Genomic DNA, 270,096 nt, shown 5'->3' with positions numbered 1-270,096 from the left:
GAGAGCATTCCAGGCAAAGAAGCAGCAAGTGCAAAGGCCCTGAGGTAGGACGGTGCCTGGGGAGTTCAAGGGGCGATAAAGAGGCCAGGGTGATGGGAGCAGAGGAAGGAAGAGGGAAAGGGAGGGAGGTGAGTTCAGGGAGATGGGAGCGGTAGAGGGCACAGGATAAATAAAGCATAACGGACGGTCGCTTTTATTTATTTATTTATTTATCCGGGAGCTGAAAAAAGACTGGTAGGCTGATAACGGCCCCTCAAAGTCGTCTGTGTCCTAATGTCCTGTGAATGTTACCTTACATGGCAAAAGGGACTTTGCAGCTATGATCAAGTTAAGGATCCTGGGGGGGCCCCGGGTGGCATCGGTTAAGCGCCAATAACTCGTTTGTGGGGCACCTGGGTGGCCCAGTGTGTTAAGTGGCTGACTCTTGATTTCGGCTCAGCTCACGATCTCACGGTTTGGGAGTTCAAGCCCCGCATCGGGCTCTGTGCTGACAGTACGGAGCCTGCTTGGGATACTCTCTCTCTCTTTCTCTGCCTCTCCCTTTCTCTCTCTCTCTCTCTCTCAAGCTAAATAAATAAACTTAAAAAAAAAAGAAAAGAATTTCAGGGGCGCCTGGGTGGCTCAGTCAGTTGGGCACCTGACTCTTGATTTGGGCTCAGGGCATGATCTCGCAGCTTGTGGGTTCGAGCCCCTCGTCAGGCTCCGCGCTGACAGTGCAGGGCCTGCTTCGGATCCCCTCTCTCTGCCCCGCCCCTGCTCACGCTCTCACTCTCTCAAAGATAAATAAATTTAAAAAATAAACTTAAAAAGAAAAAAGAATTTCACCAGAAACCTTTATAAATTTTTTTTTTTACATTTATTTATTTTTGAGACAGAGAGAGACAGAGTATGAACGGGGGAGGGTCAGAGAGAGGGAGACACAGAATCCGAAACAGGCTCCAGGCTCTGAGCTGTCAGCACAGAGCCCGACGCGGGGCTCGAACTCACGGACCGCGAGATCATGACCTGAGCCGAAGTCGGCCGCTCAACCGACTGAGCCACCCAGGCGCCCCACACCAGAAACCTTTAAAAACAATAACTTGTTGCTTCATCAGTGCAACAAACATTTATTGACCACCTGCTGTATGCAGTGGTCGTAGCCCCCGAGGAGACAGCCGAGAACGAAACAGAGGTCCCTGCCGTCAGAGAACTGACAACACGCGGCGTCAAACATAATCTCCGCGGGGGGAGTGACGTCGCGAAGGAGAAAGCTGGGGGGGGGGGGGGGGCCTGGAGTGGGGGACCCCCAGGTGTCTGGCTTGACCACAGGAGGCAGCGACCCGGGGGGGGGGGGTGGAGACAGTGCACGTGGGTGCACCCTGCAGCATGGCCGCCCCAGAAATGTCATCTTCTGTCACCGGTTGGGGTGTGAGTTGATCGGGTCCGTCCTAAAGCCGGGTTTGCAGGCAGGACCCATGTCAACGCAGAACCAGCAGGGGGCAGCAGAGGACCGTGCAGACCCACAGACAAGCTCCCGGGCCGCTTGGAGCCTCTCGCACCCCACCTCCCTGCACCTGTCCTTGGCCTCTGCGCCTTTGTTCCCCCTTCTGGGTGCCCTGAGAATGCACCCAGCTGCCCAGGCCCAAAGCATAGGCGCCTTCTACCCTCAGGGAAGGACAAGCACCAGAACCCGCCTCCTAGGGCCTCCTGAGATTGGTGTCTCTACAGCCCAGCCCTGGGCCAGGCCATTTCTCCCCGTCACCTCCTCCCTGGTCTCCTGCCCCCTCCTACCCTCCCCCCCACAAGACAGCCCAAGGGATCTTTCTGAATCCCAAACTCAGTACTGCCTCTCCCTGCTCAGAACCATCATCCATGGCTCCCCAGTGCCCTTAAAGTCCAAGCTTCTCGCCACAGCCTGCAAATCTCTGGGAGGTCTGGCTCCAGGAGGCCCCTCGGCCTCTCTCAGCACCCCTGACCCTCACCCCCACCCTGAGATCTGCGGTCTACAGTCCACCAGACCGAACTGCTTCTAGGCCCTTCACTTTTGGCTCCCTGTGCTGGGGGCATGCCCGCAGGCACTCCACCCTGCCTGCCCCACCCCCACTCATCTCCCAGGTCTCAGCTCAGACACCTCTTCCTCCGGGAAGCCCTCCCTGACCGTCCAGCTGGTTCAGCCCCTTCTGAGTTCATCCGCTTCAGCCCTGCCCACTCTGGCTGGTCACCGTCTAGGGACAGACTCGTCTCTCCACTGGACTGTAGGCGCCGGAAGGGCAGGGCCGGGGCTGCCGGGGTCACTGATGGGTCCCGGCACCAGGCAGCAGGACAGGCACGGGGCAAGGGCTCAAGGAACGTATGTGACACACGGGAACGTGTGCAGATCCTCGTTATCTACATATCCGCAGCTCCACTCATTCATCGACAAATGTTCACCGGGCACCTACCGTCCGCCGAGCTGTGTTGAATGAACCCACCCGGGCTGCAGAGACGAGAAGAGAAACCAGACAAGTGCCTCCTCTCAGGAAGCTTGCAGGCCGGGGCGGGGGGGGGGGGGGGGGGGGGGGGGGGCGGCGGGCGACATAACATGCCCTGCACTGTGCTAACCCCTTCACGCTGATTAGCTTCATTTTATCCTCACAAGTTTACTCAGGGAGGCGCTGTGACCGTTCCCATTTTACGGATGGGCAAACCGAGGCTAAGGACGTTCAGGTCACACAGGGCGCAAAACGGACCCACCGGAAATAGAACCAGGGTCTTTCTAACATCCGGCTTTCTCCTCTACTCATTCCGGCCCGTGAAGAAGGACCAAACGTAACCCGGGCCGCCTGGATCGGCCCGGCCCGGCCGAGGGGATCTGCCTTCCACGAGGCGGCATGCAGAGAGGCCAACGCCGATGGTGGTTTCAGGCCCCGGGTCGGGTTTGGAAGAGCCAATGTCCTCGGCTGGGACGAGGAGCCCCTGGGGTCCTTCGCCCTCTCTCTCCACCCGAGCTCTGCCCACCGGGGCTCCCGGCGGACCGCCACTCCCTTCCCCTGAGTCCCGGTCACCACTGCATTCTCAGGGCCGTGGCTCCTCGTTATACCGATGAGGAAGTGACCGTCTGGGGAAGGAAACGGGCTGGCCCATGACCAGGACTGATTATGATTCATGGGGAAAACCCTTCCCTCCCGAGCTCAACCTCTTTGTACGCAAAGGGCATCGCACTCTGAAGACTGGCTGGCAGGGCCAGCCGGTGGCCCCGGGGGTCGAACCGCCCATAGGGGTGCAGGCCCCTTCCTGAACCCGGGGGCCCGCGGGGAGCCCGGGAGTTTAGACCCGGGGATCTTCACCTGTGGTGCACGCGGGGATTCTATGGAAGACTTTGAGGAAAGCAGTCCACCGCTGGAGTAGACATTTCAAACGATTGGGCCAGTTCTGCCTCCTGGCACGGGGAAACTTTCCGGGGGCGGCGAAGACGTTCTCCAACTAGATTTGGGGACCGCCGCACCGGGTGAACTTGATGCTATAGAACATCGTACCCCTGGGGCGCCTGGCTGGCTCGGTCAGCGAAGGCGTCCGACTCTGGCTCGGGTCACGATCTCACCGTTGGGGGGTTCGAGCCCCGCGTCGGGCTTTGTGCCGACAGCTCTGGAGCCCGGGGCCTGCTTCGGATTCTGGGTCTCCCCCGCTCTCTGCCCCTCCCCCACTTGTTCTCTCTCTCTCTCTCAAAAAATGAACATTAAAACATGTCTTTAATAAAATAAAATCGTAAAAAAGGAAAGAAAAGTATGCCCCAGGGAAGCTGAGGAAGGGATGATGTTTAGGACAGACAGGAACCCTGAACAATACTGACTGAATATTTGAAGGAAACACTCCGGGGCGAGGGGTGGGTGGGTGGGGGAAGGGGGGCGTGACTGGCAGGAGCTGGGGGATGGGCAGGGAGCCATCGCTCTCCCCTCTACTTTCGAGGAGTGCGTGGAATCTGGAGATGTTCCAGAATAAAAAGTTATTCAATTGTTTTTCCCTAACTCTAAATCCAAATCCGCGCCCCCCTCCCGTATTCCTGATGGATAAAATGCACCCGACTAGCCTATAATGGGTCATCTTGCATCCAAAATCTTACTCCCTATGTCCCCTGCTTCCCGTGTAACCACCTCTTTCCACTGCCCCCTCCCTCCCTCCCTCAGCTCCGGCCACACCAGCCTCCTCACTGTCCTCACCCTTACCAAAGACCTTCTTGCCTCAGGGCCTTTGCACCTGCCGTGCCAACAGCCAAAAGCGCCCTTCCCCCTATGTTCCTTCACAGACCCCACCACGTCCTCCAGCTCCCCGCTCACATGGCCCTCCCTGACCTCCCTGGTCACTCCCTACCCTCTTGCCCTACTTTATTTTTTTATAGCAGTTGTCTGTCCCTGACGTGATATGCCTTATCGGTTTTTCGATTAGCGTTCATCTCCCTCCAATGGGATGAAGCCCAACAAGGAAAGCGATGTTGCCCATATCCCCAGCGCAGCCTGGCAGATAGTCGGTGCTCGATAAATATTTGTGAAATGATTGAAGGACGAGGAAAAACCCGGGTGAATGAGGTGAGAGGACAGAAGCGGGGGGTGGGTGTCCAGACAAAGGGCAAAGCCCGTGCTAAAGGGCTGAGGCTCCTCAGATCCACCCGCCGGCCCGCCCCTGCATGGTAGCCCCAGTGCTCTTCCCCGGGGGTGAGGACTTTAAGGGATCTGGGGTCCTTTCTCCCCAAGGACAGCCTCCCCCGGACCAAGCCCAGACCTTGCCAGGCGGGCACAGGAAACCACACCTTGAGGTCAGGTCCCTGAGTAAATATTGCAGCACTCTGGGCCTCCTCTCACCAGATAAGGGGAGGGAAGGGGGTCAGAAACCCGCTTTGGCCTCTCGCTGAGGGATTAGCTCCAGCCCCTCAGCTCCAAGGTCTCTGCCAGGGGAAGGAGAGGACAAGGGTCTTGCCACAAGGGGCCCAGGCTAGTTTCCATCTAACAAATACTGATTAGGTCCACGGTGGGTGGGGTCTCCATGAAGGACAGGGCCCCGGGCCGGCTCCCTAGGGAACTTAGTGACGTGGCTGGTCAGATAAGAGGGCTTGGGGTGGGGGTGGGGGGTGGAAGTGAGCTGACAAGACCGGAGAACCTTGTCCCCAGCCTGCTGTGATAAGACGCACCCACTCCAGCCTCCTGAGCCAATGGCCCTGAGCCTCAGTTTCCCGGTCTGCAAAATGGATCCTCAGTGGGGAGGGAGGGGGCTGCGGGACAAGGTAACGGGTAAGGCCAATGCCGTCAACCTGAATAAGAGCCTCTCTGTAAAACGTACCCACGGTCCGGCCGTTTCCCCCCTCCCGGGTGTCCGCTTTGGTGCCATCCGGCAGGAAGGATGGGAGCCACGTACACAGGGCAAAACGCCCGGGTACCTTTTACTCATAGCTCATCTCGGTTCAGAGAAGTTAGCGGCCCGTGGCCACCCTACGGGACACAGCTGGACTACCGCAGTCACCTCCTCAGCCCCTCCCAGCCCCGCCGCCGCCCCCTCCACGCCAGTCTGTTACCCGCACGCAGCCAGAAGTTTCTACAAACACCTAAGTGTCAAGCCCCCATCCGTTCTCTGCTCAAAGCCCTTCCATGGCTCCAGCGTCAGAGCAAAAGCCAAAATCCGCCGGCGGCCCGTGAGGCCTGCCAGATCCGCCCCTGTTCCTTCAGCGGCCCCCTCACTCTTCCTCACGCTCCTGCCTCAGGACCTTGGCACTGCTGTGCCCGCTGCCTGGGATGCTCTTCCCCTGGATTCAGCACGGCTCCCTTATTCAGTCTCTACTCCAGGGTCGCCTCCTACAACGTCTTCTCACTGCCCGACATAAGGCAGCGCCCAGGCCCCCTCCACTCCCTCCCCTGCTTTCTTTTTCCCCATGGCATTATCCCCACCTGATACAAAGCTCTGTGTGGTTGTGTTTATTCACCTACTGATTATCTCGCCAGACAGAAAGAAGGTCAGTTCTCCGAGGCAGGGACTTTTGTCTACTCGTGCCCATAACCTCCTGCCTAGCCCGGCGCCTAACACACAGTAGGTGCTCGAGAAACGTCAGCTCTCACTTGAACCGAGGATCCAGGCTCGTGTCCGGGAGCACCAGCGGAGGGGCGGGGAGGTGGGGAATGGGGCGGATCCGGAAAGGCAAGGACAGCAGACGCTGTGAGTGGTCGGGAGCCATGGCAGAGTCTGGACAAAAGCCTGGACCTGTTCCAGTACTTTCAGAGCCACGGCCTCCTCCTGCTCCTCAACCAGATAGCGAATCGCCAGACACCCAGGCCTCCCTGTCATCCGCCCCTGGTGTCTACTTCCACAAGCGCTCTGCGCCCCACCCTGTGCTGTCCGGCAATGGGGACACGGTGGTGACCACAACGACCCAGGTCCTGCCCTCCCAGGACTCACAGTCCAGATGGGGAGACAGGCCCACCCCCCGACTGTGAGCAGCCAGGGCGGTCAGGGTGCTCTTAACCACCACCCCCCCTTCCGAGAGTCCAGGAGGGCTTTCCGGAGGAGGAGGAGGAGTTGGGCAAGCAATGAAACAGAGCAGAGGGAAGCGGGGATGTGCTGGGCCGGGAGGGCAGAAGGGAGGCGGAATAACCAGAGCACAGAGTTCCCGGGAGGAAGGGGTGTCCGAGAGGCCAGTCGAGCCGGCAGGGGCCAGGCCATGCAGGGCCCCACGGGCCATGCCAAGGAGCTGGGCTTTCTCCCAAGGGCGCCGGGGAGTAACGCAGGTTCTGAGCACCATGGAAGGAGGGAGGGCGAGACCAGGGCCAGAAACCTGGGAGGACGTGGGAGGGGGCAGCCAGACAAAGGGCAGGAGGGGTGCCTGGACCAGGGCAGGGGCCCCAGGGAGGGAGAGAAAGGCACACGTGGGAGAGAGATTTAAGAGGCAGGGGCCACAGGATGTGGCGTGCTGGTGGGGAAGCGTCGGGGACAGAGGCCTGGGTCTCTCTGTCCCAGTGACGGGTGGACAGTGTCACCAACCCCTTTGATAAGAGGACGAGGAGCAGAAGCAGGCCTGATGCCAAGGTCGGTCTGGGACAAGGTGAGCGAGCGGCGCCCAGGGACAGCTCGGGGGAGGCGTCCTGAATGACTCTGAGACGCGGTCCCAGGGCTCAGGGGAGAGGCCTGGGTCAGGACAGAGAAGGGTGAGGTGAGAAGGGTGAGGTGAGGCTGCAGGCGGGGGGGGGGGGGGGGGGGGGGGGGAGGGAGGGCGGGGGAGAGAAGGCGCCAGCGCACCCACACTTCTCGCAACCCCTCCATCAGAGCCCCGCCCTGCAAGGGTAGCTCAGGACACGGTGCCCGAGGAGCAAACTGGGACAGCTGAGCCACAGGGACGGCCCCCTGCCCGGAGGCAGGCCACTGGGGCCCGAGAAGGGCCGGGGACCCAGAAGCCATCGAGGTATCAGTAATAACACATCTGTCGACAACACCCTTTCCCCAGATCCCCCCCCCCTCCCGCCCCGCATCGCCAACGTCACCTTTCCAGAGATGACCTTCCCTGATCCCCTCCCCCACCCCCAACTGAAAAATCGCAACCCCCCCTTCCTGGCTTTATTTTTGCCCCAACCGCACTTATGTTCATCCGACACGGGACGGTTTGTATTGTATTTGTTTACCCCCCGAGGGGGCAGGGAATTTATCTACTTGCGCTTAGAACGGTGCCCGGCAGGCAGGAGATGCCCTTCCAATATTTGTTGAATCAATGAGTGGTTTCTTGGCCTTTTGCCCTGTGCTGGGCATCGTCGCCACCATTTCACATCAGTTTACTCACTTAATCTTTACAACGGCCCTACGAGGTGGGGACTGTCATTGTTCCCATTTCACAGATGAGGAAACTGAGGCCCGGCGGGGCGGACTCTACAACTTGCTCAGGGTTGTGGAGGCTCAGGGTCCAGCGCCTGCCCTTTTAATAATGGTGACACCAGCCAGACCTCGTGTTGGGGGCCCAGTTCCGCCAGGTGCTGGTTCAAGTCCCGACAGGGAGCGTCACGCTAATTGTGCTCAACAAAACTGAGGAGGGCCTACACCATCCCTGTTTCTTTTCTTCCTAATGTTGACTTATTTTTGAGAGAGACAGACAGAGCATGAGCAGGGGAGGGACGCAGAGAGAGGGAGACGCAGAATCCAAAGCAGGCTCCGGGCTCTGAGCTGAGAGCACGGAGCCCGACGCGGGGCTCGAACTCACCAACCGCGAGATCATGACCCGAGCCGAGGTCGGATGCTCAACCGACCGAGCCACCCAGGCGCCCACCAACCGTGTCTTGCAGAGCAGCTCATGGAGACTCGGCAAGGGACTGCCTCCGGCCCCACTTCGGGGAAGTGCAGAGCCAGGGTCAAAACAGGGCCCTCTCTGGCCCCAGAGGCTCCGCAGACACATCAGACAGACACGGGAAAGAAGGCCTCAGAAGGAAAGACAGAATGCGCGCTTCTCACCCTGTGCAGGAAGCCAGTCGGCAGCACGGCCCCAAAGAAAGCGCGTGGCCGCCGAGCCTCCTTCCCTCGGGGTGGCTTTGGAGACAGGGCAGGGTTCGAACTCCCTCTCGCTGCAGGGACTTGGGCAAGTTAGAGCCCGTGCCTGGCGCCTCAGTTTCCCCATCTGCAAATGGGGGTTCTAACAGTGCCCACCTCACAGGAAGTCCCCTGAAAAGATACCGGAAGGTCACCCACAGCGCAGAGGCTGGAAAACGGCAGTCGCTGCTGATCGGCTTTATTCTTTGGTGACCCCCAAGTTCACCAGGGCCCGGGGTAAGAACTGCCCTAAAATCTTCCCCCGCCCTCCTCCTCCCTGGCGACCTGGTTCTCCTCCTGGTACCAAACCCGGGCCCGGGCCCTCGGCACAAGGAGGTTAGGCAGCGCCCCAGGAGGCCCGGCCGGGTCGTGACCCCTGGCCGGTGCCTGCCACACCCGCTCTGGTACCCAAACGGGGCCCCAGATCCTCGGTGACTCGATCCCTCCAAATTCAGGTGATCTCCCCCGGCTCCAAATCACCAAACCCTCCCAGGTCCCGCGCCAGACGGAGCCAGGTCCCAACCAGGAAGGGCCTCGGAGCATCGGGACGCCAACGCCGCCGTCTTCGAGTCCGGGTTGGGGGCGAAAGATGGCGCTGACGGGGTGCAGCTGGCTCTTCCTCAGCGGTGAGCGACAACGGTGCCCCCCACAACCGCAGGCCCCGGGGAGGGGGGGCCTCGGGGAAGGGCAGGGACCCCAGTCCGGGAGAGGCAAGGTGCGAGCCAGAAGTCCAGCGTGCTGGATAGGGAGGGCCCGGTCTGCTCCTCCAAGAGGCCCCGGCCAGGGCCAGCCACCCAGAGAAGTCTGCAGGGTGGACCTCAGAGATTTTTCTAAGATCGGGGTGTGAGGCTAAAGCGGGGGGGGGGGGGTCACTGACCCACCCTCGCTCGCGTGGCAAACCCTGACTGAGCTATAAAAGCGTGGCCGGGGTGAGCCCTGACCCCCGGCTCTGCCTCTCCCTGAGGACGTGGCTTTGGGCAGTCACCTTCCCTTTCTCAGCCTCAGTTTCCTCATCTGTGAAATGGGCTAAACTCCCAGGGTCGTCCGAAGGTCACAATAAGCAGCGTTCACTAGCATTTACTCTAAATGTTTTCTGGGTGTTAACAGCCACCCTAGAAAGGAAGTCCGCTCAGGACCCCCCTCTTCATAGGCGAGAAACCCGAGGCTCGGGGAGGGGAAGCCGCTGGCTGGGCTCAGCCTGCCAGTGGTGGCAGGGCTGAGTGCTAGACCCAGAGCCCTCACCCCTCGCCAGGATGTGTCAGCCTGGAAAGTACCAGAAACCGGGGCCAGGCGTGCAAGCACTTCTTCCCCCAGAACCCGCCACGGCCGCCCCTTCTGGGCAACCACACACACAATTCAAACCCAAGCAGCCCTGACCAGCTAGTCGGGTTTGGGGCTTATCTCCTGGGTTGGAGGGAAAAGGGTGGAGTCAATTCGTCCCGCCCCTACTTTCTGCTGCGATCAGCCTGCCGAGGCGGAGAAAGAGCACCGGACTGAGAGTCCGGGCCCAGGGCCTAGACGAGCCAGCCTGATTGTGCAAGCCGGGGTTTGGTGACTGTCACAGCAGGAAAACCCTCTGGGCCCCCAGGAAATCCAAAGTTCTTGCAGGCCGAGCACGTGCTAGGAGCTTGTGCTCAAGGCTTTGGGCCAGACCCCAGGCAGAGCCCATCGAATTCAATCCTCAGTCCCACCGCAGGACTGAGACCCTACACCTGGCTCACACTGATTAGGCGCTTGTGGTATACCAGGGACACGCGTGCCAGGAGATCGCCACGTCTCCTCCTCCACTGAGTGGGGGCAGTGGCCACGGCGGCCTCACCCGCCCCCTCCGGCTCCTCTTCCTCAGCCGCCTTCCTGAGCGCGGGGGCCGAAATCTCTATCACCCCCGAGCCTGCCCAGCCAGCCGAGGGGGACAACGTCACACTGACCGTCCACGGGCTTTCGGGGGAAGTGCTTGCCTACAACTGGTACGCGGGGCCCACGCTCAGCCTGACGTACCTGGTGGCCAGCTACATCGTGAGCACGGGCGACGAGACCCCTGGCCCGGCCCACACGGGACGGGAGGCTGTGCGCCCCGACGGCGGCCTGGACATCCGGGGCGCCCTGCCCGGGCACTCGGGCACCTACATCCTGCAGACCCTCAACAGGCAGCTCCAGACGGACGTGGGCTACGGACACGTGCAGGTCTATGGTGAGACGCCCCGCCCCCCTCGGCCTCCCCTGTACCACGGCCAGCCTTCCCACGTGCGTCCCGGTCCCTCTGATAAAAATTAAAATGAAAATAAGTTAAAATGGAAAACCGTTAAAAAAAAAAAAAAAGACAAAATAACATTAAAATGCTCGCCTCCTTCAGGATGGCTTCCAGGACTGCCGCCTGTCCCATTCTTTGCCCCTCTGGCTGGGGGTTACAGAGACACCCCCAGGATCCAGCCATGCCCCTTGCCTAGAGCGGGGGTGGCCGGGGGAGCAGGCAGTGCCCGGCCCCCTCCCCCTCTGTCTCTTGCCCCACAGAGATCCTGGCCCAGCCTGTGGTCACGGCCAACAACACGGCACTGGTCGAGCGCCGAGACACCCTGCGCCTGGCGTGCAGCAGCCCCAGCCCCGCTGAGGTCCGCTGGTTCTTCAACGGCGAAGCCCTGCCCATCGCCATCCGCCTCGGCCAGTCCCCCGACGGCCGGGTACTGACCCGGCATGGCGTCCGCAGAGAGGAGGCGGGAGCCTACCAGTGTGAGGTCTGGAACCCGGTCAGTGTCAGCCGCAGCGAGCCCGTCAACCTGACCGTGTACTGTGAGTCCTCCTGGCCCCGCTAGAGATACCCTGCGCCCAAACCTCATAGATGGGGAAACCGAGGCCAGGAGAGGGTGCCCAAGGGCGCACACAGTGAGTCAGTAGGTGAGCTGGGGTGAGGCACCAAGGATCCCTTTCTAAGGGATGCACTTGACCCATGTCCTAAGGACTAAAAACCACCCTCGAAACGGACCAATCCTTCAGTTTGAAGCAATACACGCAGGGAAGAGACACAGGGCTGGTTGGTTGTGAAATGCAGGTGGGAAGTGAGTGGTGGGTGGGAGGGGAGACCAAAGAAGGAAACGCAACCAAAGCATGGAGTCATTCCCAGGGGCAGCAGATATGCAGTGTGGAATCCGGGGGAAATAAATCACAGAGGTACGCAAGGGCCGCCGATGTAGAAACACTTAGAGCCTAGAATCCTACGACCAGAGAATTCTGGATTTAAGAAGCACTGAATTCTAGACTCTGAGAATCCTAGAAACTCTAGAAGCAGAGATTCTTAGAATCTTAGAATCTAATTCTAAAATCTTAGAGGCACCCAATCCTAGAATTTTAGAAACATAGACTTCTAGAATCTTAGAATCCTAGAACCTAGAAGCATTGACTAGAAACATTGACTCTTGGAACCCTAGAATTCTAGACTCTTAGAATGGCTTATGAGAAACTGATAGACCCGATAGTCTAGTCTAGTCGTCGTCGTCTTCTTCATCTTCTTCTTCTTCTTCTCTTTTTTTTAATGGAGCCATAGACTTCAAAAATATCTTGAAATTTTGTCTGGCCCAACATCCTCTTTCTACAGATGAGAAAACAGGTCCCCTGAAAGGGGAAAGTGATTCTCGAGATCCTAGAGCAAGTTAGAGATGTGTGTGGGATCCGAAAAAGCCAGAGCTTTCTCCCTCCGCTAGGCCCACACACTCCCAGAGGCCCAGCATGGTGGAGAGGAAGCCAGGGTGCCCATCTCTACTCCCCTGTCGCTCTACTGCCCCGTCTCTCTCCCTCCTGCCCCCCACAGATGGCCCAGAACGCGTGGCCATCCTCCAAGATTCCACCACCCGCACGGGCTGTACCATCAAACTGGACTTCAACACGTCCCTCACCCTGTGGTGCGTGTCCCAGTCCTGCCCAGAGCCCGAGTATGTGTGGGCCTTCAACGGGCGGGCCCTCAAGAACGGGCAAGACCACCTCAACATCACTAGCATGACGGCGGCCCAGGAGGGCACGTACACGTGTATTGCTAAGAACCCCAAGACCCTGCTTTCCGGATCCGCCTCGGTGGTGGTCAAGCTCTCCGGTGAGTCGCCCCCAGCCTGACCACCACCCCCTCCCCATGGAGGCCCAGTTGGACTATGAAGGTTTGGCCCCTCCACCAACAGTTACCGCACCATGTGCCCAGGAGATCACTGGAGAGTTAAGAGATTCCCAGCCCATTCTTTGGCCAAGTCACAGAGTTGCATATCGGGTGGACCCCCTCTTCATCCGGAGACGGTCCATGCCTTGTCGCCTGGAAAACAAACAACGAATCAGACTCTTCCTTGAGAGTCCTCAGTGTGTACCTGTCCACATCGGGCAGTGGCAGGGCGGGAAAACGTTCAGACGTCCCTTCCTGTGAGTGCCCCTGTTCTAAATTCAGCCGGTCACAGATGCTTTGGGGCTGACCCATTCTCTCCACACAGACAGGTGAACTTCTGTGCGGCCAACTGGGTTACCCAGTTATCTGGCCCACACACACACGCACACACACACACACACACACACACGGAAAGTCACAGCCGACTGATGGCAAGTGGAAAAACACAGCCAGGGAAGCATTGTCTTGCCTCTGTCCCTAAACAACCTGGGGGCTGGGGGTAATGCAGACACAGCTGGTGTTTTCAGAGCTATCAGGATCCTCAGGGGACACTTTCTCATCCCCTGGGGACGGTGGCTTTGAACACTGAGGCCTCCTTAATTCTGCCTTGGTTCCTTCCCAAGTGGCCACCATGCCCCCAGGGACGGTGGGAACAGTCCTTCCCTCCCTCCCTCCTGCCTCCCTCCTACTAACAGGCTGGGTCTCATCCAAAGGGTGGATACTCTTTCACCCAAAGCAGAAATGGCATCCCCAAAGGTAAGTGTACCTCCTGCCCCACCCCACCTGGGGCCTTGGTAGCTGGTCTTGGCCAGAGACAGGGAGATGTACCAGATGACCCCAGGTGCCGCCCCAAGCCCTGCCTGTGCAGGCCAAGATGGGGGGTGCCCAAGTGTGCAGGTATGTGCAGGGAGTGGGTACAGCACCCCCGAGGGCCTCCCGAACTGTCAGCAACCCCGTGGCAAGTGCCAGGGAGAGACAGAGGAAAGGGAGACTCTATCCTGATCCCCATCTGGGGGAGACTCTGATGTGATGGAGGAGACATGGTCTCTGCTCTTGGAGAGATGATCCTGGAATAGGGAAGCATGACTTCCTTATTCGAGGAGCTGCCAGTCAGAGAGAAGAGGCAATGTCTCACACTCCATGGACTTTAAGCAATGATGGAGGAGACATGACACCCACCCTCAATGAGCTTCCAGTCAGATGGAGGAGACAGTCAGTTCACACTTGGGGAGACTTTGTATTCTGATGGGACAGATGTGGTCTTAAGGAGACATGGTCCTTTTTTTTTTTTTTTTTTGAGAATTCCTAGTCTGATGGGGGAGACATAGTTCCCACCTTTGGGTTACTCCCAATCTGATGGGGGAGTAAAGCCTCCCCCTACTTTCTAGGAATTTCCAGTCTGATGGGGTAGACATACCCCCATCCAGCTTCTGGGGTCCCCAGCCCGATTGGAGAGACCCAGCCCAATAATCTGGAATTTCGAATCTGATGGAAGAGACATGGCCTCCCACCCTCTGGAATCTTTCAATTTGATAAGAGACTATGGCCCCCACATCCTGAGGTCTCTTGGTTTGACAAAAGAGATACAACCTGGGGTACACAACTCCCAACTATCTGAGGCGGAGACAGGGCCCCCATGTTCTGAGAATTTCCAGTCTGATAGGGGAGACATGCCCCCCCCCCCATTCTAGAATTTCCAATCTGATAGGGGAGACATGGCCCCTATATTTTGGGAATTTCCAATCTGATGGAGGAGACATGGTTTGACTCTCTAGGGTCTTCTAGTTAAGCGGGAGAGATATCCCCCCGAGGGCTGGAAATTCTTAGTCTAATGCGGGAGAGACGGCCCCCACCCTTGGGGTCCCCCAATCTCGTGAGGGAAGACAGAGCTCCCTGGCAGGCATTGTCGGGACACAAAACCCACCTCCACGGCCACACAAGTCAGCTCCTTCCTCTGTCTCCTTCCCCGGGGCCCCCGCACGGGGCGGCACCAGTCGGTTGCGGGGGAGGCAGGGGCACAGGGGTGGGAGGGGGATGCCACGCCAGGTGCAGGCCCGGTGACCCAGCCCCCCCCCCCCCCACTCTCTCTTCAGCGGCAGCGGTCGTCATGACGATTGTGCCCGTGCCCGCCAGGCCGATGGAGGGCCAGGATGTGACGCTGACCGTCCAGGGCTACCCCAAGGACCTGCTGGTCTACGCCTGGTACCGCGGGCCTGCCTCGGAGCCCGGCCGGCTGCTCAGCCAACTGCCGTCAGGCAACTGGATCGCAGGCCCCGCGCACACAGGCCGGGAGGTGGGCTTCGCAAACTGCTCACTGCTGGTGCAGAAGCTGAACCTCACGGATGCCGGCCGCTACACCCTCAAGACCGTCACGTTGCAGGGCAAGACCGAGACCCTGGAAGTGGAGCTGCAGGTGGCCCGTGAGTGTGTCAGAGGGGGCAGAGGGTGTATCTTTGCAGACAGACGCTCCCAAAGCGGGGCTTTGTCTCCTCCAGAGGGGGGAGGGAAGCACGGACGAAGGGTGGATCTGCGTCCCCAACAGACTGAAAGAAGGGGCTCCCTCTCCTCCCTCTGACTTGGGGATCTCCAAATGGAGTTTTTGGCCTCTTCTGTCAAACCGACAGCCTAGACTAGGGGTAGGTAGGCCTCCTGCATCGAACTGAAGGCTACCAAAGGGGGATTCCACGCCTCCTCTCTCATATAAGAAGTACACCAGACTGAAGGTCTCAAGAAAGGAGGCACAGTCTGAGCGTAGGGCACCCTTTTTCCTGCAGGTGGGTAGACCTATTGCCTCCGCTACTTTATTGGGAAAGTGGGTTAATGATGGGAGTGTACCTCCCCCATCAGACTGGATGTATAGTACGAGGGTGGATCGTAACTCCCTCTTTAGACTGGGAGATCCTAGACAGTTGGCATCATGTCTCGGCCTTTGCATTAGGGTAAGAGTGAGGACAGAATTTCTACCATCAGAGGGGGACATTTTTCTCTCAAAGTGAAATAGGAAAAATCTCCTCCATTAGGATAGAGGCTTCTAGGTGATGGGAATTTTGTCTCCTCCCTCAGACTGGGAATTCCCAGTGGTCAGGAGCCATGTCTCTTCCATCAGTCCGGGAATTCCCAGATGTTGAAGACCATGTCTTGCCCATCATAGTAGGGACTCCCAGAGTCAGGGACCATGTCTCCTCCATCAGACTGGGAGCTCCCAGAAACAGGGACCAGGTCTCCTCCATCAGACTGGTAGTTCTCGGAGTCAATGAACCATGTCTCCCACATCAGACTGGGAGCTCCCAGAGTTAAAGACCATGTCTCCTCCATCAGACTGGGAGCTCCCAGAGTTAGGGACCATGTCTCCTCCATCAGACTGGGGGCTCCCAGAGCCAAGGACCATGTCTCCTCCATCAGACTGGGAGCTCCCAGAGGCAGGGACCGTATCTCCTCCATCAGACTGGGAGCTCCCAGAGTCAGGGACCAGGACCATCCCCATCAGACTAGACATCCCCAGAGGTCCAAGAGGCCATGTCCCTGAGGCAGGCTTCATCCCATTAGACCAGGAGCTCTCAGACACTGGGAACTTGGTCATTCTCCAGTCTGGAGCCTCCTCTTCCCCATCAGACCAGGCATTTTTGGAAGCCCTGAGTCAGGGATGGCATCTCCCAGCTCAGATGTGAACTTTCTGGGGTCAGGAAATCAGTCACTGCCAGGCACCGCTTCCTTCATCAAACCCTGGTCCTGGGTCAGTGCTGGAGGTAGAATGCTCTTCGATGGCAGCAGGCCACCCCCCCCCCCAACCCATGAAGCCTCGGAAATCCTTTTCACCCTGTCTCTCTTCTCACAGTCAACCTCCCTCCCCTGCATGAGGACCAACGCCACCTTCCTGAACCTGAACCTGGCACAGGCTAAACGTGGGGAGGGTGGGGCCGCGGGAGGCTGGGGGTGGGCAGGGGAGCAGGAGGGGTGGGGGCACCGGGAGCTCGTCCTCTACCTCCCTGACAGCCTCTTCCACCCTTCTGCCCCCTCCCCTCCTCAGCCCTGGAGTAGCAGCGCAGCTGTGGCTGTGGGGACCTCCGGAGAGAAGAGCTCTTCACGCCGTCCTCCCCTTCTCCTCCCCCTGATTGGAGGACCACTTGCTCCCAGGGAGGATGCCGGACTGACCACGGTCGGCTGTTCTCCTGCTTCCACGCTAGAGCTAGAACTGACCGGGCCCTACTTCTTCGCTGAGTTGTCGGACAGCCACAGAGGCCATAAATGTCCTGGTTAACACATGCATGTGTCAGCCTCTCCTTCTCTGACCGTCAACCCTGCCATCTCCTGGTGACCACACTTGCCTCCTTTCCTACCCGAGGTTATTCTCAGTGTGGGTGCACGCGTGCACAGGGATGCCTAATGGACAGTGCTGAGTCCCTCCTGCTCAGTGTCAAGGCCTCGGGCTCTTCCCACATCTCCCCAGGTTATATCTGATGGTCCTGCTTCCCAATGGGCCAAAGACTGCCCCTTCCTGGGACACCAAACACTGGGGTTCTGTGGGACATAGCCCTCCCCTATGCTGCAACTCACTCCCCCTGGGCCCTGAAGCGAGGCTGCTCATGCCAGGACAGGGAATGACCAAATTCCCTGGGGGGCATGAGGGATGCCGTCTATTTAACCAAAGATGCTCCCTTGTGGCCTTCATTGTCCTGGGATTGTCCCCCACCCCATGTCTGTCTCAAACATCACCTGCACAACCCTAAAAATATCTCCCTCCTCCTCTAAATGCAAATGGAGTAGGGGTGGGGGTGAGGGGTAGAGAGTGAGGGATTGGAAGAGAGTGTCTTCTAACACCTGCGACTACTAGGACCAGAGCCACAGGCCCCACTCAGCCAAGATGTCCCACTAGAGAGAGAGAGAGAGAGAGAGAGAGAGAGAGAGAGAGACTCTCAGTGTTGGTCAGAAGTGGTGATCACAGACTCAGGGTAGCAAGAGAGGTTTGGGCAGGGATAGAAAGGCCTAGTAGAGAGATTTCCTAGAAAGCTTCAAGACACTTTCTGGGGATGGCCACGTTGAGATGGGATGGCGGGTGGTGAACGCACACCACAGTGAGGGTTATAAAATCTGGATTATGATCCTCCATTTGCCATGGATTCATTAGACTCTCAGTCTGTCCATCAGCAAAAAACGTGTGGGCTTGGGGCAGGCTAGAATTTTTTCAAACCATTTTATTAGCCTCAGAGCCCTTTCCTCAAATGCAAGCTTACATGGTAGGCCAATATAGGATTCAAAATAGTAATGCGATAAAAGTAGGTACAGCCCTCTCTCCCCCAAAGTTTATTTACACCTAGAAAATTCCTGAGATGTAAATTAAATAAACCTCGAATTACAGAGGCAATTACAATGCAAAATACCAACCAAAATCAAATGCCCGTGAAAACACTAGATCCAGAAACCTGTGGTATAGGGCCAAAGCTGCACTTGGAGGGGGAATGATAGTCTTAAAATGCTTAAATGCTTTGGGAATACTAAAACGGAAAGAGCTTGATGATGAACAAAATAAGCCGTCCACTCAAGAAACCAGAAAAATAAACCAAGGGAAAAAAGGTAAGGAATGTAAAAAGGCAAAAGCAGAAATGGATGAAGGATAAAACAAAACACAGAGTGAGTCAACTAAACCTAACGGTACTTCTTTGAAAATGTTGACGGACTAGGCAAACGTTTTGCAAGTGTGATGAGAGACAGGGGAGGCCACTATCTACAATCAAAGAGGGGAGGGGGGTGCTGTCTGGCTCTATCGGTAGAACACACGACTCTCCATCTTGGGGTTGTAAGTTTGAGCCCCACGTTGGGTGTAGAGCTTACTTAAAAATATAAATCTAAACAATAAATACAATAAAAAGAGAGACTGGTCTGGTTGCAGTAGAGGGTTGGTTCTTGGTTAGATGCACAATAACCAAACACACGAAGGGAAGAGGGTGTGGAATACCCGGGAATGGCTCCCCGGCGGCCACTCCTCTCTCATGATGGCAGTCGCCGCCTCCGGGAAAAGAAGCTCAAAGTGTCAGATACTCACTTTCCCAGAGGGCCTTGCAGCTCCGGGTGGCCGTGTAACCAAGTTCTGGCCAATGAAGGGAGGAGCGAGCCAAAAGTCGCGTCCACGCCTCTGCCCCCACCCGAGGGAGGCGCCAAGAGCGCTCTCCATGGAGTTTGAAAGCTATTTCCTAAATCAGTGGTGTCCAATATTAGGTTTCCGGGCAAGGGCACAACTAGGAAGCGTGGATGGCTTTGAGTCCACACTCTTAACCCTGATACTATCCAGCCCCCCAAATGGGAAATGGCTCTCGTATGCGCGCCCTTCCACCAAGTTCACGTAAGAGCGAGCAACGTACATAGGGCTGGAACCCAGGTACACCAGTTAGAATTTCTCTTCGGTGGCCAGGAAGGGACTGGAAATAACACAAGACAAAGAGAGAGAAGGCTAACATACAAGATGAAAGGGAAACTGGTGCGAGTGAGGGCAGCTTACATGGATAGAAGACTATTTCTCTCTCACGGAAAGACTTCCCAGAGGCGGATTGCTCAGACCTGGAATCGCGGCTCCACGGAGGCATTAGAGACACAGCGCCTTCTGGGTTTCTGCCCCATCATTCGTGACGCGGGGGTGCCATTCCCTTGGTCACCTCGTGGTCCAAGATGGCTGCTGGAGCCGCCGCAGCCTCGTCCACGTTCCAGGCCGGCCGCGGAAAGAAAGGGACCGAGGGCAAACAGCCCCACGCAGGTTGCGCCCCCTTTAAGAAACCTTCCCCAAAGTCCCGGCCTGCGCCGGCCGCTTACATCTGATTGGCCAGCTGTTAGTCACATGGCCACCCTAGCTGCAAGGGAGGCTGGGACTTGTAGTCTTTCCCCTGGGTATATCGCCGCCCCCAGAGAACCTCAGGGTCCTGCGTCGCAAGGAAGAGAGGAAGAAGGGATCCCGGGTGGGCAGCTGGCAGGCCGGGCCACACGGGACCTTGGAACTCCTTCCTAAACTGGACAAAACAGCCTTTCTCACCTAAGCCCGAAGGGAAATTGTCACAGCCACAGCATTCAGGGTTTGCGAAAGACAGTGGTTGTGTTCAGTTGGGGGTTGCTTTGTGCAATGCAGAATGAGGCCAGCGGGAGGGACAGGGTGGAGGGAGCCAAGGTGGAGGCTGCTTGGGTTTCTAGGTCAGTCGGATTCCAGATCCCATATCCTCAGGGTGTGGAGGCTCGGATGTCCCCGGGACCAAAGCTCCCGTCCCTCTAGGCATCCCTGGGCTCCAATCCCCTTCTGTTAGCAGTTCCCGGAAAGACCAGTGACCGCAAAACGATACTAGCTCCTGTATCTCGAGTATCGACCGTCCTTTTGCGAACACGTGCTCAATGAATTTCTACAGCAACACTTCAGAGTAGTTACTGCCACTTGGTCCATCTTCTAGATGAAAAAACTGAAGCCACGGGGCGCCTGGGTGTCTCAGTCGGTGGAGTGGCTGACTCCGGCTCAGGCCGCCATCTCACAGTTCGTGAGTTCGAGCCCCACATGCGGCTCGCTGCTGTCGGCACAGAGCCCTCTTCGGATCCTCTGTCCCCATCTCTCTCTCTGCCCCTCCCCTTCTGTCTCTCTCTCTCTCTCTCTCTCTCAAAAATAAACATTAAAAGAGAAAGAAAGAAAAAAGAGAAACTGAGGCACAGAGAGCTTAAAAACCTTGCTCTGGGTCCCCCAGTTCCCACAGCTGCTGGGTGGAGAAGCTAGCTGGTAAGTCCCCCTCATTCCTCAGCAGGGCAGGCCGGTCAAGAGCGGAGGCTGAGCGCCCAGACAGAGCTGAGCTGGCCACTTTCAGCGGGGGGGCGGAGGCACGTTGCTCTTCCTCGCCTATAAAACCGAGATAGTAGTGCCCACCCCTAGAGTTGTTGAAAAGAGTCAACTACGAGTAAAGGATCTATGCAGAAAAGGTTGGTAAATGCTTTTGGCCCTAGGTGTGAGCTTTTGGCAACAGGCAGGGGGAAAAGTCAAAAATCACGATTTTTCTGGAATACGTTCTTTTTGGGGAGACTTAATTGATCCTATCCTGCACAGGTTTGCCGCACTTTATGTAAGATGTGATGTTCCTGAAAATGTTAATCGCTGAAAGTGTCTTCCAAGGAAAAATAATAAAGTGTATGAGCTTTTTTTTTTTTTGGTAATGTTTATTTATTTTTGAGAGAGAGAGAGAGAGAGAGAGAGAGAGCATGAGTGGGGAAGGGACAGAGAGAGAGGGAGACGCAGAATCGGAAGCAGGCTCCAGGCTCTGAGCTGTCAGCACAGAGCCTGATGTGGGGCTTGAACTCACAGTTCGTGATCATGACCTGAGCCAAGGTCGGATGCTTAACCGACTGAGCCACCCAGGTGCCCCACGTGTGAGCTCTCAGAATCACGGTGCTGATCATCACTGGCCCCGGGGTAACGTGCTCTTAGCACAGATTTTCTGACTTGCTGCTCACAGCCTCCCTTTGAAATGGGGCCACGTTTTTCCAATCTCCTAGCTGTTTATTAAACATACGCATCCCAGGTCCCTGCCTGGCTCCAGGAAATCTGTGTTTCCAGGGAAGAGACCCGGAAGCTGAATTTTTTACATCAATAGTCTGGGTGATCTTTGTCACCTGGGAAGTTGGAGGACCTCGATGCAGGGACTGGTTCACAAAAAAAGGAAAGAGGCACAAAGAGAAGGAGGCACCTTGTCTGAGGCTACTCAGCCAGGAAGGGCCGAGTTGGCCCAGAGAGGGACAGGAACCAGCTCAGGATCACACAGCGGGTTTTGGACTGGAGACTGGGGCTCTCATCTGCCCCAGGAGGTTGAGAGCAGCCCCCCCAAGTCCCCCACAAAGCCACAAAGGCCGGATGGCACTTGGGTCCCCGGATTCCACTACAGCCACGGATGGGGCCCAGACTGGGCGGCCAGGGGAGCCGCGGCCTCTGTCTTGCCCCCATTCCTCCCCCCTCACCTAAGATGCCTTTTCTCAAGTAACCCTCCTGCGGTGGGGAGGGCAGGGGTGGGGGCAGGAATGACCTTGAGGCCAGAGCACACAATGGCCCAGTCACTGTCTGGAGGCCTGCCAGTGAGAGGAAGGAAACATGCCCTGTTTTTCTCCCCTGGGCTGGAATGTTGATGCAGGATGGAGAGAGAGAGGAGGGCGAGCCGAGGGAGGAGGAGGGAAAAGAGAAGGAGGGAGGAGGGAAGGGAGGAGAGAGGAAGAAGGAGAAGGATGAGAAGAAAGAGGAGAAGGGGCGGGGGGTGCGGTGGGGATGGGGGGGTGCCCGGCACCAGGGTGCCAAGGCCAGACTTTGGGAACCAAGCAGGGAGTCTGCTCAGCTCCAGCCAGGCCCGACACACAGTGCAGAGCCCAGAGAGGACGTCCCAGGACCCTAAGGTTGCACAGGACCAGGGCAGCCAAAGGGCCTCGCCTTAGCCGCCAACCACAGGCAAGAGCTCCCTGAGTTCCCACAGTGACCTTCAGAAACAGGTGTCAGCCCTTGAAGTCCTCAGAAGGGGAAACAACGGCCCCCTGACTGTTGTTCCAACAAACCACACAACTCCTGCCCCAGGACCTTTGCACTGGCCTTTCTTCCTGCCAAAAATGGGCTTACCCTCAATCAATCGATTCAGGTCTTACCCTGAATCAATCCATTCAGGTCTCTGCTCAAATGTCACCTCCTCACAGGGGCCCCCCGAATACCCCGTGTTGTCTAGCTTTGTCCTTCTGAGCATTTATGACACACCCACGCCCAACTTTATAGGATATATTTCTTTCTTCACCTATTCATTATCTGTCTTCTCCACCAGACTGTGAGCCCCACGAGGCAGGGATTTGCTCCTTTGTTCACTACAGTGTGTGTCTATCACCTAAGTAATCGGCCCGGTTCCTTCTGGATTCTCCAGGGCATTACCCAGCCTACCGCAAGCTAAGACCCGAAAGCACACAAGATCCAGGTAGAAACTTAGCAGGGAAAAGCATTTCAAACAGAGGGCACAGAATGTGCAAAGTCCAGGAGGCAGGAAACCAGGTTCACGGCCAATATGGCTGGCGCGGTAGCGGGCCACCGGGAAGAATTTGGCCTTGGCCGTCACCTTGAGTGGGATCCACAGTGTGGGGGGGTGGGCGGAGCTGGACAGGCTCCGTCTCGGGTTCTAACAGGATCCGTCCGGCTGGAAGAAATATAAGAAAAAGAGCAGGTAACAGGTAGACAGGAGGCAAAGGCAGCCGGGCCGGGGGAGGCTGTGGACACGGGGGAGGGGAGAATAGATTTTGAACGTGAAGCTCAGGACGCGGCAGAGGGAAGAGAGGAGTCAAGGGGTCTCCGAGCTCAGGGCCTGAGCAGACGCAGGGCGGGGGCTGGAATGGAGGCCTGGGCGTTTGAGAGGCCAGCAAAGCGGGAGCCGGGCCCAGACCCCGAGGCGCACAGGCGGCTCCATGAAGGAAGTTGGCACAAGCGGCGGACTGTGGTTTTCACCCACCTCGAGGGGCCCCTTATCCTCTCCCCCAACTTCCCCTCACGCCGGGTGGAGCCGGCCTTTTGTTTGTTTCCCTCTCGTCATCCGTTTTATGATGGGGAAGGCTGGTTTTCCCCTAACCCAGCAGACGCCTCTTCCCTCTGCCTGTCCCTGACCCTCCCGCCTTGGGAAGCCCCGCGCTGGCCTCCGAAAATGTCCCTGCAGGCCGAGGCCCCTGCCACCCCTTCATCTGGCCAGATGGGCCCCGAAAGGGGAAGCGGGTCGCCCAGAGTCACCCGGCATGTGGTCAACTCAGGCCTTCAGGGTCCCGTCTCCTCGGTGCCCCACCACAGCCCCGGGAGGCGGGGTGGGGAGGAAGCAGAGGTTTGTCTCCACGTTTCACACAAGAAAACTGGAGCTCCGAGGGAGGCCCGAGCTCACCCAAGACGCCGCACGGACTGGGAGCGTTGGGATGTGAACCCAGCTCCTGACAGACGGGGCGGCTCCGTTGTGAGCTGTGAGGAGAAGGCGGTGGGGGACCCAGCCCCGTCCTGCCAGGGCGCAGTGGGGGTACAGACCGGTCGCGGACAGTGACAGCCCAGCCCCTGGTCGGGGCTGGGATGGGGGAGCCCGGGAGACTGGGTGGGGGAACACCTGACCCAGCCAGGGGCCACAGAGGGCTTCCAGGAGGAGGAGACCCAGAAGGTAAGCGGGAGTTAACAGGTGCCAATGTTCCAAGGCAGGGAACAGCACAAAGGCCCAGGATTGAGAGGAAACCTTAGGGCTCCTCAGTGACCATGTCCCTCCACTGATGAAACTCTCCGATGACCTACCCTGGCAAACCCTTCAGCCTGACGTGCATTCATTCATTCAAACCTTCCCTGGGGTATGTCGTTAGTGCCAGCCCCCTGTGGGGACATAGCAGTGACTGCAGCAGCCCCTTGGGACCGTGACCCCGACCCAGGGTGGCAGGGAGGGCGTCCTGGAGGAGGAGGCATCTACTCCAAGTCCCGAAAGGGCGGTAGGAGGGATGCTGGGAAAGAAGCAGGGAAGGGTGTTCCAGACAGAGGGAACAGCCTGTGCAAAGGCCTGAAGGTAAGTTCTGAGTCAAACAAGCTGCTCATGGCTCAGATGAAACAGGGTGGTCTGGGAGAGGCTAGAGAGGCCAGCCTTGCGGGCTTCCTTCCAGGGCACTGGGGAGCCATGGAAGAGTTATGAGCGGACTGGCAACAAGGTAGGCTCGTGAGTCAGAAAGACCTCCCCAGCATCCACAGAGGATGAACGTAGGGAAGCCACAGAATCACAGGCGGGACTTTGCAAGGTCCGGGAGACTCGTTCCCAGGTCTGAGGGAGGGGATCCACCATTTCTGGGTGCTCCGGGTGGGAAGCCTGGCCCACAGCAACCACTAGGTGGTGCCAGTAAACCACTAGCCGGGGCTGAGCCCACACGGGGCGGTCAAGTCCACAGCCCTGCAGAACTTCCCGGCCCCTGGGTCAGGGGAGCAAATCTGACCTGCCCTTTGCCTCTCCCTGTGCCCGTCCCGGCTCCCTCCGGAGCTGGAACTTGCTAACAGTGAGATTTCCAGAGGCTGCTCGGACCCCAGGGCTCCAGGAAAAGAGCTGCAGACAGGTTCACCTCTGTCATCACACTGGAAGCTCAGACTGGATCACCTTGTCACCTCTCCCAGACGGGAGGACTTTTACCGCCCCTATAAGACTGGCGCTTCCCTGTCTCCCCCACCTGATTAGAAAACCATCATCCTACATGTCAGCATGGACCCTCCTTACCTCCCCCAGCAGACTAGAAATCCAGACTAGCTACGTCTTCATCCAGGGACCTGGGATTCATCCTCTCTATCCGATTCTCTATCCAGGAAATTCTGCCTGCCTCGTCAGACTTGCCGAGGGCTCCACATGCCCCCAACCAGCTGAGTCTCTTTGTTTCCCCCATCGGATTGAGGAGACCTTTGTCTCCTGCTCAGACCAAAGGGGAAGAATCTTCCAACCTTGCAAAGCTTTGCTGGTCCTTCCTCTCTTTGTGGAAGGAACCACGCCCGATTTACGGAATGGGAAACTGAGGCACCGAGCAGTGATGCAGCATGACCCTGCTTCATCGAGCTGCACATGCTCCGGTTCCCCCTTCACCCCTTCCCCACACCTGCCCTCCGCCCTCCCCGCACCCTGGGTAACTCCCCTGGCACAGGGAATAGGGGAATTTTGCCCGCTGGCCTCTGAGCTTGCTTGCCCATAGGGGTGGCGCCTGGAGGCCCGGGGTTAAAGTCCGGAGCTGGGCTTGGGGTTCAGGGCAGGGAGGGAGGGAGGGGCAGTGGCCTAAGCTGCGAGGGACTCCCCAGAAGGACAAGACTTCCCAGCTGTGGAGGACAGGGGATGGGCCGGTGGGGCTAAGGATGGGCAAGGCAGCACCATGTCCCTGCAAATGGAGGTGGGGTGGGGTTCAAATCTCCCCACTCCGGGTCCCCCCTGCATGGCCTTGGACCGGGAATTTGCAGCCTCTCCAAGCCTCGGTTTCCCCAGTTGTGAAAAGGGCATGATACTTCTCTGGATGGTTGTGAAGTCTCCCTGAGTTCATGCAAAAGAAATCCTAGGGGCGGTTAGTGGCCGGGGTTTCAACATGGACCCCTCCCTCCCCCTTCTCAGCACTGACCCTCTTCACTCTACCCTCCCCTACCTTCCTAACCCAAGCCACCTGCTCTCTCCCTGCACAGCTGATCTCCCTGCAGAGCCAGAGAGGTCTTCCCAAAACTCAACCTGATCCCCAGCTCCAGACCTGCTATGGCTCCCCACTGCCCTCGGGAAGAATGCTGACACTTCACCAAGGCCATGGGCCTACTAGGGCCTGTGCGAAGTGACCACTGTCGTCTCTGCCCTCCTTTCTGTCCTTCAGACACATCCTTGTGCTCTCCTCTTTCAAATACTCCCTCACGGGGTTCAGGTGCTAAAACATCACCGCTCCAGGAATGTCTTCCCTGATCACCCTGATCATGGCCGGCTTTCCCTCCCTCTCCCGGCTCTCTGTTGCCCCTCATAGCCCCCACCACGGTAGAAGGAACAAGTGTTGGGGTGCCACAGTCAAAATAGCCTCTGAATCCTGCCAGTTCTTCCCATCTCGGCTGGCCCCATCCCGGCCCAGCCACCATCACATCACCTGTAGCCTGGACCATCACTGTCTCCCTACCAGGCTCCCTGCCTCCTTCCTTGCCCCCCATATGCAGCCAGAGGCACCCCGCTAAGGCCTAAGTCAGATCACATCCCTCTCCTGCTCAGAACCCTCCATGGCTCCCATCTCCCTCTGAGTAAAAGCTAAAGTCCTTGTGGTGGCCCCCCTGACCCGCTCAACACCACCCCCACCTCACTTCCGCTCGCTGCCCCCCTGCTCATTCTGCTCCGGCCACACTGCCCTCTAACAGCCACTGGGACCCACCTCAGCCTCAGGGCCTCTGCACTTTTTGTTCCCTTGGTCTAAACACCCTTCCCCCCAGACGTACGCATGGCTTTTTCTCCCACCTCCTTCAGTTTTTTCCCCAACTATCACTCCTTATAGGGGCCTCCCTTGGCCACTCAACTTAAGAAACACTTTCAACCACTCCCCACCCCTGTCCCTCACCAGCTTTGTTTTTCTCCATGGCAAATACCTGACGTTGTGTGTATTTTCCTTGTCTTATTGACAATCTGTCTCAGGGACTGGACTCTGACTCCCCGAGGGCCGGAAACTTATTTGTTCACTACCAGAGCAAGGCCTAAAATACCCGTCAGCAGAGTGAATGGAAGAAGTAAGACGTCTGCTAGTTTCAAAAAGTACAAAATGGAAGAGAGAAGCCACCTATCCACCATGACCCCTGACCCTGTCCCTCCCAGCCTCTGCTTTTTCCAGTTTCTTGTGGTTCATTCCAGAGATTGTTTACCGACAAGAAAATGCACGCAAATGTTTCTTCCCCCCTCTCCCCCGCCGTTTATGCCAGTGGCACACACCTTGACCCTGCCCTGCATTTTTTTTCCTCTAGCAGCACATCTGGAAGATCCAATTGTATCATGCCAGGAACTGATTTCTTTTTCTTTTTTTCTTTCTTTCTTTCTTTCTTTCTTTCTTTCTTTCTTTCTTTTTTTTTTTTTTTTTTTGCAAGCAGCTGCATGTATGGTGACCATAGTGGAGACCACTTTGGTCACAATTATTATTTACCAAGAGTGGTTGTTGGGGAGGCAGGGGAGCGGGGGGAATGGGTGATGGGCATTGAGAAGGGCACTTGTTGGGATGAGCACTGGGTGTTGTATGTAAGCGATGAATCACGGGAATCTACCCCCCCCCCCCCGCCGAAACCAAGAGCACACTGTATACAATGTGTGTTAGCTAACTTGACAATATATTATACTTAAAAAAAAAAAAAAAAAAAAAGTGGTTGTGGCTTGGCGGCCAGGAGCTCATATCCACCTCACAGACCCAGAAACAGATCGTAGCTCTGTCACCAGCACCCTTGCACGCCGCTAGCCGGAGCGCAAACTAGTGCAGCCACCTTGGAAAACGGTTTGCCAATTTCCCCTGAGGTTAAATACACACTTCCCATATGACCCAGCAATTTCATTCCTGGGTAATTTACACAAGAGAAATAAAAACCTAGGGTCACACAAAAACCTGTACGCACATGTTTATAGCAGCCCTATTCATAATCACCAGTAGCTGGAAACAACCCAAAGGTCCTCCAACTGGTACATAAATAAGCCAACTGTGGCGCCCCCAGCCACGCCCCCAGGAGTAGGATACCAGGCAGCAGTGAAAATCAGCAAGCCACTGACAATACACACTACCGCATGTGTGAATCTCAGATGCATCAAGCTGCGGGAAAGAAGCCAAACTCAAAAGGCTACATTACTCCGTTTGTTAGACATTCCGAAAAGGGCCAAACGATAGGGACAGAAAACAGATTGGTGGGTGGTTGCCAGAGGCGGGCTGGGGAAAGATGTGACCACAAAAGACCAGGAGGAGGGGATTTGGGGGAGGCGATGGAAATCATTTGCATTTTGATTCTGGTGGTGGCTATACAAACGCAAGCGGGGGGGGGGGGGGGGGGGCACGTTGTTTACAGAACCGCACATCAAAGAGTGAATTTTTCTGCATGCACATTTTTCAATAATTTTAATACTGTGTGATCCCATTCCTGTAACATTCTGGAAAAGCAAAACTATAGCGAGGGCGCCTGGGCGGCTCAGTCGGGTGAGCATCTGACTCTTGGTTTGCACTCAGGTCGTGTGGTCTCATGGTGCATGGGTTCAAGTCCTGCATTGGGCTCCTTGCTGACAGCTCGGATCCTGCTTGGGATTCTCTCACTCCTTCTCTCTGCCCTTCCCCTGCTGTGGTCTCTCTCTCTCTCTCTCTCTCTCTCATTCTCTCTCAAAATAAATAAATAAACTTAAACATTTTTAATTAGGGGGGCACCTGGGTGGCTCAATCCGTTGAGCGTCCAACTTCGGCTCAGGTCGTGATCTCATGGTTTGTGGGTTCGAGCCCTGCATCGAGCTCTGTGCTGACAGCTCAGAGCCTGGAGCCTGTTTCAGATTCTGTGTCTCCCTCTCTCTCTCTGCCTCACCCCTGCACTCACACTCTGTGTCTCTCTCCTTCAAAAATAAATAAACATTTAAAAAAAATTTTTTTAATTTAATTAGGGGTACCTGAGTGACTTTCAGTTAAGCGTCCAACTTCAGCTCAGGTCATGATCTCACAGCTTGTGGGTTTGAGCCCCACATCGAGCTCTGTGCTGACAGGTCAGAGCCTGGAGCCTGCTTTGGATTCTGTGCCTCTCTCTTTCTCTGCCCCTCCCCCACTCACACTCTGACTCTCTCCTTCAGAAATAAACATTTAAAATTTTTTTAATTTAAAAAATTTAATTAATTAAAAAAAAAACTATAGCAATAAAAAACAGATCAGTGGCTGCCAGAGACTGAGGATGTAGGGAGAGTTTGACTGTGAAGGAGAACAGGGGGTTTTGGGATGATAGAAATGTCCTGTATCCAGCTTGCGTATGATTCTACGACTATAAACTTTTATCAGGACCCGTCCAACGTAGACGCTTAAAATGCGTGCATTTTACTATATGCAAATTACACCTCAATAAAGTTGATTTCTTTAACAAAGTTGATTTTTAAAATCTTATCTTCTCTTGCTCTTCCCTGGCTGTGTGACCTCAGGCAAAGCCCCTCACCTCTCTGTGCATCAAGTGAAGGAGGAGGGAGATGGGGGAGGAAGCGATCACATCCAGGGTGAGGACTCAGGTCTCACCCACAGGTACACAGGTACACGCAAGAAACATTATAAACAAAACAGAAGGTCTTTGTGAGCCTTTGGGGAGGAACTGGCGACACAGCCATGAGCTGCTCACAATGGCTCCTGTGTTTTGGGAGGGCCGGTCCTGGACCAAGCTCCATCAGGTCTTACCTGGGTCCCTGCGCACTCCTTGGTTGACCTAGAAAAGCCAGTGGAGCCATCCCTGGGCCCCAGAGGGACAGTACGAATAGGCACAATTCAGAGCATTGTAAGAAAGCCTTTTTCAACAGTCAGATGGGCCCGACACACCCATCCCCTGAGGTCCCAGCTGTTTGGGGCGGTATTTGTTGGGTGTATACAGCGTGGGGCCTGCCCTCAGCTTCACACACAGGGGAGACAGGCGCGTGACACCCCAGAACGATTGGGGCTCTGTGGGGGGGGGGGGGGCGGGGGCAACCCAGGCAAGAGGTGGGGGAGGGGGAACCCGGCCCAGCCTACCGAGAGAAATCAGGGAGAGCTTCCTGGAGGAGAAGCTGCCAGAGTTGGTCCCCCACGGTGTTTTTGGAACACCTACCTCGTGCCCTGGGTTGGCTCTGGGAGGAAGAGGCATTATCTTTGAGGCTGAAGTGAAAAGGGCCTGTTGCGGGGATGGGGGGTGGGGGTGGTGGGAAGAGGTTGCTATTGAAAGCAGGGAGGGGCGCCTGGACAGCTGAGTCCCTTAAGCACCTTGATTTCAGCTCAGGTCATGATCTTAGGGTTGGGGAGTGCGAACCCCACATCGGGCTCCTCTGTGCTGACAGTGAGGAGCCTAGCGGCTTCCCCCGGGGTCCGTCCACACCTGCAGGGAAGGCGAGGGGAGGCAATGGGAATGAAGAGGCGGGAAGAGCCCGCAACCAGTAAGACCTGGTCCTCAGGCCTGCCAGAGAGAGGCCCTCCCCAGCCAGAGTCGGGGGCCTTTGCCAGAGGAGCTTCCTCCATCCCGAACCTTTAAGGCAGGTGCGTGTTAGGTTTGCAGAGGATGTATTTCTATCATTCTTTACTTCCCAAGACTCTCTGATGCGAGCGTTCCCCCTTCCTAGATTCTGTTGGTCTTGGCTCCTGAAGTTTCTCTGCTCCTTTGAACCTTTGATTCTAGGAGTTGCTCATTCATTCAGTGACAATTTATTGAGCCTCTCTGCGTGTCGGGGGCTGAGGATACAGAAAAGAACAAAACATATAAAATTCCAGCCTCAGGGGAAACCACAATTACTGAGCGATCACCAGGCGCCAGGTGCCATTCTGGGTGCACACATATAACTCATCCCATCCTTCAACCAACCCTGGGAGTTACAGAACCCCCCCCCCCCATCATCCCCATTTCACGAATGGGGAAACTGAGGCCCAGGATTCCAGAATACCCTTGTTCCAGAAAGTCTGGGACTCTAGATTTCTTTACCCTCAAGGTTTTAGGGTCCTAGGGGCACCTGGGTGGCTTGGCCAGTTAAGTGTCCGACTCTTGATCTCAGCTCAGATCTTGATCTCAGGGTCATGAGTTCAAGCCCTGCATCGGGCTCCACGCTGGGCATGGAGCCTACTTAAAATAAAAAAAAAAAAAAAAGATTGTAGGGTTCTAGAATTTTTTGTCCTAAAGATTCTGTTGTGCTTGGACCCAAGTAGACAATGGACACAGGGAAAAGTACTCAACCTTGTTACTGAGCCAGGAATTGCAAATTAGAACCACCATGAGATTTTCACACACGCACACGCACGCCTGCGTGCATATTTTAAAAGTCTGGCCAAAACCAGTGCTGGCAAGGATGTAGGGCGAGCGGAACCCGCAGCAGACATTGGAGATGGGAGTGAAAATTGGGGCAATCACACGGGAAAACCGTCTGGCCATATCTCACCCAGCTGGACGTATACACATCATCTACCCCATCCTACGACAATCCCACTCTTGGGTGATGCAGAAAAACGGGGGCTCGTTGGCACCAGGAGATACATACGGCGTTGTCCAAAAAGTCAAAACCACACACACGCTCATCACCAGGAGAATGGATTAACAGATTGTGGTGTATCGGGCAAGAAAGTCGTACGCGGCAATGAAAATGAAGGCCAATAGACACGAGAATGTGGACACACTTCACAGGTATAAAAGCGAGTGCAAACAGCCAGATCCGAGAGGTTGCACTGTAAGATCCCTTTATTTAAAAACTCAGAACTGTAGGGGCGTCTGGCTGGCTCAGTCGGTGGAGCGTGTGACTCTTGGTCTTAGGGTTGTGAGTTCGAGCCCCATGTTGGGTGTAGAGATCACTTAGAAATAAAATCTTTTCAAAAAATAGTATGGGGCGCCTGGGTGGCTCAGGAGGTTACACATCTGACCTCGGCTCAGGTCACGATCTCTCGGTTTGTGAGTTCTAGCCCACAAACTCTGCTCTGTCTCTCTGTCTCTCAAAAATAAATAAACGTCAAAAAAAATTTTTTATTAAAAAAAAAGTATGGGGGCGCCTGGGTGGCTCAGTCGGTTAAGCGTCCGACTTTGGCTCAGGTCATGATCTCAGGGTTCGTGGGTTCGAGCCCCGCGTAGGGCTGACAGCTCAGAGCCTGGAGCCTGCTTCAGAGTCTGTGTCTCCCTCTCTCTCTGCCCCTCCCCTGCTCGTGCTCTGTCTCTGTCTCTCTGTCTCTCAAAAATAAACAAACATTAAACAATTGTTTAATAAATACAATTTACAAAATAAAAAAAATGTATAAAAGAAGGCAATAAACACATAAAAGAAATACGGGTTACCTGAAGGGAGGAAAAGTGTTGTGGTTTGGAAGAGGCACAAAGGGGCTTCTGATGAACTGGCAAAACTATTACTGTTCCCTTTACAACAGGTCGTAAAATGGAACATTGCCTTGTATGTAATTCTCCACATTATGTTTCATAATGTGAAAATACGTATTTTTTGAATCCCACCGTTCGGCCCCGTTCTGCTCCTCAGATGACTTGGGTCTCCAGGGGGCAACATTCCTGGGCCCGAAGGCAGGAGGGCGGCGGAGGGAACCCGCAGGAGGAGAATTGGGATCTGAAACACACAATACGATTTGATTTTCCCAGAAGTGAGCCAATGCACTGTGACGCCACGTAACCACAGGAGGCCAAAGTGACAAGTTCAGAGATGGGTAATGGCCAAAGGAGCCGCCAAAGCCGACAGCCACCCCCACCCGCAGCTCCTGCAGGGCATGACTGGAGGAGCGCCCCCCGCCCGCCCCGGTTTACCCCATCTGTCACCAGCCAGCCCAGAGCCAGGCAATCCACGGGTGCGGCCTCACGCCTTCCAGATGTGCAAACGGCCTGTCCAGAGTCGCAGAGCCGAGAAGCGGTGCCAGGCGTTGCTTCCGGCTGGCGACCCGACTCCACAAAGTCTGGTGGTGGAGACCCCCGCCCTGGTCCTCGCTCTCCTGGGAAGGGGGCTGGAGGGCAGGGGTGGCTCCCGCTGGGACGATAGTTGGGGCACAGGAGAGGACAGTTTGCTGTGGCTCTGGCTCAAATGAGGAAGAGCCTGGTGTGACCTCGGCGTTCCCAGGAGCCCAGGGAACTTTTACATCTGTATTTTTAGGCCCTGGTGGCCGCAGCAGTGGTTGTGGCCTGGGGCTGGGGACAGGCCAACTTCCAGGAAAAAAGGCTGGCTCTCCAGGGAAGGTGTTGTCCCTTCCTCCGGGATGGGTTCTGGGCTGTGCCCTGGGGAGTGCATTTGCAAAGTGGCGGGGACTCCAACTGGGGGAGCCTTGTCCCGTCTCAGGGAGTGTCTGGGTGGTCGGGAGAGAGAGACTTCCCCCGACTCAGGGCTCTGGAAGCAAGCACTAATCTGACGGAGGAGACAGGCAACAGCTCCCTCCTGAGTAATCCATGCTTCCCATTTAATGCTGGGGATAAGATTAATCTCACCCTCACAGGGCTCCCAATACAATGGCCAATTCAAGCTCCACAACTCAGCACGACAGTCCGATGGAGGAGGCAGGACCCAGACTCACACTCAGGGAACTTTAGAACGATGGCGGAGGCATGCCCACCATCTTCAGGAAGCTCTAGTCTAATACTCATCCGGATGTCCCCCGAAGGGGGCAAAATTGCCCCCCTCAATCGAGAACCGATGTCCTTAGACGAGGGGAACATGTCGCCTCATCTCGAGCGACCTCCCAGTCCCCAGAGAGGCATGCCCCAGACACCCCCCCCGCCCCGGGGAAAATTCCCAGTCTGATAGGGGAGGCATCACTCACTCTTAGAGATAATCTAATCCGTGGACAAGTGACACACGCCCCCTTCTGAGGGAGATCCTGATCTGATGGAGGAGGGAGAACGCAACTCAAAGGCACAAGGAACTCCTACACTGACGGGGAACCTATCCCCACCCCAGGGACCTCCCAGTCTGATGGAGGAGGTCTGCTCTAGTCTGATGAGGGAGGCCGACTTTTTTTTTTCTCGTACATTCTCCCTCCCTTCTTGCCCACTGAATGAGCAAGGCAGGGGGCTTCCTCCTCCCTCCTCCCCAGCTCTGTGGTGTATCCCAGAATCAGGGAGCTTCTACAGGAGGACACCACGGTTTCCCAGCCCTGGGACTTCCCTTCGTTGGTCAGCCCAAGACCAGGGCCCCATGGGGGTGAGACATGCCTGCCCTACAGCTCCCTGCTCACCTGTTCCTCAGATGACTTGGCTGGCTCAGCCCCTCAAGGCAGTGGCCGTAATGACACCACCCAGCTATCGAGCTTCTGGTGTGCCAGGCTTGGCCGGGGCTTTCCGCACCTGACTCAGGGCGCCCTACTCGGGGAAGGACGGGGTCCATCCCCACCTTACAGACCAGGCTCAGAGGCCAGAAACCGGCAGAGTGGAAAATAGGCCCAGATTTGTCTCCCTCCCGATGGATGAGTGTGACGTATGGGTGCCAGGTAAGTGTGCTAAGGGCTTCGTTGCTGACTCACTGGAGCCTCTCAGCCGTCACGTTACCGTTCCCATGACTCAGAGGGGGAAACTGAGGCTCGGAGAGATCAGATGCCGCTCCGAAGCCACCCAGGCAGAGACAACACTGGTGCTCCGGTTGTCTGACTCCAAAGTCCATCCGCACGGATCCGGTCTTCCAGAAAGGAGGTGCCTAGAGTCAGGAGGGCAAAAAGTTACCGAGAGCGGTCCGTGAGAAAGGGAAGGGGGAAGCGGGATTGGGAGGTGGGGGGCGGAGGGGAGGAACGATCAGGCCACCATGTCAGCCCAAGGGGGAGCCCCTGCAGCAAAGATTGCACACAGAGGAAGCCCAGAGTAGCAGAAATGGCCAGAATCCCCTACCTTGCCTGGCTCAGTCAATGGCCAGACGCTGCCAGGAGCTGGTGTCCCCGACTGGCAAGCTGAGGCAGAACTTGAAGGAACCAACTGTGGGAGGCTCTCAGCCAGCCATCTGCACGCGGGGCAGCCACGCCACATGTCTTTTCTTGAGAGATCCAAGCAGCCTCTGCCACTCCCATATCTGTATTAATAATAGCAATCGTTGAAAAATAGTACCTTCCGTTTCCCGAGAACTGACTCCTCGCCAGCTTGGGTCGACGCATTGCTAACTCCTTTGACCCTCACAACCACCCCATGAGGCGTTCGCTGGGTTTCGTCCCCATTTTATAGATGAGGAAACTGAGGCTCAGAGGGGATAAGTCACTTGCCCAAGGTCACGCAGCTGGTAAGTGGCAGAGCTGGGATTCGAAGCCAACTGGACAGGGAGCCCCATTTACGGATGAGGACGTTGAGGCCCAGCATTACGCCGCCTACCGTCTGTCTACGATCGCCTCACTGGGATCCCTCTGAGGTTGCCCAACCCCACCCAGGGCAGATGCCAATATCCATAGATGTCTCCCACCGCATCACCTTGGCCCAATAGAGGCAGTGCACGGGGCAGAGGATGTCTGGTCTCAAAGCCCGAGGAGAGGATGTTGCAATCCTCTGACTCAGCGTCGTGCGTGCAGACCCAGCAAGAGGGAGAAAGGGGAAGATCAAGTCTTGGCCAAGGCCCCAGAAGGGCCGATCCTGCTTGGTGCCAGGGGTTCCAGAAGCTGCCAAGGCCCCAGGGTGGGGAGGAACCAGGAGGTACAGGCCATGCTGCAGGAAGCTGGCCTGTATTCACTCCTGGGGGGTGGGGGGAAGGGCAGCCTCTGGGAGCAGGGCAGTCCGCAAACCCAGGGTGGAATCGCAGCCCAAAGCTGTGTGACCTTGGGCAGGGCCCCCCAGCTCCAGGCTCAGGTCTGTTCTCCTCTGTCTGTGCAATCTGCTCGCTTTCCCGGAACCCTCTCTTCAATCTAAATCTATACCTTCCTGCCGCGACGCGACCTTCCCTCCATCAGCTCGACCCTCTCTGTGCCTGGAGCCTGTAGACAGAACATAGACCTGCTAATCTCTGGCCGTGACTTTGCCTCTTTGTGCCTGAGTTTTCCCCTCCTGAGCCATTCCCTTCTTAGGGGTTAGGGGTCTGGAGTTAGACAGGAGGGGGAAGGCCTGTGGTCTCGGGGACCGATTGCCCCAGCAGCCGGGCTGCGGGGGACACAGAGACCTGGCATAAAAATCTTGATGACCCTGAGCAGGGACTCCGCTCCTCTGTTGTGTCTCTGTAAAATGGGAGTTTCAGCTGGATTTCCTCACGAGATGTCAAGAGGATTACGTGGGCCAATTCTTCGTGGGAGTTCGGCCCACGGCGAATGGGCCCATCTTGCTTTATCTCTGGGCAGAGAGCGTTACAGGGAAGGCCTGGCCCGGTGAGTTAAGGCAGGCAGTATGGAGGCAAGAAGGGACACCGTTCATTCATTCATTCAGTTATTCATTCTGTACACGTGGTCTCAATCTGCTCTGCAACCCTGTGAGGCAGGGCTGTTATGATCCCCAACAGTAAAGTCACCAACAAAGGCACAGAGAGGGAAAGCCACCTATCCAAAGTCACACACAGCTGACACATGGCAGAACTGGGCCTCAAACCCATGTCTTCCAGGCCCAGCATGTTGGGTCCCAATTTCCTCAATGAAATGGGCCCGGCTGTTGAAACTTTAGGTTCCTGGATAGGAATAATTATCACCGTTGTTCCTGTGGTTATAATAGGGATCACAATAATTGCAGCCACACTGCCTTTAGCACTTCCTATCCATCGGGCCCTAGAGGACGGAAGCATTAGGGTCTCGATTTAGTCTGTCTGATAGGTGGGGAAGTTGAGGCTCCGCGAAGTTAAGTAATGGCCCGGAAGCCACACAGCTGATGAAAACAGAAGCTCGGGCCTCAGTTGGGAGCAAAACTTGGGACAGAAAAAGGCCCAGGAATTAAGCCAATGGGAACCTCAGTATCTAACAAGCACTATCCTCCCCTCTTGGAAGGCCCCCAAGAGCAAGAAAGTGCCCCAAGGCCCACAGACTTCCAGCTAGGCCTTTGTTTCCTTCTCCTCGGGACCTTGGACGGGCACAGGCTCGGCCCTTCCTTCCCTGGGGGTAGGGGTAGAAGGGAAGGAGCAGTGGGAGGGAAGAAAAGATTTGCACAGATACAAAAGGCAGCCTGCGTGAGGGAAAGTGGTTAGACAACCATGCAGGACTTCCGGGCTCTCTCTGGGAACTTTCTGGGACTCATCCAGGGGCTGCCCCCTGCCGGCAGGGGACCTCCGGAGCTCAAGCGCAGAGAGGGGAGACCCTAGTGCTCCCCGCCTGGGGTGCTGGGAGCCAGGGGGGAAAGGAGGGGGCAGCCGTCCTGGTTCCACATCCTCCATTCCCGACACCGGAGGGAGGCGGCTGTGGGAGCTGGGACTTTCCTGAGCAGTAGAAGATTCTGGGAAATTAGACAGCTGCAGGGCGGGGCTGACTCCAGGCCTCCCTTCTCTTCCCTTCCCTCAGTCGCTGCTTGATCCCAAGCACTCCTCTCTTCCCTCTGTCCCAAGGAGGCCCTCCTCAAACTGCTCCTCCTCCCTCAGACCATGCTCTCCATCCTCAGACCCTCATGTCCTCACCCTCAAACCTCTTCCTCCATCACAACCCACCCCCCACCCCCCCGCCCCGCGCCAGCCAACTCTCTCCTCCTCCCTTCGAGCTGCTTTCCTCACTTGGTCCTTCTCAGACTTCCTCAGACAGTGCCTCCTCCTTCAGACCTTCTTCCCCCCCTCAGAGCCTCACCTCCTCCCTCAGACCTTCTTCCCCTCCCTCAGAGCCTCACCTCCTCCCTCAGACCGGTTCTCTCTCCCTTCTCCCCCGCTCTTAGACCATTTACTTCTCTCAGACCTGTCTTCCTCCTTTAGGTCCTCCTCCCTCAGACTTTTACCCGTCATCCATCCTCAGACTCAGACCCCCCAGCACTCTTTCTGGGCCCCTCCAAACCCCCTTCTGGGCCAAATGCATAACCCCCCTCACCACCACGCCCCCCCCCCCAGGCCCGTCTGGGCCCAAAGCCATCGCTCTATCTGCCCTAGGGAGGCTGGGAGGAGGAGGAACTTGGGTGTCCTTCCATTTCAACCTCCTAGGGTCACCACCTTGACAAAACCCGCCCCCTCTGAGGCTCAACTTCCCCTTTTGTACAGCAGGGCTGTGCTCCTCCCCAGGTGAGGGAGGGCTGTCTGGATGGGAACGGCAGCACCCAGACTCTCCAGCCTAATTCCTTCGTTTCCTGCCCTGGGCGAAGCTCCCCCGACACGGGGAGGCAGGGGGTTGACATCAGTCCCATTTGCCAGAAGACCAAACCGAGTCTCAAGACAGAGGATTCGCCTGAGGTCCCACAGGGAGCAAATGGTGGAGGTGGGACTGGACCCAGGCCTTGCCCCCAAATGTTTCCCCATTACAGGGGCTAAGGGGGCTTGGGGGCCACCCAGAGAGAGGCAGAAAGGAGAGAAGGGGGAAGGGGTGAGGCTTCTCTCTCTCCACAGCTGCTCCTCACATCCCTGGTTAACGATCCACCGGGGTGGGGCCAGAGTCGTGGGCAAAGTCCCTTCCTGGGGACGGGGCCCCACACCCACTTTCAGGGTCGCAGAGAGACGCCGCCAGGGAGACAGAGACACAGACAGAGATCGGGAGACAAAAAGAGACAGGGGGTGGGGCCGGAGACAGGGAGCCGAGGGCCAGGGATGCAGGGACAGAGTTGCAGAGACAGGGCGAGACACGAGAGAGCCAGGGGGACCTGCGTGCCTCCCGGACGGATCCGGGGTGCAGCCGCCACTCCTCTGCCCCCCGCCCCCGATCCCCGAAGCCTCCCCCTTGGCCTCCGGTAACTCAGTGACCCGGACTCAACCCCAGCGACAGCCCCGCCTCAAGGGAAATCCGGGAAAGCCCCGCGCCGCTGGGGCCCCTCCCCGGGGCGGAGAGAAGGGAGGCAGGGGCGGGGACCCGGCAAAGGCCCGCCTCTGCCCCTCCCCGCCCACTAGCTCCAGCCCGCCTCTGAGTCATGCCCCCCAACCCGCCCGGCCTGTTCCCCACCCACCAACCCCGCCCGGGCGGGAGGGGGAGGTGGGGGAGAAGGGGTGGCCGGACTAGCACCCCGCCGCCCCCGGGCCCAGGCCGTGGCCGCCCCGACTCTGGTCTTGTGTCTCCGCGTCTCTTGCTATCTCTCTGTGTCTCTTTTCCTTGGTCTCTCACCAACTCTTCGCCCAGAAGCTCGAGCTGAGTGTGCAGGGATCCCGCGGAGAGAGACACATTCGCTGTTTCCCTGTGCCCTTCCCCACCGCCCCCCACCCCCAGCGAAGTTCAGACCCTCGGCTGGGACACATGGAGGAGGCAGGGATGGGGACAGGGCTGGCAGAGGGACAGCGCCCGGGCGCCCGCCGAGGGCAGCCCCTGACCTGGGTGCGTCTTTCTGCTCCCGCAAAGGAGGAAACGGCTCAGAGAAAGGAAGTGCCTGGTCAAGGTCACCGGGCGAGGAAGTGGGAGTCGGGACTCGAACCCGCGCCCTAGGGAGCCCAGGGCCGCTTGGAAGGCCTCCCTAGGGAAGAGGCCGAGCGCAGACAGCACTCGAGAGACAGAGATGGTGAGAGACACGGAGACAATAAATAGAGGCAGTGAGAACAGAGAAAGACGCCAAGGTCGAGATGGAGGGACGGGGGAGAGAGAGAGAGACACCCAGGCCCAGAAAGACTATCCGGATCGGAGAGTCAGACGAGACAGAGTTCGACTCAGAGACGCAGAGATAGAGACAAATAGCCAGAGACACCAAAGCACTGAGACAGCGACTGAGAGAGGCAGGCAGCCGTAGGGGTGGGGACCCCCAGGCCCTGACCCCGCCCCCTCCCCCCTCCCCGCCCCCCACCGAGGCCCAGCCGCCGGGGGCGCCGCGGGGTCGGGAGAGGGGCGGGCGCGGGGCGCGGCGGCGCGGGCGGGACGCTCGGCGGGCTGCACCGCGGGGCGGCGGGAGCGGCGGCGGGTCCAGGAAACCCCTGGGGCGGACGGGTGGCCCCGGGGGCGGGGGGGGTGGGGGGGCCGGGGGCGGGGAGGCGGGCGACCGGCACCGCCCCGGCCGACAAAAGTCCCTTCAGTTCAGCCGGCGGCAGGGGAAGTCCCGGCGCCCGGCGCAGCCACCCTCCCGTGCAGCCGAGCCGAGCCGCGCTCCGGCCGCCCGCTCGGCCGCCGTCCCCGGCGGCCCCATGCCCCGATGCCCCGCGGGGGCCATGGACGAGGGGCCCGTGGACCTGCGCACCCGGCCCAAGGCCGCCGGGCCCCCCGGCGCCGCGCTGCCGCTCCGCAAGCGCCCGCTGCGCGCGCCCTCCCCGGAACCCGCCGCCCCCCGCGGCGCCGCGGGCCCCGTTGTCACCCCGGATCCCCTAGGCGGCGGCTCCGACTCCCCGGCGGTCCCCGCGGCCCCCCACGGACTGGCCCGGCCAGAGGCGCTTTACTACCAGGGTGAGTGGCTCCCACGGGTCCTGGCCAGATGGGGGTCTGGCGGGGCAGACGGTCACCAGAGCCAGGGAACTGAGTTCAGGCCGCACATACAGGGGGTTCCATGGAGCTGAGAAACGGGGGGGGGGGGGGGGGGGAGGGGGTGAGGGGGGACAGAATCCAAGGTCCCAAGGACACCGATATGGGGTTTCTGGGGAGCTGAGAGGGGGCAGAGCCTGAAGTCCCAGGGACACCGCTGTGGAAGCATCAGGGAGCAGTGCCTTGGGACACAGATATGGGGGTCCCAGAACACCGGGTGTTCAGGGGGCTCTGGGGGACAGAGCTCAGCATCCGAAAGCCATAGGTATGGGGACCCAGGGGATGGTGCCCAGCAGCATAGATAGGGGGTCTCAGGGAATCAAGCGGACAGAACCTACAGTCCCAAGAACAGAGTCACAAGCTCGTTAGAACCCAGATATCTAGGGTTATGCAGAATCAGCACTTGGGCCCAAGAAACTGGGGTTCCTGGCATCCAGATCCGTGGTGTCAAAGGCAGTCAGGGAAACAGCGACTGGGGTTCTAAGAAGACAGATACTAGGGATGTCAGGACATCGGAACCTCAGGAACCCAGGAGATACCAGACAATAGTGGGAATCAGGAGAACAGAGTGGGAGTCTGAAGCGTCCGAACCAATATCTGGAGACCCAAGGATGGAAGGGAACAGATGGAAGGGAAGGGGGTCCTGGGGAGCCAGCGGGACAGAGATCCGGGGCTCTGGGCACCCAGTTAGGTACAGTCACACAGGACGGATCAGGGGCTCATCTGAAGTCACGGGGTCAGGGGGTCACAAAGTCAAGGCCTGGGGACTGAGGGTTCTAGGGTTCTAGGAATGCGGGCCAGGACTGGGGAGTTCTGGGACTGGAGGACTTAGGGCCAGGATGAAGAATTCAGGGGTGTCCAGACAAAAGGCTGCAGGGGACCAAGAGCTGGCACTGGAGATACGAGGACTTGGGGGCGCAGGGATGGGGGCCCCCAAGGATCAGGAGATGATAAAGAAGGCCAAACATCATTCTCTCCATCCCTGATCTCAAGGAAGGGGCATCTGCTACCACCTTGCCATCCCCGAGTGACCCCAAAAGCTGCAGAGAGCCCATGCCTAGTGCCTCCAGATTTTGGCCCCGTTCCTGCACCTTCCACCCCATCGGAGTACAGCACTTAGAGAGCCTCAGCTTGTGCATCAGGAGGCCTGCCACTGCCTCCTCCCCTTTCCCTGTTCCCTGGATGAGAACCCAGGCCTCAGTTTTCCCCATCTGTGTGGTGGGTGGATATGGCTTCGACTACTGCCATATTTGGCTTCTGACGCCATTCCTCTCTCCTTCTGACCCCCTTTCTCCCCAAATCTCTACACAGTCACCCCACACCCTACACCCATTCTTACCTCCCTCAGCCACAAATTCACCCAGCAAACAGGCCCTGGGGTCCCCTGCTGGGTGATGATGGGGTTCAGTCCCGTCCTTAAGGGACTCTGCCTAGTAAGAGATGGAGGTCAGAGGCATGAAGAGCTAAGTGACAATGACCGTGACCAGGGCTCACGGGGAGTGGTGAAGGCGGAGGAAGCTGCCAGAGCCCAGAAGATGGATGTACAAGGCCAGGTTGTCTTGGGCCTCTCAGCCCCAGTATGAGATGCAAAAGGGACCTGGAAAGAAGGACAGGTGACACAGGAGGGGTGAAGGCCTGGAGGTAGGGGTGGGTTGAGGGTCTGCTGACTTGGCCTCACCACCCATGTCCTTTCCTCTGTCCAGGACCTCTACTGCCCCTGTACCCGACCCCGACCATGGGCTCCCTCTTTCCTCTCCTGAACGTGCCTACACCCCTGTACCCCATGGTGTGCTCCATGGAACATCCCCTATCGGCTGACATCGCCATGGCCACCCGTGCAGATGAGGACGGAGACACGTGAGTAAAGCCCCCCATTAATGGGGGGAGTCAGCCCTACCCCCCACCTCACCCACCACAACACATGGGCTTCTGAATTACCTCTACCTGAGTTAGAATCCTGTCTCCACCGCTGGCTGTGACTTTGAGCAAGGCTTTCCCCCTGCCCCCACCGCCGCGCCTCAGTCTCCTCTTCTGAAAAATGGGCAGTCTGACAGCACTTACATCCTAGGACTGTTTTTGAAGCAGGGGGCATCAACATATTTATCAAAATGCAAACACGAGAGGGGCGCCTGGTAGAGCGTGCAACTCTTGATCTTGGGGTTGTGAGTTCAAGCCCCACGTTTGAGATTACTTTAAATAAATAAAATGTTTTTTTTTTTTTTATTTTAATCGTTTATTTTGAGAGAGAGAGTGTGAGCACGCAAGCATGAGCGGGGAAGGGGCAAAGAGAGAAAGAGGGAGAGAGAGAATCCCAAGCAGGGTGCTTGCTGTCGTGTCGCAGCCTGACTCGGGGTTCTATCCCACTTAACCGTGAGATCATGACCAGAGCCAAAATCAAGAGTCAGACACTTAACAGACTGAGCCACCCAGGCGTCCCTAAATAAATAAAATACACCCAAAAATTCTTTTTTAAAAAAATCCAACCGCGAGAAAGACATTTCATTGATTGACTTGTTGTATGAATTATGCACGTTAAGCTCTTAGCACTGAGCCTGGTAGGTTAGAAATGCTCAATAAGTATTAATTCATATTATTACCTTATGTTCAGCCCAGCACATGTACACACAGACAAGCTTGAAATAAAAATTGCGCAGAACAAAACAAGTCACCCTTACTAGATGGGATCTACTTTGTATTTTCTATTCTAGTGTGTTTCCTGATCTCACGGTCGTAGGCCATTCAATTAATTTGTCGATCCCTTAAACTGATTTCACAAATCCGATAGTTGATTGCCTCCAGCTTGGAGAACTTGCCCTTGAGGCTGCTGAGAACCCCTGCGCAGGATGGTTTAGCTCTGTGCTCACCACACACCTGAACATCACGATTCTTATTTACCTACCTACGTTGGAACTTCCGCTGGCCACTTTCTACCCCCCCACCCTCTGCCTGAGTTTCCCCCTATAAAAACAAGAACTCTAAGTGTGTGAGTCTGCGAGGCAGGCGTGAGATGACTTTTATAAAGCGCTTATCTGGGCATTGGTTTGGGGACTGGAAACGAGAGGTAGGGACGGAATGGACAGGCTTACTTCTGCAGAAAAAGGAGGACCGCCAACGCTGGCCAGGGAGGCGACTGCACATCCCCGAGCCTCAGTTTCCCCTCCTGGAAAATGGAGGGCTCCTGTAGCACCCATCCAGATTAAGACTCGGCGTAATGGTGTACCTACATCTAGAGCATAGAACAAGGCCAGGCACACAGTAGGTCCTCAGCACCTGGGAGTGGATGTTCTAACAGAGGTTCCCAGCTGGTTGTGGGCCACTCTTTGAGCCCAAGCAGGAGAAAGTGCCTGATCCATAAAAGGCTGAACAAATCTAGTTCCCTCCCACTCTGGGTACCTCTGGGGTCATCTGTGAAATAGATTTAATTTGTATCTGCCCCCGGGGGTGATTTGTTTGCAGCCTGTGAACACACAAGACCTGGCACCCCAGTCTCAAGGCCCGCGCCCCTCCCTCCCTCCCCCGCTCTCCCCGCCCCCCCTCCCCTCCAAAGCAAACACTTCTTCCTCAGCTGCCTGCTGGGGGAAATCCCTTCCCGCAGAACTTGACCGCAGCCCAGCTGCTCTGCCTCCCCCACGTCAGCACCCGTCACTCACTCGCAGCCTCCCCCTCCTGGCGTTCAAGCTAACCTTAACCCCTTCCGCTGGGGCCAAGACATTACCGGAATGGACAGCTGGCTAGCCTGGGAGCGGGGGAGGGGGACACGCTAAGTCTGGTTCCCCAGAGCAGCAAAGCTTGGTTGGGAGGCTGGACCTCTAGGGACTCAAGAGAGCAACGATCTCAGGGCATCTGGACCCTCAAGAGCTCAGGCGCCGGGGAGCTAGAACTCTGGGTCTCCAAGAGAGAGGGGAGGCCGGAGTACTGTATTCCTCTGAGGGGTTAAGCAACAGGGTTGAGGGCAACTTGGGGATCGATCACTCCCAGGCACTGGGGAAGCTGGTATCCGCAAAGAGTTAGGGCACCGTATTACCTACCGGGTCCTAAGAGAGCTGAGGGGTGGATGCCGGGATATGGGGGACAGGGAGGCAGCTGGAGCCTGAGCCCTGAAGGGTGGAGTTCGAGACGCGCCCCTAGGCTGCAAGACTTGGGGTCCTTCCCTCCAGGGAAGCTTGGTCTCTGTGGTTGGCCTCCCTCCTGCCCCACCCCCCCAGGCGAGGATGGAAGGGGGGGTGCCGGGGGAGGGGGGGGTGGCCGGGGTAGATCCCCGGCGGGAGGCTTCCCTCCCCCGGGAGCAGGAAGCGGAGCCCCGCCCAGCAGACCTGTTACTGGAAGTCCGAGGGCTGGGCCGCCCCTCCCGTCCCCACTTCCTCCAGCCCCGCCCCACCCCCTGCAGCCCGCGCGTTTATGGGAACTCGGGCCTGGACGGTTTCTCTGAAATCATTCGCTCCCTCTGCCCTCACTTAACCCTGCCCGCCCCGAGGGGGACGCAGGCCGGGCTTCCTGGGAGATGAAGGGAGCCAAGGGAGCCCTTCTCCGCCCCTCCACCCTCACCCCGGCCCAGGCCCGGCCCCTCCCCCAACATTTTCCTTTTAAATTCGGCGTTTCACCAGGTTCAGGATCCAGGTTCAGCGTTTCACCTGCGGAGCCGCTCTTGGGACGTGGGCGCTATCGTGGGCTATACTTTATGGGGGAGAAAACGGGAGGGCCACGTGACTTTGCTCTAGCACCTGCAGTGAGGGAGGGTTGCCCCCAACTTCCAACCCTGGCCTGCTCAGCCCCCAAAGCCGCCATCGCTGGTGCCACGGTTTAGCATCCAACTCTTGCTCTCATCTCAGGTGTTGATCTCAGGGTCGTGAGTTCAAGCCGCGCGTCGGGTTCTGATTTTAAAAACTTAAAAATTAGGGGCGCCTGGGTGGCTCAGTGGGCTAAGCGTCAGACTTCGGCTCAGGTCATGATTCCCCGGGGTTGGTGGGTTCAAGCCCCCACGTCAGGCTTTGGTGCTTACAGCTTGGAGCCTGGAGCCTGCTTCGTAGTCTCCCTCTGCCCCTCCCCCACTTGGGCACGCTCTGGGTCAAAAATAAACATTAAAAAAATTTTTTGAATTAAAAAAAAAACCAATAAAGTATGGATTCTGGAAGCACATTTCCATGGGGGGAGCCAATGCTCACCGGCAGCTTGGGCTAGTAAGAGGCAGTGATGGGTGAGAAACTCGTTGCTCTAGTAAATGGACTTTAAGAAGGCTGTGTGGCCTGTGTATATACAGTTAACCTTGTACCCTTAGTGCTAATGTTCCCCCCTACACACACACACACACACACACACACACACCCCATCATCCCAGATTGCCCTCAACTCTAAATGACTCTTCCAGGTTGGGGGCTGTGGGAAGGCGCATGGAGTTTACTGGGACATACTCTCCAGATCAATGCCTGTGGGGATGAAGGAAGCAGGACTGCACAGAAGTTGGGCTGCTGTGTCGCCTCAGGGGGCCTGAGCAGTGCAGCTGGCGCCAGAGGCTAGGCCCTCTGTGCCAGCAGCGACCAGTCACGGGATGCCAGTGGATGGCGGCTGCCCCCACTCATGTCCCGGGCAAGCACTTCTTTTCAGCAGAGGGTAATTCCCAGAGACAGCTGATAGCTCACGACCTTCCCATAAGCTAAGGGAATGAGTCCTTCAGTCTGGAAGGGGGGATCTGGGTTCTGCGTGCGGCCCAGCGTCCAGAACGATGACTCCATCCCCCTCCATCCCACCTCCCCTTTGGACAAACACTCCTCCAAATAAATGCTCTGCATGTGGCATGCAAGTCACCACTGGTGGAGGGAACTCGATGGCACCTGCCTCATCCCCGCGCATTTCACACATGATGAGCAAGCCGGGGCCGGAGAGAGGTGGGAACAGGCCCCCAGCTCTCCAGGCTGGCCAGGGATCACTGCGATGGGTTCATTTATTGGGTACATGTGTGCGGGGCTCAGCACCGGGCAGCTGTCCTGGGCGCTGGGCCGTGACCAAAGCAGACAGAACGCCCTGCCCTGGTGGGGTTGACATTCTAGTGGGGGAGATTCAGACAGGAAACAAGTGTACAATGTCAGATGATGGTGTGGAGGAAAAGTAAACAGGGGCAGGGGGAAGGGGAGGGAGTCGTAGCCATACCGTTTTAGCAGAGGCCCAAATGAGGGGAGCCAAGTCTTGCAGGTATCTGGGGGACCACTGTTCCAGGGAACAGCCAGTGTCAGGGCCCTGGGAGGCAAGCGTGCTTGTCTTGTTCAAGGAACAGCAAGAAAGTCAAGCAGAGTGAAGAGAGCAGACGGAGGAGAAGCCAAAAGGGTAGAAAAAGGGGGAGACAAGCCCCACAAGGCCTGTTTGGCCTTTAATCTGAGGGTCCTGAGCAGAGAAGGGGCTTGATCTGATTTAAGTTGCAAAAAGGGCTCTCAGGCTGCTGGGGGGGGGGGGGGGGGGAGGGGGACAGTCGGTAGAGCGGGGGTTGAAGCAGGGAGGCCAGTGAGGAGGGAACCGTGCAGGAGGGAGGTGATGGTGGCTGAACCAGGATGGAGGGAGTGAGGGTCAGAAGTGATTGGATTCTGGATGTTCCTCCAAAGTCCCCGGCACATGTTGGAGTTCGCGCCACTAATTTTATGGGGGCGAGAGGTAACCAGCCCCTAACGCTTGTGATCCCCTCCCCCGCCCCCAGGCCACTCCACATTGCCGTGGTGCAGGGCAATCTGCCTGCTGTGCATCGGCTCGTCAACCTCTTCCAGCATGGGGGCCGGGAGCTGGATATCTACAACAACCTACGACAGGTGAGCCCGGGGGCCTGGATCTGATGGAAGAGAGGGCCGAGGGTCCGGACTCCTGAATCCTGGGACGGGAGGAGCTGGGGGCCGTGGCTCTTGAATCTGAGGGAGGATGTACTCCAGATTTCTGGTTCCTGAGGGAGACTGGAGCTGGGGATCAGGACTCGGAAATTCTGAGAGACAGGACTGGGACGCAGGGCAGGGCACAGGTCCCTCACAGTCTCTGTTCCCCCAGACGCCGCTACACCTGGCTGTGATCACCACACTGCCATCTGTGGTCCGGCTCCTCGTGATGGCCGGTGCCAGCCCCATGGCACTGGACCGTCATGGCCAGACAGCAGCCCACCTGGCGTGTGAGCACCGCAGCCCGACCTGCCTCCGGGCCCTGCTGGACAGCGCAGCCCCGGGCACCGTGGACCTAGAGGCCCGCAATTACGACGGTGAGCACCTACCCCGGCGCCGAGTGGGACTGTCTGGCAAGACCTGGAGTCCAAGGGCCCCCGAACCCAGGTTTACACTGAGTCTTCCCGTACCTCAGGGCTCACCGCCTTACACGTGGCCGTGAACATGGAGTGCCCCGAAGCCGTGCTGCTCTTGCTGGAGCGAGGCGCAGACATCGATGCGGTGGTGAGCAGGCGCGGGCCGGAGGCGGGGCCAAGAGGAGCCGGGGCGGGACCCCCAAGGGGGTGGGGCTTGCGTGGGACACCGCGCGAGCGGGGGGTGGGGGTGGGGCTTGAAGTATCTACGGGGATCGAGACGCCAGACCCGGCGGCTGGGATGCTGGCCGCCGGCTGATTGGGCAGAGCTTGGAGCGACTCCGAGACCTTCCCTCCCTTCTGCAGGACATTAAAAGCGGCCGCTCCCCACTCATCCACGCAGTGGAAAACAACAGCCTGAGCATGGTGCAGCTGCTGCTGCAGGTGGGTACTGCCCTCGCCCTTGGCCGCTCGCCCACCCTCTCCTCCAGCACCAGCCCAGCAGTCGCCCCCACCCGCCTCCCCCGTCCCTGGCATCGACCCTGCCTTCCAGGCCCGGCTCCCTCTCGTGCTCCGCTTCCAGCGCTGTCTCTCCCTTCTAGGCCTCCATTTGTCTATGACCTCACCCCTCCAGGCTGCCCTCTGGTCCCGGACCTTCTCCCTTTCCTCCCCCGCCCCCAGCCGAGCCGGGCCCGGTGCAGCGGCGGCCTTGCTCACCCCGCTTTCCGGTTTTGACCCTTTCCCCGTGCGGTCCTTCCGCCCCGCCTGGATTCTGGACCCTTCGTTTCTCTGACTCCGCCCCTACTCCGGCCGGGCGGCGGAGTCCTGCTCCGGCTGGTTCAGCCCGTCCGCCCAGTCCCGCTCTGACCCGCCCTGGGTTCTGCTTTCCACCCTTCCGTCACCTCACCCAGGATCTGGTCCCGCCCGGGTCCTGGCCTCGGTCCGGGGTGGGGGCCCCAGCCTCAGTCCCCAGCCCCGCGCTCGGACCCCGTCCCGGCCCCGCCCCTCCTGTGGCCCCGCCCCACCCGCCGCCCGGGCCGGGGTCCCGCGGGGCCGCGGCGGTCCTGACCCTCGGCTCCCGCCTCGCAGCACGGCGCCAACGTGAACGCGCAGATGTACTCGGGCAGCTCGGCGCTGCACTCCGCGTCTGGCCGCGGGCTCCTCCCGCTCGTGCGCACGCTGGTCCGCAGCGGCGCCGACAGTGGCCTCAAGAACTGCCACAACGACACGCCGCTCATGGTGGCGCGCAGCCGCCGGGTGAGTGTCCGCGCTGGGAGGGCCTGTGCCCGAGCGCCGGTCCGCGCGGATGGGACATCGGAGTGCGCGCGCGTCTGTGCCCGTGCGCGCGGGGGAGCGGGACAGCCTGTGGGGCCGTGGGAGCGAGCTCGGACAGGGGACACTGAGGCACGGAGCCGACCGCGCACGAGGGAGAGCAGCGTGGGCTGGAGGAGCCTGGTGGTGACCCCCGTCTTCCTACAGGTCATCGACATCCTGAGGGGGAAGGCGACCAGGCCCGCTCCTGCATCACAGCCAGAGCCCTCGCCGGACCGCAGTGCCACCACCTCCCCTGAGAGCAGTAGCCTCCTCAGCTCCAATGGTGAGAACCTAGCTCCGCAGCGCCAACCTCCCAGTCTCTCCTCCTCGCACAGCCGTCCAGGCTCCCAGCCCCTCCCCCCACCAACCATCCAGGCCCCATCCAGGCTCCCAGCCCCTACACCCACAACCATCCAGGCTCCCAGCCCCTACCCCCACCAGCCATCCAGGTCCCCATCCCCTCCCCTGACAGCCATCCAGGCTCCCAGCCCCTCCCCCCACCAACCATCCAGGCTCCCAGCCCCTCCCCGTACCAGCCATCCAGGCCTCCAGTTCCTCCCCCCACCAACCTCCAGGCCCCGACCCCTCCTCCCACTCCCCACAACCATCCAGGACCCCAAGCCCTTCGCCTCTCCTCCCCCAGAACCATCCAGGCCCTTGTCTCTGCCCTCTAAGAATCTTTCAGGCTCCTGTCTCTACCCTCGCAGAACCTTCTAGACCCCTCTCCCTCCCCAGACACCCAGGGTGGTCCGGACCCCTTCTCTTTAGAGCTGGTCTCTCACTGCGCCCACCCTTCTTCTTCCCCCAGGTCTCCTTTCTGCATCACCCTCCTCCTCGCCCTCCCAGTCTCCCCCCAAGGACCCACCTGGATTCCCCATGGCTCCCCCCAATTTCTTCCTTCCTCCCTCATCTCCACCTGCCTTCCTGACCTTCGCTGGGGTCCTCCGAGCCCCTGGCCGGCCGGTGCCCCCCTCTTCAGCTCCAGGAGGCAGCTGAGAGGGATGGGGGGGCAGATCTCAGACTCATGCGGAGCGACCTCCCTGCCCTGTTGGGGTCAAGCCTCCTGGAAACTGTGAAAACCTCACTCTGCCCCCCCCCCCAATCTTCAGGACCAGGATTTGCACAGAGGCACAAGCATCTACCCATAAGCCCCCTCTTCCAAGCAAAGATATCTTCGCGCCCCATGCCCCCCACCCAGGACTCTTACACCTTTTATCCTCTGGCACCAGGCCCCTGTCTTGAGTTCTGCCCAAATTCCTTCTCCTCTCCCAGAGCTGGTGGAACCAGGGAATCGCCACTCCCCTCACCCCCTCTACCCAGATGAATGAGAAGGGGCAGATGGGCTGTAGCCAGGCACTGATAACAATGTAAATTATTAGGCATTTTGGTTAGATTTCTTTTGTAATAAACTATTTTTGTACCATACCCGGCTTGGCTGGGCCTCTTGCACGCGGGGCCGCCAAACCCGCAGATTCCATGGGTGACCGCGTCTGTCTCCCACCGATGATGACAGGTGCGGTGACTCTGGGATTTCTGGTGCGTTCGTCGTGCCGTGTCACCGCGCCACTGTTTTCTGGGCATGACACAGGGCGTGACGTCTTTCCGGGGGACCTTTTTGGATTCCGTAGTGACCCTGGGGGTCTGCAGATGGGCGGGCTTCTGAGGCTTGTTGTGTCCCTGTGGTATCACAGCTGACTGTCACGGGACTGATTGTGTCGGGCCTGTGTGCGTGTGGCGCTGGTGAGTGTTTGTAACGTTGAAACCTGTGGTCATCGTGTGACTCCATGTGGCTGCCTTGCCTCACGTGCCCCTTTTCTTTTTACTCCGTGATCCCAGAGCCCTCCCCCCGCCCCGGCCGCCATGCAGTGTTTGTGTTTTGACTCTGTGGATGTGTCACTTACATATCACTCAGGGGTTGCATTCATTTCCTGTCACTACTGTCACAAAACACCACAAATTTAGTGGCTTAAAACACCAGATTTATTCACTCACAGTTCCGCAGGTCAGAAGTCCAAGATCAGGGGCGCCTTTGTGGCTCAGGCGGTTAAGCATCCAACTTGGGCTCAGGTCATGATCTCACAGTTCGTGGGTTTGAGCCCTGCGTTGGGCTCTGTGCTGACAGCTCAGAGCCTGGAGCCCGCTTCACATTCTGTCTTCCTCTCTCTCTGCCTCTCCTCCCCTTCGAGCTCTGTATCTCTCTCTCTCAAAATAAATAAACATTAAAAAAAAACATTTTAATAAAGTAACATCCACGGGGCGTCTGGGTGACTCGGTCTGTTGAGTGGCCAACTCTTGATTTCAGCTCAGGCCATGATCCCAGGGTCGTGAGATCGAGCCTCACATCAGGTTCCATGCTAAGTGTGGAGACTGCTTAACATTCTCTTTCTCTTGGGGTGCCTGGGTGACTCAGCCGGTTAAGCGTCTGCCTTTGGCTCAGGTCATGATATCGAGGTTCGTGAGTTCGAGCCCCGCGTCGGGCTCTGTGCTGGCAGCTCAGAGCCTGGAGCCTGCTTCCGATTCTGTGTCTCCCTCTCTCTGCCCCTCCCCCGTTCATGCTCTCTCTCTATCTCAAAAATAAATAAACGTTAAAAAAAAAAAAAAAGATTCTCTCTCTCTCCCTCTCTCCACCCCCCCCCAAATAAAATATATTTTTAAAAATTTAAAGTGACATCTACAGATTGTAGGGATTAGGACATAGATACTGTTGAGAGCCTTTATTCAGCCGACCCCAGGCGCCCGCTGGAGAAGCAACGTTACCAGGAGGTAGGTATGTGGATAACAGACCTGGCACAGGGATTTGACCATCGGGAAAGGATGGATGTACAGTGGGGACAGCAAAGACAGGCTGGAACCCCCGAGGAAGGCCCGTTAGCTTCCTAGGGTTGCTGTGATAAATGGCCACAAACCAGGTGGCGCAAAACGACCGAAATTTATTCCCGAAATGTATTCTCTCGCGGTTCTAGAGGCCAGAAGTCTGGAATAAAGTAGGCAGCAGGGCCACACCCCCTCCAAAGGCTCCTTGCCCCTTCCAGCTCCTGGAGGCCCCCCGCACTCCTGAGCCTGTGGTCTCTGCCTCTGTCTTCGTGGGGCCTCCCCTCCGTGTGTCTTTTCTTCTGTCTCTTTAATTAATTTTTTAAGATGTTTATTTATTTCTGAGAGAGAGAGCCACAGCACAAGAACGGGGGAGGAGTAGAGGGAGGGAGACACAGAATCCAAAGCAGGCTCCAGGCTCTAAGCTGTCAGCATAGCGCCCGACGCGGGGCTCGAACCCACAGACCATGAGATCACGACCTGAGCCGAAGTTAGTCTCTTAACCCACTGTGCCACCCAGGCGCCCCTCTTCTTCTGTCTCTTGTAAGGATCCTTGACAATGGGTTTAGGGCCCCCCTAGGTAATCCAAGATGGTCTCATCTCAAGAACCTTGCCTTAATTATATCTGCAAAGATCTGTTTCCCAAGTAAGGTCATATTCATGAGTTCCAGGGGTTAAGATGGGGACATATTTTTATGAGGGCCTTGGCCGCGGGGGGCGGGGGGGGGGGTGTTGGCCACCATGCAACCCACTACAGAGGGTGACCTTGGGCCCTGCCGCCAGCTGTGTGTGAGAACTTCTCATGTGATAATCCCATCACACGTGTAAGGCCGTGTACAATGACTGTCTCTCCAGCAGGGGGCTCCTTCCCTGCGGCCGCCCTTCCCAGGGCAGCCAGCACACTGCGGGGCAGGGAGCGGACCCTTGAGAAGTGAGGGGCAGAATGAATGAGCCTCCCCCACCCCACTCCCACCCCCCTACGTTATGGTTCCCCGCGATTCTTTGTGCCTGCGTGGGACCGGTTGGAAGGTATGAATAGAAACGAAAATATCCGCAGCCCTTTAGTGGCCATGACAGCACCCATACTCCAGACGGGAAAACTAAGACTCAGAGAGAGCAAATCTGCCCAAGCCCCGGTCTGCCGCCTCCAAAGCCCATGCTCGTAATCACTGGGCCCCCTTGCCGTGCAGGAAGGTCGTGCACGGTAGCATCTATTATTTTCTTTTAATTTAATGTTTGTTTACTTTTGAGAGAGAGAGCAGAGGAGGGGCAGAGAGGGGGTTGGGGGGGACAGAGAATCCGAAGCGGTCTCTGCGTTGACAGCGGAGAGCCCGATGCGGGGCGCGAACTCCCCAGCCGTGACATCGCGACCCACGCTGAAATCAGACGCTCAACCGAGTCCGCCAGGCGCCCCGTGTCTGTTTTAACCGCACGTGGGACCGTGCGCGCCCGTGCACACGTCGCGTGCTGCTGGAAAGGATGACAAGCAGGGGTGCGAGTGAGACGGCACAGGCCCCGGAGTCAGAACTGAGCTCGAGTCGTGCCCTCCCGCCTCCTCGCTGTGTGACCTCAATCAGGTGACTTCAGGGCCCTGCGCCTCAGTTTCCTCATCTGCAGAAAGGGCACATAATAAGAGCGTCCGCCTTGCCAGTTTGTCGTGGGGGTCATAGACACGAATGAGTTGCGTGTGGTGCTGAGAGAGAAGTTGATAAACGGGAATTGGTGTGGTCAGCATCTGGGAATTGGTTTTGAGGGAGGCCAGGCGGAGGAGGAGAGGCCTATTCTTTATTTTGACGGAAAAATTAGATAACGAGGTCCTAGCCTAGATGCGTGTATTAGCTACACTTTTTACTCAGCTTTTCTGACAAAACCTAAAAATAGATAGTGGCTACGGGCACCTGGGTGGCCCAGTTGTTTAAGCCTCCGACTATTGATTTCGGCTCAGGTCCTGATCTCACAGTTTGTGACATCGAGCCCCTCATGGGGGGCTTGGCTGACAATGCGGAGCCTGCTTGGGATTCTCTCTCTCCCTCTCTCTCTCTCTCTCTCTGCCCCTCCCACACTTTCTCTCTCTCTCTCTCAAAATAAATAAACTTAAAAATATTTTTAATAAAAATACATAGCTGCTTAACTAGGATGGAAGTCTGTGTTTCTCTCATGTTAAGGTCCAGTGAACACCCAGGGCTAGAATAGTAGCTTGAAAATGTCAGAGACCCAGACTCCTACCTTGCTGCTTGCTGCCTTCACCTCGCACTTCCACCCTGTGGCCCAATATGGCTGCTCCAGCTCCCACCATCACATCCGCATTCCAACCATTGAGAAGAAAAAAAGAAAGTCAACCCAGAAGTTTTACATATCACATTCTATTGCCTAGAATTTGGTCATGGGCCCACAAGGGAGACCAGGAAATGTCTTTTTTTTTCTGGCCAGCTAAAATTCTGAGGTTCTGTTACAAAAGGAAGACGGGAGAACAGTCATCAAGGGGCAGCAAGTGTATCTGTCATGCCAGGGCTCTGCTACCAAGTGGCTAACGCGACCGTAGGTGAAATGAGTTTACCGTCCTGAGCCTCAGTATCCTCGTTGGCCAAATGGGATTAACACGCGCCTCTCAGGGGTGAGGGGTTGATCAGGACTTAATGAGAGTGTGGGAGCCAGACGCTTAGTACAGGGCCTGGCCCAATATCAGCCTAGAGTGTGTGTTGGGAATCTCCTTGAACTTGTGAGTCCAGGCTGTGGGTGATGTGCCTCTTCATGTGTGAGAAACTCGCCCCAGGTTCAAGAGCTGAACCGGGCATTGACCTTGGTAAGTTACTTCTCTAAAGCAAAGGATCCGGCTTCTCCACACATGGAAATCCCCTCTCAGCCTCCTAACCTTGGGACTGGGCGCGTGTCCTTACACACCATCCCCCTTACACCCCCATCCCCCTTCCCCTGGAGAAGGGCAGACTCCTAGGAGGGGGGAGGAGGTGCATATATAGGGTCTCCAGCCCCCCCAGACCTCACAGAACTAAGCCCACAGCCCTCAACCACTACCACCAAGACTGCTCGCCTCGTCTGTGACAGTCCTAACATTCTGAAGCCAAAGGTCCTATTTTCGAGTGCATTTCTCAGAGACCCCGACCCCTGCTGCAAAGTTTCACTTGCTATCACCACCCTGGGTAAATCCAGACCCTCAGTCATGGAACGTCTCTTCCAGACGCATGCACGAAATCTGCCAAATCCTAAATGTTGGTGCCGTTCCCAAAAAACAATTTTAGGAGCATGCAAACAAACCCGGACACATCTACTGGTTAGATGTGTTTGCAGACCCTCGTGGAAGCCAAACTGCCATTTTATGGAAAGGGAAACTGAGGCCCAGAGAGCGGGGGGGGGGGGGGGGGGGCCTGACTTGGTGAGCCTGAGTTCAGGGTTCTGAGACTCACCATCATCAGTAACGGAATGACCAATATCCTGCGCCTTCTGAGACGATGCACTCCACTGGCAAGTGTCCTGATGTTGATAACTGCACTGTGACTGTGTCGAGGAATAACCTCATGTGTGGAAATACAAGCGTTCAGGGCAAAGGACATAACGCCTGAAACCTACTCTCCAACAGTTCCGAGGGGAGAAAAGCAGAGACAGCCCATGATGGAGCCCACTAGCCACTGTTAACGATTGGTGACTCTGGGTGAGGGGTACGCAAGAAGTCTCTGTCCTATTCTTGCGACTTTCCTGCCAGTTTAAAATGATTTCAAAAGAGAAAAAAAAGTGCACAATAAAAAGTCATGGTTTAAAAGTTGAAGGTTTCAGGCTCTGCGTTTCTAGAGTATCTAAGTCTGTGCCTGCATCTGTGGTCAGTTTGGGGAGTTGGGACGGTGAATTTGCTGCTTCAGACACGGCCTTGGGGTGTGACCGGGGCCTTCGGGTGTGGTTAAGGGGCGTGGCCAGCCTCAGAGTCCTGGCTGCGATGAGGGGCAGGCAGCAGCCTGAAGTCTGGTCAGAGCCTTGGGGCGTGGCCAGGGAGTCGGAGGCGTGGCCAGAGTCTGGGGCGTGGCCTTGAGAAACTTGTTCCCGAGGGAGGCGTTACGTCTGTACTTGGAGCGCCCTCTTGTGGCTACTCTAGGATCTGGCCTCCGCTTTTTATTTTTTCTTATATATTATTATTATATAATTATATATTTTTTAAGTAGGCTCCCCCACTGAGCGTGTCAACTGACAACTCTGAGCTCAAGACCTGAGCTGAGATCAAGAGTCAGACGCCTTAACAGACTGGTGAGCCACCCAGGCGCCTCTGGCCTCCACTTTTTAAAAAGCTTTATTGAGGGGCACTTGGGTGACTCTGTTGGTTTAGCTGCTACTGACTCTGGATTTCGGCTCAGGTCATGATCTCCCGGTTGGTGGGACTGAACCCTGAGCTGGGCTCTGCTCTGACAGCATGGAGCCTGCTTGAGATCTCTCTCTCTCCTCTCCTCTTGCCCCTCTCCTGCTCACTCTCCCTCTCTCTCTCTCTCTCTCAAAATAAACTTTTTAAATTAAACAGTTTTATTGAGATATAATGTATACACCATGCAACTCAGCTATTTAAAGGGTACAATTCAATGGTTTTAGTAAATTCAAAGAGCTGTGCGATCATCATTACAATCAATATAAAAACCTGTCTTGGGGCGCCTGGGTGGCTCAGTCGGTTAAGCATCCGACTTCGGCTCAGGTCATGATCTCAGGTCCCTGAGTTCGAGCCCGGCGTCAGGCTCTGTGCTGACAGCTCAGAGCCTGGACCCTGTTTCAGATTCTGTGTCTCCCTCTCTCTCTGACCCTCCCCCGTTCATGCTGTCTCTCCCTGTCTCAAAAAATAAATAAATAAACGTTAAAAAAATTTAAAAAAAAACACGTGTCTTCACCCCCAAAAGAAACCCCATACCCACTACTAGTCACTCCCTATTTCTTCCCAACCCCCTTCAGCCCTAGGCAACCCCTAATATACTTTCTGTCTCTATAGGTTTTCCTCTTCTGAACATTTTATATAAATTTAATCCTTCAGTATATGGCATTTTGTGACTGGCTTCTTTCACTTGGCATAATGTAGCATGTATCAGTATTTCATTCCTTGTTGTTGTTGTTTATTTATTTATTTTGAGAGACAGAGAGAGCGCAAAAGCAAGCATGAGAGGGGGCGGGACAGACAGAGAGAATCCCAAGCAGGCTCTGCTCTGTCAGCGCTCAGCCTGACATGTGGCTCCATCTGATGAACCGTGAGATCATGACCTCAGCCGAAATCAAGTCAGACACTCAACCAACTGAGCCACCCAGGAGCCCCGGTACTTTGTTCCTTTGATGGCCAATCTTCCACTGCACAGGTACCCTGCTTTTAATTGACCCACCTGCCAGTTGATGGGCATTTAGGTTGTTTCCACAAATATCTGCGTGGATGTATGTTTTCAGTTCTCTGGAATATATATGCATAGGAGTGGGATTGCTGGGTCATACGGTAACTCTATGTTGCCGTCGAGAAACTCTCTTTGTGTCCCTCTATTTTGAGGACACGCCGAATTGTTTTCCAAAGCAGCTGCCCTGTTTTTACATTCCCACCAGCAGTGTATGAGGGTTCCAATGCCTCTACAGCTTTTCCAACACTTACTGCCTGTCTTTTCCAGGACAGCCACCCAAGTAGGTGTGAAGTGGTATCTCACTGTAGTTTTGATTTTCATCTGACTGATAATGACCTTGCGGATCTTTCCCTATCATTCCCTGTTTTTGTATCCGCTATGTGGCTAGATGCACTCTTAGCCACTTTGCCATAGCGGATCCAGATTTTTCAAATTAAAGCGTTAATGACATGACGTCCTTCTTAGAGTCCACGCTTTCCCTTTGCCACACCCTGCATTTCATGTTTTCGTACTATTATCACATACAGATGTATCCTCAAATAATATATAGCACAGGTTTTGCATGTTTTCAAGCCTGGTATAAATGACACTGTGCTGTAATCCTTCTGTACTTGTGTTTTCTCGTTTGTTTGTTTATTTGTTTGTTTGCTTGCTTGTTTTTCTGGGATTTGTTTGTTTTTACTCATTGTATTAGTTTCCTAGGGGTGCTGTAACAAAGGACCACAAATGGAGTGGCTTAAAGCAACAGAAATTTAGGGCACTTGGGTGGTGGCTCAGTCTGTTAAGCATCCAACGTCAGGGTAGGATCTCACGGTTTGCGGGTTCGAGCCCCGTGTCGGGCTCTGTGCTGACACCTCAGAACCTGGAGCCTGCTTCGGATTCTGTGTCTCCCTCTCTCTCTGCCCCTCCCCTGCTCATGCTCTGTCTCTCAAATATAAGTAAACGTAAAATTAAAAAAAAAAAAACCCAGAAATTTATTTTCTCCCAATTCTGGAAAGTAGAAACTCCAAACCAAGATGTTGGCAGGGCTATACTCTCTTTGAAGGCTCTAGAGGAAGATCTTTCCTTGCCTCTTCCTACCTTCAGGTGTTTGCCAACAATTCCTCACATTCCTTGGCTCCAATCTCTGCCTCTGACATCATGCGGTTTTCTTCCGTGTAGGTACCTGTGTCTGTGTCCAAATTTCCAATCACGTTGGATTTACGGCCCACCCTAATCGTGTGACCTCATCTTAACTTGATGACATCCACGAACACTCCATTTCTAAATAAGGTCACATTCCATTTCTAAATAAGGTTGGAAGGGACTTGAATTTGGGGGTGGGGCGCATTCTTCAACCCAGTGCTCTCATCAGTCTGTTTTTATGACTCACACTATTGACATGTGCATTCAGTTCATTCATTTGAACTTCTGTGTGGGAGGCCTTTGTGAGAGTACATCACAATTTATTCATCCCTCCTGGTGATGGACTTACCTTCTTTCCAGTTTTCTCCATTTCCGGCAAGGCTGCAATTAACATCCCTGAACACGTCTCTTGGAGTTTCTCAGGGCAGGATTTTTCAAACTGCCCAACAAGATCCATTAGTGGGTTGCGAAACCAATTTAGTGGGCTGTAGACACAATTTTCCCCTTAATGAAATGGAATTAAACAGAACAGAAGCTATTGTAACGCATGCACATAGTCAGGGTAAGGATTACCGTGTGAAACTGGGTTTTGTTGTTGTTTTTTTTCCTTTGGCAGGTGTATGTAATGTCCCGATATAAGCAAATGTGTTTAGGAGCCCCAGCCCTAGCAGGTGTAGACGGCAATGGACGTGCCCTGTCCAAGGTCTGATGGATGTTACACAAATGCTCCCTCCAACTAATTAGTGCAACTAATTTGTCCCACTTACACTTTCGTCAGCTCCTCATCGACACTTAGCATCGTCAAAAATCTGAATTCTTGCCAGGCCAGAGGCTTCTCATCCTATTGCTGGAAGAGGAAACAGGCGCAGAGGGCAGAAACGCAAGGAGCTGGAAGGCAGACCCCACCATCTTTGCTGCAAAGACCCGGTCTCTGCCAGGGCGGAGAGATACCACCATCGAGGATTCCGTTAGGCGAAGCATTCTCGGGTTCTAGGAGGGGATGCGGGCTGAGTAGGAAAGGGTGTTGGAAGGAGAGGGTCCGTTCTCATCCTAAACCCCCTTTCCCTTCCCCCACCTCAAAGGGATGCCTGGGGCTCAGGGATGGCCCGGCCCTGGGCGCCCCCGGGTGGCGGTCCCGGCGCACAGTCAGAGGAGAGCTGATATGCTGCAGGTTGGGGACAAAACCACGCTCCTCCAGCCACGAGCCTGCCAGACGCACCTGGATCCCCGCACCCTTGAACCCCACCCTCCCACCTGATCCCCTGGAGGACCCAGCGGCCTACCTCCTCTGCAAGTCTGGGTGTCTCAACTCTAGCCTGATTTCCCGCTGGCCCCTCACGTGGGGCCGCAGGAATGATGTTGCCCAATTCCTGCTCCCTCAGGCACCCAGCCCCTGCTCGCAGGGGACCAAGGGACCTGGTAATGTACGCTTTCCCTGTCGGGGACAAAGGCATCGAACTATCTCCCTGACCTTTCCTCCCAGAAAGTTCAGTGCTCTTAATCCTATGCCACAGCCAAAGATCCAAACCTGGGTCCAAGAGACTCAGGAGGGCTCCCTCCCGGACTCACCTCCCTGCAGAGTTTGGATAACTAAGCCCCCAGCCCTACCCCCACCCCCCACAAAAGTCTCGGGTCTCTCCGAACCCTTCCTCCAATGCAACCTGGAGACTTCAGCCTCCAGCCGGTCCCAGAAGGGGCCCAGGCATCGTACCTGCACTTCCTGCCCATCGAAGAGTGTCTTCTCATCTCCGCCCCCCCCGAAGCCACCCCATCCAGGTCTCTTTAGGGGAGCAGACTTTCTTTTTTTTTTTTTTCTAATGTTTATCTATTTTTGAAAGAGAGAGTGTGTGTCTGTGTGTGTGAGAGAAAGAGAGAGAGAGCAGGGGAGGAGCAGAGAGACAGGGAGACACAGAATCCGAAGCAGGCTCCAGGCTCCGAGCTGTCCGCACAGGGCCCGACTCGGGGCTCGAACCCACGAGCTGTGAGATCATGACCCGAACCGAAGTCGGAGGCCCAACCGACCAAGCCACCCAGGCGCCCCGGGGGGAGCAGACTTGGAACCCCATCTCTCGGAACCCAGGGGCCAGATCCCCCAGGCTCCGCCCCCTTGGGAGACACCGGTACCTGCGGTCCCCTCCCCGGTTCTCCAGGGCCCGCCCCCTCACCTTTGGCGCCCGGCCCCGCCCCCACCCTGGGCTGGGCCCGCCCCCTCACCTTTGGCGCCCGGCCCCGCCCCCACCCTGGGCTGGGCCCGGCCGCACCTCTCCCAGCCGCACGCCTACCTCCCAGGACGCCCTGGGACCCATGGCCGCGGTGGCAGCCCCCTGGGGGCGGCAGCGGGAAGAGGCCCGCGCGCTCGGCCGGGCGGTGAGGCTGCTGGAACGCCTGGAAGAGCACTTCAGGGACCCCCGGCTTGCCTCCAGTCCCCCCTCGATGCGGGACCTGCTGCCCCGCACCGCGCAGCTGCTGCGCGAGGTGGCCCACGCCCGGCGGGCGGCCGACCGAGGCGGCCCCGAGGGTCCCGGCGGTGCGCGGGACTTCCTCGTCGTCTACCTTAACAACCTGGAGGCCAAGAGCAGGCAGGTGGCGGCACTGCTGGCACCCCAGGGTCGGAGGAGTGCCAATGACGAGCTCTTCCGGGAGGGCTCCGGACTCAGGTGAGCCGCGGCTCCTGCCCCAGGAAAAAGGTGGGGTCGCGAGTCCGGGCCCCCAGCGCCGGCCTCCTTCAGACCCAGGGGTCCAGACGCCCAGCTCCTCCTCCCTTAGACCCAGGATTCCTGCCCCAGCCCCTCCTCCCTCAGACCCAGGAATCTAGCCCCCAGCCCCCTCCTCCCTCAGACCCAGAGGTCCAGAGCCCCCAGTCCCTTCTCCCTCAGACCCAGAAGTCCAGGTCAGAACCCCCTTCCCTGGGGGAACCTGGAAAACTGAGCCAGCCAGGTTTTTCTTTCTTTGGGCACCTATGCCTTTAACCCCACCCCCCCATGTCCCCTCTTTCCTGGCCACCCAGCAGCCCTCTTCAAATTGCCCGACTCTCCCAGAGGCCTAGACGCACATCCTGAGAATGCGGGGACCCCAGGGAGCTTCTTGCAGGAGGAGGGGGTGAACTGACATCCCCATCACCTCCTTTGCCTAGGGGGACACACAGCCGCGCCCTTCTGCCCCCCCCCCCCCCCATCTTGGTTCCTGAGAATAGCTAGCTCAGGACCTAGGGCTTGTCTGTAGCCTCCTCCTCTAAACTCTGGGGAAGGGGCTCCTGAGTGACAGGAGTAGCCGAGGCTTGGGGTCTAGAGCCCAGAACAAAACAAGGTGTGGACCAGGAAGCTCTCAACCATGTCTGGTAAAAACTTCGTAATGTCTCCTTAGATTCATCCTGAAATGAAATGTGTAGGCCACACTACTTTTACCTACCCATCATTTTTTAAAGGTCACTATAATACCCAAACTGTTATAAGGAAGTGATCAAAAGAATGCCCTTCATAACAACATTATCTGTGTTTCAAATGAAAATGCCAAGGCACAGTTACAATTATTCTGGCATGCAGAATTGGCTCTTAAGACATTCACGCCTGGGGGCGCTTGGGTGGCTCAGTCGGTTAAACATCCAACTTCAGCCCAGGTCATGATCTCGTGGTTCTTGAGTTCAAGGCCCGCTTCGGATCCTCTGTCCCCCGCTCTCTCCGCTCCCCCACCCCCCCCGCACTGCTCATGCTCTCCCTTTCTCAAAATTAAATATACATTTAAAATAATACAAACTCTGTATGGAAACCAATTTGACAATACATTTCATATATTAAAAAAATAAATAAAATAAAATAATACAAACTAATAATAATTAACACGTACTGAGTGCCAACTGCATGCCAGGTGTCGCTGGGCATTGACTCATGAGATATGGAAGAATCCTCTTAGCTTCCCTCTTAAGACAGGGGCTGTACTTATCCCGCACTCATGCCCATTTCACAGTTGAGGAAACTGAGACTTAAGGGGGGAGAAAAAGGAACCTCCCCAAAATGACACAGCTGAGTGTCAGAGCTCCCCTTTGCTGCTCCCCACGTCCCGACCAGTACCCCGAGGAGGCAGCTGGCAGAAGGAAACACGGGGGGCCCCCCGCTCTGTGCTGCTAAAAACAAGAAGGCCCCCAAGCACGACCTGCTCCGAGACCACGGTCAAAGCCCTCAGCACTGGTGGGCTACAACAGATGTCAGGAATCCCACAGAGCTGGTTCAAGGCCGGATGAGGCCGGGCTTCTCCTGCAGCCCCGGTGGGGCTGCAGGTGGAGGCTGGGGGCTGGCTGGGCTGGTGGGCAGCGCCTCCCTTTCCTTCCCAGAGGAGGAAACCGAGGCTCGCAGAGGGGAGGCGTCAGGACTGTGATAGGCTGTCTCGGGATGGACTCCACCCTGCCAGAGCCTGGGGGGCCTGGTCCCTGTGGGTAGAGTCCCCCACAGCAGGCACAGGTGCCAGCGCGAGCCCCGAGGTCCAGCCCAGGCCCTCAGAGCCCATCCTTGCAGGCGACAGCTGGCCAAGCTGGCCCTCATCTTCCGCTACATGCATGCGGAACTGAGCGCGCTCTTCCCCGGCGGAAAGTACTGTGGACACACGTACCAGCTTGCCAAGGCCCCAGCCCACAGCTTCTGGAGGGGGCACTGCGGCGCCCGGTGAGTGAGCACCTGTCCCCGGGGCCCCGAAGTTCCTGGAGCCTCATCCTGTCCCTGCCCGGGGACCCAGGAGTCCAGGCAGCCCCGCCCCCCCAGCCCCTCCTCCCTCACATCCAGGAGTCCACCTGCCTGCTCTGTGCCCCCACCCCCGTCCCTCCTCCCTCAGACCCAGGAGTCCTGCCCCCAGCCCCTCCTCCCTCAGACCCAGATGTCCTGCCCCCAGCCCCCTCCTCCCTCAGACCCAGATGTCCTGCCCCCGGCCCCTCCTCCCTCAGACCCAGATGTCCTGCCCCCGGCCCCTCCTCCCTCAGACCCAGATGTCCTGCCCCCAGTCCCTCCTCCCTAGAGGCCCTCCCGTGCTAGGTTCCTGGAGGCCTCAGCTGTGTGCTCCCCACCCCCCCCCCTTCCAGTTGTGTCCTGACCTGGACTGAGTTTGAGCCCATCTTGTGCACCTGCCACCCGGTGGAATCAGGCTCCACGGGCCTGGCCTTGCGCTCCACCATCAACCTCACTTGCAGCGGCCACGTGTCCATCTTCGAGTTTGACATCTTTACCAGGCTCTTCCAGGTCAGGGAAGGCCAGGGCTGGGGGAAGGAGAGGTTGGGAACATGGGTCTGAGGGAAGAGGGGGCCGGGACCTCAGACTCCTGGGGTCCCGGGGAAGGGAGCGTCTGGGGTCTTCTGTGTACGAGATGCCCGAGGCCCACGACGGATGTAAGCAACGTGGCTGGGTTCCGAGACCCCGGGAGGCACTAGGTGTGCCTTGCTCGGCCCCTCCGTGACCCCAGCGCTGCCCCGCTCCAGCCTTGGCCGACACTCCTCAAGAACTGGCAGCTCCTGGCGGTCAACCACCCGGGCTACGTGGCCTTCCTCACATACGATGAGGTTCAAGCGCGTCTGCAGGCCTGCAGAGACAAGCCAGGCAGGTAAAAGGGCCAGGAAGCTAGGTTATAAAGGACAAGGACTTAGACACCCGGATCCCCAGCAGAATGAGGGGATGGGAATTCCCAGATGGGGCAGCGGCGATCGCACCCTCACCCCCCCTTACCAACCTCTCCCGCCAGCTACATCTTCCGGCCCAGCTGCACTCACCTGGGACAATGGGCCATTGGATTCGTGAACTCAGACGGCAGCATCCTGCAGACCATTTCTCTCAACAAGCCCCTGTTCCAGACACTCCTGGACGGACAAAAGGAAGGCTTGTGAGTCGCCGTCCTGGCAGGTGGAGGGTGTCGGCAGAATGCACTTGGAAAGGCGGTGCACGTTGCACGCGGCCCCAGATCGCTCTGAGGGCGCCCGGTTCACACGGCCCACATTATAAATTTGCAATACCATGGTGTTCCGGTAGGTGGCAGACGAGGGTCCAGAGGAAGGGGCGCCTTTTCCAGTTCAGAGAAAGCTGCTACGTGGGCTCCAGGCAGCTCTGAGAAGCGTGTGGGGAACTGGCTTCACTGGCCTATTGGAATTCTGCTGAACAGCTTTCGCTTCTAGACATCCATATCCCATTCTAGAATCTAGACGGTTAAAGCAGAAAGAACACTGAGCAAGCAGCTAGACCGGGTGTTTTCAAACTGTAACCTTGGCTGCCCCACAGCCCCTCGATCAGAAGCTGCCGTGGGTAGGAGAGGAGGAGAAAAAAGGCAGGTGACGTTCCCGAGTCTCATCCTGAGCCTTTGGCCAGAGCTATCTTATTAGTCCTGTTGATATGATATGATCTGAGATAGATATGCAGTCCGTTCTCGTTGATGGTAGTTCTGTTCTATAAAGTTGCTGTAAACACTAGATTATTGAATACTGAGCCATTGCTCGTAGGGGAAATACCGGCTCGGTTTCCTGCAAGATTCTGGTCACATTTCTTTTTTTTAATTTTAAGTAGGCTCCACACTCAACGTGGGGCTTGAACTCACGACCCAGAGATCTTCACATGCTGTACCTGCCGAGCCAGCAGGGCGCCCCATCTGGTCACTTTTTTGTCAACCAATTGCTACCTGATTGGTAACCAATAGTAACCTTTTTGTGTGTCTCTGTCTGAAGACACCTTGTTAAATATACAGTTGAGGGGCGCCTGGGTGGCTCAGTCGGTTAAGCGTCCGACTTCGGCTCGGGTCGTGATCTCACAGTTCGTGAGTTTCAGCCCCGTGTCGGGCTCTGTGCTCACAGCTCCGTGCCCCGAGCCTGCTTCGGATTCTGTGTCTCCTTCTCTCTCTCCCCCTCCCCTGCTCGCCCCCCCCCCCTTTCTCTCTCTCAAAAATAAATGAACATTTAAAAACATGTTTTAGGGGCACCTGGGTGGCTCAGTCAGTTAAGCGGCCGACTTCGGCTCAGGTCATGATCTCGCGGTCCATGAGTTCGAGCCCCGCGTCGGGCTCCGTGCTGACAGCTCAGAGCCTGGAGCCTGTTTCAGATTCTGTGTCTCCCTCTCTCTGACCCTCCCCCGTTCATGCTCTGTCTCTCTCTGTCTCAAAAAATGAATAAACGTTAAAAAAAAAACAAAAAAAAAAAACAAAACCATGTTTTAATATATATATAGCTGATACTTTCACAGTGAGCTTGCGTCTCAACGAGGCTCATCTGACACCCGTAGGTTCTCTATACAGCACATCCCAGGCTTGTACTTAGGCACCCACGACCCTGGGATCATGACCTGAGCTGAAATCAAGAGTCGGATGTTTTAACCAACTGAGCCATCCAGGCGCCCCAAAGATGTCTTCTGCTTGAGCCTGAACACTCGAGGACAGGGACGGGGGGGGGGGGGGGTACTCTGGGAGGTCAAAGCCTAGGATGTAATCAGTTTCCTGGTTCTTGTTGATCTGAGTTTGTGTTTCCAGAGCTTCAGCCACCAAGGTCTCGTGTGCCCTTTTTGGGGAATCTGAGGGGACACGGCCCTGCCCCGGGGCCTGAGGAGTCACAGCTTGCCCTGGAAAGTCCCAATTTGAGGAGAGGGGAGGGAAAAGATCCCCAGGCCAAGGATGGGTTTGGGAGCGATGCTCATCCGGGGGGCTCTGGGCCCATGTCTGGGGTGAGGAGTATCAGACGGCCCTCGGTACCCCCGTCTTTCCTTCGCCCAGCTTCCTCTACCCAGATGGGAAGAACCACAACCCAGACCTGACTGAACTCTGCCAGATGGAACCCCATCAGCGCATCCATGTGTCGGAGGTGAGGCCCAGGCCTGTCCTGTCCCTGTCCCTGTGTACTGTGCCCCCCGAGGGCCTTAACGCAGGAGTTCTCTCCCTAGAGACTCAGGCCTAGAATCCCAGAGGCTGTGGGTTTCCGTGCTGGTGCGGTGGCCACATGACCTGGGGGTAAATCACTTGACCTCTCTGGGCCTCTGTTCCTTCTCTGGAAAAGACAGCTCGTCCTGCCCCTTCCCCGGGGAGTTTTGTGGGGATTAAACCAGGAAATGATACTGCTGAGGTTGTCAGAATGGCTAATGCACTTGACCCTGTATCAGTGTAGTCTTCACAGCCACCCCACGGGTGAGGGAGAAACGACAAAGGAAATCTTTTGGTATAAGTATATCCCACAGAACCCTTGGGATATACTTAAACCCCAAAATAGGTTCATTGTTTACCTAAAAGTCAAACATAACAGGACATCCTGTATGTTTAGCTGCTCAGTCTGGCAACCCTGCATAGAGACCACCCCAGGGAACAAGTCTCATAGGCAGGTACAGGTAGGAGGCCGCCGGATACACGGCCTTGGACTTAGGAGGGTTCGGGGCTGGCACGGACGTTCGGGACTCTCGTCCTGCGGCCTGACTTGGATCCCCGTGGCTAACACCACCCCTCTCCATCCTCCCCATCTTCCGGCCTCCTAGGAGCAGCTGAAGCTATACGGGGCCATGGACTCCACGTTTGAGCTCTGCAAGATCTGTACCGAGAGGGACAAGGACGTGAAAATCAAGCCATGTGGACACCTGCTCTGTGGCAGCTGCCTGGCTACCTGGCAGGTGGGTCCGACCGCCCTGCCTTCCCGCCCAGTCTCCCCCCACCCACCGCCCCCCCCCCCCCCCAGCTTCCACCTTCATGCTAGAAGTCCCTAGCATGAGGGATCACGCCTCATGGATCAGATGGAGAAACTGAGGCCCGGGGAGAGGCAGAGATTGGCTCAGGGTCACTTGGGAGCAGTGAACAGGAGCCCACGTGTCCGCCTCTGTGTCTCTGTGTCCGTCTTACCCTACATCTCTCGCCTCCGCTTTTCGTTCTCTGGCTTCCTTATTAGCGGAAAGGGCTCCTTGTTCCCTGGCTGGGTGACCTGGGGCCAGTGGCTTCACCTCTCTGAGCCTCAACCTCTTCCTCGGGAGAACCGGGCTGATAGTAATCACCTCCCAAGAGCCATGGTGAGGATCCAAGCCCTTGGGGAAAGAGGGCAGTGGCCCCTGTGTATGGTAGGTGCCTGACGGGAAGCTTTGTGATTGTAATGGAAGTGTTTGCAAGCTTGTGATGGCTGAGGCATGCGTCTCAAGGACATTCTTGAATACACATTGCCCCACTGTAGGGCTGGAGGATGCAGGTCCTAGCAAAATGACCCGAATAAGGAAACAGGCCACCCCACATGAAGTTCCCCTTTAAGAAAACCCGGAGTGTGGGTGGGAGGAAAGGGCGCCTGGGTAGCTCAGTTGGTTAAGCCTCCAACTTCGGCTCAGGTCACGATCTCGATCTCGCGGTTCGTGAGTTCGAGCCCCGCGTCGGGCTCCGTACTGACAGCTCAGAGCCTGGAGCCTGCTTCGGATTCTGCGTCTCCCGCTCCCTCTGCCCCTCCCCGGCTCATGCTCTGGGTGTCTGTCTCTCTCTCAAAATAAATAAATAAACATTGGGGAAAAAAATTTTTTTTAAGAAAGAAAGAAAGAAAGAAAGAAAGACAACCCGGGAAAACCTAGCCAGCTGACCCCTTAAGTGACCCCGCTTTTCCCTTCCCACACCCCAATGCCTTAAATTCACCAATAGAGAATGAGCCCATGAATTCCAAGGCACCCCCCCCCCCCCGACTCAGCCCCTAATAAAGGCAGAGCCCCCCTGGTGCGTGTGTCTTCCCTCCGTCTCTACCTGGGACCTCACCGTGTGGCCCCAGGCAGGCCACATACTCCCCAGGACCTATGGGTAATCGATCTTGGTCTTCAGAGCTCACGGGTGGTTGTTGATGAGGTGGGTCCTATGATCCTAAGACCCACAGGGGCCGGTGGAACCACAACAAGGCTGGCCCCAGCGGTGGTAGGGGGGCGGATGTCTGTGGGGCTCCCCACGATTAACATGGGCCCAGGCCAGTGCTCAGGCATTCCTAGGCAACAGCATCATCACCGTGGACAGCTGAGACCCCAACAACACCCGGCTCCCCTGGGCTATCTGCTTCTGTGCCCCTCCGGACCCCATTTGGCTCCCGCCCCCCTTCCCGTCAGTCCTGCACTTCCCAGCCCCTCTCTGCCTGACTCCTCTCCCTCTGTTTCCCTCCATCTGTCCTCAGCACATCCCTCTGGTGGGGAGGAAGGCCCTTGTGGTCCTAAGGGACAAGAGGGCCCTTGTGGCCCCAGGGACAGGGAGACCCTGACCCTATATCCCTCCCCATCCCACCCCCAGCACTTTGAAAGCCAGACGTGCCCCTTCTGCCGCGGTGAGATCAAGGGCCAAGAGGCCGTGAGTATCCATCAATTTCAAGGGAAGCCAGAGGAAGCCACGGCCGCTGCCGAGTACCTGAGGTCCAGCAGTGACCAGGAAGATGGGGACGAGGAGCTGGGGCAGGTAAGCAGGGCCAGGCAGGGCCCTCTGGGTCTGAGGGAGGAAGGGTCAGCAACCTGGATCCTGGGTCTGAGGGAGGAGGGGGCTAGTGACAGGAGTCGGGTCCTGGGGGCCTGGACTTTTGCTTTCCCAAGGGTCTGGGGCTCTGGCTTTCTCCAGATGAAACTCCCCTGAGCGTTAGGCCCTTGCCTTATTCTCTGTTGTATCTCCAAAGCCTGGAAGAGTGCCCGAATGCTGGGACTCTAAGCAGAAGGACACGTAGGTAGGAAGAAAACGGCAACTTACAGTCCCCTCCCCACCCTCCATCACTCCCAGGTGGCTTCCTCAGCCCCCCCTCGGCTGAATGTGTCCCCAGCTAAAGGCCGGCTGAAAATGGTGAGTCAGGCGCTGGTCTGGTTCAGCTCCGGGGTCCCTCAGGGGCACCAGGTCCTGCGCTCCCCCTCGGCACCCACTGACCAGGTGCTGGGCGATCTGGCACCCACCACCTCTGTGCCCTCTTGTTCACTTCCTTACGCCACCCCTCGCCAGCTTTCTGGCTCTCCTTCCAGCATCCCAGGCGTGTCTCATCCCAGGGCCTTTGCACCAGCTGTCCCCTCTGCCCGGGTCTCCTGTCCCCCAGGCTTGCTCTGTCTCATCTCCTCCCCAGGGCGGCCTTCCCCGATCACCCCCATTTTATTGAAAATAGCACCCCCACCCACTGCTGATTTTCATAGTTCTTTCCACCACCTGGCAGAAGCGTATAATTTTCTGTCACCGTCAGCCGGTTGCCACCCTCCCGAAGGTTAGGACTTCGTCTTCTCCGTTGGATCTCCAGAGTCTAGAACTACTGGCACATAGTAGGTGCTCAGTAAATAGGCTTTCAAGGAATCCAGGGAACAGAGCCTTCCCTGTGAAGTAAACAAAAAATGAAAGAAATGCTCCCCTCCTCATTTTCCAGAGGAGAAAAAGCTCAGAGAGGTGACTGTACCTGTCAAAATTTCACAGGCTGATACAAGAGAACCTGGTGTTGGGGGCGGGGGGTGGGGGGATGGGGGGGTGGGCGTGGTGCTTAGAAAACCCTACCATTATCTGCTGATCTTGGAAGCAAGCCCCAGCCTTCTTGCTCCTCCCCACCCCCTACTTCCTACCCCAGGATTTTCCGAGACCCTGGCCTGCTGGGGAGGGGCCCATCTGTGTTAGGCTGAGTACACATAAGATTCAATCAATACAGAGGCGTCTTCAAACAAACAGCTCAGGAAGTCCGGGAACATTATTTCGACCGCAGCAAACAAGTGAGCCAGCAGGAAGGGGGGTGGCGGTGACACCAGCCAGGGAAGCTAAAAACAGATCCAGACCTGCAGCCCAAGGCAAATGGAAACATTAGGAGGCACTCAGCTGGCTCCCAGAGGACAATGAGGGGGGACGCGGCCAGGACGGCAGGCTGGGGGGTGGGGGGGGGGGGGGCGCCTCCGGCCACGTGGGCACACCTTGGCCCGGGCTGTGCCCTCCGCCTGGCGTGCCCTCTCCTCTTCTCCCCAAACCCTGCCTGATTCAAATTCCAGTCAACTCCTACCCCCTTGGTTCTTCAAAACATGCTGTAAGAGGGATGGCCCCCGGGGGGTCCTGCCTCCCAGCAAAGTGACGGCCGTAATGAGCATAGTTAACGTGTTAACGTGTGTCTGAATTGCTGGGCACCCGGCCCTGTGTTTCGTGTATTAATTTTGACGGTCATGACAGCCCCGTGAGGTGGGTACTGTTGTGATCCCCGCCGTAAAGCACGGGACACCGAGCCTCGGAGATGTGGAGGCCATCGGCTTAAAATGACAGGGTCAGGAATGGATCCCAGGCCCGCGGCTCGAGACTCTGTGGCTCTGTCCAACATTCCTGTGGGCCTCTCTTCCCTTGTCTGTGAAATGGGCATCATGGCAAAGGCCAGTGTCAATGTGGGTACGGTTTGCGTGTGCTGTTCTCCATCTAAGAAACCCACCCCTAGGCAGCAAGATCGTCATTGGGCGGGACCCTGGCCCCTTGCTGGCCACTGGGGACCTCTCCCGTCCTCGCTGTCTCCACCTGGAGAATGGCAATCAGCCCGGCGTGGGCCCCACGGGTCCCGATGAAGTCAGCAAGCCTGGGTTACGTAACCTGGATCATACCCCTCCCTGACCTCTCAGAAGTCCCCACTAATTCCCCCAGGGCTCCAAGAAAAAGCCAACATACCCTCCACAGCTCACAGGGCCCGGAGACCTGACCCGTCTCCACCTCTCTGACCTCCTACCATCCCCCCCAATTCCTTTTCAGCAACAGGGGACTACTGCTGTCCTAACAGGCCATAAGCCCCCCACGCACCACAGGACCTCTGCTTACATCCTTGTCACACTCAGCCTTGTGTTCCATCGCCCCCCTTCTAAGAGGTCTTCCCCAGTCGCCCCCCACTCTCCCCAGGCCTATTCCAGTTCCCTGAAGGTCACTTAATACTCTGTGGATAGTTCCTTGTTCATGCACTGATTACTCATGGTAAGTCTTTTGCTCGGTAAATTTATCAGCGGCATGAGGACAGAGATTTTGTCTGCCTGGTTCATGGCTGTCTCTTCAGAGCCTAGAAGGTGCCTGGCCCCACACTGTAGACGCTCCGGGAATGCTTGTGAGATGGATGGATGGATGGATGGATGGATGGATGAATGGACGGACGGACAGACGGCCAAACAGAACTTCCTACTCGAGCCAGAGGTGCTAGGGAAAAAAACAGCATTGGACAAGGACGAGACTGTTGTGCTGTCCCTCCCTCCTCCTGGCCCCAGCCACCCATGTGTTACCACCATCTGGGCCTATGAAATGACAGTTCGCTGCAGCTCAGCTGTGACACTTCTTAATCTCCTCCCCTCCAGGTACCTCTGGCCCTCCCCAGACTTCAGGGCCCTCTATCCTTGCCAAGAATTAAGACTGTGGCCTTAGCCCCATGGGAAATCACCTCCAACCCTCAGGCCAGGGAGGGAGCCACAGGGTGAGTGGAGAGGCGGCTGGGGTCCAGGGCTCCCAGGTCTGAAGGAAGATGGGATGGGGGGCAGAAGGGAAAAACACTGGTTCCAGAAAATCAATAGCCCCTCTTCAAACTCTCTCCACTGCAGAAACTCCTGAAGGAAAAGTCACCCCTCTGGCTGCCCCCGTGGGCCCCGTGATCGCTGCCCAGGCATGGGGGCCGGTGAGTCGACCCCACCCCAGCGCTGGCCAGGTTCCCTCGGCCTGGCCCTGCCCTGTCCCCCAACCTGACTGGGATAGTATCTGACCCACCTCTCTTTCTGCCTTGCAGGGCACCACACGTGCTGCTAAAGGGAGCCCCAGGGGCTGCAAGGGGTTTGTGAATAATAAACTGCCAAGCCTGGTCTGTCGTCTGATGTGTGGAGAAAACTACAGCAGCCACCAGGGGGCAGCTTGACATTGGGAACAGGTGGTCCTTGAGGCCTGATCGCCACCTGCTGAATCCAGGGGTCTGGAGGGGCAATGGTGGGGAACCCAGCTCTTCTGGATTCAGGAATCCAGTCCTCCAGCCTCCTCCCTCAGACCCAACAGTCCCGGCCGCCAGCCTCCTCCCTCAGACCCAGGAGCCCGGAGTCCCAAGTTTTCAGAGAATCAGGCAACCAACCCCCTTACCCCATTAATGAAAAAATAATACTAATTCCTGAACCCAGACCCAGATATCCAAGTCCCGAGCCCCTACTCCAACAGATCTCTCGTTTCTTTAAGAGGTACGCACCTGGTCTTGCCCAGCGTTCCTAACCTTCTCTTTCTTCCATCCCTCCCTGGGATCTTCTCCCAGAGTAACAGTGATTTCCAGTCCAAATCAAACTGAAGAAGTGTCTCCCTACCTCATCACTCATCTCGGAGGTTCAAGCCTCCCTCCACTTCGGTTTAAGCCGTGAGCCCTGCCCTGCGCTGTGCCCAGCCCAGGCTGGATGAGGCTGGCACGGAGCAGTAATCGCTACCCACCCCCACCCCCCCCACCCCCATCTCTGGTGGCTCACAGCCCAGTGGAGGACAGATAGTGACGACCCAGCGCGGGCAGGGCTGGGATGGGGGAAACCGGGACGCTACAGGGGCCCAGAGCGGGCAGCTGACCCGGCCTGGGAGGTCAGGGAGGGCCTCCAGGAAGAGACATCCGAGCTGGGACTGAAAAGATGTGGGGAAGGTATCCCAGGGCAGAGGGGAACGATTTTAGAGAACCAGGATGGGAAAGGGAGCCGTGAAAGGGAACAGAATCTCTCATGGGCCAGGATTTGGGGAAGGGCTCGGCCCTGTGGTTCTGGGCAGGGTGCAATCGCACCTCTCCGGGTGGTGGCCAAGCTTCGAGTTTAGGCGCCGCCCCGCCCCACAGCGTGGTCCCCTGAGGCAGTCTGGCTGCTTACGTGGTGGCTGAAGGCTTGATGGAGAGGTTTCTAGTGACCCAGGCAGAGGCTACCTAATCTTGGGAGTCCTGCAGCATCACCCCTGCCCCGTTCTCATCTTTACACGTGAGTCCCCAAAGGGCACAGATGTAAGAGGAAGGGACCTAGACCCCCCCCCCCACCCCCCGGTGGAGCGTCAAGGTGGGGTTGTAGCATATGGAACGAGAGATACCGTCGCAGGCATCTTAGGAAAATAGAACGTGTCCCAGAGAAACCAGTCCCCGCTTTTTGGCATTATTAGTTCCTGATTCAAAGCATAGCAGGACGGGGGCAGCTGGGTGGCTCGTCAGTTGAGCATCCCACCCTTGTTTTCAGCCCAGGTCATGATCTCACGGTGCGCGAGTTCGAGCCCCACGTCGGGCTCGGTGCTGACAGCTCAGAGCGGGGAGCCCGCTTCGGATTCTGCGTCTCCCTCGCTCTCTGCCCCTCCCCCGCTCACGTTCCGTTTCTCTCAAAGATGAATACATGTTGAACACTTTTCGGAAGAGCGTGTGACTCTCGACCTCAGGACTCTGAGCTCAGCCTCCACATTGGGTGCAGAGATTACTTGAAGATAAATAAATAGAAAACTTTTTTTTTTTTTTTTTAAAGTTCTTATCTAAACTTTCCCTGCACAGCTAACTCTTGTTGTCCAACCCAAAATGCACACACAGTGACCTCCAAGACAACACAGACTCCCGATGGTTCCATCTTCCAGACGCAAATCTGGAATGACGGGGGAATCACCATTCCCCTCCAAACGTATCCTGATCCCGTGTTGCCCAAGCTGCGAACTAGTTTCAAGTGGACCATCACACAGTGTGTGTAAAATAATGGACACACTCGTCCCCCTTATCCACGAGGGGGACGGTTCCAAGACCCCTACTGGATGCCTGAAACCACAGAGGGTATCGAACGCCAGCCATACTTTGTTTTCGACTAGCGACTTAGTGCGTGGATGTCTGGACAAACCTACGATACAGTTTAATTCACAAGCTAGGTACACTGAGATATAAGCAACACCTAACGACGAAAAAGAACAGTTCAAACAATCTACGGTGATCAAAGTTATGTGACTGTGGTCTCTCCCTGGGAATGCCTTCTGTACTGTACTCGCCCTTCTTGTGATGACGGGAGACGATGAAAGGCCCGCGGAATAAGCTGAAGCGAGGGGAATGACTTAAGCATGACGACATAAACTTGGGCTACACCTGCCCTTCCTAAATGGACTTCAAAAGGAGAATCATCTGCTTCCAGGGCCACTGTTGAGGGCAAGCAACCTAGAAAGGGAAACTGAGGATGGGGGAGGGGGGGAGGAGCTGTAGAGGAAAAATGAGGCTTGTTAATGACAATGTGTAAGTAGTGACACCAGGGGCACCTGGGAGGCTCAGTCCATTGCACTGTCAGACTCTTTCTCGATTTCGGCTCAGGTCATGAACCCAAGGTCACGGGAGGGAGCCCTCGTGTCGGGCTCCCTCTGCACCCCCCCCCCCCCGCCGGCTCCTGCTCTCTCCCTAAAACAAAATGAAATGAATAAAATGTGGGGGCGCCTGGATAGCTCAGTCGGTTAAGCGGCCAACTCTCCCATTTCGGCTCAGGTCATGATCGCAACAGTTTGTGAGTTCGAGCCTGGCATCAGGCTCTGCACTCACAGCACAGAGCCTGCTTGGGATTTCTCTCTCTCTCTCTCTTTCTCTCAAAAATAAATAAACATTTAAAAAATTAAATAACTATGCCACTGAATTTCCAAAGTGTACCAATTTTTTTTTTTACTGTGCTTCAAATAAATAGAAAAAAATAGTTATAAAAAATAAATAAATATGAAATGTGTACCATATACACATGAGACAGGAAGGATGGGACTGGGAAATTCGTTTATTCCATTCGTATTTACTCTGTTCTTCCTGCCAAGCACTGTTCTAGGTGCTGGAGATTCAGTGGTAAACAAAACAAAGTTTCGGTTCTCTTAGGGCTTATGTTCTACGCAAGACAATAAAACATAATCATGTTGCATCAGTGCTATGGAGGGAAAATGTAGTAAGATAAGGGAAATAAGGAATGGCTGGGATAGCAGGAATTGCTATTTGAAATAAGATGGTCAAGGGAAACTGATGAGGGTGATGTTGGAGAAGAGCTCTGAAGCCAGTAAAGGAGGGAGCTGTGTGGACAAGAATGTCCCAGCAGAGGGAGGAGCAAGTGCAAAGGTCCTGAGGCCAGCACACGGCTGGCATTGGAGGAATGGCACGGAAGCAAAGTGGCCAGCGCGGCAAGAGCAGAGCTAGCAAAGGGGAAGAGAAAGAACGATGGGGTCAGGGAGGTACCAAGGACTGAGGACCTGGTGAGCCATGGAGTAGACTTTAGCTTTTACTTTGGGAGGAACCCTGGAATGATTCTGAGCAGAAGAGTGACGTGGGTTGACTCCCATTTTAACGGGATCCCTCCGGCTGTTTTGTGGGAAGAAATGGTAGGGGATGAGGGCAGATGACGTTAGGGTACCCGTTTCTGCAGGTCTGTGAGGGACTGTGGCTGGTATTTATGCCTTCCCTCCCTCATTCACATTCCACACCAGTCCTTCTCTTCACCTAGACCCTTGGCCGGTTGGATTCTTGAGGAAGATGGACTGATGAGAGGGTGCCTACTAGGGTCCAGCCCAAGCAACAGGGGCACGAGCGGGAGCCAGAAGAGCTGGGGAGTGGGTGTCGGGGGTCGCAGTGTGTGAGCTGGTCCCAGGGAGCCCTTGAAGGTGTATTTGTCCAGGAGTGAGTGTGAATATTTTTTTAATGTTTATTTATTTTTGAGAAAGAGAGAGACAGAGCACGAACAGGGGAAGAGCAGAGAAGAGACGGAAACACAGAACCTGAAGCAGGCTCCAGGCTGTCAGCACAGAGCTCAACACGGGGCTCAACACGGGGCTCGGCACGGGGCTTGGCACGGGGCTCGGCACGGGGCTTGGCACGGGGCTCAGCACGGGGCTCGAACCCACAAACCGCAAGATCTTGACCTGAGCCAAAGTCAGATGCTTAACCGACTGAGCCACCCAGGCACCCCATGTCCATGAGTGACTTTGTATCATGTGTCCTGCGGTGCTCCAGTGAGCCCGTGTGCTCCTGACTTTTGAGCCCTGCAAACCTTCCCTGAGCACCTGCTCTGTGTCTGGCCTTATGCTGAGGACACAGCAGTGACCAACAGAGACCGCCCCGGCCCTGCCCTCATGGATTTACAGTCCAGTGAGGGGACAGCTTAATCCCCAGAGTGGTGGTCATCTCCAGGATGACCCAGAGTGTGCAGGACCGGGGTGGGGGAGCCCAGGGGGTTGGGGGAGCCCTTGATCCAGCCAGGGAGCAGGGAGGGCATCCCGGAGGAGGCATTGGTGTGACTAATACTAAAGGGTCTCTTCTGCCGGTGTAACGGTTGCTCTCCTGTGTCACCAAAGAATAAAGTAGCACCTTGACCAGTCTGACCAACAACTCCCAAGCTGACCTGTAATTGAAGCCTTCCTTCCGTGTCTGATGGGCAAAGGCATCTTACCAGTGACCCCCCCCCCCCATTCTGACCAGTGTCCAGGGCTAGCTACTCCCTATATAACCAGTGACATTTCTCCCGCCCCCCCCAACCCCCACCCCCAGAGGATTTTGCCCCAGTCAGACCCGGCTTGTGAGAAGCTTCGGACAGTCTGATCTGTGACCCCCCAACTGACCTGTGACCCTTCCAACCCACAGCTCTGCTCTTCCCTCCTCCCCTCAGGCGCCCTAGCCTGCTCCCCTCCCCCTCTCACCTGCTCCCTCCAGCCTAATTCTCCTGCCCTGCCCCCCAAGGTTGTGAGGGAGTGAAGGGGAGAGGAAGGGAGGAAGGAGGGTGGCATTCCTGGGATTCCCTGGATGGGGAGAAGAGAGGGAGGGCCCTACGGAGTGGAGGAGAGCCCAGGAAAGAGCACCCCACAGCACTCGCTCTCCCCACCCCTCCCCCCATCATCACAGAGACCCGGGCTGAACTGAGGTTTGAAGGCCGTGAAATTTAAGAGATTGAACTGATGGGTTCCAGGCCACTGGTCACACAGGAAAGCAGCCCCTAGCACGGGCTCCAGGGAAGAGCCTCACCAGGCACCCTGGAGGAAGCTGCTCTAGGCCACCGATCAGGCGGGGCACCGCTGGTTGTACTGGGAGAGGGGAGTGCAAGCCCCCGGTCATGCTGGGAACCACCGGTTACCCTGGGAGAGGCCAGCGCAGGCCACTCACTGGTTGTGCGGGGTCGGCTGGGTAAAATCAACTGGGCAAGCCCCGGCCACCTGCCGTGATGACCCCTGGTCCGAATTAGGGGGGATGGCGGCCGCAGCGGGGTGGTGAGGTCACAGCCCAGGACACTGGTTAGACTGGTCGGTCAGGCCACCGCCGCGGGCACCGGTCAGCCCGAGCCAGGCAGCCCAGAGCTTGGGGGCAGAGGGAGCCCCGCTCCGGGCCCGGGCCGGGCGCTGGGAGGTCCGCTCCGGGCAGTGGGAGGTCTTGGCGGGGCGCCCGGGTTTGAGGGGGGGGGCACCCAAGGGGGGGCTCGGGAGGGCGGGGCGGGGCGGGGCTGCCAGGGGCGGGGCCTGATCGCTCCCAGCCCCGCGGCCGCCGGAGCCGCAGCCCGGGCAATCGCCGCCCGCTGCCGCCGCCGCGAACATGGAGCCCCCGGACGCCCTGGCCGGGGCGCGCAGGGCCCCCAGGCTGCTGGTGCTCGCGCTCCTGCTGGGGGCGCACCCAGGTACGGCCGGGGCAGAGAGCAGGGAGCCGCTGGGGGCGGCCCCCGGGGACCCCGGGAAAGGGAAGGGGGAAGGGGATCTCCTCGACCCCAGGAAGCCAAACGTGGGAGCCCCGGGGAGGAGGGATACGGGAGCACGGGGGATACCCTTCCCAACGAGCGAGCTGGGGACGGCCCGGCAGAGGGGCTGGGCAGACGCCGGCAGGCAGCGGGTTAGTCACCACCTGAGAAGCCAGCCCCCCTCCGCGCTCGGGACCAAGGAGCGAAGGGGCCCTCAGCCCCTGGAATCGGAGTCCCGGGACTCCTGCTTCCTCAGACCCAAAGGTCCAGGCCTCCAGTGGCCGGAGTGGCTTCCCCAGGACACAGGAGACCAAGACCCCGGGGCTTCCCTCTGAAAGGTTCTCAAGTTTTGCGAGGGTCGGGGACCTTCCAGCTAGATCGCAGGGAACCGCATGCGTTTGAGGCTTCCCCCGATCTGGACTCAGAGCCAGGCTCTAAAGAACTCCCCTCCCTCGCGGAAGGGCTGGAGCGCTGGCCCTGGGCAGTGACGGCAGAACAGTGTTTCCGAGTGACCGTGCCCTCTTCCTGGGGCCCAGATAAATCCACACACCTGCGTGGTGGTGGGATGGGGAGGAGGCCTTGAGGGGCCGGCAGCCAGGGACAGAGGGATGGGAGAGATTAGGGAAGAGAGATCTCTCCATCCTCCTCCTGTCTGTTGCTCAGACTAGCCCCAGGCACCAGCCTGGCCCCACACCCCTCCCCTGGGACAGGCCTGGGCCAGAGGTGGGTGCCTGGGAATCCAGGCCCGTGGCACAAGCATGGCAAATAGTGGGTCCCCAGGGGCAGGGCTGGGTCAAGCTGGGCGGGGAAGGAAAGGGAGGTTCTCAGAAGTGAGAGCTGATGCCAGGATGCCAGCCCAGGGGGTGAGAGAGCATGGTTTCTCCAATGGGAACAGCTCTGTCTGCCAGGATCCTGGGACAGGAGTCCAGCCGCCCCCACTCCCGCTCCCTTCTCCCTGAGGACCCGCCATCCTGGGCCTCACCGCTCGCCTAATCGGAGGGGACACACCTTATCCCCTTCCCTGCTCGGCAAAGAGGCAGAGGGGCCAAGGGGTGGGTAGGGGGATCTGGTGCCAGGCCGGGCAGGTCTGGGCCAGCCTGTCCCTCCCACATTCCTGAAACCTGCCCAGCCCTGTCCCCCCTGACCGCCCCCACACACCCATTCTGCCTCAGCTGCAGCCCCAGCCCCCGACTCCTGACAGAGACCCAGGGGCTGAGAGAGACGGAGACAGACTGTCAGGCTGACAGAGAGGCAGGGACTGTGGGACTAGAGATGGAGACCCAGAGTGAGAGACACAGATCCCTGGCGACGTGCCAGGCCCTGCGCAGGGTGCTGGAGGCCAAGGGATGAGCCAGAGCTGGCCCTGCCCTTGGGGGGGGCGGCTGGTCTAGTGGAAAGCACAAGGACAGGTGCGGTCTTACCCCAGGAGGATTGGACAGAAGCAGCCAGGGCCCTGTGTGGCCCGGGGGAGGAGCCCATAGTCCTGTGGAGAGAGATGGAGACAAATGCTGATGGGAGGGAGGAGGGGCTGGGGTCCTGGACCCTGGGTCTGAGGGAGGAGGGCACTGGGAGCCAGGACTCCTGGGACCTGGGGGAGGAGGGGCTCTGTCTGGAGGGCTGTCCCCAACAGAGGCAGAAAGAGCTCAGTGGCTCTCCTGTAGGTGCCCAGGCCGAGGTCCACTTATCCGTGCCTTCCCTGGTGGAGGTGATGAAAGGGGAGCCCGTCGCCCTGAACTGCACCCCCCTGGGGGCCCACGACCATTTTGTGCTGGAATGGTTCCTGGTGAGTGCTGCAGGCTGGGGGCCAGAGGGTGGCCAAGGGGCCTGGGGGTCAGGGCACCACAGGGCTGCGAACGTGCATTCCCTCCTCCGAGCCCAAAGGACCTAAGGGCTCCATCCAGCTGCCTTTCCATTTTACAGATGGGGAAATTGAGACCCCGCCAGGGGAAGGACACTCCAAGGTCCCCTGGTGTCTGGGCACAGCTGAGACTAGAAAGAAGACGCCCCGTTCAGAGCGCGGGCTCCAGAGAGAGACCATTCAGAGACAGACAAGGAGATAGTGGGAGACCCCAGGGGTGCAGGACTAGAAGGAGAGAGGAAAAAAGAGGAGATAAGAGGCAGAGACACAGGGCTGGAGGGGGAGACAGAGAGAGGAAGAGAGATAAGAACAGAGTGTGATGGAGAACAAGGGACCTGGACCTGGGGAGAGGAAACTGACACACAGGCCAGGGAACAGGGGACCGGAGGGAGGTGACAAGAGGAGGCAGGTGACCCAGAGAGCAGCAGATGGAAAAGGTCTCGGAGAGAGATAAAGAGACACTGGGGGAGGCAGGCCAGGCGGCCTGGAGCTGAGCCCTGCCCCCGCCCCACATCCCCCCCTCACAGGCAGACCGCTCTGGGGTCCGCCACCGCCTGGCCTCGGCCGAGCTGCAGGGCTCCGAGCTGCAGGGCACGGTGCACGACTCTCGGGGCCGCAGCCCCCCGTACCAGCTGGACGCCCGGGGGCGCCTGGTGCTAACCGAGGCCCAGGTGGGCGACGAGCAGAACTATGTGTGCGTGGTGAAGGCGGGCGCGGCGGGCAGCGCCGAGGCCACCACGCGGCTGCACATGTTCGGTGAGTGTCTGCGGGGCCCCCCCCCGCCCCCCACGGAAGAGGCGGTTGGGCGAGAGCCCAGGAGAGGGGCTCCTGACCCGACCGTCTCCCCCACAGCAAAACCAGAGGCCACCGAGGTCTCCCCCAACAAAGGGATCCTGTCTGTGGTGGATGACTTTGCCCAGGAGGTACCTCGGGCTGGACCTGGATTCCAGGGGGGGGGGGGGGGCTGGGAGGTGGGGGGAGGTTTGCACTCCTGCATCCTGGGGGAGGAGAGGGCTGGGGAACCCAGACTCCTGTATCCGGAGCGAGGAGAAGTCGGGTCCCCCCCGCCCCGACCTCAGGGCCCAGGGCCACGCCTGTGTCTGCCTTAGATCGCCACCTGCAACAGCCGGAACGGGAACCCGGCCCCCCAGATCACGTGGTACCGGAACGGGCAGCGGCTGGAGGTGCCCATGGAGGTGAACTCAGGTGAGCGGGCGCGGGAGCCCAGCTGGACGCGGGACGGCGCCGGGTGGTGGCGGGGGGGGGGGGCTGGCTGACCCGCCGCCTCCTCCCTCTCTGCCAGACGGCTACATGACCAGCCGCACGGTGCGGGAGGCCTCAGGCCTGCAGTCTCTCACCAGCACCCTGTACCTGCGGCTCCACAAGGCCGACCGGGACGCCAGCTTCCTTTGCTCCGTGCGCTACCACCTGCCCGCGGGCCGGCACGGCCACCTGGACAGCCCTGCCTTCCGCCTCACCCTGCACTGTGAGTCCAGGCTGGTCCCCACCTCCCCGGCCGCGGCCCCCCTCACCTGCCTGAGGCCTGGCCCCGCAAGCCCTCCGGGGGGGGCCCCCCCCCCCGTCCTGACCTCTGACCGCCTCCAGCGCCCGGAGGCCCATAGAGCCTCGCACCCGAACCACGCCCCGCCCTCTCACACCAGCTCGGGGGCCCGGAATCCCTCGCGGACCTGTCGCCCACGCCGACCTCTGACCCTTGAGCTGCACTCTCAGCTCAGCTCCACCTGTGACCTCTCTGGTCGCTGATCTCAGAATGAGCGGGAACCTGAGCTGTGACAGATGTGACCTCTACCCTTTGACCGACCGCAGCCTTCCCCTTGGCTGGGGCCTGACCTCTCTGCCCTGAGCCAGCCCTGGCCTTTTACCCTTGACCTGACCTACCCTCGACCCTGACCATGAGTCTGCCCTGACCCGTCTTCCCCTTTGCCCTTTCTCTTAGATCCCACGGAACACGTGAATTTCTGGGTGGACAGCCCCTCCACCACCGAGGGCTGGGTACGCGAGGGGGACTCCGTCCAGCTGTTTTGCCGGGGGGACGGCAGCCCCAACCCCGAATACACATTCTTCCGCCTTCAGGTGACTCACCCCGTCGTTCCTTTGGAAGTCCTGGCCCCTGACCTCTGTGACATATTGGCCCCCGCCGCCTTCTGACCTTTCACCTGGGTGGCCCCCGGCTCAGCGAGGCGCCTGCCTGTTGACCCAGGAGCTCACAGGACCTCTGAGCCCTGACTTGAGAGAGTCCGAACTCAGCTCGATACCCAGCCGGGGTGGCCCCTGGCCTGGCAGGGCCTCTGCCCCCTTGCTTGAGTGGGCTCTGATCTAGCACGATGCTAACCCGGTGACCCCTGACTCTGACCCGGTTGACCCCGACCCAGCATGACCCCCGCCCCCACCCCCGGACCAGGGCGGCTCCTGAGCCGGGTTCCTCATCCCTGGTCACCCAGGACAAGCAGGAGGACGTGCTGAAAACAAATCTTGAGGGGAACTTGACCCTGGAGGGGGTTCAGCGGGGCCAGAGCGGGACCTACGGCTGCAGGGTGGAGGACTACGACGCTGCTGAGGACGCGGAGCTCTCCAAAACCCTGGAGCTGCGCGTGGCCTGTGAGCGTCCCGGGGGGATGGGCAGGGGGACCCCGGCACCAGCGGCCTCCTCGCCCTCACCCCCACACAGCCCCGCCGGCAACCCTTTCCACTTCTGGGGTCCTCGTCCTGGTCTGGATGGTCCCCTCTGCCCCCTGGGTGCCTGCCCCAGCCCCCTCCAGTCTCCCATACGAAGCAGCCAGAGAGCTCCCTCCAAAGCACACACCTGATATCCCCCCACTCTGAACCTGCCGTGGCTCCCAAGTGCCCCGATCCACCCCGGCCTTCAAGGCCCACCTGGCTGGCCGCGCCTTTGGCTGACCCATCTCCCCACCAAGGCAGTCTCCTCATCCCAGCCGAGCGCCTCTCGCCGTTTCCAGGTTAACACCCCTGCTTTCCACCATCCACTTTCCAGCCTTCTGAGTCTGCTTGCACCTGAGCACTGTGCAAAGGCCCTGCTCCTCCTTGGCCCTCCTTCTGCCTCCTTCCCTGGGGCTAGACCCTGTGACCAGGGCTGGGGAGACATCTATGAACGAGACAGCCCAGCCCCCCCCCTTCACAGAGATCTCGGTCAAGTAGGGGAGACAGGTGGTGAATGCTGAACAAGGTGCTTTGAGTAGCGATGGAGCCCCTATAGGGACTGACGCAGAGTGAGGGGATGAGGGACTGGCCAGGCGAGCGGGGACTGTTCTAGATGGAGGGTGGTGCAGGCTCCGTCTGTCTCCGTCCCCAGGAAGCAGATTTGGATTCAGAGAGCTGCAGGCAGGAGGTTTATGGGAAGCGCCTTGGGATCCCCACCGATGGAGGCTGGAGTGGAGGCTGGGGAGGGCACGGAAGCAGGACCGGGCAGAGGCAGAAGATTGGTCTCAGTTGTAGTCTAAAGGTCTCAGTCGGCCCCACAGGGTGCTGGGGAAGCTGGGATGGCCCCACTTGGGGGTAAGGGAGCTGGGCCTTTATAACCCCACACCAACCGGGCATTGCACGTGGCCTGCCCGAGGAAGGGGGCATGACCTTGAGCGAGGGGCTCTCCGCAGCTGAGGCAGTTCCCAGAGAGGGCTGACAGCTGAGGGCTGACAGCTGACATCCTTCTCAACAGCTGGGGGAGAACAAATCCTTCAGCGCTAGAGGGGAAATCTCAGTGTCCGCCACGGGGGGACAGAGAGGCCTCCCTGAGAAGGGGCCGTTTGGGAAAACCAAAGAATGGGATCAGAAATGCGAAGAGCCGGAAGAGGAGCTCCCAGGCCGGGGGAACAGCAGGTGCGAAGGCCCCGAGGCAGGACCCAACATGGCGTACTGGAGAGAAACCAAGAGAGTAGGGTAGCTGGTGTTTGGGACAAAGGTTGGGGGTGGGGGTGGGGGCGTGCGGTGAGAAGTGAGGTTGAGGAGGTAGGTAGAGGTCAGACCAAGCAGGATCCTGGGGGCTTTATCAAAGAATTTGGCCTCTGTATACTGGGCAACCACTGCGAGGTTTCACACGGAGGGCAGGGCTGACGGGTGTGTGGTTCGAAAAGATCCGTCTGGCAGCTCAGGGGAGGAAGCCTGGCCAGCGGGGACACCGGCGAGGAGGTGGCTGCAAGGTGGTCCCGGCAGTCGGACCCGGACGTCAGAGATGGAGAGAAGTGGGAAGGTCCATTTCGAAGGCAGGGCAGACAGGGGCTCGATGAAAAGATGGGTAGAGGGGTTTGGGTGGTCAATCTGAGAAGGAACACCTTGCCACCATCACACCACCCCCCCCCCCCACCGGTCATGCATTAACTGTGGGCCCAGTCATCGGCTCTGGAAGAAGGTGGCTGAGATGGGGCCTGTGTTTTGGAGTTAGATGTGGGCTCAAGGCTTGGCCTGGATGGGAGCGTGGAAAGTCCGTGGAGAGAGAGAGAGAAAACAAGGAGAAACACCTGACAAGCTCTTCTTCTGGTTGTGCACTCACATCTGCGCCCCCCACCCCCACCCAGTCGCCCTAGAGAGCCCCTAAGCCGAGTGGGTGAGGGTCTGGGGAAGGTGACAGTCTGTCCCCCCCTCCAGACCTGGACCCCCTTGAGCTCAGCACCAGGGAGGAACTTTCCTTACCCTTGGGCAACAGCACAGCCGTGAACTGCTCCGTGCAAGGTCTGCCCACGCCTGCCCTGCGCTGGACCAAGGTGAGAGAGAAAGGAGCCCCGCAGCCTGGGGACCCTCAGCCTGCACCCTCTCCCGTCTCTCGACCCCCTCCCTCACACCCGCCTGGCCGCCTCCTCCTCTCCCTGCCAGGACTCAATCCCCCTGGGGAACGGCCCCACGCTCTCTCTGAGCTCCATTACCTTCGATTCTGCGGGCACCTACATCTGTGAGGCCTCCATGCCCACCGTCCCCCTCCTCAGCCGCTCCCAGAGCTTCAAGCTGCTGGTCCAAGGTTCGGGATGGGGCAGGTTTGGTTGGGGACAGCGGGCGGGCGGCTGTGGGGGTGGGGGAGCAGGACAAATGAGACGGGTCCACTGCTGGTGCCTCTGTCTTCGGTTCCTGTCCCCTCTGTCCTTCTCTTTCTCTCCTCCTCCTTCCCCTTCTCCGATGGGCTTCCCACTCTCCCCCCCCCCCCCACCACCCACAGGGCCACCAGAATTAAGGGCAGAAGAGACCCAGCCCAGGAGTGAGGGCAGCTGGAGGGAAGGAGATGAAGTCAGGCTGGTCTGCTCTGCCCGTGGCTACCCGGAGCCCAAACTCAGCTGGAGCCAACTGGGGGGCAGTGTAAGGGACCTTCCCCCCCATCCCGAGCCCTGCGGGACCCAGGCGCCCTCCCCCAAGCCCCTTGGGGAATCCTGCCTTCTCCCCGATCGATCGTGGCCAGCCACTCCCCAGGGGACTGGCCAGTCTTCACCTCTGCCCTCACCCGAGCCCTTGAGCCCACGGGCCGGGGCTGACCCAAGCCTCTACAGCCAGCAGAGCCGGCCCCCGGAGGGCAGGGCTGGGTGAGCAGCTCCCTGACCCTGAAGGTGACCAGTGCCCTGAGCAGAGACGGGGTCTCCTGTGAGGCCTCCAACCCCCACGGGAACGTACTGCACGTGTTTCACTTCGGCTCTGGTGAGGAACTTGGTGGGGGGGGGGGCAGTTGGACCCTGGCGGGGGGACAGACAGAGCACCGCTGGCTGACCCCCTCCTCCTCCGTCCTGTCCCTGCAGTGGCGCCCCAGACTTCCCAGGCCGGAGTGGCTGTCATGGCCGTGGCCGTCAGCGTGGGCCTCCTGCTCCTCGTCGTTGCTGCCTTCTATTGCATGAGACGCAAGGGTCGCCCCGGCTGCTGCCGGCAGGGGGAAAAGGGGGCTCCGTGAGTGGCCTGCAACCCTGGAATTGACCCGACCCCACCCCTGCACCCGACTCTGACTTCGCCTCCAACCTGAACCCCGAACCCAGCCCACGTGGCCAACCTCAGCTCCCTCCCGTCCTCAACCCCAGACCCAAACACATCCCCGGCCCTGACCCCAACCCCGACCCGCATCTTATATTCAACCCCAGACCCCGAACACATGCCCAGACAGCCCCAGCCCCAAACCCGGTTTGTAGCCAACCTCAACCTCTCCAACCCTCTGAGCTCACGGCCACCCTCTGCTCCAATGCTCCAATCCGTAGCCACCTCCAGACCCATCTCCAACTGCTACATCGTCCTGCCCACCCATCCCTAACCCCAAAGCCTTTACCACCCCCCCCACCCCATTCCCCAAGGCCATCCCAACCGGAAGAGCCCCATCCTCAGTCCTTCCCCCAGGCATGACCGCCTCCAACGTGCCCTCTCCTCTCCCAGGCCACCTGGGGAGCCAGAGCTGAGCCACTCAGGGTCCGAGCGGCCTGAGCAGACAGGTCTTCTCACAGGGGGTGCCTCTGGAGGAGCCAGGCATGGCAGCGGGGGCTTCGGAGATGAGGTGGGTGAGGGCCTGGGCACCCTGATGGTCGGGGGGGGGGGGGGGGAGCTGCGGGGAGGCGGGGAGGGGTGGAACAGCCCTCGTGAGCACAAGCGCAGGCTGACCTCTCTACCTCGTCCCCAGTGCTGAGCCCAAGGGCCTCCGGGAGGCTGCACTAGACCAGACATCAGAGAATCAGCGTCAGAGAACCAGGCCTGCTCACGCCTCCGCCCGCCCCCACCTTCCCACTTCTCCCCGGCCCTCCCTTCCCTTCCTTCCTCTGCAGGCTGGGCAGGGACCTACAGCAGCCACTGCTGCGGGGAGGGAGGGAGGGGCGGTGGGGAGGAGGGGACCTTCCTCCAGGGAATGTGACTCTCAGGCCCCAGAATAGCTCCTGGACCCAAGCCCGGGACCTGGCCCGGGACAGGACGAGGCTCCGAGGCTCCAAGGCTCTGAGGGTCGGCCGGCGCGGGCGACTTTTACCTCCCGCCCCCGTTACTGGTCCCCCACCCCACCTGACGTCCTACTGCATAGTCCGACACTGGATCCGGGCCCCTGCCCCCACCCCAGCTCCCATCATCTGTGGACACTGGAGTCCGGAATAAATGCTGTCTGTCACATCACGCCAGGCTGTGGGCAGAGCCTCCTGTGGGGGACGAGACGGGAAGGGGGCGCAGGTGACACTCCCTGCCCCCACCCTCCTTGCAAGACCTGGGAGAAGTCAGATGTCACGGAGAAAGAATAAGAAAGAGGGTGGAAGAGTGAGGCGCCAAGGGTCCAGAGGGTGCTGAGAACCGGCGCCCTCTTGGAGGACGGGGTGCTCTTCCCATAAGGAAAATTCTCAAATCTGTCTTGCAGAGCCCAAGGGAATTGAAGCTGCAGGATGGGGGGAAGCTTTCTCTCTCTCGGAGCTGTGGAGGGGATGGAATTAGGGTGGAGCCGCGCCCTCCGGGGGAGGCATGGTGTTTGCAGGGGGAGGCATGGTGTTTGCAACGGAGGGTTCCCTAGGGAAGGAGGGGTGGCTTAGAGGAACCCACAGAAGGGTTTCCGGGGCAGAGAAGAGAGATAGCAAAAACAGTGAGGCCGGTTAGACTCCCTGAGGCTAAGGAAGAGCGATTTGAGAGAGAGATGGAAAGAAGGGGAGGTGGGGAAGGGGGTGGACCACAGAAGCTCAGAGGAGATAAGAGCGAGACAGAGATCTGGGGAGAGAGGCAGAGACGGACAAACAGGGACAAGGAGAGCCAGACAACTGGAACTCAAAGACAAGTACCGTCAGAAAGGGAAAGAAAATAAGGCCGAAAGGAGCAGCTGAGAAGCAGCGGGAGGGGGGTGGAAGATGGGCATGTGTGACCTTGGCCGAGGGGCCACCTCCCGGAGCCCCTCAAATGGAGATCAGTCACATCTGGCCAGTGGAGGGCCACCATAAGGCATGCGCATGCCGGGAGGTCTCTGCCCTCTGGCCTCCAGTCTCGGGCAAGTGGTTCTGCTTCTCTGTCCTCAGTTTGCTCATCCACAAAATGGACAAAGTGGGGTCCATCGCCCTGGGAAACTGGCGAGCTGCTATGGGAGTCTCCTGGTAGGCGACTGAGCAGCACGCCGGGGTCCCCCGGTACAGAAGAGCTCACCGGCCTGATTAAGATGCTCAGATCCCACTGTTTATTGAATCAGCTTAAAACAAATGAGAGAAGCTGGAGAGAAGAGGTGGGTTAACCCGCTTAGATCAGGGCACGAGTGATCAAAGGTCCCCACCGCCTGAGTTCTGGGACACACACAGCTCTAAAATCGTGTCTCACGGCATGGCTCTGATGCTCACGGTGGAGGGTGAACCAGGGGGTTCTGCACCCAAAAGGGTGTCAGGGCCACGTGGGGGCAAACGCCCCCAGCCACGACTGTAGCTGTTTGAAACCTGCTTGCCAGCCATGGCTTTTACCTCCATGGCTTGGGCACAGGCGTCAGGGAACAAAGCTGGGGGTCACCAACAAGAAACGCCTATGGACACACAGACACTTGGGGCTGCCTCAACCCGTCCATCCTTCCCATCTATATGGAAATCATTTTTGTGCAGGTTTCTTTTTTCTTTAAGTAGGCTCCCACGCCCACGGTGGGGCTTGAACTCACCACCCTGAGACCAAGAGTTGCGAGTTCTACCAACTGAGCCAGCCAGACGCCCCTATGTTCAATCCACACTGTCACTGCAGAGCTTGATAACAGGGCTTGAACTCACCAACCGTGAGATTAGGACTTGAGCCGAAATCAAGAGTGGACGCTCAACTGACTGAGCCATCCCCCCTGGCGCCCCTGTGAGTCGCTTCTTCAGTTCCATCCTTTGATTCATCACCTATCTGTCTCCTTATTTGTGCGGTTTTCTTGTTTTCTATATGGCAGAAGTGAATATTTAAAAAAAAAAATACAGCAGAAACATATAGAGGGTCATAGACTAGTTGAGAGAATTTGATAACCATGCAAAGTGTTTCTACAAAGCCTGTCACAGAGTGTGTTTTCGGTATGTGTTTATTATTAGTATCATCATCCGAGGAAAATGGAGGGAAAGAGAGAAAAGCAAAATAGGGTCCTTTGGTCCAGGGAAGAGACCAGGTGGAGAGAGAGAGACCACTGTAAGAACAGACATTGGTCAGGAGGGATCTGGGGAGCTGGAGAGGGGGTGAGCAGATGGCTAGGGGGAGGGAAGAGAGGGGACCCCAGGGAGGAAGGGGGTGCTCAGCACCTGGTCCTTGAGTTAATGAGAGGAGGGTCCCAGCCCTCCTCCCTGGAAGATATACATTTGCATAAGGTCCCTCATCTGTCTGGCATCCCAGGCAATTTGCATACAGATGGCAGCCTGTGCCCTCAGCCTGACCCCTCCCACCTTGGACAAGGGTCTGGGGGAAGGGGCAAGAGGGATCTCCTGCAGGATCTGGGGCTCCGGGAAGTAAAAGCAAGTTTGCAGTAAACTACCCTTGTTTACAACCTTCTGTGGCTCCCTATTGCTCTCAAGTGCATGAACCGCCCTTCACCTGGCATTTAGGACCTAAGATGTTGCCCCTCACACACAGCCCACCCCTCCCTCTCTCACACATGCCCCTGCCTTGTCTCTTCATGACTTTACTATTCCTGGAATGCCCTTCCCGGTTTCCCCCATTGTCATAAAGCTTGCCTGTCCTTCAAAGCCTGGGCATCTGGAAGGATTCTGAAAAGTTTTCACTCCCCTTTTCCTGCCCTGGCAACTTTACAGGAATCTGTGCCTTTTTTGGGCTCCCATAGCTTTTATTAGTAAGGATATGTTTGGCTGCAAACGACCAAAAAAAAAAAAAAAAAAAAAAGGAAGTAAAAAATTCGTGTAAATGAAAAGGGAAATTATTCACTTGTATAACCAGGCTGACTATCTTCAGGCATAGCTGGATCCAGGGGCTCAAATAGTCTCATCAGAAAGCTGTCCTGGGGTGCTTGGGTGGCTCAGTCAGTTAAGCATCTGACTTTTTTTCTTTTTTTCCCCCAGTTTATTTATTTATTTTGAAAGAGAGAGAGAGAGAGAGTGGGAGGGGCAGAGAGAGAATCCCAAACTGGTTCTGAGCTCTCACTCTCAGCAAGGAACCCAATGTGGGGCTCCGTCTCATGAACTGAACCATGAGATCATGACTGGAACTGAAGTCAAGAGTCAGTCACTTAACTGACCAAGCCACCCAAGTACTCCAAGCATCTGACTCTTGATCTCAGCTCAAGTCCTCTTGTCATCGGGGCCCTGAACTCAAGCCCTATGTCGGGGTGTGAAGCCTACTTTAAAAAAAAAAAATAAATAAATAAAATAAAATAAAATAAAATAAAACAAAACAAAATAAAATATAACAAAATAAAATATAACAAAATAAAATAAAAGTCTTATCAAAAAAATTGTGTTCCTTTACTATTAATTCAAGAGGAAGTCTCAGGGCTAATTCCCATTAGACAGGAATGGGCCCCACCCCCACCTTTGAACCAATCCTAGTGGCCAAGGGATCAAATGCACTGATTGGCCAGGACAGGATCAGACTCCCTCTGAACCAAAAGGACTGAGTGTAGGGGATGCCCTATAGGAAAACTTGGTAGTAGGGTAGTAGACTGTTGGAAGAAGAAAAAGAGGTTACAGGTTGCCAGGCAGGTAAATACTCGGCACCAACTTCAAAGCTCTATCAGAAAGACGTTGGCCTTGTGCCTATACCTCCCGGAGGCTATGGCTCTTCAGCGAAGTGCCATGGGACTTCTCGACACTGAAAGTTGACTCCTCAGGCATGAGACCCACCCAGGCATTTGTCAATAAACATGGCAGTGCGCAGCCTCATGTATGTCCCCTTCCGCCTGTGAAGGGGCGTTCAAGTCCAGCTTACCTTCCTGGGGCTTCCCTCCTGGGCTCAAACATACCCAACAAAGAACAGCCAGAAAGAAAAGCTGAGCTCACTCACTGACAGGGCCAGAAAAGAGCAGGTGCTGCGGGCCCTTCCTGGAAGAAATCTCCCTGGGGACTGGGTATTTCGTTGAAGGGAGAGAGGGGAGTGGGGACAGAGGCAAGGATGTTACAGAGCAAATTAGTGGCAAAGCCCTCACTAAAAGCCAGAGATCCTGACCCTCTAGGCTGGCTCCAGACTGGGGAGAGGCCAGAGAGATCACATTTACTACCCACATTTGTCCAGCTGGGCTAATACCAGGCTTGTGCCAAGCCTGAGATACATGCTATCTGAAAGGCATGTAGGGTAGAGAGGATAAGAGCACGGACTGCCTGGGTTCAAACCCCTGCTTGCTACTTCCTTGCTGGGTGGCTTGGGGCCAATGGCCACCCTGTGCTCCGTGCACTTTTCAGTCGGATGGGGATCACGACAGTGTCTCCTCCGTGGGATTCTTGCGAGGAATTCACTAAGATATGTCAGATCTGGATTTGCCATTAAAAAATATATATTTAATTTAGAGAGAGAGAGAGACAGAGTGAAAGCAGGGGAGGGGCAGAGAGAGGGAGACAGAATCTGAAGCAGGCTCCCGGCTCTGAGCTGTCAGCACAGAGCGCAACGTGGGGCTCCAGCCCGGGAACCGCATGATCACGACCTGAGCGGAAGTCGCTTAAGGACTGAGCCACCCAGGCGCCCCTGGATTTGCCATTTTGTAACTTTGTTGGGCCATGTCACTTTCATCTCTCTGTGCCTCAGTTTCCTTATCACATAGGGTCAGGTGTGGGTTATTTGAGATAATATACTGCACTTAAATGTGTACATGGCACACAGTAAGTGCTAAATACGGTTATTAATAGTATCATTACCAAGAGAAGGCGGGTCAGTAAGAGTCTCCCCTACTCGAGACCTCGCCCTTTGGGGAGGAAAGCTGGGGCGTGTGCTGTGGGGCAGGAGGGCAAGTCTAGGGGCTCCTCTTGGTGGGGACAAGAAGGTCTCAAGCATCTGCGCCCAGCTGATCGGCGACACCCTCACCCTAGAGGAAATGGAAAGGAGGGATTTCAGGGGCTCAGTGGCATCCCCTCCCTCAGCCTCCCGCTTCCCGCCCTCACCCTGCCACACTGGGTGGCCTCACCAGCTCCCCCGGTCAGCCCTAGGAATGTGAAGAGGTAGGTGGGGGTGGGGAGGAGCGGGAGCCGCCGGGGAGAGACAAAGGGGCCGAGTCAGAGCGAGAGACACAAAGACGCGAGGAGGCTGGGAAGACAGAAGTGGGACAAGGACAAGGGGAGGGACCGGCGGAATCTGGAGGCCCGACCCTAGCCCAGCCCCGCAGGGCTAGCAGAGCGCGGGGGGCCGGTCTGTGCTGCCCCCTGGCGGGAGGCCGCCGTCACGGGGAGGTAGGGACCGAAGACAGGAGAGGACAGGGGGTTGGCGGGGAGCGAGAGCCACAGAGAACAGAGGCAGGAACAGAGACGTCGAGAGAGACAGAAACAAGAAGGCACATCGAGACACAGGGACAGAGTCAAAGGGATGGAAAGAGACGCGGGGACCAAGTGACACAGGAACGGTGTTAGAAAGACAAAGAGCAGAAACACCAGAAACAAAGCGACTCCGACACGTGCGGACTCCAGAGGCAGAGAAATAAAGGGACGAAGGCGATCCAAAGATTGTGAGAGACATAAAGCCAGAGGCACAGAGAGGCAAAGAGAAATCTGGAAAGGAATGGCGCAGCGACGCCCAGAGTCCGGGGCAGAGCTTAGAAAGACACAGGATAAACCGAGACGCCCCCAGTAGCGAGACAGGCACTGGGCGAGGGGCAAGAACTAGGAAAGTCTCCTGGCGGGCATGGTGGGTGGGTGGGTGGGGTGGTTTCAGCTTGGGGGCGGGGCTCCAGGAGGGGGCGGGCCTATGAGAACCCACGTGCCTCACGCAGGTGTGACGACGCTTCAGCTACAGCTGAAGAGGCGGGGACAGAACTTCGCGCGGGGCTGAAACCAGGCGGGACCGAGTTCCCGGGAAGAGGCTGGACCCACTGCCAGTAGAGCGGGTGGGCGGGGCCGTCGCGGAGGCGTGGCTTCAGGGGGGCGGAGACCGCTGTAAACTCCGGAGAGGGCGTGACAGAATCTCAACCAGCCGCCCGGAGACGGGGGCGGGGCTCGAGCGGCCTCCTGGAGGGCAAAAGGGGTGGGGTTTGAGCTCCGGGGGAGGCGGAGATTGAATTCTGGGGGAGGGGCAACATCGAATTCTGGGGAGAGGCAGGTGTAAAACCCTGGGAGGGGGCGGGCGCAGAATGCTGGGCGGGGCGGGAATAAAATCCCGGGGAGGACCGGCGTGGAATCTCAGAGAGGGCGGGACAGCGTGAGCGAGTGCGGCCAGAGCCCAAGGTCGGCTCCGCGGGGGGGGAGGGAAGGGGTGGGTCCTGTGACGTCAGCGAGTCCGAGCTGCCAGAGAGAAGCCTGGGGCCGGGGGCGCCGAGCGGGGAGAGCCCGGCCCCGAGAGCAAAGCCGCGGGAGCAGAGCGGGCGGCAACCGGCCGGGAGCCGGAGCCCCTCAGGCACCTGCTCGACCGCCCAGCCGATCGGCGCTCACGGAGTGGCCCGCAGGCCCCCGCCCGGGCCCAGTCCCACCCCGGGCCCCCCCATGGCCCGGGCCGCAGCCCTCTCGCCGTCGAGATCGTCGCCGACGCTGCCACTCCTGCCGCTGCTGCTGCTGCTGCTGCTGCTCCGGGAAACCGGTGAGAAACCGCAGACGCCCACCCCCCGCGCGGACCCAACCCCTTCCCCACCTTCCGAGTGGGGAAAGACCGAGCACCCTCCCCGCTCTACCCCTAGTTCACCGAGCCGCCTCCCTCGAGCCCCCTTCCCGGCCGGCCGCACCGACTGCGACCCTTATCTCTCTGCAGCCCTCTCCCCCCGCCCACCACCACCCTTCTTAATCCCAACTCTCCATCCATCCTACACCGGACTTCTCGGTTATCCCCTCCCCCTTCCTCAGACTCTAACACCAGAAGGGTTAAATCTGAGCCTTCGCGCCCCCGGCCCCACCCCGCACTGAGCTGTCAACCCGGATCTGAGGTTCCATCTCCGCTTCCCCGCTCAGGCATGTGGGGAATTTCTCCCCCCGCTCCCCAGCAGGAGGGTCGCGACGAGGAGACAAGACCATCCCCCATTTTCCTTCTCCCAGGGTTGGGCGTTTGAGGCCTTGGGAGAACTGAGGGCAGGGGGCCAGATGTCCAGGTTCTCCAGAGGGGCTGGAGGGCTGGGACTTCGTGTTCCTTGGAGGGCCAAGGATGAGAGTTCCGGCGACCTGGGGAAGGGCCTGAGGACTCCAACCTGGGGCCTCAGGGAGCTGTCGGTTCTTGGGACCCAGAAAACAAGGGGCTGGGGCCTGGCTCCTGGGACCCAGACGAATTAGGGGCTCGGGGTCTGAGTCCCAAGTGGAATGAAGGCTAGGGGCTGTGTGTCCTGGGGTCCTGGTCGAATTGGGGGCAGGAAGGGCTCAAACCTGGGTTCCAGATTGTGAGCAGGGGGCTGTGGCTCCTGGGTCCCAGGTAAAACAGGGGGTGAGGGGGGAGGCGGAAGAGGCCCTATCTCCTGGGTTTCAGATTTAATTGTAGGCATTGGAATGTCTCCTGAGATCCAGATGTAAATGCGGGCGGGGCACCCGGTTCTTGGCTTCTAGATGTAATCAAGGGCAGGAGGCTCTCTCTAGAAGCTGGCGCTCGGTCGGCTGTGTGTCCCCTGAAGAAAGAAGACGCTTCCCTTTCCTTGTGAGCCGTCGGCTGGGACGTCCCTGGGGAAGTTTTACCGGTTTCACTTTAGCTGAACCCCGGCAGGGAGGGGCAGGAGCTCTCCCCGGCTCCCGGTTCCGGACTCCCAGGTTTCGGGACCTTATCTTTCCTCCGGTCGCGCCCTTGGAGCCGCCGCGGGGGGGGGGGGGGGGGGGGACGCGAGGAGCCGCCGCCCTAATCCCCCGCCCCTCCCTCTGCTCTGCCCACCGACTCCCTCCCAGTCCCCTCAACCCCTCTGAGGGAGGGCGCAGCTCTCAGAGGAGGGAGAGGCTGGGACGAACAGGTGAAGAAGGTTCTGGCCCCGCCCCCTTGCAGGTGACTGGGCTCTTTATTCCCAGCTAGAAACTCTGGACACTGGAGTTTCCCAAGGGTTTGCCCAGGAAGTGTAGGCGGGAGCGGGGGGTGGGGGTGTGTGGGGGGGTGTCTTGGGAGAACCCTGAACCCTGGCTATCCCTCTGACCTCATTTGCCCCAGCTTGTCGCTGACTTGTATCCCAAGCCTTGACTCCGAGTTGGATACTGGCTCTCCCTTGGTGTCAGAGATAGGGAGATGAGGTCAGGACCTGCCGCTTGGGAGAAACGCTCAGAACCCACCTGACCTTGAGCCAGGCTTTGACTTGACTCGTGATCTCATGGAGAATTCTAGATCGCCCTAGGAGACAGGTCCTCTGTTCCTATTTCCATTTTGCAGATGGGGACACGGAGGCTTCGAAAGGGCAAGCCACATTCCCGGGGTCCACAGCCAGTCCCCAGGAAGCCAGGTGTCAGACTTCAGAGCCTTCTTGGGCCCCGCTCCATCAGGTGCCCCTGAGGCTCCATTTCCTCCTTTGTAAAACAGAGACAGTAACCCTTTCCCTCTAGGGCCAGTGGGAGGGTTCAGAGGCCTCACTGAGCCCGTGTGAAAGCTCTTAGCACCTGGGGAGGGGGCCTTCCGCCCTCCTGACCCCTCATCTTTGTGCCTTTGCTTCCCACCTTTTCTCCCTCCCCCCTTTTCTCTCTCCCTCTGTCTCTCCCTCCTTCCCTCACTTTCTCTCCACCTCCTCCCCTCTTCATTTCTCGCCTCTCTCTGCTTCTCTGGCTCTCTCCTCTCACAGAGCTCCTTCTTTCTGTCTTTCCTTGCCATCCATCTCTCTCTTTACCTGTCTCTGGCTCCTCTGTCTCCCCCCTCCTCAGCCCCTGGGGGACCGAGGCCTCTCCACCTGGGCCCCCTGCTGGGTCGCCTCCTCTCCAGTCCTCCCTAGCTTTCTTGGCTCTTCCCTGTCAGTCAGCCCGTAGTGGAGGGGGATGGGAGGAGAGGGCCTGCTGTCTCTTCTCATTAGGGAAGGGGGACTGGGCAGCGAGGTGGGGAGGGGAGCAGGGAAGGGATTCACAGACAGGGAGGGAGATACAGGGCTGGGGACGGAAGGCGGAAGGCGACGGAGAATGCGTCAGAAACAAATTTAGGGATGGGGTCAGGGACAAACCCTAGATTGGAACCGAGAGAGATGGCAGGGGGCGGGGGGAGGATGAGATGTGGCCCACAAGGGTGGGACAGAAAGATGCTGAGATGGGGCCAGAAAGGTGGAGGAGGGGGAGGGAGCTGGACAGACGCACCAGGATAAAGGCAGGAACAGCCTAAGGAGAGAGATTTAGAGCCTTGGTGACGGACTGAGAGCCCAGAAGCCCCCAGCCATCAGTGACGAGATGCCAGGACCCAGGGAGGTCAGGGCACAGGCCAGTCTCAAGGCCAGCAGTATGTGGGGGGCGCAGGGAGTGGTGAACACAGAAAGGACAGGGAGTTAAGGCACACCGCCCAGCTCCCCCGCCCAGCTCCCCCGCCCCGCCAGGGACACTGTTACATTTTTAATGTCCCAACCATGCTGAGAAATGGAGGAGGAGGGGGAGGAGAAGAGAGACCCAGGGAGATGGCCCAGGCATAGACAAAGGGTATCAGAGATGCGGAGAGGCAGGCAGAGATGGGGAGACCCAGGAGGCAGGGAGGTCCCAGGGTCAGAGACATACAGCCCGTGAGAGATAGACACCAGAGACATAGACCGTGAGAGACAGACACCAGAAACCCCGAGAGTTTAGAGACCCCAGGAGATAAAGCAGGGAGCCGAATTCCAGAGACTAGGAGACCCACACCCAGAAAGACGGGCCTCTCAGGTGTCAGACATAGAGGAAAGAGAACATGAGAACAGCTAAGGATGTGGCCCGTCTTCTTGGGCCAGTGAAAATGTTCCGGGATGGACTGCCATGAGGGAGGCACAGGTCTGGGAATATATTAACGCCACTGAACTGTGCGCTTTGAATGGGCAGATTGGATGCTATAGGAATTATATCTCAATAAAGCCATTAGAGGGGCACCTGGGTGGCTCAGTCAGTTACGCATCCAACTCTTGATTTCAGCTCAGGTCGTGATCTCACAGTTCGTGGGATCAATCCCCACATTAGGCTTTGTGCTGACAGCAAGGAGCCTGCTTGGGATTCTCTCTCTCTCTCTCTCTCTCTCTCTCTCTCTCTGCCCCTCCCCTGCTCGTGCAAGCGCTCTCGCTCACTCTCTCTCTCTCTTTGAAAATAAATAAATCAACTTAAAAAAAAATAAAGCTGTTAGAGAGAGAAATGATGGACACAGAAAGCAGAAAGTCTGAGAGAGACAAAGGCAGAAATCAGAGAGCCGGGGAGTTGAAGACATGTAGGGACAGACTCAGGGCCCAGGAACCAGATGCAGAGAGAGATCAAGGCCTGCGGGGGTGGGGGGGGGTGTGGGCGGGCAGAGTCTCGGGGATGGAAACATTTTGGGGTAAATGTGGACTGGGCAGAGCGGTGAGAGCTTCTGTCTGAGGGGCTCGGCCAGGGAGGGCAGTCCTAGAGATCCAGCACCAGAAACATTAGACCCCACAGCGGGGGTCCTGGGTCCTTCCGGGGTGGGGGTGGGGGTGGGGGTGGGGGTGGCCGCTGCAGAAAGGCAGGGAGGTCTCAGCCTGGGGAGGGAGTGATAACCACCCTCTGAGAGATGGTTGGGGAAGACAGGGAGGCAGGTGCAGAAAGCCAGGCACAGAGAGCCCCATCTCCAGGCCACCGCTGCTGTGGCTCGCCTCTCCCCACCCCAGACCGGCTCCCGGATGTCCGCTGCGGGGGTGGGCACTGTGATTAATGCAATTAATTAATTAGCAAGGTGGCTGAGGCAGCAGCCGAGGCCAGCGCTCATAGCACGCGGGCCTTCAAGGGCCTGCTCGAGTCCTGCCGCACCCGACAGGGCAGGTCACAGTGTTTATGGGTCTCAGGAGCCAGCCAGGCAGGAGCCCGGGAGTCAGGGCCCCCAGCCCCCTACTCGAAGTCACCATGGCACCCTCCTCTCTGCCTCGATCTTCCAACCCCGGATCTCAGGGTCTCAGGCTATGTGTCTCTGTCTCTCTAAGTTTTCTCCCGGGCTCATGCGATGCCCCGGGCAGCCCCCACTCCGCCACCAGAAAGCCTGCAGGCCCAGGCCATAGGGACAGGAAGTGTGTCTGGGGACCCAGCTGATGCCTCGTGAAGCTGTCACCAGTCTGCCTTGCTGAGGGAAGCTGAGGGAGGCCCGTGTTCCCATGGCCAGACTCTCCCCCACCGTGGTGCCAGCCACGTCCCAGCCAAGGTCAGGGCACAGGCACGCTCCCAACAGCATGCTGGACACCAGGGTCCTAATTTCAGGCCAGCCGTCCTCCTGGCTTCGGTTCCCCAGCTTCCATCTAAGACGCAGAATGTCTGGGCACCAGCCCACCCCTGTGCCCCTGACTCTCAGAGCCTGTGGGCCTCACGTCCCAGCCATTCCCTGCTGAACTTGCCGCCACGTCTGGTTGATCCTTCTTCCTCACAGCCCAGCCCCCGCGTCCCTGCCCCATCCCATTCCAAGGGTTCTTGCAGAAGGCACAAACCTAACCCTGTTCCTCCCCCTGGGAACAACTCTCCATGGCTTCCCAGCACCCTCAGGCAAAAGCCCAAACTTTTTTTTTCTTTTATTTTTAAATTTAATTAATTTTTTTTTTTAATTTACATCCAGGTTCATTAGCATAGAGTGCGACAACGATTTCAGGAGTAGATTCCTTAGTGCCCCTTCCCCATTTAGCCCATCCCCCCTCCCACAACCCCTCCAGTAACCCTCAGTTTGTTCTCCATATTTAAGTCTCGTATGTTTTGTCCCCTCCCTGTTTTTATATTATTTTTGTTTCCCTTCCCTTATGTTCATCTGTTTTGTCTCTTCAAGTCCTCATAGGAGTGACGTCATATGATTTGTGTCTTTCTCTGACTGACTAATTTCACTTAGCATGATACCCTCCAGTTCCATCCACGTAGTTGCAAATGGCAAGATTTCGTTCTTTTTGATTGCCGAGTAATACTCCCTTGTATATATATAGACCACATCTTCTTTATCCGTTCATCCATCGATGGGCATTTGGGCTCTTTCCATACTTTGGCTATTGTCGATAGTGCTGCTATAAACATGGGGGTGCGTGTGTCCCTTCAAAACGGCATCCCTGTATCCCGCGGATAAATGCCTAGTCGTGCAATTGCTGGGTCCTAGGGTAGTTCTATTTTTAATTTTTTGAGGAACCTCCATACTGCTTTCCAGAGTGGCTGCACCAGTTTGCATTCCCACCAAACATCTTTTTTAATGTTTATTTATTTTTGAGAGAGAGAGAGAGAGAGAGAGAGAGAGAGAGAGAACAAGCAGGGAAGGGACAGAGACAGAGACAGAGAATCCCAAGCAGGCTCTGTGTGGAGCCCGATGCGGGGCTCGAACCCACAAACCGTGGGATTATGACCGGAACGGAAACCGAGAGTCAGATATTTAGCCGACCGAGCCACCCAGGGGCCCCCAAAGCGCAAACTCTTAATGGAGCCTCTGCCCGTGGATCTAGTGCACAGCTGATTCCCCGGCTTCACCTCATTCGTTCATCCATCATGTTTCTGGAGCTCCTACAGTGTGCCAGGCACCATTGTAGGCTCTGGCGACACATTAGTCAGCAAAGACCCCTCCCCCTGGGCACTGATGTTCTAGTGGGGGAGATACATCAGGTGCTTTGAGGGAAATGAAGCGGGGTCGAGGCAGTTTTTATTACCATTACGGTGCTCAGGGGGTCTTTGCCTAGCTGAGCAAAGACCTGAATGAAACGAGGGAGGGAGCCATGGGGACATGTGGGGAAGAAGCATTTCAGGATGCCGGAACCAGTGCAAAGGCCCTGAGGTCGTCTGGGGAACAGTGGGGAAGCCAGTGTGGTCAGAGCAGGGTGAGCCAAGGGGAGAGGGTGGGGGGTGAGGCTAGAAAGAAGGTGGGTGCAGATCGTGCGGGGCCTTGAGAGTTTCTTTTCTGAGTGAGGAGGGCCGCCGGAGGGCAGGCTCTGAGCCGGGAGGAGGGACCTATTGGCTGTGTTTGGGAACAGACCGTGAGGGCAACTGCAGTCCTCCGTGCGGGCAGATACCAGTGAATTAGGAGCTCAGACGTGGTCTGTTGGTGGGTATATTTTGTAGATGGAGCCGACAGGGTTTCCTGATGGACCGCGTGTGGGGGTAGAGGACGAGGGGCGACGTTTAGGTGGAAACACCCCTAACCCCACAGGGGCTGAACCATCCTGTTCATTCAGAATTAGAAACAGATTGGGGGAACTTCCAGAGGCCCCTGGGTGGCTCCGTCGGTTAAACGTCCGACTGTTGGTCTCGGCTCAGGCCGTGATCTCGAGGTTCGTGAGTTCGAGCCCTGCACCGGGCTCTGTGCTGACAGTGTGGAGCCTGCTTGGGATTCTCCGTCTCCCTCTCTCTCTGTCTCTCAAAATAAATAAACATTAAAAAAAAAAAAAAAACAGAATGGGGAACTTCAGGCCATGGGATTTTAGAACCTCATTCATTCGGAGAATATTGAGTGTCCACCAGGAGCCGATTGCTGTCGCAGATACTGAGGGCATAGCTTGTGGGCCTAACTGGGCAAAGAAGTCACGAAAGTCCAGGCTGGAAGAGGGGGAGCAGTGCTCTGCAGAGGAACTGGGGGGGCAGGGGGAGGCGCGTATGGCCCTCTGGGGCAGAGTGTTGGGGATGAAAACCCTGCCTGGGGAGCCTGCCCCACAAGAAGCCAAGAGTGGGGTCTTTTTTAAACCTCTGAAGCGGACAATGCTGAGACACCTCCCCTAGATACAGGAGGGCAGCCCTCCCTCAGAAGATCCAGTTGTCATGCGGCCACAAGGACTTCCCCAGCATGTGAAATCTGGCCACAAGGACTTCCCCAGCATGTGAAATCTGGCTCAGCGAAGGGTCCCAGGGACCCAGAGGTAGGGGTGGGGCTCCTCGAGCCTGAGCTCTGCTTCCCTTGAAAAGGAATGCCTTCTCCTTCAGGAAGCCCTCCGGGCCTCCCTCAGGCGGGTCAGGCCTCTGGCTGTGGGTTCTTACGTGCACACCTCACCCCCTTCAGTCTTCCAGGCCACCTTGACAATGACTCTTGGGGCAACGTGGGTCTCCCCGCCCCATTGTCTACCCTCACCTGATACACGTGTCCCTGTCTCTTCTGAGGCACCTGCACCCCACGCAGAGCCAGATACTCATTTGGTTGTATTTATTGAGCGCTTACTGCATGCCATGCCTTGGTATCGCCTCCGGGGATACAGCAGGGAACGAGAGACAGACATTCCATCCCCAGGGGCCAACCCTCTAGCACCCAGGACCTGTTTGCTGAGTCACCGCCCCACGAACTTGCCTGGGATGGGAGCAGATTCCAATCCCTCCTTCCCCCACCACGCAATCCCTTTAAGTTCTAAGTCCCCCTCCAGGAGCCAGCCTCCAGCCCTGCACCCAGTCTCCATCGTAACCTCTGGGTCTTCCAGTGACCCCTCTGCAGGACTTCTTGCTGTCTGGTGAGGCATTTCTGCCCGGCTCCACCTGCCCCTCGGGTTCCCTGGGTTCAAGCCTCGTCATTCTCCAGCTGCGGGACCCTCCGTAGCTCCCACTTGCCTCAAAGGGGAAAACCTCCGTTCCTGGCCCGACCCTACTTTGCTCTCTCCAGAGCCCACAAGGGCCGGGTGATTTTTCCTGACAGAGGGCCCGTCCCTCCCCACCCAGCTGGAAAGAGGCAGGCCGTTGGGGGACCCTTGTCCCACATTCCGCGCCTTTGGAGGCCGAGTGGGTAAAGGATCCTGGCACCCGAGGGAAGGGACAGCCTTTCCTAAGCTCCACCCAGTTGGTGACCCCCAGGAACCCCATATCCTGATTTTGGTCTGGATTTTGAGCTTTAATCTCCAGACCCTTCTGTGAGTCAGTAGATGGGTGAGTGCTGGTTCGTGTTGGAAACAATGCTGTGTGGGCCAAGAGTGAATACACGCGAAGCCGGATTTGGCCTGCGGCGGGCTGGCAGCTAACGGCCTCTGGCCTCTGTTTGACTCACCCGTGCGGGGCCCCTCAAAGGCCTCGTGGCAGGAAGTCGTCTCATGGAATCGTCACGAGGGATCCTGCTTGAACATCCCCATTTTACAGATGGAGGGATTTAGGCTCAGAAATAAGGTCACCACCCCCCTCCCCGCCCCGGAAAGGGACTGAGCCAGCAGGACACCACCCATGGCACCCTGCTCAGGGGTCCCACACTCTTGACATTCTGTAGTGTGGCCTGTCTGAAGGGGAGGAGGCCCCCTTCCCAACATGTCACTCTTGGGTTATTTTGGGGACATGCATGGGGATTTCATGAGATAACAGATCTTTTTTTTTTAAAGTATTTTTCAAAAACTTTTTTTTTTTTCATGTTTATTTCTTTTTGAGAGAAAGAGAGAGTGTGGACGGGGGAGGGGCAGAGAGAGAGGGAGACACAAGACTCCGAAGCAGGCTCCAGACTCTGAGCTGTCAGCACAGAGCCCAATGCAGGGCTCAAACCCACGAACGTGAGATCATGACCTGAGCCGAAGTTGGACACTTAACCAGCTGAGCCACTCAAGTGCCCCTTACGTATCTTTTTAAGTTTATTTATTTATTCTGAGAGAGAGAGAGAGAGAGCACGCGTGCACGCGAGCAAGTGGGGGAAGGGCACAGAGAGAGTCTTGTGGGGCTCGAACTCACAAACCGTGAGATCATGACCTGAGCCAAAGTCGGACACTTAACCAATGGTGCCACTCAGGTGCCCCGAGGCGACAGATCTGTTACACAGTGGTCTTGGCTGGGGGCTTCTTTCCAAAAGTTTCTGGGACCGGCCCCGCTGATGCAACTGCCTTCTGCGGGGACCCTCTCATTAGGGTCTCCTATTAATGTGCCCTGGGTTTCTGTATGAGGCCAGTGCTCCCCACCCCCATCTCGGTCAAAGACAGCTGGGCAGCCTTTGCCCCTTGAGCAAGGGCATGTGCCCTCGGCCTTGCCTCAAGGCTGAGTATCAAGGGCCACTCGTAATTATACTTACCTGGCTGTGTTTATTTAACAAGCACTGATCTCCTGTTTCCTGTGGCCCTGTGCTGAGTGCTCCACAAATATTCTTTAATCTTTATAACAGCCCCTATAGGGGGCGGAGCCCTCTGATTACCCTCATTTTACAACCGGAGGAAACCAAGGCCCAGAGAAGTTCAACGACTTGCCCAAAGTCACACAGCCAGCACGTGGCAGCACCAGGATGCGAACCCAGGCGGCCTGGGCCCGCGGTCGCCGTGCTGTATTGCCTCGCACCACAGAGCAACATCCTTCCTTATTCCGTGTTTTTATTAAACGCGAGAAAACAAAAGAGAAGGGAAAAGAGACGTTCACGCAAAAACCCGTTTGCTCATATTCCGTCCTGTTCACAATCAACACAAAGTGGAGACGACCCGAGTGTCGATCAACTGATGAGCCGATAAATGACACAGAATGCACCCACACAGTGGCAGATTATTCAGCCGCGAAAAGGAACCAAGCGCCGAAACTTGAAAACAGGATGCCGGGTGAAGGAAGCCAGTCACAGCGCCACCTAGTGTATGATTCCATTTATATGAAATGTCTCAAAGCGGCAGATGTGTGGAGGCCAAGGAAGTGAGTGAGGGGTTTCCAGGGGCTGGGGGCACGGGGAGCGACTGCCAGTGGGTACCGAGTTTCTTTGGGGAATTATAAAAATTCCCTAAAATTGATTGCAGTGACAGACACCATATGTAACAAGTCTTGTGAATGAATATACAATATATACTCACCTGCTTTCAATGGGTGGGAATTATATCTCAATAAAGTTGTTTCAAAAGAAAAAAAAAGTGGGGCACCTACGTGTTTCAGTCGGTTGAGCGTCCGACTTTGGCTCAGGTTCATGGGTTGGAGGCCCCCCCACTCCCCCGCCCCGCGTTGGGCTCCGTGCTGCCCATGCAGAGCCTGGTTGGGATTCTGGATCTCTCCTCTCTCTCTGCCCCTCCCCCACTTGTGCTTTCTCTCTCTCTCTCAAAACAAACAAAAAGGTGGCTAAGAGGGCTGTAGGTTTTCTAGAAAGGTGAAACTATAACTGAGACAGGGACAGAGTGCAAGCAGGGGAGGGGCAGAGAGAGAGGGAGACTCCGAATCCGAGGCAGGCTCCAGGCTCCGAGCTGTCAGCACAGAGCCCGACGCGGGGCTCGAACTCACGAACCCCGAGATCATGCCCTGAGCTGAAGTTGACGTTTAACCGAGTGAGCCACCCAAGTGCCCCTGTCCTCACATTTTAAATATTTAAAATTTTATGTTGTGAGACAGGACACATTCGGTTGAGCTCAGTCGGTTGAGCATCCACCTCTTGATTTCGGCTGAGGTCACGATCTCACCGTGTGTGAGTCGGAGCCCTCGTGTCCCGGAAGGTCAGCACAGAGCCTGCCTGGGATTCTCTCTCTCCCTTTCTCTCTGCCCCTGCCCGCCCTGCGCTCACGCGCTCTCTCTCAAAACAAACAAACGGTTGGGGCACCTGGGTGGCTCAGTGGGTTAAGCATCCGACTACGGCTCAGGTCATGATCTCGCGGTCCGTGAGTTCGAGCCCCGCGTCGGGCTCTGTGTTGACAGTTCAGAGACTGGAGCCTGTTTCAGATTCTGTGTCTCCCTCTCTCTCTGACCCTCCCTCATTCATGCTGTCTCTCCCTGTCTCAAGAATAAATAAATATTAAAATAAACAAACGGGGGGCGCCTGGGTGGCTCAGTCGGTTAAGCGGCCGACTTCAGCTCGGGTCATGATCTCGCGGTCCGTGAGTTCGAGCCCCGTGTCGGGCTCTGTGCTGACGGCTCAGAGCCTGGAGCCTGTTTCAGATTCTGTGTCTCCCTCTCTCTGACCCTCCCCTGTTCATGCTCTGTCTCTCTCTGTCTCAAAAAATAAATAAATGTTAAAAAAATAAAAATAAAAATAAAAAAATAAAATAAAATAAACAAACGGTTTTTAAAAGGATATTAACAGTAATTCCACACTAGCACGTAATCTAGTCGAGATTCCTATGTCCCCAGTGTTTCTGTGAAACGTGCTCTCTGGAAGAATCGGGAATCGGGACCTCACAAAGGCTCCTGCGTCGCATCTGGGGCTTGCATTTCCCTGTGGGGCCCCTCAGCGATGGCCCTGCCTGGCCTGGAGGTGTCTGGCTCCTTCCCCCACCCACCTCTCTCTCTCTCTCTTTTCTCTCCAGGAGCCCAGGATGTGCAAGTTCGAGTGCCGCCCGAGGTGCGGGGCAACCTGGGGGGCACCGTGCAGCTACCGTGTCACCTGCTGCCGTCGGGACCGGACGTCAGAGTCTCGCAGGTGACGTGGCTGCACGTGGACGCAACCGGCACCAGCAGGAGCGTGGCCGCCTTCCACCCTTCGTACGGGCCCAGCTTCCGCAGCCCAAAGCCCGGCGAAGAGCGGCTGTCCTTTGTCACCGCCGGGCAGAGCAGTGGGACCAGGCAGGGCACGGAGACGGAGCTGCGGGATGCCACGCTGGCCCTCCGGGGACTGACGGTGGAGGATGAGGGCAACTATACCTGCGAATTTGCCACGTTCCCCAGTGGCACCAGCCGGGGGACGACCTGGCTCCGGGCCATAGGTGAGCAGGGTCGGGCGGGAGAGCCCTCTCGCAGATCTGTCTCTCCCTCTGCTCCAGCGGTAATATCGGCTTTCTCCGTGGTCTTCGGTCAGTTGGCAAATATCCATTAAGCGCCTGCCGTTGCCAGACTCTGTCCTGCGGGTTGAGGTTACAGCAGGCACAAGGCATTCGCCAAAGACATACTGAGCACCTATTATGTGCTGGGCCCTGTTTGGGGCTCTAGCAACAAAGCAGTAAGACAGCTCCCTGCCCTCCTGGGGCTTCTAGTTCAATAAGGGAGGGTCAGACAGTAACTAACGTTAGTAAGAAAAACAGGAGTGAGTCAGGTGGCTCTAGGTGCCATGGAAGCTGGTGGGGGGCAGATTATAATTTTGGCTGTAGAGTCCGGGTGAAATCTGAAGAAAAACTCGAAGGAGGCAAGGGAGCCCCGTAGGTTCTCTAAGGGAACAGCATTTCAGACAGAGAGAATGGCAGGTGCAAAGGCCCTGAGGCAGGGCCCACCTGGAACATTTGCCGTAGAGCAAGGAAGTGAGTGTAACCGGAGGCTTGCGACTAAAGGGAAAGGAGGAGGGGACAAGGTCAAGAAGATAGTGGGAGCCACGGGATCACAGACAGCCCCATGAGCCACATGAGGACTTTGAATTTTGCCCTGAGAGAACCAGAACTGTGGGAGGTTCTGAGCAGGGGATAGGTGTGATCTGGCTTCAGTTTTCACAGGCTCCTCTAGCTGCAGGTCGGGGGGGGGGGGCAAGGGTGGCAGCTCAGGGGCCACAGGGGAGCAGGGGAGCGCGCGAGTCCCGGCAGGAGGTAATGGCAGCAAGGCGGAGGCAGTTGGGGCAGCAAGAAGAGATCAGATTCGGGAAACAGGTAGTGCCGGGGAATGATCCAATTAGCCAACAAACAAAGGGGACACACAAGGATGATGTGATACTCACTCCGAGTAAGCGACCCTGGTGGTCCCTTTTAGACGGAATGGGCAGGGAAAGAAAGCCTCCTAGTCAGGTCCTGATGCGTAAGGAGTCACGCGGGGACGTGTGCCCTCGGGCAGGGGAATAGATGCACCCGTAAGAGGGAAGCCCGTGCCAAAAAGCTGGGAACCGCGTACCAAAAAGCTGGGACGCAGGAGTGCACTTGGCATGTACCAGGAACAGAAAGGAGGCTGGTGGCCAGGGCTTGCGTGACCCCTCACCGAAGCAGGAAAACCAGCAGAGCCAGATCGCATGGGCCTCCTGGGCGAAGGATTCCGTGGGGGCAGATGCAGCGGGGGTGGGGAGGAGTGGGTGGGATAAAGCCTCCAGCTCCAGCCGGGGAGGGGGCAGGGGACAGGGGGTGACCAGCACAGCCACTTAAGAAAATGGGGGAGACTTTGAGAAGGGCTTTTTTTTTTTTTGAAGGATGCTCTTTCTTTTTTTTTTTTTTTAATTTTTTTTTTTTTAACGTTTTATTTATTTTTGAGACAGGGAGAGACAGAGCATGAACAGGGGAGGGTCAGAGAGAGGGAGACGCAGAATCTGAAACAGGCTCCAGGCTCTGAGCTGTCAGCACAGAGCCCGACGCGGGGCTCGAACTCACAGACCGTGAGATCATGACCTGAGCCGAAGTCGGCCGCTTAACCAACTGAGCCACCCAGGCGCCCCGAAGGATGCTCTTTCTTGTTCCATCTTGGGCACCCGCCTGGGATCCCACCTTCCCCCGGCAATGTCCCACAAGCCACCTCGCTCTGGACTCTCATTTTCGCTCTCTCAGCCCCAGAGGGTTTGAGAAGTCCACCCTGTACCATCCCTGGGCAAAGGCTTTCATTTCAGAGGCGCCCGAAACCCCGGTTGTTTTGCAGAATTCAAAACACAAGACTTTCACCACACCACCCCTGGCAAAGGTCTCTTCCCATGCCATCACATGTTCTGTTCGAGAAATATACGTGGAGAGCACCTGTCTCACCCCAGGTGCCTCCTGGGGCAGGTGCACAGAACAGACCAGCCAGACCTCTGCTTTTCGTGGAGGAGCAGGTGCCGTGAGTCCCCCCCCCAAAGGAGAGTCAGATGTCAGGGAAGTTCCCTTGAGGAAGTGAGGCTGGGATCTGCAGGAGAAGACCCCGCAGCGGGTGGGAGCAGGGTCTGAGGGCGGCGTGGGGCAGGTGCCCAGGACGGTCAGAGGACAGATAGCAGGGTGACCGGGGAGGATGTGAGGAGGCCCCTCGGAGGCTCTGGCAGTCCGGGGAAAGGAGAGGAGAGCCCTACCGCATGGATGAGCTCAGGGGAATCCCAGATAGAGATTTCCACAAGCCAGCTGGAGAGCTGAGGCACCCCCCGGGACAGTCTGGTGATAGCCGCGGGTTGCTTATTCCTCATGGCGGTTTTATTGTTTTCCCTCCCCATATCTTTCCATGTTTTCCAGGAAGGTAGGTGAAAAGGGCAAAAAAATTCCAGCTTTGGGAATCTCCGTAACCTTTATCCCACTTCTGGCCCCTCAATTTGCTGGTGATTTCAGGAAAGAAGTAGAAGGCCTTTTGAGCTGGACCTTTGAACTACATTATTCTGCTTTGGCTTAAACAAAACAAAACAAAACAAAACGCTTAGCCTCTTCCAGACAGAATTCTATCATGGCACACGGTGCAGCGAGCGCTATACACAGAAATTTATTTAATCTGCACAACAATCCTACGGGGTGGGCATTTTTTTAATTAATTTTTGTTTGAAGTTTATTTTGTTGTTGTTGTTGTTTGTATTTATTTTTTTTTAATTTTTTTTAACGTTTATTTATTTTTGAGACAGAGAGAGACAGAGCATGAACAGGGGAGGGGCAGAGAGAGAGGGAGACACAGAATCTGAAACAGGCTCCAGGCTCTGAGCAGTCAGCACAGAGCCCGACGCGGGGCCCGAACTCACTGACCATGAGATCATGACCTGAGCTGAAGTCAGACGCTTAACCGACCAAGCCACCCAGGCGCCCCTTTGTTGTTGTTTTTAATGTTTATTCTTTGAGAGAGAGAGAGAGAACGAGCAGAGGAGGGGCAGAGAGAGGGAGACACAGAATCCGAAGCAGTCTCCAGGCTCCGAGCTGTCAGCACAGAGTCCAACGTGGGGCTCGAACTCACAAACCACGAGATCATGACCTGAGCCGAAGTCGGACACTTAACCAACTGAGCCACCCAGGCACCCCCAAGTTTATTTATTTTGGGAGAGAGAGTGAACAGGGGAGGAGCAGAGTGAGAGGGAGAGAGTCCCAAGCAGGCTCTGTGCTGACAGCATGGAGCCTGATGTGGGGCTCGAACTCACGAACCGTGAGATCGTGACCTGAGCTGAAATCCAGAGTTGGACGCTTAACTGACCGAGCCACCCAGGTGCCCTGGGCATTTATTTTAAGTTTATTTATTTATTTTTGAGAGAAAGAGAGAGCGGGAGAGGGGCGGGGGGGTGGGGAGAGAGAGAGAGAGAGAGAGAGAGAGAGAGAGAGAGAGAGAGAATCCCAAGCAGGCTCTGCACTGTCAGCCCAGAGCCCAGTGTGGGGCTCGATCCCACAAACTGTGAGATCATGATCTGAACCAAAGTCCAGAATTGGACAGTCAACCAACTGAGCCACCCAGGCCCCCTGGGGTGGGAATTTTTATTATCCCGACTTTACAGAAGAGGAAACTGAGATCCGGAGCTGGGAAATGACTGGCCGAAAGCCGTGCAGCTGCTGAACAGAACTGGGATTGGATAAGCCCAGGCAGTTGGGGCTTAACTTAGGCTGAGGTGTTTGTTGAGTGACTGCGGGTGAGGAGTGACGTCACCCCTCTGTTGCTCTCCCCAGCACAGCCCCAGAACCACGCTGAAACACAGGAGGTCACCCTGAGCCTGGAACCTGTGCCCGTGGCCCGCTGTGTCTCCGAGGGGGGCCGGCCACCCGCCCGAATCTCCTGGTTCTCGCCCCTGGACGGGGAGGCCAGAGAGAGCCAGGTGTCCGGACCTGTGCCTGGCACAGTCACCGTCACCAGCCGCTTCACCTTGGTGCCCCTGAGTCGAGTGGATGGTGTCAAGGTCACCTGCAAAGTGGAGCACGAGAGCTTTGAGGAGCCCATCTTGCTGCCTGTTACCCTCTCCGTGCGCTGTGAGTGTTTCAGGATGTGACCGCGTTCCCCGTGTGGTCTACGCTGGCTTCTCTAGGGCACTGTCTACACTACCGCCGAGTGCTGGCTGCATTAGCCCACCCCGGGCCAGATTCTGCCCTGCCTTCCTGCCGGTTGTCTATACTGGCTCTCGTGGGCAACGTCTACACCCCGTGTCCTCGTTGTCTCTACTGCCTTCTCTAGGCTCTCTCCTTGCCGCCCCCATCGGTGGTAAAGCAAGGTTTGCAGGGGCCGGTTGTATACATTTCTTCCCAGTCCCACATCCAGCGAGGTCACACTGATAGCTTGATGTTGATCGCTGAGGGCTATTCACACCAAGGAAATCGGCAAACACTGCAAATCAGGCCTGTTCTTTTTTTTTTTTTCTTTTTTTTTTTTTTTTAACGTTTATTTATTTTTGAGACAGAGAGAGACAGAGCACGAACGGGGGAGGGCCAGAGAGAGAGGGAGACACAGAATCGGAAGCAGGCTCCAGGCTCTGAGCCGTCAGCCCAGAGCCCGACGCGGGGCTCGAACTCACGGACCGTGAGATCGTGACCCGAGCCGAAGGCGGACGCTTAACCGACTGAGCCACCCAGGCGCCCATCCATCCCCCTTTTCAAAAAGCCGGTTTACCAACCCCCACCGGCCCCCCTACGATATCTTTTGTGGCTCCCGAGGGGGCCCCGGTTGATATTTGCTTTACCGTGTGCATCGACTACTGTGGGTTTGTAGCAACCAACCCAACGTTGTCTATACCCCCCCCCCACCCCCATTCACACCATCTAAACTGACCCTGCTGGGGTCGCCATACCAGCTCCTGACCCCCTCCCCCTCCCGTATGATTCACGCTGGCCCCTGTGGGCCCCGTCGTGGCAGCAATAACACGATCTCTGTGGCACCCTCAGACGCTGCCGCCATTGAACGATACCTTCCTCGAAATGGTCCAGGTGGCATTCCGGGACAGCAGGTGCGCTGGCCTCAGCAGACGTAGCCCAAACTGACCTGCCCCAGTTTCCACGGGTCCACGTCCTGCCAACCCACCTCATCTCCTTAGGATTCCCATCTATCTGCTCACCTATCTGCTCTCTGGGGACTCCGCCCGTCTCTGAGCCAGCCCCCCCCCCCCCCCATTTCCTCCAGACCCCCCTGAGGTCTCCATTTCCGGCTATGATGACAACTGGTACCTCGGCCGCAGCGAGGCCACCCTGAACTGTGATGTCCGCAGCAAACCAGAGCCCACAGGCTACGACTGGAGCACGTGAGTCCTGGGTGGGTCTGGGCCCGTGGGTCTGAGGGAGGAGGGGGCTGGGGGCTGGGCCCGTGGGTCTGAGGGAGGAGGGGGCTGGAGGCTGGACCCGTGGGTCTGAGGGAGGAGGGGGCTGGGGGCTAGATTCCTGGGACTGAGGGAGGAGGGGCTGGGGGCCTAGACTCCTGGGTCTGACGGAGGAGGGGCTGGGGGTCTGGACTCCTATGTCTGAGGGAGGAGGGGGCTGGGGTCTGGACTCCTATATCTGAGGGCTTGGGGCCTGGACTCCAGTGTCTGAGGGAGGAGGGGCTGGGGGGACTGGGTCCCTGGGTCTGAAAGGGGAGGGGCTGGGGGCCTGAACCCCTGGGTCTGAGGGAGGAGGTGCTGGAGGCCTAGACTCCTGGGTGTGAGGGAGGAGGGGCTGGGGGTCTGGACTCCTGTGTCTGAGGGAGGAGGGGCTGGGGGCCTGGACTCCTGGGTCTGAGGGAGGAGGGGCTGGAGGCCTAGACTCCTGTGTCTGAGGGAGGAGGGGCTGGGGACAGGATTCCTGGGTGTGAGGGAGGAGGGACTGGGGGTCTGGACTCCTGGGTCTGAGGGAGGAGGGGCTGGGGGCTGGATTCCTGGGTCTGAGGGAGGAGGGGCTGGGGGCCGAGACTCCTGGGTCTGAGGGAGGAGGGGCTGGGGCTGGATTCCTGGGTCTGAGGGAGGAGGAGGCTGGGGTCTGGACTCCTGGGTCTGAGGGAGGAGGGGCTGGGGGCCGAGACTCCTGGGTCTGAGGGAGGAGAGGCTGGGGGCCTAGACTCCTGGGTCTGAGGGAGGAGGGGCTGGGGCTGGATTCCTGGGTCTGAGGGAGCAGCACCAGGGATCTGAACCCATGAGTCCTCCAGGAGATGGCTGGCAGTGTCGGGTCTTAAGTATTAAGTTTTATGTCCCTGGAGCTTGGGTGTTAAAGGCTGCGTCATCAGGGACCAGGCCTGTGCCCCGCTATGGGCCCTGATGTTCCCCTCCGGTGACCCCTCACGCCTTCCAGGACCGCAGGCGTCTTCCCCGCTTCCGCAGTAGCCCAGGGCCCCCAGCTGATCATCCACTCGGTGGACAAACTCGTCAACACCACGTTCATCTGCACCGTCACCAACGCCGTGGGCACGGGCCGTGCTGAGCAGGTGGTCCTCGTCCGAGGTGAGCGGGTCTCGGAGGTGGCGGGCGAAGATCGGGTCAACCCCCCAAGTGCTCCTCCTTCCTGGGTTCCGGGGCCGCGTTGCGGGGAGGCTGTGCCGCCGGCCTGGGGAGGGATCCAGACCCGCCTCGCCGATGAGAAAGGAGGGCAGTGGGGCTTTTCTGTCTCGCACCCCCCCCCCCCCCAGTTGGATCTGGATCAGGACGATAGAGTAGGCACTGGCAGGAGAATCGGGAGGATGAGGCCTCTGCTAGGGGCTTGCTCGAGACTAGAGACTCGGAAAGGGTCTTCAGGAAGAGACCCGGGGATATTGCCCTGGGCTCCAGTTGGAGAGACGCATGTCAGACAGCTAGGCAAACAGAAACACACTCAAACACTGATTTCTTACAGGGAGTGCCGGTCAAGTAACATTAGGAAATCAGTTTGTTTGTTTGTTTTTTTTAATTTGCATTCATTTATTATTTTTTTTTAATGTTTATTTTTGAGGAAGAGACAGACAGAGCGTGAGCGGGGGGAGGAGCAGAGAGAGGGAGACCCAGAATCCGAAGCAGGCTCCAGGCTCCGAGCTGTCAGCACAGAGCCTGACGCGGGGCTCAAACTCACGGACTGTGAGATCATGACCTGAGCCAAAGTTGGACGCATAACCGTCTGAGCCACCCAGGAGCCCCTTATGAGAGAGAGAGAGAGAGAGAGAGAGAGAGAGAGAGAGAGGTAGCACGCTCCAGTGAGCGAGTGGGGGAGGGACAGAGAGAGAGGGAGACAGAGGATCTGAAGCAGGCTCTATGCTGACCGCAGGGAGCCCGATGCAGGGCTCGAACTCACAAATCGGGAGATCATGACCCGAGCTGAAACCAAGAGTCGGACGCTCCACCGCCTGAACCACCCAGGCACCCCAGGAACTCAGCTTTCGTGTGTGTTGGAACATTTGTGTTTCTAGGGGGCGTATTTTGGGAATGGCAGCTGATGTGTCTGTGGGTCAAAAGTTCTCTGAGTCCCCCCCCCCCCCCCCGATACTGAACTCAAACTCCGGAGGGGCCCTAAGACAGGAGAGGAAAAGAACGAAGCCAGGCCGGGCCTGTGGCCCAGGCTGACGGAGGCGGGGTCGAGGTCACGGCTGTGGAGCCACCCACCTAGCGGGAGGCAGGAACTGTTACAAGGCGGTGTGCCCCGAGACCCAGACATGTGAACCCCAGGGCTGAGAACGGAGCCAGCAGCCCGCGGGGCCCACGTCTACAGAGACGGGCTCTGTGCTCCGTCCGAGATGGCATCGTAACCGAAACAGAAACTCACCCACCGCAACCCACACTCTCAGACTCACCGTCACCCAGACACACCCCCCAAGAGAACAGGGCCGCACAACGAACAGAGCCACCGAGATGCCATGTGTACCTGGAGGAAAAAACAAAAAAAAAACATTCTAGGAAACACCCTCCCAGCTCGACACTCTACACAACACGCCTGTGCAAACACACAACACCGGGCATGGTGGGGAGGAGGAGAGGCCCCCTCAGAAACAGGACTGCAGACAAAGGCACAGAGGCGTGAGGACAGGCACACCCACACCTAGAGACAGGCAGACAGGCGCCACGGCCAGAAACAAAAACAGATCCCCTTACCAAGACATAATCTTTTTTTTTTTTAATTTTTTTAACCTTTATTTATTTTTGAGACGGTGAGAGACAGAGCATGAATGAGGGAGGGTCAGAAAGAGGGAGACACAGAATCCGAAACAGGCTCCAGGCTCTGAGCTGTCAGCACAGAGCCCGATGCGGGGCTCGAACTCACGGTCTGTGAGATCATGACCTGAGCCGAAGTTGGCCACTTAACCGACTGAGCCACCCAGGCGCCCCATCTTTTTTTTTTTTTTTTTTAACGTTTACTTATTTTTGAGACAGAGAGAGACAGAGCATGAACGGGGGAGGGGCAGAGAGAGAGGGAGACACAGAATCGGAAGCAGGCTCCAGGCTCTGAGCTGTCGGCACAGAGCCTGACGCGGGGCTCGAACCCACAAACCATGAGATCATGACCTGAGCCGAAGTCGGCCACTTTAACCTACTGAGCCACCCAGGCGCCCTGAGACATAATCTTACAACACACACACACACACACGCACACACCCCTAGAGAAACAAACGGAAACAGACCCCTCTCAGGAATTCCCTCGCCCTGGAGATACGACACGCATGGTCCGGGTCACGGTCACGGCCAACGCACCCATAGAGACAGGCGGCCTGCCCTCAGCAAGGCTGACACTCACACACACAAACGCACACCCCTGGAGGGAGACCCAGACGTGCCGGCAGTGGGGAGAGCCCTGCGGACGGCAACGGTTTCCACACGCGGAAACCATCCCTCACACAGATGCTAAGGGAGAAACTCAAAGACGGTCTCAGAGGTGCACGCCCTCAGACAGTCCCCAGAAACCCCGTTGCTTTCAACACATCGTCATCTGACAAATATTTGTCGAGGGCTCCTCTTGGCCAAGCCGCCTCCTTGATGTCGGGAACACGGTGGCGAGCAGAGAGGCCAGTCCCTGCCGTCGAAGGCACACCCCGGGGAGGGAGGGTCAGCTACACCTGCCACCCGGCAAGACGCCCAACTGGAAATACATCCCCTGAACCCGTGCCCCAGGTACACACCCTCTTGGGCGTCCGCCCTCAGTCAGTAGGCACCCCCAAGGGGTAGAGCCCCGCAAAGCACAGGTGCAGTCCTGCCTGAGGGTCGTCCAAGGGATCCACAACCACGAAAACACGGACACCCCCTAAAACTCCTGAAACACACAGAAACGGGTGGGCCCACAGGCCGTGCCACAGGCTAGACCTCGCCTCAGGGCGACTGGAGAACTTTTGACCCGCCGACTTCACGAACACGCCCGCCGTCTCCAAAATACCACCTCCAGGAGCACAGATAAACATTCCAGCATGCGCTAAAGCAGGTTCCCAGACATTAACTGATAAGCATCCGCAGCAAGAAAACTGTTCCACGCCTCTAACCCGTGCGCAGGTACAGACACACATTCCAGAAAAACTGTTTCACAAAATACCGCTTGACCCTTCACACTGCGGACACACTTTTTCTGGTCTGCTTTTTATTATTATTATTACTGTTCCTTGCGAGTCACTAAAGTGAGGTGACAGCCCTCTGGGTCATGGCTCTATTTGAAAATGCCACTCTGAAAAGAGACACCTGGAGAAGCAGGTGCCCTCAGGAGCGTGGGTCCCAGCCTCTCCTGTGCGCAGGGTGTGGGGAGGAGGGGCTCAGGTGTAAGTGGGTCCCCCTCCCCCTGGTTTCTCCCCATCAGGCCTGGCATGCAGGGGTGGGGCAAGGGGTGTGTAGAAAATGGTTCCTGGTTCCAGCTGCATCAATGTCTCTCCCTGATGTGGGGCCCAGGGTCCCCTCCCTCACCTCTCCCGCCCCCACCCTTAGCACTCCCTGGCTTCCTTCTCCACCTCCCTCAGACCCCTCCCCTCCCAGCTGCTGGGCCACTGATGGGGACAGGGGGCTTCATGGCTCCATTTTCCACACATGGCCAGACAGGAGGCAGGCCATGTCGCCCGGACCAGGTGCCCCCCAGCCACTTCCAAGGGGAGGGAACTATCAGGAGAACCCTCACCCTTCTCGTCCCCTTCTGTCCAGCCCAGAGAGCTCTGGAATCTGTGACAGTCTCGAACCCAAATCCAGCTCTGCCTCTTGATGGCTGGATCCACCCAAGGTTCTGTGACTCGAACATCAGAGCCTTTGTGAGGACCCCACGGCCTGTCCCAAGCGGGTCACAAACTCGGATACCTACAGGGTCCTCGCAAGTGACCGGCTGGCCAGATGCGGAACCCTGTTCCGATACGAGCAGCCAGCCTTCACTCAGCCACTGCCCATCACCAGGGGCAGATGAGAGATTGGTGTCGCCATCAGTTTGATTTTCTTTTTCCCTAAAAGAAATCGGGATTTGTGGTGAGATAGCCTGGTTTTGAAATGTTAGCGAGTTTAATTTTTTTTTTTCAGTTTATTTATTTATTTTGAGAGGGTGGGGGCTGCTGAAGGGGCAGAGAGGCAGAGACAGAACCCCAAGCCCCGACGTGGGGCTCGAACCCACGAACTGTGAGATCACGACCTGGGCGAAATCAAGAGTCGGGAAACTCAACCGGCTGAGCCACCCAGGCGCCCCCAGCAAGTGTTAAGTTTTGAAAAACCCTGTGCAGGTATAAGGAACCACATCTGGCCACCCGTTGGCCACCCCCCGCCCCCACTCTGTCCAAGGTGCCCACCGCTTAGCGCGGTCTCCCTTCCCTCCGCCTCCCCCACCTTCTGCCCACACCCCGAATCACATCCCGGATTTTCCCATCACTGTCCCTGTCGTGTCCTGTGCCCCGTCCCCCAGATGTGTCCTCTTGACCTCTTGTCTCCCTTTCTGTCTCTCGCCCCTCCTTCTCTCTCCTCAGACACACCCCGGGCCTCGCCCCGAGACGTGGGTCCAGTGGTGTGGGGGGCCGTGGGGGGGACACTGCTGGTGCTGCTGCTTCTGGCTGGGGGGTCCTTGGCCTTCATCTTGCTGAGGGTGAGGAGGAGGAGGAAGAGCCCTGGAGGAGGAGGAGGAGGAGGAGGAGGAGGCGACAATGGAGGAGGATCCTACGATCCAAAAACTCAGGTGTTTGGGAACGGGGGCCCTGTCTTCTGGACACCAGCCGCCCCTGGTCCCCTGAAGCCAGATGGCAAGGATGAGGAGGACGAGGAGGAAGAGGAGGAGAAGGCAGAGGAAGGTCTCATGTTGCCTCCACCCAAGTCTCTCGAGGACGACATGGAGTCCCAGCTGGACGGCTCCCTCATTTCCCGGCGGGCAATTTACGTGTGACCCTGAGACAGACAGAGACAGAGACAGAGACAGCCGCCCCAGCCAAGGGTTCCAGACTGGTTGGACTCGTTTTTCTGGACGACACTGGAGCTCAAGTGCTCCCTCCCACTTCCCTGGGATTGGGAGGGGACAGGAATCACACACTGGACTTCTGTCGCCAGGGCTGCGCGGGGGGGAAGGAGAGGCCCCTGCGGAGCTCAGTAGTGGGGACCCAGAGAGGAACCCCCACCCCCACCCCACCCCCAGAGACTTGTTTTTGGCTCTGACCCGCCCCACCCTGCCCCGCGACACTCAGGAGTTAATAAACGCCTTGGAGGAAAACAGCGGGGGTGTCTTGTAATACATCAGACCCCCTCCCTGGGGGGTGGGACAGGGACTGCTAGGTCCCGGGGGCGGGATGGGGGAGGGGCTGTGTTCTGACTCTTTGGATCCATCAATGACGCACCGGATGCCTGAGACCCCTGAGGCCAGTATAACCGGGGGAGCCGGTTGCTGGGTTCTGGGCTTAGAGGCTGGGAAGGTTGGACTGGGGGGGTGGGGGTGGGGGGCGGTCCCAGGACTTGCAGGTGCCTTTCGGGTGGATTAGCCAGACTGGTGAGAACCCTGAGCTCCCCAGAACAGGACTGGGAACCTGGACTCCTTGGCTGGGGGGGCGGGGGGGGGGGGAGCGGGGGGGAGGGGCGGGAGGGGCGCGAAGCTCAAACCTGACCTTCTTGAGGTTGTTGAGGATCTTGGGAGGGAGAGCACTGCCCGCTGTGTTCTCTGGGCCCTGAGGATCCTGGGCAGGTGCTGGGGGACTAAGGAACCAGGAAAACCCCACCTTGACACCGATGACACCCGGGCCTTTTTCAGCCTCCTTCCTCTTTCCTTGCCCTGGGCCCAAGGGGCTTTTCGGTGATTCAGGGGAGGGTCTGCAGGTCTGTGTCCCTCTTTCCCCTCCCCCCACCCCCAGCTAGAAAAGCCCCCAAACCCAGGCTGGGGAATGAGGGGGGTGGGGGGGACAGGGTCCTGCCCCAGTCACCTCTGCTCTCCCAGTGGCCCCTGGCCATCCCTCTGAGACACAGGTAGAGCTGTGTGGGCCCCCGCAGCTGTCGTGGGGCAGGGTGTAATAAGCCTGTGCCAGGAACAACCGGCACTGAGCAGCTAAGTGGGGCTCGGGGAGTTCATTTCCCACCAGTATTGACTTCCACTTATTCTGCCAGGGGCACAGAGGTGACTCAGACAGCCCCCTCCCCCTGGGCGTGCAGTCAAAAAAAAAAAAACAAAACAAAAAAACCCAGGAATCCCAGCACTCTTAGGATGGCTATGTGTGGCTTGAGCGAGCGGTGATTACAATTGTCCCCCCGAGCCCCAAGCCCTGAAGCCCTCCGGAGGATGCCAGGCTGGGGTGCGGGAAGTAGTGGAAACCGGGGACCCAGCCATTATTCCTCGGGGCAACTTGATCTCCGCATCTGTGCAATGGGGTTCACAGAGGGTGGGGCTCTTGCGTGTGCGTGGTTTCCTCTGGTTGTTTACGGTCCTGTCACCCACTCTGGTCCCCGCCCCCTCCTCCCCAACATGGGAGGCTAGCGCCAGCAGGCAGGGGCGGGAGTTTTGCCGACCTGGCACACGGGCCCCTCCTCCTACATCTGGCAAACGCCAGCTGTGTGCCAGAGCCTGCCCCTTGGAGCTCACAGTGCAGTGTGGAAATTGGCAAGCAAACAGGTGACATCAGGGGGTGAGAAGTGCTACAATCGAGAAGCCCAGGGGGCCACAGCTCCTCTCAATTCCCTTTCCTGTTAGGTTGGCGGAGCTACATCCTCTGCCCCCGATGACTCGATGACTCCGTTCCCTGTAATGAGTGAAGGGTTCCCATCCTGATTCCAGAATCCCCTAGGTTCCGCGCCTCTTAGCGCTGCCCCATCACCTCCCTTCCCTCTTCTCCCCTGTCTCCCCCTCTTTTCTGGACGCACGGTCTCCTTGCTGTTCCTCAAAAGGAACACGAGGCTTCCTCCTCAGGGCTTTTGCACTGGCTGTTTCCTCTGCCTGCAATGCTCTCATTTCCTCACGGTTCACCCCCTGCGGCTCCTTCAGGTCTTTGCTCAAATGTCACCTCCTATTAAGTCTCTCTCTGGCGACCCCTGGCCCCCCCCCCCCCCCGTCACTTCCTTGTCACCTTCCCCTATGTTTTCACCCCGTATCACTCACTGCCGCTTGGCAGATGAGCTATTGTATTTGTTTCTGTGCTGTTGGTCTCTCTGCCCAGCTAGAACGTGTGTCCCGCGGGAGCAGGGACTCCTGTATGTTTTGTTCACTACTGCGACCCAACAAATGCTCAGTAAGGACTAGGCAAAGGAACGAACGCCCTCTGCCTTTGGGAGAAGAGGTGGGCAGGTGGGCGATGACTTAGGGAAGAGGGTGCCTGGGAGTAAGGAGCTGTGGCTTCCTCTCCTGGGGATCCCCTTACACTGTCCCTCTTCTTGCAGAGACCCCCAACACAGCAGGCGCAGGGGCCACGGGTGGCATCATTGGGGGCATCATCGCTGCCATCATTGCCACCGCTGTGGCCGCCACAGGCATCCTCATCTGCCGGCAGCAGCGGAAAGAGCAGAGGCTGCAGGGGGCAGAGGAGGATGATGAGTGAGTGACGGGCCCTGAGAAGTGGGTGGAGGAGGGGGTCCCAGAATTGGGGAGCCCAAGGGGGTGGGAGGGGAAACATCTGTGATGGCCGTGGGAAACAGAGCGACCCAAAATAACTGTGACTTAAATGGGAGGGAGGCCTTATTTCTGTCTCCCACAAAGCACGGGTATGACAGCTATGCTCCGTGAAGCCATCAGAGCCCAGGCTCCTGCTACCTTATTACTCAGCCTTCCCTTCCCTCCCGTTCCATGATAGCTCCCCACTCTATCACCGTCTACATACTGGACAACCAGATACGGCCATCCTGGTCTCAAAACAGGCATTCCTGCCAGGGGGAAAGATAAACAGAAGGCAGTGAGCTGCCTTATAAGGGAACCCGTCACTCCCCCTCACTTCCCATTGGCCAGAATCTAGTCACATGGTGCACCGGCCGCAAGGGACGCTGGGAAATGTAGTCTTTATTCTGGGTGATCATATGTCCAGCTAAAATCTCTCTTACTCTCTTTTCTACGTTTATTTCTTTATTTTGAAAGAGAGAGAGCAGGAGAAGGGCAGAGAGAGAGGGAGACAGAATCCCAAGCAGGCTCTGCACCATCAGTGCAGAGCCCAATGTAGGGCCTGAACTCACAACCCGTGAGATCATGATCTGAGCTGAAATTAAGAGTCCGATGCTGTTCAATATTCTTTGTCCAAATTTTAGATTCTCGGAATAAATACCTTTTACAGATGCAAAAAGCAAATAAACAAACAAAAGAGTCCGATGCTTAACCAACTGAGCCACCCAGGCACCCCCAACTAAAATCTCTTAATATGAGAAAGAAGGAGCCTGGATATGGGGGCCAGGAGGGAACCAGCTACACGTCTCTGTGTAGAACATTTGTTATGTGCCAGGCTTGGCGAGATGCATTTTTACATGTGTGACCTTGAGGAAGCCTCACATCCATTCGTTGACTCAACAAGCGTTCAGAAAGTATCCACTAGGGCCAGGCCCTGGAGGTTAGTGACGCACTGATGAGACAAACGTTTTTAAAGTGTTCACACACATAAATACATCATGGAAACATAAATTCTCACAGGGAGCCAATGGTACCCACTTTATCAGAAAGGAAACAGGTTCAGAGGGGGCTGAGATCACTTGCTGAAATTCGCCAAGCAAGGAAGCATTTGGGGGGCAAAATGGTTCTGAAGTAACACTACCCAGTGTGTGTGTGTGTGTGTGTGTGTGTGTGTGTGTGTGGGCGCGCGCACGGCAGGGGTGGAACACTTGTTAACAATGTAGATTCCCGAGCTTATACGAAACCTACTACATCAGAACTTTTACAGGAAGGGCTCGGAATCTGTATTTATAACAAGTTCCCTGAGTTATTCTGATGCACAAGAAATTTTCTGAACCACTGCCTTAATCATCTAGTCAGTTCAAACCAACAACTTGCCATCGATCTCCTCTGTCCAACCCAGGGCTGAGACCCTGTGGTGCCTGAGATGGCCCTGCTCTCCTGGGGCTCACAGTCTGGAGGAAACAGACCCATCCCCAGAGAGTGGCAGTCCAGCATGGCCGGCGATGGGCTAGAAAAGCTGAGAGAGCTGTGAGAGGCCAGAGGGGGCCCCTGACCCAGCGTGGAGGGTCAGGGAGGGCTTCCTGGGGGAGGCAACATCCGAGCTGGGGATTGAAGGCACAGTAGGCACTCATTATGCATGCAGGATGCTCTGGTCTGCGGGTATGTATGATGAGGGAATTGTATCCTAGGTTGGAGGCCAGGAAAGCATTTCGTTTATTCATTCATTCTATTAACAAAAACTTCCTGACTTCCTCATGGCGAGTTCTGAGAACACTGTTGAAGACCCAGATTTCATTTTTTCCCTCACATTGCTTCACAGTGGGATATGGTTATTGGATGATATCAGAAATAATATTTCAAACACAAACTCAGTAAATGCTCTGAGAGGGAAGAAAAGCTAGATGTAACCAAATGTCCAGAATTCCTGACCCTCCTGGAGAATCAGGCAGGCTTCCTGGAAGAAGAGAAATTGATGGGGATGATTAGGCATTAGCTGGGCAAGGGGGCACATGGGCGGTGGAAAGGGAGATCAGTTAGAGGGGAGAGCAGGTGCGGTGACCTGGGATAGGAGGGCTCTTCCCGTCTGAGCCTCCACCTTGACCTACCTCCTACCCCACAGTATGGAGGGGCCTCCCTCGTACAAGCCACCAACACCCAAGGCGAAGCTCGAGGAGCCAGAGATGGTGAGCACTTCCCCCGGTACCCGGCTGCGCCCACACCCATACCCACCTTTCCCCACTGAGGCGGGGGCTAGGAGGGGGAGCTGGTTGGGAGAGGCCAGCCATGGGGGGGGGGGGGGTTGTCCTGACCCGCCCCTCTTCCTTCCCTGCAGCCCTCCCAGCTCTTCACCCTTGGGGCCTCGGAGCACAGCCCGCTCAAGACTCCCTACTTTGATGCTGGCGTCTCATGTGCTGAGCAGGTAGGAGCTCAGGGCAGGTCAGGGGTGGGTTTAGGGCCAGGGTCAGCTCCTGACATTAAAGGTCACAATTCAAGGTCAGGGCCGTGTCTCTGGTCAGAGCTTAGAGAATCAAGATGTGTTTAGGATTCAGTGGGGGAGATCTTGGTTGAAAAAGCGCAAGAACATGAGGTTAGAGCCCAAGGTCACTCAGTCAGTGAAAGCGGTCTGCTGGATGTCAGGGGTCCTATCAAAGTTGAGACAAACTGAGGTTCAAGGAGCTGTTTTGGCCTTAAGGTTAAGTAGTTGAGGATAAAATTGAAGATTGAAGTCAAAGGTTCGTGGAGAAAGACTTGTGGTCAGGGATCAAAAGACAAAGGAGAGGCCCAGGAGCGATGGTCTGGGCTTTGAGTTCTGGATAAGCCGTATGACTGCCCCAGAGCAATTTCAGCCCTGGCCGCAAGGGGTAAGGTTAGGTCTGGTTGGCATAAGGAGATGGTCGAGATTTGGGGGTCAAGGGGCGGATTGGGATTCTGTGTGCTCAGGAGATGACCTTGGGCTTTTTCCCTCCCTGCCCCCAGGATATGCCTCGATATCATGAGCTGCCCACCTTGGAAGAGAGGTCAGGGCCCCTGCTCCTGGGGGCTACAGGCCTGGGGTCACCCATCCTGGTGCCTCCAGGGCCACCTGCTGTGGAGAGGGTTTCCCTGGACTTAGAGGAAGAGGAGGAGGAGGAGGAAGACTATTTGGACAAGATCAACCCCATCTATGACGCCCTGTCCTACTCTAGCCCCGCTGATTCCTACCGGAGCAAAGGCTTTGTCATGTCCCGAGCCATGTATGTGTGAGCTGCCGTGGCCCTGGCCTCTTGCCTCTCACCTTTTGATCCCTCAACTTTCTGCCAGGCCAGGCCACTGTCAGTTAACACACAAAAATGCATCTCATCTGTGACTTCTACTTCGGTGGCTCCACGATGACCTCTAATCCATGATCTCTGACCCAGAGAAACCAGTCATGACAACAGAAACCTGGCAACCTTATCTCAGGTGGGGGTGGGGAAGCACATTCCTGCACAGCCTCTGACCCGAGGACTCCTAAGACTGTGACTTTAGATCATACCTCTCACGTCCCGTCATCTCCAGACTCCCTCAAAACCCCAAAGAAGAACCCCAGACCTCTGATGTGTCCTCAGGAAGTAAACTCCCAATAGCTCTCCTGGGGTAGTTGGTGGGGGCACCCTGCTGCTCAGACCTGAGCCCTCCAGGCAGCAGAGCCCCACTCTCCCCCTCCCCACCCTGTCTGTTCCCCAAAGGCAAGAGGGAGGGGATTCCCCAGCCCAAAGCGGAACTTCCTCATCTCCCTCCTGCAGGCAGGAGTCTCAGGGGTCCAGACCCTTCCCTGAGCCCCCACTACCCCAATTCCTGTCTAGAGGGAATTAAGCCCCAGCCCGGGGTTAGGATGAGGTAAGCCTCATGCAGTGTGCCTTGCCAGTCCCAGCCTTAGGAGAAGAATTTGCTGTTACGCTGAAGACTACTGAGTCCTTTTACTCCTGCCCAGTGGGGATGGAACCCAAACGTCTCCTGGCAGGGGGTGGGGGTTGGAGGGGGTGGGTGGGGATATAATACAGTTTTGTAATACAGCATTTCCTACAAAATCTGAGTTTATACTTTGACCGGGTGTCAAATTGTGTTTTCTGCGGGATGTGAAGGGGATGGGAGTGGAACATGATGGGAAATGAAGAGGGCGCCTAGAGCTCGAAGGAATCAGTAGGATAGACGTCAAGATGGGTTACAGGCAAGAAATAAAAGGGCCAAAGATATCTAAAAAAAAAAAAAAAAAAAAAATATATATATATATATATATATATATATATATATATATGAGCGGATAATGAGCAAAAACGCGTAAGCCAAAAACATAATGGTGGATAATGGAAGGAAAGGGGGAGGAGTCCAGGGAACGGTGGTTAATGACAGGGAACGACAATCTATGGGTAATGGACAGGAATAAACGGAACAAAGATAGAAATGGCAGTAATTCAGTTTGAGGGACTCAGGTTTAAAGGATAAATGGCAAGTAAGAATAGGCCAAAGGCAAAATTACGAATAATGCAATAGGAGCTCAGGGCATTATGGTTAATAGAACTGAATGAATGAGCCAGAGGCAGAGGAATAGAGAAACAGGGCCGGCAGGCATGATGGGTAATGGACCCAAAACATCATGGCTAATTAAAGAAGCGCTAGGATGATGGAAGTGAACAGGCAGAAACGAGCTATAGGTAGTTGAAGAAATGAGGCTGAAATGAATGGGACAGAGGCATGCTGGGTAATAGGACGGGAATGAATGGGCCAAAGATAGAAGCCGCAGTGACGCAAGTGGGGGCGGGGAACAGAAGGGATGATGGGTAACAAAAGGGGTGGGTCTACCGCAACTGTCTCGCGTTAAGTAGGTAAGGGGCATTGTGGGTAAGAAGCAGCAGGACAGGGTTCACATAAACCGGTTAGAGTTCTCCCGAGGCACTGTGGGAAGGGTCAGCACTTCCGGGTTTTGGTCGCCGACTCTGGACCTAGGGGCTGCCCGTCCGCCGCGGTGCCTGGTGGGACGAGAGGCCTGACCTTGCTGCCTAGCAGCTTCTGCCGCGCAACCCACCTTTACCCGCGTCCCTCGACCCTGGCACGTTAGCCAATGACCGTACCAGGCCGGATACGTCACCAGGGTCGGCCTCCTGTACCCGCAGAGCCAATCAGAATGCTTCAAGGGCCAAAGCAGACCAATTACAATGGCAACTTCGCCGCGGGGCGGAGTCGAAAGAGGGACGCCCTCTCGAGAGGGGCGGAGGCGACGAGTCAGTGGGCGTTTCAAAGTGCGCAGCGCAGACCAATGACGGACGAACACCGGAACCCGCGGCGTTGCGAGCCAATAGATGTGAGCACTGCGAGCCAATGGCAAAGGCGGGGAGGTGTGCCTTGACCTGCCTGTGAGTGGGAACCAATAGAAAAGGACGTCCCAAAGAGGTGGGTGGGACTCCCAGCCATGACTCCAATTGCAGGGCCAGGCCTTGGGGCTAGTAGGCGGATCCCAGGGCACGCTGAGCCAATGGGCTAGGCGGGGCGGGGCGACGGTGGCGGCGGCGGCGGCAGCGGGTTCGGTTGCGCGTGGCGCACGGGGTGGGAGCGGAGCCCAGGCCGGGTGCAGGCGCTGCCGCCAGTGAGAACCGGGGCCCGGGGCACAGCGGGTTTGGCTGGGACTGGACCTGGAGTGCGCGGGCCCTGACCTTCGCCCTCTGACCTTTCCCCTTGCAGGCGACCATGGGGAACGTCTTGGCCGCTAGCTCGCCTCCCGCAGGGCCGCCGCCGCCGCCCGCGCCCGCCCTCGTGGGACTGCCGCCGCCTCCGCCCTCTCCTCCGGGCTTCACGCTGCCGCCACTCGGGGGCGGTCTGGGCGCTGGGGCTGGTGCGGGTCGAGGTTCGGAAAGGACCCCCGGTGCTGCGGCCGGCAGCGCCGCAGGGACTGCGGACGATGGGGCCTGCGGCTGCCTGCCCAACCCGGGCACGTTCGAGGAGTGCCACCGGAAGTGCAAGGGTGAGGGGCGAGAGACCCGGCAGGGGTGTGAGGGCCCGGATCTCGGGGGAGTGGGGGAGGGAGAGCACTCTGAGGACCTTGGGAATTGGCACGGACCATTGGAAACTAACAGCGTTAGGAGTTGACGTTAGGATCGAGAGGTGGAACGTTGGACTTGGAGCACAGAACGAGGGGATCAAATGGTGGAACCTCAGGATGGAATGCCAGAGCAGTGAAGTAAAGCCTTAGGGATCTTAGGAGCCCCCGGGATCAGCCAAGCCAGCCTTCTTGTGTGATCGGGAAGGAAACTGAGGCCCAAGGTCACTGTGTCAGCAAGGGTCCGGTGGGGGTGGAATTCAAGGCTTCTGGCTCTTGGCTTGGAACAAGTATGATAGCAAAGGCGGTGATGGCTTCTTGAGCATTGTTTTGGCGTTCGGGGCATGTCACCCCACGAAATGTTTGCGGTGTCTCCACGTGGTGAGCTTACAGATGACATAGGTGACAAGTTTGACAGAGAGAGTTAAAGCGACTTGTCTTGAGTCAAATGGGCAGTAGGTGGTTGCTTTGGGATTTGGATGCAGGCGGAGGCTCTGGTCCTGGCCCCATCTACTAGCCTAGACGGTCTCTTTCCTGGCCGGGGTACTTCGTGCAGTGCTCTGCTTCTGGGTCCCTGGAGAAGGGAGTGCGGGGATGGTAGGGCAGGAAGGGGTGAGATGTGTTTGCGTGGGGGTGTGCGTGTGTGGAGAGTGACAGTGTTTGTCCTCTTCAGAGCTGTTTCCCATTCAGATGGAAGGTGTCAAGCTCACAGTCAACAAAGGGTTGAGTAACCATTTCCAGGTGAGCCCTCCTGGTGCCCTTTCCCTCCAGCGGTCACCCCAGCCGTCTCCCTGCGCCGACACATACAACCCCCTTGCTCCCCCTGAAGGGCTAGGCTCCTTGGTACCTGAAAAGACTCTCAGAGACACAGTGCCAGGCTGACTGCTCATTGGGTCCAGTGGAAGTGTTTAGGGACCCAGAATCCAGAGGTACCCCTCCCCCCCTTAACATCCAGGCAAAGTACCGGGTATGTAGCCGCATCCCCAACTTATTGTTTCTTTGAGTACGTGGTCTGGTGGGGCCGAACCTCCCCGTCTTCATCCCCTGCCCAGCCCTTAGCCACGTGTCTTTTCCTCCCTGGTGGGGAAGCCCGACTGGCAAGCGTCCCCATCCTAGCCTGGAAGGGAGCTTTGCTGGGGGCAGGTTGAAGCTGGGTTTTTCGGCGATTGGCCCACAGACTCGGCTCCACAGCCCGCCCTCTTCTCCCAGGTGAACCACACGGTAACCCTCAGCACAATCGGGGAGTCCAACTACCACTTCGGGGTCACGTACGTGGGGACAAAGCAGCTGAGTCCCACAGAGGTGAGGTTCCTCTTATCTGTAATGTATTGTGTCTGTCTTCTAACCAAGGCTCAGTGTCGCAGGAGGCGGGAGCTGTTGAGGGAGCGGAGGATGTTGGGAGGTGGGGATTGGCTTTCCGAGGTCATTGGAACATGGCCGGTCATTCCTTCATCCTGAAGCCCTGTCGTCTGCCCAGCCCTGTGCTGGGTCAGGGCCGGGGTCACCAAGCAGCGATGACCCAGAGTAGGGCAGGGCTGCACTGTAGATCGTGCAGGGCTTTGAATGCCAAACAAGGCATGTGGGCTTTCTCTAGGGGGCAGTGGAGAGCCACGGAAAGATCTGAACGACGAAGGTGGTCAAATTTGTGCTTTTAGAAGTACCCTTCAGGGGCGCCTGGGTGGCTCAGTCGGTTAAGCGTCCGACTTCGGCTCAGGTCATGATCTCTCGGTCAGTGAGTTCGAGCCCCGCGTCGGGCTCTGTGCTGACAGCTCAGAGCCTGGAGCCTGTTTCGGATTCTGTGTCTCCCTCTCTCTGACCCTCCCCCGTTCATGCTCTGTCTCTCTCTGTCTCAAAAACAAATAAATGTTAGAAAAAAAAAAATCTTTTTTTAGAAGTACCCTTCAGGCTGCCATGCAGAGGCTAAGGGAATGGGGGCAAAACGGGGGGCCTGGAAGGAGGCTGGGCAGGACACAGCTGGAGCCAGGGGATTGAATCGGGTCTCTGCTTATATCGACTATTTCCATTCAATAAATTCACGTGTTTGACAAACCTTCATCGTACCCCATTTTGTGCTCAGCCCTGTGCTGGGCAGTTTTGGAGACGGAGCGGTGACTGACACAGCCGTGGGGTTCGCAGCATAGTCGAGAAAGGGAACAGACCTTTCGGACTGTCCCCAGACAGTCCAGGGTAGCCAGGACTGAAATGGGGGAGGGGAGCCTGACTCAGCCTAGGCCGTCAGGGAGGGCTTCCTGGGGGAGGGGACTTCAGTGTGGGTTTTTGTGACGCTAGGCTTCTCACCTAGGCTCATCACTCGTGTATTTCTGTGTTAGACCTCTGACCTCTAACCTTGCCCTCTGTGCCACAGGCATTCCCCGTGCTGGTGGGTGACATGGACAATAGCGGCAGCCTCAATGCTCAGGTCATTCACCAGCTGGGCCCTGGCCTCAGGTCCAAGATGGCCATCCAGGTAAGTGAGAGACCGGTCGGCTGCTCCCCCGGCCACCCCGAGCACCAGGCTGCCCTCTACACCGTCCCTTCCGCCTGCAGACCCAGCAGTCCAAGTTCGTGAACTGGCAGGTGGATGGGGAGTACCGGGGTTCTGACTTCACGGCCGCCGTCACTCTGGGGAACCCGGACGTCCTGGTGGGTTCAGGTAAGAGACGCAGGGCTTGGAGGGTAGATCTCAGTCCCAGCTTTCCCAGCACGTCCAGTCCCTTGTCTGGACATCCTTTCCCACCGTCCGGAATTGGCCAGGGGCAGACGTGAGCTCGAAGCCTCCCGCAGTCTAGCATTTGAGCGCAAGCGAGCAGGTTCAAACCCCAGTTCTGCCACTGACTTCGCTGCGGTCGTAGGCGAGTTCCATCACCTCTGTGGGCCTCCGTTTCCTCATCTGCCCCACGGGCTGGTTAAGTTCGTTTAAGTTCATCCGTGTGAAAAAAACTTCAAGTGGCGTGGGACACGAAATGGGTCCCAGGGAAACGTGAGCTGCTCTGACTGCTTACGGGCTTGGATTGTTGGGCTGCATAGATAACGGGGAGGGTGAGTCCCCGTGCAGTTGTGGGGGCGGGGGGCCGGCAGTCTTGAGACAGAAGCGGCCGAGGAAAGTTCCCATTCGGGTTGGTGTGGGCAGGGACCGACCGACCGACCTGTGTCTGTACATCTGGTCTCTCCTTGGTTCCCCTTTTTTCTGGCTCTGCGTGTCTGATTTCTCAACATTCATAATGCGTGTTGCCTGGGCGTGTACCTTGCACATTCCAGGCCCTGAGGAGAAGGGAGCAAAGGAGAGTTAAGTCTGCCCTCTGGGAGCTTCCATTCCAGAGGACGCAGATGCTGGCAAAGCATCGCGTAAAAGACAAGGTGTCCGTGTCAGGCGATAGGGGCTGGGAAAGACTAGGGCCTTCGAAAATGGGGTCCTTGGAGAAAGCCCCCTTCTGTAAGTGATACTTGAACAAAGACTAAGGGCGGGAGGGGAGGTACCTGGCAGAGAGGGGTGGGGGGAAGGAGGTCTTGAGCCTGAGGGGGCAACAGGCACAAAGGCCCTGGGGCCGGAGGCTTTATAATGGGTGGGGTAGGAGGGAGAGCTAGAAGCCCCAGGGGTGAGGGGTGAGGAGCCAAATCGCAGGAGGCTCTGTAGGACTTGAGCCTTCACTCTGCGTCAGGGGCCATTGTCAGCATGAGAGGGACAGGAGCTGGTGTAGCTTCTAACGGGCCCCGCCCGGGAGAGCAGACTACAGGGGGCTCTGCTGCGGGAGCCGTTGGAGGGGTGAGCGGAGGTCAGGCCCGGACGGGCCGTGAGAGCAGAGCCCCTGGGGTTGGCCGGGGGGTTGGGGGTGGGAGCTGGGTGAGGGCGTGACTCTGTAGGTCCGGGTTTGAACACCTGGCAGGATGGGGGGGGGCGGGTTCCCGCACGTGTGTCCGTCCTGCCGCCATTCGCTGAGTCCCCGAGAGCCAGGTGGGCGCTGCCAGCTTGCTCATCGTCCCGAGCCCCAGAGAGGGCAAGCGCTTTCCCCAGGACGCACAGCGGGTCAGACTCGTGAATCCATGCTCTGTGTCTCTGGCACCGAGTACCCCCCCCCCCCCCCCCCCCGCCCCCGCCCTCGCCCTCACACACGCTCACTGGATGGTCCCCCCGTGCCTCCCAACACTGGCCTCCATCCGGGTCCCTCTGCCCCGGAGCCCAAGGCCAGCAGTGACCCGTCCGCCCCTGAGTTCTCCCAGGGGTCTTTCCCTTTTCCCAGGGGTTCGTGTCCCTGAGACACGAACACTGCTGGCCCAGATGAGCACTGAGCACGCGAGTAACTTTCCACGGACAGCTCGGCCTCAGGCCCCTGGTGGCTCCAACCGCATGGAGCCTCCCCTGTCACAAGGGCACAAAAACAGCGACCGCGTCTCGGTGAAGGATTTGGGGCGGGAAGCCCGTCTTCAGCCCTGAGTGTGGGGCCAGCTGCGCAGCGAGGCTTCTCCCTGTGTGGGGTCTCCACATTGTCCCTCCACCGGCAGGGGCTGTCCCTGTTTTCATGGCCCCCATGTCACAGGTGGGGGAAGTGAGGCCCAGGGATCCCACAGAGAACCTGGAATGTGAATCGTGGCCTGCCTCAAGGGCCCGTGTTCTTTCTTGGTTCCCTCTGCGTGGCCTCAACTCGTTCTCTAGAGCCTTTGCCTTCTCCTGAGAACCCGGCATGTGCCCGGCCCCAGGCAGGGTGGTGCCGGGACCCAGCAGTGCCTGAGACGGCCCCTTCCTGCCCTCACAGGGCTCCCAGCCCAGTGCAGGAGACATCTGCTTTTGATTTTTTTTTTTTTTTTTTATGTTTATTTTTGAGAGAGCACAAGCAGGGGAGGGGCAGAGAGGGGCTGGGGACACAGAATCCGAGGCAGGCTCCAGGCTCTGAGCTGTCAGCGCAGAGCCTGACGTGGGGCTCGAACTCACAAACTAAGGTCATGACCTGAGCCGAAGTCAGATGCTTAACCGACTGAGCCACCCGGGCACCCCGACATTTGCTTTTAAAACAAATAATCACACAGTGACTTCATTACTGTTGGGAAAAACTCAACACGGAAAAAGTTCAGGTTGCCACGAAAGCTTGTAACTACCACTCCCCCCTACACACATACACACTCCGTTTCACCTAAAGTGACTGGAACAGCTTCTCTAAAATGGTGTTTAGTCAAAGGAGGGTGAGGAGGGCACTGCTTCTGAGCCTACGGAGCACAGAGTGTGGGGAGCAGACTGGCTGGGGCCGAGAACTGCGTTCCTTCCGGGTGCTGCCCTTACCTGCCCATCTGCTCTGGGGTGTCTGCCCTTCCTGCCCCATGGGGGACTTCACCGAGGACTCCTGGTGTGCGTGGGTCCCAGGCAAGCAGAGGAAAGGCGGGGGCGGGGAGAGTCAGCCCAAGCCTTCTTCCTGCCCCGTCTGTCCCTGGCTCCCTGCCCAGCAGGTTGGGGAGGCAAAACTGGAGACCCGACTTTTGCCCAGGTTGGCCTGGCTCTGCCCATTGGCCAAGGCCACCTCTTTGCTCACAGGTCTAACTCAGTTTCTTTCCTTCTCATGGGGTTTTGGACTCCCAAGACCCTTCCTGGCCACTCCAGGCACTGCAGAGTGGCCCCTGGTTGAGAACCGCTCATTCTGGTGAAGCCCCTGCCTCAGGGCGCCCGGATGCCTTAGGGGAACTGGGTCTGGATGCAAGCGGGAGGCACAGGCCGGGTTTGGGAGACAGAGATGGGGGAAGGGGTGAAGCTGGTGAAGATCTGCAAGCCGGGTAGCCCTGGGACGAAGCGGCCCAGGGAAGGTGCTTGGGGAGCAGGGAGAATGGGGCGAAGTATGGAAACCAGCCAGGATCCGTTGGAGTGAGACGAGCAGTGGAGACCGTGTTCTGACCATAGTTCTCAGCGTATACCTGCCAACTGCAGGCGTGGGCCAAGGTGAAAGCAGGGAGGCCAGGACAGGGCGACTACCACGGTCCTCTGGTGACCGTGACTCTGATCAGGGAGTGTGTTGGAGAGAAGTAACCTGCTCCAGGAAACACTTAGGTGCGAGTATGTAGTTGGCCAGACTCGTCAGGGGCAGTACGGGCAGGAAGGACAGCGTGTGCGTGGTCCTGAGGAAAGAGTGAGCTCTACGTATTCATTTGCTAGAGGGGCGTAGCTGACTGTGTCACAGGAAGAGGAAGGGGCCCGATTTTGAAGCTGGGGCTCAGCCATGCAGGGCCCTGCAGCCTGCTCTCCTGGGCACTGGGGAGCCATGGCAAATTCTGAGCAAGGTAGAGAACAGGTTTAGGTGTGTGCGTGAACAAGGTCCCTCTGTGCTGCCCATGAAGTTGCTTGGAGAGGGTGAGACTGGGACCAGCAGAGCAGGGGACGGGTGGGCAGGGAGATCGAGGGGATGTTGGGGGTCCCCCAGCCCCGAGTCTCAGTAGGTGCCAGAGCCGAGAGGCCAGAGACCCTTGAGTTTAAGTGCCAATCTCTCTGTGACCACAGACTGTTACTTTTCCCCTCTGGGCCATAGTTTGCTCCTCCTTGAATGGCGGGACAAGCCTGGCTGGATGGGTGCCCCAAGTCTCCTACTCTGGGGGGGAAGGAATGCGCACTGAGGCTCGCAAAAGCCCATAAGGGGGCCAGCTCGGCCCACCCTGGACCCCAGAAGACACAGCCCCAGAGCCGTGGCCATGAGCCGTCAGCCTCCCTAGACCCAGTGGTTTTCTTGGTCTGGGAAGCCTCTCCGTGCCTCCTGCCCCTCACTCTGCTCTCCGCTCTCCCCGTGTCCCTCTGCGTCCGGCCTTCCCCTTTTCTCCGTCCTCTTCCTCACTGGGCCACCCTCTCAGCCTGTCTGTGTCTGCTCATTCTCTCCCCCCAGGGAATCTTCCGTTCCCTCTCCCTCCCCCCCTTTCTGACCCCGTTTCCATGTCTCCGACTCCGACTGTGTCCGTGTAGTCCGTGTACGTGCCCTGTTTTCTACGTCACCGGCCCTCCCCCTGCTTCTTCTGTTTACCTGGTTTGCGCTGTCTACTCTCCCAGGCTCCAGTCCTCCGGCTCCGAGAATTTCCGCCCACCAGGGGGCGGTCGCCTGCTGGCCAGCGCTCAATAGGGGTCTCAGGGCTGTCCCTACAGCCAGGGAGCAGAGGAAACCAGTCGTAAAGCTCACCGTGGCCAGTCCCAGCAATCACCAAGCGCGGGTCACGCTACCCTGCGCCTCATTCGCTCCTCTAGGCCACAGCATAACCTCGAGAGACAGTCCCATTCACAGAGAGGTGACGCCAGTGGCCCGCCATTAACTCTGCCAGCAGGTGGTGGGGCTGGGATTTGAACCCAGGCTGTCTGGCCCCCAGAGGTGTGCTCTTACCAGCCCTACCCTCCTGCCTCTCCCAGCAGCATAGTGGTTCAGGACGCAGGCCTGGGAGGTAGAGGAGCCCAGATTCTGCCCCTCACATACCTTGTGACCACGGATCAGTGACTTACTTCCTTAGCCTCTGTGGTCTCCTCTGTAAATAGAGTGGCAGGTGAACGCCAGCCTCGTGGGGCAGTACAGACCTGATGAGGTCCCACGGGGCGCGGGAGGCCTGAGGGAAGGCCCTGCGCCTCCAGCAGGGGCGAACCTGGAAAGCTCCCTTGGGTGGGAGTCCGGCCTGGCACCTTGGCTGGGCGGAAGCTGACCACCAAGCCCAGGTGACCCCTCCCCCATCTCACCCGCAGGTATCCTCGTGGCCCACTACCTGCAGAGCATCACGCCGTGTCTGGCCCTGGGTGGAGAGCTGGTCTACCACCGGCGGCCTGGGGAGGAAGGCACGGTCATGTCTCTAGCTGGGAAATACACACGTGAGCCTGGGGCCCGAGGGCAGGGGTCAGGGCCGGGGGCCAGGGGCCCGGGTCTGAGGGAGGAGAGAGGAGACGGGCCTGCCTTCCAAGCCCCCTTGGTGGTCCGCCCCACCCTCCACCCTGCTGTCTTACAGTGAACAACTGGTTGGCGACAGTGACGTTGGGCCAGGCGGGCATGCACGCGACGTACTACCACAAAGCCAGCGACCAGGTGAGCTGGTCCAGGGACCGGCTGCGAGGGCGCACTTTGCAGGCGCGGGCTGCCAGGGGCCCGCGTGCCCGGGAGTCCGGCCCGGGAGGCTGACTGTCTGCGTGTTGCCCTGGCCCCTCCAGCTGCAGGTGGGCGTGGAGTTCGAGGCCAGCACGAGGATGCAGGACACCAGTGTCTCCTTCGGGTACCAGCTGGACCTGCCCAAGGCCAACCTCCTCTTCAAAGGTACAGGCCTCAGTTTCCATACTTGGAAAACAGGTGACAGGTGACTGGGCCCGGGGCGGGTGTGTAGGCCAAAAGAGTTGGTGGAGGGCAGCATGCTGGCACTTTGGGGAGGGGGCGGGGGAGGGGGCCTCCAAATTCCCTGGAGACTCTTGTTAAGCTGGTGGAGACCTGAGCTTGGCACTCCTGGTCCTCTTCTGTTTTCTCACAAGCGGGAGGCGACTCGGAGTGCATCGGGGCCACCCCGCTCCTCTGACGTGAGTGGGGACAGGTTCCCTCAGGTGCACGGTCACAGCCCCGTCCAGAGCCTCCTCCCGGGCTGACTCTGGTCCTGACGCTAAGTCTTAAGTCTTTCCCCTCGGACCTCAGTGGTTCTCAGGTTGGCGGGATGTGAAGACCACCCCGCAAAGCCGCTTCCTTCAGCCCCGGGCAGGGCTTTTCTGAGGCCCAGGGGTTTATTTGCCTCTGAAGCCTACCTTCTGTGCCTGCCCCTTGACCCCTCTCTCTGCAGTCAGCCTGCTCTCCGAGGCCGGGCTTGCATTCCCACTGCGCTGCCCTCCGCTCCTGTGAGATGAGCGACTGGCCCTTCGCACGGTGTGGGGATGGCCCCACGCGCTTGCACACGCGTAGGGCTCGGTCTCTCGTTCAGCAGATGTGAGCACCTGCTCTGAGGCCAGCCTTTGTGCCAGGGTGCTGGGGACAGAGCGGTGGCCGGGCACAGTCCTCCCAAGGCTCACGGTTGGGGGTGGGGCAGAGGGCTGCCCCGAGTGGCGGGGGGAGCGTGGGACAGGACGACTAAGCCAATTGTTCCTGGGCTTGGAGAACTTGGGGTTCGAGAAGAGGTCTCCGGGTGGTGGGAACGGTGTGGGCAGAGATCTAGAAGCCGGCAGTCCGGCTGGTGGTATCTGAGGTGGCCTGGAGCGCGACTCTTTGGGGACAGGATGGGAAGTTGGCTCTCAACCCAGCCGTCTACCTGCAGGCTCCATGGACAGCAACTGGATTGTGGGCGCCACGCTGGAGAAGAAGCTCCCGCCCCTGCCCCTGACGTTGGCCCTCGGGGCCTTCCTGAATCACCGAAAGAACAAGTTCCAGTGCGGCTTTGGCCTCACCATCGGCTGAGCCCCTGCTGGCCCCCCCGCCTTCCACCCTTCCTCCTTCAGATCCCACCTCCCCCTCCCCCTGCCATGGAGGGGAGACCTGAGCCCTCCTCCCCCTCCCTTCCCTCCCTCCTCGGGGGCCAGGGGGGCAGCGGAAAGGAGGGGACCCATCACCCCAGCAGCTGAGGGGGGATTCTAGAACCACGGGCGCTTCAGGATTCGGAGCACCAGAGGCAGGGTGCCCATGGGCCTGGAGTCCCAGGAGGGATTCCAGAATCGAGGGGCACGCCAGATTCTGAGCACCAGGGGCAGAGGTGGCCAGACAACCTCAGGGAGGTGTTGGGGCATCCCAGTCCCCCAAAGGGCCCTGGGCCCGGCCCTGAGGGGGCAGCGAGAAGAGGAGCTTCCCCATCCCCTGTCAGTCTGCCCCCGCCCACTTCCCCACCCATCCCTCAGTATAAATCATGTTTATAAGTTATGGAAGAACCGGGACATTTTACAGAAAAAAAAAAAAAAAGCCAACAAAAAATATACATGAAAAAAAGTGGAATAGGAGGCCTCTGTTTTCCTCCGTGTAGCCCCTCTTGCCCAGTCCGCCCAGACGGACCTTACAGTGGCCAGCAGGGGGCGCCGTGGAGGCTGGAAGCCAGCGGACGGCGAGGGAGCCCCCGCCTGGCCTGAGATCACACATCCTCCCCGTGACTTGTGTGACTTCTGCCGGCACATCACAGGCCTTCCCTCCCCGGGAGGGCTCGCTCTTGTGGTCACTCACCCCGGCTTGGCCTGGCTAGAGTGGCCACAGAAGACCGTGCCTGCCAGCTGAAGCCACAGGCACGATGTGTCCGTGCAGGGATTGGGGCACAAGCTGGGACTCCGCGGGCCCTTCGGCTTCCAAAAGGGGCAGAGGATGGTCGGAAGGTCAGCGCTTTCAGAAGCCACGGCAGGATTCCAGCACCTCGAGAGACTTGAGAAGCAATCAGCTGTGCCTGAGGGGATGAAGGGCTTCTGGGCCTCGGGAGAGAGGCCGGAGTCTGGCTCTGGCCTGGGCAGAGTCGTCTCCAGCATAGGTGGGGAGGAGGTGAGGTGTCCGTTTAATTACCCAGGTCTCCAGTAAACTCCCACCCCACACCTCTCCAGACGGGAACTGAAACCCGCCACACCACACACGGGCTTTGGGGAGGGAGACGGTTGAGCAGAGATGACCCCTCGTTACCCAGAGAAGCCACCCACTAGTTCCCTGCCGGCGCCTTCTGAGGCCAAAGCAAACAGGCCTGGGCCCGGCTGGCACTGGGGTCACCTTCCTGGGACCAGGCTTTTGGCCTCCCCCGACCTCCTAGAACCCCGTGTTCCACACACTCTCCAGGGACCGGGAGGGAAACCCAGCCCCTTTACCCTGTGGCTTCATCCACATCCACTCAGCTTGGGGTTCTCTGTGAAACAGGATTCAAGAACAGGCTGCTGGGAAGGTGACCGAGCTCGCTGTGGGTCACCGCGACGAGCCCTGCTGTGTACCAGGAACTCTCCGTATTTCATGCATGCCGTGGCTTGTTGCATCAACAAACGACGGCGTGGGTGCAACTATTTCCCCTGGTTTTGTGGACCAAGAAGTAGGATGTTCAGAGAGGCTAGATCATTGGGCCAAGGTCAGACAGCTGGCAGCTGAGCGCGGGTTGAAGCCCAGGCCTTTTAGTTCCAGAGTCTGCGGTCCTAACCGGCAGCACAAATTCTTCCAGGAGCGAGTAGAGCGGGTGTAGGCGCTCCTGGGATCTACGAAGTTCGCGTCAGGGAGAAGGGCTGGATATTCATTCTGCACACGGAGAAGGGGGCTCAGAGAAGTGCCCATCTGTGCCCCAGATCACAAAGAAGGAGCTAAGATTAAAACCCGGGTTTCCCCTCTAAGAGCCTAGGCCTTAGGCAGATGGATTACCCTGCCCCACCCCTCTCATCCCATCTCTGTCCAGCCCCCTCCCCTCAGAGCCCAGGAATCCAAGCCCCCAGTCTTTTCCCTGACCCAGGATTTCCGCCCGAGCCCCCTCCCCAAATGTTATTCATTCATCCGCAGAAAGAGACAAGGACAGGGGGTGGGTGCTCTGGGAAGATGCTGCTCTTTCCCCTTTGGTGCCTAGCCCCCCAGAATGGAGGAGGGTGCCTGAGTTACTGGGTAAGATGTCACCTCGCTTCTCCGGGGCCGGGCGTCACAGAGCCTCCAACCCCCACCTCCTTCCCCCTGCCGGCTGTGTGAAGGGGTGGGGGGGACAGCCCACCTCGTGACTGGGGGCTGGCCCAGCCGCCCTGGCCCTGGAGGAGTGGGCGGGGCAGGGGGAGCCTTATAATTGGACGAGTCTGGGATCCCTGAGTCCTAGTCAGCCCCAGCGGAGGCAAAGGAGGAGGTTTCCCAGGAGCCGGTGAGAAACAGTTGAGGGACCAGCTCAAGGCTTCTGTGAGGGATGGGCGGGGGCTAGGTGACTGTCCTACGCCAGGGTCAGGACCGAAGCAGGGGACGGATCGAGGGGAGGAGCGGGCCCCAGGGGCATTCCGTCTTGGCTGGAAGGTGGGGGGGAAGGGGGGGGAAGCTGGACCTGTAGGAAGACCCAGATGAGACATATCAGGAGCCCACCAATTGTCACTGTCATCTGTTGAGCACCTACTCGGTGCCGCCTCAGATCTCCATTACTTGGAGGAGCAGGGGTGGGGGTGAGGGCGGGGCGGGAGGCAGGGGTGGCGGTCAGGTAGCTAGAGCGCTCATCGGAGGACTTTCAAGTGAGCATTAAATTAGCTAATAGGTGGGAAATGACGTTTAGATGTGAAGTTGGGGCTTAGAATGTGAAGGCAGGACGAGGAATGCGAAGTTGGAACTTACAAACCAGAGTTGGGGCTCGGTGGAACTCGGGGCAGGGTGACTGGAATTTGAACCCCGGGAGAGAGGGATGGAATTTGGGCGGCAGAGGCCGACCTGGGGACGGGGAGATAGGAGGGGACAATGGGGGAGCCAAATAGACAATGGAGGGGCCGCTTGGTAAATGTTTGTGGTCGGATTAGGCTGATGCAGATACGGGGCGGGGCGACGGCGAGACTTGGAAGGCCCGGAACGGGTGGGGCGGGGCTCTGGGTGGGAGGGGTCCCCACTGGCTGCTGATTGACATTGCTCACCCGTACTGACCAATCGCAGGCTGGAAGATGAAGGTTCTGTGGGCGGCGCTGCTGGTCGCACTCCTGGCAGGTATGGGGGCGGGGCCTGCTCAGGGTTCCCCGCCTCTTTCCCCTCCCATCCTCACGTGCACCCCCCCCTTGCCCTCCTTCCATCCCTGGGTCCCTCCTTCTGCGGGTCTGTCTCCCCCTTGAGGGGAGGCCTCTCACATCCACTGGCTCTGTGGACCTGTTTTACTCTCTCTGGGCCTCGGTTTCCCCGTCCTTAAAATGGGAGTTCTAACTGCTCCTAATGCGTTGTTTGTCAAGCACCAGATTAGTGTCAGCCGTGACTAGTTTTATTCCCCATCACCACCACACGGCCCCGCGTGGAGCAGGGGCCGCTTGCCAGCCGGTCAAACGCACTGGGCATCCTTCCACCGGCTCCCAGTGCCCCGTAAAGCAGCCCCGCGTTCGTGGAGCACCTACTGGGTACCGGGTGCCGCGTGCCTGGAGGGGGCAGAGCCACCTGACTGCCCGTGAACTTGCTCTGCGCAGGATGTCGGGCCGATGTGGAGCCGGAGCCGCAGCTGGAGCGGGAGCTGGAGCCGGAGGCCCCGTGGCAGGCCAGCCAGCCCTGGGAGCAGGCCCTGGGCCGCTTCCGGGATTACCTGCGCTGGGTGCAGACGCTGTCTGACCAGGTGCAGGAGGAGGTGCTCAACACCCAGGTCACCCAGGAACTGACGTGAGTGCCCCTGACGCTCCTGGTGGGCCGTTCCTTCTGGACCCCCCAAGCCTCCCCCCCCCACCCCGGTCCGGGTCTCTTTGTGTCCCTGTCGCCAACCCTTCGGCGTCTCTGCTCACGTCTTGCTTCCTCTTTCCGCTCGGGGCTCCTGGCGGTCTCCGGCTCTCTGTCCTTCTCAGCTCCTCCCGCCTCTGGCCGCCCCTCCGTCAGGCTAGCTCAGTCTCTCGCACCGCCTCCCTCTCCATCTCCGCTCCCGTGTGTCTCTGTCCCCATCTTGCCCCCCCCCCCCCCACCTCGGTTTTCCTCCCTCCCCACGCACACGCTCCCGCCCTCTCGGCCCCCAGGGTGCTGATGGAGGAGACCATGAAGGAGGTGAAGGCCTACAGGGAGGAGCTGGAGGAGCAGCTGGGCCCCATGGCCTCGGAGACACAGGCCCGCGTGGCCAAGGAGCTGCAGGCGGCGCAGGCCCGGCTGGCCTCGGACATGGAGGACGTGCGCAACCGCCTGGCGCAGTACCGCAGCGAGGTGCAGGCCATGCTGGGCCAGAGCGCCGAGGAGCTGCGGGGGCGCCTCGCCTCGCACCTGCGCAAGCTGCGCAAGCGGCTGCTCCGCGACGCCGAGGACCTGCACAAGCGCCTGGCCGTGTACCGCGCCGGGGTGCGCGAGGGCGCCGAGCGCAGCGTCAGCTCCATCCGCGAGCGCTTCTGGCCGCTGGTGGAGCAGGCGCGCGCGCGCAACGCCAACGTGGCCGCCGTGGCCGCGCAGCCGCTGCGGGAGCGGGCCGAGGCCTTGGGCCAGCAGCTGCGCGGGCGGCTGGACGAGGTGCGCGAGCAGGTGGAGGAGATGCGGCTCAAGATGGAGGAGCAGGCCGACCAGATGCGCCAGCAGGCCGAGGCCTTCCAGGCCCGCCTCAAGAGCTGGTTCGAGCCCTTGGTGCAAGACATGCAGCGCCAGTGGGCCGGGCTGGTGGAGAAGTTGCAGGCGGCCGTGGGCACCAGCCCCACCACGGCGCCCGCGGAGAAACAGTGAGGGCCCCACTCCTGCCCCCGCGCCCCTGCCCCCCCACCCCCACCCCGACTACAGGAGGCCCCGTCCCTGCCGCCCTCCTGGAAGGCCCCAGCTTAATAAAGATTCACCAAGCTCCACAGCAGCCGCTCGACCTCCGTGTGTCATTTCTCCCGGCTCCCGCCTCCGTTTCTCGCCCCGGCCACGCCGCTCTGCCCTGTCCCCTCTGCTCGTGTGTCTGCTTCTTTGTCTCTTCTGATCTCGGTGTTTGCTTCCTTCTGCCCCTTTCAGAGGCTCCCTTTTTCGCTCTGTCTCTGCTCAGCCCCGCTCGCTGTCTCTTCCGTACCTCTCTTTCCCTTCTGTCTCTGAGACATGGTTCTGGAACAGATCCCCCCTTCCCCGGGTTAAACCTTGCAGTCCCCTCTGACAAAGGGGGGAGGGGCAAGAAAAAAAGCCACCTTTCTGAGCCTGGCTTGCTCCGAAGCTTCATAGTACCTGCTTCCTGGAGTTGTGACCTCAAAGGCCCCGGGACCACTGCCATTATGATTGAGCCTTTACTGTTATCACGATCTCCTTTTTCTTTCTTTCTTTTTTTTTTTTAATGTTTATTTATTTTTGAGAGAGAGAGAGCATGCGCACAAGCAGGGGAGGGGCAGAAAGAGAGAGAGGGAGACACAGAATCCAAAGCAGGCTCTGGGCTCTGAGCTGTCAGCCCAGAGCCCCACGCAGGGCTCGAACCCACGAACTGCGATGCGAGATCATGACCTGAGCCGAAGTCAGACGCTCAACCGACTGAGCCACCCAGGTGCCCCTAGGATTTTTTTTTTAAACATTTATTTATTTTTGAGACAGAGACAGAGCACGAACGGGGGAGGGTCAGAGAGAGAGGGAGACACAGAATCTGAAACAGGCTCCAGGCTCTGAGCTGTCAGCACAGAGCCCGACGGGGGGCTCGAACTCACGGACCGCGAGATCATGACCTGAGCCGAAGTCGGACGCTCAACCGACTGAGCCACCCAGGTGCCCCTAGGATTTTAAATAATCCCTAGACCCAGCGCAGGGCTCGAACTCACAAACCATGAAATGACCTGAGCCAAGATCAAGAATCAGACTCTTAATCCACTGTGCCACGCAGGCACCCCTTAACTTTTTTTTTGTTTTAAGTTTATTTATTTGAGAGAGAGAGAGAGGGAAAGAGACAATCCCGAGCTGGCTCCGTGCTGACAGTGCAGACCCCGACGGGGGGCTCAGTCTCACGATGGTGAGATCATGACCTGAGCCGAAATCAAAGAGTCAGACGCTCAACCTACTGAGCCACCCAGGCGCCCCTGTTGCTCCCCGGTTTCACCTAATTCTGCCTCCTGCCCTCTCCTGGCCTCCTGGCCTGTCCAGGCTGAGAAGCCTCATTCTTCTGGCTTCCTGTTTTCCTCCACCTCTATCTTTTATCTCTTCCTCCTCCAGTTTCTTCCCACCCCCCACCCCTGCCGCCTGTTTCTTGTTTCCCTTCTCCCTCCATCTGGGGTGTGTCCTCTCCACCATTCTGTCGTACTCGGGCCCCTCGTTCCCTCTGGGTCAGCAGGTCTCTTCATCTGAGCTGTGTGCCTGCCCCCTGCCCGCATCCGCCTCCCTTCTGTCCCCCGGCTGCGCTGCTGACTTCTCATCTATCTCAACAAGCTTACTGGGTGCCGGTCCCAGCTCGAGAGAGAAGGAAGCTGCCCATCCCGCCCACCCTCACGAGGGTCTGCCCTGCCCGGTAGAGTCCTGGAGTCCACGGTGGGGAGCAGGTGGGAGTGGACACTCAGAGCAGTGAGGACTGGAGCCTGGAGCCCCTGCTGCTGGCGTTCTCTCCCCACCCCCTCAATTCCCAGACGAGGGGAGCAGGGTTCCCAGCCCAGGGGACAGGCCAGGACTTGAGCTTGGTAACTCCCGGGCCCAGCCTGCTGGTGCACACTCTTCGCTCCTGGCTTTTGCCAGCTGCCCCCAGCGCCCTTGGGGAGGCAGGCTCTCCTCCCCACCCCCCCAGATGACTCACCCCAGGCTTGGTGAGGAGGAGAGGGGTCAGTGGGCTCAGAGGCAGGGGACCTAGTCCCAGCCAAGCGTGCTGATTCACGGTATGCCCTGGAGCTGGGGCCGAGCCCTCTGAACCACAGATGTCAATGCGGGGGCTAGCATCAGCCATGTTCTTCCCCTCGAAGAGCTGAATCTTGAATTCTCATGGACGAAGAGAGCAGTCAGGTCTAGAGGTAGCACAGGGACTAAAGAAGTTTGGGGGAACAGAGGCTGGCAGGGGGTGCTGTGGGGGCGGAGGCTGATCCCCACAGAGATCCAGGGCGACACCCAGGAGTCCGGAAAGGGGAGGGACAAGGAAACACCCCGCCGCCCCCCTTAGCCCCTTGCCGAGCCATTGAATGTGCTTGGCTGTGCCTCGGTTTCCCCATCTGTAAACGGAAGGCCCTGAGCTGGGTTGAGGATGGGACTTGGAAAAGCAAAGCTGGTGTTCTGTTCCGGTGGGATGGGGAAGGAAGGGAAGCAGACCCTTGGGTGGATGTCTGGAGAATGCTAGGCTCACAGGGGAAGCAGATGTCTGGGGAGACAGCTGGGGGGCTGACAGGGACTGGAGGCACTGAGCCGGCCAGGGGGTTGTCGCAATCCTGCCAGGGTCATGTCTGTGCATCCCTTTCACAACCGTCCCCCCGCCACCCCCAAGCTGACACGTGGTTGTGGGGGCACAAGGCCAGCCAACCTCGAGTCTGAGGCCAGGGCCGCCCTCCCCACAGCCGCCAGGGATCACTGGCGGTCAAAGGCAGCCAGGGGAAGGGGGTGGGGGAAACACTGGACTCCAGCCCTGAGGGACGGATGTGGTGGGAGGGGAGGCGAGGGGGGGAGTGCTTCGTGCCAGGAGGGGCCCGAGGGGGTGAGTCAGGGCAGATGGAGTGTTTACCAGGGGGCGTGGAGGCCTGGGGAGTGGGGGGGGGGGGTCGGCAGAGGGAAAGGAGGGGTGTGGGGGAATGGATGGAAGCACACACACTGGGATCCTTGAAGCTGAAGCTTTGCAGTTTAGACTGGCTGAAAAGACCCCCTCCCAGAAGAGATTGGGGGCTGTGGGACTAAGACCCCGGGACACATCCACGGAAGTCCGGGATGCTCCCGGATGCAGGGAGATGGGGGGGAGGGGGTGGGGCTTGAGGGCTAGTCTGAAAGAAAGACTGCAGGTGGCATGGGAGCATGGGAGTAGGAATGTGGGGGCAGACTGGGTGACCCCAGTTGCTGGCGCTGAAGGGACTTGCTGAGAAGGGACGGGCGGTGGCAGAGGAGGAGGCCTGGGGAGTTACAGCGAATGGAGTTACAGAGTGACTGAGTGACTGAGACAAGCCCTGAGGCCTGAAGAAAGGTGTTACGCAGGAGAAACCCCAGAGGGAAGATGGCTTGGGGCGCGGGGGGTGGAGACTATAGGCAGTCCCCTGTTGTGGGGCTGAGATCCACCAACCGTCAGGGAGATTCGGAGGTGCAGGTGCTTAACACCAAGAGGCACTGTCCCTAAGGGGTGTGCCCAGGCCGCACCTGCCCCGCCCGCCACCAGCAGCCAGGGGCAGAAGAGGAAAAGGTAGGTGGGCACAGGACGGGATAGGAAGCTGAAGGGGAGGGATTAAGCTTCCCCGCCCCCTCCTCCGCCTCCCCCTCCCCAGCCCGATAAAGGCCTGGGCCGGGCCGGGACCTCCCATCCCCTCGTTGCTGTGGCTCCACGGATCCAGGTTGGTGCTCAGTGCCCGGGAGGGATGCCCTTCGAAGAGCACTACAAAGGGGGTGGAAGGAACTTCGGGGAGGGAGGAAGGGGTGTCACCGATCACTCCCACCCCTGCTTCTGCTTCCAGAGCGCCCCTTCGGTCCAGCCATGAGGCTCATCCTGTGGCTCCCGGTTTTGGTGGTGGTTCTGTTGATGGTTTTGGAAGGTAAACGTGGGATAGGAGAATCTGGGAGTTTGAGATTCGGAAGCCCGAAGTTGGACACGGGCCTGGGGCCCAAACTTAGAGGTCCCTTGGGAGCGCAGCGGCCCGTCCGGTGCCCTGGTTTTCCTATGTCTCACCGACACCCCCACACCCGACCCCTGCAAAGATGGGTGAGGGCTCTCTGAGGGGCGGTCCAGCGTCGGGCAAGTCTGTCCGGGAAGCCCTAGCAACCGGTGATGTATGCGCTCGCCCCTCCACGATTGGTTGTCCCGCGTTTACAGTCTGGAAAGGGGCGGGGGAGGAGGCTGTGCTGAGAGTAAGCGAATACCCAGCCAGCAGCTTGAGCTCCATCTGGTCGCGTTAGTACCCGCCCCCCGCACCCCCCGCACCCCACTCCGTCCCTTCCGATTCTAGCACCACGACCTCCAAGAATCACTTTCAAGTACAGTAGCTCCTCTCTCATCTCTGGTATCCCATCCTAAGGGCTCCCAATACTGAAATTTTTGTACCCCTGCCTATCTCTGGACAGGTCCAGCCCCGGCCCAGGGGGCCCCAGATGTCGCCAGCACCTTCAGGAACATCCCCAATTCGCTGAAGGAGTTTGGTAACAACCTGAAGGACACCTTCGAGAGCATTCCTGAGGCGACCCGGTTAGGAATCTTCCCAGGGCTTGGGAGGGCTGGGTCTGTCGATTAGCAGAGAGGGGAAACTGAGGCTTGGAGCGGCTGACAGCTTCCCCCGTGGTCACAGCTGGCTCACAGAGTGCTCAGATGTGGGGGGACAGGTTGCCGACTCCCATCTAGACCACACTGTAGAAATGGTGCTGCGTGCTGGTGTTAAGACCAAGCTTGGGAATCAGTCGGACCTGGGTCCACAGGCCAGCCAAGACACTACTCTCAGTGTGATCTCGGGAGTAGATCTTGAGCCTTTTTCCAAGAATTGAAAATGGAGGGGATTTGCGTAGTGCCTGGCACATTGTAAATGCTCAATACACCGTTTAACCAACACTGACTCCATCCGGTGACTTAGAGAATCATTCATTCAGGAACAAATAGTTATTGGGCTAAGTGTCCAGGACTGTTCCAATGTGGGGGATAATCGTGGTGAATAAGATAAAGTCCCAGCCCACAGGGAACAGACTGTAAAACCAGTGAATTTCCAGGAGATTAGCCCAAACAGAGCTAAGCACCGAGATGACATTAAACAGGGTAGGCTTACAGACAACCAGAGACTGGGGAGGGGCTTTTGTAGATTTGGTTATTGGGTCCCCCTTTTTTTTTTTTAATTTTTTAATGTTTTTTAATTTATTTTTGAGACAGAGACAGAGCACGAGCAGGAGAGGGGCAGAGAGAGAAGGAGACACAGAATCTGAAGCAGGCTCCAGGCTCCAAGCTGTCAGCACAGAGCCCGATGTGGGGCTCGAACCCACAGACTGTGAGATCATGACCTGAGCCAAAGTCAGACGCGAACTGACTGAGCCACCCAGGCGCCCCTATTGGGTCCCCTTTGAAGTGGAGACACTTTATTTTTTTAAGTAAGCGCGATGCCCAACATGGGGCTTGAACTCATGACCCCGAGATCAGGAAATCAAGAGTCGAATGCTCCACTGACTGGAGCCAGCCAGGTGCTCCTTTTTCAGATCTCCATGTAAAGTCTTAGTGCTAGGGCGCCTGGGTGGCTCAGTCGGTTGAGTGTCCCACATCAGCTCAGGCCATGACCTCACGGTTGGTGAGTTCGAGCCCCGCGGCGGACCCTGACCCTGTGCTCACAGCTCAGATCCTGGATCCCGCTTCAGGCTCTGTCTCTTTGCCTCTCCCCTACTCAACTTTTGTTTCTTTCTCTCAAATATAAATAAACATTAAAAAAAAAAAAAAAGTAAAGTGTTACCGCTTCATGGGGCACTTGGCTGTCTTACTTAAAAAAAAAAAAAAAGAGAGAGAGAGAGATCTGAATGATTAGGAAAATCCAGCCAGGCCTAGAAACATGGGAACAATGTTCCCCTGTGACTACAAAGGCCCTAAGAAAGGCCCTAAGCCAGGAAGACACGTACATAATCAAGGAGAGACTGGCATTCCAGGCAAGGGGAACATCCTGGGCAAAGATAAGGAGGCTCTGAAGAGTGCCCTTGAATAAGTAAGGAGAAGAAAGCTAGGAAAGAGTGTGCTCCGTAGCAAGAGACAGCAAGCCTTGACAGCTAGGTCAGGGTGAAGCGTTCTGACTTCAAAGGGCTCTGATCCATCTGGAAAACTGAAACCCCGACCTTGGGCCACCCACCCCAAGGCTCTGCCCAGTCTCACAGATGTGGGAGCTATGCTGTTTCTTTGGGGGAAGGAGGAGATAGGGAGTCAGGTAAGGGGCAGGATTGGGGCTTCCTGAGGGGAGACGAAACACAATGACCTCTCTTGCTCTCCCTCTCTCCCCTACAGGAAATTGATGACCTCCTTTGCTGAGAGGCTCAAAAATTTCAGAATTCCCCTGCTCTGAATACCAAGAGAGCTGCCTCTGTCCTCTGGGCTGTGCCCCAGGAGGGGGCTCCGAAATTTCCCATACCCCGGCTCTCGGCAGGAGGACTTTGTGATGTCCGTATAGACCCCCACCCTCCAATAAAAATACCGTAGAGAATTCTGAGTGCTTCCTTGCTGGGAGGCAGAAGGCTATGGGACAGGGTAGGGGTTGCGCCTTTTGGGGAGAGAGGCTAGGATTCACATGTATGGAGCAATTCTCTACTTGTCCTGTGCTGAGGACTTTGAACTTCACGATCCCAAAAGAATCCTCATGAGTACCTTGGGGATCTGGGCCCTGTTAATTCCATGAGGGCATTGAAACCCAGAGGGGTGGGCGCCTGGGTGGCTCAGTCGGTTAAGCGTCCGACTGCGGCTCTGGTCATGATCTCATGGTTTGTGAGTTCGAGCCCCCAATCCTGCTATCTGCTGTTGGCACAGAGCCTGCTTCAGATTTTCTGTCCCCCCTCTCTCTCTGCCCCTCCTCCGCTTGTGCTCGCTCTCTCTCTCTCTCTTTCTCTCTCTCAAAAATAAATAAACATTAGGAAAAAAAAAAGTTATGAAGCGCAGAGAGGTGAAGTCACTTGTCGGGAAGGGGAGAGCTGGGTTGGACCCCAACCTGAGGCTACTGCTCTGCCATAGTCTTCCCTGACTGGGCTGCCCAAAACGAGGGACCCCAGGTTGGTTCATCACCATGCACACAAGAGGTGTTTATTACACTTAAAATGGGAAATAGAGAGGGATGTGGAAGGGAGCAAGGGGAGGACATAGGCTAGAGCCCTGAAAAAGATCAACACAATCCACACCCTCCAAGGAAACTTTGATGCCCCCTCCTCCAGGAAGCCCTCCTTAACCCCCACGCTGGATCAAGCATCTCCATCCCAGTCCTGCCCACTCTGGGTCATCACTGTCTGGTGATGGGTCTGTCTCCCCTGCTGGACTGTATGCCCCATCACTGCTGTCCCCAGGCATAGTTCAGCACAGGACTGGGCCTGGTACATGGGTTCCATAATACTTGGTGGCATAATTATTCTCAATCTGGAAAGAAAAAAAAAAAAAAAAAACCTAAACAAGAAGAAACTGAGGCACAGAAGTCTAAAGTCAATTATGTGATGTTACACAGCCACAAATGGGTAGAGCTGGGATTTGAATGTCGCCTGGGGGGTGGGGGGCAGTCCCAGGACCACATTCTTACTTCACTTTCCCTGTTCCTGAGTCACCCTGCCAGACTCACTGGCTACAACCACACCCACACCCACTCACACACACACACACACACACACACACACACACACCTGGCACCCACTCACACACACACACACACACACACACACACACACACACACACCTGGCTGTGGGCCCTATTTGCTCATCCCCAGCATATTAAAGCACACCCACATCCCTCTCCAGGCTGAGCTGTCAGCACAGAGCCCGACGCGGGGCTGGAACCCACAAACCGCGAGATCATGACCTGAGCCGAAGCCGGACACTCAACCGACTGAGCCACCCAGGCGCCCCGGAGCCAATTTATTTTTTAAGCATTTTCCTGAAAACCGCCACCCCACCCCATCCCCAACCCCCAACCCCCAACCCCTGCCCCCCACCCCCCCAGAGCTCTCAGGTTAGAAAGGCACAGGGACAGAGAAAACGGACAGCAAGCAGTTCATGGAGTGAGTGGCCCCTCCGCTTTTGAAGAGAGGCTCAGACTCAGGGGCAATTAGATGAAAGCCACCAAAGACAGCAGTCTGCTTCCGGTCACCTGGCCGAAAGCAGAAGATTGGAAAATGCCAGGTGCCGGTGAGGATATGGGTACCAAGAAGAAGCACATTCTTGGGGCGCCCGGGTGGCTCAGTCGCTTAAGAGTCCGATTCGGCTCAGGTCATGATCTCACAGTTCGTGAGTTTGAGCCCCGCGTCGGGCTCTGTGCAGACAGCTCAGAGCCTGGTGCCTGCTTCGGATTCTGTGTCTCCCTCTCTCTCTGCCCCTCCCCCGCTTGAGCTCTGTTTCTCTCTCTCTCTCTCTCTCTCTCTCTCTAAAATAAATAAACATTAAAAAATAAAAAAATTTAAAAAACCCAGCACACTCTCTTCAGGAGTGTGGACTGGGTCACTCTTATGAAGAGCATCCTGGAAGTTTCTAGTGACGTTAAGTATTTGGGTGCCCCGCGTCCCAGCGGTCCCCAATCTGGCACCGTGCGGGGACCAGAGAAACATCTGGGAAGATGGATGAGGACGTTCACTACAGAAGCAGCCTAGCAGTCCATCACCGGCGGTGGGGGGGGGGGGGGGGTGAAAAAATAAAACGTGGAACCCCATGCAGCCACAGAAAGAACCAGCTAGATGTTCAGGAAACCGTTTGGAGAGATGTAACAGTATAGCCCTGAGCGGAAAAGAAACAGAACACGCATAGGGTGGGGTCATTGACGTAAAATTCGAACACACACACGTGGAACGGCCTTGTGTGTTTGACCTCTTTTATGTCTGAGGACAACTCCAAGCACGTCCGGGGATGCTCATGGAAGATGGAGGACAGGACAGAGGATGGAGAACAAAGGTGGGAGATAGGGGCGCCTGGCTGGCTCAGTATGTGAAACTTGTGACTCTTGATCTCAAGGTTGTGAGTTCAAGCCCCATACTGGGTATAAAGATGACTTAAAAATAAAATCTAAAAAAAAAAAAAAAAAAAAAAAAGGTTGCGGGGGGAGGGGGGTGCGCCTGAGTGGCTCAGTCAGTCGACAGTCTGACTTTGGCTCAGATCATAATCTTGCAGTCAGTGAGTTCGAGCCCCGCGTTGGGCTCTGTGCTGATAGCTCGGAGCCTGGAGCCTGCTTCCGATTCTGTGTCTCCCTCTCTCTCTCTCTCTCTCTGCCCCTCAGCTGCTCATGCTGTCTCTCTCAAAGTAAATAAACATTAAAAAAAAATTTTTTTAGGGACGCCTGGATGGCTCAGTCGGTTAAGCGTCGGACTTCAGCTCAGGTCATGATCTCGTGGTCCGTGAGTTCGAGCCCCGCGTCAGGCTCTGGGCTGATGGCTCAGGGCCTGGAGCCTGTTTCGGATTCTGTGTCTCCTTCTCTCTCTGCCCCTCCCCCGTTCATGCTGTGTCTCTCTCTGTCTCAAAAATAAATAAAACATTAAAAAAAATTAAAAAAAAAATTTTTTTAGGGGCACTTGGGTGGGTCAGTCAGTTGGGCATCCGACTTCGGCTCAGGTCGCGATCTCACAATTCATGAGTTCGAGCCCCGCGTCGGGCTCTGTGCTGACAGTTCGGAGCCTGGAGCCTGCTTCGGAGTCTGTGTCTCCTTCTCTCTCTGCCCCTCCCCTGCTCATGCACTCTCTCTCTCAGAAATAAACATTTAAACATTTTTTCCCCACCTTTTTTTTTTTTTAAAGGTGGGAAATACATATAACCCTCTGTACTTAATGCACCATTTCCCCCTGCCCTAATCAGCCCTCCAAGCTCCTTATACTCTCTTCCCACTCAGAAGCCAGAGGGATCCTGTTAGAACACAAGTCACATCACACCCTTCCTCCACTCAGAACCCTCTCACCACCCTCAGAAGAAAACTCAAAAGATCTTATAAGAGTCTGTCAGCCTTTCACTACCTGGCCAGGTCACCCCTACGGCCTTTTCCCCTCCCTCGTGTGCAACTCCTCAGCCTCGTCGAACACACTGAGCAGGCTCCTACCCCAGGGCCTTTGCACTTGCTGCCCACCCGGCCTGGAACGTTCTTCCCGCAGATGTCCAGCTATCTGCCTGGCTCACTCCTCTTCTTCTTCAGGTGTCTGTTCAACAGCCGTGTCCCCATTGTGGTCCCCCCAGACTGCTTTCCCACCGCCCTGCTACCTCCTTATCTGCCTGTCTTTCCAGTATTTGCCACCCTCTAATATATGTCTCTTTGGTTACTTGTTTACTGCCTGTGTCTCCCACTGCTGGAAGTCAAGTTCACAGAGGCGGTCTTGTCTCCTGCAGCGCCCCCCGAGTGCCCAGGACAGTACCTGGAGCACAGTGAGAGCCCCAACAATGCTTCTCCTTCTCCTTCTTCTTCTTCTTCTTCTTCTTCTTCTTCTTCTTCTTTTTACTTTATTTATTTTGAGAGAGAGAACAGGGGATGGGCCAAGAGAGGGGGAGAGACAGAATTCCAAGCAGGCTCTGTGCTGTCAGTGCAGAACCTGACATGGGGCTCAAACTCATGAACCATGAGATCATGACCTGGGCCGAAACCAAGAGCCAGACGCTTAACAGACTGAGCCACCCAGGCGCCCTTCATTCATTCTAATTTTAAGATTTTCTTTTTACGTTTTATTTTTTTTCACGAGGGAAGGACCCGGAGCAGGCTCTGTGCTGACAGCAGAGAGCCCGATGCGGGGCTTGAACTCACCAACCGCAAGAACGTGACCTGAGCAGAAACGGGCCGCTCAACTGATTGAGTCACTCAGGCGCCCCTCTTGTTACACTTTGTATTTAGAGCCAATATGTTTGTTCTCCGGTTTACAAACTTAACCTTCAGGACCTCAGAGAGCAAATAGCCCTGATCACACCAAAACAAAAGACAAACAACAAGAACAACAAAAAATACCCAGAGAGCCCCAAGCATGTGTGTAGGAGCATTCACACTCCACACTCCCGGGGGGGGGGGGGGGGGGGGCGGAGGTGGCCCACCCAGCGGGCAGGGCAAGGATGGGGGACTCCAGTGGGCACCTGGCTTGGGGTAGCTAGTCCGGGAGGGCTCCCTGGAGGAGGCGACACAGCACCTGCAACCCAGAAGACAATCCGGAAGTAGTCAGCGAGAACCGGGGAACAGCGTGAGAAGCCGCACAACTTTCGTCCCCATGTATGTTCGCCAGGAGCCACGTGAATGAAAAACTGGGTCCAAAAGCGAATGAGCAGGGCCATTTTGGAGAACAGTTTGGCGGTTCCTCAAAGCGTGCAACAGAGCTCCCGGCGATCCCATTACTGGGCGTCTATCCACCCAGGGGAACCGCACACAGGTTCACGCAAAAACGTACGCGCGGATGGTCACGGCAGTGGTGTTTCCACTGGAACACCCCAAATGCCCACCAACTGAGAAACGGATAAGCAAATCCACATGGCGTGTGTAGATGTGTATCCGTGCGGTGAATATTATTCTGCCAGAAAAAGGAAGGAAGCGCCGTCACACACCACGCAAAAGACCACGTAGTGTACGTTTCCCTTCCCAGGATGCCCGCGATAGGGAAACCCACAGAAACAGAAGTTCCGTCGTCAGTCGTTGCCCCCTGCTGGGCCGGGGGGGGGGAGGGGTGGGTGGGGAGAAGGCAATGGAAGTGACCCTAATGGACTAATGGGAATGGAAGTTTCCTTTCGGGGTGATGAAAATGTTCTGGAATCGGAGGGCGGTGATGGTTGCACAACTCGGCAAACGTACTAGAAAACATCGAATCGCACCCTTGAAGAGGGCGAGTTTTACGGTTTGCGAATATCCCCCCGTTTTTAAAAATTAACGAAAGGAGAATTTCCCGGACGGAAGGCAGAAAGAAGAGATAGCGGAGAGGGGACGTTTCAACCTCTTTTCTGCCCCGGGCTTCCCTGCCAGAACCCGGAGGCACAGAGGAAGGAGGTGAGCATTTAGGAGTGCTGGAAGGGAGGCGGGTTAGGGGATTGAGGAGGGAGGGGATGGGGTCTGGACTAGGGGAGAGTGATTTTGGGGTCTGGGGGTCTCTTGGACACGTTACTGCAGGCTCAGAGGTGCTCTCTGCCCTGTGGGCTCACGGGGCCTGACACTCCCAAACCCGCTCCCTCTTGTGACCTCCGTCTCTGCGCCCATCACCCCCCTCCCAGTTGTTATTGAGCTGACTCTGAGGTCCGCCCTGAACGACCTTCAGCCTGTTCCTGTCCCCAGGATGGACAAACATTGCAAACAGCAAACAGCCCACACTGACCTTGGACCTGGGGCAGGGGTCAGAGACCTCCCCCAGACCCACCCTGCTGCCAGCCCTGCTCCAACCACCCTCTTGGCCTCGGGGACTCAGGTGGGGGAGGTGCGTCAGGGCATGTCCTGGCTTGGCTAGATCTGAGAGAGCCGGGTTCAAATGCACCCCTTGCTGTTCGAGGAGCCATTGGTAAGTGGACTCCCCTCCCACGCCCCCAAGCCTCAGTTTCCTCATCTGTAAAATGGGAACGATAAAGGTGCCCACCTCAGAGCTCTGTTGTGTTACATCAACGAGTTAAGGTGCCAAAGCCCTGCTGTGGCCCCTGGTGCCTAGCGTGTGCTCAGAAAAACACAGGCTTAATCAACAGCCACTGACCTTGACCGAGCACCTCTGGTGCCTCTCGTGGTAATTTACATAAACGGTCTCCTCTACTCTCTGGGATAGGTAGTCCATGATTCCCAGTCGTGGATGAAGCAACCGGCCCAGAGAGGTTAAGCAACTCGCACCGGGTCACACAGCAGGGAGGATGAGGAGCAAGGCTCTGAACCCCCACCTCGTGCTTCTTGTAACACAAGACATGGTGGGTTTTTCTTTTTTCCTTTTTTCTCATGGTCAAATACCTCACATACAATTTACCATTTTAGCCATTTTAGGGGTACATTAAGTTGCACCCTCCATCCCTGGAACTTTCTCAACATCCCAAACAGAAATTCAAGGAGGTGTGTATGTGTGTGTGTTTTAATGTTTATTTCTGTATTTATTTTGAGAGAGAGAGCACAAGTCAGGGAGGAGCAGAGAGAGAGAGAGAGAGAGAGGGAGGGAGAGAGAGAATCCCCAGCAGGCTCCACACTGTCAGCAGCACAGAGCCCCAGGTGGGGCTCGAACCCACGAGCTGTGAGATCACGACCTGAGCGGAACTGGGGAGTCGGACCGAGCCGCCCACGCGCCCGTCCCGGAGGTTTTATTTTGTGATTCTGTTAGTGAGGAACTGCTGGGCACATTCGTTGTGCACCTGCTGCGTGCCAGAGCCCGTTCTGCTGGAAGCCGCTGGGTCAGGACCAAGCTGTACCCTTATCTGTGGGGGATGCACTCCAAGACCCCCAGTGGACACTTGAAACCACAGACAGTGAGTGCCAAGCCCTAGATACACTGATTTTTCCTATCGGGGCACCCCTATGGTGCAGTTTAACTTTTAAAATCAGACAGTAAGAGATGAACAACAACACTAATGATAAAGAAAAACAATTACAGGGGCGCCTGGGTGGCTCAGTCGGTTGAGCGTCGGACTTCGGCTCAGGTCACGATCTCACGGTTCGTGGGTTCGAGCCCCCCGTCGGGCTCTGGGCTGACAGCTCAGAGCCTGGAGCCCGCTTCGGGTTCTGTGTCTCCCCCTCTCTCTGCCCCTCCCCTGCTCATGCTCTGTCTCTCTCTGTCTCAAAAATAAATAGAAAAATTAAAAAAAAGAAAGAAAAAGAAAAGAAAAACAAATAATACACCGTAATAAAAGTTATGTGAGCGTGGTCTCTCTCTCCCCCATATCTTATCGTACTGCGCTCACCCTTCTTGTGATGATGTGAGAGGATAGGATGTCCACGTGATGAGATGAAGTGATGGCAATGACATAGACACTGTGACACAGTATTAGGTGATTATTGACCTGCTGGCACATTGTCAGGTCATCTGCTTCCAAACCTTAGTTGACCTTGGGTCACTGACACTGTGCATAAAGGTGAGGCGGGGGGTGGGGGTGGGGGGTGGGGGTGGGCTACTGTCTACTTGTTCGGGTTGTGGCCAAGCGGTGGGGGGGGGGGGGGTTTGTCAGATTCACCGCATAAAAATATAGCCTCCCCGGGGGCGCCTGGGTAGCTCAGTCAGTTAAGCAACCAACTCCTGGTTTCGGCTCAGGTCACGATCTTGCAGTTCGTGAGATCGAGCCCCACATCGGGCTTTGTGATGATAGAGCAGAGCCTGTGGGATTCTCTCTCTCTCTCTCTCTCTCTCTCTCTCCCTCTCTCTGCCACTCCCCTGCATACATGCTCTCTCCCTCTCCCTCTCAAAATAAATAAACCTTAAAAAAATGTTTTAAAAAAAGGACAGGCTCCTGGTTAGATTTGAATTTCAGATAAGTAACAAATAATTTCTAGTATAATTCCCCAATATTGCATGGGACATACTTATATCAAAAGAAAAACTTATTATTTATCTGAATTCACATGGGCTTCCTGTATTTTACTCGGCAACCCTGGACCAAAGAATCCAGTCCATGGTCCCCTGGCCAGGCTGTGTGCCCTGAGTTATGGCTGGGCCCTCAGAGAGATAAAGGCTCATTTCCTTCCTTCGTTCCTTCCTTCCTCTCTCCTCCTTCTCTCTCTTCTTTCTTTTTTTTTTTTTCTTTCTTTCTTTCTTTCTTTCTTTCTTTCTTTCTTTCTTTCTATGTCTTCTTTCTTTCTCTCTTTGCTTTCTCTCTTTCTTTCTTCCTTTTGCTCATTTTCTTTCTGCCTAGTATTGGGCCTGAGCCTGACATTGACAACCTCCTACTATGTGCACCTGGAACTTTCTCTCACAGAGCTTCACGCAGCCTTCACACGGACTCTAGGAGGCAGGCGCTTCTTACCATCCCCATTTTACAGATGAAAACAGTGAGGCCCAGAGAAGATCTGGGAATTGCCCAGATCATACGGGGAGAGTGTGTCTGGCCTAGAGCCCAGTGCCCAAGGGTCTTCAATATGAAAGAAGTAATCATAAACAGCCATGGTCCGTGAGCACCTCCGTTGCCGGGCTCCTTGTTAAGACCTCTCCTTGCAGCATTTCATTCCATTAAAGCCCTGCCTGGAGTATGGACTGTGGGCCCATTTTTCAGAGCAGGAAACTGAGGCCAGAAAGAGGGGCCAGCTCGTGAGGTGGAGCCAGGATTTGAACACCAGTCAGCGTCAGAGGCCAAAGAGCCGGCTGTCTTCCCCGGTCAGGCCAAAGTGCTGGGAGGGGAGGAAGGAGGGAGGCCAGCAGGGGCGGGTGAGGCCTCTGCTTGTCACTGTCACCTGGGCCCCTCTCTCTGAAGTCCCTGCCAAGGGGCGTCAGCCAGGGGAGGGCTCTGCTCCGCGTAGTCTCCCCCTCCCCCAGCCTGGAGAGCTGAGCGCAGAGGAACAGAGGAGCAGAGCCCCCAGAAATGTTGGTTCCTGGACGCAGGCCCCAGGCCCTGCCCTCCCTCTGCTTCTGCATTCTGGTCTTGGCCTGTGTCGTGGGTGAGGAAGGAAGGGATGGGCGGGCGCGGGGACCCTGCAGTCGTGCGAGGTGTGAGTGTGACGGTCCGGACGGCACGCAGGTTTGTAGACGCGCGCGCGGGCCTGGAGCTCGCGGGCTTTGTCGTACGCACGCAGATGTGTGTGCGTGTCCGGGCGAACGTGTCCACGGGGGCCGTGCGCGAGGGGTGTCCTTGGGGCTGGTACAAACGACAGTGGGAAATGTGTGTGTGCACGTGTGTCTTTACGGGGTATTTATGCCAAGGATTTGAGCGCGTGGACGCTGTGAGGGTGTCTGTAGGCGCTGGCATGCGAGCGTGCCTCGGCTTTGCACGCGCATTTAAAATGCTAACAACGTAGTGCCTCTAATGTGCAAGGGGCCATTCCTAGTGCCTTATGCGTGTTCGGTGTTAGCGCCAAGTCCTCCCAGGAATCCTGGCCTTATCCCATTCTGCAGAAGGGGAAACTGAGTTTTGAAGATGTGCACCGTTGGCTTGAGCACACTGCAGGGCCCATGGGTGCCTCTGCGCATGCGTGCGCCTGTGCGCCCCGTGTGACGCCTGGGATCTGTAGATGAGGCTTCGCCCGGGGGGCGTGATCGCCGCGCAGGGAGGTGTGTGTGCAAGGACGTAAAGTGCCCTCCGAGGCACGACCCCGGCCCGGGGGAGGAACGCACGACGCGGCCCTGCCAACCTCCTTTCCTAGGGCTGGAAAGTCCTCTGAGCTCTCCCTCCACTGCATGCGGAGGTGGTTCGGACAGCGTGGCGGGGGGCGGGGGGGGGGGGTCACAGGAGAACCGAGGGGGCAGCAAGATCGGGCAGTAAAGGAGGCCTCGAGAGGGGGACAGGAGTCAAAGAGGTGGGGCTGCAAACCGAGAGGGAAAAGCCACAGGCAGACAGAGGGGTGACAGGAGGGGCCGTGGGCACGGAGGGGGACAAGGAATCGACGGATGGCTCAAAGGGGGACAAGTGATCAAAGGGACAGAAAAGGTGAAGACCAGGAGTGATGTCAAGGGGTCCCCCTTGGGCCACCGGGAGCGATAGTGACGGCGAGCATGGAGGGGAAGGGAGGAGGAAGGATTCTTGGGTCCCAGCCCACCCATGTTACCCTCCGGTCCCACCTAGCATGCCAGCAAGAAGTGCCTGCAGCAACCCCGAGTTTGCCTCCGGAGCTGGTGGATAGTCCTTGGAGCCTGATGAAGGACAAGGTGAAGACATTGGTGACCAGGACCAGAGAGAAGTGGCGGTGGTTCTGGTGCGTGTGTGCAGCAGGGCTTGGGGGCTGGACTCCTGGGCCTGAGGGAGGAGGGGCTGGGGGCCTGGACTCCTGGGTCTGAGGGGGGCGAGGCTGAGAGTCTAGACCCCTGGGTCAGCGGGAGAACCCGGGTCAGAGGGGGGAAGAGGGCAGGGCCCGCACTCTTGGGCTCTGAGTGGGGTAAGGCCCGAGGGAGGGGGGATGAAAGGGGCGGAAGTCTTGGGAGTTGCCGGGGTCTCACGGTTTTGTCCCTCCTCTGCAGGGGACCCGAGGCCTTCCAGGGCTTTGTGCAGGCCTACTATGAAGACCACCTGAAGCATCTGAGGCTCCGCACCCAGGCCTGGCTCCGCAGCTCCAGGGACAGCCTCCTGAACAAGGCCCACAGCCTGTGCCCCCAGCTTCTGTGCAGGGACGGAGACAAGAATTAAAGTGTTTACAGCCTCCACAATAAAGAAATGCTTCTCTGTGTCCCTGTCTTAATCCGTCCCCAGCGTGACCACCCCCAGCAGTTAACGAGTAGAGGAAGGGACACCTGGCAAGGGAGGGACAGTGAGGGGGGTCCTGAGGGCAAAGAGTCGGGGGGGATGATCCCTTCCCCCAGCCCTGAGACCCACCACTGTGGGAATGTGGGGGGGCAGGAGACATCGGGCAACTCAGTTTGGGATGGAAGGTGAAGGCTGGAGTGCAGGCGGGGTCAGGAGGTCCCCACAGAGACCCCTATGCCTTTGCTTCCTATGTGGGGGAAACCCCAGACCCCTTTTCTGGTCTGAACCCCAAGGACCCCCAACCTCTCCACAGCACCCACCTGGCCCCCTGTATCTCCCGGGAGAGAACCTTGCGGGGGGTGGGGGGGGGGGCTCCCTCTGGCTTGACCTCGGGGATGATGTCACTGCCCTCTCTGCCCCACCCCACCCCCTCCGTGGTCCTGTTGGCTAGGACTTTGGCCTAGGGGACAAGGTGGGGGTGGTGGCTGTGGAGGGGAGGTGGGTCCCAAGAGCTATAAAGACCTTCTCTGCACGAGTGGAGCCGGTGAGGACAGCCTGCCAGAGTCGGGTAAGAGAGGGCCGGAAATGGAAAAATGGAAAAGGGGAAGGGTCAGCGGGGAGGGGGCCGAGGTGATTAAATCAGAAACCGCAAGAGTCACGACATTCGTTGGATTCCTCTGTTGGGACCACGGAACTTAGAATCCTAGACTGTTTCCCCCTGCTGATGTCCCTCGGGGTCTGACCTCCACCTTATCTCCAAATCGCAAATGACAACAGGGCCTGGGAACCGTGTGCCTCAGAGCCGAGAGCCTCTGTCATAGGGTTGGGGTGAAGATAGATGGAATTTCATGTAGAACAGGGCCCCAGGGCATCCGAAACATACTCATCCAGTGGTGGGTTCTTTTTTTTATTAAAAAAAAAAAAAATTGTTTTACATTTTTTTAAATGTTTATTTATTTTCGCGAGAAAGAGACAGAGTGTGCAGGGGGGAGGGACGGGGGGGGGGGGGGGGCGGAACACAGAATCTGAACCAGGCTCCAGGCTCCGAGCTGTCAGCACAGAGCCCGACACGGGGCTCCAACTCAAGATCATGACCTAGGTCGAAGTCGGACGCCCAACGGACGGACAGAGCCACCTAGGCACCCCCAGTGGTGGGTTCTTAACTGAGCCTGGGACCCTGCAGACTGGGTCTCGGCATAAATGTCACCCTCTGCTGAGGCTTTCCCAGGCTCTGTGACACACCCTCCCCCCCTCCAGAGTACTCCCCACCATACGACCCGCCGGTGTATTTTACTCAGTTAATATTGTCGATCGTGTATCTCTCTCACAATGGCTTCGTAGACAGGCAGGGCTGTTGCTGTGTTCACAGCTGGGCCCCAGAACTGTGTTCGGTACACAGTAGGTGCTTCCTGAGTGAATGAGGGGATGTTAGAATTAAGGTGTTAAGATCAGAAGCAGAATCATAAAATGTTAGACGATGAGCCCCAAGCCAATGCATTAGCACCCGGTACTCAGCTGGGGAGGTGGAGGGGCAGGGAAGCCAGCCTCTCCCCCTGGAGTTTCCGGGGAGGGGGGGGGGACCCCAGGACTAGACGTCACCAGGGGCCCTGTCCCACAGCCTCCTCAGTGTTCCAGGTCTTCTGACGCCATGGGCACCCGATGCCTCCTGGTTCTGCTTCTTGTCCTTCTGGTATTGAAATGCGGTGAGTGTGGTCGGCAGGGGGCGGAGGGTGTGTGAGGGGGATGGGATGACCCCCCAAGCATCTTCCCAGCCCAGTTCTCGCCTGGCCCTACCCCTGTCCCCCTCCTTCCCTGCCTCATTCTCCCCTGCTGCTGGTTCCTCAGCTCTCCTAAGACACCCTCCCTCTGCAGAGGTCCAGGGGGACGACATGGCCCGGCAAGATGAAGCCACGGGCCCCACCCTGCTGTCCCAGATGCAGGAATCACTCTACGGCTACTGGGGCTCGGCCAAAGCGGCCGCCCAGGACCTATACGAGAAGACATATCTGACCGCTATGGATGAGAAAATCAGGTATCCACAAGCCACGCCCCCCCCCCCCCCCCAGGGGAACCAGGAGTCTGGGCCCCGAGCTCTGTCGGAACCCTGGATTCTGAGATCCCAGCCCTGTCCTACCTGGGGATCCAGGAGTTTGGGTTCCAGCCACCATCCCTCACAGGACACATGATTCTGGGCCCCAAGCCTCATCCTCCCCCAGACCTGGGGCCCAAGACCCGGGGCTCCTCCCTGCTCAGAGCCTCTGTCCTTTCTCCCCAGGGACATGTACAGCACAAGCACAGCAGCTGTGAGAATTTACACAGGGATTCTCACTGACCAGATACTTTCTATGCTGACGGGAGACCCATAGCAGCTGGGCCCCGACCGTGGGGGAGGGGAGAGCCCAGACCCCATGACTCCTCGGCTCCCGCGACCTACCCCTCACTTCTTAGCAGCTCGCGGCATCCTGTGCCCAATGCTAGCCTGACTTCTTATAAATAAATTAAAACAAACAAACAAACAAACATTTATTTTCTTCCATGTGGTTGCTTTTCGAAGACCTTAGAGGGCCAAGATAGCAGGACTGATTCAGTCCATCCAACACTTATCGAGTGCCCATTGGACGTATGTAGCCCTAACTCGATCATTGGGGATAAAGAGGTGAATAATAACATTGGATCGTCACAACAACAACATTAGAGACTGTCCTTCACCAAGGTCTGGCTTTCTCACATGTAAAACGACCATGAACATCGCTAACCTGCTGTGGCCTCTGGCAGTCTCTAGGCCCTGGGCTGATGTTTTATTTATTTATTTATTATTTATTTTTTAATGTGTGTTTATTTTTGAGAGAGACAGAGACAGAATGCAAGTGGGTTAGGGGCAGAGAGAGAGGGAGACCCAGAATCCAAAGCAGGCTCCAAGCCGTCAGCACAGAGCCCGATGCGGGGCTCGAGCTCACAGAGCTGTGGGATCATGACCTGAGCCGGAGTCAGACGCTCAACCCACTGAGCCACCCAGGCGCCCCTGGGCTGATGTTTTAAGTGTGCATCACAGTGAGGTGTCCCATGGTCCTACGACAGGGGGAGACTGGTGCCCAGACGTCACTGCTGAGCATAGGAAGTCAGCGCCCAGTTTGTCTGGGACCCAAGAGAATGGATCCGTAAAAGCCATGCCCTGTGACAATTCCTACACACTTGTCCCACAAGTATTTATTGAGACCCTGCTAGGCTCAGGAGACACTACAGGGGAAAGACAGAGAGTCCTGCCCTCTGTGGTCTTTCCAAAAGCTATTCATTGGGTCCTGGCCCAATTCCACTCAGCTTGAGTGATGATGGCTTTGTGGTATGTTTTGTTAGCTGCCCTCTCCTTATTAGCAATAAGCGATATCATTTCCTGAGCTCCCGCTCAGGGTCAGGAGCTCTATTCTGTCTTGAAGCCACAAACAGAGAGGCTGATGGTGAGGAGTAGGGAGGAAGCAGAGGAGGAGGACGACGACCAAAGGAGATGACTTCAAGTAACATTATGTGCAACGAAGAAAAGAAGAAGTGAGGAGATCCGGGCCTGGGAGCAGGCCCCTGGGGTAGGGGAGGGCATCCTGGCTGGGCTGGTCACGGGGGGATGCATCACAGTGCAGTGGTTTGGGGCTGTTGATGCCGGGAAGTGGGGGGCGGGGAGGAGGATGCTGGCTTGGCCCCCAGGTCCCCGCGGGGCAGTCAGTGGTTGGGAAATGGTATCTGGGCAGTGGGGGAATTGTAGGCAAAAAGCCCAGGGTGTACAAGAGCAGAGATAGTACAGTCAGAGAGGACAGCGCTGGGGCTCCTGGGCAGAAAGCTGGGGGTCTGGACTTCTGGGTCCTCAGGAAGTAGAGGGTGGTCCGGGGCCCCCAAGTCTCAGGGGTGGGGCTGCTGGCCTCCGAGGATCCAGGGCCTCTGTTTCTCCTAATCTGCTTGGCATTAACCTCCAGCCAGTCTTTCAGTGCTCTTGGGGCAGTTTTCCCAGGTCCTGAGGATGGGCAGCTATGAGTCTAGTAGAAAACAGGGGCCTTGGGGAGGGATTGTGGGAAATGCCCCCAAGTCCCCAGGGCCTGGGAAGAGCTGAGGCTGCCAAACCCAGGGGGTGATGGGGAGGGGGGACCCTAGAGGAACAATCCCTGCTCTGTCCACTTGTTTCCCACGGACTCAAGCCAAACCAAACGACTGCCCAGGCCAGTTCTGCTTCCAACCAATCCTGGTGCCCTTCCTAGATTCCTCCTTCCTTTCTCAGGCCTCCACCCCAGTCGCACTGCCCTAGGACCCCAGAATCCAGGCCCCTAGACTCCTCTTGCCTCCCAACGCAGGAGTCTGGGTCCCCAGACTTCTTCTCCCTGGGACTCAGGAGTCTGGACCTCCAGCCCCTTTTCCTCAGGACCCAAACGTTCAGGGCTCCAGCTCTCTTCTCCCTTAGAACCTGAAATCACGGCCTCTGGTTGGTGTTGGGCGCCCCCTAGTGGAGTGCAGAGTGGCCCTGGGCGGTGATTCAATTAGCAGTTAATAGAAATGGAAGAACTTTTCTGGTCATTCAACAGAAATGGGGGAGGGCTTTGCAGGGGTCCTAAGGTCACAGTCTAGCTCACTGACCCTCAAGCTCCGACAGATCGGGACTCTGCAGTTTATTATTATTATTATTATTATTTTTTTAACGTTTATTTATTTTTGAGACAGAGAGAGACAGAGCATGAACGGGGGAGGGTCAGAGAGAGAGGGAGACACAGAATCGGAAACAGGCTCCAGGCTCTGAGCGGTCAGCGCAGAGCCTGACGCGGGGCTCGAACTCACGGACCATGAGATCGTGACCTGAGCCGAAGTCGGACGCTTAACCGACTGAGCCACCCAGGCGCCCCTGCAGTTTATGAGACAGGAGGGCCGACTGGAGCTTTTATATCTAGAGTTAAAAGCAAAGATGGGGTTACATGAAGCTAGAGAAGATTAAGTTTCAAAGCCCTTCACTTGCCTGGGCTTTCTGTGGTCCTCTATTACAGATTACACACGTAATTTTGCACTGTTATTTATTATTATTAATTAATTAATTAATTAATTTATGTTTTTAGTGTTTATTTATTTTTGGGAGAGAGAGCGAGCACAAGCAGGAAAGGGGCAGGGGGAGGGGTGGACAGAGGCTCCAGGCAGACTCTGTGCTGACAGCAGAGAGCCTGATGTAGGGCTCAAAGCCATGAACCGTCAGATCATGCCCTGAGCTGAAGTTGGATGCTCAACCGACTGAGCCACCCAGGCGCCCCTAATTTTGCACTTTTGAGAAAGAGGCCAGCAAATCTCAGTCTGCCTCATGTCTGGTGGACTTAGTATGTTCATTTCATCCCTAGACTGCGCCTACAATTTTAGAGAATCGTTCTCACTACCCTTATTATATGGGAAGAGAAGTGGACTGGGCAAGATGTTCTCTAAGGTTCCTTCTTGCCTTTGTGTTGGCTCTCAGATGTGTGTCATCTACCTGCTGCACGATGACTTTCATCCTTTCACTTAGCAACCATCCCCTGGGGCAGTGCTGGAGGCAGAGCAGTGACCGTGAATGCCCTGGGCTTCCCCGCCCACTCCCACGGCAAGACGTACCACACCACCACACCCATCCCTGACAGCGGTAACACAAAATGGGCGGGGGGGGGGGGGGGGGGGGAGCTGGGGAGTCCTGAGATCTGGAAAGACTAGGAGACTGTGCCGGCACAGCCTGGGGGCCAGGGAGGGTTTCCAAGAGGAGGTGATATTACTACTGAGCTGGGACTAAGAGGAAAGTGAAGGAAGTAAACAATAAAATGAGAAATAAATTATTTGGAGAATCCCAATGCAAAGCCTACTCTCCCTTCCGGGTAATATGTAAGGTTCATAATAACAGTGCACAATATTGATCACTTGCTAAGAGCAGGTGTGTATGTGTGTGGGGGGGGCGGGGTGGGGTGGTGGGAGGTGCTTTACATTAGTGATCTCACTAGGTCTTTCCAAAAACCCGGAGAGGCAAAAGCGGGAGGGAAATGCTTAGTTTATAAAAGAAACTGAGGCCCAAAGAGATAATGTCACTTGTCTGGGATCGTATAGAAGGTCAGTAGCACAACCAGGGTTTAAACACCTCCACTCCATTCATACATAAGGCTTAACAGCCGCTGACAGACTTCTGTCCTTTCCCGTCCTCCATACCATCCTCCCCAGACCAGGGGTCACTCAACCCGTGTCCAGGCTTGGAACTGTACAAACACACATAGCTAAGAAAAAGAATGAAGTTCTAGGAGCCCTTGAAGCCGAGTCCAGAGTTGCGAAATTGCTAGAAAGCAAAGACCACTCCGGAAACGCGCGTGCGGGCTAAACTCGGTGGCCCGAAGGGTTGGAAAGGGAACGACAGGGTCCGATTTGAAGGTGTGGTGGCCGTGAGAACCCTGAAATAATAACTTTGAATGCACAGAAAAATTATAACCTAAGGGGACTTGGAGGAAATGGTTCCTTTAGGAAGAGGGGTTTGAAGGCGATGACATTGGCCTAAGGCCCGCCCTCTGAGTCTCGGTACCGCGGCCAGGGAGGTTCCTTGAACACACGAAGGGCGTGTATTGAGCAGAACATTTTGAGGAGTTACGGTGGCCGGGAAAGCTCAAGAAACACGAAAACGGAAACGACTCGAAGAATCGGCCGAGCGAGGAAGGCAGGATGGCCTGCAAGGCTTCACATAAATGGAAGAAGCAGATTAACTCGAGGAAGCAAAGGGAATGGAGCCCGTGGGACGCTGATGCGCTGGCCGAGAAAGTCCGGGCGTTCCATGCAGGGTGACGGTCTACTAGGTGAAAACAAATGTACGGCAGGGTGGTGGTTGGGGTACGGTGGCCGGGCTGGTTCTTTCTTAGCCGGAAGCGGCTCTTCTGAGAGGCGTGGCTTGAGCTGTCTTGCCGGATACGGTAGCTGGCGGGCCCGGCGAAGTGTGAAATCTCGCGCGATCGCGCTGGCGCCGTCGGGGACGGGGCGGGGCTGGCGGCGGGGGCGGGGACCCGGAGCGGGAAGATGGCGGCGGCGCAGGAGGCGGACGGGGCCGGCAGCGCCGTGGTTGCGGCCGGGGGAGGCGGCTCCGGTCAGGTACGGAGGCCGAGAGGGGCCTGAGGGGTTCTTCCCCACCCGGGGGGCCTCCCACGGGGCGTGTCTTGCCCCTTTTCGCGGAATCCCGTGCACTGGGGGCTCCTTGCCCAGAGGGACCTTGAGTACCGGGCCCAGGCAGGCCGGGCAGTCCTGGAGGCCGGACGGTGCGGGGAGCGGGGCCCTGTTGCACGCCGGGTCCCCTGAACGCTCGCGCTGGGCGGCCACCAGGCTCATGGCTCGAGCCGGGAGACAGTGGCGCGGAGGGGCGCAGACTTCTACCCAGGCGCCCTGGTTCTCCACTCTGCGATTCAGGCTCTAAGACCGTTCTTGAAGTGGACTGGCATTCAGAGTCTCCCTCGCAGTGCCTGAGATGTGGGCAATCATTGATTGATTGGGAGTTTTCTAGCTCTGGGGAAGTCAGGTAGTCATCCTGGGTAAGGGCACGGGCGGTGGAGACCGACAGACCCACTTTACAGACGGGAATCCAAGGAAGAGCGAGACTAAGGCTCTTGTAGAAGGTCACCCAGGTTGGGTTTGGGATCCATTCCGTGTAGCAGTCCAGACATTGCTGACCCAGGGTGGTCAGGACTGGGAAGGGTGTTTATGCTTTGAGCATAAACTAATCCAAGGGGGTGGGTGGTGTTAGCCCAGGTGGTGGTGACTTCTGACCCATTACTGTTTCAACTAAACTGGAGCTGCAGAACATACTTGTTCAGGCAGCCACCCTTCAGGCATTTAGGGAATGGATGGAGTGACAGCAAGGTGCTGTCGACCCACCCACTGGGATGTCACTGACATGTGGGAGGCAGCACCGGGGAGAGGAGGTGCAGGTTGAGAGGGAAGAATGAAGTTGACTTTCTATGTGACCTTGGACAAGTTCCTTGCCTTCTTTGGGCCTTTATTTCTCCAGTGATAAGTGCAGGGGTTGCACAGGATGGCCGGCCATGTGATGGGTCACAAAGATGGTTCCAGCCATGCCCCTGCCATCAGTGGAGTGGAAGAGAAGATTGACATGTAAAGAATTATAGTCCTGAATGACTAGGGTGGTGACAAAAGTCTGTGCCAGGGACTGAGGGAGCCCAGAGGAAGAGCAAATAATATCACCTGGGGAGGCCACCCAGATGAGATTTGGTGACTGAGCCCCACATACCTGGCTCAGCATCTGCAACCAGGGCCTGGCCTGGGGGCGGCCTCAGAAAATATTTGTTGAGTTAACTCTAGAACGAAGACAGAGTCCCTGTCCTCAGGGACTTCCCAGTCTTGCTGAAAGATCTTTTCCCCCTCTGAGTTTCTGCTGGTTACTGGATCGGGGGTGGTCAGAGAGACCAGGGCTCAGGTTCCCTTGATTGCCAGGCTTCCAGGGACCCCCTGATTTTTCTTTTGTCTCACCTCTGCTTAAAACCTTTCAAGACTTCTTCCTTTGCCTTCAAGGTAAAGTGCAAATTCTTTAGTAGATCACAGCCTTGCGTGGTCTGAATTTTCTTCAGGCTAGATAGATTAGTATTTCCTAGGCTCAGCACTATTGACATTTTGGGTCGGTTAATTCTGTGTTGTGAGGGGCTGTCCCGCACATTGTGGGGTGTTCAGGAGCATCTCCGGCCTCTACACACTAGATGTCAGTAACACACGTACCTCTCCCCAGTCGTGGCCGTCAGAAATGTCCCAGATGTTGCTAAGTATCCCCACCCGGGGGGCAAAATCACCCCTGCTTGAGAACCACTGAGTGAATGGAGCATCAGCCACTGTAAAGGTCTTTTATTTCCAGGAGTGTGCCTTGTTCTTTCCTTGTGGCCTTCTCACGTACTTCTCCCCTCTTTACCAGATCGATCCCTACTAGTTCTGTACATCACAGATGTTCCCTCCCCTAGGAAGCCCTCTCCGACTCTCTCAGACTGGGTCAGGGCTCCCACAGCCCCCTGGGCTCGCCTGTCCCAGCCCTGCCCACTCTGGGTTGTACTGTCTGCCTGTCTCTTCCCCTGGACTGGGAGGCCTTGGAGGGCAGAACCAGGACTGTTTGGGTCAACACTATATCCCCTGCACCGCCCAGCTTGGGACCCGGCACAGAGCAGGTGCTCAGTGTTTGTGGAATGAACAGGTCTTGAGTCAGAGGCTGGGCCGAGATGGAGTTCCCACGGTGGACCAAGGCAGTCGGTGAAGATGTGCTTGAAAGCCGGTCTTCATACTCCAGCCCAGGCTGATGGTCTCAGCTGCTTCTGGGCCCCTAAGCCAGTGTTTCTGGGGATTGTGTGAGATTGGATGTGTGGGTCCCAGAGGAGGAACTGTGTCTTAGTCACTACTGTGTGCAAGGACATCACACCCTCCCCAGCCTGTGGGGCCTAGCACTGAGGGGGCGGACCCTTGGCCGTGTCATGCTCCTGCCAGCCAGAGGCCCAAACACGGCCCAGAGCCCTGCCCTTCATTCCTTCAGCTAATGTATACTGAGTCCCCACTACTTGCCAGGCTCCAGGCTCATGCTGGGGATACAGCTGTGAACAGAACAGAGTCCCTGCCCTTTTGGAGCTCATGTTCTGTCTAAGGGTCCGGGGGGTGGGGGTGAAAGAATGGACAGGAGTACAATGAATATAGCAGGTCAGGTGGTGATAAGTCCCATGGACAGAGTAAAGCTGGAGAAGGAGATAAGAAGTGAGGGGTGAGTAAGAGGGTTGCAATTTATTTATTTTAATAATTTTTTTTTTAACATTTATTTATTTTTGAGACAGAGAGACAGAGCATGAGCAGGGGAGGGGCAGAGAGAGAGGGAGACACAGAATCTGAAACGGGCTCCAGGCTCTGAGCTGTCAGCACAGAGCCCGACGCGGGGCTCGAACTCACGAACCGTGAGATCATGACCTGAGCCGAAGTCAGATGCTTAACCGACTGAGCCATCCAGGCGCCCCTGAGGGTTGCAATTTAAACAAGGTAGTCTGGGAAGGCCTCTCTGAGGAGGTGACATTTGAACAAAGACTTGAAGAAGACGAGGGAGGGAGGCATGCAGATACAGGGTCAGCAGGAAGCCTCTCGGGTAAAGGGAACTGCCAGTGCAAAGGCCCTGAGGTGGGAGGTGCCTGGTCCTACTAAGGAACAGCGAGGAGGCCTTGTGGCTGGACCCAATGAATGAGAGTAGAGAGGCATGGAAGGGGCCAGATCAGGCCAGGGCTTAGGGATCGACATGAAGACTTCGCCTTTACTCCCAGGGAAGTGGGAGCCACAGGGAAGTTGCCTTTCTTTTGAGCTACAACAGATACAACAGCATTCACCTGTTGTCAGTATGGAGTTCAGTGGCTTTTAGTCCAGTTTGGCAATTGTGCGGCACCCCCATCGCCACCGTCCTGTCTGCATCCAGTCAGAACATTCCGGTTTCCTCTTGCAGCCACTCTCTGCCCCCAGTTGGGCTCCTTTTTATTGCTGAGTAGCATTCCATTGTGTGTATGGATACACCAGGTTCATTCATCAAGGTGGAGGGGCCTTTGGGTGGTTTTTGGCTGTTACAAATAACGCCCCTGTGAACATTTGCACATTTGCACATAAGCTTTCCCGTGTGTGTGTGTGTGTGTGTGTGTGTGTGTGTGTTCTCCTTTCTCTTGGGTAGAGACCGAGGAGTGGGGCTGCTGGTTTGTATGGCAGGTGCACATTTCACTTATTAATGCTCTGCTGCATCTTTCAAAGCCGCAACCCCATCTCCCCACTGGCCCAGTTTCCTCCACACCCTCGTCAACACTTGTGATTGTCCGTCCTTTTGACTGTGGCCAGCATAGTGAAGTGGCATCTCACTGCGCTTCTCTGCCTTTCTGTGGGAGGGTTTCCAGCCAGCTTGTCCACCCGTGCGGGTAAGAGAACAGACCTGGGAGTCGGCCAGACATGGGTTCAAATCCTGGCCTGGCCCTCACCTTCTGTCTCTTGACCCTGAGAATCAGCGCACAGCTGCTGGAAGCACTTACTTGGCCCCCAGCGCTCCCGGGAGCAAGGCCGAGCCTGAATAAGGGGACCCCGTGCCTGTCTCTGATCTTGCCTGCCCCCAGCCAACCCCTTCCGTGAAGCTGTCCTCCCAGCATGCCCTTCACCCAAATGTCAACAGCAGCTCCTCAGGCAGGCTCTTGACCACCTAATCCAGAGTGGGGTCCCCTTCCCCACCCCAGTAGGCATCATGTGTCCCTGCTTGTTTCCTCCAGAGCACTTTTGTTTCCTGTTTACCAGCTTGAACGGTCCTGTTGGCTGTTCCGTGGGTGTGTTTTGTTCTAGACCCTGAGCTCCGTGAGGGCAGGGCCCAGAGCTGCGTGGGCACTGCCTAGTACTGAGCCTGGTGCACAGTAGATGCTCAGGAAGTCCATTTTTCACACATGAAGGAAATCTTTTCTGTCTGAAACATACCAGTATTTTCACAACCTGGCCTCTGGGTCAGAGAGGGGAAGTGACGTGCCCAAGATCTCACAGTCAGGAACTGTGGGGCCCTAGAGCCCCTACCTGGTACCACGGTACTGTCCTGCATGTTGGTAGATACAGGGAGGAACTCCTGCCGAAGGGGACAGGGGGTGATGAATGACAGAGAGGGGTGGGCTCGGGGCTGTGGTGGGGGGAGGCCTGGGTGATGCGGGCAAGCCCTTCAGGGAACACATGTTGATTCCACAGGTGTTTGTTGAGCCCCTGCTCTGTGCTGGGCAGTGCTCCTGCCTCACGGTGACCATGACAGTCCTGGTCCTGCCTCTTGAAGGCTGAGCAGTGAGGGGACAGAGCTGGGAGGAGGAAGAGGACAGGATCCGGGAGCCAGCAGGTGCAAGGAGAGGGGTGGGAAGACATCCCCGCCTCGGGCCCTTCCTGACATGACATTCTCTGCTTCTGAGCTTCTGTTTCTGAGTGAAGGTTGCTCTAGGAAGCCTTGCCTGACACCCCCTTGTCACCCTGCTGCCCTTTTCCTTCCTGAGCCACCCAGACAAGTGGATTCGCCTGCCCGAGCCTCCATCTGCCCGGCTGAATGGAAACATTCCTAGTCGTGGCCTCATGGGGTAGTGTGTACCAGTGGCTCACAGTGGCGTGGCTCACACTGTGGCTGTGTTTCTCTGTGTCTGTCTCCTGCTGGATAAGGAGCCCCTGGAGGGACAAGGCCCCGCACAGGGCCGGCCACCGAGGAGGCCTTTGGAACTGTTTGCCCAGGGTAGACCCTTTTAGATAAACCCAAGCCTTATGGGATCTGGCACTTGTCACCATGCTGCATTGTCCCCCCAGCCTGCATTGTCCCTTGCATCCTGGGCTCTGGCTTCAGGGAGCAGTGGACAGTCCTCAGAGTCAGATAGTATCTCTCCCCTTCATTTCTGTACCGGCTGCTTCCCTCACTGTCTCCTCTGCATTATCCCTTTGTTATGTTTTAAGTCTTAGCTCCAGTGTTCCTTCTTCCAGGAAGCCCTCCCTGACCTCTAGGCTGGACCAGATGCCCCCTCTATCATCCTACATCCCAGCCCTGTCTGCTCTGGATCATCCCTATCTGGGGACTCTTTAGCTCCCCCCACTGGACTGTGATTCCCCAGGAGGGCAGTACAGGGCTGTCTCCGTCACCTCGGTGTCACCAGCACGGAGTAGGTTTCGGGGAAGCGTTTTTGTCTTGAAGGAGCAAGATATACCACCCTTCCTGGGTGACTGTATTCATCTGTTCTCCAGTTCTTTAAATGTTTTTTTCTTAATGTTTATTTATTTTTGAGAGAGAGAGAGACAGAGAGTGAGAAAAGGGAGAGAGAAAGAGGGAGGCGCGGAATCCGAAGCAGGCTCCAGGCTCCGAGCTGTCAGCACAGAGCCAGATGCGGGGGCTCAAACTCACAAACCGTGAGATCATGGCCCGAGCCGAAGTCGGACGCTCAACCGACTGAGCCCCCCGGGTGCCCCGAAATGTTCTCCAGTTTTTGATCAGGCACCACTCTGTGCTCAGCCCTGTGCCGGGCCTTGGCACGCAGGGGTGCCTCAGGCGACACCCTCCCTCCTCACCTGGTCTCCGTTTCCTGCAGGTGGCCAGCAACGGCAGCATCGGGAGGGACCCGCGGGCGGAGACCCAGCCCCGGAACCCAGCACCCCAGCCAGCGCCCAATGCCTGGCAGGTCATCAAAGGGGTGCTGTTCAGGTGAGCAGGTGGGGCTGCTTCTGGTCATCGAAAAAAGTTCACGTAAAACATAAGAAAGGAAAAAGCCACCGGGCATAACCATCGGTGGTGACTAGGGTTTTCTTTTACTGTGGTAAAATATGCTGTTGTTGTTATAAGTAGTCTCCATACCCCATGTGGGGCTCGAACTTACAACCCCGAGATCAAGAGCCACATGTTCTCCTGACTGAGCCCACCAGGCACGCCTATATGTCTTTTTTGAGATTTTATTTTATTTGCTTTAAATGTTTATTTATTTTTGGGAGAGAGAGAGAGAGAGAGCAGGGGAGGGGCAGAGAGAGAGGGAGGCAGACAATGCCAAGCAGGGTCCGTGCTGTCAGCGCAGAGCCCGGTGCAGGGCTCGAACCCACAATCCGTGAGATCATGACCTGAGCCGAAATCAAGAGTTGGCTACTCAACCAACTGAGCCACCCCACGCCCCTTTTAAGATTTTTTTTTTTTTTAATTATTCTTTTAAATGTTTTATTTATTTTTGAGAGAGACAGAGACAGAATGCGAGTAGGTTACGGGCAGAGAGAGAGGGAGACACAGAATCCGAAACGGGCTCTAGGCTGCGAGCTATTAGCACAGAGCCCGACGCAGGGCTCGCACTCACGAGCTGTGAGATCATGACCTGAGCCAAAGTCGGACGCCTAACCGACTGAGCCACCCAGGCGCCCCTAAGATTTTATTTGTAAAGATATATATTTTTTTAAACGTTTATTTATTTTTGATAGAGCACAAGTGGGAGAGGAGCAGAGAGAGAAGGAGACACAGAATCCGAAGCAGGCTCCAGGCTCCAAGCTGTCAGCACAGAGCCCGACACGGGGCTCGAACCCACAAGCTACGAGATCATGACCTGAGCCGAAGTCGGACTCTTAACCGACTGAGCCACCCAGGCGCCCCAAGATTTTATTTTTAAATAATCACTAGACCCAGCGCAGGGCTTGAACTCACAATTCTGAGATCAAGAGTTGCACGCTCCACCAACTGAGCCAGCCAGGCTGGCTAAATATACTATGTTAAATTGCTAGGGCTGCTGTAACAGATAGCTCAGGCTGGGGGCTGTAAACAACAGAAATGTATTTTCTCACAGTTCTGGAGGCTACAGGTCTGAGATCAAGGTGTCACCATGATAGAGGTTTCTTCCAAGGTCTTTCCCTGGCTTGTAGATGGCCATGTTCTGTGTGCCTACAGGGTCTTTGCACTGTGTGTGTCTGTGTCCTAATCCCCTCCTCTTATAAGGACACTGGTCATATCGGATTAGGGTCTGCCCAGTGGCATCACTTAGCTTCAGCCACCTCTTTAAAGGCTGGATCTCCCAATACACTCACTGGGGGTGACTGTACTCGGGGTTAGAACTTCAACTTATGAATTTTAGGGTGGGGGGGCGTAGTTTAGCCACAACATGTACATTACTACATAAAATATGCCAGTGCACAGTTGTAACAGTCACTCCCATGCACGTCCAGAACTTCATCTCCCCAGAGAGAAACTCTGTATCTATCAAGCACTAACAACCCCAGTCAGCACAAACCCCTGCTGTAACAACCCCTGGCGCCCATCATTGTATACGTTCCATCTCTCTGAACTCGACTGTTACACTTACCACGTTTAAGTGGAGTCATACAGGCTGTCCTTTTGTGCCTGGCTGGTGGTGGTCTTTTTATGTGTGCCTTCATGTGGCCGATTCCTGGGTAGTGGGAGCACAGGGCTTGCCTTCTGGAAACCTGGCCTGTGACCAAGGCCCTGGAGAGAAGCTGAGTGGGGTCAGGGAGATCTATCTGAGGCTGAGTTCTATGACTGCCCACCTAGACCTGGTGACAGTCTCCCTTCTCTGATCTGGGCCCTTTTTGCCCATTTGCAAAACAGACATTTCTTTTTCTTTCCAGAGAGGTATTTCAGCAAAATGTTCAAGAGACAGGCCATGCATTTAGGCAGGCACTTTCTCTCCTTATCAACTATAAGAAATTCCGTGGCAAAGTTGTTTATTTAATTTGTTATTAGGTTTAAAAAAAATTTTTTTTAATGTTTCTATTTATTTTTGAGAGAGAGAGAGAGACAGAGTGTGAGTGGGGGAGGGGCAGAGAGAGACAGAGAGAGAGACAGAATTTGAAGCAGGCTCCAGGCTCTGAGCTGTCAGCACAGAGCCTGATGCGGGGCTCGAACTCACGAACCGTGAGATCATGACCCACGCCGAAGTCAGATGCTCAACCAACTGAGCCACCCAGGAGCCCCTAATGTTTATTTATTTTTGAGAGAGAGAGAGAGGGAGAGAGAGAGAGAGCAAACATGGGGGAGGGGCAAAGAGAGAGGGAGGCACAGAATCCAAAGCAGGCTCCAGGCTCTGAGCTGTCGGCACAGAGCCCCACGTGGGGCTCAAACTCGTGAACCGCGAGATCACGACCTGAGCCGAAGTTGGACGCTCAACCGACTGAGCCACCGAGGTGCCCCTGTTAATAAGGTTTTATTTAAATTTGGGTATAGGTAACATACATGTAATATTGTCTTTAGGTGTACGATACAGTGATTCCAGACTTAATACATCCCCCGCAGCTCATCGCATCAAATGCACTCCTTAATCCTCATCACCTGTTTCCCCCTTCCCCCACCCACTTCCCCATCAGTTTGTTCTCTAGAGTTAAGACTCTCTTTCTTGGTTTATCTCTCTGTCTCTTTTTTTTTTTCCTTCTCATTTATTTTGTTTATTTTTTTATCATTTATTTATTTTTGAGACAGAGAGACACAGCATGAACGGGGGAGGATCAGAGAGAGAGGGAGACATAGAATCCGAAGCAGGCTCCAGGCTCTGGGCTGTCAGCCCAGAGCCCGACGCGGGGCTCGAACTCACGGACTGTGAGATCATGACCTGAGCCAAAGTCGGACGCTTAACCGACTGAGCCACCCAGGCGCCCCTTATTTTGTTTCTTAAATTCCACATATGAGTGAAATCTTATGGTATTTGCCCTTCTCTGACTTACTTTGCTTAGTATGATAACCTATAGCTCCATGTCACCGCAAACGGCAAGATTTTGTTCTTTTTTATGTTTGGATAAGAATCTGTTTACGTGTGTGTGTGTGTGTGTGTGTGTGTGTGTGTGTGTATCTCTATCCACTTACCTGTTAATGGACACGTGGGCTGCTTCCCTAATTTGGCTAGTATAAACAATGCTGCTATGACATCGGGGTGCATGTATCCCCTTGAATTAACGTATTTGTATCTTGGGGGTATATACTCACTAGTCCAGTTCCTGGATCGTCGGGCAGTTCGTACTGTTTTCCACAGTGGCTGCACCAGTTTGCGTTCTCACCAGCAGCGCGCGAGGGTTCCTTTCGCCACATCCTTGCGTAGCAGAGTTGTTTAAAACAGTCCTCCCCTTGGCCAGTACGTCCTTATGGGGCTGTGGCCTGCCGCAAGGGAGCCTGGGAAATGTGATCTTTCTTCTGGGAAACCGAGCGCCCCGTAGAAAGCTGGGGGTTCTGTTCCTGGGGGGCGAAGGTGGTGGGGGTGGGTCAGCTGCTTGTCTCCTCCATGCCGTCGTCCTCGTTTTCCCCTCGAAACTCATTAGTAATACACGCTTCCTGTAGAAAGCAAATTCAAACGGTACAGATGCACAGAGAGAGGGAAGTCACACAGAAGTGTGTTAGGATTGGTGGCCGTCCTATAAACGCACACCCGCGGTTTGCCTGAGGTGACGCTATGTGAAGATGCTCATAGACAGTTGTTCAAAATAGAGGAAAATGGGGAACGGCCCGCGTGTCCAAACCAGAGGCTTGGCTGCTGAAACGTGGAGGGGGGCAGGTACCCTCCGACACCTCGGGCCCCCCGCCTCCCTGCCGTGTGCCTTCGCTGGCCGAAATACCCTCTCGTGCCTGAGTTTCCGTCTCAGAGCAGGGAATCCTGACAGTTCGCAGGTCATGACGGGGTGCCAGGAGGTCTCTGTCAACTGGAGACAGCGGGAGCTGGCACCCGCTCAGAATTGGCCAGGGTTGCTTTTGTTTCTGAGGGTTAAAAAACTGAGCTAATATAAAGAGAAGCAGCTTAAAAAACAAAAAAAAAAAAGCAGCCCACAATCCCAGACAGTCACCAGTCACATTTGGGTGTGGGACAGGCCTGCCTGCCTAGTGTCTTCCAAGGATGTCACCCAGGATGCGGGGAGGCTCTGCAGGAAGGAAATTCCCCACTGTTCCGCCCAGACACTTGGGCGCCATCCCTGACATGCACCCAAGCTTCTTCCACTGCGGCCTCTGTTTCCTCCATTCCTTCTCCGTTCCACTCTTCCCCACCGGGTCCAGTTAGGACCTAGAATTTTCTTCCGTATCCTCTTCCTTATTGCGTGCTCCAAGCAGCTGTGAATAAAGATTATTTTTATCTTTCCCTTCACTTTTACATAAGAGTAGCCTATTTTCCCCAGTTCGGCACCTTGATTTTTTTCATTAACAACATATCTTAGAATCTTCCCACATCAGTGCATACGGCCGCTTCCCCTTCAGATACACATTTTTTAATATGGTCATAGCTTAGGCTCATTTCCTTCCTTAGAACCAGGCAGCACCAAACGTTAGCCGGGGTGGGTGCCTGGAGACCATGTCGCCTGGAGTTCTTTTTTTTTTTTTTAATGTTTATTTATTTTTGAGAGAGAGAGAGAGAAACAGAAAGCAAGCAGGAGAGGGGCAGAGAGAGAGAGGGAGACACAGAATCCCAAGCAGGTCCCAGGCTCCGAGCTGTCAGCACAGGGCCCAATGTGGGGCTTGAACTCCTGAACGGTGAGATCATGACCTGAGCCGAAGTCAGACGCTTGACCAACTGAGCCACCCAGGTGCCCCTCAACTGGAATTCTTTAAAAAAAAATGTTTTTTTAACGTTTATTTATTTTTGAGACACAGAGAGACAGAGCATGAACAGGGGAGGGGTAGAGAGAGAGGGAGACACAGAATCCGAAACAGGCTCCAGGCTCTGAGCCGTCAGCACAGAGCCCCACGCGGGGCTCGAACTCACGGACCGCGAGATCGTGACCTGAGCTGAAGTCGGCCGCTTAACCGACTGAGCCACCCAGGCGCCCCTTAACTGGAATTCTTAAGGTGGGGTCCAGGGTTTGTGTTCAGGGGCCCGTGAATTCTTCAAAACTTCAAGCAGATGGCATAAGAATGGACTTTTTTGGGGAGAGTGGAGTCCAGTTTTCGGCGCGTCCCCACGATGCCAGTGGTTACCTGGAGTGGGGGATGGGATGGGATGGGCACTGTGTGGATAGATGGATGGGGTGGAGAGTTTTCATTATTTGACTTTTCATGTACTTAACACCCTTCTGAACCCGTGAATGCAGGGTACGGACGTGGGGTGGGAGAGAAGATTTACTGTCTCTTTTATTTGCTTACTCCGGTAGGCTGAAAAGCATCAGGTGAACGCCAGTCCCCTCCAGGCCTGTTGTTGTAGGGTAGGACTTCCTGGCCTGGGATGTGTGGGTGGAGGGGTGTGTCCACGAGCCGTCTGAGAGGACCCACAAAACTGTGGGTGTACAGGTACACACGGGTGCTGTTCAGGAGACGAGGGATCTGGACTTCTCCAAAAACGTCTGGTCCAGTCTACCTCCTTTTACACGTGGGGCTTCCTCCAGGAGCCCGGAGGAGGGGTGGGACTCCTGAGGCCACACTAAGCCGGGGCAGAGCTGCTGGTGGGCATCCCTGCTCCCACACGCTCCCTCGGCATCATTAACCAGAACGGGATCCTCTCTTGGAGGCAGAGGGTTCCCCAGAGATCGCCAGCTCCAGACCTTCCTCAGCCGGGTGCGTCAGGGACTTCTTGCGGAGGCAACAGATGGCTCAGCTGGGCCATCGCCCCTGAGACCCCAGACCCCAGGGCTCCGTAGCTGCTACAGGCAAAGACAAGCCTCTCTGCCCAATCATGCCCTTCCGTGTGGTTTGGGGCCCACCCGCGCTAAGATTCCCTGGTGGTAGTTTTCCATTCCAAAGAGTTTTGTCTGCCTTTTTCCTATGATGAAACTAATAACATCTAACACTTTTAAAGTACTTACTGGCTGTGTATCAGGCTTCGTTCTCGGTGACGTATATATATCATGGGTGTGCATGCATACGTACTTATAGACGGATACGGGTACAGAGTTATGTTCATGCATTTAATGCTTATAAACAACCCTACAGGGTAGGTAGTGTTATTATCCCCATTTTCACTGTTGAGGAGACAGAGGCCTGGAGAGGTTAAGTCTTGCCTGAGGTCACACAGTTGGTAAGAGGCAGAGCTGGGCTTCAGGTCCGGGTATTGCAAACTAGAGGCTGAGCCCTTAACCTCTGCTATATTGCTTTTCATACCGGTAATTAATAAGTTCCTGTCTCATTCAATAATTACACAGCAGCAGGTGTCTGAGAGACCTGAATTAACACAAGTTTTTTTAGAAGTTGTTTATTTCTCTCTCATGTGCTATTCCAGACATAGGAAAACCAGGATTCTGTCATCTTCTGCAACCCAGATTCCCTCCTGCCTTTTTTCTACCGTCAATAGGTTTTGCCCCTCGTCTGCATGGCCCAGGGTGGCTGCTGAAGATCCAGCCATCACATCCACATTCTAGGAGGGAAGCAGAAATCAAGGAGGCCTATTCTTTCTCTTTAAGGACACTCCTCCAAAGCCCAGCACAATACACGGTGTTTACATTTTATTGGCCAGGACTTCACCTTTTCTCCATTTCTAGCTGTTAGCGAGGCTGGAATTGTAGTCTTTATTTAGGAGTTCTCTTTTTGAGACAAAAGGGGAAGACAGATATTGGGAAACATCTAGCAATCTGCTACAATTTTGTTTGGGGCTTTTCTTTTGTTCATTAAAAGACAAAAAAAAGGCGCGCCTGGGTGGCTCAGTCGGTTAAGCGTTTGACTTCAGCTCAGGTCATGATCTCACGGTTCATGGGTTTGAGCCCCGCTTTGGCCTCTGTGCTGACAGGGCGGAGCCTGGAGCCTGCTTTGGATTCTGTGTCTCCCTCTCTCTCTGCCCCTCCCCTGCTCATGCTGTCTCTCTCTCAAAAATAAATAAACATTAAAAAAAATTTAAAAACAAAACAAATTCAAAACAAAAAGCCTTAAGAAGAAAGTAAAAATCACCTAAGGATAACCATCAGTCATCATTACTCTATTGGTGGTGATCCTTTTACATGTTGATTCGTATAAATGCTGGGGGTTTTTTGTTTGTTTTGTTTTTTTAAGTAGGTTCTTCTCCCAACGTGGGGCTTGAACTCGCAACCCCTGAGATCAGGAGTCGCATACTCCACTGACTGAGCCAGCCAAGTGCCCCTGGTTTTTTTTATTTAGGATTTTTAAGGCAGTATTGTGTCTCGTGGCCTATTGTTTTTGTACACCTTCCCCCTACTCTCCCAAACCAGGAAATCCATTTGAAAGTCTGATGCGTATCATTTCATACCTCTCTCTCTTTCTGTGTGGTTTTGGGTTTTTTTGTGTTTCGTTTGTTTGTTTGTTTTTTTAAGTAATCTCTACACCCAATGTGGGGCTAGAACTCACAATCCTAAGATAAAGAGTCCCATGGTTTTCTGACCAAGCCAGGCAGGTGCCCCTTTAGAACTTTTCTGTCTTCCCCAACTGAAACACTGTACCCATTAAACACTAACTCCCATTCCCTCCTCCCCCTCAGATTTGTTGTTTTTTAACATGTTTATTATACAAAATTGGAGTCCTATTCTACATACTTTCCTTCTCTTCCTTTCTTTCCATACTTGCCTCTCTCTTTTATCTAAACAAAAATTTTTTTTAATGTTTATTTATTTGGGAAAGCACACACTTGCGTGAGCGGTGGAGGGGCAGAGAGAGAGGGAGAGAGAATCCAAGTAGGCTCTGTGCTGTCAGCACTGATCCCAACTTGGGGCTCGAACCCATGAACTGTGAGATCAGGACCCGAGCTGAGATCGAGAGTCAGATGCTTAACCGACCGAGCCACCCAGGCTCCCCTCGCCTTTCTCTTTTAATAGTATGTCCTGGAAATAACTGCGAAGTCAATGCTGATTCTAAGGCTGTGCAATATTGCGTTTATTCAGTTTTGTGGATTGAAAATAGGACGCCAGTGTATTTGTTTTTGTGTCATTTTGGTTTTGTTTCTGTTTTTTCTGTCATGTTACTGAATATACGGTACTTCTGCCTCAAAGTAAACTCTGTCCCCCACGTGAGGCTCAAACTCATGACCCCGAGGTCAAGAGTCACGTGCTGCCAGCATGGTACTTTGAAAGTTCTCTTGGGGCTCCTGGGTGGCCCAGTTGGTTAAGCGTCCGGCTTCGGCTCAGGTCGTGATCTCATGGTTCATGGGTTCGAGCTCTGCGTCGGGCTCTGGGCTGACAGCTCAGAGCCTGGAGCTTGCTTGGGATTCTGTGTCTCCCTCTCTCGCTGCCCCTCCCCTGCTCATGCTCTCTCTGTCTGTCAAAAATAAACATTAAAAAAAATAAAGCTCTCTTGATGCAAATTTTGAGGGTTGTTTTTTTTTTTTTAATGTTTTTTGAACGTTTATTATTGAGAGACAGAGAGGTAGACCCTGAGCAGCGGAGGGGCAGAGAGAGAGAGGGAGACACAGAATCCGAAGCAGGCTCCAGGCTCCGAGCTGTCAGCACAGAGTCCAACGTGGGGCTCGAACTCACAAACTGCGAGATCATGACCTGAGCCGAAGTCGGACGCTTAACCGACTGAGCCACCCAGGTGCCCTCAAATTTTGAGGGTTTTTGTAACAGATTCTGCAACATCAGAGTTGAGTTGTTGTGAGCATCTCAGAATTATTTGTAGGGATAATTTCAGACCTAGGATGAACATATTTTCTCCAGGAGGACATGCTTTCCATCCACTGGCTGCTGGGGGCATCAACCATCCGAGGTCTCTTAGCACCCACCAGGTGATTCCTGAGGAGGGCCCGGCCTCACCTGCCTCCTGGGTCCTGGGTGTGGGGCCCTGTGGGGTCTTAGTTTCTCATGTCGTAGGTCTCTGGTTACCCTGTGTGGGTCTCGGCTAGCATTTCTGTTACCCACCAGAATACCTGGCAAGTGTCCTCAGACATAAAAAGAAGCTTCTGGTAGTGTTTCATTTCTCTTGTTTCCAGCCTTCCCTTCAGTTTTTGCCTGGTAAATCTATAGTCTTGTTCATTCTTCAGTGTTTTTTTGTTTTTAATTTAATTTTTTTTTAATTTGCATCCAAATTAGTTAGCATATAGTGCAACAATGATTTCAGGAGTAGATTCCTTAGTGCCCCTTACCCATTTAGGCCATCCCCCCCTCCCACAACCCCTCCAGCAACCCTCAGTTTGTTCCCCATATTTATGAGTCTCTTATGTTTTGTCCCCCTCCCTGTTTTTATGTTATTTTTGTTTCCCTTCCCTTGTGTTCATCTGTTTTGTCTCTTAAAGTCCTCGTATGAGTGAAGTCGTATGATTTTTGTCTTTCTCTGACTAATTTCACTTAGCATGATACCCTCCAGTTCCATCCACGTAGTTGCCAATGGCAAGATTTCGTTCTTTTTGATTGCCGAGTAATACTCCACTGTATATATAGACCACATCTTCTTTATCCATTCATCCATCGATGGACATTTGGGCTCTGTCCATACTTTGGCTATTGTTGATAGTGCTGCTATAAACATGGGGGCGCATGTGTTCCTTCAAAACAGCGCACCTGGGGGCACCTGGGTGGCTCAGTCAGTTGAGCGTCCGACTTCGGCTCAGGTCATGATCTCACAGCTCGTGAGTTCGAGCCCCGCATCGGGCTCTGTGCTGACAGCTCAGGGCCTGGAGCCTGTTTCGGATTCTGTGTCTCCCTCTCTCTCTGCCCCTAACCCACTCGCATTCTGTCTCTGTCTCTCTCAAAAATAAACATTAAAAAAAAAAAAACAAAAAAAACACAGCACACCTGTATCCCTTGGATATATTCTTCAGTGTTTTTAAGAAAATGTATTTACAGGGGCTACCTCAGGCGGTGGAGATTATAACTCTTGATCTCGGGGTCGTGGGTTCAAGCCCCACGTTGGGTGCAGAGATTATTTAAATGAATAAATAATTAGAACTTAAAAAGATAGTATGTATTTACATATATTTGTACATAAACTTGGTAAAAAAAACATACATAAGAGAACCACGAGCAGAATATATCTTTGCTACTTCAAGATACATAATTATGTATAGAAAACCAGCATTGATATGTTCTTAGTATATTAATTTTTACTAATCTTTTCCAAGTTGCTTCCAACCACAGTGTTGGCCTGAATCGCCTAGCCCAACATTACTAAAATTTGGGACTAACCCTTGACTCATTGTCTGCTTCTCAAGTACTTCAGTTGACTTGAAGTTCTAAAATGTGGCTCTCAAAGGTGCCGTGCCTCCAAAATGCTGAGGTTCCAGATTCTTAGGGTCCTCTCACTTTGGGGTCCCAGGGGCCTGGCGTGTCAGGTTTCCTAGGTCTGAGGTTAGAAGGTCCAAGCCCTCGCAGCCCCGCGGCCACCAGGGCCTTTTGGGAAACGTGGGCAGCACCCCAGATACGGCCTCTGGGGGCATCTAGTCTTCCCAGCAGCCCGGGGGCTGCCTTCTCAGGGGCCCTCCCTGCTCCCTGCTCCGTCACCTGCCCCGGGTCAGGCCCTACCTAGCCCGTGCTGAGTCTGGAGGAGGTCAGGCAGACCCACGTTGCAAAGAAGAGGCTTGGGACTCACCACCTGTCCTGCTTGCCTCCTCAGGATCTTCATCATCTGGGTCATCAGCAGCTGGTTCCGCCGAGGGCCGGCCCCTCAGGACCAGGCGGGCCCCGGAGGAGCCCCGCGCGTCGCCAGCCGCAACCTGTTCCCCAAAGACACTTTAATGGTAACCGCCGGCTGGGAGGCCGGACTCGGGAGATGACGGTGTGGGGGAGGGTGTGAGGGAGCGGCGTGAGCAGTTGGGACAGACAGGTCCCTGGTCACTGTCAGCCGCGCACGGGTCTGGGCTTGAGGAGCTCCGGGTCCATTCTCAGCCCATGAGACCTGGGTCAATCTAGCAACACGCTTAAGGAAAGAGTAAATTCTGGTTTTGTGGGGAAGAGAGACACCAGAGGTGTCACGCACTTGTTCTCAAACGCTTTTAACAGGGCCTGTACGTACTTCAAAAGTCCGCTTAGGTTTCAGAATTGCGAAGAGAGGTGTGCAGGGGACGGGTTGGAAAGAAACGGGAGGGAGAGAGCGAGGAGCCCGGCAGAGGGGGACGAGGGACACGCGTCCTGTCCTGCAGGATCCCGAGTGGCCGGGGTTCGGGAGCACCCGCAGCCAGTGCTCAGACCCTGGTAACCCAGACTCCTCCCGCCTTTGCGCTTCTCCGCAGCTCTGGGATCCCCGACTGCACAGAGTTCTGGTTAGCGGGTGCCCGCTGCTCAGATGTGCTTTATCAGTGGGCCACTGGGGCTCTGGACAAAGATGGCCAAGGGGACTTGTGAAGGGAGGGTGCTCTCTGAGACCTGGTTTCTCCACTTCCCTGGTGTTTTCAGGGACCAGCTAACCCTCTTGCCGCTCTGACTGTGCTTTATCCACAAGCCTGCAGAGCTCTGACCAAGAAGGCTGTAAGAGACTGAGAAGGGAGAAGATAATTCCAGAGACTTTGATCCCTTCTGACCCCAAATTCTTCTTTCTTTCTTTCTTTCTTTCAAGTAAGAAGTGGGGCTCAAACTCACTCCATCGCTGGCCGGCCGAGCCAGTCAGGCGCTGCCCCCAGATTCTAAGTGGCAGGCTGGCTGTTCTTTGGCTGTTTCTTTTTTTTTTTTTTAATGTTTTTATTTATTTTTGAGACCGAGAGAGACAGAGCATGAATGGGGGAGGGGCAGAGAGAGAGGGAGACACAGAATCTGAAACAGGCTCCAGGCTCCGAGCCATCAGCCCAGAGCCCAACGCGGGGCTCGAACTCACGGACCGCGAGATCGTGACCTGAGCTGAAGTCGGACGCTCAACCGACTGAGCCACCCAGGCGCCCCTCTTTGGCTGTTTCTTGCTCATGGATGCCACAGGCTCGGACCAAGACAGACGTGGTGGCGGGGGAGGGTTGAGAAAAAACATTTATTCTAGCAGCTGCCGTTCTTCACCTGCCCCCTTTCCGCTCCCTCCGCAACACCGGGGGTATCAGTGTGCTGCCGGCTCTTTATCCCCCAGCCTTCAGAGGCTCGGCAGCAGCCCTGAGCCCCCTCCCCGCCCGCCCCCCCCACAGAACCTGCACGTGTACATCTCCGAGCACGAGCACTTTACAGACTTCAACGCCACGTCGGCGCTCTTCTGGGAGCAGCACGACCTCGTGTACGGCGACTGGACCAGCGGCGAGAACTCGGACGGCTGCTACGAGCACTTCGCCGAGCTCGACATCCCGCAGGTGGGGGCAGCTCCTGGTTTCTTCCGACTCCCAGTCCCGCCGCCGAGTGCAGGCTCCAGGCCGGGCGCCGTCCTCCGTTGTCACGCTGTGTGACCACAGGGAGGTCCCCGAGGTCTCTGGGCCTTGGCCTCCCCATCTGAAAAATGTGGGTGGGGTCTACCTCTAGGGTGGAGAGAGAGCTTAGGTGACTTACAAGGTCAGACGGCTCGTGAGCGATTCGAGCTCAGGCAAGCTCAGGCCGTCTGGCTCTGGACTCCGGCAGCCCCGGGTCCGAATCTGCCTCCCCCAGGGAGCCTTCCTTGACGCTTAGGCTCGGGCAGCTGGCCTTCTCTGGACTTCTGCATCCAAGCCTGCTCGCTCTGGGTTGTCCCTCCCGGGGCTGGTTTGGTCACCACTGTGTCCCCAGCCCTGCACGGCGTGGGGCCGATACCTCAGCGAATACGCGTGTCAGTGAAAGTAATGGATCGGTGGACCAGTGGGTGGGGACGTCTCTCTGGGGCTGCCCTGTCTTTCATTTCCCCCCAGCGGGTCTTCTCCTCAGCCCCTGCGTGGGGGGGGAGTGATGTCTGCTCTGGCTGGGTGCCTGGAAGTAGGGTGCGTGCACGGTCTTTCCGAGGCGGGTAGGGTAGCTTGCAGAGGAGTGGCTCGGCCGAGACCTCAGGCCCGGCCCCCGGCCCCGTCCTCGTCCTTGCCACGAGACCCCAGGAAGGCCGAGGGGGCCGCAGGTTGGGTGGGGAGAGCTGCTCCCCAGCGTCCGGTCTAACCCTCCTTCCCAGCTGCTTTGGGGTGGGGGGAGGTGGCTCGCTTGTGCCTGATTTTGACTCACTACATGCATTTCCCACTCGGGGCCGCAGGGGAGGCACCGGGTTTGGTCAGGAGCCTTTGCCGGAGTTTCCACGGGAAAAGCAAGGCAGGCAAGGGAAGCAGCTTAGGATCGGCTAGTTCGGTGGGCTCTGGGCTGGAGGGGTGGTCTCCAGCGGTGTGGACCTGGTGCTGGGTGATTCAGGGCAGCTTGGGGTATGAGATCAGGCAGACCAGGGGAGTGGGCAGGAGTGTGGGCTTGGATGGGCAGGTGAGTTGTTCGTCTCTAGGAATTAGTAGCCCTGGGAGGGGCGGCCTCTCCCCAGCCAGGGGAGCCCCCCCCCCCCCCAAGATGTTGAAACAATAAAAATACACAAAACATAATTAGCACAGAGGTGGGCTTAAAAGGCAGGGAAGTGATGGGGACACGGTGTGGCCAAGTTAATCCAAGCTCTGCTTGAGGAGCAGACGGGCCTCAGGCACATGACCACCGTCTTGGGTTTCCTCACCTGCGTCAGGTGGGAGTGAGAGTAGTCCCCTTCCTGGGGAGATCGTAGGTGACAGACACGGGCACTGAGGCCCCGCCAGGTGGAGCCCAGGGTCACACAGCCAGGGTGCGTTCGAGGCGGGGCTCGGACCTGAGCGTGTCTGACATCAGTGGCTGGCTCGCGGGCGCCCGGCCACGCCGGCCCGCGCCAGCACTCCGGAGCAGGGGCCCGGAGCCGGGTGCCGAGAGGGGCCTCAGCCTTTCCTTTTCCCCTGTTGGTCTGCCTTGCAGAGCGTCCAGCAGAACGGTTCCATCTACATCCACGTCTACTTCACCAAGAGCGGCTTCCACCCGGACCCCCGGCAGAAGGCCCTGTACCGCCGGCTCGCCACCGTCCACATGTCACGGAGTAAGCACCCCCACCGGGCGGCAGACCCCCAACGCCAGGCCCACAAGGGCAGGCAGGAACCCCAGCCGGGGTGGGGGGGGGGGCGCAGCTGGGGTGGGCAGGCCAGCTCCAACTGGTAACTGACAGGGGAGGAGTCAGAGAGCATGTAGAGAAAGGGACTTTTGAAAGTCGGGACGGGCTTCCTAGAAGGGGAGGGCAGGGGGAGGGCGGGGCTGGCTTGTGCCCGCTGCCAGGCCTGGTGGGAGCGGACGTTCCAGAATGGTCTGTGAGGGAGCAACAAAGAGTAAGCAGGGTGAAGCCGGGAGGACTCTTGGGGCTCATCTCCTGTGTGGCGTCTGTAACCGCGCGAACGGGTCTTGCGCAAACGCACCGCCCTGCGGGGGTCCTGTGGGTGGTGCCTGGCTCCCAGGGTGTTCCCGGGTGAGTGTGCTGTGAGGGCCACGCGGCTGGATGAGGCACCCCCCTCCCCGTCCTCATTCTGGCCGGCCAGCCGTCTGGCGCTGGCTGTTCACCAGAAGACTCCCGACTCTGTGGATAAAACCCAGGGACTCCGAGTGACCCCGACAAGCCCTGGGGGAGGGCCGGCCACTTGGGACTTCCGACGTAGTCTGACCAGGGTTTTTCTCTGCCCGGGGCTTCATCTTCAACTTCAACTCTTCTTGCGCATACGCGGTTTAAAATCCAAATAATTCAACAAGAGGGCGCAAGTCCTGTCTCCCTTCACCTCTCCCCTTTGCCCCCCTTCCCACTGCCCACAGCCAACTGCTTTCAAGCTCCGGTAGCCGTTCTTCGGCTACTTGTTGAACCTCCACAGTTCCCGATTAACCGGGTGATGCCGCGGTTTCTTGGTTTTCCAGTTTTAGACGTTTTTCTTCACTTCCTGCTCTGGAAGAGAAAACCCTAACACAGGAGTAAGATTTTGATTACGTGAATATTCAGTGGCGTGGCTTGTTTGCATCCGAGCCACGTGGTGAGCACAGTTGTTCCTCCCTTCCGGTCCAACTTCTCATTTTGCACGAGCTTCATCGTGGTTGGCGTCTTTTTGCTCCCACTTTGTGTCTTTGTCCCGGAGTCCACCGTGTCCTGGTTGGCCGCCCTGTAGGACTCTCTCACCGTACTTGGGCTTCAGCAGATCTAGAAACTCCATGGCTCCCTCAGGAAGTTCCCGTTCCCTTCTTGTGAGTCTCGTGTGCCCACCTTGCTTTTACTTCGTCGCGCCTGGGGATCGAGTTCAGATCCCTCCGGCTGTTTTTGTGTGGGGCAGTGATAGATGTACGTCTCCTCGTGCGGGTTAGGTCTTTGCTAATTTTGGAGGGTATAAAAATATCCCAGAGGACGATCTAATTTTTTCATTATCACCTGTACTGGGCAAAAAAAAAAAAAGGTCGGTGACCCTGTCTCAGTCTCCAGAACTGATTGGCAGAAGTCCCCTCGTGTGTGCTGAGCTCCGCCGTGTGCGTGTGTCTGTGGAACGTGATGTGTGGCATCCGCTAGCGGGATCTGGTGCAGGCAGAGGCAAGCGGAGGGAGCGTGGCTTGCGTGGGTAGACTCCACAGGTGTGGCCCTGGGAGTGGGATTTGTTGGGAGCTCCGGGCTAGATGTGCCGGACACCTCGGAGGCTGCCTTGAACGTGGCCCAGGAGGGGGGCGGCTCGCCCGCCTCTCATTTGCCCCCGACCGACGCCAGTGTTATTTTCTGGGGTGTTGCCTTTCCATGAAACGTGATCCGTATTCCTGCGCGGCTAAGGTCATGTTCGTGGTCAGCGTGACACGTGTTGGCGTGGTCTGCAAAATAGCATCTGTAGCCCATGGACCTGAAAATGAAAAGCCCGATAGGACCCTCCAGGCCTCCCTTCCCGGCCTCGCAGCTGGGACCCCTTGGAGCAAGGGCTTGGAGGGACTCGGAGCTGGTCCCACGTCAAGTCCAGGGGGAAGAACGGGAGTGTGGGATCAGAGAAGTCCCCTCTGTCTCTGTCCCCAGAGGGCCAGTAGTTAGGGCATAGAGGAGGATGGTGTCATAGAGCTAACAGCAGCCACAGAAGTCCTTTACGTTTTCTAGTGGCCACTTAGTGTTAGCAATAGTTTTATTGAGGTCAACACGTTGTCATTTCAGTGTGGAATCAATGGGGAAAATTGGTGGGGTATCTTCGTCTTTGCCTTAAGTTTGTTTGTTTTTTTGTTTGTTTGTTTTGTTTTGTTTTTGTTTTTGTTTTTTTGACGTTTTTATTCTTGAGAGAGAGACCGAGCTCGAACGGGGGAGGGGCAGAGAGAGAGGGAGACACAGAATCCGAAGCGGGCTCCAGGCTCTGAGCCGTTAGCACAGAGTCCGATGTGGGGCTCGAATTCATGAGTGGTGAGACCTTGAGCCAAAGTTGGACACTCAACCGACTAAGCCACCCAGGCGCCCCCGCCTTAACTTTTGAAATCTAGTGTGTGTTATGCACTCACAGCAGATCTCGGTCTGGCCCAGCCACATCATCAGTGTCCACAGCCTCCTGTGGCCACTGACTATACTGGCTGGTGCCGTTCCGGGAGCTGTAACTGCGAGAAAAGGGGACTCTTGTCCCCCACGGAAGGCAGGGCCATCTCATGTTATAGGCCATTTTGCATGCCACCAAATCATAGAATGCCACCTGAGCCGAAGCCACTCTCCTTCTGGGGCCAGGCCGGATACGGCTCCTCCCTTCCCTGGACAGCCTCTCCCTGGAACAGGAGCAGGGCACGTCCGCCTGGAAGGTTCCCTCCAGGATGCCCACCCTCGGGTGTTTCCTGCTCTCCCTGGACATGGAGGCAAGATCTCCAATGAATGGACGTGGGAGGAGTGGTGGGTGATGTTGACGCCGACAGGGAGAGCAGCAGGCTCTGGCCTGAAACCAAAAGCCAATTCCCAGAAGCCTTTTCACACTTGAGCTCATCCATAGAGTCCAAGAGTCCCGAGCCCTGGTTCCGAGTCGGTGAGAGGGATCTGGGCCCTGTGGCTGGTGTTATTGTGACGGGCAGGGACCCTGTAGAGCAGGGAGCCACTTCCCAGCGGTTCTGCCAAGAAGGGGTGGGGCTTTGAACCCCATTCTCCGGAGGAGGGACTGAAGCCCAAGGAAGCGATGTAGCTCACGGAGGTCCCTCGGGGAGCCGGAGCCGGGATGTGACCCCAGAGCCCCCACCCTTGGCCCGCTCCCTTTCGCATTTCCCCCTCTCTCCCCGGCCCTCGGGCAGGAGGGAGTCCTGGGAGGGGCGGGTTGCCGTCGTGCTCCCAGAAGGAAGAGCTGAAGAGTACAGGGCCAGGGCGGAGGAGGGGAGACGGAGCTCAGGCGGGCACCGGCGTCCTCTTCCTGGCAAGTCTTGGCAGTCTTCCGGGCAGGATGGCAGGGGGCCCGTAGCCAACCTGGCCTCTGCAAGGGGAAGTGAGGTCCACTGCCGGCTGGGGATTCACAGCCCCTCAGTATCTCTCACATTGGTGGCTCCGGGCCTTCTCCAGAACTGTCCACAGCCCCCCTGTTTGTGTCTCTGGGTTCTACTAGTTGTCAGTCCTGGGGTTGGCAGACCGGACGAGGCAGCGGACGAGCCAGCCGACGGGGAGGTGAACTTGGGGCCGGGGCAGAAAGTGGTGGAGGAGACAGAAGTGGCAAGGAGGGCGGCTGGACGGCCTCCTGCAGTGGGGTGGGCAGGGAAGCCTGTGGAAGGGGAGCATGTCACCAGGGACCTGAAGGGTACAGAGGAGCCAGGCGGGAAGGTTCCGACCACGGCGGGTGCGTGCCGGAGAGATGGAGCGGCACCTCGGAAGGCCCGGGGTTGGCGGGTGCGAGGAGAGAGGAGTGAGGCGGGCGAAGGCGGGAGGTCGGTGCGGCCGTGGTGAGCGTGGCAGGTGCCCTGCTCCAGGAGCGGGAGCCTTCGGAGGCTCTGGAGCAGCTGCACGTGAGCTGATCCTTGGTTCAAAAGGATCGCTGCCTTGTGGAGAGAAGGTGATGGGGGCAGGAGCGGGCCACCAGGGGGCCGGGAGGAGAGGGTGGCCCGCGGGTGGGAGGAGTGGTTGGATGCGAGGCACGTGCTGGGTGGGGGGCGGCCCCGGGGTGGCCGATGGAATGGGCCGAGCGGATTCTGGAGAAGGGCCACTCCAGGGCTTTGCCGGGGGCAGTATGGCAGATGTTGGCATCGCTGTGATGTTGGGGGATTGGGCGGCGGGGTTTGAGGGGGCAGTCGCGGCTCTCCGGCCACTGTTCTCGTCCGCTGCGGGCTGGAGGCCAGTGCGCGGCTGTTGGTGGGCAGAGGTCCGGTGTCCGGTGCCGGCGGGTCTCATGTCCACCCTCTTTCCTCTGCCCCCCCCACCCCACCCCCCCCAACCAGTGATCAACAAATACAAACGCCGGCGATTTCAGAAAACCAAGAACCTGTTGACGGGAGAGACAGAAGCTGATCCAGAAATGATCAAGGTAAACGCGAGCACAGCTGTCGGATCTTGGGGGAGCACCTGGCCTTTCACAGCCCAGCAGCCGGCGTCCGCGGGTTCCCCTGTGGCACTCCCACTGAGCCGCTGTGGGGGCTTGGTTGGGCCACCTCGCCTCTCTGTGCCTCAGTTTCCTCTCTGGAAACCGGGTGAGGAATCGGAGCTACCTCTCAGGCTGGGGAGGACTCCGGGCAAGCATACAGCAGTCAGCACCTACGGAGCAAGCGTTCTGCCCGCTGAACACGCACGTACTTAGACGCTTCTCACCAGCCCCGCCGGGAGGGTCCTGTCACTGTTCCCATGTTCAGACCAGGAGACTTGCCCGGAGTGTCACAGTCAGGACCCGGCAGGGCTCGGGTTCACACCCAAGCAGCCAGGCCCCAGAGCCCAGGCTCACCCTGGCACAGAGTAGGCACCTGATGATGTGACTCTAGCAGGAATACTCCCTGGCAGGCTGGGGTGCTGGGGTGTTAACCCGTGATGGGCACCAAGACCTTCCTTTCTCTACAAGCTGGTCCCTGGTGAGAGGGATGGTCCCCAAGCCCGGAGGCTGCGTGTGGGTCCCACATCCGTGCTGTCACAAGGCCAGGCTTTGCAGCCTGGTACATGACCCCATCCACGACCTCAGGCCTGGGTCTCCTGCTCTGTTAGGTAGTTGGGGGGATTCTGTAAAGGCTGGCGTGGGGACCGTCTGGGGTGAGCCTTTGGCCACTGGTCACCGTGATGGTTATTGTTCTGCTGTCTCAAATGTCACGGGAGCCCTCAGGAGAAAGCAGGCAGGTGTCTCTGAGGCCCCCCTCTCCCAACCCTGCCTCACTCTGTCTCCCCTCAGAGGGCCGAGGACTATGGGCCCGTGGAGGTGATCTCCCACTGGCACCCCAACATCACCATCAACATCGTGGACGACCACACGCCGTGGGTGAAGGGCAGCGTGCCTCCTCCTCTGGACCAGTGTGAGCCCCCACCCGCCTCGGGCCCTTGCCCGGGCTGTTTCCTTGTCTTTCCACCCCCACTCCCTGAGAGTTTTGGTCCCCACTACCCCCAGCACTCCCCTTTATCTTCTCTCCTTCCTGTACCTTCTGGTGACCCTGGCACTGACCGCCCGCGTGCGTGCCAAAACCAGTCCCCTGGCAAGTCTCACCTGGCTCAGCTGTTGGACCCAACGTCTGAGGTTGGGACAGCATCGCCTAAAAACCCAGATTTCTGACTTCTTTCACAAAGCCGATATGTTGGAATCATGGATGGGGCAGCCGTGGGCTGGAGCTGAGCCCTAGCTGTCCCCTTCCAGCGGGGTCCGCCTGGCTCTTTTGCCCTGTTCCCTCCGCTGAGGTCAGGCAGTCCTTTGGCCCCTTGTGGTGTAGCCAAAAAGTGTCCCGTCAGAGGGGCCCCGTCAGATCCCTGCAGGCCCCTGGATGTGCCGCCTTTGTTCTTGGAGGTCCGAGGGCTCTCCCCAGCCTCTTGGGTGCCGGTGGCCTCCAGCCCGGACTAAGAGGCGCCCCTGCCCCACGTGCCCGCAGATGTGAAGTTTGACGCCGTGAGTGGTGACTACTACCCCATCATCTACTTCAACGACTACTGGAACCTGCAGAAGGACTACTACCCCATCAACGAGAGCCTGGCCAGCCTGCCGCTCCGCGTGTCCTTCTGCCCGCTGTCGCTCTGGCGCTGGCAGCTCTATGCCGCCCAGAGCACCAAGTCGCCCTGGAACTTCCTGGGGGACGAGCTGTATGAGCAGTCGGACGAGGAGCAGGACTCAGTGAAGGTGACAGGGGACAGGGGGCTTTCCAGCACCTTCCCGGGCAGCGAGGGGGAAGGGGGAGGGGAGGTGGCAGCCTGAGGACCTCCGGCCCGAGCTGCCTGCCCAGCTCCACAGTCTCCTGGGCCCCCTCCTGCGGCAGGCCCCGGCTGGCTCGGGGGTCCTGTCTCCGAGGCTCCTGTGGACCTTCTTGTCACAGCCTTTATGTCAGCTTGGTTGGGCCTTCTGGGTCTGGACCTGCGTTCCCCTCCCCCCACCCGCCGCCACGGCCTGTCCCCTTGACCCTGAGCTCTGACTCCATGACTCTTCTCCCCCTTACTGTGTCCTTGAACGTCTGTTGTTCCCACCTTTCTTCCTGGCCTGTGTCCGTGACCTGGAGACTCAGTGGTGCCTCCCTGGGCTTGTCTCTGGTGTTGAGTTTCCAGTCCTCACCCCAGCTGTCCCTTCATGTGTCTTGGTCACTGTGCTTCTCTCCCCATTACTGTCTCTCCACCCCCTCGCCTCCCGTCTGTAAAGCACTTGCCCGCCTCTCCGTGCCCACCTGCCCGTCCTGACCCACTCTCCTCCTGGCCAGTGTGCTCTCTCTGCCCCGGGGCAGCCCCCGGGCTCCGGTCTTCTGGGGCCCAGGGGAAGGGGAGTAGGGCTGGCTGACGAACACGCCGCAGCGGTCACCCCTGGGCAAGGGCGCAACGGTGCTCACCGGCATCTCCCCCCACCCCTAGGTTGCCCTCCTAGAGACCAACCCTTACCTGCTGGCGCTCACCATCATCGTGTCCATCGTCCATAGTGTCTTTGAGTTCCTGGCCTTCAAGAACGGTAGGGTTGGGACCCTGGGGCCGATGAGAGGCCACAGGGGCTGGGGATAGGAGGGTGTGCGGTGGGGGTAGGGTCTGCCCCCTTCCTTCTCTCCTGCCCCATAGGTTCGCCCTCTACGTGGGGTCTCTCAGCCCCGCTCTCCAGAGGCCTGAGGAGCTGGAGAGGGTAATGGCCCCAAAACTCCCAGCCCAGAAACTCCCATCCAGCGGGTGTGGCACCGGGGAAGGAGCTGGCCTGCTGTGCCGGCAGAAGCCAGGATGGCACCACCAGGAAGCAGGGCTGGGGAACTCCAGGGCTGGGAACAGGGAAGCCCCAGGGCTACTCCCGCTGCCCTGCACAGCAGCTCTTTGGTGGGAGAGGCCCCTCAAGGCTGCGCGGATGGGGACCACCTGAGTGGGGAGGCAGCAGCCCTGTCCCCAGAAGGCCCCTAGGTTCCAAAGGCCAACAATGCTGATGGCCAGCGTTTCAGGGGGGACTGGCCAGGTGCCGGGCTCCGTTCTTAGTGCCCTCACTAGGTAACTTGCCGAGTCCCCATGACCCCAGCCCCACGAGGAAGCCTGTCGTTACCTCTGTGCTTAGGGGTGAGGAAGTGGACGCTCAGGGAGGTTAGGTAACTTGCCCGTAGTCACGCGGCTCCCACGTGGCAGAGCCAGGATTTGGACCCGGGAGGAGGCTCCATCACCCGGTCTCATCCTCTAAGCCCCGTGGGCCACTGCTTCCTTCCCCGGAGAGCTGCAGGTGGGGGCGGGGGGCCTCCCGCTCTACAGCTTGCGCAAGCAGCAGTACTAACGGGCACTAGCATTCTTAAGACGGTACTGCCGTGGTTGAGAGTTACCTTCTAGAAGTTTCTACCATCCAAATGGGACAGTAGGTGGTGGCGACCACTGGTAGCTGTGCCGTATGGAGCACTCGCTGTGCCTGGGCACGCCGTGGCTCCCAGACTTCCTGCTGACTGCCGGCTGGGTCGCCTAGGGTCCCTCTTCCTCCTGAGAGATGAAGGCACAGAGGGCATGGTCACTCGCCCGAGGTCACTCAGCAGGGGGATGGGCCCCGGGGGCCTTTACTCGTGCTCGTTGCCTCCCTGGTCTGAGGTGGGACTCAGATCCACCCGCCTCCAACCGACCCCGTCTCCGTCCCCTTTTTTCCCGGTCAGGACTGGGGGGTTCTGTGGGTGTCCCCGCGTCTGATCGGGGGGCAGGGCGAGCATGCTGGAGCCCTGGAACCAGAATCAGAGCAGGGTGGACAGCCTTGCACACTGATGCAGAGCCAGCCCTGTGTGAGCCTGGGCCTGTCCTCGCTCCTGTGAGGCAGGCACTGGGGCGGTCGGCTTCCTGTGGCCGCAGGTGGGGACACTGCCGTTACCCACTTTGGCCCACCGGAGGCCAGGGCTCAGGGAGGGGCTGGCCTAGCCTTGTGGGTGGGGTCCGCCAGGGCCACTAGAAGGAGCTGTTGGAGACCAGTGCCCGGTCCTTTGCCTATGCCCCAGGCGTGTCTGAGGCCCTGCACGGTTTCAGGGCGGTGGGCTGGAAGAGCCGGTCTTGAAGTGCGTGTCCCAGAGCGTCGTGCCCACGGGAGAGAGCATGGCACCGGGGGGACAGCCTGGGGCTGGTGTCATGCAGACCTGGCTTCCGTCCACATTCCACCAGGCCGGGCTGTGTGGCCCGAGGAATGTGGGTTCCCTGGCCAGCCTCGGCACCTGACGCGTGGCAGTGCGCACGGTCAGACTGCACCCTGGGGGTGGGGGTGGGGGCGGGGGTGGGGGTGGGGTTCCACTGTAAGGACCGCAGTCGTCCTGCCTGCCTGCCGCTCTGGCAAGAGACTCTTCACGGGAGCGGAGGGTAGTGCACGCTGCTGCCCGTGACAGACCCAGCGCCACTGTGGCGCGTTGGGGGTCTGAGGACGGAGCCTGAAGGAGCTGCAGGAGGGGCTCGGGGGCTCTGCACCCTCTCAGCTTCCCCCCGCTTCCCGTGCAGATATCCAGTTTTGGAACAGCCGGCAGTCTCTGGAGGGCCTGTCCGTGCGCTCCGTCTTCTTCGGCGTTTTCCAGTCTTTCGTGGTCCTTCTCTACATCCTGGACAACGAGACCAATTTCGTGGTCCAGGTCAGCGTCTTCATCGGGGTCCTCATCGACCTCTGGAAGATCACCAAGGTCATGGACGTCCGGGTAAGGCCGGGCCGCTGTGCTGTTCTGGGGGCCACCGGGACTTGGAATGGCGGTCGTCTGCGCCAGCCAGACCCTGGAGCTGGCCCCTGGGGGTTTCCCAGTGCCTGTTGCACTCCCAGGACCAAGGGGATTTTCACACCAGGGGATTTTTTGGGTCACACGTGGGACAGGGGAACTGGGAACAGTGAGGAAGGGTGGGGGTGGGAGCCAGCGTGGCAGCCGACCACGGCCTCCCTCCCCGTCTGCAGCTGGACCGGGAGCACAAGGTGGCAGGACTCTTCCCCCGCCCAACCTTCAAAGACAAGTCCACGTACATCGAGTCCTCTACCAAAGTGTATGATGATGTGAGTGTCCTCCACGGTGGGCCCCGGGGAGGGTCTCCAAGCACCCACATGCCCTTGGGGGGCCCAGGAGATGGGCAGTGGGTGGGGGGCTAGGGCATCTGCCCGCCCACTGGCGGGGCCCTTCTTTATGGCCCGCGTCACACCCTCCGGTGTTCGGCGCCTGCCCTGTATACTTCCTGTGCGGGTCCACGGTTCCCGGGGCCACCTGGAAATTCCCCTGGCCCGGCCTGCCGGACCGGGTGTGGGTGGGTGAGGGTGGGGAGCCGGGTGCCAGCCCTGCCCCGCGCCCCGCAGATGGCGTTCCGGTACCTGTCGTGGATCCTCTTTCCGCTCCTGGGCTGCTACGCGGTCTATAGCCTCCTGTACCTGGAGCACAAGGGCTGGTACTCCTGGGTGCTCAGCATGCTCTATGGCTTCCTGCTGACCTTCGGTGAGCCGGCCTCCCGGGGCACCCGCCGCAGACGCTCCCGGGCCCCACGCCGGGCCCTGCTGGCGCCCAGCGGTGGTCCAGGAGGCCCAGCCCTGCCCTCCTGATGCTCACGGCCCGGTGTGGGAGAGACTCCTCCCCAGACAGGGACAGCCCTGGGTGGGCAGGGGTGGCGCGTGAGGAGCCTTGAAGGGGGTGAGGGGAGCCTGGTCCAACGTGGGGGTCAACGAGGATTTTCCGGAGGCCACGCACGGCATGTTTCGGTATGTCCTTGTCCTCAGGGGCCCCTTCAGAGTCAACAAGCAGGCGGGAGAGTTACAGCGGGTGCCGCGAAGGGGTCGAAGTAAAGGGGTTTGGGGAAACCTCTCGGGGCATGATGTGTAAACTGAGGCCTGCAAGCTGCCCGGGGTGGGGCGAGGGAGCTGTGGTGAGATGTGCCTGGGCGCAGGAGTGGTGAGGGGCCGGCGGAGGAGGGGGGGGGTGCTGGAGCGGAGGGCGAGACCGGCAAGGCGGCCAGAGAGGTCAGGGGTCAGGACGCCCCTTCCTCTGCTCACGGGCGTCCCTTTCCCCGTCACTGCAGGCTTCATCACCATGACACCCCAGCTCTTCATCAACTACAAGCTCAAGTCTGTGGCCCACCTGCCCTGGCGCATGCTCACCTACAAGGCCCTCAACACCTTCATTGACGACCTGTTTGCCTTTGTCATCAAGATGCCCGTCATGTATCGGATCGGCTGCCTGCGGGACGGTGAGGTCCAGCGGGCGGGCGGGAGGGCCGGCGCGGGAGGCCGCCGCCAGACCCTGGCACAGGCAGGGCCCTGGTCTGAGGGGTGCCACGGCCGCCCCCTCACGCTGCCCCCCTCGCCCTGCCCCCCCCCCCCCCCCACCAGATGTGGTCTTCTTCATCTACCTCTACCAACGGTGGATCTACCGCGTCGACCCCACGCGGGTGAACGAGTTTGGCATGAGTGGCGAGGCCCCGACGGCAGCCGCCCCCGTGGCCGAGGCCCCGACAGCAGCAGGGGCCCTCCCACCCCCACCCGCCCCGGCCCCCGCCACAGCCACCGCCGCCGCCGCCAGGGAGGAGGCCTCCACGCCCCCGCCCGCCAAGCCCACCCAGGGGGCCAGCTCTGCCACCGAGCCCCAGGAAGCCCCTCCAAAGCCAGCAGAGGACAAGAAAAGGGATTAGCCGCCCCTGGTCCTCCTCTTCCGCTCCGGCTCCTGGTGACCACCACCCCCGCGGCCCCGGCCCCCTCGCCTCCCCTCCTTGTCGCCCTTTCCCTGGACAGATGGGGCCAGGGTGGCAGGAGGCCCCCGTGGGCCAGAGCCCAGCGTGTGTTGCCGGGGCCGGGGCAGGCCGGGGCACGTTGTTTGTGGAGGCGCCGTCTGTCCGTGTGTCCCTCTGTGTTTCTAGCCATCTCGCCCTGCCAGCCCAGCACCGTTGGGAATCATGGTGAAGCCGACGTGGCGCTGCCGAGGGGGGTGCCCAGGCGGGGGGGCGGCTGGGGCCCCTCTGCGGGATGCCTGCGGCCATCCATCATCTTGTCCCTTGTCCCCCCGCCACGCCCCTCCTTCCAGACCGCCACCCTTTAACACAGTCTGGATTTAATAAATTCATATGGGTGTTTAACTTAAACTCAGCCATCCCCCCTCGTGCCTGCCTTCCTCTGCCACCTCGGAGGGCAGCTTCGCCGGGGTGCGGGTGTCTCTCCTGGGTCTGCAGGGGAGACCTGCGGAGTGCAGCACGGAGTAGAGTGGGAGACAGTGACCCCCCGTGACCAGGCCCTTTCTCCCCCTTCTCCCCCTCCCGGCAGCCCTCCAGGGGCTTCCGTAACTGTCCCCATTTCACAGATGGGAAGCTGTTTGCTGTGACCTTATTGCACCTGCGTTCTTGCCCACGAGGCTGCATCTGGCTGTGCCCCCTCCTCCGATGCTCTCCTGGCCTCATGCTGCCAGGCGGGGCAGCAGCACAGGCCCACCCCATGAGGCAACTCCCCATCAGGCTTCCTTGTTGAGCAGTCCCCGCACCCTAGACACACAGCCTCCCGTCTCTGGGCCTCTGAGCTCTCCCCGCCAGGGTCACGGTAGGGGTACGGGGGTGAGTCCTTACTCAGGGTGGTGTGCCTGGCTGTCGTGCTCTGTAGCTGTGGAGGTGATGTCTGCCCCCAGGACCCAGCCAACACGTCTTCCCAGCTGTCTGGGCTGGGACTGTCGATCCACTGTATAGACATGGACCCTATACGTCTCTGGATGTCCCTTCCCTCCGAACTGTTGGGACCTCACATTTCCAGATTTACTGTTTTGGGGGGTGGCCGCATCAACACGGGGAGAGGACGCCCAGGGCCACACAGGGCTCCATTGCCGACCTCCTGCAGAGCCGGGCAGGGAATCCATGAGGTCCTGGGAAACGTTGGCACACGCAGGGCCCCGCACGTACACACGTGGGCAGCGGGCCCCTCCTCCACTCAGGCAGCCCCACGGACCCACAACACTCCCTTCCCTGCCCTACAGCATCCCAGGGTTGCCAGTGCCCCCGGAGAAAGCCCGGACTCCTCTGCGGGGCTTCTGTCCCACGATTCTAGGAACCAAGGAGGCTCTCAGGCCCCCTGCACTCACTAGCCCCCCGCAGGCACACGCCCAAGCCTTTGGCCAGGCCCACCAGCCGTACCCCCCACACTCGGAAGACCCACCTCTTCACTTCCGCTGAGACCGCCTGGTCCAAGCTGTTCCCCGTCTGTCCCTGCCCCTCCCGTCCACTCTCCACTCAGCAGCCAGAGGGTTTTCTAAGGCAGAGACTTGACCCTGCCTGTCCCCTGTTCAGAACCTACCGTGGTTCCTAGTATGCTTGGGAAAAGAGTCCAGGCCCCTAATAAACGAGACCTTGAGGGGATGGGAGGGACTTCACCCCCACAGCCTCGTCTCGCTTTTTTTTTTTTTTTTTTTTAACATTTTCAAGTAATCTCTATGCCCAATGTGCTTGAACTCACAACCCCGAGATCAAGAGCTGCACGCTCCAGCCACTGACGGAGCCAGCCAGGCGCCCCTCCTCACCCTTGCTTTAACTTGCCACGATCTCTTATCTTCTGGCTCTAGACCCTGCTCTTCCCTTCCCTGGGACGTGCCCTGAGGCACACAACTCATTATCTTACCCTAGGCGTCCCCTACATCGCAGTTCCAGTATCTCTTCCTCCAGGAAGTCCTCCCTGACTACCTGATCCGGGACCCCCAGCTCCCTGATCTCTCACCTCAGCCCTGCCCACTATGAGTCATCCCCGTCTAGGGACAGGTTATTCTCCACTGGACTGAGCCTTGTGAGCACAGAGCCAGAGCTGTCTCAGTCCCTGCTCTGTCCTCTGGGAATGTTGGCTGAGCACATGTTTGTACAGTCTCTCACAGACAGGTACACATCCAGGAGTGTGGACCTTGGCAGGGCCTGCGTTAACACACCGGTGGAGAGACTGACATGCAGTCAGTCCACAGATTTTTCCCCGAGCACCTCCCCTGCACCTTGCACTGAGCGGGGATGGGGTGGGGGTTCTGCTTACACAGCAGAGACCAAGATAGCCCCAAGCCTGCCCTCAGGGTGCTCAGAGCCCAGCAGAAGCCCCGAATGCTGGGGATTTCTGACCTGTGCTTTTGGTTATCCACCCAATTAAACAGTTACGAGGCCAGACGTTTGCAAGGGACGGTCGGGGGGGTGGGGGGGACCAACTGGGCTCCTGGTCCTATTCTAGGAGCCGCTATTAGATGTTCCTTATCAGGAGCCAAACTCTATAGCCTAAGGTTTGTATGCGGTTCGCTTCATCTGTTAAATTTAATGTTGCTCATCCCCATCGCCTTACAGGCCACATTTAACCCTTGCTTCCTCTACTCTAGCGGTCACCCCAGCCTCCTTGTTCCTTGAACATGTCATGCACGTGCCCACCTCAGGGTCTTTGCGCTTGCTGTTTCCTGCGTCTCGAACACTTCTCTAGGTAGCCACAAAGAGCCTTCACCGTTTCAACTCTGTTCAGACGTCATCTCAGACCTTCCCTGAACTTCCTAACCCAAACAGCACCCTCCAAACTCAATCTATACATCCTGCTTTACTCTGTAATGCTGCCTCGCCACCAGATACACGTTTGCTTATCTGCTTTATTTTTATTTTTTATTTTAGAGAGCGAGAGCATGAACAGGGGAGAGGGGCAGAGGGAGAGGAGAGAGAGAGAGAATGAGAATCTTTTTTTTTTTAATTTTTTTTTTAACGTTTATTTATTTTTCAGACAGAGAGAGACACAGCATGAACGGGGGAGGGGCAGAGAGAGGGAAACACAGAATTGGAAGCAGGCTCCAGGCTCTGAGCCATCAGCCCAGAGCCCGACGCGGGGCTCGAACCCGCGGACCGCGAGATTGTGACTTGAGCCGAAGTCGGACGCTTAACCAACTGAGCCACCCAGGCGCCCCGAGAATGAGAATCTTTAAAAAAAAATTTTTTTTTAATGTTTATTTTTGACAGAGAGAGAGAGACAGAGCATGAGCGGGGGAGGGGCAGAGAGAGGGAGACAGAATCTGAAGCAGGCTCCGAGCTGTCAGCACAGCCCGACGCGGGGCTCGAACTCACAGAGCGCAAGATCATGACCTGAGCCGAAGTCGGACGCTCAACCGACTGAGCCACCCAGGCACCCCAAGAGAGAATAAGAATCTTAAGCAGGCTCTGCCCGACACAGGGCTCGATCCCAGGCCCTTGGGATCATAACCTGAGCCAAAATCAAGAGTCAGCTGCTGAACTGACTGAGCCCCCCCAGGTGCCCTGCTTATCTATTTTTCCATCTGTCCTCCCCCACCTTCGGTTTCAGTTCCATGGTGACAGGGGTTTTATTTGTCATCTTTCTCGCTCTGTCCTCAGCTGTTGGGACAGTGCCTAGCACATATAGAGCTATAGTGTCAACTATTTTTAGTATCTTATTAATCCTGACAACCATCCTATTATAAGACCCATTTTACAGATGGGGAAACCAAGGCTGAGAGACGAAGTCAGTTGCCTGAGGCCACACAGCTGGTAAGTGGGAGACCTACGATTTGAACCCCAACAGCCTGATTCTGGACCCTCGAATCATAACCTCTCTTGCAATGCTCTTGTCAAATGCAGGCTACAGCCTCCAGGCGAAAACCAGCTTTTTCCAGTTTTTGCGTGATTTTTACATTTTTGAGTGGTTGGAAGAAAAAATCTCAAAAATATTTCGTTTCACATGAAAGTTCTACAAAGCCCAAGTTTCAACGCCCATAAAATAATGTTTTATTGGGACATGGCCGTGCTCATTGTTTCTGTGCTGTCTTTGGCTGCTTTTTTGTGGAAAAGGTTTGCTTGATATTTTGCTCCAGGGCAACACTTGGGCTTCATCTATCTGCATCACCTGAAGGCCCGAGGGCCACACTTTGAGACTGCTGCTGTACCCTATTCTGCTCTCCACGAGGAGGCACCGGGCCTGGCATGGTGAGTGCTGTGACCCGGTGCCCAGTGCAGGCCCTGGCACACAGCAGGTGCTCAGTAAGTGTATGTCAAATGAATCAATGAGTCCGCATGGGTCACGGAGAGAAGGGGTGAAAATTTGACACGAGTGGGCACAGGATGCTAAACCCTGGCAAATTAGGACCTAATGGTCAACCGGTCATTCTCAGGGACAAACAGGGAAGGCCGAGGAATGTGACCTAACCAAATAGCTGCCCCTCTTTGAGCCTCAGGCTCCTGCTCTGCAATAATGGTAAGTTGATCACATGCCTCTGAGGCTGGTGCAAGCTGTGAGATATAAGGCCCCAGGTAAGCCCTTTGCTCAGGGGTCAGCTTAACATGTACACTGGGGGCTCGGCGGTCACCGTGCCCACTATGAGTTGCTGAGCCCTCGAGGTAAGAGTGTTCTGGGCCATTGGGAAACTTGAAAGGGTAATGGGGGAAGAATAAAACATCCATCCATGCATTAAACATTTAATGGACACCCACTGTGTTCCAGGGGATGTTCTAGGCACTAGGGTTAGAGTAAGGAACAAGACAGACAAATCCTAAAACTGGCATTCTAGCTTTAAACGTTTAAGTACCTTCAGTCCCAGTTTACCCTTGAAGAAACTGAGGCATAGAGAGGCTGCGGAGGTTTTCGTAAAGATCATTATTCCCAATGGCAGCTGGAGCCCTGGCAACCTCCCGATCCCGAAGCTTCCCTTACAGAGAAACAGCAGTTTCAGCTCCCGCTTGCAGACCTGGGGGGCGGGCCTCAGTTTCCCAACTTGCTCCCGGGGTAGGACGTGAGTGGCCCTAAACAAGCCTCAGTTGTCTCCCCCTGAGCACTGGGCAGCGGCGCTCGCCCAGCCCCTCCTGTGCGCCCAGCCTCCTCTTCCCGGCCGGCCCCGCCCCCGCGACCACGTGACGCGTGGGGGTTTTCCCGTTCCCCTAGCGTGACGTCACGATGGGGTGCAGGCCAATGGGCGCGCAGGCCGGCGGCGCCGGGGAATTCCGCCGCCCCGCCCCCGCCCGCCGCCCGCCCGGCCCGGCCCGGCGCCCCCCGCAGCCCCGGGCGCCGCGCGTCCAGCCCGGCCTGTGGCCCCAGCCCCTGCGCCGCTCGCCCGACCCGCGATCGTCCTCCGGACCGTGCCTTCTGGCCGCCCGGCCTGCCCGCGTGTGTGTTTTGATCTGGGCCGGCCTCCGGGCCGTCCGTCCCCACTGGTCGGGCCATGCCGAGTCGCCGCGTCGCCAGACCGTCCGCTGCGCCGGAGCTGGGGGCCTTGGGTAAGCGGGACCGGGGTTCAGGAGAGGAGTCTGGGGCGGGAATGGAGATGCAGGGGTTCTGGAGGGTCCTGGAGTAGTCTGGGGGTTCCTACGGGACTCTAAAACGTTTGGGGGGGCGAGGTTGAGGGTTCCGGGGACACTGTATTAGAGGGAAGGAAGGAGACAGAGGATAGTGACGGGGTCCAGCCCAAGGTAAGAGGGAGGCGTCCCACTACAGAGTGAGAAGGGGGCGGGGCCTGACCCTGAGGCAGAGGAGGAGGCGGGGCCCGACTCGGAGAAGGCGGGGCGGGAGCTGCTCCTGCGGAGTGGGGGCGTGGACAGATTCACCGAGAGCGAAAATGAGGGTCCTCGCTCACCGAAGGGGGCGGAGCCTGACTCTGAGAGCAAAGAGGGGGCGGAGCTTAACTCTAAGAAGGAAGCGGCGTCGTACTCAGAGTAAGGGGGCGGGGCCTGACTCTGCCAGGGAAAAGGGGGTGGGCCTGTTCCGAAAAAAGAGGGGCGGGGCCTGCCTCGGAGAAGAAAGGGGGGTGGGGCCTGCCTCTGGAGAGAAGTGGCAGGGTCTGAGAGGGAGAAGGGGACTAGGGACTTCACTGAAAAAGTGAAGGGGGAGGGTTGATCCTGAGAGCAAGGACGGAGTGGGGGCTTTCCTAACTGAGGTTAAGGGCTCCTCCAGGCCCTTGAGAAAGAGAAGGAGCCGGCCTGAATGTGATGGAGGGTGGTGAGAATGACAGACACTGGGGAACGGGTCCAGAAGTTGGAGAAGGAAGGCCAGACCCTGCACGCAATAAGGCAGAAGGGGCGTGATCCAAAGGGGCGGGGCCACGAGAGGAACGGGGTGGGGCCTGGGAGATTCTCCGGTCCCCCCGCAGCCGCCGCGTTACCTCCTGAGACATGCCTCCCTCCCTGCAGGGTCCGCTGACCTCTCCTCGCTCTCGCTCGCCGTTTCCAGGACCACGGGTGAGCAGCCCTCCACAGTTCCCGCCCACCTGCGCCCTCAGGACGGGGGAGGGGGGCGTCCTGTGGAGGCGGCACTGGGCACGCCTCTTGTCTGGGGTTTCGCCCAGGTCCACCTCAGCTTTCCTCTGACCACCTGTATTCATCCCCGCCGGTTGAGATGGGGGCCCCAGATGCCCCTACCTCCCGGGTGATTAGGAGCTGGACAGGTAAAACTAACCACCTATTCACTCTCTAAGAGGAGTCCTCTTTAGAGATTTACCGTGGCAGTGCAGAGGGTAATAATTACACATTGGTGCCACCCATCACCTCCTCCCTGTGTGAGTGCCTGCAAATCACTTCCCCTCTCTGGGCCTCAGTTTGCCTCATCTGTAAGATGGACATAATATCAGGGCCTCCGTTCTGGTGGCAGGGATTGAGAGGGTTCAATGAGCTGATACAGGCAGATCTGCAAAGCAGTGTCTGGCACACAGTAAAGTCCCCGTAAGTGTTAATTGTTAATGGCTTTTACTGTTGTTGCTGCTGCTGCTGTCGTTGTTACAGAGCCTGTAACCATGGTTCTTAAACCTTCGTGTTCATCAGAGTCATTCAGGGAGCTTGTTAAAACAGATTGTGGTGCCCTACCTCTAGAGTTTCTGATTCAGTGGGTCTAGGAGCGGCCCTGAGAGTTTGCATTTCTAGCAAGTTCCCAAAAAGAAGCTGAGAACCACTAATCTGTACGGCCCCTCAGCCAGTGCCATCCAAAATTCATTGCTGCCCAAGACAACGCAGAATCATAGCTAAATGACATCTTCTCTCCTAGAAATCTTCTGGGATTTCGAGGGCAGGGATTGAATCCTGTCAGCGTGAAAACTCAGTGGCCCTAGTGGGCTGGGGCTGGGCCTCTGTCTGGAGGTAGATCCTTGGGACCTGCAAAGCGCTGGCCTGGCTGTGGAGGAGGCTCAGCGGGTTCTCTAACAGGGCTGAGAGTTTGGACAAGGATGAAAGGTGGGGCATGGCATTGGGGACAGGTACTGCCCGAGCACTGGTTCCGGGCAGGAACCAGGCTGAGGTTTTTCTGGCGCAAGACCTAGATCTTTGGTTTCAATTGAGAGTAATTGGTGATGTCATCTCTTCGATAAATATTTACCGAGTGCCTGTTCTGTAGCTGGCCCTGTGCCGGGCAGTGCTGGGGACTCAGTAGTGACTGAGACAGCCCTGATTCTGCCCTCCTAGGTTCCCTCCCTAGATGTGGAGGCAGACACGTAGGCAATAAAGTAAATGCAGGATTATAAAATGTGATAAAGGCTCTGAAGAGGTCTCGGGGCCAGTGATATCTAACAGCAGGGTAAGAATGAGAGCCCTAAATGCCAGGACTGAGTGGGAGGGAAAATTTCCCTCATTCTGATGGGCTAGACACTTCCTGGGTCCTGGGTATACAGTGCGATGGGGCAGACATGTTCCCTACTCCGAGGTGCTCACAGTCTGCAGGAGGAGATAGATGTGAGTCTCTTAATGCAAAGTCACGTCAAATCCTAATCGGTGTCATGAAAATGATAAAACAAAGGTACGTAACTGTCACAGACTGGAGCAAGGGACCAGGGGGCTTTCTTAGATAAAGTGGTCAGGGAAGACCCATCTAGTAAGCGACATTTGAGCAGGGACCTGAAGGAGGAGGAGGAGGAGGCCACGCAAAGAAACGGAGGAAGAGCATTCTGGCAGAGAGCAGGTTGTGCTAAGGCCCTGAGGCAGGAAAGACCTGGGGCCCATCCTGGCCGTCCCTGAATGGTTTGGCAGGTCTCTGTGGGAGGTTGAGGTGGGGTAGGGGGTTATTTGAATTGGGCCTTTAATAAGGAGAAGGTCCCAGCGTTTCCTGGCTGAAAGAGGATTTTAGATAATAATACTATTAGCTAAGCCTTATGACACAGTGCTCAGACACCGTGCTGAGCAATTGACCTGTGTGATTCTGAATCCTCATGTTAACACCTGAGATAGGAGCTCAGACCTCATGTTTCAGAGAAAGACTCAGAGGTTGAGAGACTTTCCCAAGGCTGCACAGTCAGTGGGTGACAGATAGGATTCAAACCAACGTCTGGGTGACTCTACACCCCATGTTGTGAAAGCACATCTTCCAACCCTTTCATTTTGTATATAGACAGATGGACCGAAGCCTAGAAAGGGAGAGCTGGTTACCTACGTCCATAAAATAATGTCTCCCAACACTTTATCCAAGAGCAGCCAGCATTTATGTCTTGCCTACAACTGTGACAGTTCTGAGTGCTTCCCACGTATTAGCTCATTTGATTTTCACAGCAGCCCAGCGAGGCATTATTATTGTGTCCATTTTACGGGTGAAGACACCAAGGCCCAAAGGGGTTAAGTAATGGGCTCAAGTCCCTACAGTTAGCAAGTTGCAGAGCCAAGATTTGAGCTGAGGCGGTCCAAAGCTCAGGCCACTGCCTCCTGGGCCTCAGTTTCCCCCTGCAGCCTGGGAGCTCCTTGAGGGCCCCAAAGTCGAACTCATCTTGGGGTTCCCAGTCCGTCCAGCATAGATGCTTAAGAAAGTTGTTCCAAGTTGGAGGTTGGCCCTGCCAGTGATCTACAGCCTGTCCCTTCTTCTCTCCTAGCCTCAGTGTCCCCAGCCACCAAGTTGGGGGGGGGTCTCCCCCCCTTGCTGACTTCAAAGATCACATGAGATAAGGGGAGCAGGTAAACTGCTTTCCGAGGAGCAAACTGCCAGGTGGCAGTGGCTGACAGGAGCCACTCCCCGAGAGTGGAGGAGGAGGAGGAGGAAAGGTCTGGCAGCGAGGCAGGCTGGCATCGATAAGCCTACGACCAGCAGCAGACCACTGCCCTCCCTCACGGCGTTGAGCCCAGGCTTGCTCACTCCGGCCTTCCCCTCATCCTGTCTATGGAATGATGGGAGGCGTGTTTCAATTCTCCATGGCCCCGTTCAGGACAGAGCCTCCCTGAGGAGGTGATAAAGGGCTTCCCCAGCATTGATGTTTCTCCCCACTCAGGGGGCGAATCTGGGATGGTGGGTGGGCCTTGCCGAGGGACTGGGCCGGGGTGCAGGGCAGGTGGGTGCCTGGAGGTGAAGGACCGACTTCCTTGGATCTTCAGATACTAGCTAGTATAGAGCCTTGGGGTTCTGTGGTGGGCTTTAGGGAGGGACCCCCCCCCCCCCACATTCAATTTAGAATCTTGGATGTTGAATTTTTTCCCAGTGATAAGATCTTTGGCTTCCTTCCCGATGATGCTTTATAATTCCCGGTTTTTAGAAGGCACTTGAGGGTACCCTGACCCTGGGGCTCCAATATTGGGAGCTGAGCGGGGGGGGGGGGGGGGTGGGGTAGCCCAAGAGGATAAGACAGGGGCTGGGGTTTGGTACCCCAGGGAGTCGGAGCCCAGTTTCCCGGGATGGAGGAAGGGGGAAAGGGAGGGGTTCCGTGAGGGGAGGGGGTTGGGGAATCTGTCTTAAAAGATGAAAGTCTTGAGCACTTTCTGGACCTCACCTTTCTCTTTCTCTTTCTCTTCCTTCCACAGATGAATTGGGTGAGTATCACAGGGCAGGTCTGGGGGGAGGCTGAGGAGTCCCAAGTTCTCACAGTGGGGGATCTTGGCCTCCCTCGCTGTTGGGCAGGGGGAGGGTCACAGCGTGACTTCTCGGACTGCCAGGGGATTTTAACGGTCACGTTCCCAAGGTATTAGCAGTACCTTGGTATTAGGAGTCATTAGAAATGACTCCGCACGCCAGCTGCCTTCCGTGTCACCATCACCGTGACCGTTGTTAATTCTTTCGGTGAGTTGTTTCAAGCACCCGTCATGTGCCAGGCACTTTTCTAGGCCCCGGGGGTTCACCCATAAACCAAACAAGGTCCCCACCCTCCTGGAGCTGACACTCTAGTGGAGGAGACAGTAGGAAAAGGAATAAATGAGCAAGATAATGTCAGATTGGGCTAAGGGCTGTGAAGGAAATAACACAAAGAAAAACAGATGGCCTGGGAAGACACACATTAGAGTGGCCTTTCTGAAGGCGTGACATTTGTGACCAGAAGGATGAGAAACCAGTGTGGGCTGGATGGAATAGGCAGATGGGGAGCAAGCACAACCCCCCCCCCCCCCCCCGAGAGAGGGCCAGTTTTGCTGGGAGCAAGAGAAAAGAGCTAGGTGACAGGGAGGTTGGTGGGAGACCCAGGACCACAGGGACCCGTCCATGCAAGGCTCTGTGGCAGGGATCCGGAGGGGTCCGGGGTGTGGGGTTTTGTTTTTGTTTTTGTTTTTTGTTTTTTGTTTTCTGAGATGAATAGAGTTGGGGGGGGGGCTATATGGGGAAGACATTGACTTCGACTATAAGGGAGATGGGCGCCACGGGAGGGGGGACAAGATCTGACATGAGATACCTCTGGCTGTGCGTGGGGGACAGGCTGAGGAGGTGAGCTGGCGGCGAACGTGAGCAGTGGTTCGAGGGGAGACCGTGAGGGCGGACCAGGATGGAGACAGGGGTGTGGGGAGAGGCGTAAATACGTGTTTGAGGCAAGAGGCAGAAGTTCAAGGACGGGACACAGCTGGGGGATCGTGAGCAACCCACAAAGAGGTGCATCCTTCCAGCTTGAGCATTTGGACGATGGGGCTGCTCTCTGAGGCAGAACAGCTGTTATTCTTGCTGTTGTTAAACGGGGTGAGCTGGACGTAGGGACACCTGTTACCTGGCCCTACCTTTATCCAGGTGAGAGGTGATGGAGACTTGAATTCAGGTGCTATTAGGGAGGGGAGTGGATGTGAGCGTGCAGGAGGAGAGACGAGGCAGGTCCCCAGGTTTCTGGCTTCAAGAACTGGGGAGCTGTTTGCAAGAAGGAGGGGTAGGGACTTTTTTTGTGTTTGGGGCCAAGCCCCCCTCCACCCCCCGCCCTCAGCCCACAAGAAATATGTTTTTATTTTATTTTATTTTATTTTATTTTATTTTATTTTATTCTTAATGTTTCATTTGTTTTTGAGGGAGAGACAGAGTGTGAGCAGGGGAGGGGCAGAGAGAGCGGGAGGCACAGAATCTGAAGCAGGCTCCGGGCTCTGAGCTGTCAGCACAGAGCCCAGTCCCTCGAACTCGTGAACCGCGAGATCATGACCTGAGCCCCAGTCGGACACTCAACCGACTGAGCCACCCAGGCGCCCCAAGAAATATGTTTGTGAAGAAAGGAGTGGCTTAGGGAAGGCGGGGCGGCACAGGTCTCGGGGCGGGGGTGGGGAGGGAGGGTCACCGAGCCATTCCTTTTATAATCAGCGTCACCCCCAGTTTTTGCTTCTCCCGCAGAGATCATCGACGAGTACATCAAGGAGAATGGCTTTGGCCTGGAGGGGGCGCAGCCGGGCCCGGGCGAGGGACTGCCGCGCCTGGTGTCTCGCGGGGCCGCCTCCCTGAGCACCGTCACCCTGGGCCCCGCGGCGCCCCCGCCCCCGGCCACGCCGCCGCCCTGGGGCTGTCCCCTGGGCCGGATCCTGCCCCCGGCCCCGGGCCCCGGGCCGCGGCCGCACCTGGTCATCACGGAGCAGCCCAAACAGCGCGGCATGCGCTTCCGCTACGAGTGCGAGGGCCGCTCGGCCGGCAGCATCCTCGGGGAGAGCAGCACGGAGGCGAGCAAGACGCTGCCCGCCATCGAGGTGGGGCCCGGGGTGGGGTGTCGCGGTCCCCCGCCCCCGGGATTCGCGTGCGTGTAGTTAGCCTAGTTGACGGTCGTTATTATTATTGCTGTTGCTGTTGTTGGAGCGGATCATAGTTAATCGCCTGGCCCCAGATTCAAAAGGACATTCAAAGAAAGGCCTCCTTCCTGGCAGTTGGCAGTATTAATCGAAATTATCATTGCCGTGGAAGGGCCGACGCGATCTCCCGGTCCACAAGGGAGGTCTTAATAATCGGAGTGGCCAAGTTTGAATGAATCCCCGTTCTGCCATTTACTAGCTGTGCAGCCTTGGGCTGCTTATTCAGTCCCTCTGTGCCTCAGTTTCCTTCTCCACAAAACGGGATAATAATAATACTAACCCACCTGCGGTTGTTGGGAGGCGGAAACGAGTTAATTTATACACGCCAAGGGCCTCCAGCACGGTATGTGCTCCGTAGAGATGAACCGCTGGCCTTAAGGCGTTAACGATTATGACCATCCATCGTGACTCATCGGCCTGGCCATTCCAGGCACTGATCATGTAGATATATGCCAGCCTCGGGGCAAAAAGAGGGATGTGCAAGGTTATCCCTTGCAGCCTTGCGTAAAGAATCAGAATGCAGCGTTCATCAGCATGGCACTGGTGAAATAATCCTGTGAACATCTACACATTGGAATCCTTCGCAGCCATGGCAAGTCTATGTGTGTGAATGTGTGTGCCGATAAATATAAACACGTGCAGTTAGTTAACACGGAAAAGAAAAAAAATTAAATGAAGCCCTCCCTTACTGTACTAATGTGAAACCATCGCCAAGATAGATTAATAAACCAAAAAAAAAAAAAAAAAAAGGCACAGAACCATTTGTAGGGAATTATGCTACCTTTTGTGTTAAAGAGAGGGAAAAATAAGATTCCACATTTGGGTTTGCTACACGCATCTTTATTTTGTTTTAAAGTTTTATTTATTTATTTATTTATTATTATTTATTATTATTTTTTTTTTTTTTGAGAGCAAAAGGGTGCAAGTGAGCAAGGGGCAGAGAGAGAGGATAGAGAGAATCCCACAAGGGGCGGAGACGGGGAGAGAGAGAGAGAGAGAGAGAGAGAGAGAGAGAAGCGAGAGAGAGAGAGAGAGAGAGAGAGAGAAGCAGAGCTCACCGAAAGAGAGGGCTTGTGTTCACCGGAAGCGGGGCTCAAGCTCACTCAGTGTGGGGCTGGAACTCACCCCTTGCAGGGCTCCCATGCGTGAATCAAATCGTGAGATCATGTGACCTGAGCCCAGGTCTAATGCTTAACCCCCCGAGCTACCTGTTTCAAGATTTTTTTTTTTAATGTTTACTTATTCTCGGGGGAGAGACAGAGACAGAGACAGAGTGTGAGTGGGGGAGGGTCAGAGAGAGAGGGAGACACAGAATCCGAAGCAGGCTCCAGGCTCCGAGCTGTCAGCCCAGAGCCGGATGCGGGGCTCGAACTCACAAACTGTGAGGTCATGACCTGAGCCAAAGTCAGACTGAGCCCCCCGGGCGCCCCGGAGCTACCCGTTTCAAACCTGTTTAAAAGTGCCTCTGTTTTAAAGTTTTAAAGCACATGCCTCAAAACTTTCAAACATCAAAGATTTGTATTAACATGCATGGATGGGGGATAATTTACCGTGCGGGTTCTCTCCTGGTGGGTATTGGGGTGGTTTCCCATCTCCTATTATAAGCAACGCTGTAGAGAATGACTCGGTTCGTCTGTTCTTTCCTTCATGTCGCTCCTGGAAGTGGACCTTGCTGGTTGGTCTAAGGTGATTTGGTAGGCAAATTGCCCTCCGTGAGGTTGTGCCCATGACCATTTCTCCCAACTGGCGTCGGAGAGGCATGGTTCCTTGCATCTCCCCCGTACAGAGCCCTCATGTGCTTCTGGATCTTTGTCGAAGTGTTTATTGAACCTGAGTTGTGGGTGAATCACTGCACCAGCCCCGGGTTGCACGGCCGCCAGCGCCCAGAGTCCTCCGAATTTCTCCCGACCAGGCAGCCAGAAGGGCCCTATTAAATTGCACGTCTGCTCTTTGCCCTTGCTCACAACCCTTTCTTGGCTCCCCAGTGCCCCCAGGAGGAAGCCTAATCTCCTCCCTGAGCCTCTAAGGCTCTCACCCTCTGGCTCCTGCTGCCCATTCCCACCCAGCCCCTCCTCACTGGCCACCCTCCAGCCACTAGGACTTTGCCCATGCTGTTCCTCCCGCCTGGAGACCCATGAGGCCTTAGCCCACTTCTGCCCCAGGTCCAAACTCCTTCACACGAGGTCTCCTGCTTCCCTCCCTCCCCCTCTCCCATAAAGTACGGGAATTTATACTCATAGGTTTATTTAGGTGATTAACAGAGCAACCCTGTCCTTCCCCCACCCTGCAGGAAGCAGTCAACATAGTGGTTACAAATTCAGATTCTAGAGGGGCGTCTGGGTGGCTCAGTCGGTTAAGGGTCCAACTTCAGCTCAGGTCACGATCTCGCGGTCCGTGAGTTTGAGCCCCGCGTCGGGCTCTGGGCTGATGGCTCAGAGCCTGGAGCCTGCTTCCAATTCTGTGTCTCCCTCTCTCTCTGCCCCTCCCCCGTTCATGCTCTGTCTCTCTCTGTCTCAAAAATAAATAAACATTAAAAAAAATTAAAAAAAAAAAACAAAAAAACAAATTCAGATTCTAGAGTCAGAAAGACGTGGGTTTGAATCTTACCAGCTGTGTGAATTGAGGTTAGTCCGGTGCTTCTGAATGGAGTTGGAGCTCCCCACCACTCACTCCCCTAGTGGAGGCTCCCTTTACTCAGCTAGGTAGTTGTTATTTGATTTGGTTCCAGACATTGTGGCCAAAAGCAGCATCCAGGGCGGAACATTCTGGTGGAAAGAACGGTTTACTTTGAAATGTACATTCCATCACCGGATTTTCAGGAATGGGGCAAGCACAGGGCATAGAGGGATATTTTTGTAACGCCTTATTTATCTTTAAAGGTTTTGTCTATTTTTCCAATTGTCAGGGTATTTTTTTTTTCAACTTTATGTCTCAACTTTTTCTTTTGAAAAATTAAAAACCTACATACGATAGACAAGAACATTGCAGTGAACATGACTTTTGCCTTATTTGCTTTATGTCTTTCTCTCCCTTTAGATAGACATTTGGAGAGGGAGATTTAAAAGTAAGTTGGAGATATACTTCACCCATAATGTTTCAGTGTATATCCCTCAAGCACAAGGATGTTTTCCTACAATGTAGTACCCATATAATCATAATATCATCATCACGCTCTAGAAACTTAATTTTCCTCCAAGGGTATTATCTAATATTAAGTCCATATTCTAATTATCCCCTAAATGTTCTTTTTCTTTCTTTTTTCCTCCCTTTCTTTCTTTCTTTCTTTCTTTCTTTCTTTCTTTTATGAGAGAGACCTGATGTGGGGCTCGAACCCACGAACCATGAGATCATGACCTGAGTTGAAGTTGGATGCTCAACCGACTGAGCCACCAGGGCATCCCTGTTCTTTTTTCTTTTTGAGGATTTTATTTTGAAGTACTCTCCTCACCCAATGTGGGGCTTGAACTCACAACCTTGAGATCAAGAGTCACGTGCTCCCCCCACGGAGCCAGCCTGGTGTCCCCCAAATATTCTTGATAGCTGTTGTTTTTGTTCACTTGTTTAATATTCAGTCCAGGATCACATGCTGCATTTAATTGACAGGACTTGCTATGGTCTGAATGTTTGTGTCCCCCTAAACTACATCCGTTGCAATCCTAGTCCCCAGTGTGATGGTATTAGAAAGTAGAGTCTTTGTGGAGAGAGAAGAAGGTAGGGCCCTTGTGAAGTGCTGAGGTTATGGGAGCAGAGCTCTCGCGAGTGGGGTTGATGATTTTGTAAGAGACTCCAGAGAGCTTGCCGGCCCCTCCCACCAGGTGAGGATGACATTGAGGGAAGTCAGGGCTGGAAGACGGGCCTCCCCAGAGCCTGACCATGCTGGCCCCCTCCAGAACAGTGAGAAATAAATTGCTGTTGCTTAGATGCCGTCCAGTTCACGTGTTCTGTTGTAGCAGCCCGGACAGACTAAGACGGATGGCCTTAGTGTCTTTTTAATGTTTATTTTTGAGCGTGGGGGGACAGGCAACAAGAGGGACAGAGGATCCGCAGCGAGCTCTGTGCTGACAGCAGAGAGCCGAGTGCGGGGCTCGAACTCACCAACCGTGAGATCATGACCTGAGCCAAAGTCGAAGGCTTAACCGACTAAGCCACCCAGGCGCCTCTGCCTCTAGTGTCTTTTGACCCGAGTTTAGCTTCTCAGTCTGACTTCATGCTTTGGGGTGTGGACACTTGGGGGGCGGGGACAGGACAGCTGTTTCGTCAAATGTCCCGCATTCTGTGCTTGTTGAGCGTTTCCAGAGGAGATCAGGCTGTATGTTTTGGTGGGAATACCCCACTGGCAATGCTGTGGCTCACATCAGTCTCACATCAGGAGACATGGGGTGGCAGTCTGTCCCCATGTCAGTGATGTTGAGTCAGACCCTGTGGGGAGGTATATTTGCCTGCCCAGGCTGCCATTACAAAATCCCACAGACTGGGTGGCTTGAACAACAGAAATGTATTGTCCTCATGGCTCTGGAGGCTGGAGGTCCAAGATCAAGGTGCCAGCAGATTTGGTTTCCTCTAAGGTCTCTCTCCTTGGCTTGAGACGGCTTCCCTTTCTGTGTCCTCACTCGTCTGGTGTCTCTTTGCATGTCCAAAGTACCTCTTTTTAATTTTTTTTTTTTGAGAGAGAGCATGGGGGAGGGGCAGAGAGAGAAGGAGAGAGAGAATCCCAAGCAGGTTCCGCGCTTCAGCACAGAGCCTGACACGGGGCTGGAACTCATGTACCATGAGATCATGAGCTGAGCCGAAATCAAGAGTTAGAAGCTTAACTGAGTGAGCCACCCAGGCGCCCCTAAATCACCTCTTCTTATAAGGACATTGGGCAGATTGGATCAGAACGCATCCTAGCGGCCTCATTAACTTAATCACCTCTTGAAAGACTCTTGTCCCCAGATACAGTCACATCCTGAGGCACTGAGGGTTAGGGCTTCAACATATGAGTCGCAGGGGGATGCCCTTGGCCCATACCAGCTAGGGACCAGCAGGCCATTTCGTTGTAAAGGTACAGCCTTCCTTTGTAATTAGTAACTTACCTGTGGGGTGATGCTTGGACGCTGTGTTTTCCCCAACCCTTTCTTTCTAGGTCTTTCCAGGCAGTTTTTCTGGCTTGGTGTTTGTTTTGATTTTCAAAGAGTTAGCACAGTAAAAACCCCACAACAGGGGACCACCTGGCTCTGAATCTGGACTCAGGATTTTTAGTCCCATCTTTTGGAGGAGGAAACTGAGGCTCAGAGAGGGGAAGTTACTTGCTCGGGGGCACACAGCAAGTTGACGGTAGTAATTACTAAGCACTCCTGTGTGCCAGGTGCTTACCAATATCCATTTTGTAGATAAAGGCAGGATAGACAGGTTTATCATGCAGATGGCCAGCGACGGAGCCTGGATTTGGTACCAGCTCTGATTTATTCCAAGGCCTCGTGTGACATCTTAGAAGTTTCCAGCCCTGCAGTTCTCCTGAATCCCCAGACCGTTGACTCTGAGGTTTTCTGGATCTCCTAATATTATGGTGGGGAGCTGGTTAAATGAATAGCTTTAACCCCATCTGACTCAGTGAAATTTATATGCAATATTACGTCTCTCTACTCATAATCACCCCCCAAATCCATAATGCCGTAACTTTAATATGAAGGAGAAATAAAAGGAAAATAAACAGCATAATAAGCACCTTCATTTCAATATGTAAATGTTCAGGCACAGCCCCAGGGAATCCTAATGAAGGTGGCAGTGGCTTGAGACCTCACTAATGCAGTGGCCCCATCGGCAGCCTGACCCAGTCAGGTGGAGTTAGCGAATTAAACGCCATTTGGCCAGGGTTGCAGCTGGTGATGGGATCTTCCAAAGTGGCAAACAACCCTTAGTCTAAAACAAAATCCGGTCTTCCCTCAGTTAACATGGTGGCCGCGGTCCTTGAAAATTCAGTATAATTTTTTTTTTAATGTGTGTTTATTTTTGAGAAAGAGAGAGAGAGAGAGACTGAGCGCAGGTGGGGGAAGGGCAGAGAGGGGGGAGACACAGAATCCCAAGCAGGCTCCAGGCTCTGAGCTGTCAGCACAGAGCCCGACGCGGGGCTCGAACTCACGAACCACGAGATCATGACCTGAGCCGAAGTCAGACGTTCAATCAGTTAAGCCACGCAGGCGCCCTCAAACTTCAGCGTATTTTTAAGTTATGGGAAAAAGGACTGTATATGTAAAACAGCTAGATTCTGGCTGTGATTATTTCAAACACATTTGTCACCGATGTGAATGTTGGCGGGATGATCAAAATCTTGCAGGACTTGTGTTCGACTGTCCCTGGTTTTGCAGGCGGTGGAGCACGTCTGGCTCTGGCTACCGCCTGCCGTGGGTCCCCATTACCCAGTCAACCCATATCACCCCCCAATATCCCAAACACCCCCTAGAGGGCAGTACTCCCCCTCAGAGACACATTCTTTCCTGGTCTTTTATAGGGAAGGGCTTTAGAAGTTCAGAGCTCAGGGGGTCTGGGTGGCTGAGTCAGTTGAGCCTCCGACTTCGGCTCAGGTCATGATCTCACAGTCTGTGAGTTCGAGCCCCTCTTTGGGCTCTGTGCTGACAGCTCGGAGCCTGGAGCCTGCTTTGGATTCTGGGTCTCCCTCTCTCCTGCCCGTGCCTTGCTCTTTCTCAAAAATAAACATTTAAAAAAAAGTTAATAAAAAAATTTTTTTAGAAGTTCAGAGCAGGCTTTACTCCCTCTCTCCTGCCCCTGCCTTGCTCTCTCTTTCTCAAAAATAAACATTTAAAAAAAAGTTACTGAAAAAATTTTTTTAGAAGTTCAGAGCAGGCTTTACAGGGTCTTTGATGTTAGCAGGGCCCTACGGGTGACTCAGGAAAACCAGGTGGGTCTGGGTGACATCTGAAGAGCTGGTTTCTATCTGCTAGATTCTACGGTGAAAAATAAACTTCCTCCCTGCCATGTGGCTGCTGAACAGGAATTCCGGCCCCAGTTGCCTTAATGTCCATTTTCTTTAAAGGGAATCTGGAAATCTGGCATAGCATGATGTTTCATGCTTTTGAAATGCAGGCACCAAATTTTCGGTTTCCCCAAATTGGAACAAAAATTATTTTCGTCTTTTTTTGTAGTTTAAAAAAGTTTTTATTGAGGTATAATTTATATATGCAAAATTGTGCATATTTAATGCACACATTTTGATGAGTTTGGATGAAACTTGTTAAAAAAGTTGTTTAATGTTTATTTTTGAGAGAGAGACAGAGACGGAGCGTGAGCAGGGGGTGGGGCAGAGAGAGAGAGGGAGACACAGAATCGGAAGCAGGCTCCAGGCTCTGAGCTGTCAGCACAGAGCCCGACGCGGGGCTCGAACCCACAAGCTGTGAGATCATGACCTGAGCTGAAGTTGGACGCTTAACGACTGAGCCACCCAGGTGCGCCTGAAACATTTTTTAATTACAGGAAAATGGCAAGAATAGTCCAGGGAGCACCTGTGTGCCCTTAACTCGTATTTGCCAGTTGACATTGGGCCACATTCCCTGTATCTGCCACTCTTCTCCATACACGCAAACACACACGCTGTTTGTGCTAAACTATGTGCATGCACATTGTAGATATTAAGTTACTTCACCTCGGGATACTTCAGCCGGCACCTCCTGCAAATAGACTAAACTCCCGCATGGCGACATTAACAATATCATTAGCTTCCCTGGGAAAATTAACAATATCCCATTATATCATCCGATGTATTACGTCTCCCGCTTGTCCCCAAGATGTGTTTTATCATCGTTTCTGCCTCCTGCATCCAGGATCCAGTTAAGGATCATATGTTATAGATTGCATTTGCTTGTCATGTCTCTCTGGTCTCTCTCTCTCTCTCTTTTTTTTTTTAATTTGAGAGAGAGAGCGTGAGCAGGGGAGAGGGGCAGAGAGAGAGAGAGAGAGAGAGAGAGAGAGAGAGAATCTCAAGCAGGCTCCACGCTCCGCGCGGAGCCTGACACAGGGCTCCATCCCACGACCCTGGTTTCAGGACCTGAGCCGAAATCGAGACTCAAGACGCTCAACCTACTGAGCCACCCAGACGCCCCCTCTCCTTTTTTTTTTTTTTTTTTTTTTTCAAATCAAGTTGCAGTTGATCGACTCTTGTGTGTGCAGCTCTATGCATTTTCACATACATACACCAGTGTGTAATTACCAGCCAGGTCCGTATATGTTATTTGTTCGATTATCACCCAAATGCGATGCCCATCTTTTTTTTTTCTTTCTTTTTTTTTTTTTTAATTTTAATGTTTATTTATTTTTGAGACAGGGAGAGACAGAGATGAGAGTGGGGGAGGGTCAGAGAGAGAGGAAGACACAGAATCTGACACAGGCTCCAGGCTCTGAGCTGTTAGCACAGAGCCGGACGCGGGGCTCGAACTCACGGGCCGCGAGATCATGACCTGAGCCGAAGTCAGACGCCCAACCGACTGAGCCACCCAGGTGCCCCGCGATGCCCATCTTTTTATTCTTTCACAACACTGATTTTTTTTTTTTTTTTGACCTGATGAACCACCATTTGGGCTCGTTTGAGGAATCACGGTGAGATTCAGGTGACGTGCTTCTGGAAAGCTGTCACAGCAGCGACGTTGTGCCTTCCCAGTGTACCCCGTCAGGGTGCCCAAGTCATTTTGGCCCAGTATTGGTCATGTTGACCTTGGCCACCTGATTTACACGGCGCCCAGTGGCGTTTCCCCTGCGAAGGTGCTTTTTTCCTCTGGTCATTAGTAAGTTCTCTGTGGGCCATACTTGGAGACCCCGTGTGCATCCAAGTTTCTAAAACTCACAGTGGCCAAAGAAGGGACATCTGGAGGGCAGCTATCATGTGATGAGGCCCCCAGGTCACCAGTCGGAAGCCTCTGGCTCAGGATCCCAGAGGGGTCTTAAGCAAACGCCCTTCCGTCATCCTGTGGGGGGAGAGGGTTGGGGAGTTACCAGAGGAGGCCCCAGGGAGTTTGGATGAGTGCAGGTGTCTGCGATGGGACCCCAAAAGCGCACCTGTCTCCCTGCAGCTCCGGGATTGTGGAGGGCTTCGGGAGGTGGAGGTGACCGCCTGCCTGGTGTGGAAGGATTGGCCTCACCGAGTCCACCCCCACAGCCTCGTGGGGAAAGACTGCACCGACGGCGTCTGCAGGGTGAGGCTCCGGCCTCATGTCAGCCCCCGGCACAGGTACTTGACCCCTGACCCCTAACCCTGCCCCTCAGGCACCAGAGAAATAGAGGGGCTGAAGATTGCCCAGGGAAACCTTAGCAAAAGGGGCCGCTTGGCCAGATTGTCCCCACTGCATTTCCTAGACGGGGAGACTGAGGCCAGGCCCGGGGGTGGTGGAGGGGCTTACCTAGGCCTGGCCCCCCTGCTGCACGCCCATTCACACACATTATATTTATCCCCATTTTGTAGAGGTGGAAACTGAGGCACGGAGAGGTGAAGGAGCCCAGATAGCTGATGGCAAAGCTGGGATTCGACTCCCGACCCCACTTAACTGCAAGGATCATTCCTTCTTTCCCTTTATAATTTACAAGAAATAAAAATTAAAAGGTACAAAAAGATTCTACAGTGAAAAATAAACTTCCTCCCAGCTATCAGTGTCCTTCAGCTATCAGCGTCCCTTCCTAGAGGCGGTTAAAAATATGTTACACGTACTTTCGTTTTTTCTCCCCTTACAAGTAGCAGACGTTTGTACCTCCTTTTTATGTTCCAGTACATCTTGGAGATCACTCCTATAAGCATCTAGAGCTGCCCTATCCTTTTTCCTGGCTGCATAGAATTCTGATGTACAGACGTACACAATTAATTAAGCAAGTCCCCGACGAGTTTTTTCTACATTGGCATCATGTCGGTTTTAATTTGTAGTGTTCTTTTTTTTTTAATTTTTTTTAACGTTTATTTATTTTTGAGACAGAGAGAGACAGAGCATGAGCGGGGGAGGGGCAGAGAGAGAGGGAGACACAGAATCTGAAACAGGCTCCAGGCTCTGAGCTGTCAGCACAGAGCCCAACACGGGGCTCGAACTCACGGACCGCGAGACCGTGACCTGAGCCCAAGTCGGACGCTTAACCGACTGAGCCACCCAGGTGCCCCACTTTTTTTTTTTTTTTTTTTAAATATTTATCTTTGAGAGAGCGCAAGCAGGGGAGGGGCGGAGAGAGGGGGACGGAGGATCTGAAGCGGGCTCTGCGCGGACAGGCCGACAGCAGCGAGCCCGATGTGGGGCTCGAACTCACGAGCTGCGAGATCATGACCCGAGCTGAAGTCGGATGCTCAACCGAGTGAGCCACCCGGGTGCCCCATAATTTGCAGTGTTCCTACCATAAATGGGGTTGGCCGGTGTTTTCATATGGGAAAGACAGGTGCGTTTCCAGGTGCTCTCGAGAATCCCCAATGCTCCTGAGGGGTTTAAACCCTTAGGGCCCTCCTGATGCTGGGCACCCTGAGACTCTGAGCCCCAAGGCAGCATCTGCCGGAGTCCTCCTCTGGGTTAGGTCTCTACCTGCCTATTCATGAGTACCTCCCTTCACCCATTCCTTCCCTCTCCCCGTTCAGCTTTAACAATCTGGGCATCCAGTGTGTGAGGAAGAAGGAGATTGAAGCCGCCATTGAGCGGAAGATTCAGCTGGGCATCGACCCCTACAATGGTGAGTCCCCGAAACTAGTCCGATTGGCTTGTCCTCCTGGACGCCTCGCCCTCTCTGCCACCCGGTCCCCTTACCTCACCTTCTCCGGTATCCGCTGTCTCCCCAGCCCCCAGTCCCTGCCCTCTCACCATCTTCCCACCAGAGTCCCCACCCCCCACCCTCAGCCTTCCCATCTCTCTCCTACAGCTGGGTCCCTGAAGAACCATCAAGAGGTAGACATGAATGTCGTGAGGATTTGCTTCCAGGCCTCATATAGGGACCAGCAGGGACAGATGCGCCGGATGGACCCCGTGCTCTCTGAGCCCGTCTATGACAAGAGTGAGTCTGGGGTGTGCCTATTAGGATCGTTGTTGGCCACGGATACTGGAAAGCCCCACATTCGATGGCTTGAACAAACAAGCCAAGGGTGTTCTCTATTTTTATTTGTCTCGTTATTAAGTCTGTCCGTGCTGATTCGGCTGCTCGGCAATATTAGGGCCCTGGTTCAGCTCTGTGATGCCCTTGGTCATGAGCTGGCTGCCACGGCTCCAGATATCATGTCTGTGTTCAAGGCACGATGGGCAGTGTCACCCTGTACGGTGTGCAGGCTGTACACTGCCCAGTTGCAGTGGCCAGCATTTATTAGGTAGCCTATGAAACGAGGGCTCTTAGTATTGTAGAATGCACAACCTGAACCACTGTACTAGGCAGTTCTAGGAAAGAGGCAGCACAAGTAATAATACTTTTTTCTTTTATACAGAAAACAGTAGATTCCCCAGAATCCCCCGGTAGACTTCTGTTTATGTATCATTGGCCATAATTTGGTCTCATCGCTGCCCCTAGTTGCAAGGGAGTCTGGGAAGGCAAGTATTTAGGTTTCCATCCTCTACAGAGCAATATAGGTATGGAAGAGGAGAATGGGAATGGCTGTTAGGTTTTAGCAGCCTACAGTGACTGCCACAAGCATCAAAATGAGGAGGGATTTTTTTTTTTTAAGTTTATTTATTTTGAGACAGAGAGAGGGAGGGGCAGAGAGAGAATCCCAAACAGGCTCCATGCTGTCAGTGCAAAGCCCGGTTCGGGACTCGATTTCACAAACCGTGAGATCGCAACCTGAGCCAAAACCAAGAGTCAGCTGCTTAAGTGACTGATCCACCCAGGTGCCCCCAAATGGGAGGGATATTAATTCAGTCAAGGCTTTTGTGGGTGCAAGTGATAGAATTCCAACTCAAATGGGCTGAAGAATCTGTTTGTTCCATTAATTAACAAGGTCCAGCACCTAAAGTGCTTCAGGTCTGGCTGAATCCAGGTGCTCAGCGGTACCATTAGGGATCTCTTTCCAACTCTAAGTTCTATTTCCTCCACTTTAGAGTCATTTTTGGCAGGGTCCTCCCATGGTGGGGGCAAAATGACTGTATGCAGCCCTAGCCTTGTATCCTACCAGCTTGGAACCTCTCCCCTGTGCCCAAAGAGAGCTTCTCTTACCCAGTGTTTTTGGTTGGATTCTCGGGGCTTGCTCTCATTGGCCTGGCTTCGGTCATGTGTTCCTCTCTGACCAATCAGCTGTGGCCAGAGGGAGGCAGTGCTTTCATTGGCCAGGTTTGGGCATGTGATCACTGCTGAGCTAGGGAGTGGCTTCAGCCCCCCAAAACAGGTGCACACTTGACTGAGATGGGGGTGGGGGCTGTTATCTTCAAGAAAAATTGAGGGGCTGCTGCTAGACAGGCAAGACGAGGGTGTCCACTACAGATCTCAGACCACGAATCCTCCTCTCAGAATGGTCTCTGACCCCTGACCTGGCCGACTCTCCTCTGAGGTCTGACAGCCTCCCTTTCGGCTGGACACTCACTGGGCCTCAGCCTGGAGGACTCGCGACTCTCCATCGACCCTTCCGTCTGAGCATCTTCTTCTTCTCCCTGGACCACGGGTTCCAGGGGGATCAGGCCAGCTGGCTTCTCCGTTTCCATCTTGGCCTGGCCCAGGGTGGGCACCCACGGGGTACCTGCTAAGGGTTGGATGACCGAATTCTCATCTTTGCTTCCATCCCTCTTCCCCTCGCTCTGTCCCAGAGTCCACAAACACGTCAGAGCTGCGGATTTGCCGAATTAACAAGGAGAGCGGGCCGTGCACGGGGGGCGAGGAGCTCTATCTGCTGTGCGACAAGGTGCAGAAAGGTGAGGGACCTGGGACAGCGCCCCGGGACGGGGCGTGGGGTCTGCTGGCTTTGCTGGGGTAGCCAGGGAGCTGGGAGGGTGATTGGGTGAGGAGGAGCTGGTCGACTGGGGGCGGCGGAGTCGAAGGATCCAGAACTCTGGTTGTGGAGCCCGAGTGAAACAGCTGACTGGTCCGTTCGCTCACGGAGCCGCTCACTCGCTCATTCATGAGCAAAGATGGAGAGCCTTATGTGCTGGCTCAGGCCAGGCAGTGCCGGCCCCCAGGAGCTGCGGTGGGGACGGGGTGGGGGGGGACTCTGATATTAACATCTTGGAGTTGCATAAATAAATGCTTTATGACGGCTGGGCTAGGGCTACAGGAGGAGGAAAATGGAGAGGGGGAGAAATATCTCCCCCGCTTCATTCGTGTCTGTTCAAGTGTCCCTTTTTCAAACAGAGGGTTTCATAAAAAACAGGTGCCCGCCGCATTGCCTGGCTGGGGAGAGCTTTCCCTCTTACCATATATGTCTTTTCTGTATCCTTTGCGTTTTCTGTCATGTGACTCTATTATACATCGCATCACCCCCAACAGTAGTAAAGAGCTAACGTTTATCTTGCCCTTTCTATATGCCAAGCTCTCTTACAAGCACTTTGGTTTTTGTTTTCGATTTTTTTTTTAATGTTTATTTATTTTTGAGAGGAAGACAGAGGGCAAGCCGGGGAGGTGCAGAGAAAGGGAGGAGACACAGAATCTGAAGCAGGCTCCAGGCTCGGAGCTGTCAGCACAGAGCCCAACGTGGGGCTCGAACCCACGAACTTATGAGATCATAACCTGAGTTGAAGTCGGATGCTTAACTGACTGAGCCACCCAGGCACCCGTCTTACAAGCATTTTGTATGTATCACTCAGTAGGTCATCTAATTGCCTAACGGTTCTAGGAGGTAGATCCAATCATTATCTCTCTTTTTATAGACAGGAAACTAAGGCACAGAAAGGTTAAGTAACTTGCACAAGGTCACACAGCTAGGCGGGTAGAGACCGGATTTGAATGCAGGTGGTCTGTGCTCCTAATCATCGTTCTGGGAGGAAACAGAAAAAAGATAGAGAAAGAGAGTTGAAAAAAAATTCAGGAAGATGGTGACAAAGTAGTGTTTGGAGAAAAACAATTCTGAGAAAGGAGATAGGGAAGAATGGCTGGAAGGCTTGTGGGCACAATTTTACTCAGTGGGGTCAGGGAAGACCACTCTTAGGGTATGTTGTGGGAGCCATGAGGGATCTGTGTGACTCTCTGGGGAAGAGCGATTCAGCAGAGGAAACAGCAAGTGCAAAGGCCCTGGGGTGGTAGCAGGTCCCGGTGTTGGAGGAACAGCAAGGCCATTGGGGCAGGTGGGGAGCAGAGTGGGAGAGCCTGTCACAGCTTCAGGGATCCTTCTCAATCCTTTCTCAGGCTGTGTGATTACATAGTTAACATCTGTCTCCTCCATTGGGGTGTATAGGGTAGGACCTAGGGCTGTCTTGGTGAGCAGCTGTGTCCCCAGAACTACCCAGTCCAGGGTCAAGCACACATGATGTTCTCAGGAAAAAAAAAAAAAAATTGTACTTTTTTTTTGTTTTTTGCCACAAGTTTCACTCTTTAAAATTAAAAATTGTTTCAATGTTTATTTATTTTTGAGAGAGAGAGCACGCATGCAGGTGAGGGAGGGGCAGGGAGAGAGGGGACAGAGGATCTCAAGCCGGCTCCATGCTGATAGCGGGGAGCCTAATGTGGGACTCGAACTCACGAACCATGAGATCATGACCTGGGCCGAAGTCAGACACTCAACCAACTGGGCCACCCGGTTGCCCCTTACTCTTTAAAAAAAAAATTTTTTTTTAACCGTTTTAAAGTATACAATTCAGTGGCACTTAATACAGTCATCGTGGGGTGCCACCACCACTATCTAGTTCCAGAACATTTTCATGGTCTATTATATTATATGAGCAGTCACTCTGTATTCTTCCCTCCCCTAAGCCCTGGCCACCACTAGTCAGTGTCTGTTGGTAGATTTCTCTCTTCTGGACATTTCACATAAATGGAATCATACGACACATGGCCTTTCATGTCTGGCTTTTTTCACTTAATGTTTGCAGGATTCATCTGTGTGGTAGTATGGTGCTTCCTTCCTTTTTATGACTGAAATCACCACTGCACAGATATATAATTTGTTTATTCATTTATAAGTTGGTGGACATTTGGGTTGGCTATTCTTGTTTTTTAATTAAAAAATGTTTTATTTTGTAAACACTTGAGTTTTTGGGTTTTTTTTTTTTTTTTTTTTTTGTAAACCTAGATGTCTTACTTTTTTTTTCTTTTTCTTTTCTTTTTTTTTTTTTTTTTTTTAGAGAGAGAGAAAGCACGAGCAGGGGAGGGGCGGAGAGAGAGAATCCCAAGCGGGCTCTGCAATGCAGACTCTGGTGTAGAGCTCGATCCTACCACCCTGAGGAGAAATCAAGAGTCAGACACTTAACTGACTGAGCCACCCAGGTTCCCCCCACCTTTTGGTTATTACAAGTCTCACTATGACCAATCGAACATTTATGTATAAGTTTTTGTGCCCAGGAATGGGAGGTTCTTAATTTTTTTTTAACGTTTATGTATTATTGAGAGACAGAGAGAGACAGCATGAGCATAGGAGGGGCAGAGAGAGGAGGAGACACAGAATCTGAAGCAAGCTCCAGACTCTGAGCTGTTAGCACAGAGCCCGACGCGGGGCTCAAACTCCCAAACCTGATCATGACCTGAGCCGAAGTCGGACGCTCAACTGGCTGAGGCCCCCAGGTGCCCCCCCCCCCACCCCCAGGAATGGGAGGTTCTTATAAAATTTTGAGTGAATGAGCAAATGGTGATTGAGTGGCTCTCTGTGCTGGGCCCTTGTGCTAGGCAGTGTTGGGACATAGCAGTGACAGAGACAGCCCCAGGCTCTGCTCTCGCAGGGCTCCCAGTTCAGTGGGGGGGGGATAAGGAAATAAAGACAAATTCCAAAGGTGAGTTATGCTAAGACAGAAGAAGACAAAGCACCAAGACTGAACAACAAGAAGACCAGACATGGTCTGGGCACCATGGAAGGCTTCCCAGAGGAGGTGATATTTGAGCCAAGATCTGAGGAATGCCAAGGAGATTGTTAGGGGCCTGGGATTGGGGACCAAGAGCAGGGAAACTGTTCCAGGTGTGTGCAAATAACTAGGGGCAGATGTGAGTCCTGACCATCGTTCACTCACTGGCCAGTCTTGGGTTGGTGACTTCACCACCCTGAGTCTCCATTTCCTCATCCCTAAAACGAGCTGGTGTTGGGATGTTACAGGATCTCAACTACCCAAGAACTACACTACAAAGAGTTAGCGTTAATGAGAATTTCTGAGTGCCAGGCCTGAAGCTAGTACCTTGTATAATGCTAATAAAAGTAATCATACTTGGGGCCCCTGGGGGGCTGAGTCGGTCACGGTCACGCATCCGACTCCGGCTCAGGTCATGATCTCGAGTTTCATGAGTTGGGGCTCTGTGCTGACAGCTCAGAGGCTGGAGCCTGCTTCGGATTGTGTCTCCCTCCCTCTCTGCCCCCTCCCTGCTCGTGCTCTCTCTCTCTCTCTCCCTCCCTCTCTCAAAAATAAATAAACATTAAAAAAAAATTAAAGTGGCTGTGTAGGAAAGTTGGCACAGTAGATCTGAGACTATTATCCTTTGAAAGGCCTACTTCAAGGGCTGACCCTTGGCTGGCTTTTGGAATCTTGGGTGTCGAGAGGGCTCCCACCATTCCCTGACTGATGGGAGTGGCTCACTTGTTTAAACTGTTTGCATGCACAATGTGGTTTGTGCTGAACACCTGCTTTGCTTCTGGGAGTCTGGAATTTTGGTATGTGCCAGGCAGACGGTGCCTATGGAACCAGCCCCCAGTAAAAACCCCCGGGGTGCCAGGGTCTCCAGCGAGCTTCCCTGAGAGACCGCATTTCACACGTGTTGTCACAGTTTGTTAAGGGGGGGGGGGGGGAATCAGCATGTTCTCTGCGCCTCCACTGGGAGAGGACTCTTGGAAGCTTGTGACTGGTTTCCTCTGGACTTTACTCCAGGCAAAATCTTTTCCCTTTACTGAGGACGCTCATTATCCTCTTGCTGTAATAAATCTCAGCCATGAGTATGAGTATATGTTGAGTCCTGTGGGTCCCCTTAGTGAATCACTGAATCTGACAGTGGTCTGCGGGGCTTCTGACACCGTGGGGATATTAATTCTACCTGCCGCTCAGGTTGCTCAAAGGATTAAATGAGATAATATACATAAAAAATATTTAAGATACTTAGTGACTAGCACCCGAGTAGGTGCTCAACAGGTTAGCTGCCACGATGATTAGTTTTATTCTTAAGACTATCAATATCGGGGGCACCTGGCTGGTTCGGTTGGTAGAGCGTGTGATTCTCGATCTTGGGGTCGTGAGTTCAAGCCCCACATGGGGCGTGGAACTCATTTAAAAAAAAAAACCAGCTGGAATTGCAAAAACTTAAAAAAATACTTGAAAAACATCAACATTGATTTGGGGGGAGGCTGAACGTGTTGGGGGCCCAGTGGGCCAGTGTCCTGGCTCAGCTGATGTCCCCACTTTCCCGCCAGAGGATATATCGGTGGTGTTCAGCAGGGCCTCCTGGGAAGGCCGGGCAGACTTCTCCCAGGCCGATGTGCACCGCCAGATCGCCATTGTGTTCAAGACACCGCCCTATGAGGACCTGGAAATCGCTGAGCCTGTGACCGTGAACGTCTTCCTGCAGCGGCTTACCGACGGGGTCTGCAGTGAGCCTCTGCCCTTCACGTACCTGCCTCGGGACCATGGTAACCACAGAAATCCAGGGTGACCCACTGCCCAGAGACCAGGTCTTTGGCCTAGAGGGGCCAGGGGAAGAGGCAGAAGTAAAATGCAGGTTCATGACCGCACAGACTGGGGTTCAACTCCTGGACCCACTACTTACTGGTTTTGTGAACTTGGCCTCTCTCAACCTCAGCCTCCTATGTAAAATGGAAATAATGCTACCCATCTGATGGCATTTGGGGAGTATTTATTTGTCCCCTCAGCACGTCGGCTCATGCCTGGCCCTGTACCGGGTGGTGCTGGGGACACAGCAGTGACCAAGGTAGCCTCAGCTTTGCCCTTGTAAGTGTCATAGTCCTTTAGTGGGGATGGAATTGCTCGGGGGACTCAGGTCACTCCGAGGGGGCATCTGACCCAAGCCTGGGGATCAGGGAAGCCTTCCTGGAGAAGGGGATGGCTGAGGACGTGAGGATGTCTAAGCAATTCTTGAGGGAAGTGGTGGGAGGCGGGAAATAGTGTCAAGCAGCTGGAGTCGCAAGTGCAAAGGTCCTGAGGCAGGATTGTGCCTGGCGTGTTCCAGGAACGACAAAGAGGCCAGTGTGGCTAGAAGTGGATCTGGGTTTTTCATTCTGATTAAGATGTGGACATCTATTTGCATTAGTTGGCCAAAAACTAGAGCAAGTCAAGGACTTCCTAAACGGTGTCTGTAATTAATGCTTAATTATAATTATTGATGGATTCCCTTGCCCCTGGTGTCTCCTGAACAGACAGCTACGGAGTGGACAAGAAGCGGAAACGGGGGATGCCGGACGTCCTTGGGGAGCTGAACAGCTCCGGTGTGTCCCTTATGCCCCTTTCCACACCCATCTCCAGGTTCCTGGGAGGGGATGGCTAAGTCCTAGGCTGGGGGGGCGGGGCTGTGAGGGTCCAGGGCTCCTCATCTCCACCTTCCCTTAGACCCCCATGGCATCGAGAGCAAACGGCGGAGGAAAAAGCCGGCCTTCCTGGATCACTTCCTGCCCAACCACGGCTCAGGTGGGTCACAGCACGGGTGGGTCCCTGCCCTCTGAAGCAGGGTGAGGGTGCTTCTGGCCTCTTCAGGGCCGCCCCCCCCCCCCCCCCACCTCCCACAAGGCCAGTAACTCACCACTTAGGCAGCAGCCTGAAGTAGAAAGGATAAGAGTTCTGGACACAGTCTGGAGGCTCTGATCTCAGCTGGGCCATTGACCCGCTGGGTGACCATGGCCAAGTTGGTCAGAGCTTCAGGGCCTCCTCTGAAGCGTTTCACCATAGGCCTACCTCACGGGCCTTTTAGATTTTAATGTACCTTTTAACGTTTATTTATTGATGTTGGGAGAGTGAGAGCGAGTGGGGGAGGGGCGGAAAGAGAGGGAGAGGGAGACTCCCAAGCAGGCTCCGCGCTCAGCGCACGCACGGCCCGACAGAGAGGCAGACGGGGGGTCTTACCCGAGGTCACCCACCTGGTCTGTGATGGGGCGGGGAGCTGTACGTGGCCATCTGTGTAGGTTGGTGGTGAAGCGCTGTGTGAAGGAGGTAGCCGGGAGTGGATGGCAGGCAGGTGGGGGTGCGTGTCAGGGCCAGCCAACTCTCACCGAGAGCCTCTCTAACCCAGCCACCCTCTGGCCTGTTCGACCCCTGCCTTCATCTAAACTCACACGCCAGCTTCCACTTCCCATGAACCGCAGCCCCATCTGGCTGCCATCAGAAGCCTCCCCACCCACTGACCGCCAGCTGGAAGAACGCCACCACCGCCCCCCCCACCCCCAGTACCCCAGCCACCCAGCTCCCAGCCAGAGTCAGCTGAACCTGGACCCAGCCAGCCCCACCCTGGAGGTTTCAAGTGTCACCTGTTACTCCCTCTACCCACTGCCCCTGGTAACCAGTGCCTCCAGAGCTCCGCCCATAGCAACCACCAATCCCAGCCTCTCCTCATTAGCCACCTGCCATTCATCTGCCTCCTCCATCACCCCAGTTTCCCAGTGCCTAAAGTCCCCCTCTCTCATCCTTGGGGCAGAGCTGCTCTGGCATGATAGTATAATGGTTAGGAGCATGGCCTCATGGGATCAGACGCAGTTTGAATTCTGAGGCCCGAATTTAGCCACGGTGAGACTTCCGTGTGACTCCTCGGGACCTCATCTGTCAGACGGAAACTCAACCTCTTAAGGTCCCTTTTAGAATTTAGTGAGGTCCTGTCCCACAGCACAGTGGCTGGCACAGAGTTCATGCTCAGATCTTAGGAACTTGCCAGAGATCGGGAATGCCACCTGCATTTGTTATGATCATGTTTAGCTGCGTTCACAGCAAAGCCCAAATTAACGGGCTTTGACAAGGTAGAACTTGATGTCTTCTCTCAGATAATCAGAGATAGACAGTCCTGGGATGGTTTGGAGGCTGTATGATCATCAGAGACCCAAGCAAGCTCCAGCCATTTTCACCTCACAGTTTCTATCTCATGGTCCAAGGTGGCTGCCCCAGCTCCAGCCATCATGCCCACATTCCAGCGAGGAAAACTTAGTCACATAACCACATTAAGCTGTAAGCGAGGCTGGGAAATAGAGTCCCAGTAGTCCTGGGTCTCTTTCTGAGATAAGCGTAATATACCTTTGCTGGTGAGGTTTGTCTTGTTGCAAAGAGACACTCTCCTATAATGACACATAATTTTACCTTCCAATTTGGGGACTGGTGACTCCTCATTTGGGTCTCCCATGTGTGGGGATTTCTTTTCGGGTTGTGTCTATAATGGGGGGGGGGGGGCAGAGGGGCTTTAGAGCCTCTTCAGCTTTCTTATTTTTTGGAAAAACTCCCTAGCACTGCAGGAGCATGGTTTGAACCCTGGGTCCGCAACTCGCTAGCTATGTGTGAGTGAATTATGTTGCCTCAGTTTGCTTATTAAGTGAGAATGGTGATAGTCCCTGCTCCAAGGGTCTCCTTGGGATTAACAGAGGCCACAGTAATAACGCATTTAGCACTATCAGGGCATTCGAGTTAGAACCGGGCCAGAAGTTGACCCTGAAGCCTGCCCTGCTTCCTTCGGTCTTTTCATCCCTGCAGGCCCGTTCCTCCCGCCGTCAGCCCTGCTGCCGGATACAGACTTCTTCCCTGGCCCCGTGTCCCTACCCGGCCTGGAGCCCCCAGGGGGGCCGGACCTCCTGGACGACAGCTTTGCCTACGATGACGCCACAGCCCCCACACTCTTCACCATGCTGGACATGTTGCCCCCGGCGCCGCCACTCGCCAGCGCTGTCACGGGCAACGGGGCTGCAGGGCCCACTGTTGGAGAGCCTTCCGGCCCCGAGCCAATGACACTGGACTCATACCAGGCCCCAGGCCCCGGGGACGGGGGCACTGCCAGCCTTGTGGGCAGCAACATGTTCCCCAACCAGTACCGCGAGGTCGGATTTGGGGGAGGGCTCCTGTCCCCGGGGCCCGAGGCCACGTAGCCCCGAGGTGCTGGAGGAGAGAGGCGTTGGGCGGGGAGGGAAGTAGGTAGAAGGAGCCCTGAAAACCCAACCAGGATGTCCAGCACCTCCATCCCCTTGGGCCACCCTTGGTCAGTCTTCCGACCTCCTCATCCTTCTGAATGGGACATGTTCAGCGCTGGTCAGAAGCTCCGTAGCACCGGTTTCCCCTGAGCCCATTTTACAAATGAGAAAACCGAGTCCGGAGAGGAAAAGGGGCTTGGCTCCCATGCACCAGCTTGTAAAGCTGCCTCAACCCCCACAAGACGGGGGGCACCTTCTCCAGGCGGATTCTGGAGTGTACATATGGGAGAAGGGTGCAGATCCTCAGCTCTCCTTCCCCAAGCCTGAAGGTGGGGGATACAGGTTGTTTGTTTTGAGTCTTCCCAATAAAGATGAGTTTTTGAGCCTTGGGAGTCTGGTCTCTCCTCCGCCTGGGAAACACCCCGGGCCCCTCACGCACAAACCCTCCCGGAAGCCCTTAGCTCCGCCTCTCACGCCTCCGTCCTCCAGGCCCCTTCCCTTCCCTTCAGGGCACGCCCTTCGCGTCGGCGGAAGCGCGCTGCGCCACGTTCCGCCCCTCCCTTTCGCGCGGCCTCCCACTTCCGCTTCCGGTGCGGGCCGCGCGCGAGCGCAGCGGTGGGAGGCGGCGACGAGCCGGTGAGTGCAGGCAGCGGGCCCCGACCTCCTGGCTTTCGGGCGGGCGTCAGCCCAGCTCCGCCCTCGTCTCGGCCCTTCCCCGGGGTGCCGTGAGCCTCTGCTCAGCCCCGGCCCCGAGGGCCGCCGGCCCCGCACCCCCTCAGGCCTGCCGCGCCTCAGGCCGCGCCCCTGCCCCCGCGGCGGGCCCGAACTCGCCGCGTCGGACCCCGCCGCTTGCCACAGGCCCCGCCCCTTTGTCAAAAACCTTATCCCGAACCCTAAGGCCCCGACCCGGTCCTCGAGCCCGGTCCAAACCCTGGGGCTCCGCCCCCGTCTGCAAGCCTTGCCCCTCAGCTCAGCCCACCCCCTCCCGTCTGCCAGCTCCGCCTTCGTCGGTCTCTCCTCAGATTTTCACCCCCCCCCCGCCCCCGCCACTCAGATTCCTTCTGTAGACCTCAGCCCCACTCGGGTTTTTATTTACAGCACCCCACCATGTTCCCCCTCCGCCCCCGAGCGTTGTCGTCCTTCGTCCACGCCCTTCACCTGCCCTCCGTCCCGACACCCCCCCCCCCCCACGTCCCCTTACAACTACTCTGTTCCCATGAAGTCTTGTCTTGTCTTCACCTGCATTCATACCGTGCCCCGCCGCCACGGGTAACCCCATTTCCGCCCTTCTGCCTCCCTGGAGCTACAGCCCCAGCTGTTGGGGCTCTGCCTCCAGACCTTACATCAAAGGCTCGCTCCCAGCATTCCGAAACCTTTCATCCTTGATTCTAGCGCCCTGAACTCACGACACTCCTTCCCCGGGGAGGCTCACTCCAGAATCGCCTGGGGGGTTTGCAGAGCGCCCAGGGTGTTGGCTCAGAGTTGCCAGGGAGGCGCTTCAGCATCTGCCGCGCGGTCCTGCAGCCTCCCTTCCCCTCCCTGCAGCAGCTGGTGTTCAGGATGGGTTCTGTCACCAACTCGTTAGGCGACTTCGGTTCTTCTGCCCCTACGGTTTTTTACAGCGCATCTGACGCTCCCGTCTCCTCCCCCCAGGTTGAGGCCCCAAGCTCGGCCTCACCACGATGTGGCACGAGGCTCGGAAGCATGAGCGCAAGCTTCGAGGCATGATGGTCGACTACAAGAAGAGGGCAGAGCGGCGGCGGGAGTACTATGAAAAGATTGTGAGTAACCGGCCTTATTCTGGGGTGGGGGCTCCCCTGGAGGGCGAGGCCCTGGTCACCCTGGCGAGGTCTGGGCTTGAAAATATTTCCCGGGCGCAGTCGTTGGTAAAAACCAGAGGCGTCCTCTCGGCTATGGCGTGCTGCGTTGTTCGGTGCGGGCTCGGTACCGAGCTGGCGTGAGCAGGAAGGAGGAAAGTCTCTGTAACACTCAGAGCAGGCCAAGTAGAAGACCGACCAGCTCCCGGATGCTGTCTTCCTGCTGTCTTCGCAGCGCCCAGAAAAGCTCGGCCCTTCTTGAGGTTTGGCTCGGCACCCCGTAGGAGCGCCGTCAGTATTCATTAAGTAGACTCTGACCGCTCTCGTCTCCGGTTTGATGCTTCGGTTGCTTTTGGAGAGACCACACTCCCATCCCGTGACCTGAAAGGCCCTTATGGTCTGACCTCTATCAGCCAGCCTCTCAGCTTCATCCTTGAGTTGCTCCACTGGGCTTATTTCCATCTCTGTCACCACAGGGCATTGTGCCTGTAATGTCTCCCCTCACCTATTTAACTCCTACTTGCCCTTGAGATCCCCCCTCCCCCCGTGCCCAGCTTGAAATGGCACTTGTGTAGCAGATTCAACTCTCCTGTGAGACGGTATTAATACAGATGTTCCTGTTCACAACTGCAGTACTGCTTTAGCGCCCTACCTGGTCTCCTGGCCTTCATTCTTGCCCCGCTCCAATCCATCCTCTTCAGCAGGGCTAGAGAGGTCTTTCTAAAGCACAAGGCTGACCCTGTCCTTCACTTGCTCTGAACTCCTCCGTGGCTCCCTAGTGCTCTTGAGAGAAAGGCCAGGCTCCTCAACACAGCCTTCAAGCCTCACGTGGTCTGGCTTTTTGCCACCTGCTCCCCCCTTGCCCCTTTAAACTCGTGCCACCCTGCTTTCTGCCTCGTTCCTTTGCTCAAGCCATCTGGCCATCCTTGTTATCTAGGGTGATATTTCTCTAACACAGAAGATGTATAAAGAGTATCAATTTGTTTCTCAGGATTATAGAGCCACGGGCCTTTGCATGAGCTCTTCCCATGCACGGCTAACTGCTGCTCGTCCGTCAGATCTCACTTCCAAGGAAGTCTTCCCTTATCCCCCATACTCCAGCAAGTGTCCCCATAAATGCCATTATAATCCTTGTTCTTCCCGTTAGGAATTTCTTTTTTTTTTAATCTAATGTTTATTTTCGAGAGAGAGAGAGAGACAGTGTGTGAGCAGAGGAGAAGCAGAGAGAGAGAGAGGGAGGCACAGAATCCAAAGCAGGCTCCAGGCTCTGAGCTGTCAGCACAGAGCCCGACGCGGGGCTTGAACCCACGAATCACGAGATCATAATCTGAGCCGAAGTCAGACTCTAAACAACTGAGCCACCCAGGCGCCCCCTGGCACACACATAACAACACACGTATCTAGCTCTGTAAGACTGGGGACTGGTTGTATTCAGGTCATCTTTGCATCCTAAGCTTGGGGCCAGTAAATATGGTTTGAAAGAATAGATGAGTAAAAATACTAATACGAGTAGTTATCATTTTAATTGCTCCTTCTGAGACAGCAGGCTCTGCGAGAAGAGCTTTAGATGCATCCCCATAGTCATCAATGAAATACAAGTGCTATTATTGTAGGAAGGGATTCTCCGAGAGCTCCTCACCTGCCTTCTGTCACCCAGGAAGGAACTGGGCGGAAGGGAGAGCCCCTCTCTGGCGGTGTCGAAAAGATTACCACATGACCATGAGGGCAGGGCCTGGGTCTGTGCTGGCCATAGTTGAGGCCCCAGTGTGGGCCAGGGATGTAATGCTTAGGAGTAAATAGCTGTCCTGAGCTGTAATAAGAGCTCATGGGGTACCAGACCCAGTGCCTACTACATTGGTACATTCTTTCTAGCCCTTTGAGCCGGCCTGGGAGGTTGGTATTGATGCCTGTGTTAAGGTGATGCTGATAAGAACGGCTCGTCTCTTGAGCACTTGTGTGTTAAACCGCTGGGCTAAGTGCTTGACGTGCATTTACACTTCATCAAATCTTCTCTGTAGTCTAGGGGGTGGTTCTTATTCTTATCTCCATTTCATAGATGAGTGAACTGAGGCTCAGACAGTCATGGTCAACAGTCCTTTAGCAAGAGGGCAGAGCTGGCATTCTAACCAGACTCTGAACCTTGACCTCTCTTAGCACCTCACTTGGGCTTTTACTGCAGAAATACAGGTTCTGAAAGGTAAAGCGACTAGTCCAAGGTGACACAGCCTGGAGGCAAAGTATTAAAATGGTTAAGGCCTTTGAGTTTGAGTCCTCGAGGTCTGGGTTCAAATTCCAGCTCTTCCACTTACATACTGCATGACCTTGGGCAAGTAACTGTCTCCCTGAGCTAGTTTCCTTTTTTGCATTTGAAATGACGTATCCTAAAACGTTAGTGGTTTAAACAACATAGAAGTTTCTTTCTTTTTCCCCCAAAAGCCCAGAAATAGCCAGTTCTGCTTAAGGACCATATAGTTGTTCACCTGCACATGGATTCTCTTACCAGTGTTGTTTCAAGGTCTAAGAGGGCTGCTTAGGCACTAGCCATCATGTCTGCATTCCATCCAGCAGGGACGAAGAGGGAGGGAAAAGAGGCAAAAGCGCTTATGCCAATTTTGAAGAAAGTTTCTAGATGTTTGCACACAACACTCGCACTTATCCCACTAGGCAGAAAGTAGCCCCGTGGTCGTGTACAGGTGCAAGGAAGGCTTAGAGGCATAGGCTTTATTCTGGATGGCCTTGTGCCAGATGTGTTAGGAGCCTGTTACTATTAAAGGAGGGGGAGTAGACGTTGGCTGCCAGTTGATGGTCTGCCACAAATGGTCGGGGGTGAGCACCTCCCTCACAGGGCTGTTCATTGAGATTGGGCACACAGACCTCAGCGCAGGCTTGCCCAGGGTGACTTACTTGCTCAGTGAACGCTAGCTCTTGCTACTGAAGTTCTTATCACCAGGTAGAGCTGGAATTGTCGTGGTGTGGAGGAAAGAAGGCTGGAGTTGGGTGGTTCTCAAGGCCTGGGATTCCAGGCTCTTTTAGCAGGGGAGCTCCCTGAGCTTTATTTTCCCTCTCGGGACAGTAGTGATCATCAGCCTCTCTCACTGGGTGACAGGGTAGAAATTCAAGAACAAGGACCGTGTCTGTGGAGTGCTTTATGGTGTGGGCCTGTACAAGCCTCCATTGTCCCCATACGTGAACGTGATCAGCATTCAGAGCTGAGCTGTCAAGCTGTGGGCAGTGGCTGGTGGCTGCTTTGGGGAGGGGATGGGGCCGCTCACACGGGTCTCTCGTCTTATTCTTGGGCCGAGAGGAGGCTGTGGGGCAAGTGTTGAAGAAGCCTTGGTAGTTTGTGGCCGGCTGAATGGGTGTGTCCACACAAGGCTGGTTTCTCTGCTCTTGATTTGTCCTCGGTGCCTACTTTCTCTCCCTCCCTGACCTTGGTTCTGTCATTGCTCGCGTCCTTGTCAGGTCTCTTCTTTAATCAGCGGTTTGGATGAGAAACAGAATTCTCTGGTGATAAGAAAATGGGAAATAAACAGTGCCCAGTTCAGGCATCTCCTCCAGAAAGCCCCAGGCTGACCACCCCCTCAGCCCCCAATCCCTGCCAGCCGCCGCCCGGGCCAAGTCGGGCGTTCCCCTGGGCTCCCCCATCCCCCTGCCGCCCACTCTAGGTCATCGTGGCGTGGGACAGGTCTGTCCCCGACACTGGACTGTGAGCTGTGAGGGGTAGGGCCGGGGCTGTCTCAGTCATTGCCACGGCCCTAGCACAGGGCCTGGGCACATAGTGGGTGCCTGCTTATCAATTCAGTGAATGAATGAGAGTCCACCAACTCCTCTGACTTCATCTGATGCTGGAGGCAGAATAATCCAATGGTTAAGAATAGATTTTTGGGGGCGCCTGGCCGGCTCAGTTGGAAGAGCATGCGACTCTTGATCTGAGGTCATGAGTTTAAGCCTCTCGTTGGGTGTAGAAATTAATTGAATAAAAACTTGAAAGAATGGGTCTTGGATTTTGAAGAGGTATCTGTACACCCCATGTTCCTTGCAGCATTACAATAGCCAAGATGGGGAAGCGACCTAAAGGCCCGTCTGCTGATGAAGGGATGAAGGAAATGTGGTGGGTCCATAGGGTGGAGTATTGTTCAGCCTTAAAAAGGGAGAAAAATAAAAAAAGGTATCCTGTCACGTGCGGCAACACAGAGGAACCGTGAAGACCTGATGCCTAGTGAAATGAGCCAGTCACAGAAAGTGATGCAAGGTTCCACGTATATGAGGTATCGGCAAGTAGTCAGGCCCTTAGAAACAGGAAACCGAGGGGCCCCTTGGTAGCTCAGCCTGTTGAGCCTCCGACTCTTGATTTCGGGTCAAGTCATGACCCAGGGTCGTGGGATCGAGCCTTGCATCGGGCTCCATGCTGTCAGGGCGGAATTCTCTTGGGATTCTTTCTCTCTCCCTCTCCCCCACTCTCAAAATAAATACACTTAAAAGAGGAAACTGGAAACAGAAAAGTGGTTCCCGAGGGTTTGCGGGGAGGAGAAAAGGGGAGTCACTCAGCGGGTATAGACTTTCAGTTTTGCAAGACGAAGAAATTCTAGAGATCAGTCGCACGGCAAGGTGCCTGTGACTTCGTGGTAACGGACGCTACGCTTGAAAGCACTTAACGTGGTGGGTTTTGTATTCTATGCCTTTTACTAGAAAAAAAAAATTACTTTTGAAAAAAGAGTGGATTTGGGGGCAGACCCATTTGGGTTCAAATCCTAGTTCTGTTTGTTACTGGCATGATTCCAAGCCCGTGGGCCTCACCCCTCTGAGCCTCCGTTTACTCATCTGGAGCACTACTAACCTTTGTCCCACAGCTGAGAAGTTTGAGAAAATGCGCATAAAATGCTTAGCTCAATGCCTGGCTTTTAGGACAGTTTATTGACTTTCCTAGACTCTCCTAGCAGAGCCAGGCCCCGGACTTAGATTTTCACTCCCAGCCTGATGCTTTTTCCTTCCTTTGGTGCAGGCGCAGCCGGTGGCTTCCCCGTTCCAGTCAGAGTCCCGTTGTAAACAGTGTCCCTTGATGGCTGTGGGCCCCAGGCATTTGGCCAGGAGCAGACGCAGGGGGGCTGAGGGGGTCTTGGCCAGGGGCCTCACAGGGCTGAGGGAAAAACAAGGGGCTCGGTCTCCTGATCTGTCAGGATTCACTCTCTTCCGTTCTGTCAGTGTTCCCGAGCCCCTGCTGTGGGGCAGGCCCTGCTCCCGGCGCTGGGGATACGACGCAGAGACCCCTGCCTCGTGGGAGTTAAGTTCTAGAGTGGGAGACAAGTGATCAATGAATGTAAGGTGCGAGACCAAGCGGTAGCAGGTGTTGTGAAGAAAACAGGTGGAGTTGGGGCACCTGGGTGGCTGTCAGTTGAGTGTCTGCCTCTTGATTTCAGCTCAGGTCACGATCCCAGCGTTGGCCCCGTGTTGGGCCCTGCGCTGAGCGTGCAGCCTGCATAAGATTCTCTCTCCCTCTGCTCCTCTCCCCTGTGCGTGCTTTCTCTAAAATAATAAAACAGTGGAGTTCAGGAGAGCAAGAGTAAATACGGGCTTGTGCGGGGAACTACTTAGAGGTGATGAGGAAGGCTTCTAGAAAGAGGTCAGAAATAAGCGAGGGGGCAGCCACCTCCTAGAGCCTCTGCCGGCTGAGGGAAGAGTGAGCATAGAGGTCCAGAGCAGAACGTGGGCGAAGTGGTCAAGGAATGGCGCGGAGGCCAGCGTGGCCCGGAGCGGAGCCAGGGGAGAGAGGTCAGAGAGGGATGTGGCCCGAGAGGCCTTGGCAGAACCCCCAGGCCCTGCGGAGGGCAAGGGGGCCGTCAGCAGGGAGCCCGAGAGGAGGCTGCCAGGGGGTCTGGGGAGAGGAGGTACTGGCTGGACCAGGGCCTGATGAGAGAGGGTTGGACTCTGGGGAGGCGTTGCCAGGAGTGTTGCCGGCATTCAGTGCATAGCCCGGCAGCCCTTCTTGTGGCTCCTGTGGGTTCTGTGACGTGGCGCACAGCAGGAGCCCAGCCAAGACCTGGCACTCGGGAAGCTGGGCAGTGGGGGCTCCGGTGTAGGTTGTATCCTTTCCTCACACCCTCATGGTGACTTGGAGTCGTGACCCCCCACACAGTGGCTCAAGCCTGAGGGGCGTAGACTCAGGGGACATTCTCCTCTCTGTTGGTACCTTTTTAACAGCTTTATTGAGGTGGAATTCACATACCATGCAGCTCAGCGGTTTCCAGTATATTCACAGGCGTGTATATCCATCACCACGTTGTAATTTTAGAAAATTTTCATGACCCCAAAAAGAATCCCATACCCATTAGCAGTCAGTACCCCCAACTTCCCACCGCTGGGTAGCTGCTAATCTACTTCCTGTCTCTGTGGATTCACCTCTTCTGGACATTTCACATAAATGGAGTCATACAACACGTGCTTTTTGTGACTGACTTCGTTCACTTAACGTTATATATTTTTTTTTTAATTTTTTTTTTTTTAACGTTTATTTATTTTTGGGACAGAGAGAGACAGAGCATGAACAAGGGAGGGGCAGAGAGAGAGGGAGACACAGAATCGGAAGCAGGCTCCAGGCTCTGAGCTGTCAGCACAGAGCCCGATGCGGGGCTAGAACTCACGAACTGTGAGATCTTGACCTGAGCCGAAGTCGGACGCTTAACCGACTGAGCCACCCAGGCGCCCCTTAACGTTATATTTTCAAGGTTCATCCATGTCGTAGCACCTGTCACTTCTTCATTTATATTGGTAATTTTCCATTGTCTAAATAGACCACGTTTTGTTTATCGATCATCTGTTGATGGACATTTGATTGTTTCCATCTTGGGACTGTTGTGAATCGTGCAGCCTGAATATTTGTGTACAAGTATTTGAATATCTGTTTTTAGTTCTTGCGGTGTATCCTCGGGAGTGGAATTGCTGCGTCTTAGGGCAGTAGTTTAACTTTTCAAGAACTTAATTTCTCCATACTCTTGTCAGTATTGTCAATATCTGTCTTTTCCGTTTTAGCTTTCCTAGCGAATGTGAAGCAGTGTCTCGTGGTTCTGATATTTCTGTGATGAGTCGTGACACTGATCTTTTCATGAGCTCACGTGGTCCTGGTGTGTCTTAGAGGCCAGTCCAAGCCACAGTGCTCACACCTGGCTCTGAATGAGCGGCGGGGGAGGGATGTGAATGCTCGGGAGATAACATTTTAGGGGCAGGAGGTCTTGGTACTTGCTCTACAGAAAGTTGGACCAGAGCTCAGAGCCTTTTTCCACCATCACAAGGCCCCCTGTCCCTAGAGGTTAGGTGGCTCCCGTTAGTCCTGCCACCCCCGTGCAGCTTAGTTTCCCTCTGAAGTACGGCCCACTTGACCTCAGAAGTGAGCCTACTGCTAAGCTTGGTTGCGGAGTGCTGGCAGGGCTTGGAGCTCAGTGGGGTGGTGACCTCCGTCCGTCTACCCCTGCAGAAGAAGGACCCAGCCCAGTTCCTGCAAGTGCACGGCCGAGCTTGCAAGGTGCACCTGGATTCTGCCGTCGCCCTGGCCGCCGAGAGCCCCGTTAACATGTAAGACTGAGCTTGAAGGGCAGGGTCGTGTCTGTGTCTGAGGGCTGGAGGTCAGAAGAGACCGAGGGTATGAATAGACCTTTGGGGACTCAGGCAAGGAACGCTTGCCTTACACGAGAAGGTGACCGTCACTGGCTGAGGAGAGCCAGCAGGGGTTGGGACGGAGGCCCTGGGGTACAGAGGTGGTTGGGGTACTTAGAGGGGAATGGGTGAGGCCGGTGCCAGGGGCCCAGATGAAATGGGAAGTGGCTTGCCACAGGGGATGTTTCAAGGTGACCGGGGCTTAGAAAGCGGCCCCTGGGACCTGGCTCAAGTTTCTCTCTTGTTTGGTTCTGCGAATTAGGGCCCTTGTTTCCTCAGGGCCCTATTCAGGCCCTAACCAGGCCAGGAGCCTGAATGTGGATTCGGGGAAATGAGTGAGAAGTGGGGGGGGGGGGCGGGGATGGTGGGGTCCATGGCCTGGAAGATCACAGGAGCTGAGGGTCAGGCTCCCAAGTTTGAGGTGACAGGGAATTGACATGGGCACTGGGGACCCTAAAGTCCTTGTTCCCCTAAACTCCTTGCTCCCCTGCTCCCCATTTTCAGGATGCCCTGGCAGGGAGACACCAACAACATGATTGACCGCTTCGATGTCCGTGCCCACCTTGACTACATCCCCGACTACACCCCCCCGCTGCTCACCACCATGTAAGCAGCTTCCCTAAGGCTTGCCAGACAGGGAGTCTGACCCTTGCTGCCTCTTCTTCCCCAAACCCTTGCCTGCCCATCACCTTCCTGGGAAGGAGGAGGTGTGCTGGTGGGGAGCCTCCCAGCCCAAGCCCAGCTCCTCATCCAACTCCTGCTGGCTTGGGGTGGGGCCTGCCCTCCCCCTCTCATCTCAACATCTTGACCTCCTCCAAAGCTCCCCAGAACAGGAGTCGGACGAGCGGAAATGTAACTACGAGCGCTACCGAGGCCTGGTGCAGAACGACTTTGCTGGCAGTGAGTGAGCTGGGGTGCGGGGAGTGGGTTGGGAGTCCATGCGGATGGAAACACCAGTTTTACCCCAGTGGTTTCTCCTAAGGGACCTGGGGTTTGCTCCCAGCTCTCTCCCTCCTGGGCCTCCGTCTCTGGACCCAGTACAGTGATATCTGCTGGGTGAGGTGGTCCTGTTGAGGTCACTTCCACATCCCATACCGTCTGCCTCTGTGGTCTTTTTCCCTGAAAAATTGGGGAAAATAGCAAGAACACATTGTTTCCCTGTGTGATGTTCACCCTGCCTGTTTGGGTCGGAATGTCACTTTTAAAGAGGAAACGTGTTTTAGGAATTGTTTAGAAATATTAGAGTTTAACAATCTGCCCAGCATTCGTATATATTTGTGTATGTCTGGTATTGTTCTCTGAGCCGTCACCACTGCTGTTTTCACAAATGAGAAAATGGAGGCTCAGATTTCTTCCCACTCTGGGCTTGCCCAGGGATATTCGGACCCTGAGTTTTTTATCTGTATTATCTCATTATATCTGATTACATCTGCACAATCACCTAGGGGTGGTAGCCATTTTACAGACAAGTATGTTGAGGCTCAGGAGTTGGTGGGAACACTGTCTAAGGAGCTGGGATTCTTACCCTACCCTTAACCACTGCTGCCTCCTGGTGGACAACTCTGAGCTTTAGCTCACCCCCTGAGACGGGCTTTGAGACTTCCCCTTCCAGGGCTTCCCTGTTGAGTTAAAGAGAGGACAGGCCCACATGCAAGTCCCTCAGCCTGGCGGGCCTTGCTGTCCCCCACCCGGAGAAGGGTGGTGAGGTTGGTTTTTGTCCGCCAGGGTGGGTGTAAAAGTTTGGGGAGGGGTGCGTGAAGGCCCAGCACCGAGCCTGGCACAGTCAGCCACTGCCGTGTGTTTGCTATACCCTTATTTTTTTTTTTTTTTTGTTTCTAAGGTAGACATTTCAGCATCTCTAAAATCAAAGATTGCCAAAATTCTAGCAACTGATGAGGTGTTAGAGTCAGGGAGATTTATCATCCCTTTTTGCTTTCACCTGAGGTCACAAGGGTTGTTGGTGATGGAGTCAGAGTTTCCTTTTGTTCTGACTCCTCACTCATTCATTGCCACAATTCCTGAGCACCTGAGGTACATCACATGCTCCTCTGGGGCCAGGGGGTCTCCTCGGGGAGAGGGCAACAGCCACATAGTCACCAGAGTGGGTGGTGATTGCAAACTCAGGTGGCGTTCTAGCACACAGTGGGCCATTCTCTGAGGTCCTTGACCGAGGCTAGGGTCAGGGAGGGGTGGAGAGGAGCTCTCTGGCAAGGAGAGTCCTGTAGGGGGGGTGGAGGTAGGTACTCTGTGGGGACAGGGCGAAGGCCTATGTGGCTGGAGTAGGGAGAGCGAGGCCCCTGCATGAGATAGGCCAACAGGGCCCTTTCTCGCCATGGGCGGGAACCAGAGTGGTCACTGCAGCAAGGGACAGTGCTGCGCCACCTCCAGGCTCGCCCGGCCCACCCACCTGACTTTTTGGGTAGTAGAGCTGACACCCAGGGGAAGGGGGCTCGCCCAGGGCCCCACGCCCAGTCGGGAGCGTGTGTTTCATTGCAGGGAGCGTCAGGGAAGTCTCTGATACAGTACTGAGCTCCCCAGTTAGGTGTTGCGGGTAAGTGAGAGCCCAGATGGCTCTGAACACATACTTTAAACTTGAGCCACGGTGAGGCACCCGGCAGAATAGCCCGTGGAGTCCGGGTGACATCCAGCGCTCAGGATAAGCCCGTGGTTCTGAAGGACCCAACCCGAGGCCTCCCTTCCGGGGATCAGTCACGTGGCCCGGGTACCAGGTGCTCAGCTCACTCCTACAGCAGAGGAAACGAGGCAGAGAGCAGTTGGGTCCCTTTACCCTGGCAAGGCCACCTGCAGTTGTGTGTCCTCACCACACGGTTTATGATGATCCGCAAATCGGTGACTCTGTCCCTGGCTGTGCTTGGGTTGTACCCACCCTCCTACCCGCCGCTGCACACACGTGTGTCCCCTGCTTCCTGAATTCCCGGTGACCCCGTCCACTCTGCCTTGCTGCAGTCTCCGAGGAGCAGTGCCTGTACCAGATCTACATTGACGAGTTGTATGGAGGCCTCCAGAGACCCAGTGAGGATGAGAAGAAGAAGTAAGTTGGGTGTCGGGGGAGGCAGGAGGACTGGGAGCCCCACCAGCACGGCCTCATCCAGCTTGTCCACGTCAGTGTCCCCAGAGTTGGGGCCAGTGCTTGGCACACGGTGGGCGCCCACTTAGTAAGAATTTAGAGGAGGAAGTGGTGGCCAGAAGCAAGGATTTGCTCAGAAACCCCTGCCTTGAGTTTCCAGCTTGCAGCGCGGTGGGAGGTGCCGTTGGTTGACCCGGCCCGGGTTTGAGTCCTGAGCGTGAGGACTCCCTCTCCGAGCTTTGGCGTGCTCCCCTATGTGACAGGCTAACAGGGGTCCCCTCTGTCTGCGGGCGATGGAGCTTATGGACGGCCTGTCCCGTGCGTGTCCTTCAGTAAGCGGGTGCTCAGCAGCAGCCAGTGTCACTGTGGACGGGGCCTTCTCAAGCCGTGTCCCTCGAGAGGAAGGGGTGGGAGGAAGGGCGGGGCCTTACCTGGAGCTGCTGCTGGCTCGGGGACGTCCTCAGCTGGCAGTGTCGCTGCTCTCTTTGTTTCCCCTGCCTGGGCAGCCTCGTGCCCTCCAGGGCAGCGCTCAGCCCGCTTGTCTGCTGCGGTCCTGGGCCCGACTCCTCCCCTCCTGCTGCCGAATCTTCCCCTTTGTGATCCTGAGCGCTTGCTGCTTCCCTCCATCTGCAGTTTCCGCAGATGTAATGGAAGCCTTTTGATGACTGATCTTTACCCAGGAGCCTACTTTCAGGAGAAGGCTGGCACTAGAAGGGCGGCAGGGAATGTTGACTACTTTCATTCAGCGACAGACATGCATGAGGCCCCTCCTCTGCTCTGGCAAAGCTGGGGCATATTGTTACCCAGGATAACTGGGTCCTGCCGTCTCGGGCTCAGACTGCTGCGGGCGGGGGGGGAGACAGATCTGTCCCCCGACAGTAATGATCCAATGTGGGTGGGGCTGAGGAGCTGAGGATGGTGCTCGACCCTGCCTGGGGGAGGACTTCCTGGTGTGTTGGAACTGGAGTCTGGGGGAAGAGGGAGGGGTTGTGGGAGGCAGGCGCAGAGGGTCCTAGGCTGAGGGAGAGCACGTGTGGAGGCCTGGAGGCAAGGGCACCCTTGAGAGGTCAGAGTGCAGGGAGTCAGTGTGCCCTCGAGGCTTGGCTCTGGGCTGCGCCCTGCCCTTGGCCTTCCTGGCTCACGGGCTCCCCCGGTCCCAGGCTGGCGGAGAAGAAGGCTTCCATTGGCTACACCTACGAGGACAGCACCGTGGCCGAGGTGGAGAAGGTGGCGGAGAAGCCAGAGGAGGAGGAGTCGCCAGCTGAGGAGGAGAGCAACTCGGACGAAGATGAGGTCATCCCCGACATCGGTGGGGTCCCCTCTCTGCCCTCCCCCACCCCGCAGTCCCTGGGCATCGTTTTCATGTCTCGTTCCTCACCCTCTGTGGGGCGCCCTGCACTTACGAGCCCTGTCTCTCCCGCCCCCACTCTGGGGCGCTCCAGCCTCTGCCGTCCTCCCTGTCTCACTCATGTGCTCCTCTTTGCCGGCCTCCCTCTCTGTACGTGTCGTCTCTCATTTCTAGGACCCTGCTCTTATGATACTGTCCCCACCTAGGCTCTGTCTCCGTTCTCTTCTACTTGGTCAGCCTGTCTCCCTGTTTTTCTCTCCCCTCTGGAAAACAAGTGTTCATTCAGTTCCAGAGCCATCCCTTGCCGCCCCCCACCCCCCAGCACTGCTGTTCGCCCCCTACCCAAATATCCATGGCTCCAGCCAGCTACCTGTTTCCCCTCCTCAGCCAGCTGCTGCTTATCACACACATGTAAGGGGTCCATCCTACCTTCCACTTAGTCATGGTGCATCCAGCTCCTGAAAACCCGTGACCTCCACCCCCTGCCTCCTGCCCACTTAGATCTTTACCCACCCCCGTCTCCCTTCACGTACCCTGCATTGCTGCCTCCACTTGTCTTGCTCGTCCATCCCGGTGCTCTACATTTGGACCCTCATCCATTGCATTGCCTCTCCCCCGCCCCTTGCCCTTCGTTGTGCTCGCCTCTGGCCAAGCCCTGTGCCAGCTTGGGGATGCTGAGATGAGCTGACTTGTTCCCTCCCTGCAGAGGCCTGCAGTCTGGTGGGCGTCCCCTCGCGCCCCCACCTCCCGGGGCACTGCCCCTTCTCCCCGGTCCTCTCACTCGGCTTTGGTCCCTGACGGCCTTTCTCTTGGTGCAGACGTGGAGGTGGACGTGGACGAACTGAACCAGGAGCAGGTGGCAGATCTCAACAAACAGGCCACGACCTATGGCATGGCCGACGGTGACTTTGTCAGGTGAGGCCCGCTGGCTGGTTCTCCCCACTCCGGACCTGGCATTTGTCATTACCCCTGCTACCAACGGCCACTTTATTCCTGAGCACTAGTGTGCCTGGCCCCGTGCCGGGTTCTTCACACACACAGACTCCTGAGCTCGTGGGATGGATACTTACGACCGGGCCTTGCCTGTGCAGAAACTGAGGCTGCGCCCAACTCCATGTGACTTTGGCCGTCTGACCCCTAAAAGCTCACGGGGCTCCTGGGCCTGGTGGACAGCACCCTCTGGTGGAGAGGCTTCATTCACTGGATCACTTATTTGCGCTTGCCGAATGGAGCCTCTTCCCCAAGTCCCACCCTGTGCAGATCACATAGAACAGTCCCAGCTAATAGAGGATTGAGTCTGAATCTGAATAATCCTGTCTGAACACAGCACCCTCTGCCCAGAGCCCTCCGTGACCACCCCGTCACTCGGGCAGCCAGAGTCCTCACCATGGCCACGAAGTCTTACCTGTCTGGTCCTCTGCCCCTCTTCCCACACCCCGCCCCCAGCCTCCGTGGCCTCCTTACCCCCGAGCCATCCCCCGACCAGCTTTAGGCCACCGTGCTGTTGGCTCTGCTGGCTTCTGTGTGGCTTACTCCCCAAGGCTGCTGCTTAGCCCTCCCTTTCTCTGCGTGGCTTCTCTGACCTCCCTGTTGAAAGCTGTAGCAGATTCTGCCAGTTCCCTGGCACTTTCTTCCCCCTTCTACAGTCAAGGTTGTCACCATCTAACCTAATACCTCGGTCATGGTCCGTCTTGTCCCCAGAACGTAAGCCTGTGAGGGCGAGGATTTTTGTTTGTTTTCAATGCTGAATCACCAATGTGTAAAATAGCGTTTGCGCGCAGTAGGTGCTCAATAATAGTGCTGAACGAGTGAGAGACTCCAGGATGGCATGGGATCCCTCACTTCCTGCGACAGCCCTGCTTGTGGCCTGCCCACTCCTCCATTGTCACCGTCCTCTCCTTCCACAGGATGCTCCGGAAAGACAAGGAGGAGGCGGAGGCGATCAAACATGCCAAGGCTCTTGAGGAAGAGAAGGCCATGTATTCGGTGAGGGCCGGGTCGGGCGGGGGCAGGGGTGTGTGTCAGGGAGGGCATAGCCCTCACCGGCCAGGTGCCCATCCTACTCCAGGGCCGTCGCTCCCGGCGCCAGCGGAGGGAGTTCCGGGAAAAGCGACTAAGGGGCCGCAAGATCAGCCCACCCAGGTAGGTCGGGTTCTCCCCTGTGCCCTGCCAGCCTCATTCTTTCCGGGCTCTGGGGGAGGGGCTGGGGCTCAAGGAGACTCTTCGGGGGCACGCTTTCGTTTGTGGACAGAGTCCTCCTAGTGAGGCAGTAAATGCGAAAGATTCAGAATAGGAGTGGCTGAGGGGCGTGTGGACGCCCTGCCCTGCCCTGCCAGCCACTCCCCGTACCCTGCTGGACTTGGGACTCTTGCCAGGCATCCCAGACACCTGTGGGGAGGTGGTGTGGAGTAGCTGAGGGCAGAGTCACGGGGAACAGGCCTGTCCCTGAAGTCCTGCCTGGTTCTCCTCCTGGGCTGTGTCCTTGTCAGATTTGGGGCAAGTGACTTCTATCTTCGGTTTCCTCCTTTGGAAAAGAGGCATTGTCATCTCCCAGGATTGGGGGCGAGCCAGTGCCCACTTTGAGGCCTGGGGCGGGTTTGGGTGAGGCAGAGGTGGGGTGTGGAGAGCCCACCTAGTCCAGCGGCCTCGAGATGAGCCCGCTGCAGCTTCTCAGCCCTGGAAGCCGCGGGCAAACCCATGCCGCTTTTTGCTGTGTCTCCTCTGGTCAGGGAGGGTCCTTGAGGGGAGCTGTGAGGGTTAAACAGCCTCTTGTGGGTTCACAGGGCTTGGTGTGGGGTGTGGAAAGGGTTCCTCCACAAGCTGCATGGATTCTTGCTGTCACCATTCTCCCCTAGAGGTCGTCAGTGTAGTGCATGAAAGCATGCGCTCAGGGTCATAGGGCCTAGCTGTGAATCCCAGCTCCTTCGTTTAGGAGCTGTGTGATGCTGGGCAAGTGGCTCTCTATCTCTGGACCTCAGTTTCTTCAGCTCTGAGGTGTGAATGATTACATTACCCGTGGCAGAGTTGTGAAGCAGTTGAGGTAGCTTTTCTAGTTTTATTGTTGTCATTAACAAGCCAGGACCCAGTTAGCAGAACCAAGGACTTGGGAGTGGCAGGAGGGACACTTCAGTCTAGGGTTCAGAGCCCAAGGAGGATTGAGGCCGCTGAAGTCCTTGCTGCTCAGGGTCAGGAGGGGCCCAGGACATTCACTGTTTGTGGTGTGTGGCCGAGGTTCAGGCTTTGGACAGATCTGAGGCGAGGCGGGCAGAGGGATCAAGGTAGGGCTTGGAACCTGGCCGCAGCCGCCTCCTCCATGGATCCAGTACCTGGCCTTGAGTGCCTCGGTTGGGGGAACGGGTGCAATTCCGTGCCCACTCAGATGCCCAGTCCCTGCTTGTCCCGCCCCGTTCTCTCCACAGCTACGCCCGCCGAGACAGCCCCACCTACGACCCCTATAAGCGGTGAGTTTCCAGGGCCCAAGGAAGGGCAGGGCTGGGGAGGAGGCGCGGGGCCACCCTGTAGGCTGCTCTGAGACCTCAGACTGGCACCTGGTGTCACCTGTGGGTCTGAATCATTTTTCTGTTTTTCAGAATGTTACTCTGCTTTCCCAGTTTTTTTTTTTCCTTTAAAAGTGAACCTTCTTTGATCTTCTGATTTAAACACGACGTGGTTGTATGTTAAAAATCACCAAGCGTGATAGAAAGCCCTGACATAGAAATCAGAAGTCTCTTTGATCTAAACTCCCAGAAATAACCAGTGAGAAATATGGCCCAGAAGGGCCTGGCCTTGCCCATGTGTGTCTTCGGGATGTGGGAGTAGTTGGGGCAGGGGCCTTGAGGTTGGACGGACATCAGTCTGACCCCCGTACGCTTTTCAGGATGCAGAGGGAGGGACCTGCCTCTCTGGGCTCAGGGAAGAGTAGGTAAGGCGAGGCGTGTGCCTTTCGGTCCAAGGTCTGGCACAGGCAAGCGCTTGGTACAGAGGAGCCGTTAGGGATGTAGGTAGTTCTCCTTTGTGATGATGGAATTCAACCACGCTTGACGTTTCAGAACTTGTTTGACAGCTACGTTGAGGAGATCTTTCTGGATGTGTTCATTGCCTTTTAATAGTTCCATGAGATCGATACATTTTTCTGTCACTCGCTTTCTTACTTACTTTGAGGAGGCTCCGTGGTTGGGAGTCAGACCCTTACAAAGCTGAGTTTCTCGTCTGAGTTTCTCACCGTCCTCATCTGTGGCTCTGTGCTGTGTTTACTTAGCCAGGGGGCTCCCGGGGAGCCTGGCAATTGAGCCCCCTCCTCCCTGCCCTGTAGGTCACCCTCAGAGTCCAGCTCCGAGTCCCGCTCCCGCTCCCGCTCCCCGACCCCAGGCCGCGAGGAGAAGATCACGTTCATCACCAGTTTTGGGGGCAGCGATGAGGAGGCAGCCGCAGCAGCGGCTGCAGCAGCCGCATCAGGGGCCACCACAGGGAAGCCCCCCGCGCCCCCCCAGCCCGGCGGCCCCGCACCGGGACGTAATGCCAGCGCCCGGTCGGTAACGCTCACGCTGCCCGTCCTACGCCCCCGGCCACCGTGGGGGGGACCCAGGGCAGTGGGGGGCCACGGCCCAGGCCCACGCTGACCGGCCCTCCGTGCCCCGCCTGCAGCCGCCGCTCCTCCTCCTCCTCCTCCTCCTCCTCCTCTTCTGCCTCGAGGACCTCCAGCTCCCGCTCCAGTTCCCGCTCCAGCTCCCGCTCCCGCCGTGGCGGGGGCTACTACCGTTCTGGCCGCCACGCACGCTCCCGCTCCCGGTCCTGGTCCCGCTCCCGGTCCCGCTCCCGGCGCTATTCTCGGTCCCGTAGCCGTGGCCGGCGGCACTCAGGCGGGGGCTCCCGAGACGGACACCGGTACTCCCGTTCACCCGCCCGGCGTGGTGGTTACGGGCCCCGGCGCAGAAGCAGGTGCGTGAGGCTGGCGTGTGTTTGTGTGTGGGGTTGGGGGAGGTGGGCGCGGGACCGGGGGGTGGGCATGGCCCGACGTCAGCGAGACCGGGCTCTAGGGGGCCAGGCCACTGCTGTTTTGTGGGGAAGCACTCGGTTTGCAGAGGGAGGCGCGTGCCGTCTGTTCTCCGTGTGTGGTGACGCGGGATGGAGCACGGCCACGTCCTCGGGGATGCAGTGGGGACGGGAGACTGAGCTGCTCCTCTCCTGGGGAGTCCCCGGGCCAGTTCGGGTGGGGGGGGTGTGTCTGGAGTGGTACGTGGACACTCCAGGGTGCCCTTTGGTTTGCACTGGGGACCCGGCTGGCCTTTAGGCCTGGGGTACCCTGGGCAGAGAGGTGCTGCTGCTGAGGCACGAAGCGAAGCATCTGGGGACTGGAATGTCCTCCCTGGGCTCTGACCCGGTGGGATCAGGGCTGCCTGTGTGAAGGCAGCATGGCTCAGCCTGCGGGAGTGTGGGCTCTGGAGCGTCTGCCTGGCTTTAAATCCTGGCCCTGCTGGTAAACTTCCAGGGCTTCGTTTTTCTCCTCCGTAAAATTAGGAGAGTGTTGCTCTCGCTGAGTCGGCGGGAAGGTGTGACAGGTAACGCAGGGGACTGCCCCACTGGGGCGCTGGCGTTGGGGGAGCGCTTCTTCCGTCAGCTCTGCCACCTGTCCTGTGGCGTGCATCTCCACGTCAGCTGCCTCCAGGGGCTGGTGTCTGAAATAAAGGGGCCAGGTGGGCCCCGGCGGACCGGGGCGCACGCGTCCCGTCGAGTCGGGTTGTTGGCTGTGCAGCAGCAGGTCCGGTGTTGTTCTGTCTTGTGGATTCTCGAGAGAAGTTGAGAGTCTGGATTTTTAAAGGGTAGTTGGTTTTCTCAGTGTTGTCAGCGAGTTTGAGTTTTGTGAAAACTCGGACAGCTCCTCCCTGACAGAATCAGTGTGTGGTGTGGATTTGGCTTCCGGATGGTTCTCTGTAGCCTGACCCAGGGTGACCACGGGAGAAAGGCTGGGGTTGGAGGAAGGGGGCCTGGCCACATCTTGAATGCCAGTCAGAGGGTGAGCCATCGCTGAGGAGCCCCCGGGGTCCTGAGCAGAGGAGGGATGGGGCTACATGTCCCCAGAGTGGGTCTCGTGGGGTCTGTGCTCTGGATTGGTGGGGAGAGTGGGCACGCAGGTAAGGAGGTGCTGAGGGTGTAGGTGGGGTCACAGCCCCTGGGCGCCCAGAGCTGGGCACGGTGAGTAAAGGGGGGAGCCGGCCAGCCACGTCCCACCCTCCCAGAGGTCACCTCCCAGGGAAGTGGGTGAGAAGGTGTCTCATGAGCGAGAAGCGAGGAGCCATTTCAGGGTGGTCGTATGTGGAGGGTGGTCTCTGTGTAGACACCGAGCAAGGCCAGGGGGCAGCCGAGGAGAAGGCAGCTGGAGAGAAGCGGGTGATGGCACCTGGACCTACCGTAGGGCCTAGCGGATGGCTGTCGACTTGGAGCCCAGGCGGGGGTGTGCAGGGGGGCTCCGTGGCTCCTCACGGCCCCCCTCTGCCCCCCCCCCCGCCCCCCCCCCCGTGCCCCTAGGAGCCGCTCCCGCTCCGGGGACCGGTACAGGCGGGGCGGCCGGGGCCCCCGGCACCACAGCAGTAGCCGCAGCCGCAGCAGCTGGTCCCTCAGCCCGTCCCGCAGTCGCAGCCTGACTCGGAGCCGCAGCCCCAGCCAGAGCCGCAGCCGCAGCCAGAGCCGCAGCCGCAGCCGCAGCCAGAGCCACTCGCCATCGCCCCCAAGGGAGAAGCTGACCAGGCCGGCGGCGTCCCCTGCTGTGGGCGAGAAGCTGAAAAAGTAAGCGGGGGGCAGGGGGGCTGGGGGAAGACGGTCGTCAGCCTCAGGCGAGGTGGCTGAGCCCCACCGTTCTCTTTCTGAAGAGAGCTTGGTCCCGCCTCGGGAGGTCTGAGGGGCACGTGGCCCCAACCCGGGAGGGTAGATCTGAGGGGCGTCTGAGGCGTCGCGGCCCTACCTCGGGTGAGGGTTTAGGGGACACGGCCCCTGTCTTGAGAGAGCCGAGAGGCACGGTGTCTCCTCGGGGGTGTCCGAGGCCCACTGCCCTCAGACACTCCCGAGGTTGCCTGGGGTCAGAGGTGGCAGCCGTCCTTTCCTCCTCCCAGGACCGAACCTGCCGCTGGTAAAGAGACAGGAGCTGCCAAAGTCAGTAAGAATTTGGAACTCGCCCGTCTAATTCCCGCCAGCAGCAGTGCCCGAGAGCTGGGCCCGGTGGGCCTGCAGGGGGGGCCCGGGGGGGGTCGGGAGATCCAGCCCTGGGGTTGAAGGGGGCTGGGAATGCTCTGCCCCGTGAGATCTGCGTCCCCCTCCCCTCCTCACTGTCCAGCGGGGCTCCAGCCGTCCCCGGGCTTCCCAGACCCTTGTGGCGGGCATCCGCGGCCTGTCCCTCCTCCCCACGCGCCCCCGCAAGACCCAGGCTCTTGGATGAGGTAGGTTGTGGGAGCTCCGGACACCCACCCCCTCTCCCGCCTCTTCTCCCCCTTCCCCAGCCCAAGCTGACGCCACAGGAGAAGCTGAAGCTGAGGATGCAGAAGGCACTGAACAGGCAGTGTATGTGCCACCACGTGCACCCGGTCTCCCCGGCCCCTTCCCAGCGTCCCGTGGGGGAGGCCCTGCCCTTCCCTGCACGGGAGGGCATCAGCGTGCACGCCGTTCGGCCACCACGCCAAGGGCCTTGGCCGTCCGGTGGGCCTCTCTGGGCTCAGCTTTGGCATCGGGAGAGCGGGGGCTCTTGAGGGCACCCTTCAGCTATCGTGTCCCTCTTTCACTCCAGTCAAGGCGGATAAGAAGGCAGCGCAGGAGAAGATGATACAGCAGGAGCATGAGCGCCAGGTAGGAGTGAGACTGAGGAGTGGGGGCGGGACGGGCTGCCAGCCGGGCCCGCCCTCACGGCCATCTCTGCCACAGGAGCGGGAAGACGAGCTCCGAGCCATGGCCCGCAAGATCCGCATGAAGTAAGACCGTCGCACTCCTGCCTCTAGGTCACAGCCCCCCGCTCGTGGGCTGCCCAGTGTTCTCAACCGCCTGGTCCCTAGCTAGAGCCCCGTTGTCTGCTCCAGCCCTAGGAGCGGAAGGCAAAGTGCCCGCCTGGCCCTCAGTGTCCTCCTTCTGTCCTCGGCTTTTGTGCCGCGCCTGTCGTGTCTCCTCCTGGCTCTGCCGGCCCCGGAGCACGGAACCTCTGCTGTTCCTTTGCCTGGCTTCATTCGTGGGGGGGTTCCCGGAGGGGGGCTCCCTGACTGTCCTGTCTAGAGTAGCGCCCCCAAATGCTCCGTCCCCCCAAGCCTGCCGTGTTTTCTTCAGAGCACTAACCCCCACTTGGCACGTACTGTTCTGTTACTGCGCTTACTAGTTGATGCCCCTCAAAGTGAGATGAGGACAGGTTCGGTGCTGGGTCCCTGCTGTGTGCTCAGCCCCCGGAACACAGAAGTGGTGCTTAGTAAGCCAACCCCGTGGCGGCTTCCTCTTCTCCCCTTCTGTTCCTCAACTCCTCACTGCAAAGTGGACAGGCTCGGGGCCTGGGTCAGACAGACGTGAAGTCGAGTTCCAGCTCTGCCTCTCTGTGACCGTGTGGCCCCAGGGGTGGTTGCCAGCTCTTTCCTCACTTCAGATGGTTTTTCGTTTTTTTTTAATTTATTTTTGAGAAGGGGGGGGGGGGAGGAGAGAAAACACAAGCGGGGGAGGGGCGGAAAGCAAGGGAGACCCAGAATCTGAGGCAGGCTGTGCTGACAGCTCAGAGCCTGACGCAGGTCTCAAACCCACGAACCACAAGATCATGAGCTGAGCTGAAGTCCAGTGCTTAACTGACTGAGCCACCCAGGCGTCCACTCCTTTTTTTTTTTTTAATTATTTTTATTTATCTTATTTCACTTAAAACCTCACTTCATACTCTGCAGCCAGGACAGATCTTGGTGACGACCTCACAGGGCAGCTCAGGGATTAGTGCTCGGAAACCGTAGGCCTGCTCGCTCGGGGCCAGTGTGCAGAACCAGAGATCTAAGTGCTCAGTGTTGGCGAGGAGGAGAGTCCGTCGGTGGCAGGGCCATGTTTCTTTCTGGTTCCACTCGTACTTGATGTGGGTCCTCAGACAAGCAACTTCACCTTTGAGCGGGGACTCTCCACTTCCTCTCCGGGGGATCCTTCCGTGGGGCTTCCAGCACAGTCCCTAGCATGTCAGAAGTCTGCTCGTTGTATTTGTCACTGTGGTTTGCTTTTTGCGAGCCCATCATGTGTGCCTCTGAGGATGCTGCCTGCTTGTCAGGTGGGGAAGCAGAGTGCCCAGGGACTCAGCCTTGTGGCCAGTTCTGATCCTGCCTCGGCCGCCCCCAGCTGTGGGCCTTCTTCCTGTCTGGGCCTCCGTTTGCTCGTCTGCTAAATGAGGACGAACAGTTGTCCCTCCTTACAGGGTGGCTGGATTCACTGAGATCAGGGCCAGGCGAGTAGAAGGGGCCCAGTCCCCGACTTTATGACAAAGGCTGGTAAAGCACGTAGTGTGTGAGTCCCTGTGTTTTGAGACCACCTAAACTGACAGGAAGTGGCCAAACTTTCCAGTTCTGTATGTTTGTTCAGCAGGCCTTTCAAAGCCAGGCCGACTGACATTCCAGTCCTGGCTCTGCCCAGCCTGTTCCCTCTGAGCTCAGTGTTCTCATTTCCAATCAAGGACGGCAGCAGTACCTGCCCTTGGGTTTACCCTGCCCTTGGACTGGGATGTTGGAGGCACCTGCCCCGGGCAGGCAACCCAGCCCGCCCTCAAGTTCAGCATTCTCTCCGCGTGCTCATGCCTTCCCCTGGGTCGCCTCCCTTTCTCTGCAGGGAGCGGGAACGCAGAGAGAAGGAGAGAGAAGAATGGGAACGTCAGTACAGCCGGCAGAGCCGCTCACCCTCCCCCCGTTACAGTAAGTATCCCCACGGCCGCCGCTGGATGCCGCGTCGGAAGTCCAGCCCTGGCGCCCCGTCCCTGGGCGTGTGTGTGCTTTGTTCTCTTTTCTTTCCAGGTCGAGAATACAGCTCTTCCCGAAGGTAAGCAAGCCAGCCCCGCTCCCTGGAACGTGACATCCCTGCCTCGATTCTCCATCCCCTCTCTGTACCCCCTCTGCGTGTGGAGGCTGGCCTGGTCCCGTTAGCGTCCCTCCCTCTGCAGCTCGCTCCCGGTCACGGGTGCGTGTGTCCGCGGTGTGGCTGCTTCCCCCAGCCCTCACGGGGTCCCTCCTTTCTCTCTCCAGGCGCTCAAGGTCGCGATCTCGAAGTCCCCATTACCGACATTAGGCAGAAGTGTGGGGGGCTGGGGGGTGGGGTGAGGGCTCAGGCTGTGATGCTGCTGGTTTTATCTCTAATGAAATAAAATCACTCGCTATTTAATTCCCTTTACCTGGCCTCGGTGTCATCTGTGTGGTCAGTGTCCAGCCACCAGGGATAGCTGGGGAGGAAGCTGGTTGGGTCTGGGGACAGGAGCCAACGCTAGGAGCCCACGTGGCAAGTCCTGCCCACACCTGGGTGTCTAGGTGGCGGCTCCTTGTTCATCAGAAGTGCTTCTGCTGCAGTCCGTGAGGGCAGGGGCACGATCAGTGGGGATCTGTGGGGAAGGGCCTGGACCGGGCATGTGGAGGACAGGCCAGGACTTTGCCCAGGGCCCTCTGGTGACAGGTCCAGGCTTCTCCCCACCCTCGTCTCGGCCCCTGCCCTGGCCTCGCCCACACTGGGAACCGGGAGCACGGCTTTCTGTGCCAGTCTTGCTGTGCCTGGGGCACTGGGGGCTGGCCTTTCTCCTCACCCCCTCACTGCAAACCGGTCTGTCCAGCCGTCCACCCTAAAGAGGGAAGCCTCCCGCCCCGCCTCAGACACCCCAAGAAAGCCAGAGTCCAAACGTGTGTGTTCTAGGCGGGAGGTTTACTCGCAGCAGAGCCAAGGCCAAGGTCGACAAGCACAGTAACGGTGGTACCAGGGACCGCAGAGAGGGCGTTCCCGCGCCTCAGGCGTCCCCGGCCACCTCGGGGTGCTTCTGCCGCAGGTGTTTGTCCAGGGTGGCACGCAGGCCGAAGGGCACATAGCAGTGGGGACATTCGAAGCGGGTGCTGCCCGGCCCCAGGCCGTGCATGCGGCGGTGGCGGTTGAGCTTGCTGCTCTGGGCACAGGCGTAGGGACAGAGCTCGCAGGTGTAGGGCCGCTCGCCCGTGTGCGAGCGCCGGTGCACCGTCAGGTTGCTGCTGTTGGTGAAGTGCTTTCCACAGAACTCACAGCTGCCCCCGGGCCCGCGGCTCTTGACCGCCGGCTTTGGCAGCTTCTTGGGGGACGTCGGGCCCTTCGCAGGCTCAGTTCTCTGTTCCTTGGTGGTAGCTTCCCAACTGGCCCCGCCGGGGCCCACCTGCGCCCCACCACCGGGAGCCCCGGGTTCCTGGACCCCCGCCGTGGCGGCCGCTCCGGCGCTCTCGCCACTGCTGCGCAGGAGGGTGCGGGCCGGGGCCGCGGCGTGGGCCGCTGGCTCAGGAGGGGCAGCGGCAGAGGCCTGTTCTGGACTGGCTTTGGCCTTGCAGGGGCTCTGAGGCCGTGGCTGCCGGTGGGTCTTCTTGTGGCGGTTGAGCTTGCTACTCTGGGTACAGGTGTAGGGACACTGGTCACAGGCGTAGGGCCGCTCGCCTGTGTGCGAGCGCATGTGCACTTTGAGATTGCTGAAGGAGCTGAGGGTCTTCGCGCACACGGGGCAGGTGGGGCTCCGCCGCGGGGGGATGCCCGCCCGGGGGCCCTTGGCCTCGGCTTCCGGCTCCAGCACTGCCGACACGGCGGCGGCCACCTCTGCCAGGCCCAGCAGCGGGGCCTCTGGGGCCTCGGGTTCCGTCTGGTAGATGGACAGTCCGTGGTCCCACTGGGCGTGGCGCAGCAGTTTCCAGGCCCCTGAGAACTGTCTCCCGCAGCGGAAGCAGCCCAGGGCCTTGGGGTCCTGGCGTGCTGCAACGAGAAGGGCCCGGTGTTAGACGGGGCAAAGCGACAGTTGCGACTCACACCTGCCAGGTGGACACCTTCCGCGGGAAAGGCTCCACTCCGGGGGCTGAGAAGGCCCGGTAAGGAAGGCAGGCAAGCACCCCGTCCTCCAGAAGCTGATGCTCAGAAGCGGGCGGGCAGGCGAGTAAGGAAAACCTGCGGAGTGGATGGTGCATACCTGAGGATTTTCTGTGTTTGAAGGTCTTCACCAGAAGTTAAAGCAGGGTGAGGGGTGGGGTGGGGAGGGCCGTTTTATGGGAGGGAGTCGGGAAGGGAGAACGGGCAAAGACCTTTCCTCAAGCTCACGAGCTTAGAAGGGTGGAGTTGGGGTTTCAACCCAGAAGCCTCGGGAGCGGGAGACAGATTTTCAAAAAAGATGCTCGGCTTAAATAACAGCGTTTGATTACTGAGCGGGGTTCTGTGCCAGGCCCCAAGTTCACGGGTTCCATGCACGGTCTCCTGTTCCCTGCCTTACAGAAGAGGGGGCCGAGGAGGGAAGCGGCCACCTAGAAGTTGGGAGGGGTGGTCAGTGAGGTTCCCTCTCCCTCTGCGTGGACCCCAAATTAAGAGCCCTCCAAATTGGGTGTTTTCTCTAGACCCTCCAGGCACTATCAGTACTCTTCAAGTCCTAGACAGTCTTGGGTGGGGTGGCTTTCCTGACGCAACACCGGGTCAGGAGCACAGATGGGGGCTGGGGAGGGCCAGCCTCTCGTGTCCACCAACTAGTTCTTGGGCTCCCTAGCTGTGTGACCTTGGGCAAGAAACGCTCCTCTCTGGCCCTGTTCTCTCATTTGTTAGAACACGGGGATTCTAACCTTTGAGGGGTGTTGTGACGTTGAACGGAGAAGAACTGAAAGTCTTGGTCCACGGAAACCCTCAGTAAACATGAACTGCACTACACCCACGTGGCGGGAGTGCCCACGCTCCACCAAGTCCAAGCACCTGGGAGTGTTCCAGTGATCCCATCATAGCCCCTCCCTGGGCCACCAGGCCACCCTGCCGGCTTCCACTCTCGGGCTGATCCAGTCACAGCCCCTCCCTCCCCTCCCCCATCACAGAACCCCCCACCCCCACCCCCCAGGCCTGAATATAATTCTATTTCTCAAAAGTCCTAGGAGCACAATGGCCAGGGGATGAAAATTTGGAGGTTTAGATGCCCCCCCACAGCCTGTGATGACCAACAGCTTCCCGCGAGTCTAGTACCACGTTAAGGGCTTTCATTCCCTTCTAAGAGAAGGAACCCAGGTGTCCAGACACCGAGGACCTGGCCCAAACCAGGGGCTTCCCAGCGGGCAGGGCTGGGAGATTCCATCAGAGAGGGAAGCCAGAAGCCCCTTCCTTGGCTCTGAGCAAATGCACCGGCACCTCAATCGGCACTAATAATGGGGTGGGAGGGGAGGGGGTGGTAATGCCGCACTTCCAGCCGGCCTCAGCCTCCCCTCCCCCAGGCCGCTGCCCTCCCCAGAGGTCCCCCTACTGCCACACTGGTCCGGCCACCTGGCCAGTTATTTCTGGCCAAGGGGAAGGAGAAGTGAAACCAGATTGGGGGTGTGTGTGTGGCAAATCCCCAGACCAGTCTTCAGGGGCTGGCCACACCCTGTGGGCGGCCCTCCTTCACGCCCAGCCCCTGCCCGCACGCGCCCCCCCCCCCCCCACCCCCGCCACTAGTCCCAGCCCTAGGACAGGGCAGGCCCTGGCCACGCCTAGGCTGCACCCGATGGGGAGCGAGAAAGGGGAAGTAGTGTTCACTGCCCCGCCTGTCCAGTTCAGCCCCTTCTCCCACAGGAAGCCAGGCCCTTGAACTTGAGAGGGGGACTGCATCCCGGCTTGACTCACCTGAGCCCTGGCCGGGGCTGGGGCCTCTGAAAAGCTGACAGTCCAGCTTCTTGTGGTCCACGAAAGCAGTGATGGCTTCCAAAGGAAAGGTCTGCAGGCAGCGGCCGCAGGTCAACAGATCTGGGTGTTTGTCGGTCCAGGGCTGGCGGTCTGCTGGGAGGAAGCGGGTGGTAAGCGTCGGGTGGGGCCCGGATGGGGGCTGGGGGTTCCGAGGGAGAGGGAAACCCCGAAGGTCAGAAAGGGGGCTGGAGGCCAGGACCAAGCAAGGGAAATAAGGCCGGGGGGTCGGGGGTCGGTGCCCGGAGGAGGGCGTCCCACCCGAGTGAAGGGGGAGGGAGGCGGGGCAGGGGCAGGGGGCGCTCACCGCGAGGGTTGAGGATCAGCGGCGTCCACAGTGCCCACTGGTTCCGCGCGCCGAGGGCGCGGAGAGGGCTCCCGACGGGCACGGGGCCGGAGGAACGGCGGGGTTCGCCCTCGAACCGCCCCGGCGTGGGCACTTCCTTCGGGGAGAAGGGCCCCAGCCCCGGGGCCTGTAGGGGCCGCACGTCTGGCTCCGGCTTCATTTCGATGACGAGGTCCGGCATCTCCATCTCGTCGTCTGTGTTGGCGGCGGGCGCGGGGTCTACTCGGCGGGGCATGCAGCCGGCCTTGCGGCGGGACATGAGTCGAGGGCCGGGCGGGCTGGTGAGCGGGCGGGCGGAGGACGCGCGGGCCGTGCGCGCTCAGACCGAGGCGCTCAGGTGAGTGACTGCGGCGACCCGCCGCGAACTCTTACACGTGCTGGCCCGGCCCGTGGCTCCACCCACCGGGGCGGGACCTGGCGGGCGAGGACGGGGCGGCCCCGCAGGGGCCCGGGCGGCAGCCAAACTCGATCAAAGACGAGCCCACTGCATTTTCTTAGCGACCAAACCTTAACGACGCCGAGGTCACACGACCGTGCACACAAACGCCCATTCCTGATGCCTTTTTAGGACCTGTGAAACCGAGGCGCGGGGTGCCTACATGCACCCCCGAGAGAGAATACGGCGGGGGCCACGTTTCGGTCTATTCCATTAAATGCGTTACAATAAACACTCAGGGGGCAAACATTTATTGAGCACTTTGCACTAGATTCTGTTCTAAGTACTGAGGGTATAGCGGTGAACAGGACAGCCAATAATCTCCTCTCACGCAGTATATTTGTGGGGGGGAGACAGACTCTCAACCAGATAACTGTAAAACGGAGTGCCTTCCAGGCCGGCAAGTGCGATGGGGCCGAATAAAAAACTAGGAAGGGCTATAAAGGGGCAGGGTTGCCGGGGTGGGGGTGGGGGTGGGGCCTTGGTCGGTTTTCTACAGGGGAAGAGCGTGGGGCACTTGAGCCCCGAAGGAGGTGAGGGGGCCGGCCAGCCTTGTATGTTCCAGAATAACAAGGAAGGGGGGCAGGGCGTGGGGAGAGGCGTGGGTGATTGAGTTCCGTGAGAAAACTGCCTTGGGGCCGAGGGGGTCTTGTGTCCACTTAAGGGCTTTGGATTTCTGAGACCAACGCCTGCGGCCGAGGGCTGGTTAAGGCGAGGAGGGTTGCGGTTATATACATCTACTCTGCTCCTAAACCTGGAATCACTATAAAAACCAAAGAAGCAACTGTCTTCACCTCCCTCCACGCGGGCCTCCTTGAACTTGCCTCCGCAAAGCAGCTCACTGCGATCACTGTTTGAAGTGGCATCAACACCCCGCCCCACCCTCCAACCCTTACAAGTTTCCTTTTCTTCCTGGCACCGGCCACATCATAATAACATAGACCTATCTGTTGACGGTCCTCTCTTCCCTCCCCACCCCCACCCAACACAAGCTCGCTGAGGTCAGGGGCCGGGGTCTGTCCTCCCCTGGGTCCCCAGCCCAGCTCTGAGTGAATTGCACATGCTAATGTCCCAGGAGCACTGCTCCGGGCCAGAGGGTTCCTCATATTGTTATTCAGGTCTGAGCTCAATCGTCCTCCGGAGAGCCCAGGGCCTCCCTGGCCACTGTATCTAAAGCATCTCCACCCTGCTCAAGGCCTTACAACCGTGACCTCCATCTGTCCTCACTTCTTCCCTGGGCCTCAGTTTCCCCATCTATTACCTAAAGGGGCTTCTTCACTGCCACCTCCTTTGACCACCCAACTAGAGAAGCTCCCCTGACTCTACCACCTGTTACCCCATTATCCTTATTTTATTCCTTTTGTATCACTCATCACAAGCCCTGCAGGATCTTGTTGATGTATTTGCTCAGGTATATCCTATTCTGCCCCTCCCGGCCCTCCAGGAATGTGGGTTCCAGAGGGCAAGAGTCAAATCGGCCTGGTTCACATAAATCCTGCTTCTTCATAGGTCGGTCAACAAATGGGTATTCAGCACATTCTCTTTTTCTTTCTTTCTTTCTTGTTTGTTTATTTATTTATTTATTTATTTTTTTCAACATTTTTTATTTATTTTTGGGACAGAGAGAGACAGAGCATGAACGGGGGAGGGGCAGAGAGAGAGGGAGACACAGAATCGGAAACAGGCTCCAGGCTCCGAGCCATCAGCCCAGAGCCTGACGCGGGGCTCGAACTCACGGACCGCGAGATCGTGACCTGGCTGAAGTCGGACGCTTAACCGACTGCGCCACCCAGGCGCCCCTATTTATTTATTTTTTTAGAGCACAAGCTGGGGAGGGGCAGAGAGACGGAGAGACAGAATCCCAAGCAGGTTCCACACCATGGGTGCAGAGCCCCATGCAGGGCTGGAACTCACAAAATGTGAGAGAGATCATGGCCTGAGCCGAGCTCAAGAGACGGACGCTTAACGGACTGCGCCGCCCAGGCCCCTCCAGCACGTTCTTTCAACAGACCTCACAGAGGGGCTGTGTGCCAGGCACTTGGTCTTGGGGATCTGCTGGGGCCGTGAAGCCCCTGGCTTATGGAAAAAATGTGGAAGAAGTGAATTCCATCTGAGCCCCGGGCAGTGAGGTTCCATAGCACTTAAAGCCAGACATTCCGTTTTTCAGGGCCTCAGTTTCCCCCTTTGTAAAACGGGGCGGCAGGGGGGGACTGCTAGACAGAACCACCACCTCGGGTCCCGCTGCTGCCCTCTCCAAGCCTTTTTCCTGCCGTGTGGCTGCTCAAGGTTTCAAAGAGAGGAGCTGCGGTTTGGACTGCAGGTGAAGGGAAGGAGTGTGCACGTGTAGGGGGAGACCAAGCTCTGTCCTTAACTCAGCCCGGAGGAAGTCTCCTCCTCTCCGAACCTCAGTTTCTTCTTCCCTAAAGCGGGCATCCCGGACGCCCCCCACCTCGCAGGCGGGCGGATCAGATGGAAGCGATGGGCCCAGCCGCGGGGCGGGGTGGTGCGTGGGGCCGCGCTGGTTTCCGAGCCCGAGAGCCCGCCCGCCACCACGTGGGGCGGCGGCAGCGCGGGCGGAACCCAGGCTGGGCGGCTCGCGGCCCGCCCGGGCCTCTGCAGCTGGGGCGCCGGCGGAAGTGGGGGCGCCGGGCGCCGCGGACCTCGGTGAGTGCTTGGGTGTCGGTGGTGGGGCGCGAGCACGTTTCACTCCCTCTCCCCGGGCCTGGCCCCGGACGCCCGCCCGCGTGCGCGGCCGGGAGTGGCGGGAAGGGGCAGGTCCGCGCCTGCAACGCTGGCCGTGGGGACGTTGTGGTCCCCGGACGCCTGCATGGGGACTCCGGTCCGGAACGCAGCATCGGGGACGTTCCGGCGCTGGGGTTGGGGTGAGGGGCCCGGGCCGCTCAGAATGCTCTCTCTCCCTCGGGAAAATAACAACGACGACGACGGTAACAGTAACAACGGCAGCAGTTGTGACTCCCGCCTTGGCGGGACGGAATCGCTTGCCTGATCTGAGCCGGGAGGACACCCAGCCCAGGCAGAGTGGGGAATGGACGCCTGGGGGCCGGGAGGACCTACTTAGTATAAGAAAAGGCTAGCTGTGGGTGGCCAGGGCGGAATTGAAAGGAAACTGACCAGCCCAGGGGGCAGAGGGGAGGGGAAGTATTGCGTGCTTGAGGTTCCGACCCTCTCTGGAGGCTCCATTTTAACTGATTTGCATCCCACAGGGCCACCTCTGGGGTGTGTGTGGACCTGTCGGCACCTTGGTTAATTAGCGAAGGTCTGGGGTCTTCACTGTTAACCTGGTAACTTGCTATCCCTCCCCTGGCTACTGAAGGGTTCACTAAACGTCTGTCCCTTGAACTGATCCATTCCCGCTTTCTTGGAAGTCAGCACTGAGGCCCCAAGAAGGGAGGTCTGTGAATCTCCTGCCCTTCCTTGTCCGTGACCTAAGTGATGGGGTCTGGAGTCTTGACTGTGCAAGTCGTGGGGGGTGGGTTCGGCCATTTTTCTGAAATCTTTGGGCCAGAAACCCTTGGCTTAGAGGATAAAGGATTCTGGGGCCTGGTCACCAGGGAGAAGGGATAATGCCTGCTTTTGCCTTCTTGGGCACACCCTACCTGACCTTTCTTAAACCAGCTTCTTATCAGGTCACACCTTGGTTCCAAGACCTCCAGTGGTGCGCTGACCCTGAAACAAATCTGCCCTGCAGAGAGCAGGGGTGATGGCCCGGGTCTGTTGTCCAACCCAGGGCAACCTGGGTTCGCTCCCTTTTCCTGCCACTCACCAGCTTGCACCCAGTAAATGATTTGGCATCTCCCAGTGCCAGTTTCCTCTTCAGGAGAACGGGGATTACGTGGTATGGCCAAATCTCCGTTGGTTGTTTTATCTAGAGATCTCATGTGATTTGTGGCCATTTGCTTAATTCCCATCAGTACAGTGGGACGTCCTAGCCCTACAGACTAGGGTGTATCTCTTAAATCACTGGAGTGTTAACCTAGGTTGGGTGAAAGCCCTGGGGGCTGATGAGCCTTGGCTAAGCTTGGAGTGCGAAGGGCAGTGGTCAGATAAATTAGAAAGTGTGTATATCCCTTAATCCCATCTACAGTGGTAGTGGTCAAAGAAAGGAAATGGAGTCCTGAAACTGACATAATAGTGCGTGTTAACAGATCAAAAACGTGGGGCGCCTGGGTGGCTGGTTGAGCGTCCTGACTGTGGCTCAGGTCATGATCTCGCGGTTCGCGAGTTCGAGCCCCGCGTCGGGCTCTGTGCTGACGGCTCCGAGCCTGGAGCCTGCTTCAGATTCTGTGTCTCCCTCTCCCTCTCTCTCTCTCTCTCTCTCTCTCTCAAAAATAAATAAATAAGTAAAAACATTAAAAAAAAAACCCAACCCTCATCTGACCACTTTCCCCCACCCCCACGGCCCCCACCCTGTTCCAGGCACCATCATGCTCTGCCCGCCTGGGCCACCGAGGCACCTTCCTCACTGGGCTCCCTGCAGGGAGAAGGATCATGTGAAAATCAGTCAGGTCCTGTCCCTCCCCTGCTCAGAACCATCCCAAGGCTCTTGCCTCAGAGTAGTGAGCCAAGCCCTCACCTCAGTCTTCGAGGCCCCTCCCTGCCGATCTGCCCCTGCTCCCACCTCCTCCACGCTGGCCTCCTTGCTTTGCCTCAGAGTCACCCTTCCCTGGGCTTTGTATTTGCTGTTCCCACTGACTGGAACGCTGTCCCCCCAGATGTGTCTACAGGACTCAGTTCCTTATTTCATTTAGGGCTGCTCAGATACAACACCCTTCCTGGCTGGCTATCTCTTGCCCCCTTCTTGGGCCAGGTGGCCCCTCTGGGCACCTGAGGCTCCTCCAGCCCTGCCGGCTCTGGGTAGGCATTGTCCAGAAACAAGTCTGTGTCACCCACTGGCCTGGGAGGGCGGGTTCCCTCACCACCCTGTCCCTGGCACCACCCCACGTGAGCTGGGCCCCCGAGCAGGCACTTGGATAATGTGGACGGGTGGATCCTTCCTTTCCCTTCAACAAATATTTGCTGAGCTGTGTCTGCGTAGGGAACAGACTGCAGGGTGGCGGTGGAGGCTGTGAAGGGGGACGGAGACGGTGGCTGGGGCGGGGGGGGGGGGGGGGGGGTGGGAGGGGGGAGGGGGAGGAGAGCGAGCGGAGGTGAAAAGTTGCTGGATTCTGGATACCTTTCCGAAGGTGACTTTACCGCTGGGTTGAACGTGGGCGGCAGAGAAAGCCAGGGGGAGTCCAGGGTGCTGTGGGATGTCCCTTGTGTGATCGCCCATTGCCGCCTGAAAGGGTCTCCCGGAACCCTAGGAAGTCTGAGTCTTTTTTTTTTTTTTTTTTCTTTTTTTGCTTCATTTTACAGATGAGGAAACCGAGCAGGGAGGCTGTTTGCAGAGCCGCGGTGACCTGTCCAGATCCCTCGTAGCGAATCTGGGAGGGCTAAGAACCACCCGTCTCCCCGAATCAACACCTTCCTATCCGCTGAGGGGGGTAAGCTAATGGCCCGCCTCCCGGTCTTGTGTGGCCTGCCAGTCAAGAGTGGGTTTTACCTTTTTTCCCCTCAGTTTACTTTATTACTTATTTTGAGAGACAGAGAGAGAGAGCACGAGCAGGGGAGGGGCAGAGAGAGGGGGAGAGAGAATCCCAAGCAGGCCCTGCCCTGTCAGCACGGAGCCCCACGCGGGGCTCGAACTTGAGAACGGTGAGATCACGACCTGAGCTGAAATCGAGAGCCGGGACGCTTAACCGACTGAGTCCCCCAAGTGCCAAGGTTTACTCTGGAAGTGCTTGGAAGACTTGGAGAAATTTTTGTGGTGCATGAAATTAGATCAAATTGAAATGTCAGTGTCCCAATAAGTGAGGTTTTAAGAACAGCCGTGTTGATTATTTTCGTGTCTGCCTGTGGCCGCTGTGTTGCAACTGTGACAACGTTGAGTAGTTGTGACAGACCCTATAGCCCACAGAGCCTACAGTATTCACCGTCAGGCCCCTTACAGAGAAAATGTGCCAACTTCTGCTAATGGGGATTCAATCTGGGTCAGCAGTAGGGGTGTCTGATCTGTAGGACGCAAAAGCCAGTCCCTGGGGAAGGTCTGGACCGGGACAGAAAGTCTGGGGAGTAGGGAAGGATAGGAGAGGAAGTTCAGATTCCTGAGGGGGACATCTAACATTTTTAAGTTTAATTTAGTTTAATTTAATTTAATTTAAAGTAGGCTCCATACACAGCCCTGAGATCAAGAGCCTCATACTCTACCAATTGAGCCAGCCAGAGGCTCTGGGAGTCTAACATCTTTTAAGGGACACGGAAACATTACGATACGCCCCTGCCTTTTTGAAATTAGAATTTTAAAACTACTGGGGCGCCTGGAGGGCTCGTTCGATTAAGCGTCCAACTCTTGATCTCGGCTCAGGTCATGACGTCAGGCTCATGGGTTCGAGCCCTACGTTGGGCTCCACACTGGGGTGGCAGCCTACTTTAAAAAAAAAAAAAAAAAAAAAAGAGTGGGCTCCATGCCCAATGTGGGTCTGGAACTCACGACCCTGAGATCAAGAGTCACATGCTCTACTGACTGAACCAGCCAGGCATCCCCCTGAAGCCTTTTGTAATGTTAATTAGTTTATTTTTTTAATGTTTATTTATTTATTTGAGAGAGAGAGAGAGAGAGAGAGAGCACGCGCGTGCACCAGCATGGGGAGGGGCAGAGAGAGAGGGAGAGAGAGAATCTCAAACAGGCTCTGTGCCGTCAGTATAGAGCCCGATGTGGGGCTCGATCCCAAGAACCATGAAATCATGCCCTGATCCGAGGTCAAGAGTTGGACCCATCGAGCCACTCAGGCGCCCCTTTAAAGCCTTTTTTTTTTTTTTTAAGTTATCTGTATATTACAGCACTTGGCTGGCTCGGTCAGTACGGGCTGCCATTCGATCTCAGAGTTGTAAGTTCCAGCCTCACGCCGAGTGCAGAGATCACTTTAAAAACAATAAAATCTTCTAGGGGCACCTGGGTGGCTCTATCCGTGGGGCGTCCAGCTTCAGCTCGGGTCATAATCCCGAGGCTCGTGGGTTCAAGCCCCGCATTGTGCCCTTTGCTATCGCTCAGCGTGGAGCCCACTTGGGATCCTCTGCCCCCCACTCTCGCTGCCCCTCCCCCACTAGGGTGCGCGCGCGCGCACTCTCTCCTTCTCTCAAAAATAAACAAACATTTAAAAAGTATTTAAAGATATAAATAAAATCTTTTAAAAGAAAAAGGCTTTATTGAGGTGTAATTCTCATACCATACTCTTCACCAACGGGGGACAGTTTTGGTCATCACAGCAGGGGGTAATGGTGTGTGTGGGCAGGGGTGCTACTGGCATCTAGTGGGTAGAGGCTAGGGCTGCTGCTAAAGTCCTACACCTATGCCCTGGACAGCCTGCCACACCACCACAGAGAACGATCCAGTCCCGGGTCGCCTGGATGGCTCTGCCGGTTAAACATCCGACTTCGGCTCAGGTCACGATCCCGAGGTCCGGGAGTTCCAGCCCCGCGTCGAGCTCTGTGCTGACAGCTCGGAGCCTGGAGCCTGCTTCGGATGCTGTGTCTCCCTCGCTCTCTCTGCCCCTCCCCTGTTCATGCTCTGTCTCTCTCTCTCTCTCAAAGATGAATACACTTAAGAAAAAAAAAAAAAAAAAAAAAAAAAGAACAATCCAGTCCCAAATATCATCAATGTTGGGGAGAAACCCTCCTCTACGGCCTTGACCCGTTTCTCTGTGGCGACCGTGCTCCCAAGGAGCTCACCGTTGAGCTGCAGAGACGGGAAGAGCTGAACAAGAAAAACGATCATCTTTTTTTTTTTTTTTTTAAATGTTTATTTTTGAGACAGAGGGAGACAGAGCGCGAGTGGGGGAGGGGCAGAGAGAGAGGGAGACACAGAATCTGAAACAGGCTCCAGGCTCTGCGCTGTCAGCACAGAGCCCGATGCGGGGCTCGAACCCACGAACCGTGAGATCGTGACCTGGGCTGAAGTCGGACGCTTAACCGACTGAGCCACCCAGGCGCCCCAAGGATCATCTTGATCTCCCCCGTACCGGGAGTGGCCCAGGGATGGGACACCATGTGCCTAAAATTTGTCACTTCTGTTAATCACCAGGCCCTGTCCAGCCTGGAAACTGTCCCTTGAAGTCACCCAGCTAAGCAGGCCTGGGAGCTCAATCTCCCCTCCATTCATTCAAGCAGGAACAATGTTTTAAGGAGCCTGGTCTCTGGGCCACTGCCACACAGTGTTCCAGGAAGCTGGGGGTCAGCACCCGGGAGAAAGCAAGGTCGCTGCCCACGGGGAGGGAGGCAGGCATCTAGCGGAGGAGAAGGGCCCTAGGCAGGACAATAAATATACAATATCATGTCAGAAGAGTCCTGCGCGCTACCAACGAGGCTGGTGAGGGTGGAAGAATGTGGGGTAGCGCAGAGAAGGCGGAGAGGAGATACAAGCAGAGGGGAACTTCAAGTGCAGGGGTCTGAGAGGGACTTCTGTGCCAGGCGCGTTCGCAGCCCAGCAAGGCAGCCAGAGGGGTTGGGCTAGAGAGGGAAGCTTGGCCCGCCACGAGGGTGCTGGCAGGGTCCGAAGCTCGAGCGGCCGTTGAGGGCTGTGGTGAGGACCTTGGCTTTGCCTCTGGGCGAGGCTGAAGCCAGGGGAAGGTTCTCGGCAGAGGAGGCACGTGACCTGACTCAGGTGTTAGATGGTAGGTGTTAGGTGTGAACGAGGTCCTTCTGGCTGCGAGGTCCTTCTGGCTGTGCGTGGGGACAGACTTGCAGGTGGGGGGACGGTGAGAGTGGAAGCCAGGGGCCCGGGGGGAGTTGACTTCAGTAGTCCAGGAAGGAAGCGATGGGGGGGCAAGATGGGGGCAGGGGTGTCAGGCTGGGAATACGTACACAACAGTTGATCCTTGAACGGTGGGGGGTTTCAACTGCATCGGTCCACTTACACATGCATTTTTTTCAATAAATACAGTACAGTACTGTAAATGTATTTTCTCTTCCTTATGATTTTCTTCTTCTTTTTTTATGTTTATTTACTTATTTTGAAAGAGAGAGAGAGTGCGCGCGCCCACAAGTAGGGGCGGGGCAGAGAGATAGGGAGAGAGAGAGAATCCCAAGTAGGCTCTGTACTGCTCAGGTCCTGAGCCAAGATCAAGAGTCAGATGTTTAACCAACTGAGCCACCCGGGTGCCCCATTTTTTTTGTTTGTTTGTTTGTTTGTTTGTTTTATTTTTATTTTATTTTATTTAAAAAAAATTTTTTTTAACGTTTATTTATCTTTGAGACAGAGAGAGACAAAGCATGAACGGGGGAGGGTCAGAGAGAGAGGGAAACACAGAATCTGAAACAGGCTCCAGGCTCTGAGCTGTCAGCACAGAGCCCGACGCGGGGCTCGAACTCACGGACTGTGAGATCATGACCTGAGCCGAAGTCGGACGCTTAACCGACCAAGCCACCCAGGCGCCCCTTTTGTTTTTTTTAATTTAAGTAGGCTCCATGCCCAACACGGAGCTTGAACTCACAACCCTGAGATCAGGAGTCGCATGCTCTCCCGACTGAGCCAGCCAGGTGCCCCCATTTTTTTTTTTTTTTTTAACGTAAGCTCTGTGCCCAAAGTGGGGGTCAAACTCTTGGCTCTGAGATCAAGAGTGACATACTCTACTGACTGAGCCAGCCCAGCACCCCAGGACCTTGTTATTTTTAAGGAACTCAGGCTCACTTTTTTGTAGAAGTCCCTCAATGTGAGCTTTCTCGTGATTGGATTTCAGTAATCCATATTTGGTAGGAATACCACGGAAGTGGTGCCCTGTCCTTCAGTGTATCACCTCAGAAGGCACATGGGGTCTTTTGTCCCTTTACTGCACATGATGGCTTTGATGCCTAAGTGAAGGTAGGGTCCACCAGATTCCTCCACTATAAAGTTACCGTTGGGGCGCCTGGGTGGCTCAGCCGGTTAAGCGTCTGCCTTTGGCTCAGGTCATGATCTCGAGGTTCGTGAGTTCGAGCCCCGCATCGGGCTCTGTGCCGACAGCTCAGAGCCTGGAGCCTGCTTCGGATTCTGTCTCTCTCTCTCTCTCTCTGTCTCTCTCTCTCTGCCCCTCCCCCGCTCACACTCTGTCTCTCTCTCAAAAATAAATAAACATTAAACAAAATTAAAAAAAAAATAAAGCTACTGTTTATTCTTTACAACAAATAAGTATTTTGTGAGGAAGTACTTGAAGATTGTGTAGATACACTAGACTTCATCCAACGCTCGTCTACAAATTTTAGTGTCCATTGGTGATTTTAGTTCCTTCCCTTATTTATTCTTTTATTTATTTATAATTAGCATGAAGTCATGAATTTCTGTTTTATTCAGTGGGTTACAATCTGTAACTGGCATTATTTTAACATTCACATCATTCCAGAGTTGGCCACTGGAAGCCCTTTCAAATTGGCTTCGGTGTAATTGGGAATTTATTTGGAAGAGAGCATTTCCTTATGGATGGGATGGGCTGTGCGTGAGGGAGGAAAGGAGGACCTTGTGAATGGTGGTACCAATTCCTGAGGAGGAGGTTACTGGCTGATTTTATTTATTTATTTTTGAGAGATGGGGCACCCGGGTGGCTCAATGGGTGACTTTGGCTCAAGTCGTGATCTGGCGGTTTGTGAGCTCGAGTTCCGCGTCGGGCTCTGTGCTGACCGCTCAGAGCCCGGAGCCTGCTTCGGATTCTGTGTTCTCGCTCTCTCTCTGTCCCTCCCCTGCTCACGCACTGTCTCTCTCTGTCTCAAAAATAAAACATTAAAAAAAAGGTTTTTTTTATTATTTTTGAGAGAGAGTGCGAGAGCCGGGGAGGGGCAGAGAGAGGGAGAGAGAGAGAATCCTAAGCAGGCTCTGCGCTGTCTGCCCAGAGCCGGGTGTGGGGCTTGAACCCACGAACTGTGAGATCATGTCCTAAGCGGAAACCAAGAATCGGACCCTTAACGGACCGAGCCACCCAGGCACCCCCGCGGCCTTCTAAAAGGAGAAGCAGGAACTGGGTTTGGGACAAGTTGAGATGAGGTGGGGTAGACAAGCCCCTGCTCCCCGCCTCCCCCTTGTAGTCCCACCCTCCCTGTGTAATGGCTTCCCTCTGTTCCCCTTCACCCAACAGCCAGGATAATGCAGACTCCACCAGCCATTCCTGTGCCTGTGCTCCGGCTCCCCCGGGGCCCCGATGGCTTGAGCCGAGGCTTTGCCCCAGACGGACGCAGGGCCCCCCCGAAGCCAGAGGTTCCTGGAAGCCCGGGATCTCCAGTAGGTCGAGAGTCTCGGGAATCCCGGGAACAGCAGGCCAGAGCCGCACTTCGGGAACGCTACCTCCGCAGCCTGCTGGCCATGGTGGGTCACCAGGTGAACTTCACACTGCACGAGGGTGTGCACGTGACCGCCCACTTCGGAGCCGCCGACCTGGACGTGGCCAATTTCTACGTGCTGCAGCTGCAGACGCCGATAGGCGTGCAGGCCGAGGCGCTGCTGCGGTGTAGTGACATTATTTCCTACACCTTCAAGCCGTGAGGACGTGACGGTGTTCACCTTTCTGCCCGAGGCCTGGCCGCAGTATCCCAGCCTCCAAATGTTCAGGAGCCCAGCACCCTGGGCCCCACAGGGTTTGGAACATCCTTGGAAATTTGAGCCGAGCGCCGGGCAACTCTGGCTTCTTGGGACCTGCGGAGTCCAGTCAGTAAAATTCTGCAACCTCAGGAGTTCTGGAGCCCGTTGGAAGGAATGCTCTGCCTCACAGGAATCTAAGCTCTTAAAACAGGGCCTCATGCCAGTTCCTGAAGACTGGGGGTTGGGGGTGGTTAACAAAGGGCGGCACATCGCAGAGTGGGAAATTGTCTGTTGAAGTTGCGAAGTTCAGCCACCCTGGAGAAAGTCCCCTCTACTAAAGAACCCATTATTCCAGGAAGACTCCTGTTTTGTTTTGTTTTGTTTTGTTTAAATGTGCCACATAGGGATGGAACCGGATTTAGGAAATGGGAGGTTGACTATCCTGGTGGCCCTCGAGAAGAGGACACATCAAGGGGCCCACATCAAGGGGCCCACATCAAGGGGCCGGGAGGAACTGGGGGATAAAGGTGGAGATTGGGTTGGTCCTCACTCTCCGGGGGAGTGGCTGGAGCTACCTGAGCAGCGGGTTTGGGAGATTCAGATGCGGTTTCTTTTCTCGGGTGGGCGGGGGGGGGGGGAGGGGGGGTTGGGGTGTGTTCACCGCGAGGGGCGTGGTTCGCATTGGGTTGGTTACACGGTCGCCGGGCCCTTGGGTGGCGTGGGCCTCACTCTAGGGAAGGCGGGTTCGTTTCCCCGCCCGCTCCGGAAGGGGTCGGACCCGGACCCGGTGCGGCCGCACCTTTCAGGACAGGCTGAGGACGGGGTTGGGGTGAAGCTTCACCCTTTCTCCATTTCGCTCCAGCTGTGTAGCCGTCCATTATCACTCGCTTCCCTTATCCCCGCCACTAGTCGTTTTTCTGGTTTCGCTGGGCTCAAGTGATTTCTGCCCCCTTTGTAATCCCATCAACTTTGGAATGTAAGTGAAGATCCCATTAAGTATAGATGAGATTTGCTTTGTTCGTCTTCAGTTGCGAAAGTGCGGCGGCTGGTGATGTTGAACGGGGCGGGCGGAGAACCTCAGCTCCCCTACGTCCGTCCATTGAAGACACCGCCTCCAGCGAGCCGCGGGTCTAGCTCTCTAGTTGCCTAGGCAACGACGTCGCGCGCTCTGTCTCCTCCCCGAATCCTCCCTCCCTTTTTTAGTTTTAGCCCCGCCTTTCCCCCCCCCGAATTGCTGGAAGTGCTGGG

General features: G+C 56.7%; 15 protein-coding genes and 2 long non-coding RNA genes across 46 annotated transcripts; 14 read left to right on the top strand and 3 right to left on the bottom strand.

Moving 5' to 3' along the window:
* The first annotated feature begins 6,141 nt into the window (after positions 1-6,141).
* Positions 6,142-16,905, top strand: CEACAM16 (CEA cell adhesion molecule 16, tectorial membrane component). Of its 9 annotated transcripts, XM_078439699.2 has the most exons (9): positions 6,143-7,039; positions 7,261-7,396; positions 8,265-9,131; positions 10,352-10,696; positions 11,017-11,292; positions 12,308-12,586; positions 14,737-15,063; positions 16,479-16,554; positions 16,671-16,905. In XM_078439699.2, exons 3-8 carry the CDS (start codon positions 9,095-9,097, stop codon positions 16,541-16,543), a joined length of 1,329 nt encoding a protein of 442 aa, XP_078295825.1. In that variant the 5' UTR covers positions 6,143-7,039; positions 7,261-7,396; positions 8,265-9,094; the 3' UTR covers positions 16,544-16,554; positions 16,671-16,905. The 9 variants fall into 9 exon arrangements, with proteins under 9 accessions (XP_078295822.1, XP_078295821.1, XP_078295824.1 ...); XM_078439696.2 differs by lacking the exon at positions 16,671-16,905 and having other exon boundaries at positions 6,142-7,039; positions 8,265-8,474; positions 8,547-9,131; positions 14,737-16,553; XM_078439695.2 differs by lacking the exon at positions 16,671-16,905 and having other exon boundaries at positions 6,142-7,039; positions 8,265-8,742; positions 8,961-9,131; positions 14,737-16,553.
* A 14,078-nt stretch (positions 16,906-30,983) lies between these two features.
* On the bottom strand, positions 30,984-39,245 carry LOC132690673 (uncharacterized). Of its 2 annotated transcripts, none has more exons than XR_009615463.3 (3): positions 39,160-39,245; positions 34,671-34,848; positions 30,984-34,482 (listed from the first exon to the last, which is right to left on the bottom strand). It is a non-coding gene; the product is annotated as an uncharacterized LOC132690673 (long non-coding RNA). The 2 variants fall into 2 exon arrangements; XR_014136231.1 differs by lacking the exon at positions 39,160-39,245 and adding an exon at positions 35,238-38,219.
* Positions 39,246-39,844: 599 nt separating this feature from the next.
* On the top strand, positions 39,845-50,288 carry BCL3 (BCL3 transcription coactivator). The gene is made up of 9 exons (XM_060651400.3): positions 39,845-40,213; positions 41,992-42,145; positions 46,971-47,079; positions 47,309-47,513; positions 47,612-47,700; positions 47,916-47,993; positions 48,639-48,806; positions 49,029-49,146; positions 49,672-50,288. The coding sequence occupies exons 1-9, from the start codon at positions 39,958-39,960 to the stop codon at positions 49,857-49,859; spliced, it is 1,365 nt and encodes a 454-aa protein (XP_060507383.1). The 5' UTR covers positions 39,845-39,957; the 3' UTR covers positions 49,860-50,288.
* A 10,120-nt stretch (positions 50,289-60,408) lies between these two features.
* CBLC (Cbl proto-oncogene C) lies at positions 60,409-71,907 on the top strand. 2 transcript variants are annotated; one of them, XM_078439693.1, is made up of 12 exons: positions 60,409-60,819; positions 62,671-62,817; positions 63,228-63,384; positions 63,621-63,742; positions 63,881-64,018; positions 65,885-65,972; positions 66,634-66,765; positions 68,390-68,551; positions 68,864-68,923; positions 71,413-71,528; positions 71,653-71,726; positions 71,835-71,907. In XM_078439693.1, exons 1-11 carry the CDS (start codon positions 60,467-60,469, stop codon positions 71,660-71,662), a joined length of 1,485 nt encoding a protein of 494 aa, XP_078295819.1. In that variant the 5' UTR covers positions 60,409-60,466; the 3' UTR covers positions 71,663-71,726; positions 71,835-71,907. The 2 variants fall into 2 exon arrangements, with proteins under 2 accessions (XP_078295819.1, XP_078295820.1); XM_078439694.1 differs by lacking the exon at positions 68,864-68,923.
* Positions 71,908-77,539: 5,632 nt separating this feature from the next.
* Positions 77,540-86,689, top strand: BCAM (basal cell adhesion molecule (Lutheran blood group)). The gene is made up of 15 exons (XM_078439692.2): positions 77,540-77,685; positions 79,404-79,525; positions 80,128-80,356; positions 80,453-80,523; positions 80,710-80,806; positions 80,904-81,086; positions 81,558-81,694; positions 82,063-82,219; positions 84,221-84,336; positions 84,446-84,587; positions 84,783-84,919; positions 85,108-85,252; positions 85,351-85,495; positions 85,970-86,087; positions 86,211-86,689. The coding sequence occupies exons 1-15, from the start codon at positions 77,604-77,606 to the stop codon at positions 86,214-86,216; spliced, it is 1,887 nt and encodes a 628-aa protein (XP_078295818.2). The 5' UTR covers positions 77,540-77,603; the 3' UTR covers positions 86,217-86,689.
* Positions 86,690-92,811: 6,122 nt separating this feature from the next.
* Positions 92,812-123,265, top strand: NECTIN2 (nectin cell adhesion molecule 2). Of its 2 annotated transcripts, XM_078439690.2 has the most exons (9): positions 92,812-93,211; positions 104,838-105,233; positions 109,026-109,322; positions 110,464-110,581; positions 111,600-111,748; positions 119,057-119,210; positions 121,390-121,453; positions 121,603-121,689; positions 122,247-123,265. In XM_078439690.2, exons 1-9 carry the CDS (start codon positions 93,118-93,120, stop codon positions 122,511-122,513), a joined length of 1,626 nt encoding a protein of 541 aa, XP_078295816.1. In that variant the 5' UTR covers positions 92,812-93,117; the 3' UTR covers positions 122,514-123,265. The 2 variants fall into 2 exon arrangements, with proteins under 2 accessions (XP_078295816.1, XP_078295817.2); XM_078439691.2 differs by lacking the exons at positions 119,057-119,210; positions 121,390-121,453; positions 121,603-121,689; positions 122,247-123,265 and adding an exon at positions 116,182-116,915 and having other exon boundaries at positions 92,813-93,211.
* A 1,476-nt stretch (positions 123,266-124,741) lies between these two features.
* Positions 124,742-135,221, top strand: TOMM40 (translocase of outer mitochondrial membrane 40). Its single transcript, XM_060651410.3, has 10 exons — positions 124,742-124,872; positions 124,968-125,247; positions 125,996-126,063; positions 126,532-126,624; positions 127,688-127,789; positions 127,870-127,975; positions 133,010-133,132; positions 133,267-133,343; positions 133,466-133,568; positions 134,545-135,221. Exons 2-10 carry the CDS (start codon positions 124,974-124,976, stop codon positions 134,682-134,684), a joined length of 1,086 nt encoding a protein of 361 aa, XP_060507393.1. The 5' UTR covers positions 124,742-124,872; positions 124,968-124,973; the 3' UTR covers positions 134,685-135,221.
* LOC132690682 (uncharacterized) lies at positions 130,872-132,994 on the bottom strand. The gene is made up of 3 exons (XR_009615464.3): positions 132,750-132,994; positions 132,309-132,421; positions 130,872-131,418 (listed from the first exon to the last, which is right to left on the bottom strand). It is a non-coding gene; the product is annotated as an uncharacterized LOC132690682 (long non-coding RNA).
* Positions 135,222-136,984: 1,763 nt separating the features above from the next.
* Positions 136,985-139,683, top strand: APOE (apolipoprotein E). The gene is made up of 4 exons (XM_060651411.3): positions 136,985-137,067; positions 137,832-137,882; positions 138,347-138,533; positions 138,878-139,683. Exons 2-4 carry the CDS (start codon positions 137,840-137,842, stop codon positions 139,560-139,562), a joined length of 915 nt encoding a protein of 304 aa, XP_060507394.2. The 5' UTR covers positions 136,985-137,067; positions 137,832-137,839; the 3' UTR covers positions 139,563-139,683.
* Positions 139,684-143,356: 3,673 nt separating this feature from the next.
* On the top strand, positions 143,357-146,107 carry APOC1 (apolipoprotein C1). Its single transcript, XM_060651415.3, has 3 exons — positions 143,357-143,488; positions 144,015-144,135; positions 145,912-146,107. Exons 1-3 carry the CDS (start codon positions 143,431-143,433, stop codon positions 145,967-145,969), a joined length of 237 nt encoding a protein of 78 aa, XP_060507398.3. The 5' UTR covers positions 143,357-143,430; the 3' UTR covers positions 145,970-146,107.
* Positions 146,108-151,291: 5,184 nt separating this feature from the next.
* Positions 151,292-156,856, top strand: APOC4 (apolipoprotein C4). Of its 5 annotated transcripts, XM_078439685.1 has the most exons (5): positions 151,292-151,582; positions 152,340-152,475; positions 154,526-154,649; positions 156,259-156,388; positions 156,651-156,856. In XM_078439685.1, the coding sequence occupies exons 2-5, from the start codon at positions 152,422-152,424 to the stop codon at positions 156,814-156,816; spliced, it is 474 nt and encodes a 157-aa protein (XP_078295811.1). In that variant the 5' UTR covers positions 151,292-151,582; positions 152,340-152,421; the 3' UTR covers positions 156,817-156,856. The 5 variants fall into 5 exon arrangements, with proteins under 5 accessions (XP_078295811.1, XP_078295812.1, XP_078295815.1 ...); XM_078439686.1 differs by lacking the exon at positions 151,292-151,582 and having other exon boundaries at positions 152,360-152,475; positions 154,462-154,649; XM_078439689.1 differs by lacking the exon at positions 151,292-151,582 and having other exon boundaries at positions 152,361-152,475; positions 154,462-154,653.
* A 561-nt stretch (positions 156,857-157,417) lies between these two features.
* APOC2 (apolipoprotein C2) lies at positions 157,418-159,377 on the top strand. Its single transcript, XM_060651414.3, has 4 exons — positions 157,418-157,441; positions 158,492-158,576; positions 158,746-158,905; positions 159,149-159,377. The coding sequence occupies exons 2-4, from the start codon at positions 158,522-158,524 to the stop codon at positions 159,237-159,239; spliced, it is 306 nt and encodes a 101-aa protein (XP_060507397.1). The 5' UTR covers positions 157,418-157,441; positions 158,492-158,521; the 3' UTR covers positions 159,240-159,377.
* Positions 159,378-163,846: 4,469 nt separating this feature from the next.
* Positions 163,847-195,400, top strand: CLPTM1 (CLPTM1 regulator of GABA type A receptor forward trafficking). Its single transcript, XM_060651409.3, has 14 exons — positions 163,847-163,977; positions 169,968-170,080; positions 180,812-180,935; positions 182,301-182,459; positions 184,039-184,156; positions 188,497-188,582; positions 189,429-189,549; positions 190,114-190,358; positions 191,075-191,168; positions 193,142-193,332; positions 193,581-193,676; positions 193,971-194,106; positions 194,684-194,851; positions 194,994-195,400. The coding sequence occupies exons 1-14, from the start codon at positions 163,906-163,908 to the stop codon at positions 195,290-195,292; spliced, it is 2,022 nt and encodes a 673-aa protein (XP_060507392.1). The 5' UTR covers positions 163,847-163,905; the 3' UTR covers positions 195,293-195,400.
* A 5,189-nt stretch (positions 195,401-200,589) lies between these two features.
* On the top strand, positions 200,590-229,086 carry RELB (RELB proto-oncogene, NF-kB subunit). 2 transcript variants are annotated; one of them, XM_060651422.3, is made up of 11 exons: positions 200,590-200,860; positions 201,770-201,817; positions 207,105-207,451; positions 216,610-216,767; positions 218,142-218,233; positions 218,420-218,551; positions 220,282-220,386; positions 225,006-225,221; positions 225,966-226,034; positions 226,156-226,233; positions 228,271-229,086. In XM_060651422.3, the coding sequence occupies exons 1-11, from the start codon at positions 200,806-200,808 to the stop codon at positions 228,657-228,659; spliced, it is 1,689 nt and encodes a 562-aa protein (XP_060507405.1). In that variant the 5' UTR covers positions 200,590-200,805; the 3' UTR covers positions 228,660-229,086. The 2 variants fall into 2 exon arrangements, with proteins under 2 accessions (XP_060507405.1, XP_060507406.1); XM_060651423.3 differs by lacking the exon at positions 201,770-201,817 and having other exon boundaries at positions 200,591-200,860.
* A 159-nt stretch (positions 229,087-229,245) lies between these two features.
* Positions 229,246-252,966, top strand: CLASRP (CLK4 associating serine/arginine rich protein). 4 transcript variants are annotated; one of them, XM_060651419.2, is made up of 21 exons: positions 229,246-229,337; positions 230,355-230,482; positions 237,987-238,084; positions 238,670-238,771; positions 238,986-239,065; positions 241,133-241,217; positions 242,414-242,562; positions 243,420-243,516; positions 244,509-244,587; positions 244,670-244,743; positions 246,021-246,062; positions 246,914-247,129; positions 247,246-247,539; positions 249,127-249,384; positions 249,708-249,747; positions 250,092-250,152; positions 250,376-250,434; positions 250,510-250,556; positions 252,412-252,494; positions 252,594-252,618; positions 252,822-252,966. In XM_060651419.2, exons 2-21 carry the CDS (start codon positions 230,384-230,386, stop codon positions 252,862-252,864), a joined length of 2,031 nt encoding a protein of 676 aa, XP_060507402.1. In that variant the 5' UTR covers positions 229,246-229,337; positions 230,355-230,383; the 3' UTR covers positions 252,865-252,966. The 4 variants fall into 4 exon arrangements, 2 of the variants coding, with proteins under 2 accessions (XP_060507402.1, XP_060507401.1); XM_060651418.2 differs by having other exon boundaries at positions 252,260-252,494; XR_009615466.2 differs by lacking the exons at positions 252,594-252,618; positions 252,822-252,966 and having other exon boundaries at positions 249,708-249,751; positions 252,412-252,474.
* An 18-nt stretch (positions 252,967-252,984) lies between these two features.
* Positions 252,985-257,248, bottom strand: ZNF296 (zinc finger protein 296). Its single transcript, XM_060651425.3, has 3 exons — positions 256,775-257,248; positions 256,411-256,560; positions 252,985-254,541 (listed from the first exon to the last, which is right to left on the bottom strand). Exons 1-3 carry the CDS (start codon positions 257,070-257,072, stop codon positions 253,568-253,570), a joined length of 1,422 nt encoding a protein of 473 aa, XP_060507408.1. The 5' UTR covers positions 257,073-257,248; the 3' UTR covers positions 252,985-253,567.
* GEMIN7 (gem nuclear organelle associated protein 7) lies at positions 256,373-269,206 on the top strand. 11 transcript variants are annotated; one of them, XM_060651432.3, is made up of 3 exons: positions 256,373-256,499; positions 262,626-262,801; positions 268,409-269,206. In XM_060651432.3, exons 2-3 carry the CDS (start codon positions 262,762-262,764, stop codon positions 268,810-268,812), a joined length of 444 nt encoding a protein of 147 aa, XP_060507415.3. In that variant the 5' UTR covers positions 256,373-256,499; positions 262,626-262,761; the 3' UTR covers positions 268,813-269,206. The 11 variants fall into 11 exon arrangements, with proteins under 11 accessions (XP_060507415.3, XP_060507410.3, XP_060507411.3 ...); XM_060651427.3 differs by having other exon boundaries at positions 256,407-256,520; XM_060651428.3 differs by having other exon boundaries at positions 256,472-256,580.
* The last annotated feature ends 890 nt before the right edge of the window (positions 269,207-270,096 follow it).

Source organism: Panthera onca, chromosome E2 (assembly GCF_046562875.1).
Source record: "Panthera onca isolate mPanOnc1 chromosome E2, mPanOnc1 haplotype 2, whole genome shotgun sequence".
Taxonomy (NCBI): domain Eukaryota; kingdom Metazoa; phylum Chordata; class Mammalia; order Carnivora; family Felidae; genus Panthera; species Panthera onca.
This window is presented reverse-complemented; position numbering and strand designations above follow the sequence as displayed.

What these genes read in the sequence shown, in the direction of transcription:
- GEMIN7 (XM_060651432.3), top strand. Translation starts at nt 262,762, where the DNA reads ATGGCCCGCCTCCCGGTCTTGTGTGGCCTGCCAGTCAAGA. An exon ending in GTGTGGCCTGCCAGTCAAGA is followed by an intron (nt 262,802 to 268,408) that starts GTGGGTTTTACC and finishes TTCACCCAACAG; the next exon opens with CCAGGATAATGCAGACTCCA.
- RELB (XM_060651422.3), top strand. Translation starts at nt 200,806, where the DNA reads ATGCCGAGTCGCCGCGTCGCCAGACCGTCCGCTGCGCCGGAGCTGGGG. An exon ending in CATGTCAGCCCCCGGCACAG is followed by an intron (nt 216,768 to 218,141) that starts GTACTTGACCCC and finishes CTCCCCGTTCAG; the next exon opens with CTTTAACAATCTGGGCATCC. An exon ending in CCTGCCCAACCACGGCTCAG is followed by an intron (nt 226,234 to 228,270) that starts GTGGGTCACAGC and finishes TCATCCCTGCAG; the next exon opens with GCCCGTTCCTCCCGCCGTCA.
- APOC2 (XM_060651414.3), top strand. Translation starts at nt 158,522, where the DNA reads ATGGGCACCCGATGCCTCCTGGTTCTGCTTCTTGTCCTTCTGGTATTG. An exon ending in CCTTCTGGTATTGAAATGCG is followed by an intron (nt 158,577 to 158,745) that starts GTGAGTGTGGTC and finishes CTCCCTCTGCAG; the next exon opens with AGGTCCAGGGGGACGACATG. An exon ending in GCTATGGATGAGAAAATCAG is followed by an intron (nt 158,906 to 159,148) that starts GTATCCACAAGC and finishes CTTTCTCCCCAG; the next exon opens with GGACATGTACAGCACAAGCA.
- TOMM40 (XM_060651410.3), top strand. Translation starts at nt 124,974, where the DNA reads ATGGGGAACGTCTTGGCCGCTAGCTCGCCTCCCGCAGGGCCGCCGCCG. An exon ending in AGCAGCTGAGTCCCACAGAG is followed by an intron (nt 126,625 to 127,687) that starts GTGAGGTTCCTC and finishes TCTGTGCCACAG; the next exon opens with GCATTCCCCGTGCTGGTGGG. An exon ending in ACCACAAAGCCAGCGACCAG is followed by an intron (nt 133,344 to 133,465) that starts GTGAGCTGGTCC and finishes TGGCCCCTCCAG; the next exon opens with CTGCAGGTGGGCGTGGAGTT.
- BCL3 (XM_060651400.3), top strand. Translation starts at nt 39,958, where the DNA reads ATGCCCCGATGCCCCGCGGGGGCCATGGACGAGGGGCCCGTGGACCTG. An exon ending in TCTACAACAACCTACGACAG is followed by an intron (nt 47,080 to 47,308) that starts GTGAGCCCGGGG and finishes CTGTTCCCCCAG; the next exon opens with ACGCCGCTACACCTGGCTGT. An exon ending in TAGCCTCCTCAGCTCCAATG is followed by an intron (nt 49,147 to 49,671) that starts GTGAGAACCTAG and finishes TTCTTCCCCCAG; the next exon opens with GTCTCCTTTCTGCATCACCC.
- NECTIN2 (XM_078439690.2), top strand. Translation starts at nt 93,118, where the DNA reads ATGGCCCGGGCCGCAGCCCTCTCGCCGTCGAGATCGTCGCCGACGCTG. An exon ending in TGTTACCCTCTCCGTGCGCT is followed by an intron (nt 109,323 to 110,463) that starts GTGAGTGTTTCA and finishes CATTTCCTCCAG; the next exon opens with ACCCCCCTGAGGTCTCCATT. An exon ending in AGCTCGAGGAGCCAGAGATG is followed by an intron (nt 121,454 to 121,602) that starts GTGAGCACTTCC and finishes CCTTCCCTGCAG; the next exon opens with CCCTCCCAGCTCTTCACCCT.
- APOE (XM_060651411.3), top strand. Translation starts at nt 137,840, where the DNA reads ATGAAGGTTCTGTGGGCGGCGCTGCTGGTCGCACTCCTGGCAG. An exon ending in GCTGGTCGCACTCCTGGCAG is followed by an intron (nt 137,883 to 138,346) that starts GTATGGGGGCGG and finishes TGCTCTGCGCAG; the next exon opens with GATGTCGGGCCGATGTGGAG. An exon ending in CAGGTCACCCAGGAACTGAC is followed by an intron (nt 138,534 to 138,877) that starts GTGAGTGCCCCT and finishes CTCGGCCCCCAG; the next exon opens with GGTGCTGATGGAGGAGACCA.
- CEACAM16 (XM_078439698.2), top strand. Translation starts at nt 9,095, where the DNA reads ATGGCGCTGACGGGGTGCAGCTGGCTCTTCCTCAGCG. An exon ending in CGGACACGTGCAGGTCTATG is followed by an intron (nt 10,697 to 11,016) that starts GTGAGACGCCCC and finishes CTTGCCCCACAG; the next exon opens with AGATCCTGGCCCAGCCTGTG. An exon ending in GGTGGTGGTCAAGCTCTCCG is followed by an intron (nt 12,587 to 14,736) that starts GTGAGTCGCCCC and finishes CTCTCTCTTCAG; the next exon opens with CGGCAGCGGTCGTCATGACG.
- BCAM (XM_078439692.2), top strand. Translation starts at nt 77,604, where the DNA reads ATGGAGCCCCCGGACGCCCTGGCCGGGGCGCGCAGGGCCCCCAGGCTG. An exon ending in CTTCCGCCTCACCCTGCACT is followed by an intron (nt 81,087 to 81,557) that starts GTGAGTCCAGGC and finishes CCTTTCTCTTAG; the next exon opens with ATCCCACGGAACACGTGAAT. An exon ending in CTTCAAGCTGCTGGTCCAAG is followed by an intron (nt 84,588 to 84,782) that starts GTTCGGGATGGG and finishes CACCACCCACAG; the next exon opens with GGCCACCAGAATTAAGGGCA.
- CLASRP (XM_060651418.2), top strand. Translation starts at nt 230,384, where the DNA reads ATGTGGCACGAGGCTCGGAAGCATGAGCGCAAGCTTCGAGGCATGATG. An exon ending in CGCAAGATCAGCCCACCCAG is followed by an intron (nt 244,744 to 246,020) that starts GTAGGTCGGGTT and finishes TTCTCTCCACAG; the next exon opens with CTACGCCCGCCGAGACAGCC. An exon ending in GCCCGCAAGATCCGCATGAA is followed by an intron (nt 250,557 to 252,259) that starts GTAAGACCGTCG and finishes TTTCCAATCAAG; the next exon opens with GACGGCAGCAGTACCTGCCC.
- ZNF296 (XM_060651425.3), bottom strand. Translation starts at nt 257,072, where the DNA reads ATGTCCCGCCGCAAGGCCGGCTGCATGCCCCGCCGAGTAGACCCCGCG. An exon ending in GCTGATCCTCAACCCTCGCG is followed by an intron (nt 256,561 to 256,774) that starts GTGAGCGCCCCC and finishes TCCTCCCAGCAG; the next exon opens with ACCGCCAGCCCTGGACCGAC. An exon ending in CAGCCCCGGCCAGGGCTCAG is followed by an intron (nt 254,542 to 256,410) that starts GTGAGTCAAGCC and finishes TTCTCGTTGCAG; the next exon opens with CACGCCAGGACCCCAAGGCC.
- APOC4 (XM_078439685.1), top strand. Translation starts at nt 152,422, where the DNA reads ATGAGGAGCAAGGCTCTGAACCCCCACCTCGTGCTTCTTGTAACACAA. An exon ending in AGTAATCATAAACAGCCATG is followed by an intron (nt 154,650 to 156,258) that starts GTCCGTGAGCAC and finishes GGTCCCACCTAG; the next exon opens with CATGCCAGCAAGAAGTGCCT. An exon ending in GAGAAGTGGCGGTGGTTCTG is followed by an intron (nt 156,389 to 156,650) that starts GTGCGTGTGTGC and finishes CCTCCTCTGCAG; the next exon opens with GGGACCCGAGGCCTTCCAGG.
- APOC1 (XM_060651415.3), top strand. Translation starts at nt 143,431, where the DNA reads ATGAGGCTCATCCTGTGGCTCCCGGTTTTGGTGGTGGTTCTGTTGATG. An exon ending in TCTGTTGATGGTTTTGGAAG is followed by an intron (nt 143,489 to 144,014) that starts GTAAACGTGGGA and finishes ATCTCTGGACAG; the next exon opens with GTCCAGCCCCGGCCCAGGGG. An exon ending in AGCATTCCTGAGGCGACCCG is followed by an intron (nt 144,136 to 145,911) that starts GTTAGGAATCTT and finishes TCTCCCCTACAG; the next exon opens with GAAATTGATGACCTCCTTTG.
- CLPTM1 (XM_060651409.3), top strand. Translation starts at nt 163,906, where the DNA reads ATGGCGGCGGCGCAGGAGGCGGACGGGGCCGGCAGCGCCGTGGTTGCG. An exon ending in TCCCCAAAGACACTTTAATG is followed by an intron (nt 180,936 to 182,300) that starts GTAACCGCCGGC and finishes CCCCCCCCACAG; the next exon opens with AACCTGCACGTGTACATCTC. An exon ending in GCCTCCTCCTCTGGACCAGT is followed by an intron (nt 189,550 to 190,113) that starts GTGAGCCCCCAC and finishes ACGTGCCCGCAG; the next exon opens with ATGTGAAGTTTGACGCCGTG.
- CBLC (XM_078439693.1), top strand. Translation starts at nt 60,467, where the DNA reads ATGGCCGCGGTGGCAGCCCCCTGGGGGCGGCAGCGGGAAGAGGCCCGC. An exon ending in GACGGACAAAAGGAAGGCTT is followed by an intron (nt 64,019 to 65,884) that starts GTGAGTCGCCGT and finishes TCCTTCGCCCAG; the next exon opens with CTTCCTCTACCCAGATGGGA. An exon ending in AGCGCATCCATGTGTCGGAG is followed by an intron (nt 65,973 to 66,633) that starts GTGAGGCCCAGG and finishes CCGGCCTCCTAG; the next exon opens with GAGCAGCTGAAGCTATACGG.